Raw genomic sequence first — 288,358 nt, 5'->3', positions numbered from 1 at the left:
TGATATTTTCAGGAGAAAAAGGCAATGTTGCTTCTTATTAATATAATACATTCAGAGTCACAGCAGTATTTGACCAACCATAACTGATGCTGAATGTGCATGTCGTCATATAATATGAAGGGCTTATTTCAATAGTGGTACAAGTCCATTACCTACACTTTTCTGTCTATAATGCTTCTGAAATTAGTGATCCAAACAAACATAAATAAAGGTTCATCTCTAGCAAGAAGCCATATGCTTGAATATTTCTGGTATCTCAACTGCAGATTTTTCAGCACTCATTTAACTTTACGACTCTATATCTCAAAATTAACAAAAATGGACTTGTACCACTATTGAAATAAGCCCTTCATATGCACACACAGCATATCGATCTCGTGAGGCACAAGGCTCTCATAACGAAGTACATACGTCGGTCAACAGATGACACTAGGAAAAGTATGTTAACTGCGCTTTTTAGTTGCTACTTGCGACTCTTAGTTGCGATTTGTCACAGAAATCGCAGTTTGACTCGGTAGCAAATAGCGTAGTATGAACTTTGCTCAACAGATGGCAGTGCTAACTGCGCTTTTTAGTTGCTACTTGCGACTCTTAGTTGCGACTTGTCACGGAAATCGCAGTTAGACTCCATAGCGTACCGCAGAGATGGACGTAGTACGAACTTTGGCCAACAGATGCCACTGTTAACCGCGCTTTTTAGTTGCTACTTGCGACTCTTAGTTGCGACTTGTCACGGAAATCGCAGTTAGACTCCATAGCGTACCGCAGAGATGGACGTAGTACGAACTTCGGCCAACAGATGCCACTGTTAACCGCGCTTTTTAGTTGCTACTTGCGACTCTTAGTTGCGACTTGTCACTGAAATCGCAGAAAGCAGTGCTAAATTCGACCAATAGATGGCTCACGTCTTTCAATGTGAAATAGTACTTGCGACTGCTAACTGTGACTGAAATCGCAGTTAGATTCTGTAAAGTTGCTACTGTGATATCTGTGACTTCTCAGTCACTGTGATTTCTAACAGATACGCGATTTCCTGCCCACCACTAGTAGACAGTGTTAGATGGAAGTGGAGCGAACACATGTGGTTTGATGACTTTATTTTCTTGCAAATTAGTGCAAACGGAACTTGTTAATGGCGATATATGTTTCTGTTCTTTCCCTACCAGATTCTGAAAATGTTTGTTGTGGACAGAGAAGTTGGACTGTGTGAAACCGCCAACAGAACTGGGTCGTGTAACTATGACAATACAGCTGTGTACTGACAACATTGTAGTTACGGGCTTTTTCAGGTGAACTGTGTTCCCTCTGACTGCATCGCGTGCATATTGCAAGTTTCAGAACTTCGATGTGTGTTCGCGTTGTGGCTGACAACAGAGTAAGTAATTATTAACTAGACCACAGGCGTGTTAAAAACCGTGTACCGTGAACGTGCTGATTCCCGCCAAACAAGGTGATTTCGCGTAACTAATGAATCGTAATTATGCGATCGGAAAAATATAAAACTGTCAAACGGACAGTGTTACTGCAAATCTCGTGTGTGATGGGCTGGAAATCATGTGCACACGACAGACTGAGTATTGGTAACAACAACAATGTGCAGTCTACCAGTGGCCTATAATACACCACTGACGTCAACTTTTCTGGATGGAGATCATTTGCCACATGAGACGATCATCAGCAGTCTTCGTTCAATCAATGGAACTGACTGAACACGCCCCTCTACCGATGAGCTGCTGTAACATCATGTTCAACATCATAACATACTACTGTCATCTCAACACATCCGCAATGAAAACATAAGATACAATCTTTGCACTCACCCTATTGAAAAACTAAAGAGAAATTCAACGGATGGACTTGTAAATTAACTTATTTCCAGCTAAAAAACCATAATTTTGTTCAACTTTGACAATGGTAATAAAACTACTTACATTGAACTATTAGCTTTCATTGTAGGTATTTTTGACCTGGCAGTATTTATAAGCAGTTTTCTTTCATTTAAACTATATTTCATTTTATGTTAACGCTGCTGCATTTGCATGTATTTTTGTGTGCTTCCTGGAGGAAAGTGTTACAAATGTGAGTATACTATTAATTCCGAAAGTGAATAGGAACAATGTATTGTGTGATACGTTCGCGCACATAAATCAAGGTTTCTGGGCACTGACCAATAGGATTAAAGTTACTTATTCGTGATTGGCGCAAGCTTTGTGGCAAGGATAATTTTGAATGTGACAGCTGTCAGACCTCACAGGCTATGTTTACATTGTACTCAGAGTCATATTACCACACTATCATGAGTAGAAACATCGATTTTTGATGATCACAGGGGATAAGTGTAGAGACATAATCATTTTCTTCACCAACTTAATCCTCTCAGGTAACTTCCATTGTTTGTATTGTGCAGCCACCCAGCATCACCATTTTGCTTTTCACCTCAGGATGGTCATTGTGGATATCCACATAGAGTGTCTGTGTCACTCATTTGTTTGAGAGTGATTTTTAATTTGGAAGGCTGTTGCGACATTTATATGTGTACTGGCCAGCATTTAACACGACTCTTCTTGTGGTCGCCGGTGGTGGACTGCATAGTAGGTCGTAGGCCTCCTTCAGTAGGGGACAGACTGTTTCCTACTCAGCAGATCGTATGCTCCTCACAATGAAATTATATACGATTCCTAATGAAGTACATCAATGCGTGTGACAATTCTCATTGCAAATAGGTCGAATCCATGTTCACATACAGCTACTTCATTATCGAACTAGAAATATGTAATTTTAATAGGCATCTTGTTTTAACTATTATTCGAGGGAACTTCATAAAATCAACAAAGACTGTTCCCGCATCAAAACATAGGAAATAACATCGTTCACAGAAGTTACCACATCCACTTCAACTACTGTATATTGTCTCAACACTGTTACATTATGCCCAAATACTGATGCTGCATGTTTGGGGAATGTGTATACAGCAGAATATATCGATAAGTGCTGCAAGAATTACTACAGATTTTTGGCTTATTTGAGATACATGGGCAGGAAGAATATGTTACGGCAGTGCTCAAAGAATGGCTGTATTCCAATCATGGGATGGTAAGTAATGTTGTAAAATAAATATCTTATGATGTGCGCATTTCAGGTAGTTTTATTTTTCCTACCAACAGGTGAAGAACAGTTCTTGGTACATTTACTGAGTTTCATCCTTTGTGGCTATTCTTCTGATGCAGTTTTAAACTCTTATTTTAATGTGTACATAAAGATTTTTCTTTGTATTGCAAACACACAAATCTGCTAGGAGTGCTAATATTACACAGAAAATCTAAATATTTTGAGCCCATAATGATTAAAAATTATTATGTTTTTAATGTTTTTTGTGTAAATATGCTGACATCTGCGAGTTATGTAATACACCAAGGAACACCTACAAGACAATTGCACCCTGTTTCCTTTGGTCAGAACACAATAAAAATAAAACCAATATTTTCTTGGCCAATGGTCTTGCCGCTGTAGTAACACCAGTTCCCATCTGAACACCAAAGTTAAGAATTGTTGGGCTTGTCTAGCACTTGCATGCATCACCATCCGGGTCTGCCAAATGCTGTTGGCAAGCAAGGTGCACTCAGTCATTGTGAGGCCTATTGAGGAGCTTCTTGACCAAGAAGTAGCGACACTGGTCACAAAATCTTACAATGGCTGGGAGAGTGGTATGCTGACCACATGCCCCTCTGTAACCACACCCAGTCGTGCCGAAGGGCTGAGGATGACATGGCAGCCAATCAGTACAGTTCGTCCTTCAATGCCTGTTCGGAGATATATATATATATATATATATATATATATATATATATATATATATATATATATATATAATATGGGAACTGAGAATAGATAATTGAAAAGAATAAAGATACAGATGTATATTTGATACCCTTGGGAAGCAACACTGACAATTTGTACTAATGGACAAATCCATGAGGATATCACGCTGTTAAGAGCATTGGGTGTAACTGTAATTAATCTACTCAGGAGACTTGGATACAGCTTTCATTACATTTCGTTATAAGACACAGCTTCCATCCACTTGAAGCTGCTTAGTGTAGTCAAACCTAGGTGCGCCTCTGTAATTTTTACCCCATTCACTTCCCTCCACTTGACGATTCCTTGGTGCCCCGAGATATGTCCTATCAGTCGGTCCCATATTGTAGTCAAGTTGTGCCATTAATTTATATTATTACTAAATTTATTCAGTACCACCTGTTTAGTTATCTGGTATACCCATATAACCTCCGGCATTCTTCTGTACCATTACATTTCAGACGCTATTTTCTTACACAAATTAATTTTCAGTTTGCGTAATGAACGCTGACATAATAAGATTGAATAGGTGTTTTTTGTGATAACTGATCTGTAGTGTAGCTTGAGGGCTAGATTAGGGTGGCTAGGTGACAGTTCAGTTGCGTGCGGCCAAGCTGAATGAGGAAGCAGAGTGTTAAGAGAAAAATAAATTGTCCCATGCCTGTGCAGATAGTATTGTATGGGTGGGTACAGTGGAAATGGTGGGGGTTTCGTTGTGTGTCAGCACTACCTGGTAGGGGATACGGTTCAACAGATGAATCCCACTCAAAAGCAAACTTCTAAGCTACAGTTAGCGAGTCTGTAGAAGATCATACAGACCGCTCTTTCCAGTATGACTAATAATGTAATTGACTGGAGCGCCTAATAAGAAAAACACCCCATTAACAATTACTGCAAATGCTGATAGTGGAGTAAGCACACTGCTCAGCAGATTACTACAGACTAAGATGGTGACTCCATCGCAAGAAAAAGGTACACACACCTGGAGCTGAGAATAAGACTGATTCTGTGCTGGTGCCAAGTTATTTGGAGCTAGATGTAACATATTGATTTGTAGACTAGCATGATGTCTATTTTCATGCCATATTTAGTGCACTTTTTGTTATAATAACGAACGGTAAGGTAAATTTACAAAGCACATACGGGATAATAAAGAAATACACCACAAGTGCATGACTTATATCGTATGTAAACTACAAAAAAAGCAGTGGGGGAATGGCATACTGTCTTTTAACCAGATATAATAAATAATTATAGTTTATTTCATGATAAATAGTTGAGAAGATCTTACTGGTATTATTACATGACTTCAGTATATCACTTTTTGCTCACATCCCATGCAATGACTGAAATTTAAGAATTACATTATTTAGTCATCTTTTCATAGTTAATGTTACTGCTACAACTGCATAGAAAAATCCACGAAAAAGGAAACAATTATATTTCTTTCATAGTATAGTATTATAAAAGTTCAGTTACATTATTAAGAAATTGCATAAAACAAATACACAGAATTTGGATGTAAACAAAGAAGTCATTGTATGAAAGTCTGCCAGAACAAGAAAGGAACAGTGATTTTATTATGGCTGGTTCTGAGGAAATCACGTTGCTGGGAGCATCTGGATTAAATGCAATCAAGGAGCTAGCTGCTGTTGTATGTACACAATGTCCTTATAATAAAAGACTATACAAATTGAGGACAGTGGTGTGCTGCTACCTAAGAATCCGCCTTTACACCTTTGAGGTGATGACTCATGATTATTATTTCATATAAATGTCAGGTAATTAATACATAAAATTGGTGATCTTAGTATTCTGTTAGGTATAAACAAGAAGACTACATTATACGTTAATAAACACTGGCTTAGCGAAGATAAGCTACAACTGTACATATAATGGGGGATGGGCCTCTGATATATTCCAGTCATGGCATACTGTGGAAGATTGAGCTGGCATCCTCCACATGCTCTAACTACACTCCAACTACAACCAATAATTTTTTCTCTCTTTCCTGTCTCTGGGCATCTTTTGGTTCTGATTTTCAGTAATATTCACATGTGATGTAGGTATAAATCTGCCCTTTTGTTATTTAGGTAAGATCTCATTGTTACAGTTGTAGTCTCAGTATCTGACAGCAAGAATTCAATTAGTTTTGTTTAAAACCATGTTAATTAAAAGTTATGTCTGTGTAAAAAATTTACTATAGTAAATAGCAATGAAATTATTTTGAGCTAATAAACAGATTTGGTAAGGATGACACCACTCATTATAAAGACTAGCATTCAACTTTTCATTAACTTAGTTAAAATTTTGCGGAAAAAATTAACTTACAAGATAATTATCATTAAACTTCAGAAGTAGACACATTTTATGTTGCAGATTTTGACTCTGTGCTTATACTTTGACTGCTGTACTTCTGTTACTCTTATTTTTATGCACAATGTGGCTTACTCATTAACTGATTGAGCAATTAGTTATGAATTTTGCATAATCTACTGTGATGCTCAGCATTGCATTTGTACCCACAAATGGATTAGTGACAATGCAGATGAGTAAAATGATTCCATATATTTTTCCAAAATCCTATATCACTACACCTTTTACAAACCAGTTTATTATTAATAATTATAGCCTAATCTGAGTAGTAATTTGTTTCATATGAAGTTAAGAAACTAGTCTTCATCCAGCTATGGGACCTTGAAGACAATATGTGAAAATCTGATACCAAAATTGTGGTAGTGTGTACATTTTTGAGCAAACACCATCCTGTTCTCGTTAAGATTTTCAGCTTTATGACTTCAGACTGATCATAAAAGAGACTACATAAATCTGGTTGGTGGGCTTAAAGTACTTGTGAAATACTGTGTTCTTAGTGTGGGTGATACAAACATAGAAAATGCAATGGGAGCAGCTGCACTGTTACAGCCAATGTTAAAACTCATAACTATATTTTTGTACTCTATGCCAGACACTAATATTGAAGCATTTGTTCATTCCTTGGAGAAAATTGATTTATTTTTCGCAAAGTGGTCTAAGGACAGGAAATATATTTTTCGAGACATAAATACTGATTTAACACCAAGGCAGCCTCGCAATTCAGTTTTCTTAAAATTCAAAGATTGGATGGCTTGTATTGCATTGATGATAGGTCATAAGATTTTTACTGTCATCACCAGTGTTCATTAACGATACTTCAGAGAGTGGCAGGGTTTCAAGTACCTCTCATCATGTCCTGAAATGAAACCCCTCCCCCTTCACACAGAGGTATTCTGCTGCCTACCCAACTCACGTAATATCTTTGTCTGGCCCTATTCCACCCCTGCTCCAAACCAGTTGTCTCATGGGTCTTATCCTGTAATACACTCCTGGAAATTGAATTAAGAACACCGTGAATTCATTGTCCCAGGAAGGGGAAACTTTATTGACACATTCCTGGGGTCAGGTACATCACATGATCACACTGACAGAACCACAGGCGCATAGACACAGGCAACAGAGCATGCACAATGTCGGCACTAGTACAGTGTATATTCACCTTTCGCAGCAATGCAGGCTGCTATTCTCCCATGGAGACGATCGTAGAGGTGCTGGATGTAGTCCTGTGGAACGGCTTGCCATGCCATTTCCACCTGGCGTCTCAGTTGGACCAGCGTTCGTGCTGGACGTGCAGACCGCGTGAGACGACGCTTCATCCAGTCCCAAACATGCTCAATGGGGGACGGATCCGGAGATCTTGCTGGCCAGGGTAGTTGACTTACACCTTCTAGAGCACGTTGGGTGGCACGGGATACATGCGGACGTGCATTGTCCTGTTGGAACAGCAAGTTCCCTTGCCGGTCTAGGAATGGTAGAACGATGGGTTCGATGATGGTTTGGATGTACCGTGCACTATTCAGTGTCCCCTCGACGATCACCAGTGGTGTACGGCCAGTGTAGGATATCCCTCCCCACACCATGATGCCGGGTGTTGGCCCTGTGTGCCTAGGTCGTATGCAGTCCTGATTGTGGCGCTCACCTGCACGGCGCCAAACACGCATACGACCATCATTGGCACCAAGGCAGAAGCGACTGTCATCGCTGAAGACGACACGTCTCCATTCGTACCTCCATTCACGCCTGTCGCGACACCACTGGAGGCGGGCTGCACGATGTTGGGGCGTGAGCGGAAGACAGCCTAACGGTGTGCGGGACTGTAGCCCAGCTTCATGGAGACGGTTGCGAATGGTCCTCGCCGATACCCCAGGAGCAACAGTGTCCCTAATTTGCTGGGAAGTGGCGGTGCGGTCCCCTATGGCACTGCGTAGGATCCTATGGTCTTGGCGTGCATCCGTGCGTCGCTGCGGTCCGGTCCCAGGTCGACGGGCACGTGCACCTTCCGCCGACCACTGGCGACAACATCGATGTACTGTGGAGACCTCACGCCCCACGTGTTGAGCAATTCGGCGGTACGTCCACCCGGCCTCCCGCATGCCCACTATACGCCCTCGCTCAAAGTCCGTCAACTGCACATACGGTTCACGTCCACGCTGTCGTGGCATGCTACCAGTGTTAAAGACTGCGATGGAGCTCCGTATGCCACGGCAAACTGGCTGACACTGACGGCGGCGGTGCACAAATGCTGCGCAGCTAGCGCCATTCGACGGCCAACACCGCGGTTCCTGGTGTGTCCGCTGTGCCGTGCGTGTGATCATTGCTTGTACAGCCCTCTCGCAGTGTCCGGAGCAAGTATGGTGGGTCTGACACACTGGTGTCAATGTGTTCTTTTTTCCATTTCCAGGAGTGTAGATGCAAAACCTGACCCATACTATAATATGCTCCAGTCCTGTCCCAGGCATCTCCCATCACATCAAAGGCAGGGGCAAATGTGGAAGCAGTCATGTGGTCTATCAAGCTATGTGCAACCACTTTCTGGCATTCTATATGGTCATGACCACTACCAAGTTGTGTGTCTGCATGAATGGCTCTCTCTCTCTCTCTCTCTCTCTATCTATCTATATCTCTCTCTCTCTCTCTCTCTCACCTGCTAAGTTTCCTTTTTCCATTTTCTATATTCACCAATGATCCTAAAATATTATTGTTCACATTTCACAAGTGGGATTTAAAAATGTATGCATAAACAATTTTTATGAGTACATAAAGTGCACATAATTTGTTTTCCACTATAAACATCCATCACTCATAGTGATATCTGAAACTGAAATCATGATTTAATGTATAGTTTACTGCAATAGGTGTGAAACTGTTGCCATTTGCACAATTGTAAGATTCAGCTTTTGGATTCTGCTGTCTCAGAATTGTAAAATCATGGTTATTTTATTTTGGACTATGCCATACAGTACTGAGAAGTTCATAATCCATGTTGCTCAATCACTACCTGTATAAATTTCTGTTACTGCTCTTAAAATATCTCGGCAGACTGTTGTACTACTTGTGTCTATTTATAAATTTTTGCTTGTTGGAAGTAATGGTATAGTGATCAGGTATCTTATTGCACATATTTGATAATCTTAATGGTATACAGGAAAAAAGTAACTCTGGAAGTAAATATATTTTTTTATGTTTTCTTGTATCACGTACTTACATTTGGTCCTTCCTACGCAAGATTATACCTACTTAGGCCAGAGCTCTTCTTTGTAGCTCTTTGTCTTAGGTACATATCACGAAATATTTATGCTGAATATCACCTTCGTGGATGCATATCTGATGCAAGTGTTACAGCTCTCTGTTACAATAATAGTGTTCTGTTACGATGTGTAATTATCCAAAGAAATACTAATATTAGAACATGCTACCACTTTGCCAAAAGGAGGGAATTACGTTTGATCCAAGAGCTACTATGCTTATCCTTGAGTTAATTAACAATTTGGTGATTAACACAAACTGAATTCAATATTTTCATCTGTCACAGATAATTTTAATACAGGGAATTACGTAAATGCAGTGAAAGGTTTCCTGTAATTTTTTATATGGTCTATTTGGCCTTCAGCAGTATAACACTATTTAGCCAAGGTTTCCTGTACTTGTAACGTGTTTATTGTTTATGGATTCATTGCCTCAACAAAGTCATTGCATTAGTATGTAAACTACTCTATAATTTCATTGTAAGATGTGCATATTAACAGTGGGTATAGGTATCTAGCCCCCACTTGTAATTTCAGTTTTCCAAAATTTGCCTGATGAACTTATAATTGACTTAACAGTAACTCTTACAGGCATATCTTATATATGAAGAGTAGAAATCTTTACAAAATTGACTCAGTCCTTATATGATTTGTTCATTTCATGAAATAGAAACGAACACTTGAGGTGTCAATGAGCGCACTGTACGGTATGGTATTCAGCATTGCAGTTTTGGGCAACCTGATTTTCCAGTTGGAAAGGAAGTTGCTTACAAAATGATTTTTTTAAATATGCACTCGTCTCATACTTAGTGGTATGGGTGTCCACATTTTATGTTTAATGCATCATTAGGAAGCTTTTCATCACCATTACCGATTCTACAGTTGCCCAGTGAAAAGCTAAACACACTATATAACATTACTGACCTGGTTATATTGCTGGTACTTTTTGGTAATGCTAAACTTTTGAAGTCTCTTTCTCTTTAATTGGTTGGAGATGTAATCTAATATTTCAATGATGGACATGACATCATTGATTTAAACATGAGGTTACTTCACATTTCTTAGCCTCAAAACACATAATGACGAAGATAAACTTCTGCAATCAACTATTTTTGTAGTTCAAATAAACCAAGTCAGCTACTACACTTGATCAACTCCAAACAGTCCTGGAGAAGTCGTCATCCAAGTCTATAAAAAAGTAAATCCTCAGAAAATAGCATTTGAAAGAACTCAGTTACTGAAGCTTTAGTAACACTTTAACACAGAGAAGTCATGTGGCCAACTACAGACAGATTTTTCCAAGAAAGTTCATGAAATAATCACAATGAGTGACTGTAACAGTAGGATCTGCTCATTTTAATGACTTTGACATTGAAATGTGGAATGGATGAGTGCAGAATGGATGAGTGCACACAATGAATTTTTACATTGAGATATTGAGATGAAAATAGCTATTTATAACTGTGCGATGGAGGAGTTACTGTAAAGATTACTAGGAGCTAAATTCCTATTGCTGTATAAAGAGAGCAATTTTGAAATTAGTGGCAATGATGTTATGGGGTAGCAGGTAATAAATTGGTTTGTCTGTGTGATAGATGACTGGGAATAGACCAAAGCTGGGTGGATTATTTTATACATAGCACATTCACTGCCGTGGGAATTTACCGAGCCTCTTTTAAATTTCACAGGATAGTAGTTTTCTTCATTTCTTATTGTCAAATTACTCTGTTTACCAAAGCTGTTTTCTAGTTAAGAAAAATTAGAGCAAGAAAATTATAACTACAGCTATGATTTTATAAATATACTTAAATGTCCAAATAATAATATTATTTTCTGGGTGTGGAAACTTTAATTACAAATAACTTTTTAGTGAATGAGTTTTCACAAATAATAAAATGTTTACTGAAAGAGTGAAATGAGGGCTCTCAGGTAATTTATGTCATTCTGGAAACAAACATTTGTTATCTTACAATATCTTTCTGAGCATATGGCTTCTGAATAAAGCAAATTACATATTTCTCTTAAAAGAACACGTACAGTGAAAAATTGACTATACCACTGGCATTAGCAGAACTCAAATAAACTGATGAATAATTAATTTTACTGAAACATCACATAAATACGAATTTTTGTGCTTTATGTACATGTGGTACATGTACTACCAGTGCAATATAAAAAAGAAATGAGAAAGTTATCTGAGGAGTAGAGTCATAGCAAATGGAGCTACTTTAACTTGTATTCTGCTGCCCCCACCTAAAGAAAGTGAGTCTGCAGTTCACAAATCGAAAGTTGTACATGTCAATCGGTGTTCATGAAGTTACTTTTGTTTGCTTTAGCACTGCAGGTAATCTAGGTGGATTATGAAAACTTACGAAATTTGGGAAATCTTTAACCCAGCATACAGCTGCAAGTTTCTGAGGGAACCACAGTATTTAAAAAAAATAAAATGCTGTAAAATAATAATAGAGCACTTGTGTACATAGTACACTGATCTACAAAAGCAAACTTAAGAGGGAGTGGCGTACAAGAGCAGTCAAAGTAATCTGAAAAAGAAGGAAAAAAGTAAGTAAGCTATCCATTAATACAGAAGTAATCGCCATAGTTGTTAACACATTCATTCCACTATAAGGCAAGGTGGTCAATGCCTTTGTGGAAAAATGTTTGCAGTTGCCTCTGGAAACATAATTGTACTCAGGCAGGCACCTCTTTACCTGAAACAAAAGGGCAGCCATGAATGTATTTCTTCAGGGGTCTAAAAATATGGAAATCACATGAGGAAAAATTGGGACTTTATGGAGAACATGTACGTGTTTCCCAGCGAAACATATGCAGTGTACTCTATACAACCTTGGCAGGCGTTTTCATTGGCAGTTTGCTTAAACTCTGCTGCAGAGTTTTGTCTGAGAAGCTTTCACACAACCTCCATACAGTCCCAATCTCTTCTCCTGTGATTTCCATATTTTTGGAGCCCTGAAGAAAGTCATTCTCGGCCATCCATTTGGTTCACACCAACAGATGCACACATGAGTAAAACCATGGTTCCATAGGCACCCGCAAACATTTTTCCATGAAGCAACTGACCATTTTGTTTCACAGTGGCGTAAATGTATTCACAGCTATGGTGATTAGTTTTCAAATACTAAACAGCTTACTTACTTTTTCTCCATCAGTCTTGTTTTCATTTGACTGCCCCTTATACTTGCAGTTTTCATCTTGTGTACTATTTCTGAACTTTTGCATCAGTGTAACCAAATATATCACAACAAGAAAAACGAATGTGACAGGGTTCACATCCCATGCGGAGCCAATCACAAAATATTTTAGTTTCCTACTTTTCACAGCTTTATTTTTGCAGAAATGTAAGCAACTCAGTAAAAAAAATATTGCCCTTGTACTCATCATTAGCGAATGGACCAATAAACTTTTCTCCAAAGTGCATACTCTCCCCGCCCCCCTTTCCAAGACACACATATGATGCAACATTATGCAATGACTCTGTAACTACTTTCTCTGAGTGAGGATAGGAGCATGGACTGTGAACAACACAAATATAAAATGGGACAATATACCTTATGTAAGAGAGATATTTTGCAACAAACAAATTTATTTAACATGTCGTACTAGAAAATCACATTCATTGCAACAGTATCTCCAACACAAGACACAACTGTCATCCACTTCAATAAACATTTTATGACGGTGAGTTTTCACAGTGGAATGTAAACCATTTCATTTTCTTAAGATGTATCTGTGATACTACTATCAATAGTGCCATAACGTTAATATATTACCAGACACATTAATTTGGCAAAGATGGTAAAATAAAAATAATGAACTTGGGTATTGGCTGTGGCCTATCCCTAGTAACCATTCCAGAAAATATAGGGTGCTGGCAGAGAACGTTTGCTTATGCAATCCCGTAGTCTTTGTTGTGGTACTGGATTTGTGATGTTTCTGCAAATAAATCGAAGGTACATTGAGTGAATTAAAGAATATTTTTGATATAACCTGGCAGTAATGGAAAGAACAAACATAAGTAGAATATCATCACTACATGTCAAATTAGAAAAGAATTAGATATGAACCGATTAGTAACATTAATTCTGTATGTAGAGTTCACCACTGTCGCCAATGAGGTGCTAATCAATCTCAAATGAAGTAGCTAGGAGTAAAACCTCCTATATTTGAGCACATATTAAGTTGTCAGATGGTGAAGCATATAATCAGCCAATCTGGTCATGTTTTGGATCACATTTTATGTGGGCAGCCAGTAATAGTCATGCTAGGGATTTACCAACAGTCATTTTGTAGGTCTGTTCAAGGCATTAAGCATTCTAACAGCACTGTTACATTATATACAGTTACTAATGTGGCTTGACATAAATAAACCATCAGAATTTCAAAAGAATAGAGATTTTTTATACTCATTCATCATATTGTGTACATCTCACGAAGAACGTGAACCTACAGGGCTAAGGAACAAGTGGCAGTGCACATTAACACAAGTAAGCCAAACCCTGCTTAAGCTGTAGACTATATTAACACAAAACTATCAGAATACTGCTGAATACCAGTCCTGTTTATGCTTGTTACATGTGTTCTAGGGAATTAGAAAGGAAGCTGCTGCTACTTTGGTTATATTAGGTAGCTGCAGGCTGTCTTATCAGAAACTTAATATTTACTTCATTAATCAAGTGTTTTTCAAAGAAAATAGTAACCTAAATATGCAGTTACGCAGGACAGTTTACAACACACTACTTGCCATCCATCTAAAGGAGGAATCAAATCCTTGCACTAAGATAATCAGTGGAAGGAGTCACTAATGAGGTATGATTTAAGTTTTCTTTTGAATTGACTGAGATAACCAATTACTTGCTGTAGGTTAGAAACAATCTTCTCAAACATCTTGACACCATAGTGCATAACTTTATTAAATCCTTGGTAAGGATATAAAGTTTACTCAGAGTTACATTTCTGTCTGGTATTATTAGTGAAGATTACAGTTCAGCTTGAACTGATTTTCGCAACCACACTACGCCTTGACTAAAATAACTCTGATTGTGGCAGTGGCTATGTGCCAACTATAATCACTGACATTTTAGGCACCGCACAGCTTTCTCAGGCACAGTAGGCCACACAGGAAGGGGAGAGCCAACAGTTGCCCTATCGACTACATACACTGATGTACTTCCCACTGCTGCTGGGAATGACAACAATAAAAATAATCTGAATGTATGTTTTGCTCTATTTCTACTGCATTTGAAGCTCTTGCTTGTTCTAATTATGTGAAATGTTGTATATAACGAACAACCCTTGGCCTCTGTAGCTGTTTGTCAAACTAGAAGTTATTCCAATCAATATTTACAAGAAAACTTAATAATCGTTTATCACGAAGTCTGCCAAAGACTCACGAAAGTGTTCAATAATAGCCACAAAAGTTTTCTATTATTTTCCCACTAATATAACGTAACAGATGCAAAAAAGTTTTAAAACTTTAATATCTATCCATTATATATGCATGACACTAACTGTGATGAATAAAGGTTTCCAGAAATTACTGCTATCAGCCACCTTTTGTACTGTTTTCCCATCTTCATATGCCATGACTTGTTCTGAATCACTATCATCAGATGGTACATATTTATTGCATGTTTGCAGCATTGTTGGAGTTTTCAGCTGTGGCTAGGCGTGAACTGTACATACTTCTCACCACATTCAGTGTGTACATGTTTCATTTTCTTGTCATAGCTACATGAGCCACAACAATGCTGCAAATATGCAATAAGTATGTACCATTTGATAATAAACCACTTGTCAATTCAAAACTGGTCATGGTATATAGAAACTGAAGAATAAAACCAGAGGCAGCTGGCTGCTGTAAACCTTTACACAAATTTGAATCAGAACTGAAATTGCTTCTTCTGGCAACTTCTGCTCTGAAGATGGGTATTTGAAACAAACCTTGTGGCATAAAAGACTACAATGATTCCACGTGCTATTTAGAAGTACATGTAAACATTCCTTAACAGTAACATGAGCAGAGACAGAGACCAATAAGTTCATTATTATTACTTATCGACCAAAGAGCTACTTGGTAAAAGGTAAATAGTCAGTATGTAGCCATAAACGCAAAAAAGACACAGAATATAAAACCAATGTGATGTACACCTTTTTCATAGAAACAGACCAATGATCCCTGGAACACAGCATTATTTTTAATTAATCGAAACACACACAAACTCTGTCTAAAGAGCAAAATGAGTCTATATAAAGTAATCTACTGCTTTATCATAAAAGGTAGAGTGGCATGAAGTCATGACTCCAAGCACATACAAAATGGTGACCACAACATCACTCACTGCACCCGTGAACAAACATAAATAACATGTGAAGTATTTAACTCCAGAATAGAATGAAACTAACAGGACAACCAAATGAGGAGGACAAACTAAATAAACGCAGTGTAAGAATAATGGCATCACTTCAAAACAAATATTTGCCTAAAAATCAAGCACACTAAGTAATCAAATTTAACACAAAAAATTACAAAACTGAAAACTATTCGTGTTGTAAGTTTCATCTGACCTATATACCTCAAATGAATACCAGTAACCCATGCACGACTCAAAAACTCATCACCACTATTTTCACATGACCTACATAACCCCAACAAAGCCCTCAATACCAGGAACACAACTCTAAATCATGGTGTTGCAAATTTCACGTCACACACATAGTTCAAGCAAAGCCATAGACACTGCACTTTCACTTATTCTATCTAAACCAAAGTCCACAGTACAACAAAGCAAACTATGGTCACATGACTAATATCAGAAATATATTCTAACCAACGATAGTGCATCTATACCCATGATATGTACCAATAACAATCCAACATAATTACCAAGCACTGACAAGGAAATCTCGAAAATTCATGAAAACTTGCTTTATCACCAGTTTCAATATACAGAAACAATTTCGCCCATTGCAACAAGCAATGAGTTACTCACGAATATCAGTATGTTCTTCACAAGTAAAGAAAAAAGAAAATAACATTAAATCTCCAACCACAAGAAACACATAGCACTAATATTTCCAAACATAAAAATGACTCCTTGAAACACAATATGTAAATTCAAAGTAACTCACCAGAAAGACAGCACAAATTCTTCAACAGCAGCCATAACCTTCAATTCATGCAAACAACTCACTAAAAAACATCCAGCACAAGAGAGTGCTTCCAAATACTACAACACACCATCTACAGACAGAAAAATCGAAAACATCAAGGCTTACCATGACATGACAAACCACATCCCATTTACATAATGGGTCATAGCAGATGGGTGTAGCATCAGCACCTGACCTTGTGCAGATAACATTATGTTGACCTCAGGTAGTAAACAGTGATGAGACAGTGATTGCCAATTGGCAAGAAAACAGGACTAAATTATCTAGAATGAAACTTAATTAGTGCTGGAACATTTGTACAGAGTTTGCGTCTTTTTGGTTCAACCCAAAAGTGCTTTGCGCTTAGAAATCTTTCTCACTGTACTGGTTCACAAACAGGACTGGCAGCATACTTTTGTTCAATCTGTCCTACAGCATTTTCCTTTTAAGCAGCGCAGCTAAGATCTAAAAATTGTCCATTCTAACACAAATTCTAATACTTACATCATAAACCATTTACTCTCTAATGGTACTTATTATTAATAATAAAGAGTGAATGTACGAGACAGTGATATTATTTACGAATTTTCTGAATTTCAGCCGAGAGATTCATATAAATCCTTACCTGCTATTTCGACATCTTGTTAGGCAAATGCAAATTTCTCACAGTATTCCCAGTTTTGCTGCATGCCTCTTCCTGTTTATTTGCGAGTTTTATTGTTAAGTACTTCAATGACTAAAAATAAAGTTCGACAACTCTATTAACTAACAACTCAAAATTAACTTTCAAGAAGCCTTCCTACAGCCATTACGACAATATCAAGTTGCATGCAACACAGCTGTGTACCCTTTCATATAAATACAGCTATGAAACTAAATCTGCTGTTTATAGTGCTCATCAGTACAACATTACACTTGCAACTTGAGTACATGCGTCACAGTATTACCACAGTCTAACATAACAGTCGCGACACTTAGCCTCGATTTTGTTGCCTTCAGCGCCAGCAGTGCTCCAAGCGGCCGGTAGGTTGAACTGTGAGTTCGGCGCGATCGTGAAAGCGAATAGTAATTGTTTATTTTGATTTATACAATGATTTTTACCATCGGGAGCGTTTGTAGCGCAATAAATTGCAGCAGCAATAGGAAGAAGACACCACAGTTGTCTTTTTTAGGTTTCCTAAGGATCCTGAGAGGTATATACCATCATGTTACTAAATGACATTCCTAATAAGCCACCTCAACTGACGATAAAGAAGAAACTGCCACAAAGATTCGACAGTCAATCTAAAGCTGTAAAACAGTCCTATGACACAGAAGCAGCTAAGTCAACTCTCCATTTATTAGTGCCAGATTCGTGAGAATCATCAACACAAGACCTGCTTTGACGATAAAGTGGTTAGATTAAGTGCAGCTGTTCGTGTCTTACAAAAGCGTGTGAAGTGTCAGAATGTTCAGATCGCTAGACTTCGAGCGAAACTATTATGGGACAAGGAAAGTGCTACAGACAGATTGTTTGAAAATTATTCAAATATTTGGTTTTTCGTGAAATGTAATGTAATCAGCTCATTATGTTTTCAGCATATTTCTCCCACTATTTGTCAATTGCTTGTCCCACTTAGAATAATATAAAGATGAAGGTCGTGGAAACAAGTGACAATGACAAACACAGTAGGCCTACATAACGATAAACGAGCTGTCCATCGCTTTTGCATGTAGAGGTACATGTCTGTGCTTCTTACATGTGAATCTGTGTGTTTATATTCTTTTGATATCAACGTGGTAAGCTGCAATTCTGTCCAATGTCACAAGTGTTTCTTCACGAATGTGTTGTAGCTTGCCACTGTATTCATGGTTTTTGTCCATACTTGCGCTTATTTTAGAATCAATTTTAGAAACATATATGCCTTCTGATACTACACAAACTCTTGGACGCAAGAAACTAACTCGAATAATTCGGAAATTACGTAGGAAATGCATGCACACAAACATATGCTTACGACGCGTCTGACGTTCACCTTACCTGCCACTCTGAGCGCTAGTGTCGCTCCATCTGTCAAACGGCAACAACTTTTACAGCAGTGAGTGTCGCGACTGTTATGTTAGACTGTGGTATTACCATAAACATTTATATTCTACAAGATAAATACGATATTCTAACCATGATCATTTTAACCAATCAACTTACTTTCCTCGCAGAATTTGGATGTATATTACGTTTCCTATTCTCTCTCCAACATTTTCGCATTCCGCTTTTCGGCTCTTAGAAATGAGACTAGCAGAAAGCCTACTGCTGAGTTACTACGACAGTTCAGTGCACCTCGACGGAAACAATAACAAACACAGATCGTCTTCAAAGTAAATACTGACAACGGCTTCAACTGCATGTGGTAACTTCTGTGAACTACGTCACTTGCTGTGTTTAGATGTCGCTAAAGGCTTGTTGTTCCGAGTGCTCACGCGGCCGCACGTGCGCTTGATCTAGCGAAGATCGGAGGAACTGTCGACAGTAGTATGCGTTTCGTGATGCTGTGTCTTCACGTATGAGGTCTCTCATCTGGCGCAGCCAGCACTCCTGGGACATGTCACAGCCTCCGCATCGGATCGCACACTAGTCAGACGACCCCATAGGATCCAACGCAAGTGTGTGGTAAAATTTTTCAGATCTAATTCCCAGTCATAGATCCAACATTTCTGAGATCATAATCAGTCAGCTGTAGAACTTTGTATGATTTCTTAAGACTACAAGCTAGCAATGCATTTTAAGCAACTCCCCACATAGGATAATACATCTTAATAGAGTTGCTCTGAGAACTGTGGGTAATGCTAAAAGCTTTCTCTCTCACAAACAGCATCTGCAGCAGAGAGCTGGTTGGTTGGTTTATTTGGGGGAGTGGACCAAACAGCAAGGTTATCAGTCCCATCGGATTAGTGAAGGATGGGGAAGGAGGTCGTTTGTGCCTTCTCGAAGGAACCATCCTGGCATCTGTCTGCAGCGATTTAGGGAAATCACAGTATACCTGAATCATGATGACTAGATATGAGTTTGAATTGTCGTATTCCTGAATCGGAGTCAAGTGTGCTAACCACTGCACCACCTCGCTCAGTAACTTGTTGAAAGCAAACAGCTCATTCTTGCTAAAAGCTATTTTCCTTTGTAAACAAAATTCCTGCCAAGTATGTCTCACAAGCACCTGTAAATTGTTAATCATTCTTGGTTGTAGCGATGGCTTCAAGGACATTCCTAGATGCTAAGGGTAATGCTTTTTGCAAACCAAAACATACCAAAAATGCTGACCTTATGAACCACCCCATTCTGAAAATTTGTCTGTACTTGTATACCTGGATTTTCACATGTTACCACCTACTGGTTCCTGTCAAATATGTCTCTGACCTCCAGAACTGGGAAATCCCTAGCCTATCTCATTTCTCTCCATCGCCATCTCCGACCCACTTCGCCTTCATCACGATTCCCTACCATCCTACACCTGGAAATTGGTGAGAAAAGATCAATCTGCGCTGAGCTGTTGGTGTGTTCAATTGATGAAATGGTGGTGTCAGAAAAAGAGAACTCTGCTAACTGTGTCAGCTGTAAGCACACAGCTGAGGCCTGTGCCCATAGCTTCCTACATACGAAATAGAAAGAAATTATGACAGACAAGCGTAAAAAGAATACTTTTCAGCAGATAATGGAGGTGTAATGAGATGGCTTGATGATGCAATTGCCAAATGATAACAATGGTGGCTGGTGCTCAAACTGATGAATATTTGAAATGCCTAAACGATAGATATCTTCCACTGCAGAAGAGGCGATTTCTACTGGTCCAACAGTTAAATGATATTATTCTTAGGTGCTCTACTGTGTGTTCGATCAGGTCAATAGTAGTAATAAGATGATCTAATAATGACTCTCCATGGAGCCAAACAGATGGTGTTGCAGCGAACCATCCTCTTCTGCAGACACGGACCGACAGATGCTTGTTCAAGACCCCCATCACGCAGTCTGGCAACATCAGAGGTATTAGGCTGGCACAGTACTTCACCAGTTCCAGCTACATCAATGGAAAGGCCACATCATGTCAGCAGCAGCTGAGGTCGTGCACCAACTCCCAGCAGAACAGGAAAATGCAGAGGAGAAAGTGCCACTGTTAAATAATATTACATCTGTATCTATTACATCTATGTCTGTAATTACTGTTATTAACATGACATGTAATGTTTCTTCTTCTTATTCTCCTCCTCCTTTGTTCAGTGGCACAATTGGCCTGCAGCATATCGAGAGTTGCTGCAGCACAACAGCCCAGCTTGTCTCACGAAATTTCAGTCACATACTTTCTACTCTGAAGGCTAAAATATTTTGTCATCGCTGACCTACATAGGGAGAGAAGATCATAATAATAAAATAAGGGAAATCAGAGATTGCATGGAAAGGTATAGGTATTCATTTTTTCTGGGCGCTGTTCAAGACTGGAATAAGAGAGAATTATTGGGAAAGTGTTTCGAAGAACCCTCTGCCAGGCACTTTAGTGGGAGTTGTAGAATAGTAACGTTGATATAGATATAGCTGTAGACCTGCAGCAGTGGCAGGGACCTGTGGCATGTGGGAACCTGTAGTGGAACTGGTCAGCAAGTGGGAGCAGGACTTGAATCTGCTATTGTTAGTGCTACTTATCAAGGAAGACACCAAACAACAGAGTATGGACATACCTGCCCATGAGTCGCAGAAGAGAACTGGAGGTTTTCATTTTCTGTATCCACAACCTACTGAGCAGCATTGGCGGTGCACCAGGAGGTTCAAACAGCATGGTGCAGGTGACTAATGAACTCCAACATACACACCATTCATTGAACCTCAGGACATTCCAATAGTACTGCAAGGACAGAGTGTGGATTTAATGGATGAGAATATAGCAATTTCCCACAGTGCACTACCACTATTTCTCATTTCTACATGTAACCTAACTTTTAGTCGGTCAGTGCATCTGAAAATAGTGATAGAAGCAGCAGACAGTGGCTGATGTATGGTGATGGAGGTTTGGAATGTGATGAAGGACAGTTTACTGAATCAGAATGTAGGCCACACAGTGTCATACATCAGTGATCAGATGACTATAGAGTATAACCCATCCATTTCTTCCCTGGATATTTGATGTGATGTTTTGACGCTGTCTATCACATTACTGTAAGATGACGCAATGCTCAGGGTGAAATTCGGACCGCTATCCAGTTCTTTACGGTACTCTTCTTATGAACTCATTCGGACTATGGATAGTGTTATTTTTTGTGTCAGAGAGAGTGAACCACTGGCGGCCATGCATTTAAGCTGTATACAATAACTTTGTGAACTATCTTCGTGTGTATAGTATATGTGTGAATGACTTAGAACAATCAGCCTATTGGCTTTTGTCTTGGGTTCTGTAGTGTTGGCACGAGAGCCAACACTGTGTTTCTAGAGGAGGCCGAAATGCACGCGTTTAATTACACGCTGACTGGCGTGAGGTCTGGAACAGGACAATATTGAGAATTGCAAATAAAGTACGTAGATGATGTAATACTTAACTTTAATCCACAATTGTAGAACGTCTCTCGTTACGGTACATGCTTCATAATATTAATTATCAATTGAATACGGCGCCTTGCTAGGTCGTAGCAAATGTAGCTGTAGGCTATGCTAATTATCGTCTCGGCAAATGAGAGCGTATTTGTCAGTGAACCTTTCCTTGCAAAGTCGGCTGTACAACTGGGGCGAGTGCCAGTACGTCTCTTTAGACCTGCCGTATGGTGGCGCTCGGTCTGCTATCACTGACAGTGGCGACACGCGGGTCCGGCGTATACTAATGGACCACGGCTGATTTAAAGGCTACCACCTAGCAAGTGTCGTGTCTGGCGGTGACACCACAGGTTCTTCGGCCAACCCGAGTCAGAAGCCAATAGGCAGTTTGTCAACAAGTGGCCACGAAAGCCTTAACAATGTTGTACTTTGAACAATGCTACAGTTCATGTATCCATTCAGTACAGAAGTCACCTACAGAATTCACCCACACTAAATTTACAGATGGAGTACCCGAGATGTACGATGTTCCTGTCAGTTTGAGGGAAATAAAAGCAGAATTTACTGTATACAAGAAACAATTATTCAAGATATACTGTACTGCTATTAAAAATTAACTACTGGATTTTGCAACTTATATACAATTGCTGAGGTGTAAATTACATAAATTATCGTAAATTGTGTGTTTTTTGTTACTTTGTAATCATCTCATTGTAATGTAGCCATTGTAGCGCAGTCGATAAGGTAGTGGGCACAGAAATTATTATTAGAAGCCCTTTGCATGTAAATACCTGATGTAGTCGGTATCATGTTAAGGTGGGTCAAGTAGCCCTGTCACAAGGACTTTGTTGTAAGTGACTAGGTTAGATTAGATTAGATTTACTTTCATTCCAATTGATCTATAGTGAGGAGGTACTCCAGGATGTAGAACATGCCAGAAAAACAATAATACATGACAAATATTTACAACTCAAACAAATAAGCTGATGTACCATTCTACAGGTCCCAAGTGGAATGATTGTCATTTTTTAATGAACACTGTATGAAAGAATCATTTTACAAACACTAAAGCACTGAATTTAAAATAAAAAAGATGTTTTATTAATAAGGTAATAAACATGTAATAGAACTACTATAATACTTATTTACAGTGAACACATTACTGCACTTAAATGGTGCAGAAGTTCGATTGTACTTACACACACACACACACACACACAAACAAGCACACACTTATTTACAATGAACACATTACTGCACTGAAATTGTACAGAAGTTACATTTTACCTACACACACACACACACACACACACACACACACACATACACACACTAAGCAGTTGGTTCTACTGAGAAATTCATCAATGGAGTAGAAGGAGTTGTCCACCAATAAATCCTTTAGGTTTCTGTTAAAGTGCATTTCATTGGTTGTTAAGCTTTTTATGGCTGCTGGCAAGTTATTGAAAATGTGTGTTCCTGAATAATGCACACCTTTTTGTACAAGAGTAAGTGACTTTAAATCCGTTAAGTCCACTGTTGGCACAGAAGACCAGAAGAAGAAAAAGAAAAGTGGGATACTCCTTCCTGATAATATACAAGCAGTAAATGTGGGTGCACCCAACTGCAGCAACACAAATTTCCTCGTCATTGCTAACACACCAGGAAGGACACCATTTTGAGCACGCATAAGTATTTTAGAAAATGTTGTTTCATCTCAAATACGAGCTATTACAGGAGATACTGCCAGGTGTCGATGATTCCTGATAAAATAAGGAAACTGGATGATGGTAGGTACAGACAAAACTTCCAAGAGTTTCTGGGTATATATAACTATAAAAAGAGGTGAGTATATTAGTATATATCACCCCATGGATAAAATAACATGGATGTCGAGCACTGAACCTGAGAGGATGGGTGTACACAGGCAGAACATTCGCTTGTACATAGACGCAAAAATTCAGTCCCTCAAACACGAAGTTGGGGGTGTTCGCAAGGACCTAGTGACGTATTATACAACTCGTCTGAGATCGATGGGGTTAATGTAATTGAAAAGGAAGCAAACGACTTAACTATAAAGGTTAATGCCATCAAAAAGAAGATGGAGAAGAATGTTTTATAAGGTGTATGCTACGTAGAACCCTGCTTAGTATGTACCAAGACGTGAACTAAGCATAAAGTCATCGGGGCACAGAAGGTTGTTTAAGAGAAATTGTGGCTCCTAAGGTTAGGACATATGGAGTAGGAGCAAACACTAGGAGAAACGCTTAAGCCTGTTGCTGAATCCTTCAGGTAGCTCTCCGTGAGACAATGCCATTGCCGGTTTGTTAACTGCCGTAACTATGCTAGAATGGACAGAATAAATGGCGTGAAAATTGTAAAACCATTCATGCTGGGCTTGCAGCCTATAAGTTTAAACAAGCGCACAATATGGATAGGTGACAGAGAAATTCAAAACACATCTGGTGTACTGAACCTTATTTTACTAAGTTCTGCAAAAACCGTAAATTATTCACTGAAAGATCTGGAAATGTATGGTGAAATACCGAAATTGACGGATGTACATAAAAAAGCAAATGGTCTTCTAAATCGCATTCGGGAGGACGACGGTTCAATCCCGCGTCCGGCCATCCTGATTTAGGTTTTCCGTGATTTCCCTAAATCACTCCAGGCCAATGCCGGGATGGTTCCTCTGAAAGGGCACGGCCGACTTCCTTCCCCATCCTTCCCTAATCCGATGAGACCGTTGGCCACACTGTCTGGTCTCCTTCCCCAAACCAACCAACCAACCAACCAACTTCTAAAAAGGAACAGCAGCATGGAATACAAAACCATTATAAAGCCTATAATAGATGCAAAGCACAGCAGCGATGATGGTACTGACATTTAGTGTAAAAGAGGGATAATCGATTCCCATTGAAATTGAGAAAAAAAGATCCTATGAACATGTGTCCAGAAAAGCCTCCTTGCCGTGGTAGATGGCACTGACAAATGACAGTACCTCTGATCATGTGCCATGTGTTCCTGATGTGTTATAGGCTGTGTGATTGCTGTAGCATACTGCAAGCAGCAGAATGGTTCTGTACTCATGTGAGGAACAAGCCAAGATGTTATCTGTGTGTGGCTAAGCACATGGAATCGGTTGAGAACAACACAGCTATACCTAAACAAGTACCCCCACAGACAACAACATAAGACTTCTTTTCTTCCATTCCACAGTGGGGAGTTTTACAATAGATATTTCAAGACTGTGGTGCAGCAGTATGGAATACAGCACTATTCAACATTGGCCCGCCTGAAGGCAAGTATCATGGAATGTCTGAACTGAAGAGTGAAAGCTCAAATGTTGATGGACTTTAATCTTTGCAGCTCATACAGATGAGTAGATACGCTCTCACAAATAATTGCGCAATGTAATGTAACCAAACATTGCACAATAAAAATGATAGCAATCTATGTTGTTGATAATGGAGTCCTAGATGTGGTATACAAACTCATTAAAATGGTGGATCCACGTAAACAGAAATCTGATGTAGGTGATTTAGTATGTACTGGAAGACACAAGAGAGCATTTGAGAAATCATACCTACCAAGCAGGTCGAGTAAGATATTTACAGTTTCATATGGACACAGAACAAATTCCAGAACCAACATCTTAAAGGATAGCAGTGGTACTGAAATTGCAAGATGCTTTTACACACAGGTAATACAGAAGAGCTCGGAACTGTATGTGTTTCTCATAGAGATGGTCATAAGATGTCGAGGGAATGGAGCATTACTTAAACGTTTGATTTTCTTGCAACACAAAACAGTTGGATTGACGACAACGATTTGCTTTACAGTGAGTTGAGCAGACCATAACCACAGCAGCAGCAGCATAAAATGCGTGATAGGAGACGCATTAGAGGAAGTGGTGGTCTTCTCGCTTAACTACAGATATACCAGCTGTAGACCCAGAACTAAACTTCAGGAACAGCCAGCCCACGGTGATAAGGTGATCAGTGTGCTTCATGAGGCATGCATGGAACACGACATGCTATACACATCAAATAAAGATCTCCCAACACGTCACACTACAGATCAAAGTTTAACTGACAACGCTAAGGCAATACGTGAGAGAAGGGATATTGGCATAGGATATCGTATTGCAGCATATGCAGTTGATGAAACCATGCTTGGTAAAATTAAGTTGGGTCTGAGGCAGAATTTGAACGAAGTTATGAACCCTGCACATTTTGTTTGAAGAAGAAGAAGACAATAGCGATGAAGAAGAAGAAGAAAAAGAAGAAGCCAGAGCAGCTGTGTTTGAAAAGTTATATCCTGGAAGCTATGTATGCTGCTAAAAGCGCTCTGAAGCAGAAAGGATAGAAAAGGCTGATTAAAGCACACAGGATTCTGCCTGTACCCAAGATATCAGGTGGAATTACGCCCTTTCTCATCCTAGCCCTCGCAGGTATCTCAGCAGTGGGATCACTGACTGGCAGTGCTGTGTCTATTGAAAGGACAGTCAAGAATGCACAGAACTCCCAAAAGCAACTAGAGGAGAAATGCAGACATACTCACATGATGGAAACTGTAGCTATACTTGAAACCACGCAAGAAAGGACTAGGTCTCTTCATAAATAAAAAAGCCCCTTAACCACCTACCAGATACAGCTCTAATCAATACAGATCTGCTTCAGTCTGTTAGAAATGAATTCAACATCCTAAGATTCCACATTGTGTTTGTGTACGATACATTACCTAAGGCTGTGTGAAAATCCTGGGAATATGTAATTGTGAACTTAGATGTTACTGGAGGACCTGGAAACCACTGGGTGACATATGTTCAGAATACAAACAACATCTACAATTTCGACTAATTTGGTGACCTGCAACGTCTGGAAGAATTACAGTGCTACTTCACCAACAGAACACATGTGTTCTACGATTTTTAACGCTTTGAAGATTGTAATGCTTATCTTTGTTGTCACTTTAAAAGAAACATCGTCAGTATTAGATGCCATTTACTTCCCACCAGCTGATTTAAGAACTGGAGATCGGAGTATTGCGCTGATTGGGCTGGAGATGTACAACAGCATCCCAAATATCACAGAGGCTAACAATAAACAGCATCTGTAAATTAATGGTGAGATGAAATTGTGGAAATAGAATCAAATGGATATGATATTGATGATTTAAATAAAGTTTTAAAACAAGGAAATGGGATTGAGCCACATGCTAACATCAGTACACTATAATGAGGAATAACATTGGTGAAATCAACGATTGATTTTAATCAGAAATGTTCAATAAAATGAGTGCTGTATTTCACAGAGAGACAAGTTTTGAATAAAGATCGTAATAAATGTTACAGGTCTGACCAGACTGGATATACTCCCTTTCAGTCCAATCTGTGTTGAGTGTAACATAAAAAAGAACACCTAACTCAACGACAGACTGATTTATACAATTTACGTATTCTTCCCCTCAATTGGATCGGTTATAAGATTGTTGAGCCCCCACAATGTGACTTTTCTGACATTGGACTATTTGGAGCTGTGTATTGTGGAGCAGAATAATCAACTTGTTGACTTTTGTGGTGTAAGGTATAAAAACAGCACACACAACCCACACATGACATTTTCCAGCACAATCGCATGTTGATAACGTGTGCACACTACTAGATTCTTGAATCAGTAGGCTTGAAACTCTGCCATGACGTTGCTCAATATTATGGTTCCTGTAGAATATAATGAGCTAATTATACAACAGGAATACTTTTCACACAAACGTTATGCTTCAGCCATATTTAACAAGAGCAATGAAATTAGGATTGTTATCCAGCACCAAGGTCCTTTAACCTTTCCATGAAAGATCTTCAAGTAACTGGATGGAACGTATAGGGAAAACGTTTGTTCTGCTAAAGTGGCATCCAAACTTATATGTACTACTTTAGCATTCCCGTTTCAGGAGATACGAAATTAACAGGGTTGAGATTGACTGTACATGTAATATAGGCATATTATGAACCATTAAAACATATATCTCTGCATCGACCTCAGAAAATGCAGGATGGTTCATAGACGAGTCAGTGGGTAGAACAGTGGATGAGTACAAGTGATGTCTAAAAATGGTTATGGGGTACTTTGAGGACATATGGTAAATTATTATTTATGCTAAACAGGAACTTATTCTGGTACAGAGGATGATGGATAACAACTCATATATTCAACGAACCCAAGATGAGAACGAGATCATTATCAATAAAAAAATATGGAAAATTCCCAGCATCACTGTAGCAGATGAGGAGCATTTGAAACTTTTAAAAGTTCTGAATGCTGGTGTATATATATCACTAACTTTCCATTCATGGGCGCTTCTTGATTACCAATTGCTACTGACAATGGCCAGACAAGCGTGGGCTATTAAAACCTGTGTTCAATTGGAGATACCTAGATTCATTATATTTGCATTTCAGGTCGATAGAATGATGCCACTGTATTTGACAACAGCTAGTTAACTAATTCCAGATTCCACTTCAATTCAGAGTTCTATCCTTATGACAATTTATTGCTACAGTGAGAAGAAAATGTCTATTGTCTAAAATTTGACATGTATGGGGGATTCTGCTCTTCTTACTATGATGGTGCTGATGAAGGAGGACGTCTACTCAGTCAACAAGAATTAAAGGAGCTAGCACCAGCCATTGCAATAGACTGCTGAAAACAGAACGAGGTACTTAAATCAGGACCAATATATGTGTCAACTGAAGTTGAATCAGAATGTACTGCAGCATATGCTCTAGTTATACATGAACATGTGTTTAGCTACTGCACTCTCATTAATGTTGTGCAGTGAACTGTATGAATGAATGGCTGTTGTGTCATACCCAGAGCATTTCACGATGGCATATCAAAGTGTGAACATCATTGCAGACATTCAAAGTTTATATTATGATGACTGCACATGGTTCATATTGAAAGATATTGCATCCGTTGCATTCGCAGAAGATGCCAGTGTAATAGAGACATTCTCAGCAAGCATTGCATCGGCAAAGATTTTCAACGATGCGAAGTCTACTAAAATACAGAGGAGTGGAATGTCATTTGTTTCATGGAATTCACTGGGACGATACTGTTCTGCCCTATAAAGATATGATGACGTCGCGTCGATTATTTGACTATACAGAAACCAAACTCTATTTCAAAGGGAAGGGGTAGACTTCATAAATGTATGAAATCTACAAGTATGCAACTGTTCAAGACCTGAAATTCTATTGGCAACTTGACATCCATCAGCTCAAGAAGGTGTGTGGATGTGAACAAAATAGTTTTGTGTTTGCTTCTGAAAAAGTTAAATTACTTTTAAGTTGGATGAAATATAAATGAATTTTAACCTCACATTCTCTGTAATTTAAGTGATTTTACCCTGTTCCCATTTTGATACATGTATGACTATATAGCATGCAACTTTGGTGGATATTATATTTGTGATTTTCTTCAAGCACAGGTGATATAATTTTAGCCATGCTTGCTACAGGTCTTTGGAAACACACACAGTCACCTTCCGCCTACTCCCACAAGCCATTACATGCAACACATTAGCCAAAGTCCCAAGCAACCATTCCACATTGTTTTTCTTTTGTAGCCGCCTGCTTAGCTCAGTAGTAACATGCTTGCCATCCATGTAGCAGCCCCAGATTCGATTACCAGCTTGATTGGAAATTTTCTCCATCAGTGCTCTGGGTGTTGTGTTGTCCTCATTATCATCTCATCATCAACAACGAGCAAGTCGCCCAATATGACGTCACCTGACATAAGACTTACACACAATGCCTATAATTCCCCAGATGGGGCGTCCCCGTCATCAGTGCCACATGGTCATTTCATTCAGTTCTTTTTTTTCCTATGTTTTATTATTCTCCATCTTAAACTTCACTTCCCTTATACCAACCACGTTCATACTAATGTCATGTGTGTGCTTTCACACCCTGCATACAGGGTGAACATTAATGAAACCGTCAAACTGCAGGGACGGATTCCTGACGAAATGGAAGGAAAAAAGTCCGACGTCCATGTGTACAGAAATGCGTCATTGGCACATTAGATGGCGCTGGCGAATGAAAGTTCCTCCAAAAAAGTGCTTCATGTTCCTTGTGTGTTGTGGGCTGTATGATTGTCGCAGTAAACTGTGAGCATCAGAATTGTCCAGTATTCATGTAGGGAACAATCCGAGATAGAGTTAGTGTGTTTGCAAGCAAATGGAAACAATCGAGAGGCAGTACAGCTACACCAAAACAAGTAATCGGATGGACACCAGACATGTCACACAACATTGCCAGCCCTTTTTTGCTGTTTGTGTTCTCATGAGTCCTTTCAGACAGACGAACGTGCAGAAGGGCGGCGGCTTGTGAATACACCAGATCTGGAGAACCAGGTTCTACAGAATATTAACTGCAGTAAAAGATCCGGGCATGTGGCCTGCCAACACGTTTGTCTGTCTGAGAGGACCAATGATGACATAAACGCCCAAAAAAAGGCTTAAAATGTTGTGTCATGTGGTTTTTGTCTTTGATGGTACTTGCTTTGCTAGAACCATGCTGTCTGCTTATCTGTAAACCATCTTGGCTTGATTCTGGCATGAGTAACGAAGCATTCTCCTGCTTATAATACACTGCGTCAGTCACACAGCCTGCAACACACAAGGAACACATGACACATGGTAAGAATAACTTTCATCCCTCAGTTCCGTCTACCATGGCAATGATGCATTTCTGGACACACGTTCGTACGACTTTTTTCCCTCCATTTCTAGTCAGGATATCATGCCTGCGATTTGTAAGTTTTATTAATGTTCACCCTGTATATACAACACGGGATGGGTTTCTCTGTAAGTAACAACAAAAAACATATAGGGAAGTGAATTAATTAATAAAAATTCTTTTAGACACAGATGTATGTAGTGATAGATATATTTCGGCTCTTTACAATACAATTTGGTTCATTAAAAAATGTAACATCAACATCCAGTGGTTCATTTTTCACTGTAGTACAGCGTTTCCTGAATAACTGTTTCTTTTAAGCACTAAATTCCGTTTGTATTTCCCTCAAACAATTAGGAACATAGCACATCTGAGGTATTCCATCTGTAAATTTGGAGTGGATGAGTTCCGTACTTACTGGAAGTTGCTGACTCTTGCACTGTATGAATATTCGAACTGAAGCATTGTTTCTAAGTCATTCACACATGTAATATACACAAGAAGATAATTCATAATGTCATTGTATAGAGCGTGAATACGTGATAGGCAGAGGTTCAATTTATGATACAAGAGATAGCAACATTCCTAGCCTAAATAAGTCCGGGCAGTAGAATGCCAGATTTGACCCTGAATGGCGCTTCATTGTACACTGATGTGACAGACAGCATCAGACAAGCACCATAAGCGTCTGGGGAAGGAAGAGATGGGTTATGATCTGTAGTCATCTGGGCATTGATGTATTTCATTGTGTGACATAATGCCCCCCCCCCCCCTCCCCACTACAACTTAGCAAACTGCACTTTAACATCCTTCATCACATTGTGGATCTCTGTCACCACACATGAGTCACTATCTGCTACTTCTATACCTGTATTTGGATGCTTTGATCCACTAACAGTTAAAAAATGTGTGGAAGTGATTACTGGTAGAAATGCACCAGGAGCAATTGGTATTTTCCCTTACACTTCACCTACCCTTGCAGTTTTCCAGCGATTCACTTGATGGTGCATATGTTGGAGTCCAGTACTCATCTGTTTAAGACTCTCAGTGCACAGCTGATGCTGCTCAGCAGGCTGTGCCTGCGGAAAATGAAATCCTCTGGCGCACTTCTGTGACTCATGGACAGATATGTCAGCCCGATGCTGTTGTATGCCTTCAGCTATAAGTAGCGGAGAAAATAGCAAATTCTTCTCCTGCTGCAACAAGAAGCCTAGTTCCACCACAGAACTCCATGTGTGGGACGTCATTGCTGTTGCTTCTGGTTCTTACGAGATGGAGGGCTCTGCCTTTACAGGTCCCAATTGCACCACTGAATAAAAAAGAAGAAGAAGAAGAAGAACCATTACATGTGATATTAGGAATAGCAACTACTGATATAGAGACAGATGCAACAGATAATGATCTAATATCATTGTACAGGGGGAACTTACTCTTCCGCTTCTTCCTATTCTCCTGGGAGTGCTGGACGATCTCAGGTGCTGCTGCTGTGTCATGGCCCTTCCACTGACTGCTGGTGGGAATGGCCAGCATTATACCTCCAGTGCTGCCAGATCGCATGATAGTGTCTCACAAAGGCATTTGTTGATCTGAGGGTGTGGAAGAGGATGGTTTGCTGCAACCCCATCTGTTTGGTTGTTGGTAGAACTGTTATTAGTGTGATGCTCTAAAATGGTTCAAATGGCTCTCAACGCTATGGGACTTAACTTCTGAGGTCATCAGTCCCCTAGAACTTAGAACTACTTAAACCTAACTAACCTAAGGACATCACACACATCCATGCCTGAGGCAGGATTCGAACCTGCAACCGTAGCGGTAGCGCGGTTCCAGACTGTAGCGCCTAGAACCGCTTGGCCACTCCAGCCGGCTGTGATGCTTTCCAAATAGCATAGCGCCTAAGGATAATAACACTTACCTGTTGCTACATGACTCCTATATATAGGGGGCAGGAATTTACAGCAGCATTGGGACTGTGGGTGGCTGTTATAATAGTTTGCCGTCTTATTATCATCATTTCTGTGTCCTGGCTAGCAGCTATTTACTTGCAGATTGGCAGTAGGCTACTCCCTGTACTTCAGTGATAGTTTGCTATCCTATTATTAGCCATCTTTTGGTAGTGCTGCCATTGGTTCATGGCTATTTTTCACCCATGATGTCACAAATTCAAGTGGCCCCTGCTGTCTGAGTTGTATCATGTGACTGAATGCAGTGGTGCCAGATTGTGTTCACCATGATCTGGCGGCAGTATCGTCAACTAAGTCAGTCAGCCTCCGCATATCAAGATGAAACATGCAAGTGCGATCTCACACACACACACACACACACACACACACACACACACACACACACACACATACACAATTAAAAATTAAGGAAGCACTTTCCAACAGGATAATGACCCAAAAATGATTAAATAAAGAAAAAACCTTCTTATGTCCTTCCACACCAACAGGCCACACACACAGACTGTTACCAGCCAAATTCCAAGTGGGTGAGGTTAGGGGACAAGAGGGTGAATCAATGATGTCATCTGATGATGTCATCTGCCACCCCCATCTCGAAAATTTTTTCGAACAAAGCAAAAATGGTGCTGTATCAGCTTCATTCCACTACTAAAGTATTCCTTTGGAAACTCGTTGTTGGGCCCTTAACTGATTCAGATAGATTAGCAGCTGCTAAATTAAGAATTCAATGAGCAATGCAAGATTTAATTAGCGGAGAGCCTACTTCCGTGGTATCAGAAGATTACAAGCTACATTTGTTCAGAGATTAAAACGCAAAAATGCCATCACATCTACAGAAACCAACTTATTAGACCGTGGATGCAATGGGACGGACCCCTTGAGCTGTTTGCCGTCAGAACTCGGAGCGTTAACGCTCAAAAATACGACCTATGACAAGGCGAGAACGAGAATCGCATTCAGCTGTTTGAAGACGATCAAAAAATGGTTCAAATGGCTCCGAGCACTATGCGACTTAACTTCTGAGGTCATCAGTCGCCTAGAACTTAGAACTAATTAAACCTAACTAACCTAAGGACATCACATACATCCATGCCCGAGCCAAGATTCGAACCTGTGACCGTAGCGGTCGCTCGGTTCCAGACTGTAGCGCCCAGAACCGCATGGCCACTCCGGACGGCTGAAGACGATCAGAGAGACACATTCATCAGTGTTGTACTGGGATGAAGTAAGCAAAACAGTGAGGCTGCCGCGATGCAAGGCGTTTTGGGAAGCATTAGACGCAGTTGTTGGTTTCGTGGAAGCATTAGCACAGCTGAATGATATGCGAAAAGAGGAGTGTCATGTGTTCGTTCAGCAACTTGGTTCTTCTTCATTACCTGGACAATGCAGCTATAAGGAAAAAACATTAAAGTAGCTGACGTATATTGGTGACCAAGTCGTAAAGCTGACATTTTTGTGTTGTTTCACAGTGTGATTCCTTAACAGACGGAATAATTTGAGCAAAACTAAAGCACCATTACAACAACTGCCAGAGAACTGTGAACCATTTGAAACAGCACTACTTGATGTCGCTGGACCATTGCCTAAGAATAAGGGACTGAAGAACGGAATGAACACACATTGATCATTTTAGATCACTTCTCCAGGTATCTTCTCATGTTACCAATACCGGATCAAAGTGCCGAGGCCATGGCTGAAGCTTTTGTAAAATAAGTGATTCTACAGTTTGGATCACGATTAAGCAAAATCGGTGACCAAGGTTCGAACAGCGTCAGCACACCCTGAAGGAAATTGATGCATCGAGTGAGTTCACAGAACAATCATTAAGATGTGTAGCCGCTACATAAGCAGTAAGCGTGATGTCTGGGACGTGTGTCTTCCATACGTCGTGAGAACTTACAATGCAAAAATGTAAGTCCGTATGAAATTTTATGTGGAAGAACGGTGCATTCACTCTTGGTCTTTGCACGATCAACAGCTGCAACCAATAACGAACACGTAAAGGAATTAACGTGCAAGCTGAAGGAGGTACAGAAGAGACTGGAAAAGACGAATCATCAGACTTTACCACAGCAAGCGGAATAACACGATCAACGACCGCCTAGAAGTCGCTCCACAGACCAGCAGAGCTTCTTGCAGGAGGTGAAGGAGAGCGACAGCCCAACGAGGACAGCTCTCTGAAGTTACAGTAGTCAGGTGAACGCATTTTGCAGCTCGCGTTCAACTTTCAGACAGGCTGTCTGGGAAGAAATCAGGAAATGACAACACCAAAACACATGTTACAATTCTCAGAAGTAGAATGAGTCTGTTAGGTCAGATCATCAGGAGACAGATGAAAAAAATTTACATGAACCTTTTTTATCTTTAGTATTATAAACCGTTCTGATGAGGTAATTGTTGTTTGCCTGTAATATACCCATAGGGATAGAGTAGCTATGTGTAAATGGTTATTGGCTATTATCTTTTTCATGCAGAATCATTGTGGAGGAAGCGGAGTCATCTCATATTTTATAATCCAGAACAAAGACTGTAATAGTGAAAGCAGTGATATTTCTTTTAGACAAGAAGCTGGAAGCATCTGCTTATGAGTTGTTACCGCAGAATACTTCATGTTTGATTTTAACAGCCTACACATCCCCAATGAGCTACCTGTCAGGCATCAAGAAAGAGTTAACAGTTTGTGGAGATAACGTGAAGTAACTTGAGATGAATGTTGGGATGGTTCCCACTGATATGGACTCCTATTACTTTCCTTGTTCCATCCGAGTGTATGCCCTACATTCCCATGACTGGGAACTAAAATCTTCCTTTTGCCCTTTTTATCAGTTTCACTACCAAAAGGAATTTGGCTGGATTAAAGTAAATTCAGGGTTTTATGGGATCTTATAAAACCTTGCGCTATGAATGAATTAGATGCCTTGCTTATCACAATATTTGCGTTAAATCATGTTCAGAATAGTGCAGCCATGCACAATGCACATAAGGAAGAATGTTGCATGCTAATGGGCATGAGAATGTTAATAGTATTTTGCTTTACGAAAAATAGTATGTTATATCAATCAAACACGACGACAGATTTTGCTTTGATTCCAGCTGCGTGAAATGTTGGAATCAGACCTTGATTACTCGAGATCCAGCACATGAACCAAGGCAATAGATATGCGTGAGTGGCTTTGCATACTGGGTATTAACTGCCTGTGTAAAGTCCATTCAGTCACGAACTTGAAGCGTTGGTGCAAGAGTATAAATTTTAAATAGTTTATTTTAAAGGAGAACAAAAAGTCTTTATAAAGCGTTGAAAAGCAGTCACATAGAATGTGCTACTTGCTCATTCATCGCTGAGTCCAGTAGTTAAGGATATTACTTGAAATTAGTTTACCTGCACTTAGTGGAAATATTAATTAAAGAAAAACGACGTCTGGCTAATCTTGATCTCAAAATTTCATTCACAATGAAACCGAGTAAAAAGCACATTCCGTGGAATAAGCTGGGTTATGGGTCTTTACGTATCGAAAACGAAAATGTTTCCACATGAAGTGGTTACCTTAGAAAGTTTTTCAAAAAAGAAGAAATGAAGGGAAGGGGAGGCTCCCCATACCTGAGGAACCTATGTGTCACTTGTTATGTGACATAGAAATTGGGTCTGTGAGGTGGAGACATATGTGAACTTTGAGTAAGGAACCTTCACCAGTTTATCCCTCCCTCCTGTGTATCTTTGATGGTTTCACAACTTTATTGAACCATAGTAAGTTGCTGCCTATTGTCATCCAGCGTGTTGAAAGTGAGTAAATTAAGCTTCGATTAACATTACTGGAAGCTTCAAAAGACTTAATTCTATTTGCTGCTTCAATGAGATTTAACACATTCTTACATGGAAAGTATTTACGTTTGAACGAACATATGTATATGACATTTTGGTTATGGCACCATTATGTGCCTCTCAATATGCTGATGTGCGCAGTTTTTCTTCAAGACTTCGCAGACATTCTGCAGATGTCGCTGTAGAAGCTATGTGCAATACAGGTATCACAACTATAAATGCAAGCGAGGACTTTCAATAAAATGCTCAAAACAATATGAATGACAGTGAAGAAAAGCAAGCTTATCACAAGTCATAACTGCATGTTCTATAACGTCAGTGCTGAACAAGACATCACTTACGCTTTTGAAGTTGTCCACAGGTACACCAATATCACAGCCAGCGCTCTGCTACCCGTAACGGAGCTTTGATCTATATACTACCGCAGATAATTGTTTGTAAATGATAAAATTAACTTTCATGACAAATAATCTGTCTTCCATTGTTGGCTAGATGTTCCTGGAACGAAATTTAAGAAAATCTACAATTTTATTTGGATAAATTTTATATTGCTCGAAGAAATACACATTCAGAGGTTCTGCCTATTTGGTAGTTTTAGGTGCAATGATTTTTAAAACTATATCTTTCTCTCTAGACTTGCAATACTACTTCTACATCCTTATGTACGCTAATGTGGACTTATGACTGACAATAATAATGTCTTCAGATGTTCTTTCATCATCTTCCTGCTTAAACTTGCATCTACAAAGGTATTTGTAGGACGCCATCTTTCTGCTTCCCCTGATACGAGAGGTCCAGATTTACCATTTGGTTCAGGGAAGTATTTATAGGATTCCTCTGCCAATCATCCATCCATTGTTATAGCAACATCTTTTATGTAAGTGTGTGTTATATCATCATCTGATTGCAGCACTGAAAGAGTATTTCTCTCCCCTCTTTGATAGCATTCATTGAAAAAAAGAGTTGGTACTTGAAATGACTCTGATCACAGCTCCATATAGAACCCATTTGGATGTTTGCTGTCGTGGTTTGCACAGTGACTTTAGCAACAAATGTTTGGGCTGTTTGAGCCATGTCTTCTTTGTTGTCCTTATACTTTCGTGCCTAGAGCATAATTATACAGTGTAATATTATCCTAAACTTTTTTTACAAATGAGTAATAAAGTTCAGAGATTCAGTAAATGTAGATGGAAATGGCCATATCTGCACCAGCCCTGGGGCTGGCCTGGAACTACTGGCCATTTCTGTCTATTAATAGCGATTGCTCACGCCCTCCCACCCTCCTAATCTTCAATCTGATTTATTTAGTGAAATTTACCAAAATCTATTAATTGATAAGAAAATCAGAATAATTATATATTTTAACTAATTATAAAAATAAAAGTCTCAGGCAAGAAAAAAATTAGATTTGACAATAAAGAGAATAAATTTTTTAAAATTTCTGAGGAGCTTTTCTTTTTTAAAATTTAATAAATATTTTACCATATAAATTAAACCAAAAACTATGACTAATTTTTGGAATGAATTTAAATGTCACATTTTTGTTGACAGAAATAACAAACAAAAATTCAATTTGGTATTTCTAAATATTATTAAAACTATATTTAATTAAATAAAATTTGAGAAGTATCGAACATTTTCTTGGTATTGATGTACTAAAAGTAATTTATGGAGAAGAAGAATAGAAATTAGGGAATTATCAACTTTGTGACCACGATTTACTAATAAATAATTTACCAAAAATGTAAAGTATTATTGTTGTTGTTGTTGTGGTCTTCAGTACTGAGAATGGTTTGATGCAGCTCTCCATGCTACTCTATCCTGTACAAGCCTCATCTCCCAGTACCTACCGCAACCTACATCCTTCTGAATCTGCTTAGTGTATTCATCTCTTGGTCTCCCTCTACGATTTTTTCCCTCCACGCTGCCCTTTAATACTAAATTGGTGATCCCTTGATGCCTCAGAATATGTCCTACCAACCGATCCCTTCTGCTACTCAAGTTGTGCCACAAACTTCTCTTCTCCCCAATCCTATTCAATACTTCCTCATTAGATTAGATTAGATTAGATTAGATTAGATTAATACTAGTTCCATGGATCATGAATACGATATTTCATAATGATGTGGAACGAGTCGAATTTTCCAATACATGACATAATTAGGTTAATTTAACAACATACTTAAGTTAATATAACAACTTTATTTTTTTGTGTTTTTTTATTTTTATTTTTATTTATAGCAAAACTCCTTTACTACTTTAAGTGTCTTATTTCCTAATCTAATTCCCTCAGCATCACCCGACTTAATTCGACTACATTCCATTATCCTCGTTTTGCTTTTGTTGATGTTCATCTTATATCCTCCTTTCAAGACACTATCCATTCTGTTCAACTGCTCTTCCAAGTCCTTTGCTGTCTCTGACAGAATTACAATGTCTTCGGCGAACCTCAAAGTTTTTATTTCTTCTCCATGGATTTTAATACCTGCTCCGAATTTTTCTTTTGTTTCCTTCACTGCTGCTCAATATACAGATTGAATAACATCGGGGATAGTCTACAGCCCTGTCTCACTCCCTTCCCAACCACTGCTTCCCTTTCGTGTCCCTCGACTCTTGTAACTGCCATCTGGTTTCTGTACAAATTGTAAATAGCCTTTCGCTCCATGTATTTTACCCCTGTCACCTTCAGAATTTGAAAGAGAGTATTCCAGTCAACATTGCCAAAAGCTTTCTCTAAGTCTACAAATGCTAGAAACGTAGGTTTGCCCTTCCTTAATCTAGCTTCTAAGATGAGTCGTAGGGTCAGTATTGCCTCATGTGTTCAAACATTTCTACGGAATCCAAACTGATCTTCCCCGAGGTCGGCTTCTACTAGTTTTCCCATACTTCTGTAAAGAATTCGCGTTAGTATTTTTCAGCTGTGACTTATTAAACTGATAGTTCGGAAATTTTCGCATCTGTCAACACCTGCTTTCTTTGGGATTGGAATTATTATATTCTTCTTGAAGTCTGAGGGTATTTCGCCTGTTTCAAACATCTTGCTCACCAGATGGTAGAGTTTTGTCAGGACTGGCTCTCCCAAGGCCGTCAGTAGTTCCAATGGAATGTTGTCTACTCCGGGGGCCTTGTTTCGACGCAGATTTTTCAATGCTCTGTCAAACTCTTCACGCAGTATCGTATCTCACATTTCATCTTCATCTACATCCTCTTCCATTTTCATAATACTGTCCTAAAGTACATTGCCCTTTTATAGACCGTCTACATACTCCTTCCACCTTTCTGCTTTCCCTTCTTTGCTTGGAACTGGGTTTCCATCTGAGCTCTTGATGTTCATGTAAGTGGTTCTCCTATCACCAAAGGTCTCTTTAATTTTCCTGTAGGCAGTATCTATCTTACCCATAGTGAGATAAGCCTCTACATCCTTACATTTGTCCTCTAGCCATCCCTGCTTAGCCATTTTGCACTTCCTGTCGATCTCATTTTTGAGACGTTTGTATTCCTTTTTGCCTGCTTCATTTACTGTATTTTTATATTTTCTCCTTTCATCAATTAAATGCACTATATCTTCTGTTACCCAAGGATTTCTACTAGCCCTCGTCTTTTTACCTATGTGATCCTCTGCTGCCTTCACTACTTCATTCCTCAAAGCTACCCATTCTACTTCTACTGTATTTCTTTCCCCCATTCCTGTGAATTGTTCCCTTATGCTCTCCCTGAAACTCTGTACAACCTCTGGTTCTTTCAGTTTATCCAGGTCCCATCTCCTTCAGTTCCCACCATTTTGCAGTTTCTTCAGTTTTAATCTACAGGTCATAACCAATAGATTGTGGTCAGAGTCCACATCTGCCCCTGGAAATGTTTTACAATTTAAATCCTGGTTCCTAAATCTCTGTCTTTCCATTATATAATCTATCTGATACCTTTTAGTATCTCCAGGGTTCTTCCACGTATACAACCTTCTTTCATGATTCTTGAACCAAGTGTTAGCTATAATTAATTTTTTATTTATTTATTATTTTCACAATGTAAAATGTTTAAAATTATTTACCTTTGTTAAGTAATTCATTTTAAGTAATTTACTTACCTTCATAATGTAAAATGTTTAAAATAATGTACTTTGTTAGCTAATGATTATTAATTTATTTATTTACTTTCACAATGTAAAAGTTATAAAAATAATTTACTCTTGTTAACTAATAAATGTTATAGTCTAACAGCCACATTGCAAATTAATTAATGAAGTTAGAAATCAGTTGTTTATCTAGTATCATGACATAATCAGTTGAGTTATTGTAAATCTTTGGTATTTAGTTAAAGCTCTATAATCGGTTGAGTTAATGAAATATATTGAATTTTAAAAAATCTGTTGAGTTACTTGTAAAATACAGAATTTAATTGAAGATTGTCGTAGTGGTCCACAACATACAAAAGATGTCTACTGTTCAAAGACGATGCACTCCTGCCTGCTTCCCCTTAATAACTGTGTCGTGCCAAAGCCCATCCAAACTCGCCCTGCAATTTGTGAATTTTTTTGTTTTGTTTTGTGTGTTACATGTACTGAAATAAAAGTTGTCACTCTATGTTTCATTTATTTAAATAGTCTATTCCATTTGCTTATCAGTCAAGTACCTTTTGTGACTGATTTCATATAATTACTGATGTCACTCAGATGTTGGCTCTCAATGTGGAGCGTTCAGATTACTAATTTGCAAGCTAAGTGATATTATAAAGAGTTCTCAGTTCACTAAATTTTTGGCGCCAGTGTGGGGTTTCGATTTGATTTCGGTCTCACAATTTCGCTTTTGTGAGAATTTCTAAGTTTTCAGATGTGACTCAGGCAGAATTCTCAGTTCTTTATTAGAATATGTTAACCTTTTTGTGTATGATGTCAGGTGCATAGATAGTACCTGTGAATGCACTGCAAATCTGCAGTATGAAGTATACTTAGCAGTAGCCCGTGTATTTAGTTTCAGTTCACACAGCCTATCCGATATTTTGTGAAGCTGTTTTGGAAGTTGTGGTTTGTTGTTGTGCATATTCCCTCCCACGTTTTCGTTGTTCTCTTCGATGATATCAGCGTTGCAATCAGTGTCTTTCAACTGTGCAGTATCTTTGATTTGCAGTGACGTTGCTTCTATGCATCTGGGGTCTGGGAGGTTGAAACAAGAAAGTGGAGAAGAGCTTGGGTATGACTGAGGAAACGCCTGACCCTTCTGTAGGGATACACACATTCAATTTCCACCAGAAACCAAAAGGCCAACTGAGGACAGTTTGAGAGGAAGCGAGAAAGTACTAGGCATGTCTGTGGGAGATACGCAGAGTCAACTGAATCGAATCCTTGCGGTGTTAGGAAACCATACATCTCAGTCAACCGCCGTTAAGGAACAGAATGAACCACAATTTGAAGGGCTTAAAGCCGAGCTAAGACTTTGCAATAAAAAAAGACTGTCAGGATGGTCGCTGAAGTTAGGAGTGAATTGGGAACCGAAAGCAAAAAGATATGGACAGATGTCGGCAACAGCCTTGACAGGGTAAGACAAGGGTGTGAACCGAAGTTTAACAACCTAGAAACGCGAGTAAACACGATGCTGACTGCCATCACCGCGCGCGCAGATCGCCCAAGGAAACACAAACTATAGTAACAGTTCTCGAGCAAGAAGTGTCTGCAGTACGGCAAGGCAATGTCCCTGTAGCGCAGGTCACGCCAACGAATTTGAAGGCTGCATAAGTTCTATCGAATGCGCAGTACCCACCCAAAGGCATACCTAAAGACTTTAGCTGTCTATCTGCATGCGAAAGAAGTGGCGGAGTGTAATGCTTCACTCGTTGCACGGCAGGTGCCTGAACAAGATGAGGCTGCCTGGTTCGACGTAACAGTCTGTGAGAACAGTACTTCCAAGGATTTTTGCACTATGTTTCTGGCAACGTACTGGAATGTGACCACACAGGCAAACGCAAAGATGATCATATATTGGGGACAGTATGTGCCACACTCACGCCAATCCATGGAAACATGCACCACTAACTTTGTCTTTCTGGCGGTGTACATAGCAATAGAATGACAGCTGAGCAACGGCGTAGCGAAATACGCTGACATTTTCCTGCTCTGATACAATGTGCACTAGTTGGGGCACTATCGAAAGAACAGTTCTTCGATACTTTAAGGTCTTTAGACGTCACTGAAGAACAGGAGGGACAAAGCACAGCACACAGTAGCGCAATGAGGTCAGAAAACAGATCACCAGAAGAGTTTGTGAAGTGCAATTCAGGTAAACATAGTCATAGTTTGCTTTGAATGACGCAATACAGAAGCCAGCGACCCAAAATCGGAGCATGAAAGCAAACATGTATGCATCTTGTTATAATGTCCATACAAGTAAATGTCTTCCATATTAACCTATGTACGCAAAGACCTAAAAGGTTCATTTACAACTTATAAAAAATACATACTGATTTAAAGTTACACAATGGTTGGAGAGTCAATCCCCCAATTAAAAAAATGCATTTACGCTGAATAACACTGTCTTTAGCGTTCTTGGTTAACAATTCACAAATATCAGACGCTACACACAGTCTAGTTGACAGATGCACAAGTATGTTACCCAGCACCACGATCTCTTTCAAGATGACTGGTCCAACAGGTTACAGCCTTTCAGCAGTGTGGGAATTGAATCTACCCACATCTTTCAGCTTTCTCCTTAAAGTTATCATTATATGCTCTGTAGGATAGATAACTTCCTGTCTAGCATTCACATCAAATCCTGAAACACTGTTTTGTGTACTAAATATGCTGTTCAATACCTCCTTCACATCACATGAGGTATGCTCTCCATCTTCATTTCACATAGTCACTTATATGGGATTTACGTCAGGCTAAATTGAAAAGTGTTCACACAAGAAACATTAATAAATAAAGTTAAATGGAATGAAAAGAATGGACTAATAAGGTAATACGCTCAGATGTGCTCAGTTACTACTCCTTATCTTTACAGTACAAGTTATGAATATTGTCCCATTTCAAAAGTTTAAGACCTCTACTCGTTTAAGCTAACAGCATCTATATATTAAATTCTAAAGTACGAACCCTTTGGAGAACATAGCTATATAGTGTATCACTGATTTTAATCCAGTCAATAGATAAGACAGAACATAAAAAATCGTATCAACTCAAATACAAAATTCCAGACAAACAATACACAGTTATATAGTCTTATGAATCTACACATAGATTAAAACTCGGTCAATGGATAAAATAGAACTCTAGCAACTACACTTGTTACATACTAAATTCATGACAATGGAAAAAGAACAAACAAACAATTAAAATTAGATGCTTATGAATCATGTGTAAATGGCTTCAGTTCAGTGATCTTGCATAATCCAAACAACTTCTTGGATTTAGGATATGCAAGTCTGTATGCATTAGGATGTGGATTTTCAAAAACTTCGAATGGTTTTACATAAATATCGAAAAGTTTCTTTCCTCTCAGATGTCAACACTTTAGATTTCCCTTTGGCTTTAGACAGCACAAGACTTCCTACTTCAGGCTTAGAAAATCTGCCTTTCTGTCATGTCTGTGCTTTCTCCTATCCCCCTGTTTTTCATCATCTTCCTCAGTCGGTAGATAAGACAGAACTTTAAAACTAAATGATCTTACATGCTACATTCATAGCAGACAAATCACAATCAAACAGTATCATAAATCAACAGACACAGTGAATTTTTTTCCAGACTAGGTATCATTATGCAGCCATGTTTACATATCTTGACCTCTACACTACATGCTAACAGTATTTGACATTTTACATACTTGCTTTGCTTACCAGTGGCACCCCTTATCTTTACATGTTCAACACACATTTCCACAAAATTTTTACTTTTCGGGATCTGGTGTCTAAGTTGTGTAGATGTGTCACAAACCAGGCTACCTGAGTCATACAATTCTTTTCCCAATGATCTATCGTAATCTTAATGTAAGGACATCCAAAATCTGAGGAGGAGGAGATTAGTGTTTATCGTCCCATTGACAATGAGGTCATCAGAGATGGAGCACAAGCTTGGATTAGGGAAGGTCGGGAAAGGAAATCAGCCATGCCCTTTGAAAGGAACCATTCCAGTATTTGCCTGAAATGATTTAGGGAAATCATAGGAAACCTAGATCAGGATGGCCAGAGACAGGTCTGAAGCGTCATCCTCCTGAATGCAAGCCCAGTGTGCTAACCACTGTGCCACCTCGTTCAGTCCTATCTGAATTATCATCTCTGTTGTAAAAGATCGCTTTCAATTTCATCAAATGCTACATCTACACTGTTCTTAGAGGGTTTTATCAACTTTACTGGTATCATAGCATTAATTTGGTTATACATGTTGTCAGGTAAAGGCTGAACACACTCAATGGGTTCCATAGCACAATTAACATCATTTATTACAGAAGGAACATAAAATACATTACTGTCAAAATTACACTTCCTACTTAGATCTTCTTTTAATTCATTCCACCAATTAGGAAACAAATTCTGACTAACCACAGATAACTTATTCCAGAATGCAACTGTACCTATGTTATCATCAATTTGGTCCCAAACAAACTTAAAAAAATTTTCGCCTTTATTTTCAAGGCTTACGGATAAGTCACCTTTACTGTTTGGATCATTACTCTGCATGACATTAATGAAAAACTGCTTTGACAGGACTGATAATCCAAGATTCTCACTTACATCATCACATAAAACACTTTCCTTACCTGCATTCACTAATAACTTTGAAACTTCATCACTCTTAAACTCCACAAATACCAGATACTCAACGTCATCATCATTATCATCATCACATTCTTCCCAAATTACTTCATCAACAATATCATTAACAAAACAAGTCTCATTGCCATCAAAGTCACACACCTCACCTAGATTCATTTGCAATAAGCTACCAGTGTCAGACTTACCAACCTGCCATTTCACAGCTCTCATTCACATTTACATAAAAAATACCACCTAATTAAGATCCAATACATTTATTACCTGTTGCATATACATCAATAACACCATTTTCTGACCAAGAGAAGAAAAGATTAGTACATAATACATACAAATTCTCATTAATCTCACATTCTGGTTTGTGATTAGTACCTACATCATTATAATTAAAAATAGTATTCCAAAACTTTTGATCAAAACATAAACGAGAAATCTGTCATTCCTTCTGTTCAACTTCAGATACCTATGCCACATTATTAATACTATTATTAATGTCTACTTATAAGTGTAAATAGGGATCCTGTACTTGTTGTGTTTCCTCGCCCCACAACTGTGGACCTTCATTGAGGCAGACTGCCGTTTCCCAAATAGTTGCCTCTATGATTGTTTTTCCTATTATATTGCCCATAGTTATCCCCATTATTCCTATTCTGCTGATGTTCAAAATTTGTGTCTCTATTACCATTTTAACCCTTATAGAACTTACCACTATCCTTGTTTCTGTGGTTGTTGCCATTGTGATCTCTATTTCTTCGATTGTTGTGGTAGAAGTTTCTTTCTACTGCCCTCTCCAGTCTGTCAACATAATGTAAAAATTGCTCAAGGCAATTGTCAGGTCTGTGTACTAAATCCCACTGCAACCTTTCTGGTAACCTCCTATTTAGTGCATCAATTAATGTTATTTCATCAAATGGTTTGTCAAGATGAGTTAATTTCTTCAGTTGATTCTTACAAAGGTCTTTCAGTGTACCATCCCTATCCTTATAGTTTGGACCGTTCAGAAGTTCACTTTTAATTCCCCCTTGTCCAGCTTCTGTCCAAAATTTATTTAAAAAACTTTTTTCGAAACTTTGGAATGGATCCCACAGACTTCTATTTAGATTTAACAACAACAGAGCTTCATCTTCAAGATATATTTTAACAAATTTAATGTTCAGAATGTTCAAATGTGTGTGAAATCGTATGGGGTTTAACTGCTAAGGTCATCAGTCCCCAAGCTTACACACTACTTAACCTAAATTATCCTAAGGACAAACACACACACCCATGCCTGAGGGAGGACTCAAATCTCTGCCGGGTCCAGCCGCACAGTAACAAATTTAATATTTTGGTCATCACTCATGCCTGACACAAAACTATCGCTACAAAAAAATGGTTCAAATGGCTCTGAGCACTATGGAACTTAACTTCTGGGGTCAAAAGTCCCCTAGACCTTAGAACTACTTAAACCTAACTAACCTAAGGACATCACACACATCTATGCCCAAGGCAGGATTCGAAGCTGCGACTGCAACGGTCGCGCGGTTCCAGACTGTAGTGCCTAAAACCACTCAGCCACTCCGGCCGGCCTGTTGTGTCTAGCAGTACATTCTGGCTGCTGAAATTTTGATTCAACGTTCCGAGTTCTTGAAGACAAAATAACTGATCAAGAGTTACCTGTTGCTACGAATATATTTTCATTTTATCCCATTCCTCTAAATCACACTGACTTCATAATCTCCACATTCAAGAAACCAGTAATTTCATTGTTGGTGACAAACTTACAAAAAAGTCTACTTCTATCTGGGGCATGCCCACTACCACCTACATTCTGAAGTACTCACAATTTTCAAAGTGTGTACAAAGTAAAAGATTTTACAAACTTTCTCTTTACAGAATTATATCATTATTTCATAAATAAATTCAATAATTAGCGTCTCATTGCGCAATTAATAACATTAATTTCAAGTATGCCAGGAATTTTATAATTTCAATTATTCTTGAAAGAAGAGTAATTTTAACTGTTAGCGCATATCGATTGTAACACATTAGTTTCTTTTTTATACATTTTAGCCTGAAATATAACACTTCGTATACAAAATCATATGAATTTTTTTATTGAAACTGCCGAGATAATTTCAAGCTGTGCAAGAATCGATAATATACATGGTACTGGTTATCTCCATATAAAAAAAGGTAATGTTAGAAGAGGGTGACTAGGTACACACTGTTAGTGGAAGGCATTTGACCCCACACACCTCCCCCTTGGGTTTGGGATTGGAAAAACCAGCAGTTGAGATTGATACCAGCATTCTAGTTCTGAATAACCAGTATCAACAGCAGCACTGCTAAAATTTTTTTTTTAAATAAACTTTTTTTGTGACATGAGTTATTTTAATTCATAAAATTTGCATTCCTTTGAAATATTGTGTTATTACAGAAAATGGAAAAAAACGATCGCTGTCATTTTAATAATAATGCTGACAGAAACGAGCAGCAAAGTTATGGCACATGAGCTGGTCTAGCATTTATGAGACAATAATATACCCGCTGTCATGTGGCGTCGCCTATTAGATGGTACATATGCATATGAAATGTACAAGAGTTGTTCCATCTGGTTTACGAGTATATGGTAGTTCCTCAATGTCAAGTTTGGATATCAATTGTATCACAGAACGGTACAATCTTTTGCAGTGTGGGGTATCTTTGACGAACAATGCACCATTTGCTTCAAAACATTAAGGCCCAGGAGAAGCCACAACAAATTTGTTACATAATATCTTGAGAAGCCACAACAAGCTTGTGGCATAATATCGGGACATGTCACAACAATCTTATGACATAATTTAAGGAGAAAACAAACGAATTTATTCATAGTTACAATAAAAATGGAAAGTAGTTAAAACTGCTTGTTTCTGTATAACGTACATTTAAGTAATTGTAGCCCCTCAAAACGGATAAATTATCACAGGAAATCAGTTCTTCGACCAGAGTTTTCACCTTTTGCTCTAACTAACCATAACGTCCAAACAGTGGTATCATCCCCGATTATAATATTAATTTTGAGCAGATTTTCAAAAAATTAGAATGAACAGGAATATATTGGTAATTTTTGTAATAGTCAACTGCTTACAACTTTTTGAGAAAAGCAAGCGAACAGTGCATGTACTAAGTTGTCTTTTATTTATCTATTTAATCTAATATTTTGAGTCTATATATCTTGAAACTGAAATAATCGATATTTCTCAATTTTTGCTCGCTTTCTACCTTTAGTACAGGAAATTACGGTTATTTCAGAAACTGGTCATTTTGAGCAGTTACAATAGCCTTGTTAAAGTGGTGCTGAAAAAAAACGATGTTAGAGATAACCACTGTCACCAGCCCAGGAATGATCAGACTTGCTCGACTTTTCCGTCCTGAATGGCATTTGGCAATTCATGTGTGCTGAGACACGGAATATCATCTCATCCAGTCACGTTCCACTCATCTTCGACATGAACGTGATCATCACCTCTTTCTGACCTGCATCTGAGTTATCTTTCCAGGATTTCTAGAGTCACAAACCGCCCCACATCTTGGTGACGATTACCGAGAAGAACCGAACTGTTCGTTAATGGCAGCTCACTCGCCAGTGAGGCATGCAAGGTCCCGTCAGATTAACATAGGAACAGGGAGTGGGCAGACCTGTTGTCCAAGCTCAATCGCGAGGACGGCAACACCTGGCAAATCGTGAAGACTCTCCTGCGCCAGCACACATGAGGTTCCTCTAAGATAGTACCTACCGCAGCGAACCTCCCATGTAAGGGTAGAGGATGATACGTCCATGGCTTGGCAGATATGTGAGGCGTCAGTATTCGGCCCCCTGCTATACTGCCTGTAGACTGCTGATACAGTGCAGGACCACACATTGAATTTCAGTTTGAAATGTTACTTTCTTGCATCAGTATTACTTCATCATGAATGATAGCATTTTCATGCAGTTGGTAATTAAAAGTTAGAGGATTAAATTATTTTTATTAAAAACATGATTCAGTATTTCCTTATGAATATTTCTATTTGTTAATCAATATGTAAATAAAATAAGAAGGAAAAAATGGTGCTACTAGCAATATTTATACCAGCAACTTTGTAATTACCAAACTTTCGCACTACACTCTCAGATACTAATGACTATGTTATGTTTGAAATGTTTTGTACTGAAGAGCATTCAAATATCTTGTAATCTTCGAAAACTATTCTTTTGTGTTTGTTTGTGAAGTGAGCTATAATGCTTTAGCAAAATGATGTCTGAGCACTGAGCTTAAAATCTTATATGAAGGAAATTGAAGAGGACACAACAGTCCGTGAGGTCTGCTTGTAAGGTTGTACTCTGGTAAGGGCTCACTTTGTTGTCCAGGAGCTCATGGTGGAGACTGATTCACACTAGACGTCAACAGAACAGAATTGATTCACACTAGACGTCAACAGAACAGAATGAAATGCACAGTGAAGCCACCATCAAATGCCGGAGTTTTCCGTCTAGATAAAATGTCAACACAACGCCGCTTTACCTATCCTGCTACTGAACAATGAAAGCGACGTTATGAAACATTGCCTGTGATTGATATGTCTGAACAGAATGTTAGAATTAATATACTAGGAATAATAAAGTTTATTAATGGCCAAAGCAAAATTCGCCACGGATGTTTCCGACGAAGTTTTCATGGTAAACTGCAGAGAATGGAATCATCAGGAAATGTGTCACTCAAACACTTTAAAACATCTAAGTTTAATCGACAGAGAAAATATACACTGACACATCAAACAACATTCAAAAGGCAATAAAAAGAGATTTTGTAAATTTTTCATAGCTTTTTTCCTTTCTAAGTACTAAATAATCTAACAGATATCTCTTTTGTTTCAACAGAGCTGACGTTTCGTGTTGAAAAAACGTTATTTAATTAAAATCGCTTCATAAATTTATAAACATATTTTAACAAAGTGTAGAATTTTGCCCCCGACCAGGTATTGTAGAACCTAAATTATAGTTTGTTTTCTGATATCTTGCCACTCTTGTTGAAGAATGTACAACGGAAAAAATATCCAAGTCATCATGAAACATCTGCAACGTGCTGAGAATAAATCCGTTACAACATGAGTGGGCGCAGTGAAAGTAGGTTTCCCTGCGATGTCAGCAGATGACGAATCCCCTCCACTCAGGACGTCAGCGACGGCAACATCTTCCCAAGATACACTGACCTTAACAAACCCTTATATCCTGTTGATGGCCTGCGTGAATGCGGTCTTTTTAAATTAATTGCACAAGACTTTGCTGTGTCATTTTGTCAGGGGTGAATTGGCTTTTCCAACTACATGCGTAACGTACACCGATTATCTAAGTTATGTGGGAAGTTTCTTCAATTTACCTTCCTTCTTCACCACATTCAATTAGTTACTTTTTCTTGGACTATGTTCCTCTGTCTCTTGCAATACTGCATTCAGGTACAAGTTAGAAAGTGCAAGGCTCCTCTACAATCCGTGTATGTTTAAAATTCTGTATTAGAGGGGTCGATTACAAACTCCCTCATCACATACACTCCACAAGAGTTATTGGCTCCCTAGTCTACAATTATTTTTTTAAGATAAATTTTAATATCCAAGATCATTCAATGTGTTTGACTACTGGCTATGAGCTTTAGGCTCCATTAAATTCCAACTGATGTTCTGTGATCTTTCTTACTTCAGAAAACTGTCCATAATCACATGAATTCTCCAGTCTTCTCTTTACTGCTGAAGTTGGAACATTTACCTCTCAACAGCATCTGTGAAGAGTTCTCCTTACTATTTCATCAACTTATTTACATACAAAGTCTTGACAAGTTTTAGTACTACTTGTTCCTTTATTAGATATGCACAACTGGAGAGCATCGGCATACCCTATTCGATGGTCAGAGATATCACCACCTATGACCACTGTTTTCCATTAAGACAGATTTTCCCAACAGGTTCCTTTTTTATTATATATTTTTGTCTATATACTATTTTTGTGTCTTTACCTTCTTTCTCGCTTCTCGAGTACATATATACTAGTGACAATAAGTACATTAATTACACTACTGGCAATTAAAATTGCTACACCACGAAGATGACGTGCTACAGACGCGAAATTTAACAGACAGGAAGAAGATGCTGTGATATACAAATGATTAGCTTTTCAGAGTATTCACAGATGGTTGGAGCCGGTGGCGACACCTACAACGTGCCGACATGAGGAAAGTTTCCAACCGATTTCTCATACACAAACAGTAGCTGACCGGCGTTGACTGGTGAAACGTTGTTTTGATGCCACGTGTAAGGAGGAGAAATGCGTACCATCACGTTTGCGACTTTGATAAAGGTCATATTGTAGCCTATCGCGACTGCGGTTTATCGTATCGCGACATTGCTGCTCGGGTTGGAAGAGATTCTCGTACAATGACTGTTAGCAGAATATGGAATTGGTGGGTTCAAGAGTGTAATACGGAACGCCGTGCTGGATCCCAACGGCCTAGCAGTCGAGATGACAGGCATCTTATGGCTGTAACGGATCATGCAGCCACGTCTCGATCCCAGAGTCAACAGATGGGGACGTTTGCAAGACAACAACCATCTGCACGAACAGTTCGACGACGTTTGCAGCAGCACGGACAGCTCGGAGACCATGGCTGCGGTTACCCTTGACGCTGCATCGCTGACAGGAGTGCCTGCGATGGTGTACTCAACGACGAACCTAGGTGCACGAATGGCAAAACGTAATTTTTTCGGATGAATCCAGGTTCTGTTTACAGCATCATGATGGTCGCATCCGTGTTTGGCGACATTGCGGTGAACACACATTGGAAGCGTGTTTTCGTAAACACCATACTGGCGTATCACCTGGCGTGATTGTATGGGGTGCCATTGGTTACACGTCTCGGTCACCTCTTGTTCGCATTGACGGCACTTTCAACAGTGGACGTTACATTTCAGATGTGTTACGACCTGTGGCTCTACCCTTCATTCGATCCCTGCGAAACCCTACATTTCAACAGGATAATGCACAACCGCATGTTCCAGGTCCTGTACGGGCCTTTCTGGACACAGAAAATGTTCGACTGCTGCCCTGGCCAGCACATTCTCCAGATCTCTCACCAATTGAAAACGTCTGGTCAATGGTGGCCGAGCAACTGGCTCGTCACAATACGCCAGTCACTACTCTTAATGAACTGTGGGCAGCTGTACCTGTACACGCCATCCAAGCTCTGTTTGACTCAATGCCCAGGCGTATCAAGGCCGTTATTACGGCCAGAGGTGGTTGTTCTGGCTACTGATTCCTCAGGATGTATGCACTCAAATTGCGTGAAAATGTAATCACATGTCAGTTCCAGTATAATATATTTGTCCAATGAATACCCGTTTATCATCTGCATTTCTTCTTGGTGTAGCAATTTTAATGGCCAGTACATTCATTCAAACTTAAAACTGTGAAAAGTAAAGAGAATTTAAAAAAAAGTATGTCCTTATTCCCCAGCAAAGCTTTGGCACTGTCCATTAAACGTACCTACCCAAAACCTGTACCTTCAGGTACTGGATCCTATCAATGTAATTTCTTCCATGAACAAAAGACGCATATATATTGAAGCTTAATTTTAGTTTAGATAAAAAAGTATTTAGATGCAAAAGGACTAAAAATCATTCTTCCCATGTGTTCTATGATTCAGTATCCTAAAAAAGTTAAATACTTCCAACACATATCCTTCTAGGAAAGGATTTCCATGATCCTCTCAGCTACTTAAATGAATGGTTGTTTTAATCTTTTAGAACTATGTTTTGAGTTTCCTCATATTGACACTATGTGAATTGGAAAATTAGATGTCTCCCACAGCCAGTATTTTATCACTGACCTAGTCTGATATAAAGAATTTCAAAAGTCTAAATCCTTGAAGTATCGGAATCTTCTTTCAGATCAGATTCACTGTCAAAAATGTAAATATGTTTCCATTCAGTATTAATTATTCTCGTCTATACGAACTACAACAATCGAGAGAGAATTACAGAACCATTAATAAAAAATGAAATTGGTGTGGCTTTTTTCCCCTTTTTAACAATAGTTTTGAGTTTTGCTGATGGCTGTCGCTGTTCCTCACTGTGGCCAACTTCTTGCCCTCTGGTCACAAAAGCCCACCGGTTACTTCTCCATTTGCTGTGTCTCTATCGTGTCACCATCGGCACCAGTTCCTTTCTCTTCATAACACCAAATCCAATCACACCTAAAAAAATTGACTCATTTACTACTGATTGCAACTGAAGATTGTGCCATAAAATTATTTCTGTGACTGTTGTCGTCTCTGGCAATATTACCACACCGTTTTGGCCCATCACAGAGCACCATCCTTCGATCCCATTACAGACCATACTCCATTACTGTAAATATCATCCTTTTTACATTCTGTCATTGTTATAATATCCTTTTGTCTACTATATAACTGCTCCACCTATTCATAAAATGTAATTACTACACTTTCTAACATTCTCCAATCAAGAAATGTTGTGAGAAATTTTTAACATGTAATTTGTAATTCACTGATAGAGATTCCGTATCTTCTTCCAAATAGCTTCTCCAAAATATTACATTCTATTGTCTTTATCTCAAAACAGAATTTTCCCCTCCTCTAGTTTCACGTAACATATTGTTTTTGTTTTTCTTCAATTTGGAACATTTTTTCATAAAGTTATTCATTCTACACACTTTTTAGTTCTGCACATAGTTCAGATTTCATATTCCTAAAGAATATATAAATAGATTTACCGATTTGTTAATCTTGTTCTGTTTAGTTCCTGGATATCTAAACTTCCAGTCAACTGTCCTTCCTAGAAAATGCTGGGAAATTCAAAAATTGGCAGGAAATTCAAAATCTGGTGGGAAATTTAAAAATAGGCTAATTGTCCTAAGTGGCTTTCTACGCTACTATAACATTAAATTGGATGTAGGGCTGTTATCCTAAGCATAAATTGCCTGAAAATCCATGATGTTGCATAATCCTGCTGGCATTTGTGATGGATGATGTGGGATATGGGCCCTGCCCACATTGTTGCCCGATGTAATGCATTTCCCCTGTTTCTTCCACTTCAGACAAAGGATGTTGCCTTTGCCTGCAGGTCCAAGTGTATATGTTAGAGGAAGGATGCCACTCAAGAGCCTGTTGATATACAAAATGGTTTTCACCCTAGAGTAGTAACCCTTTCAGTGACAGGAAAAACCACTTAATATGATTGTCCCAAGCCAATATTCACACAGACCAACAGGGGTATTTGTAACATTCTAGTAACTTACAGAATTCGTGTGGTTTTCCCATTGATGTCAAATATATACTGCTTATCCTAAGTAAATTTCCCCTATGTTTGGATATGTCCACTTGCGCTTTGCTGGTAACGTTAATGCTTTCAATGCCACACAAGCGAGAACGGCCCTCCAAATTCTGTACCAACACCCCATGCCATCTGGAGCACCCCTTGCTACTGCTGCCACCACACAAGGCAAGTGTATTGAGCTGGCCAAAAGTGCCACAGCTACCACCTCTGGCTACCTCGAGCTAGGCAGCTACCAATTTGCATTGCTGTCAGCCCTGGTAGGGCTCAGCAATCAGATGGCCAACTCATCTGTGTTGCACTGTCACTCATTACACAGATTCGATTCCACTCAACTGCCTAACATTAACTGTGATCATATCATAATACTTCTAATGAATTATAAACCATCCAACTTTATCGGAGGGACATATGCAATTTTGATATGTGTCCCTGCTGTTAAAAAATATGGTACTTTATGCAAATGTTTTTGTCAAACAATAGCAAAGAAAGTGTAGTTGCATCCATTCTCATACAAAAATAAGTATGCATTTGAAATATAACTGCATATATATAATTATTCCCACTAATATGTTTTTACAAAATCACATGTCCTACATGTTGGACCAGTTCACTTTCAAATAATATGTGTGTTTCAACACAGAAAAAAGAATATGGCTCATGTGCTGGATTTTACATAGTGTAATATATTTGTTTTCAACACAGAAAAACAAGGTACAAAAACTGTACATACAATTTTTACAAAAAGTAATTTAACAGTGTACAGAAATATATACAAAATATATTCCACAGGTTAATATTTTTCTTTTTGTCTACAGCTAATGAACTAACACATTTCCCTTCCAAAAGGTAGGAATAGATTTAACACAGCTTAAAAAGTTGTAATACAGTTGAGAGGCTTTTACATTTATACTCTCTAACTGCAGCTGGGAAGGACATTTATTCACAATTTTTCTATGAGACATAACACTGAACGAAAATACAATCACTTTTGTGTGATCAGCAGCAGTGAACCTTACCCACTGTACAGACATACACACACGATGTGCAAAACAGTATAACTCATTCACACAGTGTGCAAAACAATATAACTCACACACATAATTAAGTATGCAATCACATGCACAAACAGATATATACACCCGTTTTTATGCACTATGATTAGAGGCCACACTGTGTGATATATATATATATATATATATATATATATATATATATATATATATATATATACACACACACACACACACACACACACACACACACACACACACACACACACACACACACACACACACACACACACACACACACACACACACACACACACAGAGTCCGCCCTGGTAGCTGAGTGGTCAGCATGACAGACTGTCAATCGTAAGGGCCCGGGTTCGATTCCCGGCTGGGTCGGAAATTTTCTCCGCTCAGGGACTGGGTGTTGTGTTGTCCTAATCATCATCATTTCATCCCCATCGACACGCAGGTCGCCGAAGTGGCGTCAAATCGAAAGACCTGCACCAGGCGAACGGCCTACCCGACGGGAGGCCCTAGCCACACGACATTTCCATTTTATTACACAAACACACACACACACACACACACACACACACGCATACACACTCACACACACACGAATTTTCACCATAGGGCCTACGAACTCCAGTATTCGCCACACCTTTCATCAGGCTGATAACCTTTTTCTGCTATTCTTCACCTAGTGTCTGATAGTGTCCACATCTATATAAAGTAACATTGGGTCTGCAAAATGAGTTTTCACACACTCATAATGGAACTGGGAAAGGTGAACTTTAAATAGGTCTAGTATACACATATCCACACTCGGTCAAAACTTTGGCCATCTCCACTGTGATGAAACCATTATTCAGGGTTGTGGCGTGTTTAGAATTCAGAATGTCGATACAATCTGCTGCACTATAACACCTATTCCAACAGGTAGCTAAGTGAATTTCATGATGTTCTCTGATATTTTACATAGTTTTGCCGAAAATTACATTATTCATAAGTTTCTAAAAATCTTTCTCAAAATTACACGTTGCGAGACACCTGGTTTTGTTGTGTGTTTAACTCAATTTTTCCTTCAACCAGAGATATTGCTTGAAGAAATTACGACACATGGGTCTACACAGTTCCAACCGCAAATTTAGACACTGCTGGAGGTTACAATGATGTAGTATGTACCATGTTTTTGCCTCCTGCGATGTCATCAGCTACTGGTAGCAACCATTTGCTGGAACTCACCACTCTCCACACAACGGTAAATTGCTGTGCACATCATTAAAACTAACAGAGTGCACCAAATCTACCTCCTAAACATACTCCTGAACTTGCTGGCACATATTTGATTTTTTACCCAGTCTGGCGATTTCCTTATCAGACCGCCAACAAAACCCTTAATAAAGTAGAGGTTATTACTCAGCATGCCTGTATACGATTACATCTAAGAACTTGATGCAGCTCAAACCATCTAATGCAATGAACTTTTCAAACATTCGTTGATTATTTGCATTGGCATGTCTATGGACATACTGACACACTGCCACGAATCCACATCTGAAATTAAAACAAAGTGACTACATCGGGCAGGAGTTCAATGTTGACATGTGTCTTTTTCAATATTTTGTACCACAAAAAACTTGGAATTAGCACTATTAGGCAAGGTGCAGACTGTATGTTCCAGGCAATCACTATGAAATAAATTGGAAATATCTGCAAGTAAGTGCACACCTGTGTCCATACAAAGCTTTGTGAGGTTCTGCCACAACTTTCTGGACACTTATGCTCTGCATTCGATATGGCAATGCCTAAATGTAAGGTGGATAATACGGTTATGTACCAGCAATGTGTTTTTATTTAGCTTCTCCCAAAAATCAAAATATTCGTATGGGGAAACCCTCTCCTTCGTTATGGGCTGAAACTTAGTATCATCAGGAAATGAAGCTCGAGGGAGATTTAAATCATTCTGACTGATGTTCTCACAAATTTCCTGTAGTGGTACTTAATCTTTGAACATTCCATAATCAACCAAAGGCTCTACTATAAATTGAACGTCATACTCATTAAATCATGGATAAAAATGGGAGTTGGGAGTATAAGTTGTCAATAAGAGTGCAATGATGTGTATGTGGTATTCCCACTTTTTATCCTACAGCTGCCCACAAGTATAACACTCAAAGACTTTCCTCTACAGTAATTTATCCTCCTACATTTTCGTCACAAGAATGACGATGTTATAAATATCGACAACATTGCTTGCAAGGTTTTCGAACTCTGAGAGCAACCAGTCCACACGACTGTCTCGAATGTACATACTAAAATGAGGAAGAGAAGTCATGTACACATACCACTTGATATGCTGCTGCAAAATGCACATACCATTCTGTAAGAGTGATATACGAGGCAGTAGGATCACCCTCACAACTAGCCACAGGAGTGAGAAGGCATTCAGAATCGGTGTATACGGCAAAGAATACTCGTTCCTTCGAAAGAAAATTCTTAAAATTGAAGAATTCATGCTGCTCAGTAGGTACTGCTACATGTACCAGATTCTTGGTAGAGCAAGCCAACAGATGCTTTGTTAATCCCTCACTCGTTCTACAAGCTAAGACAGAGTCATGAACAGAAATGTGTTCTAGAACGGTAGAATAAATTTCCTGTTTCCATCTATGATCACGAAAGTGATAGGTCCCTAGTCCACTAATTTTAGTCAGCAGTCACCTTATTCAGATCTGCAGCAAACCATGAGAAAACACAAATGTAACTAGCGGCCTATCTACATTAAAAATAAGAAAATAGGCCATACTGAAAAGTATTACTCACATACTTACACGAAACATGTGCTAAAAATACGATGAGGTGTGCCTGTTTTAAAACATGTCCTAATATACTGAATCCATAGTAGCATCGATGCATACATACTGATGGGGAAACATCGGAACACCAAGAAGGAGTTGTGCAACATAAATGAAAGCTGACAGCCATGTTTCTACATCTTGGGATATGATGTCTATTTAGATTTCGCGCTAGTAGTGCTGCCACTATTAGGATGATAATCAGCTTTGCTTTAAATATACACTTTAACGGTTGTGAGTGTTAGTTACTTTGGGACTGGAAGTGATGAGATAATGTTAGTCAAACATACCTTTAATGCGACAAAGACGACCTTGTCAGCCCCTCACTGAGATTGAATGGGGTCGTGTAATAGGGTTACAACAGACTGGATGCTCTTACTCTGATGCTGCAGAAAGATGTGGCAGGAATGTAGCCACTGTACATGACCGCTGGCCGCTCTGGTACTGAGAATGTATGGTTGTAAGAAAACCAGGCTCCAGATGACCGCTTGGAATACCGAGAGGAAAGACCATAGTGCTCAGCATATGGTTATGATGCATCATACTGTATCTGCAGCAGTAATCTGAGCAACAATTTGGATCACAGCGACACAAAGAATCGTTACAAATCAGTTACTTTAACGACAGCTGCGAGTTGGACGACCTGTAGGGTGCGATCCACTGACCCCGAACCACTGCCATTTGCGAGTTCAGTGGTGTCAAGCCAGAGAACAGTGGAGGAGAAGGTGAAGGTCTGTCGTGTTTTCTGATGAAAGTTAGTTCTGCCTCGGTGCCAATGATGACTCTGTGTTGGTTAAAAGAAGGTCAGTTTAGGGCCTGCAACCAATCTCTCTGTGTGCTAGATGCAGTGGACCCACACCTGGAGTTATGGTCTGGGGAGCGATTTCGTATGACAACAAAAGCACTTTCGTGGATATCCCACTCACCTTGACTGCGAAATTGTACGTCAGTCTGGTGATTCCACCTGCTGTATCGTCATTCATTAACAATATTCTGTGGATGTTTTCCAACAAGACAAAACTCGCCCACATACCGCTATTGTAACCCAACATGCTCTACAGACATCTCTATTGGTCCATCATGGCTAGGGGACATCGATTGGTAAGTAATTTTCAATGTCAATATAATTCGCCAACAGCTACATACTTTAAGATATTTTATTTTATTCTGAAAGCAGCCAGTTAAAGCATTTCATTTTGCAATCTTCAGACCCAATACGTTTCTATCCAAATTAACGAACTTGCCGTGTAGCGCCATAAATAACTTGATATCGGAATTCCAATCGTTATACAATTGCTTTATACGAAGCTCAACATGCTGCCTCGATCTGCTTAATCACCAGATCTGCATCAAGTCAAGTCCATATTTGACATCATCACATGACAACTACGGCATGATCCACAACCAGCATTAACCATACTTGAATTGGGTGACCAAGTGCAACAGGCGTGGAATTCCATTCCAAATCTAATGTACGCCACCTGTACTAGACAAAACATGCATGTATGCATGCTTGCATTCAAGATTCTGGTGGTTACACTGGTTATTAATTAACCACTATTTCATATTTGCGTTGGCTTATCTTCTACTTACATTAACCTGTGATGTTGAAATGTTAATCACTTAAAAGTGTTCCCAAAACAAACCTATTCCCGAAATTTCATTATTCTACATTAATTTTTTGTATTGCTGTTTTTTTTCCGCTGGTGTACTCAAAATATGGTGTAAACTGGGCCATTGTGTTGACAGAGTAATGTTGTACACAGCGCTACTTTTGATAACAAACTACTGTATAGTAGCCAAGGCCTGACCATATTCATCAATTATATAATAGGATAATATGCTATGAAAGAATAATGCACTAAATAAGGATTATACTTGAGTTAACAAATGTATATGTTACTAGAATGATAGAATCCAATGAATGAAAATGCGACTAATGTTAAATCAAGCTGTTAAAAGTGAAATGGCTAAGACACAATATGTAAATCTGGTACGCTGCTGTTGCGAATTTATGTAAAAATATAATAACAGACATAAGAACACGAAGCTAAAAGAATGATACAAAAATGATAAAATAAATAGTGAAAAATCTAAATATATGGCACAAGAGTCCGCAGTAAGTAATTAGCGCCCTCTGTTGGCATGACCACAAGAATGCCCTTAGGAGACAAATGGCCAGAGGAACTGAACCACCAGAGAGCCCCTCATAAACTGTGACACACTGGTCCAAGAACAGAATAATAAGACTACATAGTTAATGAAATACATTCTATAAACAGAGAAGGGACAATCAAATTTGAGGGTGATACGCTCAGTGCAAGTAAATGAAGTAAGCATGTAATCCACCCTACACTAGATAAACACAAAGTCAAGATGTACGTAACAGAAGTTCAGTGATCAAATCAGGACATTGTTAAATAAATCAAAGTAAACATTGGGTATAAAATCGCTTGCCCATTGAGCATGTCTCTTGTTTTTTTTCTGTTTATAAATTTCATGCTTTCCTAACAAGTTGAGAAGAAATAGGGGTTTAAAAACAGTTCTGAGCTTTCAAATGCAATCAAGGATATACATCCAACGTTCTTGGATGTAGAAAAACTGTTATGATGAAGAAGCAACTGAAATTATGAGATGTAATCTGGTAACCAATAACGAGATCAGTATTACAAAATGCACAGATAAATTGAATTTTTAGATTATTTTGGTTGTCTTGCAATGTTCTTACCTTCAGTGACAAATTACATTATCAAAAAGATGGCTGTAGGATGGCTAGTATTTTAGCAGATATTTTATGAACTATTTGGAACGTAAAATTTTGCCCAGTTGCTACGACTAAAGGACAAAACCTTTTATTATAAACAGTATGTTCATCAGATTTTACTACTAATAGAAGGTGGCAGGACAACGCATTTTTCCAAGTAATTGGCATCATGCGCAAAAAATATCCTTCTAAAGAAGGGAACTTCATTAACTACCCTGACCTTACTGTTAAGAAAGTTGACAACAAACACAAATTTTCGAGTTTCAGGGAACGTACATCACAGATAGTATCATCAACACCAGTTCATGACATCCTCCACGACATAAAAATGCTTTGTTCACTTCAGTGATTCACTGGCTCTTTCTCCTACCTTTGGCCGAAAGTGAAATATGTAAACTACTAAGAATTTCAAACGAAATTCCAATAGCTAATAGTTTTTCTGTAAATGATGTCATATGCTCTTACAATGGGCTTAAAAGATATGAACAGGAGGTAAACACCTACTCACCCAGAAAATAGAACTAATTAAGAAATATTGAATCCCATTCCAGTCAAATATACATCCCAGCAAAAGGAGAAATATTTCAGGAAATCTAATGCTAGCTGTGGCTTTCAAATTAGCGACACCCCAAGAACTTCAAGTGAAACATAAACTGAAAAGTGTGTATGACAAATTTGATGGCCCTGGAATATACAGGACTGATTTTAGTAACTGTGATAAATATTATATCAGCCAAACCGCCTCTCTTTTAATGAGAGGTTTAGGGAGCATTCTCAGCCATGTAACGAAACGGCTTTGGAATTGCACTGACCAGAAACTGATCATAAAATAGAGACTATTGAGACTATAATGCGTATTCTCCACAGAGTGCGAAAAGACCATACTCTCAACTTGGTAGAAGAGCTTAAAATGTAGAAAGCGAGAAAACGAGAGCCAGCACAGGTGCTCAATGGGCAGAGTGATTTTGTACGTAATGCCTGCATTGCTTTATTTGATAATGTCCTACTTTAGTCACTGAACTTCTTTTATGTACATCTTGCCTTTGCCTTTACCTAGTATACAATGAAATACATATTTACTTCGTTCTTTTACATTAACCATATCACTGACATGTTCACATGTACCTTTTCTGTTCATATATTTAGATAATTCTATTCATTGACTGGCGAGGTGTTTTATTATTCTGTTCTTGGATCAGAGTGTCACAGAGTTATAAAACACCCTCTGGTGGTTAAGTTTCTCTGGCCACTTCTCGCCGTAGCAGCATTCTGGTGGCCACACCAACAAAGGGTGCTGATTACTTACTACGGTCTGTTGTTTTATCAGTATGCCTTTTTCCCTTTTATTTTATCATTTTACATCACTCTGTTAGTTTTATGTTTTTATGTATGTCATTATTTTTTTATATAAAATAGCCACAAGAGTGTACCAGAATTATAACAATCTAAATTTAACTGTAGTCACATTTTAATTTATTGTATTTTATCACTATAATAACTTACACATTTGTTAAACCAACTATGACTTTACCTGCTGTATTATTCTTTTATTGCGTATTCTACTGTTATGTAACTGACGAATATGGGTAAGCCTGCAGTAGTGACATCTAATGAACTTGCGACACAAATATTTTGTGGCTACTGTACACAGTTGAATAAATATTCAACATGGCGGCCTACGTGAAAATTCGACATGTTTCTCCGCGGAAGAGAGTTAATTTTGCCGTTAAAAAGGCGTGTGCAAATTGCAAAGACAAAATCACGAAGTTAAAAGAACGTGTGTCCAGCTTACAATTTATGATCAGTGCTCTGAAGGTGGATATCTCGAATTTTCAGCTTGATAAAAGTGAGCCGAATAATCGATAAGTTCCACAAAGCATCGCGCCTGCTAGCGAAAAGTGGATTAAAGTCACTTACAAAAACAGGACGCAAGAACTGCAAAATCGTGTAAACGCTAAAAGTACCAGTGACACAATCTTTGTGCACGAGAACCCTTTTGAAGTGCTTTCAACTGTAGTCTGTGATATCTCAAAGAGCTGCATGGAACCACATGGAAAGAAGAAGGACATTAGAAACAAAGAATGACAGAGTCGCTTTCAACCACAGGGAGGAAAAAAAAAACCAATTCAACCGTGAGTGTAGTCGCCGGCAGTGAATCAAAATCAAGCGTTTCTCAAGTTGTATTATCGACCAATAGGGACAAAAAATACATAACAAACAGTGCCACAACGCAACATCCAAGTACCGGCAGAACTAAAAACAGTTATCATCAACCAACAGAAAAGTGTAAAATGAACCTATTTGCAGCAAAAATTTGTAAATTTGTGGTAAGATCTTATGGGACCAGACTGCTTAGGCCAGCGGTCCATAGGCTTACACACTACTTAATCTAACTTAAACTAACTTACGCTATGGACAACACACACCGCCACGCCCGAGGATGGAGCCGCGCGGATCGTGACAAGACACCTCAGACCGTGAGGCTGCCCCGCGTGACAGCATAATAGCCCCTACTAGTTAACAGAGATGAAGTCGCTGGTTAACGTTAAATTGCAGCTCTCCATCTGCCCATCGATAGTCACAGAAGTCGAATTCGTCTGTTTAAGGGGGTTATGGACAATTTGCCTAGTCTGACCCTAGAGTCCGTAATATGGGGGTGAGGAACAGTAGACGAGGAGGAGAAAAAGGATAAAGCAAAGTGAAGGAAACAGGATAATACAGCGAATTATCAGTATATAATAAGACCTACAGCGTGAATGTGGGACTAACATTAGGATTTCCTTTTTGCTTACCAGCTACGATAATGGGAACAATAGATATCAGTATGGTCCATTCTTTAATTTATGTGCCTCACCTATTTTCTCAGTTTGCTCCCCAAACCCCTTTCATTTCTTAATGATACCATTGACGAGGACTTGCTCACTCCTCTGGATAACATGATTGCCACCCATCATTGTCGTGTTGGCATGGAACATCTCTTACAGCACATGAAAAACTGCAGCAACTGGTAGTCATTGGTTCATTAACACCAGCCACTTGTGTACTCCTTATGGTTAACGAAGTTACATATTTATTTTTCAAGAGAAGAGTTGCTCAAATTCCATCCCACCCAACGTTCAGCCTGCGGTTTTGAACTGATCAGAACAGCATGGGAGTGTAATGAGTGAACAGTCATGAAGGCAAAGACTAAGTGTGCTCAAGGACCAGAAGGAACAATTATTTATAAGAGGAGGAACTGTAGTGCAATTATTAGTAACAAGCCACAATACACAGTTTCGCAGTAACTGACAGTGTAAATATCATAGAATTGGTAGATAGTTCAAAACAGTGTAAATAGGGTCGTGTGTAAAAAGATGTAGAAGCAGAATGAGGAGATGCATTCTTTCTGTAGAAGGTGGGAGTGTAGAGAATCGAACGATTAAAGGAATTAAGTTGGATAAAGGCAGGAGTTTTACAGTAATGAAGTTAGTTGCATATGCAGAAATCTTGAAAGCCAGAAGTCGTATATGTGCTGCATTCTATTATGTAGATCAATGATATGATACCATCTAGTAATTGGGTCAGAGGAACGCCGAGTCCAGCAACACAATGGAGAATGCTGTGTAACCATGCAGCTCCCTGCACTCCTGGTTGTCAATATTAAGGGCAGTAATTGGGTCAGTTATGACAGCCAAAGCAACACCAAAATATTCCACCGACTGTGGGGAGGAAGAACTGCAGATGCCAATGCCAGAATGCCATATTTAAGGCACGGCAGTCAGCTCATCAACATCGACCGTCTGAAGAGCTGGAATTCAGAACCTCTCTTTCTTATTGCAGGCACCAGTTCGGAGTCATCACTGCCGCAGCAGTCGTCCTAATAGTCACCTTCGTAATGCAGGTCGTCACCTAAAAGGTGCCAGAGTGAAGCTGCCACCGTAACTATCGTCAGACGCTGTCAACAAACAGCCACCTGTCATTGGAGACAACGCTTGGGGTGCACTGTGGTAATGCACTGTCACCATCGTCCTGTGGCACTGCCATCACAAACGCTGTGATCAGTGCCAGAGATGGGGACCATGCCCACCGACACCAGACAGCTGCCACTTGGGATGCGACTTAGGACAGTCACAGAGATGGGGCACTGACCCATCCCACTACTGCCACTCTCAGAGCCACGATCAAAGAGAAGCCTGTGGCACATGATTGCAGCTGTCACAAGTATAATCCAGCTAATCCGGAGCGCCGCTGTCGATGCACCAGGTCCGAGCTATGCCATTGCAGCTACAGATGCAGCAGCGGGCAGCCAGGTTAGTAGAAGCGAACCTCGCCCAGACAGCCTACAACCAATATATGGCAGATGAGTAATAAATGTTGTTATTTTGTCATTAGGAGCCCTCTGTGGAGACACCCGAGCATCCTCTTCGTCACCCCCAGCAGGGAACCCACGTTCGATCCTGGCAATGGGCAGTGAAGTCCCATACCTGTTAACATGGCGTGTTTACAATGGTATCTGATGTTGCCATTTACAGTGCTATAATCCATGAACGTCTAATTTCTTGTGTGTAGGTACCCCATTTGATAATCAGCTGACTGTCTTGAAAATGATTAGAAGATAAGTTTCATGTGCCATGTTTTGTCAATACTGATGTGAGTATTGTGAACTGGGAGGAGTGGAATGTGCTATGAAAATTTTATAATGACACTTATGTTCACGATTGTTTACAGGTTTTATGAAAATATATGTGATTTAGGAGTTTTATGAAATGATGATGCTAATGATATTCAGGAAAACTTTTAAAATGTTTTCTGTAGTGATGTGGTAGTGATATTAACATGAGTATATTGAGAAGTTCTTGTGATCCTGAGGTAAAAGCGTATCTTACACAGGACATTACTATGAAACTTTGAATGAATTGGAATCACTTCATTAAACAAGCGAGTTCCTGTACTGCAGCGCTAAATAACAACTAATATACTCGATCCCTTGCTTACAAACGATTTATTTTTTAGTTTGCTTTTAAAGATGTATTTTGTGGGTGTACCTTGAGCCTTTGTTATTGCAAAGATTATTTTGTTCATCTATTTGTGTTGTTATTCCATCTGTCATGGAGAATTATACATGAGTATGTTGTGTTTTGTTGCGCCATAGTTCCATCTTCTATAGCAAACGGCTCTTGCAGCCAAAACAGACAAATGATGTTATAGGAGGAGCCTCAAGGCCTCTCAAGCAAAAAGCATACTGAGGCAGGAACAAATATTCAGTACGCAGACGCTGAAGAAGACACCTCCAAGAGCCTCCGAAAAGAAGAATCGCTATGTGTTATGGCACAGGCAGGGGTTCTGAAGGTGCTGAGATGATGGGAAAGCTGGGCCAAATGATGTCTTGATTGCCCAACAGATATGCATGGCACCTCCAGCGTGTTATGTTGTAGCAGCCAAGAGAACTGTGGTTTCAAAAACTTCACCTGATCGGCCTTGCTATTATAGCAATTTAACTGAAACAGATATTCTACAGTTTTCACTGGCTGTTAGCTATGAGGGGAGTTCCATACTGGTTTTCAAATAGAGATAAATCAGAAAGCTATCATCGCTGGCCTCTGTCTACAATAGCCACATGCCTCTGCTTCTGCTAAGTCTGGATGCTGTTCACCTGGTACTTCTCCACTGGTGGGATACTCACTAGGTATCTGTCAACTGACATTAGTCGTCTTCCTGGGGGTGGGGGTTTGAGACTGCGCCTTCTAGCTGTCCAGCTGTCACAGCCTCCGCAGGAAAGCAGTGTCACTGTTCATCATCCTGAGCAGAGACACACCACTACCATCATCCACGCTGAGGGCTGTGGTTGGACTCCACCTGCCCCAGTGTCCTTCAAACTGAGCAGCATTAACAGACCAGCTGCCGTGATTGCCTTTTCTGCCCACCGCTGGCTGCTCCACACCAGCTGGTGTTGGCACTTCTGCTGTTGTGCTGACCGCACCATTCCAATGGATGTCATCATTGCCTGAGGGAACATTCAATGCACTGTCTTTGTGGTCGGCCACAGATGACACCAGAAGAACTTTACAGATCGAAGCAAACATACATCAAGAAGGATGGTTGCCGTCTCTTCAGCAAGATCTCCAATGTAGTAGCTTGATAGGCAACATAGCGATTATTCAACCAGTACTGTTTCTGTATGTTGAAAATTAGGTAGACTGATAAGGTAAGGAATGAGGATGTTCTACGCAGAATTGGACAGGAAAGGAATATGTGGAAAACACTGATAAGGAGAAGGGACAGGATGATAGGACATCTGCTAAGACATGAGGGAATGACTTCCATGGTACTAGAGGGAGCTGTAGAGGGCAAAAACTGTAGAGGAAGACAGAGATTGGAATACGTCAAGCAAATAATTGAGGATGTAGGTTGCAAGTGCTACTCTGAGATGAAGAGGTTAGCACAGGAAAGGAATTCGTGGCGGGCCGCATCAAACCAGTAAGTAGAATGATGACGAAAAAAAAAAAAAAAACAAAAAACTGTTTCTGTGATGAACCACCACAACAGACACCACAATCCCACTGGAACGAGGCCCAGGGTGGTGAATTGCAAACATCGTGATATGTCCAGCTAGCCACATCATCCACCATAGTGGTCATACATCCCAGCTCCTACAGTTTCAAGTTATGTATATATTTGAGTGGTGTCTGCTCAGCCACACACGTCCAACAGGATAGACAGCACTCAGATATATACTTTTCTGCGAAAGCACGACAGCTCCTTGACGTTTGCGTCATTGCAGATGCATTAATATCGTCTGAATTAAGTAATTTGTGAGTAGATGGCTAATAGAAGAGAGACATTGCGTTGCAGCGTGCAATACGTCTTAAATTTGAGCCAGTTAGTGACTGTGTCCAGATGGCCGAAGCAATTAAGCAACCACTCATACAAAGCAGTACATCTGGATTCGAGTCTAGATTCAGCACAAATTTTCGACATTTCCCATTACATTACCACAGTGCCCTGTGCAGCTGAAGGGTCACAAATTCCCTCCAACCACTTACCTTTCTTTCCCCATTCTCTATTTTATATGAAAGTTTCAAATTATTCAAGTAACAGCTAAAACGCTTGAGCATACACTTAGAAATAATTAATTTTTTTAGCTTATTCTTACAGAAGCGTTTCACACATGTAGGCTTTGAACTTTGAAGCGCAAATATATTTTGTTTATTTAGTTGCCTCGATATTCCATTTCTCGTGCAAAAGAATCCGTCAGTTTATTCTGTTTCAAGATATTTTTAAGAAGTTAACCGATTTTCAGACTGAATTTGTCCAACGCCAGTCACATATCGAATGTACCTCTTGTGCTGCTTTTTGCTGTTTGTTAGCAAGTATTTTACCTTTGTGTAGATTGCGAGGTGGTACATACCAGAAGTAGTCTTCCCTTTCTGCTTTCTATCATTCTGCTTCTGATGAGATGTTTGTTGGAATTCTTCTTCTGTTATAAGCCCAACATATTTATGTCAACCTCTGTAATGTTTGTAAACTATTTTCTGATGTCTCTGTATTGTCTGATGTTTAGTATGTTTTTTTCTGTTAACACGAAAATCGTCAGATTTCTAATATTTTATGCATGAAGAATGCTGTGGGAATGGAAAAGATGTGTCAAATTTGTCTTGCAAATTATTTCTTTTTGAAATGTGCCATTTACGAGGGATAGTTTTAGAGGGATGAGAATTAGTTTTCATAATTTTGCCTGTTAGAAGAATTTCGACGTTTATCTGCAGCGTTACCATCCCATTTTCCATTCGTTTGTTCATTTTCTTGCCAAGTATTGGTAAACCCATACTGCTTCCTGTTCTGGAACATCTATTCCCGTTCTTATTTTAAAGCGTCTTGCATTGGAAATGAAAATATTACACATACCTTCGGGTTTCAAAAATTCTTCTGAATAGACGACTATTTACCATTTATTTGTAACGCTCACGCCAGTGTCATCTCTGTTCCTGTGCTCAGCAAAATTCACGTGGGCTCTTGCACTGGTGGCTTTGCGTGTAAGTGGCCCAATTTTATCTGACGACCAAACTGATCTTTTCTCTAGCACGTCTTAGTACTTCCGTGAATCAAAACATTTGTCTTCTTCATGTGTCTCCACTGTGTTTTCAGTGTATACAGCAACTCCCGGAAATACGATATTAAAACGCCTGTGTTGTTCAGAAATACGATACAAAGTTCCTCTGGACATGCACACATGTGCATAGGAACAGTCACTGCAGCGACTACAGCTGTTGCGAAATACATGAAATACATTCACAGTTGCAAATATGGGCAACCGTCAGATGTATAGTCGAATGACAAAAGGGAAAATTTGTGCCGGACCACGGCTAGAACCCCGGTTTCCGGCTTATCGCAAGCAGTCGTTTAACCCTTAGGCTATGCACGCACGAGTCATGGCCAAACCCGAACCTCCATATGTCGTCAACCATGTGCCTATAATCTGCACTCTTATATGCATTATGTATATTCCCACACAGGAGAGACATTTTTAATTGAAAGTCGCTTGCCCGGTTTCAGCCTGTTTTGTTTACAAGTACAATAGAAACTGCATGCTTGTGGTTGTCGTCGTCTTGAATCTTCTGTATGCTGTGATTACACGCAGAAATTATGCCACAATGTGCCTCGTATCCGTCACATACCACTGCAATTCGTTGTACGGTTACTAGTTATCGTTTGGCACAAATATCTCCTGTAATTCGAATTATGCGCTGAAGTAACGTTTTTTTTGTGATGTAGGAAACCTGATTTTTTTCTGTTTTCGTTATTGGCATTTCAAGTTCATTTTCATTTCAAAGAAGTTCATGATTAATATCTCGTAGGCCTTCGATGTCAACACGTAAGTTCAACTGGTTCAAATGGCTCTGAGCACTATGGGACTCAACTGCTGTGGTCATCAGTCCCCTAGAATTTAGAACTACTTAAACCTAACTAACCTAAGGACATCACACACATCCATGCCCGAGGCAGGATTCGAACCTGCGACCGTAGCAGTCGTGCGGTTCCGGACTGCGCGCCTAGAACCGCTAGACCACCGCGGCCGGCAATTTTTAAAAGTATTGTACCTTCTGGACAGTGTAATGTATTCCCTTTATGCTACATGTACTGACAATTTTATGTTTTGATTAATGTTAATTCCCACTCTTAAAACAGAAATTGCTTAATATGCTTATGCATTGGTACTGATATAGTGTATTTATTTGTTTTACTATTACGAATCTCGTAATGATCATCCGAGTGTTTGAGATATTGTACCATTTCAGCAGCTCACTTTAGAATTCACTTTAGAATATCGTATCACCAAAGCCAGATATTGTAAAGGCCAGCAAAGCATTTTGTTATGCACATATGTTTTTATATTTCTGTTATTGCAAAGTGAAGTGAACTGAGACTGACCAAACTCAGTTACACTTTAAATATAAGCTATTTAAAGAATCCATTCACCTGTGTATCACAAGTCTTTTCGAAAGTGTGAATGATGAACAACTCTACATATCGGTCGAAACAATGATCCTTTCAAGTTAATAATTTTTATCTCTTCATTTGTCATTAAGTTTAGCCTTCTGTGCCTAGTAGTTGTAGCGAGGTACATATGCCGCTATATGAAGTGCTGTTTTGGTGTATCAGAGTCCAAGAGCAGCACTAAGATCTTACAAAGCTACAGCATAGGTCAGTATTTATTCAATAACTAAACAGAACGGGTAGGGAGAACGGCTCCCATACCTACCTGCACATACTTGTGAGTTCTTCTTTTGTAATTTGATTCTGATAAAGGCAAGATGTCTTAGACCAATGGTTTTCAGACTAGGTAGTACTAGAGGCCACAAACTCCTCAGTGTGACTATGTACAGGTCGCAGCAAGGGAAGAAAATTCGACATAATTTGTTTCACAAAGATTCATTTTATTTATCTTTTACGTTTTTCTTATTTTAAAACATGTTAAGTGGACTAATGACCAAGGTGAAGAAGCTCACTGACGCAAAGCATGTACTATAGAATACCCAACCCACTAATGATTAAACAATGCTGTTCCCCACAGGCCCACATCCAGCTCTTGTTACTGCAACTGCTCTGTTGTGGAAGTATTACACTTGAAAAATAATGTTCAATAAAATAAGTTATTATTTCGAATACGGGTCTCTCTTCCACAGTTCCAGCTAGAATGGCGTGACTCAAAAGCTGTGTAAGGGCAGACTCACTCCTTTCCAGACAAGAGTGAAAGATAAGTAAAAAAGTTTACTAGAACGAACAGTGAGCAGTGAGCCACCATCATATCAACTGTGTCAGCTGCGGTTTGTCCATTCCTTGTTTAGGCCATCTGCACTTCAGCCTCTTTTGTGTTTTGTCTCTGTTACGGAGCAGAAGACACAACCTTGATGTTCTTGAAACAAGGAACCCCATCTTATGGGGTGTGCCAATGTAGCCCATACTAGTGATATGATCACAGACTGTAGTGATAACTTTCAACTGCCTATGACACAGAATTCTTTGACTGTGGACCCTTTCATAATCATTAGTCCTATCCTACCTTCAAGCCACTTGGCATGCTTTACATGGCAGAAACTCGTATAGTCCCATGAACACAGGTGATAGGATTTCATGCAGAGGTTTGATGAGTTTTTCCTAAGGATACAATGTTTCGTTGTTGGTATCACAATGCTGAAAGCCTTCTACTGTGGTGCCTCTTTCACAAATTATACATATTTGTTCTCTACAAGTTATTATTTTAGACAAAGTTTCATTCTGTCTGAAGAGAAAATGGCTACTGGTAGCAATGTAAAAAGCTAATGGATGTTTAACAATCTGAATTGTAGCAATATCTGTTGGAAATCAATTGATCAGACGCTACAAAAAGAAGCTTCACACTTAAAGACCTCCTACAGTGGGATATTCATGTACCCCAATTACTTTTTTTGCATGAAACATCTACATCAGATAGCTCTCTCATGTGCATTCACTGTAATCAAAGACATAAAACTACATAGATGTGCAACTTCACTACTCCACCATGCAGAAACGTATAGGAATAATAAATGAGTGGCATATGTTAGTAGCCTATGTGGTGCCCGGCATTATCTTATCCCTTACAAATGACACCCAGTTAATTAATTTAACCTTATTAAATGCGCAACTACCTCATAAACATCAATAAATGAAGACTTTTAGTAACAGGAACAACATTTGTACTCAAACGTAAATGAATAAGATGCATCAGAAAATTGTTTTTCCACTTTTATATTTTAATGATGAGCTGCATTTTTATCTTTAAATGACACTTCTATCATTTTCCAGAAAACATAGTTCAGTCAAGTAATTCAAAACATAGCGAACATAGCGAACCGTTTTCCAGAAAACTTAGTTTAGTCAAGTAATTCCAAACATAGCGAACTGCCGTTTTGCAAAGGACACAATGTAAAAATCAGTCACAATTATCCAAATCTTCCTTAAAAAAAAACACTGTTGCGGTAGTCACATGCATTTGTGAAACCATACTTACAGTTGGGACTACTGTGGTGACATGCAACTCACTTGATCTTTATCGCAACAGAAGTGAGCTTGTAGTGGCAGCGTAAACACATACCCTCCATTAGCAATATGCGCAAAGGAAGATCAAGGAGCAGTGATACGATTGTTTGATAATAAGGAGTCCAAGGGGCTGAAAATCCTGGTAGACTATTAGCACATTACAGGGATAGTACATTGCTGTGGTCAAGTTCTTTCAAGTGGGTCGAGAAGTTCAAATGTGGCTGGACAAAATTAACTCACAAACAGCAACACAAACAGTCTGTAAACGTCCACAATGGCCAACAAAACGGAGAAAGCTGAATTGACGGTTTTGATGAACAGGCAGATTACTATCGATGGCATATCGTCTAGAATGAATATCAGTCATGATTCTGCCAATACCATCATACGTGATGAACTTGGCTTGCATAAAGTTTTTTTGTAATGGACGCCATGACAACTCACTGAAGAACACAAACTTAGGCGTCTTTAGGTCAGCCAATACTTTCTCGACCATTAAAACAGAGAAGGCGAGCCAGTTTTGGAAATAATAGTGATGCATGACGAAATATGGACTCATCTCTATGAGCCAGAATTAAAACGTCAGAGAGTGGAGTGGAAACACCTAGAATCACCAGTGGAGAAAAAACTCTAGTCTGCAGGAAAGGTTATGGGGAAAACCATCAACAGAGACTATTAGTATGCATTGTTGACTAACGAACTTAAACCAGCAATTTGCAATAAAGCTTGAGGTCTTTTGTCACGGGAAGTTCTCCTGTTACACAGTAACACCCATCCTCCCATGGCTCACCTCACCCTTGACACAATCCAGAAATTGTGTTTCGAACCACTGGAACATCCGTCTTACAATCAAGATCATTCTGTCTTAGACTTCCATTCGTTTGGGCCGCTCAAAAACGCATAGTGAGATCACCGGTTTTCCTCAGACAAAGATGAGCAGCAAACCATTGGCTTCACAACCAACTGCAAACCTTTTCGGCAGACATACACAAGCTTGTTGACTGCTGGGCAAAGTGCGTTTCAAAGAAGGAAGACTATATTGAAAAAATAATGTGTAAATCAAACTGTATTTTTTAAGTAAATGTAGTGTATCATCAAAGCTCCGAATAATTTTTGACTTGCCATCATAAAACTGTACCCTCGTCATTTATGCTTCAACATGGACTCCAGTGAGCAACGATGTTGGTCTAACCATGTACTGATTCGTGCTTGAACATTAAACAGGACCATTCAGACAGAACTGGCAGTCGTGCTGAAATCATTTATGAAACAGTTAAGTCACCTGCTGGAAAATTTTTGTTGGTTACATGACAGAAATGTTAGCTTTGCTACAACGGTGTGTATGTGTGTGTGTGTGTGTGTGTGTGTGTGTGTGTGTTTGTGTGTGTTTATGAAATAGACAACTATGAAATTAACGGTGTTTTTTTAAATTAGTAGCTTGACATTCAGTTACTGTGAAACTCGCAAACAGTGAACTATGTACTTCCTGTAGCGTATTGATTATATTCGGTAAAAAATATGTCAGAGCTGCAACAGAGACAGCTGCAGGTGAGTTAGAGTGTTATGCATTGCAAAGCAAAACTCGGCCCGGTGGCGCTGTGAAGCAGAGTCAGCTGGGCGCGGTATAGCAATGGTCGACTTTGCAGTACGCTAGCGGACAGATGGAAGCCTTTCCTCACTTGCAGACATGGAAGAGTTTAGAGTACGTGTCTTAAGTGTATTAGTACACAGACATTCCCATTCGTACACTAAATGATTCTCGTCTCAGTATCACAGCCTAAACCACTAGCTTGTGACACACAGAGTGACATCCCAGAGTGCAGTATGGGCGCCGGTTTTCGACCACGAGACAGGGCAGCCTGCCATGAGTCACAAAGGAGCTGCTCACTCGGTGAGGAAGTTCACAGCCACCATCAGCTGCGCCACCACACTGTCTCACGGTCGTAGCCAGGGATGTGACTGACAGCAGCATTTGAGTGATGCTGTGCTCGGCCTCACACTCTACACTTTCAGCAATGGTGGATACCTATTTCTTTACACAAGAGGCAACTGGAGGCCTCCACCAAGCTGTTCCTGATGTACTACGGCCGAGAGCCAGAAAAAAAATTAATGAAACAAATCTACTGTCGTACTGATGTCTCATTTCACTATCCACGGCAGACAATCTTATGGGTCATTAAAGACTGGTGTCAGAACATTGATATCACCTTGTCAGATGTATCAACCTGCAACCTTTGGTACATTGATTAAAAAAATTATTTGATTCTGGTCATAGAGAAGTAGTTTGATGGTCATGTATTTTGTAAAGTAGATATTATTGCAAGTAGAGTTTAATCGCTCATTTTTCCCTTAAGGCACCAAGGATGTGCAGGCCTTTGTGGGAAACTTTCAAAATGTGGATCAGATGGAAGCTTGGTCTGATAAGGAATTACTGACTGTTGCAAAACTGATACTGATAGGTTAAAAAGACTTATGTAGGGTATACAGAAGTACCTAATGGAGCCAATACATTCGAAGGATTTAAAGAAGGGTCAATTCAAAGACACGAAATAGTGCCAGACGCTATAGGGAACAATTAGGGCTGACAACAAAGAAGAATATGGAAACAGTGGAACAATTTGTATATGGGTTAAGGAAAATTAAAGGCTTTACCTATGAATGGGGACAGGATGCTGGCCGGAGTGGCCGAGCGGTTCTAGGCGCTACAGTCTGGAACTGCGAGACCGCTACGGTCGCAGGTTCGAATCCTGCCTAGGACTTGGATGTGTGTGATGTCCTTAGGTTAGTTAGGTTTAAGTAGTTCTAAGTTCTAGGGGACTCATGACCTCAGCAGTTAAGTCCCATAGTGCTCAGAGCCATTTTTTTGGGGACAGGATGCTGCAGTTTATGAAATTATTTTCGAAGAAACTGAGCAGAGGGCGCTCGACGCTTTTTTAAAAAGGTTGCATGCAGTAATATCACGGCATGTGTGGTCAGGGGTCCGATAGATTCATGCACAGCAGTTCAGTTAGCTATAGAATGTGATGAGATCGATTTGTTAACTGGAATGTTTGGTAAACAGACAGTGTTTGCAGCTAATATAACATGTTTCAGGTGTGTGCAAATGGGGCACATAAGGATGCAGTGTCCCCAGTCTCCAGATAATGTGAATAAAGTAAGACGAAATAATAGTTTTAGAAGTAGAGGACCAGGCTGGAATAGTTCCAGGCCCACCTACGGTCCATCCCAGTAAGATTAGATGCTACAAAATCGTATGAAGAGGTGGATTGTGAGATAATAGTAGGAAAGACAGGTTGCAGGATATTGTTGGACGCAGGGGTGCATGTGTCAGTCGCCAGTAGTGATCTGGTGAAATGTAAGTAAAGGACCCACCACAGTGTAGACTGAGTGGAATGGGGGGAAAGAAGTGACACTATTACAATCAGTAGACACAGACTTCTGCGTGAATACAGTTTCGTTTAAACAATATGTAGAGATTGCGCCCTGCATGAGTGAGGGTTACGACAGGATTCTGCGATTATATTTCTTATATTAGCATGACACCTGCTATATATATTTCGAAAGTAAAGCATCCAAAAATGGTCAAGAACGTCGCATGATGATGATGCTAGTAATGAAAAGTTACTCATAATGAGATTTACATTAGTCTTATTATCTAAATACTGCTTTAAAACATACAGTATTGATGGTAATTTTATTATGAAAATTAATATTGTTAACAACTTCAATCAATTCTAACATTTTAAGTATCTATTTCAATACTACATTGAGGGCTATTTTACCTAATTTCCGCTGAAAAACTTCATACTGATATTTTCAGTGTGGAGATTGTTAAAATGGAAGAGTTAGGTATAATTTAACATTCATAGTGAGATGTTGCATTACAAGTGTGTGAATCAGGGGTTGTGTTTTTTTTACTTGAAAATTGTGGTTAAATCTGTTGTTTCAACAAGACATTACTGAGAAAACAACCAACATTTGTCTTATTACTGATGTACATCATCCACCAGTAGTGTTGTATTAACAAAGACTGAAGCAAAAATGTGTGAATAAATAACTGTGTGCAGTGATGTAACAACATTAAATTAAGAAAAATTACAAAAATCAATGAGTTCAACTCTCAGTCACAATGAAAATTTATTATCATGTGTTAACAAAGAAAGACACTAAAAACAGCAAGCAGATCAACAATTTAAATAGCTGAAACTTACTGTAATACTTGAGACAGCAGCCTGTATTACAATGCAAGAACAAAAACAATAAAATGTAAATATTATTCATGTTTAATTAAATCTAAATGCAATTGTATTAAATTTACTTCCCAAAAAAGATATGCACAACCAGATTTCACGATATCTTTAGGCCACATGAAAAATTACTACTAAATGTGATGATCAAACATAATCTGATGAGAAAAATTATAACACCAAAAATTATTAATGTAGGCTATTGAAATTTCAGGAATGCATTTACCTAGGTAGCATATTTATTAATACTGCAATATCACAGGTTAATGTAAGTGTAACAAAATCCATTCCAAATGTGAAATGCTAGTACATTAATAACCGATGGTCTTTTCTCTCAATAGTTGCACATGGTAGTCTGGAGCCTGGTCTACACTCAATCATACATTCCCATGATCACCAATATCAGCAATCACGTACAGTGGAAACATTCCTGTCAAGTCTTTCAGCAATATCACAGAAGGAACATCCAACATCCCACAGTCCTGTTTCATGACCTTGTTCAAACTCAGTGAGGTGTTGGTAACGGTGTATTTGTCGCCTTAAAAGCATTCTTGACTAACATCAGCTCACCACATCCTACCTTAAAGATAAGTAACACTCAAGACCATTACAGCACGTATTTAAAACAAATCTGATTCGGATCGTTGTAGTGGCGCTACTAACGCCACCCTTGTGACTTGCGCGAAAAATGAATACACGTCATCTTTCAGATGTAGAAACATGCCTACCAACTTTCGTTTATGTCGCGCAACTCCTTCTTGATGCTGCGATTTTTTTCAGTTAGTGGATACTTCTAGAATGTACTCGAACCGAATATAAAAATTAAAATTGTACAGACCGTGCATGCAACAGTTTAGTATCATACCCACTACACCATGGTGCTACTCAGCTTCTTCTGTGACAATATACACTGAAGTCATCTAAAACGGGGCAATATAGTGATTGTCTTCTACATGTCATGTAAGCAGAAAATACATATAATAAATTTCGTGGTCGCCCAGAAGACCATTCAAAGAACTAGAACCATATAATACATAACAGAGCCCCATAAGTAACAGATGGTAATCATGCCCACTGAGATCATAACATAAACTAATCACAGCCAAACAACTCATGAAACCAATACAAACTTACATACTCATGGGTTACGCCTGTCACTAATATGTGTTCACATAAAGTGAGGTAATCAGACTTCCACATACAGAAATTATTAAAAAGAGACAGTACAAAGAGTCTGCAAGTGCAGATGTCAGTTCGTACACGATATATCCCCTTTATGTAAAGATTCTGACTTACCAATACTGCATACACGCCCATCGAGAACACCATACCAGCCCAACACCAAAATTAAAATGTCATGTCAAGGTCAGTGTGCTGGACCGAGTGCATGATGGCTGCCATCTCATGGGAAAGTTGTAATCTAGTATCACTGCTACCATCTTTGTGAAAAAACATCATCATCAACACATTAAAACCACCCATGAACAAGGTATGCCCTATTATTATGTATAGCAATAACTGCAGTAAACTGACTGCAATATTAACAGATGCGATAAAAAGTAAGTGGATATACCTCCTACAAAGCCAATAATAAGATCTGACAGCACCACATAACACAACTAGAAAGGGCAGACACCACCACGAACAATCACTAATAAGGTCAGATAGCGCCATGTATCAACATAGCCAAACAAGTGTCACTGAGTTGTACCTGCTCTTTGAGCTTTCAGAAAACTAATACCCATATAGATCACTGCTTCAATAACAATATCAATAAAATGAAATTAATAACCACACATTAGGAATTAATGTATAAATGAGAACATACTAAGCAAGGCAAACCTTTAACAAGGAACCCCATAACCAACACAAGCATAACATAGGAGTTAACCAACTGTGCTGAGGTGAACAAGTCCACAACCTATACAGCATGAAACGCCAGTGGCTTTCTGTTGTCCATATAATTACACATCAGCATGGATGAGGGCCTCAGCACAAGCTCTGGGGAAAGAAAGCATGGTGGAAGCAAATGAAAAATGTAATATAAATCTAAATGCTAAATAATGAGATCCTTTACCTTTTATGGAAAATATAGATTTACCTACTAGAATACAGCACCTCCAAAATATTATATACTGTTTCTAAGCATCCCCCAAAGCCTTAACGCAGTTTGTTTACAAACAGCCCTCTCCAGATACTTGATTTTACATTTCATGTTTTCAATTTCTTCCAAGATGTTAGTGTCAGGTCTATAGGTCTCTTGTGCTAGATATCTAAATCTTCACTAACATCCTGTAAGTTTTCGTTACAGAGTGCTAGATGGAAGGAAACAAATGATGGGATTATTTACTGCACCATGCTCCTTATCTCTGTTATGGAAGCATTACTCATTTGGGCTGCAAATCTGCAGGCACACTGTGGTCTCTTAATCTCATAAACACCTTTATTACCATATGATGACCCTGTCGTTCTCCATGGTGTATAAACTGTTCTCCATCTTTCTTGGGGGTTAAATATGCAGGTATGACATTTAAGGCTCCCAGCCAACTATCCACCATATCTCAGACTAGTCCATAACAAGATACTCTGCAATATCTTTCCCTCTCAGGATCAATATCCTGTCTATTGACGCTACTACCCTCTAATCCCATTCTCATACTCCCCGTGTCAATATTCTATTTGTTAACCATCTCCACAGTATAATCATTCACCTGGGCTACAAATCCAAGTAGGGTGGCTTATCTTATTGTGATAATTCAACGTTAAATTTAATATAAGGATGTTGGCCATTTAGCGCCTTACACATTTCATCTATCAAATCCTTATTATCATCAAAATCACAATTATATCGTTAGTATATCTTTGATGGCCCATTACCTTATCCTAAAACTGTGGCTGTTCATTAAAGAATTTTTTTGCCTCCAAATATTTTATTCTGTTCTCAATACTGGTTGAGATTTTACATGCCATGCATAGTACTCAGTCGACTTTCCCCTCTTTCCTGATGCAAACTGTAGCGCTCAGCTACTAGACGGTTCCTAATTAAACGTGCAACATGACAGTGTGTAATGTAACTATGTCAGTTTATGAAAATCCCTCAAAAAACACGAAGCACGAATTGCAAGTGTTTTCCCATACGTGGAGCATCCTCCCCTTCAGCATGACACTGCCAGACCACACACGATGGCTGTATCACCTGGAACAATCTGACACCTTGGGACCACTATCATCAATCATCCTCCACACAGTCCTGACTTGGCCCCATCCGATTTTCATCTGTTTCCAAAACTAAAAACACGACTTCGAGGCACCAATTTCTCAGCAATGAATCGCTGCAAGCAGAAGTGTATTCGTTACTCTGTCATCAAAGTATAACATTTCACTGTGATGCCATCAACAAACTGGTCTCTCGTGGGAGAAAAGTGTTCATCACTAGGGTGAATATGTTGAGGAATGAAAATGTAGACATGAAGGATAAAGATGTAGAATGTTAACAAAGTGTGTTTTATTTAAAAAGCTTTAAGCGTTTTCACATAATTCTGTGACAATATTTTTCAGCACATCATTTTGTAATACTCGAGATTACTCCAAGTCTGGAGATTATTATCTGTATGTCAAAAGCTTCTTGAGTTCACATGTTGGAATATGTACTTTCTACAACAAAGGTCACTACTACCGCTCCTTTTGGAATGTTCAGTGCCTGCAGATGCACAGTAACTTACTTCTGATTTTTAACTACACACATCAAAAAAAGTTTTGCATCACCTCGGTTCTGAGAGTTCCGGAACAAGTACAGGAAATTGGAAGAGAGAGCAACAGAAACATAATTTCCGCCGTTTTTATTGCTCATGAAAACCACACGTTGCATGTTGTACCACTATACAGTGGGACCTTCAGAAGCGGTAATTCCAATAACTAGTAGTATATCCTCTTGCACTGATGCATGTCTGTATTCGTCATGGTCTACTATCCACATGTTCATCAATGCACTGTTGGTCGACATTGTGCCACTCCTCAATGGCGATTCGGCGTGGATCCCTCAGAGTGGTTGGTAGGTCATGTCGTCCATAAACATCCATTTTTCAATCTATCCCAGACATGTTCGGCAGGGTTCATATCTGGAGAATGTGCTGACCACTCTGATCGAGCGATGACGTTATCCTGAAGGAAGTCATTCACAAGATGTGCATGATGGGGGGCGCGAATTGTCGTCCATGAAGACGAAATCCTCGCCAATATATTGCCAATACGGTTGCACTATCAGTCGGAGGGTGGCATTCATGTATCGTACAGCCATAATGCCACCAGTGGCATACATTGGCCCCACATATTGATACTCCAAAACATCAGGGAACCTGCACCTTGCTGCACTCGCTTGCCAGTGAGTCTAAGGCGTTCAACGAGACTGGGATGTCTCCAAACACGTTTCCAGCGATTATCAGGTTGAAGGCATATGAGACACTCATTGGTGAAGAGAATGTGATCCCAATCCTGAGCGGTCCATTTGGCATGTTGTTGGGCCCATCTGTAATGCACTGCATGGTGTTGCGGTTGCAAAGATGGACATCACCATGGGTATCGGGAATGAAGTTGCACATCACGCAGCCTATTATGCACAGTTTGAATCGTAACACGACGTCCTGTGGCTGCACGAAAGGCATTCAACATGGCGTTGTTTTCACGGTGCCTCCAAGCCATAATCCGTAGGTAATTGTCATCCACTGCAGTAGTAGCCCTTGGGTGGCCTGAGTGAGGCATGTCATCGACAGTTCCTGTCTCTGTGTCTCCTACATGTCCAAACAACATCGCTTTGGTTCACTCCGAGACGTCTGGATGCTTCCCTTGTTGAGAGCCCTCTGGCACAAAGTAACAATGCGGATGCAATCGAACTGCAGTATTGAATGTCTAGGCATGGTTGAACTACAGACAACTTCCTAGTGGAATGACTGGAAATGATCAGCTGTCAGGTCCCCTCCGTCTAATAGGCACTGCTCACGCATGGTTGTTTACGTCTTTGTGCAGGTTTAAGCCCGCCACACACGTTCTGGCAAACCTGCACTGGAAAGGTATACCTGTGCAGGCTGGAGCACACACACGCTGCGGTAAACCGGAAGATTTTAGCTGAGTCAGTCGAGAAATGGCGAGCAGACAAGACGACACAATTACGTTAGTCGGTTTGTTAGTGGCCACGACGTGTAAAAGGAAGTAAAAACGAAAAACGTGGTGTAAAGAGTTGTTTACAAAGAGAAATGAATACACTCATACGAAATTAGTAAAAGAGTTATGTTCAGAGCCTTCAGATTATCGTAATTATTTGCGGATGACTGAAGACGTCTAACAAAAACTATTGTCGCTTGTGACTCCTTTAATACAAAGGAAAATACAGTTATGAGAACTTCTATTTCTGCCCATGAAAGACTGACAGCTACTCTAAGATTTCTTGCAATTGGTCGATCATATGAATGTCTCAAATATTCTACTATAATACCACCCCAAGCTCTTGGCAAAATAATTCGAGAGACATGTGATGCCATTTACAATGTGCTGAAAGGAGTGTATCTTCAGGTATGTATAATAAATACACATTTTTTAAATTCTTTTATTCTTAGTAACACTCTACAATCCAAAGACAAAATTTCAACTGAAGCATAATAATGAATAATACATTAAATTCGAAAATAATTTAAAATTTGGTATTACTCGTCAATTAAAACCATAGAATAATTAAAAATGCCCAAACATCAAATATTACTATAGGTAGCTAAGTAAGTAGCTGCTGAGTGTGGAAGTGGAAGCTCTTGATTGGTTACGAATTCTGCAGGCGCTGTTTGTTGCGTAAACTGATGATATGAAGTAGCTGCAGTAGGACTTGGTGAGCTCGTACTTGGACTGGTTAGATGGTTCAAATGGCTCTGAGCACTATGGGACTTAACATCTATGGTCATCAGTCCCCTAGAACTTAGAACTACTTAAACCAAACTAACCTAAGGACATCACACACATCCATGCCCGAGGCAGGATTCGAACTTGCGACCGTAGCAGTCGCGCGGCTCCGGACTGTGTGCCTGGAACTGCTAGACCACTGCGGCCGGCGACTTGTTAGATATTCGGAGCTGTATGAACTCGTTGGCACGTTAAGCATTCCCATTTCAGCTTCATATAGGAGATCATCGATTATTTTTTCAACAATCAGACGCTGGCGTTTTTCCAGTGTCCTCATTCTCATTGCAATAGATTTTCCCAGTAGATCATACCTGTCATCTTGGGGCGAAGGCTTTTTAAAATGATCTCTCACTGATAGCAGAACGTCATTGGTCAGTTCCACACTTTTCCTCTTTTTTTGCAAAATTTGGTCGTGATATCGGGAGTTCTTTGGAATTTGGAAGACTCTCGTTTGTCTCTGAGGGTTCTTCAGTGATGGGTGTCTGTGGAGCAACATCATCGAATCCATCCTGAAAGAAGAATATTATTAGACCCTAAAAGTCATTTACTCTGATTTTATTTTTTATATCAGGAATATAATTTAAAATAAGACAAAACTATAAGATGAAAGGAACACAAACCTTCTTTAAAAACTATTAAACCGATAGTTTCACTGTAGTATTTTAAAATTCTGTTTCTTATTTTCTTTATAACCAAACTTTTTAAACAAGCATTGATTTTGTGTTACTTTAAATGTTATTTTCATTTTGCTTGTAACAGTAAATTTATAAAGCCTGTTGCAATCAACACCGCTATAAATCCACATTGTAAAAAATATTATTCTGTTGTTTCAGTTTCCTAACTCGGCTGAGAAATGGAAAGTTATTGCTAAAACATTTGAAGATAGATGGAACTTCCCACATTATCTTGGTGCCATGGATGGTAAACATATAGACATAGTTCCCCCAGCGAATTCCGGACCTTTTTACTTCAACTACAGAGGCAGACACAGTATGATAGTTCTTGCAATAGTGGATGCTAAGAATCGGTTCCTTCTCGTGAATTTTGGAACTAATAGATGTGTTTCTGATGGAGGCGTTCTTCAGAATACTAAATTTTATGAAAAGTTAGAGAGTAATGAGCTCAAACTTCCAGGGCCATGCAATGTTACAGAAAATTTAGAAAATGTTCCTTATGTTTTTGTAGCTGATGACGCCTTTCCTCTTACACTTAATATTATGAAGCCTTTTCGACAAGCACAACTAGATTCAGCTAGTAAAGAAATTTGCAACTACCACATTTCAAGAGCAAGACACGTTGTCGAAAATTGTTTTGGAATACTTGCATCCAGATTTCGTATATTCCATACTCAAATCAATGTGGAACCAGAGAACATAATGAAAGTGGTGACGGCAACTTGCGCATTGCATAATTGTTTTGATGGAACAACATCCAGGCTTTTACGCTCATCCAAACAGTACCTATCAGGAGACGTACGATGAACTACTGCCATTACAGGTTTGGATACCTCGGAAACAAATATGATCGCACTGATACGTCAGAACCACGGAAATATAACGTTTGCTGCTAAACAGCTTAGAAATGGGTTCACTTCATACTTCATGAATGAAGGCAAAGTTCCATGGCAAGACACTAGGGTTCATCTAATCGAAAAATAGACTAAAAACAGAAGTTTGGCCGCAGCATGTTATTAATTCATACAGTAAAAACATTTTCCATTAATATTAATAAAAATGTGAACTCTAAATGTAACCTTCCCATTTGTATATACAAAATGTAGTTTAATTAAATAAAGTGTATGAGTATTATAAATAATGTGAGTACTTACTTCATCGATCTCATATCCATCCTCGTTATCCAAGTTTGACACAGACGCACAAGGAGTATCTTGATCGCCAAGAAAATCGAACAAATCTAAGTACCACAATTTTGATGTGTAGATATTGTCTGTTAAAGCTCCAGATTTCATTGACATATAACGTTTCTTCTTTTCTTTACATACATTACTTCTTAAATTATTTATTTTTTCACTGCAGATTGCTTTGTAGCGTCGGGTTCTAACTCCTTCAATTTAATAACAAGTCGTTCATAGGCTGCACCTCTCTTTTCACGGTCGTGGTACTCTTTACTTTTCACCTGCCACAGACAAGGCTCCAACCGATACATTTCGATAAACTCTTTTATCACTTGGTTCCGTTTCCGATTTGACATGTTGAGTAGAAGAGTTGAGCAGCACAGCGCATGTAGCCACTGGTTAACACTGTTGTGCACGTAAATACAAAGACAACAGGGGCTCTCTACTCAAGGAGCTAGCCCCAGATAACCATACACCTGTACAGTCGTGCCGGAGTGACACACACACACACGCTCAGGTCTACACGCCTGCGCAGGTAGAAAGAATTGAATTTTGATTCTTCTCCGGTCGCCTGCACAGGTCGCTATGCCTGTACAGTTTGGTCTGAACTGACTGGCACACATGCTCCGGTTTAACTGTACAGGTTTACCTGACAGGTGCACCGGAACGTGTGTGGCGGGCCTTAGTGACATCAAAGTCAAAGGGACTGTGTGATATAATATCAACGTCAAAAGGACTGTGTGATATAATATCAACAGGCAACGTCTATCTTCAGAAGTTCTGGGATGATGAAAAACTTTTTTTTGATGTGTGTATATTTGATTAAAAAAATATTCCTAGTTTGAGGATATCGACGAGTTACCCAGCCAGCTGACATTCCAGACTAAAAATGGTGTTAATTACAGGTCTTGAAGCGGTTACTGTTTATGTATCTTGAATATATTCTGTAGGTAGGTAGCACTGATCGACTGCTTTGTTACAGTCACATGTTTTTCTGATTTGCTCCCTGCCTCTGTCAATATGCATCTTTACCCACAATGAACGACTCTACTTTGTGTTTATACTCAACTTGAGACATTGCAGCAGTCGTTATATCCCTATCTGCCCAATTACAGAGGGGCTCCATTCTCACCTAACCTTTTCTTAATAATTTTAACCATCTGTTGGTTATCTTTAGTATGATGATAAGAGAAGATATTGTAGACTAACGTATTGTGGACCAATCTTGGGTAAAGCACGTATGTGTGACAGAGAGCCTTAAATGTTATACCTCCATATTTTATTCCCAAGAACAATGGACAACACTTCATACATGAAGACTGATCAGTTTAACCTATGGTGATAAAGGTGTTTATTAGATTAAGTATGTAGTGTGTGACTGCAAATATGTAGGTCAAACGAGAATAAGCTTCCATATCAAACATAAACAGCACAGTGTAGTGAATAATCCTGTCAGCCCTTTCTCTGTACTTATCATTTAATAACCATTGCTTACAGGATTTTAGGGAAGAAAACATATATATACAGCCTACAGGTCTGATGCTTAACATCTTGAAATAAAATGAAACCGTAAAATGCAAAGATAATATCCAGGAAGAACCTTTAATGAGCAATCTAAATTAAGGCATTATGGCATGTTTAATAATTGTATACACTGTTTTCAAAGGATTGCATACTGATAGAAGAACCCATACACTTTATAAAGCATAAGAGGTGGCATTTAGATTCACATTGTCATATTTTTACACTTGCTTCTGCCACCTGTCACCTCCCTGGTGCTCACACTAGTTCTCTCTTCCACAACAGGGTGTGATAATATGCACGAAAGCAAAACACTGAGGTTTTGTACTATGTATACAATACATAGTTACAGTGCTTTACCCATAGTGTTTGATCTTACCCATGAGATGGCACCCACAGTTCAATCACTTGCATTGAATTTACACAGCCCACCATATTGCAATTTAACATTGGTGTGCAGCTGGTATGGTGTTCTGGATGGACCTCTATGCAGCACTTCTTCTAATGTCAGTACGTCAATGTCTGGTTACCTCATTTTATGTGGGCACATGTTTTTGACGTCCTTAACTTGCAACTACAGTAACTTTGTACTGGATGGGGGAGGCCCTATTTTAGTCAAAATTTTAATTTTTTAAAGTTTCGTTCTTTATACAGGCAAACTGTGTTAGACTGCTGAGCCATGCTTCGACAGAGATTGCTGGTCTGGTATCAGTTACCACTGGATATGGTCACCAGCCCACAGTTTGTCCATGTGGATATCATTCTCACAGCGAGAATGCTGACAAGACGATGCTCAGGTGAAGCGTTGCTCACAGGGGAACTCTTCTAGAAAACCTCCATTCTTCTCTTGGGCAATATGCCCCTCAGTCTGTTAGCGGCCTCCGAAGCACCACTTGTATCCGTTAGAGCTAGATTTCAGAAATAAAAATCCGACAGTTGTTTCGAACCACACTCCATTGGTCTCTTTTGAACAATTGTGTCTATTTTCATGCACTCCCAGATGCTCGCATTGTACAATCGCCTTGCCCTCCCCAATTCCTTAGGCTGGTGTCAGCTGCAGGATTCGAACACCATCCATTTCTACATACGAGTGTTTTGTTTTGCAGATGGACGTTACGTCTTTACATCTATGTTAGGAAACTATCTGCAGGTCGTTAGTGCATAGCAACGCTATACTGTCCTAGACACGTGATTAACTCTGCCAGACTACGCTTACATCGTTTCCTCAACCTTTCCTGTCCACATATGCTGCGCTATATGAAAACTCGCATGGGCTGACACCCCCTAACGTTCTGGCCACAGGCAGCCCCTTTTCAACACATACATCTCCTCTAGGCTGCACTACCATCACATACAGTAATATTAACGTAGAACTGACACATAACATTTGAAAAATAATTTAAAAAATAAAATAAGGGGACTGAACTCATGAGTCAAGTGAATAACTTCTGTCTTAAGAACTAGAGGTTTGCCGATGAACTACTCGTATTTCTAAACATATTGTTCCTACACTATTCTACATCACCCATATTTGGATCTGTGTGCCTCGACAATCCTAAAGTCAATGCATACCCATGTGGATGGTCACAGCCATCTTTCTTTTCTTTTTATTTTTTTCCTTATATATATACGTTTTCCTTAATTAAATGTGTATATGTCTATTACTATCTATAACTGAGGAAATGCTTCATGTGACCTGTGGACATAATTTTGATACTCAGAGTGTCAATTTTATCTTGTAGACTGGAAGTTAAGCAGTTACCTTTTGGATATCTGATGTGCTATCACATTAACTTTAGGCCAGATATTTTGGTCACTTACAATTGTTTACAGACCGCATTCAATTGTCTACAATCTCTCTCTACCTGAAAAGGGGGGGCACCTGAGTACGACATGATAGGTGTAACGTTCCTTTCCACATTCACAGATTCAAATGTTACTGCATCCCACACAGTGCAGATGTTTGGGATATGGACCATGACCTGTTAACAAGTTCACCATACCTCAAGAAGAGGAAATGTCATGCAATTTGAACTTGTTCCTGATGCTTGGGAATATGTCGTAAATGTGCCTTGTAGTGCTCCTAGTGTGCCAATCAGACTTCTATATGTCTAACTTCCAGGCTCATAAAAGTCTTATCAGTAATGCACATTCCTGTGATCTTGTACACATGATCATATTGCTCACACCCCAACCAATGCAGCATTGCCCTGTAACATACCACGAAATCCATCGGATATATTGCAAGGATCACCAGTAAACCTTCCACTGGTGTACTGCGAAAGGCACCAGTGAGCCTCAGAAGTAAGCTCCACTGAATTCCTTGCAGTATTGTTTTGTTGCTATCTAGTTTAAGCCGATGAACCCAGACGCTGGCAGTGAAGCCAACAATGGCGTTCAAGTTATCTTCGTGATATGACCATACCACATTGAATGGTAATTTGTAGTCAATAATATCACACAGGTAATCCATACTTTTCGCCGCTTTCTGAGTAACAGATTTTAAGTATTGTACAGTTCCTTTTCTTGTCTTGAAGAATGAATAAATATCTACAAACAGTGCCGTGTTTTACAGGTATTCCGTCACGTCTCAGAGGAGGATTCATGTAAAGACAAAATCTTCCCTTTGGAAGAATGTATGACTTTTTATGAACAGCTATAGTCAGTTTGTTGCTATTGCACCAATGCTGCATCTGAGCGAGCACATCATTCGCCTTTTACTCAAGTCTCCACCCTGAAGTCTGCAAATGCAACTACTAGGATGTCATCATGTGACAAAATCTTCAATAGCATTTGCATCAGATGTAACAAGGTTCAATACTAAGATTGCGCAACAGTGGACCACTTATGGTGCCTTGAGGATAGCCCTTGGTAATCTCTTTAATTACCTAACTCTGAAGCCCTAGTATTCGATTTAGAAGAGCAACATTCCGACAAATGAGAAGACAGCTACTACAGAGACCATTTATCCATTTTAAGGCAAAATCCGAATGAAGATCTTGAAGATTTTGTTGGCTGAATACGAGCTGTCATATGGCACATGTGTGTCCAGATGGGAAGCCACATGTCATGACATGTTAATTGAGGCAGCGGGAGCCAGAACAACTGACGTCTTCATATGCAGAATAAATCTGCAGATATGTAGTGAAGTAAATGTGGCCTCACCTACTCGACTACCTGAGGCATTAAGACTGACACCGTTATGCAAGCAGGCTGCAAGGTTCAGTTCTGCTCTGTCGCAAAGCAATAAGTTGCACCACATCTTTGCAAATGACACGAATTGCATACACTGTGGGAAGCCAATGACACTGGTGAGTGCTGTCACACATTGTGGTAGGACATGCACGTAATGCCTACCCACAAGATCACAGACAGAATCCTCAATAGCGAAATTCTCCATGTGATAATAGACAAAATGTGATTACACAGTGGGGAAATGACCAGGGGCTAGGTTCCACCATCTATCCTCCCTGTTACATAAGTAATGTATCCAGCCTAAGACAAAAGTGTAAATGGGGGGGGGGGGGCTAATACAATTGTGGAAGGCGGTATCAGAGGAAGGACTGTCAAAGTGCCTGCAGATACAGGAGCTCAGATGAGTGCATTATTTGTTTCTCTTAATGACAAGAATGTGCTTAAACTATTGTGTTGTAATAGTAGTGAATTAAGAGAAGAAGTAATAGTGCCTGCCAGAACGTGTTTTATAAACTTGCAGATAGCTGGTACGAATTATGGTCTTGATAGGCAAGTGGTAAGAAGACGCAGAAGGGATTTCGGTGTCATTCTAGGGAATGATTCCGAACACAGATACTGGGTAGTGGTAGATTACAGGACGAATATTGTTCGATTCTATGCGTTGAAATGCAAGCAGTAAACAAGGTAACCGCCATTGCTACTTACCCTTAACCCCACATCGACTTAATACTGAACAGACTGGAGAACTGTAGGTTCACTACCTTTTATATGTATTCTAATTACCATCAAATTCCGATCGCACCATAAAAAGACGCACTTGCGGTTCTATGAATGTTGTATGAGTTTTTACACTCTTTCAGCCTTAGAAATGCGCCTGCCACTTTCCAAAGATTCGCCGAATTCTTGTTAAGATGATTGAAGCCTACAATTTCTTTAGTGTATTTGGATGATATTTTCGAGGACTACTTAGGAACACTTGATGAGACTGAGGTACATTTTATCACGGTTACAGTATACACATTTGAATTTAAAGTGTTTTTCTGCAGAGTTACAGGTTAAGTACCTGAGATATAATATCAGTTCAGATGAGGTTAAGCCAGATCCGCAAGTTTTCCTGGCCTCACTAATTATCATCATTTTGTGAATCATTATGCTATGACAGCAAAACGATTAAGTAAGTTGCTACAGAAAGGTGCAATGCTCGAGTGGACACAAGGATTTGAATTGGCCATGAGGAAACTTAAATATGTTTTGACAAGTTCACACTTATTAATATATACAGGCTATGAAAAGCCTTTTATCCTTTGAACAGATGCCTCAAATATGCTATCAGGGCTGTTCTTTATCAGGAATATAATGATATAATGGTGAGGGCTAAGCTTTTAGACAGCTGAACAAAGCATGACCAATGACAGTACTACTGACAAAGAACTGGTAGCACTTATATTCTGGGTGAACTCTCAGATGTTGTTTGTATGGGAGAAAATTCACTGTGTTCCCTGATTATACTGCTCTTTTGTACATGCTCAGTTTAAAGGACCCCAGTAGTCATTTAAGTCATCGGGCATTAAAACTATCAAAATAGGATTATGAAGTATGCCACAAATCATGCTGTTCACACCTCAGTGCTGTTGAATTAAGCCATAAGGTCAAAATGATTCAGATTGTCAATGTCTTAATAGAAGAACTGAGAGATGCAGAATGTCACCAGTCGAATTCTCTTCCAGATTTGGTCACAGTTGATGGTATTCTATGCCACATAACTCCCCCAGGGCAACAAAGTCTTAATTCCACGAAGAGTTACAAGCATGTATAATAGCTCAGTGTCACGACAGTTTGCAGGCATGTCCCACCACTCCATCTACAGGCCACAAGTGGCCCATTGGGACCATCCGACCGCCGTGTCATCCTCAGAGGAGGATGCAGATAGGAGGGGCTTGGGATCAGCACACCACTCTCCCGGCCATTATGATGGTATTCTTGACTGAAGCAGGCATGTCATAATAGACAAAAACCTATGAATGCCAGAATGGACACACAGTATTGATGGAAAGATAGACAGACTGATTTTCAGAAGTACATACGAAACTACTTGCCTTGTGGTCAGATGTCCATCCCACCATGAACTTAAATTGCCTTGCAGACACCTCCATATGCTATAAACCCATTTCAAAATGTTGCATTAGATATTGTCAGATATAAATAAATGGAAATGTCGTGTGGCTAGGGCCTCCCGTCGGGTAGACCGTTCGCCTGGTGCAGGTCTTTCGATTTGACGCCACTTCGGCGACCTGCGCGTCGATGGGGATGAAATGATGATGATTAGGACAACACAACACCCAGTCCCCGAGCGGAGAAAATTTCCGACCCAGCCGGGAATCGAACCCGGGCCCTTAGGGTTGACAGTCTGTCACGCTGACCACTCAGCATTCCCACAGAGCACACAAAACAAATATATCGTATCTATCATTGATTTTTTTCTGTATATCTAATTCTAATAAAAGTTGCAGGTATGACTGCAGGAGCAGTTGCAAGTGCCTTTGTCTATAGATTATTTTTATCATTAGGAAGTTCTGACGCTATTTTGCCTAACCAGAGGACTAACTTCATGTCCAGTTTGTTTTTAGAAGTTTACAAATCGCTATGAGAAAATTGAGAATCACTCCTTTTCATCCAAAAGCTAATGACCACCTCAAATGTGTTTATCAAAGAACAGTTCAGATGTTGTCTATTTAAACCACTCAGTGACTGGAACCGGTAGGTCGTCTATGTAGCTTCTGCATAAAATAACTGATATACACAAATCATCTAGGCATACATCCTAAGAGGAAGTATATGGACAGCCTATGAGCTCCCCATTTGAACTTGGTAACTTTTGACGTGGTAAAGCAACGTAAATGTAAAACTACCCTGAAACAGTACAAATGAAGTAACAAAGGGGCTGTGCTTCCTCAGTATAAGCCTGGGGACTTAGTTTTGCTTCGTAACCCCATGATTAAGAAAGAAGACTAAGAAATTCATGCCTGAATATGAAAGCCCTTATTCCATCATACAAGTCACCACACCTGTTAATAAAGATATTCACTGTCTGACCATACAGTGGTAGTGCATTCTGACTGGTTACGGCCATTCCATGGTCAAACTCTGCCACCCTCTGCAGCGTCACTTAGTCCAGCTCAAAATAATTTATGATAAGGTACAAGTACCATCATGCAGAAATACAGGAAAAAATGACAAGTTCCTGTCAGCATGTCCTCCGTATGCCCTGAGAAATAAGCACACTTATTCCTTGAAGTCATGTTATTAAGGCATTGTTTGCATGAACCAATTTTATGTGGTATTTTATTCTGTGCGAAAGTAATTTCACCATGGGAACAAATGTATTTTATTGATGCTTTTGTGAATAATAATTTTGTTGTTCAGTCAGTCATTTTGAGTTTTAGTGTAAACAAATTGTGCTAAACTGTAAAACCATCTCCAGTTGAGGCTAGTTTACTGTTTCCCTTCTGTGGAAAAATTTTGAAATTTCTGGTAAGTTCCTAAGGGACCAAACTGCTGAGGTCATCAGTCCCTAGGGTTACACACTACTTAATCTAACTTAAGCCAACCTATGCTAAAAACACACACACACACACACACACACACACACACACACACACAAAGGACTCTAACCTCCGACGAGGGGAGCCATGTGAACTGTGACTAGATGCCTCAGACTGCACGACTAACCCATGTGGCTTTTCCTTTCCTGGTTTTTCTATATAGAAAGCCACAAAAATTGCTTTCTCAAATAGCAGTGCACCTTGCTGTATCAATAGTTACTGCATATTAACAGCAAAGTAACGAGAGCAGTGATAAAGTGATGTAGATGTATAATGTGTGACCAGAAGTAACTGCTTGTACAGTGGACAAGATCTTCGAGAGATCAGTTGCTTTATAATTATAATGAAGCAGTAAAAGAGAATTTGAGGGACTATTATTCAACATCACAAGGTTAGTATGTTACTCAGTAAAGCTTTAGATGTTCCTTTAAGTGAGAAATGTAATGTGGTGACATATGAAATAACTGTTAGCTTTGCATTATGTGCACTAAAAATTTTACATCATGTGAAATGGCCTTTTTACTAAAACATTTACACTATTGTAATCGAAATTTAATCAATACTAGGTTAACGTGAGATGAGGGTTAAATGTTTGAGGTAGAAGAATGCTTTACTCCACCTGTTGATAAGCAATGTTACAGTGAAATAGATAATTAGAGACATCAAGTACCAAAGTTTCTTTCCAGTAGCTGCTATTAATGGACTACTAATGTAATGGTTTCTTTACAGCAATACATATTTTTCTTTGCCCACGTTTCTTTCAGAAAACTCCTACACAAAACAGTTATATTTTCACTGATCATCAGTTATCATGCTATTGCCTCTTTACTATCAGAATTCATTGTTTTCTTGTCCACGATGGACAAGTAAACTATTTCACTAAATCCATTAGAAAAGTGAGTTCCTTTATATAACTGAAGAACCAAATTTGTGACAACCAGAGAACCTCTATATGAAATATTTGGAGTTAACACTGATGACTACTTCATACATTGAGTAGCTTACAGACGTCATGTACTTGGCACACTGGTCTTACATCTGTAAACCACAGTTATTTGAAATTACCTGACTCTCGTAGTATACACTAGGGTAAAGTGATATGCTATAAAACAGTATAATCTGGAATGTGTGTTAACCTTTTTTAAACAATGAATAGCTCAGAATACAACACTTTACTAGTAGCCAAGCCAACACGTGCATAATGTGCAGCATACATCACTGTTTGGCCGAACCTTTGTACATCAAATGATATTTATTCTTTGTATGTAAAGGATAACACAGCAAAATTAAGTCATCTTCCTAATTTATGGTGGAATTTATCGTATCTTATGTGCATTGATCTTGTGAAACAAGCTATTTATGGTTATGAACTTTGCCATAAGTCACTGCTACATGTCAAGACCACACATCCAGCACGACAAAAATATAGGGTGTAACAGATAGTTTGGAAAAAAGCAAGCATAGAGAATTATAAAAGAAACGTTTGAGGACTGGAATGTTGCACAGGGAACCACTCACCAAAGACATGAATTATGTGCTAATGACCCCATGTAGTTACCAGACAATGGTACTTGAAAGGCACAGAGGGTGTTGAACGTAGTTTCCCAGCAATGATAACGCTGAATTATGTCCAGTTCTATATGATGTTAAGAGACAAACTATTTTCGAACAGCAGTAGCACATTCACTGTCATTTGGATGAATAAGAATTACTTATGGTTTTGCAAAGAAGGGTAGATGCATTGACTGACATAATTGCACAGTGATGGGCTAACTGCTCTCGTCACTACTGCAGTTACTCTGAAAGCATGCCACTCATAAATGTTCACTTGTGTTTCACTTAAAATTATTTAGAGTCCCTCCTTTTTACGTTTTGTGTTATTTTTCTGCATTTTGTTTACTGTATTTGATGTGTGATAGAAAAGAGGTCATGACAGTAACTCTCCCCTGAGACTAGCTAATACCAGTATGTTAGTTGGTTGTACTAGTATGTGGTACATTACATTCCTTTAAGCTTCAACACTGTTCCATTTAAAATACTCTCATCAGTCAGTGTGCTCCATTCTTGTACAATAATGATTTTATTCCTTATTTATGGGTAACCCAGTGATTATGATTCAATATCCTCTTGAGAAAAACTACTTATGTACATTACAGTGACATATGTTATCTCTCCATACAGTATTGATATCATGAACTAGACCACATGTACTATGGCCATGTAATATAACATCATTTCTTAGTTGTGGTTATGCTTCTACTGCATCTGCCATTATTGAAATGTGTGAGCATAATTAAATCGAGTTATTCTCACAAGACCTGGCGGTAGTGACCAGTATTACACAAGGTTAACGTGTGAGTGGACGTCATTTTGATGCCACCCCAGAATATGAGTCAATCCAGAGATGTACCATTTTGTTGTTAGACAATCCTATGGTGCTGGCACATGATAATGAAGATTATGCTAGCCTCCTCTAATCTGGCTATCTGCTAACCAATGCATGAGAAGTCATTAGTTCTGACCCACCACTGATAAGTCATGATACACAGTCATCCTGTAGTCATATCTCATTGCAGTTATTTTCTTAACCCTTCCCTGTTATTCCTGTCCCTACTACTGTGTCTGTGAATCTTTTCTTCTTCCTCTTCCTCTTCCTCTTCCTCCTCCTCCTCCTCCTCCTCCAAGGAGGGATTAATCTGAGCTTATCTGGACCATGCCACTCTCATAGTACCAGTTCTATCTCACTATTCCAGCCAATACTACAGAGGTATCACTCCTGCCTTGTTGCAATGCCTGTTTTATATTCTCCAAAGATTTACTGCATGATATGAGCCACCTCTCAAGTGGTAAGTTAAGCAAGGAGTTAGTGTTATTTTCTAGAGAAATGATTCAGCATATCAGTAGTCACTAATTAAGTGTTTGAGCAATGATGGGAATACTGCTAAGCTCTTCATCTTAGCTCCCATTAAGCCTACATATGACTTATTCCCATCATCTTGGCATGAATATGTTGCCAATGGGAATATCATCCCTCTGTTCATGTGTTTCACTGATTAGATTTTTGCCCTGTTCATTATAGATTCACCACTCCACAAATGAAATATCTGAAACCTTGATCATTCTTTTAAGATATTCTTATGTAAAGTTTCAGCAGCAGCAGCAGCAACAGCACAAAGGTGATTCTAGCATGTTTCGAACTGCTTCCAGTGTGAAACTTAATCTGAAAGATAATTTTAGTGCTATCTTTTACACTGTCTTTCTTTACAACCACTTACATTTAACACAAGGATGTGAGATCATTAAACAATGATATAATGTGGGAAAAACCTAGTTGTGCTTTTCTTGTATTGGAAAATAATATGTAACATAAATGTATGTGGATGCTGTAATTATGAATAACCTACATAGCAGTTGTGGATGTCCTATCACAAGAAAGATGGATTAAAATGTAATCATGTCAGTACAGGGTGTAATAAATAAAGAGTAGCAAAAGTGAACAGTACCAGTCAGTTAATGACAACTATCTTGAGTTGTTAAAGATATGACGGGACATACTACACCACTTTCACCAAAAACAAACAGGTAGGAAATAAAAATAATCATTCTGAAATTAAAAATTAAGCAGAAGCTCAGAACTCCAAACATATCATGTTTATTTACAGAAATTAAGAACAATATCCACAATGGAAACATCTTTGAAATATAACACAAGACACAATCAAAGAGAATGCTCACTTGATTTATTTCTTCACTACAATAAAAATTATTGATTTGGATTATATTCATGTATTGAGTTATCACATTCTGATCTCCAAGTGTTGTTCTCACGTATATAAATAATGGCAATCAATCTATAACATCTAATGTTTACCTATTTCATTCTGTGTAGTGCTTACACAGTATTAAATGCTGAATAAATAATCGAGAGCTTTGGTCCATAACACTTTTATCTATATTACCTCTGAATCATGTACAGAGTTTTATGAAACAAAAAAATATACCTATTGCACACTGAAGTAAATGGCAACCAAGCAAAATTAATTTGTTAGATTACACATTTTTGCTTCTGACATGTTGATGCACTGATGAGGAAAAAGTCGTGTACACTGTCCACTAGAAGACTGAATGTCACTTGTTGTAGGCATGTGATGCAGTAAGTAAACCAGCAAATCAGAAATAAACAAGGATTTATTCTACCAATGAGATGGGTTGTGAACATGTAAACTCAATGACATAAGTGACTTTAGCAAAAGGCAAGTTGTTCTGGCATGACAACTGGGAACTAACCTCTGAAAGAGGTGAAAGTTGTTGGCTGGTAGTCTGCTACTGTTGTGAACACCTGTGGAAAGTGGCTGAAGGGTGATAAATCCACAACATGATGAAAAGGTGTAATACATCCATACTTCTTCAGAAGCTTGCCTGCTCTGTAAAGATGGACAGGTACAATTTGTGGCACATATAATGATGGAAAACAATGGTAGTGCAGCCACACAAATTTTGCAACACACAATTCAGTGCACACTGCTGATCCAACAAAACTTTCAGTTGCAATTGGAATGGGCAACAGATCATCAAGGCTCAACAGTAGGTCAATGTAAAAACTGCCAGGATGGAGGCAACATTATGCTATGGGGGCGTTCACCTGGGATCCTTTAGGATAGCTGGTAGTAATCAAATGTATCACGACAGCTGTAGACTATGTGACCTTTACTGTAACTGAATATATTTTTTCATGCCAAATGTGCTTTCCCGAAGTGCAGGCATCTTCCAGCAGGATAACTGTCCATATCACATGACCAGTATAGCTACACAGTCGTCTGTGGTGCATGGTAAAATTGATGTCTCGACCATGCTATTTGCCTCATCTGAACCTGTGAAATACATCTGTGATATCAGGCGAAAGGTCTGCACCCAAAAAACTACAAGGTGAAAATTTACAGAAACTGATTAACCTATGTATAACTGTCTGATGCAGCACTTCCAAAAACGTGTGAACGAGTTGTCAAGTCCATATCACGAGGAATTGTTGATGTATTGTGTTCTAAAGGTTGACAAACTATTAAGCAGGTGATCATAAGATTTTGGTATATCAGCATATGTATGTTGCTATAACATATTTATTAATGGAGTAGTAGTACTAACAGAACATGGATGTACACAATTAGTAACATATGCAGCAAATCTCTTGAGAAAGCATACCTAAGTAAAATAACTGCCATAATCATCGTTCTCTGGTAGAGAGTTTCCTAGCCTGGGTGAAGTATGTCCAATGAACATATTTTTGCTGCCACTGTGCCTCTAATGCAGAGCGACAAGTATCACATGATGACTATCTTTCTAATAATAAACAGCAAATCATAAAATCTCCTTGGCCTTACACTGAATACTACATGGTACTTATAATTACTGACACAGGTGAACAATTTATCACAATTCACAAACTTCTTGTCTCAAGTTTGATAAGAAAAATTGAGTTAACAACAAAAACAAAGTTGATTTATTTTTCTGCAATATTTCACACTAAAGTTTCTTCACTTCTAAGGCTGCAGACTGGAGTTTTATATTGTCACACTATCTGATACCACTCAGTAATACAGATTACTGCACTTTTTTCACAACTCTAGCACATTTTAACATTATTTAATGGGCATCACACTTGTATTGTCTTCCTGCTACATCTGTTATTTTAAAGACGTTGAGGGCACCAGCCAGGGGAACCGATTTCTTTGAACTAGCACTTTCTTGTAGCCTCTTTGTGATGTGAAGTAATACATGTGTATTGATAGTACCCAATTGAGAGCAAGACACAGCATTTGACCCCACAAATATGATATCTGTGACCGAAGTTTCAATCACCTGATCTAGCAAATGATTTGCCTCAAGTATCACATTTGTAAGGCCTATTCCTGGCGTGAATGAAAGCTCGTCTGACATAGCAAGAGGTACCTCATTTATCGGGCCTCTTTCTCGTGTGTATTATAGAATGCTGGTTGAGATTACAAGGCCTAGCAAAAGACTTGCCACATATATCGCATTTGTAGGTTTTCTTTTCAGTTTGAATTAATGACTGTTTTAATGAATGTTTCTTTGAATGTTTATTGAGGTCGCAAAACATAACAAAAGATTTGTCACAAATATCACATTTGTAGGGCCTATTTCCAGTGTGTATTAATTTATGGCGGTTGAAATAACCTGAAGTGGCAAAAGATTTGCCACATATCTCACATTTGTGTGGTTTCTGTCCAGTGTGAATTAATGCGTGTGTCTTGAAAGCCCACAACACAGCAAAGGACTTGCCACAAATATTGCATTTGTGAGGTTTACTTCCAGTGTGAATTAATGAGTGCCTCTTGAGAGCACACAACAGTGAAAAGGATTTCTCACAGATATCGCATTTGTGTGGTTTTTCTCCAGTGTGAACCACTGCATGGCTCTTTAGATTAGCCGACAGGGCAAAGGATTTGCCGCAGATATCACATTTGTGAGGTTTCTCTCCATTGTGAACTAATGTGTGTTTCTTGAGGGCGCTCCACACAGGAAATGATTTGCCACAAATATCACATTTGTGCGGCCTGTTTGCAGCGTGTATTAATTTGTGTCGGTTGAAATACGCTAAAGTAGCAAAATACTTGCCACAAATCTCACATTTGTGTGGTTTCATTCCAGTGTGAATTAATGCGTGTGACTTGAGAGTACAGAGCAAAGTAAAGGATTTGCCACAAATATCGCACTTGTGAGGTTTCACTCTTGTGTGAATTAATGCATGCCTCTTGAGAGCACCCAACGCAACAAAGGATTTGCCACAAATATCGCAGTTGTGAGGTTTGTTTCCGGTGTGTATTAACGAATGGGTCTTGAGAGTATCCAACACACCAAAGGATTTGCCACAAATCGCACATTGGTACGGTTTCTCTCCAGTGTGGATTAAGGAATGTCTCTTCAGAGTACCCAACAAAACAAACGACTTGCCACAAATATCACATTTGTGAGATTTCTTTCCAGTGTGAAATAATGTGTGTGCCTTGAGATAATTTGAGCTAGTAAAAGATTTGCCACACATATCACATTTGTGGGTTCTGTTTGTGGTAGGTACAACATTGCGGTCACTGACATTAACACTTGTTGGTAAAGTTCCATAATCACCAGTTTTCTCTGCATCGTTTGCCATATCTGTGTTACATGACTCGTTTGAAGCTTTCCAAGTTTCCTGATATGAATTCTGCTCATTTTGTTCTGTAACACAAACTTCTGGCTCACTATACAAAAAGATACTGCTTTGATACTCATCACTACAGCCATATTTTTCATGGTTGCCAACAGTTATGACTTCATAATTCTCACTCGCTCTCAAATGTTTTTTCAAGCTTACATTACTGCGAAATACCTCACCACACCATTTACAAACATACAAAGGTGGTTGCACACCATCAATATGCATAAACACATGCATTATGAGTCTGTATTTTGAACGAAAGCTTTGTAGGCAGAAATTACAACTATATACAGGAAATTCATTTTCCCTCATACCAGAATCATATCTGGTGCCAAAAGAGCTATCCTCATTCACAGTTAATTCTTCTGCATGAATACCGCACTCATGTGTTGATTTCTCCCTATGTACCTCCAGCTCATCCTTGAGCAGTCCATGGTGAAGAGTTTCTTCTAATGAAATGCCACAGCTCCCACCAGTACTCTGAATGAATCTGAAGAGTGAGGAGGAGAATGTTAATTATTGATATATATGAGACATACAAACCATATTTGAGCGTCCAGGACTGCAGGACACAAGTTGAAAGTGCATAAGAAATAACATATTTAGTAAATGTTAGTGATTTAAAATCATAATATTCTAGCAGAAGGAAAGAACTGATGAGGTAAAAGCGATTTAAAAAGAAAGTAACCAGAGGATATTCAATGTCGATTAACGTGAGGCTCTGCTAAGTTCATTTGGAATTTTTAGATAACAATTAAATTACAATATTTTAAAAATATTGTGCTACAAGTTAACAGTCTACACCAATTTACTAACTGTATCAAAAATGTATCAGTTACATATTTAATTCAAAATTCTTAAGTTTAAGGTGTTTTAGAATTAATCAATAGAATTGATGAGTATGTATAATATTCCAACACTTTTTAGTGTTCATCTTCTGTCATAATAGCTCTGTAAGTGCGTTTTGGGAACACTTTCACCTTTGGAAAGAAAGTGGTACAATTACCAATGATAAATTTATTTCAGCATGTAAAACAGAACTTCTTAGTTCGATTCCCAGTGAGTCAAGAATTAATGCAAGCTCCAATATTTTTATTGGGTATCAAGTATGGTTGTCCATCTGATGGATAATGACTGTTCACAAACAAAAATCAATGTCACGTCAATAAATAAAAAAAAAGAAGTTTCCATACTGATGAATGAATGTGAATGACACACAAATTACAGATGTTTTCAACCTAATTGTGTTCTTGGCACTGCAACTTACATGAAGCCTTCCACAAATAGAAATACTGTCTGGAAAGATGGAAACTGTATTTTCCAGTACATTTTGCAGTGACCATTTTTGAAAATTTTTAATGTTCCCAACATCTGGTCAACTGGCAATGCAGAACACCACTGACTGAAAGACACACGTATAAATGGCCACATCTCCCATTTGACACAGTGCAGGCTGACATATTGAGTGGCAGTGGTAAGAGCTAATGCATGAGCTACCCCTGTAGTATCTGGGTCCCATTATTCCACCTGTAATTATACCCTTTCCCACAGAACAGAAATGTGCAATGCCTTTCAGGTTCCTAGTATGTTCATCATATTGGGCATGAAAGATTACAAACTACTGAGGGCATGCATGCTCCAGTGTTTTCCTTCTATTCTGATTGTAACTTTTGACTGTTTTGTATTCTGTTGGATGTATACTTTAGTTTGGTATGGTATTTGGCAAATTTCGAGTGTTTTTAACTCTTAACTGGGATCATACTATTTTTTAACATGAACGATATCGTGGTGTACGCCAGAATAATGAAGAAATAAATCCAAAAAATATGCAAGTAAGGTTTCAAATAAATACGTTTCTTAAAGTACTACAAATAGAACATATAATTAAAATTTTTTAGCTACGCCAGTCTTTATTAACAACCAAGAACAAGAAACAATTTTTGGAGAACTTCAAGGATAAATAAATTTTGATTATCACCTCTTTTTAGTGGCCACAATCTAGGCATTACGTAAGTATTGATTCCTGGTGTCTGTGATAATCTGAACCTTTACCTCACATAACAGCAGTACTCGTGGCAGGTACATCTATGAACTATTCATACAGTGATGATGGAAGTGCACAAGTTTATCAACACACTGAGGCATAGTACCGTATAACGATCCTGCCTTGGGTGCAGTTAAATGGGAGATGTGTCTCAGAGCTGGATAGTGACAGATGGTGATGCGAGACTGGACGCACACGTAGTTTATGTATCAGCCGTAGAGTGCACTAAAGTAATAGAATGTTTTTCATAAACTGTTGTAGTATTTGCATAAAGTGTTATTGTCTTTTTGTGTATGTAAAATGTTATAAATGTGTTTTAGCAGTATGAATGATGCGTGAGTGTGGATTAATGTTAATATGAAGATCATTGTTTAACGAGTTATGTAGTAGGATATAGTGTGGGAACATTTCCAAGAAATTTGGATATGGACAAAGGGGATTTTTGTAGAATAGATTTGTAACGTAAGTTTATGGTAAAGGGAAAGTTAATTCTGGTATAAATAACAATAGTAAATAACTTTGTGCATAAACAAAACTTCAGCATATTAGATAATTACGTCGGTAAAAAGTGCAGTCGTTAGGTTTACTAGTTTGCGATTGGTTATTGATGAAAAGCGCGGATTGACGCAGGAGAGTGTTGTTTTGCTATTGGATGTTGAATAAACTGACCAATAGTAAAGCAATATTCATCGTGCGCCTTTCTCTGCTGGTAGAGAAGACTTTGAGTATTCTAGACAGGAGTCGAAGCCTAGCCATGAAAGAGATCAGACGTGTGTAGTAGTAGTAGTTCCGATGGAAATGATAAGTTGCCGGATCTAGCAGTGTTTCATACATCAAAAGTGTTGGAAAGTGACGGCATAATTATTCCGATGTGTGTGTAGAAATTTCGGAATTTTTAAGTGAATTTTGTGACGGGAAAAGACATATATTCCGCGTGGCGTATTGAGCAGGTTGATGGCTGAAAACTGTGACTGCATTTGGTACCAACAGACTTAATATTTGGCGAGCGTTCTCAATAAAAAAACAATTAGTATTTTTGTAGCTATTAAGTTTTCGGGAAATGCAACACCATAAACTTACTAACGTGAGTGAAAGGGATTGTCAGTGACTGTGTTAAGACTAGCATGGGCTTGGTAGTGATACTGGTTCACCTAAGTTTCAGAATATATTAATTGAGGACAAAATTTCCAACCTTTCATTTCGTGTTTCTCCCGAAACGTAGATTAGTGACTTTAATTGCAGCCTGGTTCACGTCGAAGTACAGTAGGTTTCACTCGGCTTTCCTACTGATGATCTGCTGAGACAATGTTCACAGGTAGGTGCAGGTTCGTCGTAAAGGGACGGAAAGAACCGCGCCGCCGCAACACATATTACAGTTTGGAGAGTAACACTGCTGATGGCTTACAATGAATCTGTTAAAAACTATGGCACTATAGCTCTTACCTCTACTTTATTCCTTCCTTTGTTCTCTCGATTCTCAAACCAAACAGCTGTCATTATGAACAAAAACCATTTCTTATAGTACTGTGAAAAACATTACATCTGGTTCTCCCTACTAACGAAAGATTATCAATGTATTTGATGCCAGATTTGGAGACTGCTGTGAATTCAAGCAAGCCTGTTAAAGCTTTTATCTCAGAAACATCAATAGCATGCAAATAAGGTATAATCTAGACAACATTTTAATAGTATCAAGATTTTGTTTCATCACTGGTGAATCTCATTTAAAATACCTGGAGAGAAAGTATACCCTATTACTTGTTCAGCATCAGGATTCCTACGCAACGCATTACCACAAGTCACAGGGCAGGAATCTGCAAAGCAATGTTAGATTGCCTTGGACAAACATTGGTTGGGATTGTGCATTTCTGGATTTGAATGTGCATCCCCTACCATAAAAGCAGGAATCATGATGATTATGTCCTCTGTTATTATGATCATCATCATCCAGTCCCTGTTCTGAATTTGTATCAACAATTTCTATCATGTAATATTGATTAATATCACTGTCATCCAGAATTTCATAAATCATTCATCCAAAATATATGTTGAAGCATGGTTCACTTATTCTCAGAACTGAAGTCTGTCTAGGCTGGTTTGAATGGTGAGATGAACATGCCACACACCACATACTGTACAAGACACTGGCAGAAGCCACCATAACTATTACACTGTAATTATAAAAACAGACTGTAGATAAAAACCCCTATTAAATAATAATCATAGCACTTGCATAGTATGTCTGCAAGACATCATAGCGATTTTATTCTGAATTTACTGAAGGTCAAGTTGTCCAAACAGCATCCTGCTTTCATAACAAGAAGTCGATACTAGGTGTACCAAGTGGTTATAATTAAACCGATGGTGTCCCATGTGCTGCAATATGGGGTCTATACATTACAGGATGCTTAAACATTGTAGAGTGTTCAGTAATTGATGTCCTCACCGAGTATGCTCAAACTTATTGTTTCACTTTTTCCCAACAAATGAAAATACGGTGTTATAAAGAGTCAGAATGTGGTGTCACTGCAGGGAAAGGGGAGAAACGATCAGACGAACAATAATAGTGGTTCTGGTATGTTTATTACGACATGGTCAGAAGTTACAATGTGTTCAAGATGGTCTACTGATCCAGCAACATGCTGTACCCATAACATGACATGGCCAACAGTTGCTTGCAGCATGTCCAGTGTTATCAGAATGATTGTCATCATATGATATCTTCCTGATCAGGAGAATCTGCATACATGACTGATAAATCTTTGAGATATCCTAACAGCCACATCTTGCATGAATTTAGGTCAGGGGATCTATAAGACCACTTATCTTCAAAAGGCCTAGATATAATGCAGATGATACTGAAGGTTTCATGAAGCATTTTTCGCTTCACAATTGACATGTCACCCCACCTTGCATCAAAATAATGGTGCAGACACTGTTGTGCTCTGGAAATGCTGCTATCACATGTTGGATAACAAGGTCCTTCAGATGTCCCTGTACACCTAACAGGCCCACAAGGTGTAATCATCTCAGAAAAACACTGAGAATGAGGGCACTTGTGAAACCGCACCACTGTCACCTAAGTGGATGTTCCTGTACAACATTTGGGAGAGAAACCCATTTGGCACAGTTCTGTGAATTCACAGGCCTGTGAGGAGTAAAATATACCTTGTCCATCCAAAGAATAGTCCCCAGCTACACGTCATTGATTTCTACATGACAGAAAAGGAGGAGCAAAATCACAATGTTGTAGCCTATCTTGACGCTTCTTCTGGAGCACATTTTGAGTCTTACGGTGATCCTAATGTAGAATGTGCCACAAAATTTTCTGAACTGTTGGCCAGGGGAGAGAGAGGTGGGGGGGAGAGGGAGAGAGAGGTGGGGGGGAGGAGAGAGAGGGGGACGGGGAGGGAAGGAGAGGGAGAGAGGGAGAGAGAGAGAGAGAGAGCGAGAGAGAGAGAGAGAGAGAGAGAGAGAGAGAGAGAGATCCTCTGGCAACTCTAGCACTTGCTGCAGAATTTGAGGCATCTGCAGCATGGTTGGCTGCAGCTAAGAGCAATTCCCTGCACCATTAAATTCACCTCTTTCTTCAAATTTCTTGATCATACTCTGTAGCACATTTATTGACATGGGGCCTCCTCTGTCATTTATTTCAAGGATATTCCTGCAATGCAGTGTGCTGCTATTGCTGCTGCTCTGATAAAACAACTGTACCAGCAGTGCACAGTGTTTCTTCTCAATGGCCGCTTCATTACATATGGAAGACTTAAAACTTCTTAACTAGGATGCATGTTCAGACAAGAAAAAAATTTCCCGAATATCCCTGTTAAAAACACAGTTTTTAGGGTGAATAACTTTTTCCCGATTAAAGTACATTTTCCCATCTTAACAGATAATACTGTTTCCCTAGGGGCTGTAAACCTCATCAGTCCTTTGAATGGTGATGGATTTATAAACCAGTATTGAACATTCTGGCACTTTAGGATTCTCAACCTAGAAAAAAAAGCATTTTTGAAAGATCTTATATGCATGGAAACATGTACATTAGATATCACGAAAGTATGAACACAAATTCCACCAATTACACCACAGTAGCTCGAAAAGCACAGCAAACAAGATTGTGACGTGCTTTTGTTCGTCAAGCATAGCTCGTGACACATGGTCTCACCAGCCACAGACAGCAGATACTCAGAGCATTGGTTAATGTTATGAAGTCTGCTAATAACAAAATGAATGTTAAGCTGCACAAACACACAAATAGAAAAAGTTAATGGTTTAAATTAATGTACACACAGTAAAACCACAAGACAAGCTACGCTTTCACACACAATACTGACTGTCAAAAATCATTTACTGTTTTTCTGAGTGTGTGGTTAGGCACGATCCTAAGAGCACCAGCTTTAATTGCAACAGCTCAATATTTCCAACATGTACATTCATAAATTTCGCTGCTGTACATGTGACACTTCGTGGGTTACATGACTGAATCCATGTTCTGTAGAGTGCTTCAACTTTTCCCATAATAAAGCCAGTTACATACGAAATCACTGAAGAGCTTCGCACTTTTCCTTGAAAGACAAATATACTTTCTGCCAGCATTATGACACAATCTGTAATCAATGAAAGAACTAAATTAAATGTGACAGATTAAACTCAAAACTTGTACTTTTTTGCAAGCTACCTTTTTAAGATATATCAAACAAGTGTGGCATCAAAATTTTAAGTAATGACATAAATGGGTGGTCTTCTGGCCCCTACATTTTTCTGGGTGGCAGGTCCTCAGCATTAAGTTTTGAAGGAGAGTGTAATGCTTTGCGATTTAAGAAAATCATCGCCCATTCTCACAAGTGACATCATTTTGCACAGAAGGGAATTTACTTTGACAGTAATGCTTCTGAAACCAACATTCACAATAGTTTTCCCATGACGTTTTAGAAAACTAACCAGTTGTGACATCACATTCATCAAAACAAGGCCCAGGAATGAGGCGTATTGAAAGCAATTTGTTGTTACAAAGGATTGCAAAGTCTTTAACAATGCTGTTGGCAGATGGTTGTGTGTGCAGTGTTTCGTTGTTGTAAATGGCGTTTTCTCTTGGCAACTAAAGTTTTATTTTGGTATTATTCTCTCGTTTGGGTCACTCCATGTCAAATCAACCAATTGTACCACATGATTTGAACCATGACCTCTCAGATTTGGATTTTTTTTTTTCAGGTAATGTACACTAGCTTAAATTTCAAATTTTTCTGACCTTTAGCTTTTGAGTTCCAAGTGTTAAAAATCAAAAAAACCTCTGGAATGAATTATCACTCTGCAGCGGAGTGTGCGCTGATATGAAACTTCCTCAAAACTGTGTGCCGGACTGAGACTCGAACTCGGGACCTTTGCCTTTTGCGGGCAAGTGCTCTACCAACTGAGCTACCTAAGCCCGTCCTAACAGCTTTACTTCTGCCAGTATCAAAAAAACATGTTTTTGATCAATAGATGATTTGTTTTAAAATGCTGTAGCTCAAAAACTATACACCCTAGAGAGCTCAAACTTTCACCATTGTTTTCCTCTGAAAATTCCCTTCAATTCGATATGTAACATGACTATGCTACCTAAATCTGAAAATTTTAAGCTATTAAAAAAAACATTTTTTTGAAATTTCCAACATATGTACCCTCAGACTTTTTTATAAAAATTATGTTGTCTAATCTAATTGACTACATGCATGCAAAATGTCAAGATGCGATCTCAATGGGTTCTTGTATAAAATAATATCTCACCACTGCAATACACACTACTGAGGTGAAATCCTAACAAACTTAAATTATTATGTTAGTCTTTTTATGCAACATTACCCTCTTATTGTTTGTTAATTCATTAAATGATATAGTGTTGTTTTAACTTAATGTTCATGATTGTTTCAAGTATGAATCAGAAGGAAGTGAACACATTTTAATTGGTAATATACGTGCTACAAGTTAAAATTTTGAATAAAGCCACTCACCTTCAACCTTAGTTGTATTTTGGCAGAGATTATCTTTTTCTTGGGTTGCCAGTGTTATTTTTAATCATTCACTACAAGTTCCTTACATTAGAAATTGGCATACAAGTAATATCACTTGGGAAAAATATTAACTTGTTGATATTTGCATGGATAGAACTGTGTTTCTAATACTAATCGGTATTTACAAAGTTAATACACATGGTATTTATACAACTTAGTGTTTAATGAGGGTAGGTGTAAAATAATTTAAACAACCTTCTTTTATGATCTATTAAGATATTTTTGCAAAGCAAGAGAAGACAACTTCATTTCTTTAGCACTTAAAGTGTAGGTTCTTCCTGTAGCTGTTGTTGGATTCGCTGTTTCTAAAAGAGTATTTCCTGGGACATCTAACATATATCTTGGTTGTGGATAGTAAAAAGACTGGGCTGGACCCTTAGGGTGTAATAAATTTATTTGGTACATGTCATTGTATTTTTCTTCAATGCATCCTAGCCACCAAGAGTCGTCATATGCTACTGTCACAAAACCAGCAGCAATATTTTCCATATGTGACGGTGTTATTTGGTTCAGTGTTGTCACATATTCAAGAGACTCATCCACACTTAAATGATAAGGCTTGACAGCAATTTGACTCTGTGGAGGGTTTATATGAATGAAACTTTTGTGTTCCCACAATCGCTTTTGATTCACTAAAACGAGGAAGTAAGTATTCTTTGGTCAGTTCAGTTCATAGTACTCTGTTGTGCAATATTCAAAGTCAATGTTTTTTGTGTGTTCCATGACAAATACATATAAGCAATGTGGGTGTTAAGATTTGTTGGTCATATGGCCTTTGAAAGCTGGCTTTAGCAGCTAGCTGCTTAACAGTTCCACCAAGGCCAACACATGCACTCTTGCCATGGGATATTGCAAAGAACTCGCACTCTGCCTCAACTTCAAAAACAGTTTTATGCAAATAAAATTAAGGAAGTTTTTCTTATTTTTATGTTGTGCAGTGCTGCCATCAGAAAATAAGTAATCTTTTTAAGTACAAAATGCAAGGTTTGCTTTATGATTTCTAGCAGTTTTTTCTGGACTACACAGAAAGTGACTGTATTATGTTTAAAGCAATCAGATATGAAGACATACTGCAGACGTTTTAGTTTTCCTTCCCATTTATAATATATGGTGAAAAGATGCAGTGTAGCTTGGGTGGTAGTCCAGTGCAATGATTGTACACTCCTGGAAATTGAAATAAGAACACCGTGAATTCATTGTCCCAGGAAGGGGAAACTTTATTGACACATTCCTGGGGTCAGATACATCACATGATCACACTGACAGAACCACAGGCACATAGACACAGGCAACAGAGCATGCACAATGTCGGCACTAGTACAGTGTATATCCACCTTTCGCAGCAATGCAGGCTGCTATTCTCCCATGGAGACGATCGTAGAGATGCTGGATGTAGTCCTGTGGAACGGCTTGCCATGCCATTTCCACCTGGCGCCTCAGCTGGACCAGCGTTCGTGATGGAAGTGCAGACCGCGTGAGGCGACGCTTCATCCAGTCCCAAACATGCTCAATGGGGGACAGATCCGGAGATCTTGCTGGCCAGGGTAGTTGACTTACACCTTCTAGAGCACGTTGGGTGGCACGGGATACATGCGGATGTGCGTTATCCTGTTGGAACAGCAAGTTCCCTTGCCGGTCTAGGAATGGTAGAACGGTGGGTTCGATGACGGTTTGGATGTACCGTGCACTATTCAGTGTCCCTTCGACGATCACCAGTGGTGTACGGCCAATGTAGGAGATCGCTCCCCACACCATGATGCCATGATGCCCTGTGTGCCTCGGTCGTATGCAGTCCTGATTGTGGCGCTCACCTGCACGGCGTCAAACACGCATACGACCATCATTGGCACCAAGGCAGAAGCGACTCTCATCGCTGAAGACGACACGTCTCCATTCGTCCCTCCATTCACGCCTGTCGCAACACCACTGGAGGCGGGCTGCACGATGTTGGGGCGTGAGCGGAAGACGGCCTAACGGTGTGCGGGACCGTAGCCCAGCTTCATGGAGACGGTTGCGAATGGTCCTCGCCGATACCCCAGGAGCAACAGTGTCCCTAATTTGCTGGGAAGTGGCGGTGCGGTCCCCTACGGCACTGCGTAGGATCCTACGGTCTTGGCGTGCATCCGTGCGTCGCTGCGGTCCGGTCCCAGGTCGACGGGCACGTGCACCTTCCGCCGACCACTGGCGACAACATCGATGTACTGTGGAGACCTCACACCCCACGTGTTGTGCAATTCGGCGGTACGTCCACCTGGCCTCCCGCATGCCCACTATACGCCCTTGCTCAAAGTCCGTCAACTGCACATACGGTTCACGTCCACGCTGTCGCGGCATGCTACCAGTGTTAAAGACTGCGATGGAGCTCCGTATGCCACGGCAAACTGGCTGACACTGACGGCGGCGGTGCACAAATGCTGCGCAGCTAGCGCCATTCGACGGCCAACACCGCGGTTCCTGGTGTGTCCGCTGTGCCGTGCGTGTGATCATTGCTTGTACAGCCCTCTCGCAGTGTCCGGAGCAAGTATGGTGGGTCTGACACACCGGTGTCAATGTGTTCTTTTTTCCATTTGCAGGAGTGTATTTCATCTTGTACTACGAAGGAGTAGTTTTCTGCAAATCACAGCTGCCTACTACATGGCCTTCAGTTAATTTGTCCTTGATTTCGCTGTAGTATTCTTTCTGCTGACTAGCTATAAATGAATGAGTTTTTACCTTCATTAGAGTGTCCAAAAACTCATCCATAAAGTCATCAGTACTTTTTACTACAGTTTCCATCAAACACCTATCTACAGTTACCCACGTTTTGTAGATAACTTCATCAATCATATCGTCAGTGAACTTTGCATTCAATAGATCTTAGAGTCTAGAGACACCAGGACATTCATTACAAATATCCATAAAACATTGTTGCGATGGTGGATTGCACATCATCTTGACTAGGCAGGAATGATACGATTTCAAATCAGTTTTATCTCCATCCAAAACAAAATTTTGCATCTTAGCACCATTCATCATTAGCTTAATGTTTTGGTGTAAGGTACACACACAAACAGTATGTGTGCCATTTCGTCCAGCCAGGATACAGTTCCTTGCTGTTAATTCACAAAACTTGGAAAAGCCAATTTTGTTTGCAGGGATCTTTTCCTTCATACATAGATACATATATATACAAACTTAAATAAGTACATTTATTTTATATGGAACATTCTAGAAAAAATAAATATAGTAAATAATCGTATTTTATGTTTGATATATTACCACATACACGGCACGGCATACACTACGACTACACCGCTCTATACCACACCACTTTGACAACTTAACACTAGAACACAGTACAATATAGAGCACTCGCAAGTTCTTTTGCTATGATTATTTCGTACACATTTTAATGTAGGGTCGAGGCCCCACTTACAGCCACATTACTGACATGTTTTTAGGTTTTATCATATTTAACTTGTAAGAAATGAAAATATAATACTTAATCTTACCTCTCAATACATTAAGTTTCTTCTGATGCTTTGGACAACATGTAGAATACAAAAAACAACAGATTGTGTGTTGCTTAAAGAAAAACACGATATAACTTCTGCAACACAGATCTTTTCATTAAATGGTGACTTCAAACAAGACCAAACAAAGAAATGTTTCTATAGACAATTGAATAGCACATTTCATATTGCTTATTATAATCTATGGTAGGACTGGCTGGTATTCCAAAGGAGCTTAAAATTGCACCTGTTACATCAAGGTGGCCGTAAGTGGGGTAGTGGCCAAAACTAGAGCCTTGACCCTATATGAAAATCTCACGTTTTTTATACTAAGAAGTGAATGTGGTATAAAATCTTAAGATTCTGAAGTTATTATTTTTTATATATTTTATTCTCGCACTAAAATATCATTTAATGAATTAACAAACAATAAGAGAGTACTGTTGCATAAAAAGGCTAACATAATAATTTAAGTTTGTTAGAATTACATAGGCCTACCTTAGTATTCATAGCCTAGAAATAGTCTGCTTTTCACCTCACTAATGTGTATTGTGGTAGTAAAATATTACTTTATACAAGAATCCATTGAGATCCTGTCTTGAAGTTTTGCAAGCATTTAGTCAGACTGGACAACATATACAATTTTTATAAAAAAATCCGAGGCTACGTATTTTGGAAATTTCAAAAAACGTTTTTTGGAAGTTCAAAATTTTCAGATTTCGGTAGCATAGTCATGTTACATGTCAAATTGAAGGGAATTTTTAGAAGAAAACAATGGTACAAGTTTGAGCTCTCTAGGTTGTATAGTTTTTGAGCTACAGCATTTTAAAACAATCATCGATTGATCAAAAGCAGAGGTTTATTTGATTTTTAAACCCTTGAAACTCAAAAACTAAAGGTCAGAAAAATTTGAAATTTAAACTAATGTTAGTGCGTACATTACCTGAAAAAAAAAAAAAAAAATTCATCCAAATCTGAGATATTCAGTTTCGGACTGTTGGTCGATTTGAGATGAAATGACCTGTTTATGTTTTATTGCTTATTCTGCAGTGGCGGGCTAAAGCAAATTTTTTTTTGGCATATCAGTTTTTACCGATCAAAATTAGAAAAATTTAACTGAAAAATAAGATAATCAAAAATTCCTGAAATACTGAAAACTCCCGGGGCTTCTAAATTTCCCCCAGATGAAAAAAATTTTGGGTTTCGTCTCGATTTCTCAGTTGTTCAGGGACATACACACCCTGTTAACCCCTTACACGAACAATCACTTCACAAAAGGAATCAACACGTCACCAACACTCAAACAGCATGCTGATGTCAATACAGGAAACATTTGACCTTCTGACTGATTGCAGTACGATATTTCCACCAGTTGCTAGAACGTGGAACTATTAGTCAGCATACTTCACGGTCAATGAGCCGTAGTTTGCAACTAATTTACGATTTTTTTCATGTAGTTGTTCCAGAGAGAGCATCAGGGAACGATTGACAGCAACAGAGGAAAGAAATACAGCAGTCGAAGACTGGGTAGCTTTGAGAGATGAAATAGTGAAGGCAGCAGAGGATCAAGTAGGTAAAAAGACGAGGGCTAGTAGAAGTCCTTGGGTAACAGAAGAGATACTGAATTTAATTGACAAAGGAGAAAATAAAAAATGCAGTAAATGAAGCAGGCAAAAATAAATACATATGTCTCAAAAATTAGATCAACAGGAAGTACAAAATGGCTAAGCAGGGGTGGCTAGAGGACAAACGTGCAGATGTAGGCACATATATCACTAGGGGGTGAGATACATACTGCCTACAGGAAAATAAAGAGATGTTTGGAGAAAGGAGAACCACTTGTATGATTATCAAGAGCTCAGATGGAAAACCAGTTCTAAGCAAAGAAGGGAAGGCAGACGAGTGGAAAAAGTATGTAGAGGACCTATAGAAGGGTGATGTGCTTGAGCGCAGTATTATGGAAATGGAACAGGACGTAGATGAAGATGAAAGGTATGATACTGCATGAATAATTTGACAGAGCACTGAAAGATCTAAGTCGAAACAAGGCCCTGGGAGTAGACAACATTCCATTAGCCTTGGGAGCGCCAGCCCTGACAAAACTCTACCATCTGTGAGAAATATGTATGAGACAGGCGAAATACCCTCAGATTTTAAGCAGAATATAAAAATTCCAATCTCAAAGACAGCAGGTGTTGACAGGTGTGAAAATTACTGAACCATCAGATTAATAAGTCACAGCTGCAAAATACTGACACGAATTCTTTACAGAAAAAATAGAAAATCTAATACAAGCCAACCTTAGGGAAGATTAGTTTGAATTCCACAGAAATGTTTGAACATACGAAGCAATACTGACCCTATGACTTATCTCAGTGGAGAGACTAAGGAAAGGCCAACCTACGTTTCTCGTATTTGTACACTTAGAGAAACCTTTTGACAATGTTGACTGGAATACTCTCTTTCAAATTCTGAAGGTGGCAGGGGTAAAATACAGGGAGCGAAAGGCTATTTACAATTTTTACAAAAACCAGATGGCAGTTATAAGAGATGACGGGTGCTAAAGGAAAGGAGCGGTTGGGAAGGAAGTGACACAGGGTTGAAGCTTATCCCCGATGTTTGAGCAAGTAGTTAAAAAAACAGGAAAAAATTTGGGGTACGAATTGAAGTCCATGGAGAAGAAATAAAAACGCTGAGGTTTGCCAATTACATTGTAATTCTGTCAGAGACAGGAAAGGACCTGGAAGAGCAGCGAAACATAACGGACGGTGTCTTGAAAGGAGGATATAAGATGAACATCAACAAAAGCAAAACAAGGATAATGAAAGGTAGTTAAATGAAATCAGGTGATGCTGAGGAAGTTAGATTAGGAAATGAGACACTTAAGTAGTAAATGAGTATTGCTATTTGGGGAGCAAAATAACTGATGATCGTCGAAGTAGAGAGGATATAAAATGTAGACTGGCAATGGCAAGGAAAGTATTTGTGAAGAAGAGAAATTTATTAACATTGAGTATAGATTTAAGTGTCAGTAAGTCTTTTCTGGAAGTATTTGTATGGAGTGTAGCCTTGTATTGAAGTGAAGCATAGACGATAACTAGTTTAGACAAGAAGAGAGTAGAACCTTCCAAAATGTGGTGCTACAGGAGAATGCTGAAGATTAGATAGGTAGATCATGTAACTAATGAGGAGGTACTGAATAGAATTGGGGAGAAGAGGAATTTGTGGCACAACTTGACCAGAAGAGCTCGGTTGGTAGGACACGTGAGGCATCATGGGATCACCAATTTAGTAGGTTGGTTTGTGGGATTAAAGGGACCAGACTGCAACGGTCATCGGTCCCTTGTTCCAAAACTTAAAAACTACCACACAGAGTAAAAAAACGGATAATAGAGACAACAGACAACACAGGACAAGAAAAACTCAGACAAAGAACAGATATAACAAATTAAAATCACACGGAGTGTGGCGGTGGTTGGCCGACCATAGAATAAAAAGGAAAAGCCAACCACCGAGAACACATTAAAAACTCAGTTTAAAACCGTAGGCCAAATGCAAGAATCAACACAAAACAATAAAATAAAACATAAACACTCAAATTAAATGATAAAAACCCCCTGCCTGAATAAAACGTAAAACTAAGCCAGCCATAGCAGGGTAATCAGTTCAAAGGGCAGGGAGCGTATCAGGCAGCGCAAATGTCTGCCTGACCACAGCTAAAACGGGGCAGGCCAACAAAATGTGGGCCACTGTCAAAGCCGCCCCGCAGCGACACAGAGGAGGGTCCTCCCGACGCAGTAAGTAACTGTGTGTCAGCCAAGAGTGGCCAATGCGGAGCCGACAAAGGACGACTGAGTCCCTGCGGTTGGCTCGCATGGATGACCGCCACACAGTCGTCGTCTCCTTAATGGCACGGAGTTTATTGGGTGTGATCCGATTGCGCCATTCAGCGTCCCAAAGCGCAAAAACTTTTCGGCGGAGGACTGCTCGCAAATCAGTCTCTGGGAGGCCAATGTCCATAGATGGTTTACTGATGGCCTCTTTCGCCAGGCGGTCAACATATTAATTGCCCGGGATACCGACATGACCGGGGGTCCACACAAAGACCACAGAGCGGCCGCAATGGGGGCAAGAGTATGCAGGGACTCCTGGATAGCCATCACCAGACGAGAACGAGGGAAACACTGGTCGAGAGCTTGTAAACCGCTCAGGGAATCGCTACAGATCACGAAGGACTCACCTAAGCAGGAGCGGATATACTCTAGGGCACAAAATATGGTGACCAGCTCAGCAGTGTAAATACTGCAGCCAGCCGGCAATGAACGTTGTTCGGAATGGTCCCTTAGAGTAAGCGCATAACCGACACAACCAGCAACCATCGAGCCATCAGTGTACGCAATGCCAGAGCCCTGATACATTGCAAGGAGGGAAAGAAAGCGGTGGCGGAAGGCCTCCAGAGGGACTGAGTCCTTCGGGCCCTGTGCCAATTCCAGCTGAAGGCAAGGGCGAGGCACACACCATGGGAGTGTACGCAGCGGTGCCCTGAAAGGAGGCGGAAGAAGTAAGGCCCCAAGCCCGGAGAGAAGCTCTCGGACGCGGACCGCGATCGTACTGCCAGCCCTGGGTCGACGTTCTGGAAGATTGACGTGTGACTCTGGGAATAGTAGCCGATAGTTAGGATGCCCAGGCAAGCTGAAAACATGGGCAGCATAAGCGGCCAGCAAACGTTGGCGCTGTAACCACAGTGGAGGGACACCTGCCTCCACTAGTATGCTGTCCACAGGGCTGGTATGGAAAGCACCAGTGGCAAGGCGTATCCCACTGTGGAGGATTGGGTCCAGCACCTGCAACGCAGATGGGGATGCTGAGCCATAAGCCAGGCTCCCATAATCCAGACGGGACTGGCTTAACGCCAGGTACAGCCGTAACAGGGTAGATCGGTCGGCGCCCCAGCGGGTGTGGCTCAAGCATCTCAGAGCATTTAGATGCCACCAACACGCCTGTTTAAACTGCCGAATATGAGGCAGCCAAGTCAGCCAGGCATCAAAAACTACACCCAAAAACCTGTGGGTCTCCACCACAGCAAGGAGTTCGTCGGCAAGATAAAGCCGCGGCTCAGGATGGATCGTTCGGCACCGGCAGAAATGCATAACGCGGGTCTTGTCAGCCGAAAACTGAAAACCATGCGCTACAGCCCAAGACTGCGTCTTGCGGATAGCACCCTGAAGCTGACGTTCAACAGCTGCAATGCCAGGAGAGCTGTAGTAAGGCAGAAGTCGTCAGCATACAGGGAAGCGGAGACAGAATTTCCCACCGCTGCAGCGAGCCTGTTTATTGCGATTAAAAACAGGCAGACACTGAGGACAGATCCCTGTGGTACCCTGTTCTCCTGGACTCGGGAGGAACTATGAGAGGCCGCGACATGCACGCGGATGGTACGATACGACAGAAAATTTCGGATAAGGATCGGCAGAGGGCCCCGAAGACCCCATCCATGAAGCGTAGAAAGTATGTGATGACGCCATGTCGTATTTTACGCCTCCCGCATGTCGAAAAAGACAGCGACCAGGTGCTGACGGCGGGCAAAAGCAGTACGGATGGCCGACTCCAGACTCACCAGATTGTCGGTGGCAGAGCGGCCTTTACGGAACCCACCCTGAGACGGAGCCAGAAGGCCTCGAGACTCCAGTACCCAATTCAAGTGCCGGCTCACCATCCGTTCGAGAAGCTTGCAAAGAACGTTGGTGAGGCTAATGGGGCGGTAGCTGTCCACCTCCAAAGGGCTCTTGCCCGGTTTCAAAACGGGGATGACAATGCTTTCCCGCCATTGCGATTGAAACTCACCCTCGACCCAGAGACGGTTGTAAAAATCGAGGAGGCATCGCTTGCAGTCCACTGAAAGGTGTTTCAGCATCTGACAGTGAATGCGATCTTCTCCAGGAGCAGTATCAGGGCAAGCGGCAAGGGCGCTGTGAAATTCCCACTCACTGAATGGAGCATTGTAGGATTCAGAATGGTGGGTGCAAAAAGAAAGGCTCCAACGTTCCATCGGCTCTTTAATGGAGCGGACGGCCAGTGGGTAATTGGAAGAAGCGGAACTAAGAGCAAAATGCTCTGCCAAGCTGTTGGCAATTTCGTGGGAGTCTGTACAAACTGCTCCATTCAGTGAGAGCGCAGGGACACTGACAGGGGTCCGATAGCCATAGAGGCGTCGGATCTTGGCCCAGACCTGCGATGGAGAGACATGGAGGCCAATGGTGGACACATACTGCTCCCAGCACTCCTGCTTGCTTTGGCGGATAAGGCGGCGGGCCCGCACACGCAGCCGTTTGAAGGTGATGAGGTGTTCAATGCAGGGATGTCACTTGTGATGCTATAGCACCTGCTGGCGATCTTTAATCGCCTCAGCGATCTCGGGTGACCACGAAGGCACAGTCCGCCGCCGAGGGGACCCAGAAGAACTGGGAGTGGCAGATTTTGCGGCAGTAACGATGCTGGTGGTGACTGAGTGAACCACCGCTTCAATGTCGTCACTAGAGAGAGGGTCTATAGCGGCAATGGAGGAGAGCAAGTCCCAGTCAGCCTTATTCATAGCCCATCTGCTGGGGCGCCCAGAAGAGTGACGCCATGGCAGTGACAGAAAGATTGGAAAATGGTCACTACCACACAGGTCGTCATGCACACTCCATTGGACAGATGGTACGAGGCTAGGGCTACAGATCAATAGGTCAATGGCGGAGTATGTGCCATGCGCCACACTGAAGTGTGTGGAGGCACCATCATTTAAAACCGAGAGATCGAGCTGCGTCAATAAATGCTCAACGGTGGCGCCCCGACCTGTTGCCACTGAGCCACCCCACAGAGGGTTATGGGCGTTAATGTCGCCCAGTAACAAGAAAGGTGGCGGCAATTGGGCTATCAGCGCAGCCAGGACATGCTGCCCAACATCACCATCTGATGGAAGGTAAAGACTGCAGACAGTAACAGCCTGTGGCGTCCACACCCGAACAGCGACAGCCTCTAAAGCTGTATGTAGAGGGACAGACTCACTGTGAAGAGAGTTAAGGACATAGATGCAGACGCCACCAGACACCCTTTCATAAGCTGCCCGGTTCTTATAATAACCCCGATAGCCACGGAGGGCGGGGGTTCGCATTGCTGGAAACCAAGTTTCCTGAAGTGCAATGCAGAAGAAAGGGTGAAGGCTGATAAGTTGGCGGAGCTCAGCTAGATGGTGGAAGAAACCGCTGCAGTTCCACTGGAGGATGGTATTTTCCATGTCTGAGAAAGGCGTGATGGGACTGGGAAGGCAGATTACGCCGCTGGGTCACCTGCTGCCTCTGAATGAGCACCTGTGCTAGTGCTTTCCACGGTGTCTGAGGGACCGGCGAGATCGAGGTCCTCAGCGGACGCCAGAATATCCACCTTGTCCTCAGACGCAGTGCTTGTAGGAAGCGGTGGGATGGGTGCCACCGCAATGTCGTTAGCCTTGGGGACTTTCTTCTTCTTCTGTTTCTCTCGCTGTGCCTTCGGTGGTTCAGGCTTGGAGGGCTTCACTGGGTCAGTCTCAGGGACGGACGACGACCGTGAAGCCCTACGACCAGGGACTGGTGGTTGTTTCAGCCACTTGCGGGTGTCCACTTTTCCACTGGTCAGAACTTGCGAAGGTAGGTCCCCAAGGGACCCCTTCCTGGCGAGAGTAGCCGAAGAAGTCTTACTCTTCTCTGGCGGGGAAGGGGGAACTGATGCCCCTGATGGTTGGGCGGGTGTTGCTCCTGAAGAAGATGGAGCAGGAGCAACAGGGAGTGAAGTGCCTCCCACAACCAAGGGGGCCAGTGGATTCTGACAGATCTTAGAGCCAACGATAAGTGACGATGGGAGAACCGTTGTTGCAGCAGCCGCATAGGTCGACGTCATTGCCTCAGGATAGAGCCGCTCATACTTCCGTTTAGTCTCGGTGTAGGTCAGGCGGTCCAGGGTCTTATATTCCATTATCTTTCGTTCCATCTGGAATATCCTACAGTCCGGCGAGCAGGGGGAATGGTGTTCTCCGCAGTTAACACAGATGGGAGGCGGAGCACATGGAGTATTGTGATGCAAAGGACGTCCACAATCTCGACATGTGATGCCGGACGTACAGCGAGATGACGTGCCCAAACTTCCAGCATTTAAAACACTGCATCAGAGGAGGGATATATGGCTTCACATCACAGCGGTAAACCATCACCTTGACTTTTTCGGGTAAAACATCACCTTCGAAGGCCAAGATGAAGGCACCGGTGGCTACCTGATTATCCCTCGGACCCCGATGGGCGCGCCAGACGAAGTGAACACCTCATTGTTCTATATTGGCGCATAGTTCATCGTCGGACTGCAGAAGAAGATCCCTGTGGAATATAATACCCTGGACCATGTTTAAACTCTTATGGGGAGTGATGGTGATGGAAACATCCCCTGTCGCAAGTGAGCAACCTCCGTGACTGGGCAGAGGATGCTGTTTTGATGAGAACTGACCCAGAGCGCATTTTGGACAAGCCCTCCACCTCCCCGAACTTGTCCTCTAAATGCTCCACAAAAAACTGGGGCTTGGTCGACATAAATGATTCCCCATCTACTCGTGTACACACGAGGTACCGGGGTAAATAATCTCCACTGTCTTCTTTGGACAAACGTTCCTCCCATGGAGTGGCCAGGGAGAGAAATGATCTCTGATCAAATTTCTTTCCATTGAGGTTAGGCCTCGATCGCTTAGACTGCTGGTGGAGGCCCACCAGCGAGACATGACGTACCACACTTTATTGCGGGTCATCCGCCCTGATGCCACCCACTCCGACCGGGGGCTCTCCCCACGGGCGCCACCCAGTCGCAGCAAAGACTACCTGGCAGGATGGCCTTTGCCGAGAGTCCCAATGCCCCAAAGGGATAGGCATCTACTCCTCGGCATACGTGGGGTGGTAGCAACTAGGCATCAGCAGTGCGATCCCTGTGTAGACAGGGGGCTACCACCAAGAGGGTACATGACGACCCCACCACAACGGACTGGCTACCATGCTGGATGTCGGGTGTCGAAATATCCATGTACATCACGAGGGCAAAGATGGAAGTGCACAATGGAGGGAAGGGATGCTATCCAGAACACACTGCAGCGGATGTGGCCGGAAGCTCGATGTAAGTCCAACTCCATGAAAATATCAGGTGTGCCAGATCCTAGGGCAAGATGGATAAAAGATGCACCACGACGGGTGTCCTTCCCCAGATGGTACGCACTAACGGAAAAATTTGGAAATAGAGTGGTCAAACCCCTCAGGGGACCATCACATTAAAGGCCGAAACAGCTTAGACTCCTTTTAGTCGCCTCTTACGACAGGCAGGAATACCGCGGGCCTATTCTTACCCCCGAACCCGCAGGGGGGTCACCAATTTAGTATTGGAGGGAAGTGTGGAGGGTAAAATCGTTGAGGGAGACCAAGAGACAAATATACTAAGCAGGTTCAGAAGGATGTAGGTTGCAGTATGTAACTGGAGGTGAAGAGGCTTGCAAAGGATAGAGTAACATGGAGAGCTGCATCAAACTAGTCTCTGGAGTTAAGACCGCAGCAGCAACAACAACAGTTCAGTAATAGTCACCCTGTATGTTTTGTACGTCAGAGATGCTCGGCACTGGGCTGCATATTCCTTACTACTAGCTGAGTTCTGACTGAGTAATTCAATTACATATGTTGGTGTGGCTTTCTACCCAAGTTGAAAGTAAGGGTATCATTTCCTGTAATGCACAGGAAGTCGAAATCATTGAATGTTAATCATCTATCCCCCACAGAATCACTCCCTTCTTCCGTCTCTCATTCTTTCATGCAAACAATTTGTGGCAAAGAGAAAATTTAAGGGACCTCTGATTGAAACTTTCCCCTTTTGGTGAGGTTTGTTTACTGCATAGTGTCCATCATCGATGTACATATACTTACACATCACTTCACAACCATTTACTCTAACGTCTAACCAAATATATATCCTTTGTGATTAATGAAAATGTTTTCAGACTGTCACTTTACTGGTTAATAGTTTTGACTGCTTAGGATGTTTAATACTGCTTCAATGATATACTAAAGATCGTAGTTTAAGAAGGATACAATGAAATGGTCTTACAGCAAATTAACAGTGAAATGGCCTTACATCAAATTTCCAAGTCAGCAGGTTAATGCGTAATATTCTATCCCATTGATTTCTGTATACTGTGTTTTAAAAATATTTGCCTGTCAGATACCTGTGCTGGTACATTTCTTATAATCCCTGCTTCCTGATAGGGCAGGGAACACAGTATGGAGGCCTAGTGAATCCATTTTGGATGTTGCTCAGAAGACTGAAGCTTTCACAATCTACAGATGGCCGGTGCTGACTACTTGAGAGTCCTCTAAAAACAACTAATAAGAGCAATACAGCCTTAACTTATCACACCCTGCTCAAATGTAACATTATCACATGGAAGGTCAGTGCATTCCTGCAATCATAGTGTTCAGGGTGGTGTGATACCTTTTGAACCCAGGCAGGAAGTCAGTGTTGGTTGGTTTAAAAGAATGGGGAAAGGACCAAACTGCTAGGTATTTGGTCCCTTGTTCTGAATAAAACAGTGCCGCAAGGGTGAGAATACAAGAAGCAAGACTGACAACACAAAATGGAGAGAAAGGAAATACCACAAGAACGATGGAAGGGCAACAAACACTTAAAGGGAAAAAAGGGGAAAAGAAAACCACAGAAATACAAGAAACAGGAAGAAGGGGTTATAACAACGAAACAGATTACCATGGCTGGCTGACCATGAGAATAAAAAGGAGAAGCCAGTCACTCTGCAACACATTAAAACCTCCACCCTGAAAGCACTAGGGTGGAGGACACAGAGGGACATAGGACATGTGCTAAAATTTAGATCAAATGATAAAACATGCAAATAAATCAGCCAATAAGGCTGTAGCAACAAGTGCGGTAACCAAAGATTTTGTTGTAAGGCAGTCAAAGTGGGGCAGTGCACTAGAATATGGGCCACTGTCAACAGGGTGCTGCATCGACATTGAGGCAGATCTTCACAGTGCAGGAAGTACCTGTGCCTCTAACAAGCATGCCAATGTGAAGCCGGCAGAGAACCACAGAGTCATTGCGAGAGGCCCGCATGGAGGACTGCGTCACATTCAGTGTCTCCTTAATGGCACGCAGTTTGTTGTGTGTGCTGAGACTATGGCATTCCATATCCCAAAGCCGAAAAAACCTGGCGACGTAAAAACAAATGCAGGTCAGTTATTGGAATGCCGATCTCCATAAGCGGTTTCCATGTAGACGATTTGGCCAGCCTGTCAGCTAGTTCGTTGCCTGGTATCTTGACGTGTCCTGGGGTCCACACAAACGCCGCTGAACAACCGACCTTTTTAGGGCATAGATGTACTCCTGGCTGGTCGCTACCAAAGGATAATGAGGGTAGCGCTGGTTGATAACTTGCAGGCTGCTCAAGGAGTCAGTACACAAATGAAACGACTCCCCAGGGCATGAATGGATGTGCTCAAGAGCACGAGATATAGCCACCAGCTCCGGCTGTTCAATATGTCCTCCATGGGCATATGTGAAGCTAACATGGGGTTAACTGAGGCCTTTGGGCCATGCGAAACCTCCAGGCACAGCCACGGCCTAGCTGTACATCATGGAGATGTATGTGATTGGTCCTCGAGTATAGGTGGTAAAGGCAAAAACTCCAGTTCAGATAGAAGCAATTGGACGCAAACTGCTAATTTGTAAGCCATGACCTGGGCTGCCGATGTGGGAGATGAACCGCTGTGGGTGGGAAAAAGAGACAGCGATTTGGATGTGCAGGAGAACTATGAACATGTGTAATGTAACTGGCGAGCATTTGTGCACACCTGACCTGCAATGGAGGGACTCCAGCATCCGCAAGGACTCGTCCTAAAACCTCCTGTTGCTAGTCGAATGCTACAGTGGTGCACTGGGTCGAGTAAACGCAACGCTGAGGGTGCCGCCGTATCATAAACCAGACTCCCATAGTCAAGGCAGGATTGAACAAGGGCTCTGTATAGCTGCAGCAGCGTAGAGTGATCTGCAACCCATTTGGTGTCGCTCAGGCAGTGGAAACCATTGAGGTGCTGCCAGAACTTCTGCTTAAGCTGATGAAAATGAGGAAGCCAAGTCAATCGCGTGTCGAAAACCAGTCCTAAAAATCGATACGTCTCCACTACAGTGAGGGGATCATCAGTGAGGTAAACTTCTGGTTCTGGATGAACGATATGACACTGACAGAAGGGCACAACACACGACTTTGAGGTCGAAAACTGGAAGCCATGGGCTACAGCCCATGACTGCACCTTGTGGATGGCTTCCTGTAAGCGCTGCTTAGCAACACCAGTACTGTTGGAGCAGTATGAAATGCAGAAGTCATCTGAATGCAGAGAGGGTGAGATGGACGACCCTGCTGCACTTGTATAATGTGCCACGGATATGATGTCGCCAGGTAGTGTCAGATGCTTTTCGTAAACAAAAAGGACGGCAACAAGGTGTTGGCATCTGGAAAAGGCTGTTCAGATGGCAAACTCTAGGGACACAAGATTATCAGTTGCAGAGCGACCCTGGCAGAAGCTGCCCTGACATGTAACCAGCAAGCCACGTGACTCCAGGACCCAACCCAACTGCCAACACACCATACATTCCAGCAGCTCACAAAGAACATTGGTGAGGCTGATAGTTATCCACATCAAGCGGGTTTTTGGCAGGTTTGAGCACAGGCATGATGGTGCTCTACCGCCAGTGCGATGGAAAGACGCCATCACACTAGATCTGGTTGAAGATCACGAGGAGATGTCATTTGTAGACAAACGAGAGATGTTTAATCATCTGTGTATCCGATCAGGCCCTGGAGCTGCGTCAGGGCAATGTACAAGGGCACTGAGAAGCTCCCACTCTGTAAATAGGCCTTATAGGGTTCACTGTGTTGTGTAGTGATCGAGAGGACTTACTCTTCCATCTGCCATATGAGAGTGGGAAATGGGAGGGAGGGGTAATTCTCCGATGCAGAGGTGCGAGCACAGTGCTCAGCGAAGTGCTTGGCAATTGTGCTTGCGTTGGTAGATAACATGCATTTATGTTAACACCAGAAACACCTGTTGGGGTCGGGTACCCAAAAACTTGTTTGATCTTTGCCCAGACTTAGGAGGGTGACATATGGCACCCAATGGTCGACACATACCTCTCCCAACACTCCTATTTCAGCCTACTGATAAGCTGGTGAACACAGGCACAGAGCCCTTTGAAGGCTATGAGGTGCTCCAGAGAAGGGTGCTGCTTATGCCGCTGTAGAGCTCGCCAGTGATCCTTAATTGCCTCAGCAACTTTCGGCTACCATCTAGGGACTGTCTTTCGCTGGGGCACCCTAAAGAACGAGGGGTCGCGTTTTCCGCTGCAGAAACAATCGTCGTAGTTATCTGCTCAACCACCACATTGACGTTACCATGTGGGGGAGATTCAACAGTGACAGCGGAAGTGACGGCTTCCCAGTCTGCCTTGTTTAGAATCCATCTTGGCAGGTGTCCACAGGCCTGACGTTGGGACAGTGACAGGAAGATGGGGGAAGTGGTCACTACTACACAGGTTGTCATGTGCTCTCCAGTGGATAGATGGGAGAAGGCCTGGACTGTGAACTGAGAGATCAATGGCTGAATACATGCCATGTTCCACACTGAAATGTGTGGCGGCCACAGTATTTAAGAGGCAGAGGTCGTGTTGTGGCAGTAAATTTTCGACATCTCTGCCTCGGCCAGTAAGAACTGTGCCACCCCACAAGGGGTTATGAATGTTAAAGTCTCCCAAAAGCAGGAAAGGTTTAGGGATTTGATTCATCAGTGCAGCCAATACATTCAGAGGTACTGCACCATCTGGAGGAAGATATGCATTGCAGACAGTTATTTCCTGAGTCTTCCTTATCCTGAACGCCACACCTTCAAGAGCAGTTTGAAGGGGCACAGGTTCACTGCACACTGAGTTCAGGACATAGACGCAAACTCCAACTGACACACTATTATAGTTGCTACAGTTTCTGTAATATCCCTTATAGCCAATGAGGGCAGGGGTCCACACTGCCGGAAACCAGGTTTCCTGGAGGTAAATGCAGAAAGCACATGGAAGGCGTAACAGTTGTTGCAACTCAGTCAGGTGGTGGAAAAAACCGCCACAGTTCCACTGGAGGATGACATGATCGTGAGGCTGGGAAGGTATGCAGTGCGCAAGGAGGCAGGTTATACCTCACAGTCACCTACTGCCTCCGACTGAGTATTTGTAGCCATTCCAATGGTGGATGAGACATCACTGAGACCCAGGTCTGCAAGGGATGCTAAGATCTCCACTGCATCCTCAGATGCAGAACTGACAGGGAGTGATGGTGTTGGGGCCACCAGAGGGTGATGTTTCTTATCAGACTTCCTGTTAGTTTGCTTGCTCTCTCGCTATTCTTTAGGGACTTGCTGGGAAGATTTCTCTGAAGCAGCTTCAGGCACGGAGGAACACCTGAAGCTTCATCCAGCAGCTTTTGGTTCCTTGAGCCACTGGCGATTGTCTGCCATGGCATTAGTGGAGATCTTGGGAGAGAGGGCACCAAGCGACCCCTTCTGCATGAGAGCAGCCAGAGGAGGCTGTTGCTTGTCCAGTAGGATGGAGGGGACCAATGTCCCCCTGCCTATGGAGAGGCCTTGCTCCCAAAATAGGTGCTTTGGGGGCAACAGAGGAAGATTTGCCCCTACCATAAAGGGGGCAGATGTAGACTGGTGGCCTGTCGGGCTCACTGCTCATGGTACAGAGTGAGGAACCACTGGCACTTGGGACGGCAATGGTGATGTAGGTGCAGCATTTGTCGACATCAACTGAATGGGGTGTAATCTTTCAAATTTACGTTTAACCTCTGTGTAAGTCAACCAGTCCAGTGTCTTGTACTCCATGAATTTCCACACGTTTTGGAGTACTGGGCAGTCTGGCGAGCAAGGGGAGTGGTGCTGGTGGGAAGTGGCACACATGAAGTATCTGGGTGTAGTGGACATCCACAGTCTCGACATGTGCAGCGAGAAGACATGTGCCCAAATTTCCAGCACTTCAAGCACCACATAGAGGGAGGGACGTATGGTTTAATATCACAGTGGTAAACCATCACCTTGACCTTTTCAGGCAATGAATCACCCTCAAAGGCCAAGATGCAGACACTGGTAGTAACCCTGTTTTTGGGTCCCCGGCAAACGTGCCAGATGAAATGAACACCACGCTGTTCTAAATTCGCGTGGAGTTTGTCATCAGTGTACAAGAGGAGATCACGATGGAAAATTATCTCCTGCACCATGTTGAGACTTTTATGGGGAGTGATGGAAACAGGAATATCACCCAGCTTGTCACAGGCAAGTAACACTCGCGATTGCACTGGGGATGGTGTCTGAATAAAGAATGCGCCATTTCGCTTCTTGGACAGCACTGTCACTTCTCCAAACTCAAGGTGACCAACGAAAAACTGAGGCTTCGTAGGTAGAAAAGAGTGCCCATCAGTTCTGCTGCAGACTAAAAACCGAGGCGAATATGGCTCTTTCCATTCTGTAGCTCTACATTCCTCCCATGGTGTAGTGAGGGGGGAAACGATTTAGGGTCATACCTGTCGGCGTTGTATTCTATCTTGCCCTTCATAGAGACTGCTGGTGCCATACAGTCACCAGCAAGAGATGACTTAGTACGCTTCATTGTGGGTCATCTGCCCTGATGCCACCCACCCTGATCAGGGGCTCTTCCCATGGGCCCAACCAGCCACTTCAAAGGCCAACTGGCATGATGGCCGTTGCCAGAAGTCCTGATGCCCCAGGACCACAGGCATCTACTCCTTGGCATACATGGGGAGTTTACAGCTCAGGCATCAGCAGTGCGTTATACTGAGTGCAATATCCGAAAATTACCACGAGCAATTAAACAGAGAATCGACTCGTGGAGATAACATCTTGGACCTACTGATAACAAACAGACCCGAACTTTTCGACTCTGTATGTGCAGAACAGGGAATCAGTGATCATAAGGCCGTTGCGGCATCCCTGAATATGGAAGTTAATAGGAATATAAAAAAAGGGAGGAAGGTTTATCTGTTTAGCAAGAGTAATAGAAGCCAGATTTCAGACTACCTAACAGATCAAAACGAAAATTTCTGTTCCGACACTGACAATGTTGAGTGTTTATGGAAAAAGTTCAAGGCAATCGTAAAATGCGTTTTAGACAGGTACGTGCCGAGTAAAACTGTGAGGGACGGGAAAAACCCACCGTGTACAACATTAAAGTTAGGAAACTACTGCGAAAGCAGAGAGAGCTTCACTCAAAGTTTAAACGCAGCCAAAACCTCTCAGACAAACAGAAGCTAAACGATTTCAAAGTTAGCGTAAGGAGGGCTATGCGTGAAGCGATCAGTGAATTCGAAAGTAAAATTCTATGTACCGACTTGACAGAAAATCCTAGGAAGTTCTGGTCTTACGTTAAATCAGTAAGTGGCTCGAAACAGCATATCCACACACTCCGGGATGATGACGGCATTGAAACAGAGGATGACACATGTAAAGCTGAAATACTAAACACCTTTTTCCAAAGCTGTTTCACAGAGGAATACTGCACTGCAGTTCCTTCTCTAAATCCTCGCACAAACAAAAAATGGCTGACATCGAAATAAGTGTCCAAGGAATAGAAAAGCAACTAGAATTACTCAACAGAGGAAAGTCCACTGGACCTGACGGGATACCAATTAGATTCTACACAGAGTACACAAAAGAACTTGCCCCCTTTCTAACAGCCATGTACCGCAAGTCTCTAGAGGAACGGAAGGTTCCAAATGATTGGAAAAGAGCACAGGTAGTCCCAGTCTTCAAGAAGGGTCATCGAGCAGATGCGCAAAACTATAGACCTATATCTCTGACGTCGATCTGTTGCAGAATTTTGGAACATGTTTTTTGCTCGAGTATCATGTCGTTTTTGGAAACCCAGAATCTACTATGTAGGAATCAACATGGATTCCGGAAACAGCGATCGTGTGAGACCCAACTCGCTTTATTTGTTCATGAGACCCAGAAAATATTAGATACAGGCTCCCAGGTAGATGCTATTTTTCTTGACTTCCGGAAGGCGTTCGATACAGTTCCACACTGTCGCCTGATAAACAAAGTAAGAGCCTACGGAATATCAGACCAGCTGTGTGGCTGGATTGAAGAGTTTTTAGCAAACAGAACACAGCATGTTGTTATCAATGGAGAGATGTCTACAGACGTTAAAGTAACCCCTGGTGTGCCACAGGGGAGTGTTATGGGACCATTGCTTTTCACAATATATATAAATGACCTAGTAGATAGTGTCGGAAGTTCCATGCGGTTTTTTGCGGATGATGCTGTAGTATACAGAGAAGTTGCAGCATTAGAAAATTGTAGCGAAATGCAGGAAGATCTGCAGCGGACAGGCACTTGGTGCAGGGAGTGGCAACTGACCCTTAACATAGACAAATGTAATGTATTGCGAATACATAGAAAAAAGGATCGTTTATTGTATGATTATATGATAGCGGAACAAACACTGGTAGCAGTTACTTCTGTAAAATATCTGGGAGTATGTGTGCGGAATGATTTGAAGTGGAATGATCATATAAAATTAATTGTTGGTAAGGCGGGTACCAGGTTGAGATTCATTGGGAGAGTCCTTAGAAAATGTAGTCCATCAACAAAGGAGGTGGCTTAAAAAACACTCGTTCGACCTATACTTGAGTATTGCTCATCAGTGTGGGATCCGTACCAGATTGGGTCGATGGAGGAGATAGAGAAGATCCAAAGAAGAGCAGCACGTTTCGTCACATGGTTATTTGGTAACCGTGATTGCGTTACGGAGATTTATAACAAACTCAAGTGGCAGACTCTGCAAGAGAGGCGGTCTGCATCGCGGTGTAGCTTGCTCGCCAGGTTTTGAGAGGGTGCGTTTCTGGATGAGGTGTCGAATATATTGCTTCCCCCTACTTATACCTCCCGAGGAGATCACGAATGTAAAATCAGAGAGATTAGAGCGCGCATGGAGGCTTTCAGACAGTCGTTCTTCCCGGGAACCATACGCAACTGGAACAGGAAAGGGAGGTAATGACAGTGGCACGTAAAGTGCCCTCCGCCACACACCGTTGGGTGGCTTATGGAGTATTAATGTAGATGCAGATGCGTTGTCTGGGGGTTACCACCAAATGGGTACATGACGGCCCCATCACAGCGGACTGGCTAGTGCTGGATACTGGGTGAATACAAATCCAATACTGTCATGGGAGAAAAAAGAGGACAGGAGATAATGGAAGAAGACGACATACCCTGGAGAGTGTTCTCGCCCAAATAGTTGAATCGCAGGTGGAGATGAAAAGCCATGACAAGACATTCAGGAGATCGAATCTAAGGGTACTCATGCACCACATAAGGCATCCTTCCGAACATGACATGGACTTCTGTAAAATTTTGGAAGTGGAAGGTCAAACCATAGAATGGGACCTGAACTCATATGGCTGAAAAGTGAGAGACTCATTTTAGATGCCTCTTACGACAGGCAGGAATACCTGGGGCCTATTCCAACCCCAGGACCCGCAGGGGGAAAGTAAGTATTTTCTTAGATTCTATGGCCCAGGTAAACTATAAGCTCACCAAACTTATCAAATTACTTTGCTTACAGCAGGTACGATACAAATTATAGTAATTATGGTGAAATGCACAACCCTCCCCTAGTTTAATGACATTACACTATATTACTTAATACTTGTTCCCCTGATCATGAATATGACATTGTCAGTTTAACATTAGTTTCGTTTCCACAATATATATTTTTTACAATTCCTACTTCATATCAAAAGAAGTAGTAGTTTTCATTCATAAGTGATTTTAATTTTTTTTAGACGCTGGCTGGCTACTTTTAATGCTGTTTGGTAAATGACCAAAGTTTTTTGTTGCAGCATAATTCATCACTTTCTGTGCCAAACATATAGCCCACTGCACTTTGCTATTATTTTTAATTGGAATTGGTTATTAAGAACAAATATGCATGGTGCAGGTACTGTGAATATCCCCAGCTATTCTTCCGATTACATGCTACTTCTTTTGAGGGAGGGGAGAGGATGTCAAACTGGTCGGGTCGACTTGGAGCAGGAGGCCATTTTAATTTCCACTGTCTATACTTTTACAAATAAATTCATAAAACTTGGTCAGCATGACCAGAAAGGATTCACACTCATAGCAGTGGAAGTCCAAAAACATAACAAAATATTTTTTTTTACATGTGAAATTTCATCATTTTTTTTCACTTACTATAGGCTGCATTTGTTGCTATAGGTACACTTTTCTTCATAAGTAACAGAGATTCTTCAATGAATTCTGTACAGCATACAAACCATTGTTGCAAGGTATGAAACTCTAGAATTTATTTATGAAAAAATAAATGAGCTGTTACATTTTATACTTCATTTTTTGAAAAAACTTTAGTTTTAGTGATAATTATCTTAATTTTTACCACTGTTTTTAATAGATTTGGAAAATTCTAGAGTTTCATACACATGCTGTGCAAAATTCAACAAAGAATCTCTCTTACTTATGAAGGAAAGAGTACCTATATCAACAAATGCAGCCAATACTAAGTGAAAAAATGATGAAATTTCACATATAAAAAAATTTATTTTGTTATGTTTTTTGACTTCCACTGCTATGAATGTGAATCCTGAATCCTTCCTGGTCATGCTGACAAAGTTTTATGAATTTATTTGTAAAAGTATAGACAGTGGATATTAAAATGTCCTGTGGTGCCTCTTCTGCTCCAAGTTGACCCGTTTGATGTCCTACCCGCCTTAGTGATGAAATACCACAAAACTTGATGCCATATGAGAGCAGTGAATGGAAATAGGCGAAGTAGGTTAATTTATTGATATGTTTCCCACCACAGTTTGCAATACCCATAACAGCATATGTTGCTGAACTCAAAATGTTTCATCAGCTCATCTGTGTGTTTCATCCAATTCAATCTCTCGTCAATGCACACACCCAGAAATTTTGAATATTCTGCCTTAGCAATAGACTTCTGTTCAAAATCTATATTTATCAATGGTATTATGCCATTTATTGACAGGTCATTTGCAGAGAACCACTTAATAAGTTCCTGAAAGATATAATTCACAATTTCCTCAGCTAATTCTTGTTTCTTGGGCATGATTACTGTACCTGTAATGTCAGAAAAGAAAAAGAGCTAGCTTTGCATCAATATGAATGTAGAGTGCCAAATCATTAATATATATGAATAAAAATATGGGGCACAAAACTGAACACATAGGACTTTTGCACACTACCTGTACTATTGACACTGGCAGATTAAAACTGTGTGCCAAAACAAGACTCAAACTCAGGACCTTTGACTTTCATGGGCAAGACCTCCATCTGAGCTACCCAAGCACGACTCACGACCTGTTCTCACAGCTTTAATTCCGCCAAATACCTTCCAAACTACACAGAAGCTCTCCTGCAAAAATTCAGAATAGCTCTCCTGGAAGAAAGGATATTGCAGATACATGGCTATCCCACAGCCTGGGAGATGTTTCCAGAATGAAATTTTCATTCTGAAACAGTATGCACTGATATGAAATTACCTGGCGGATTAAAGCTGTGTGGATGGGTCGTGAGTTGTGCGTGGGTAGCTCAGATGGTAGAGCACTTACCCGTGAAAAGCAAAGGTCCCAAGTGCATGTCTTATTATTACCACAATACTTAAGTGTATCTATAAGAATTTCATGATTAACATAGTCAAAAACCTATGACAGGTTACAAACAATCATAATTGGCGATGTTCAGTTCTGCAGAGCATTTAATATTTGAGCTGTGAAAGCATATATAGATTTTCTGTTGAAATGCATTTCCGAAAATCAAATTGACTTTTGTCAGTACTTCATTTTTCAAGCAGGTGAAGCTACATCATTCTGCTCCAAGACACTATTGGCGAGAAATTACGAATGTTCCGGAATTTTTTTGAACAGACCATGTATATGGCAACTCCTCTTTCCACAATGTGTCGACTTGCATGTGCTGAACGATTATATCCACCTACATTTACCTTTTCCACATTTCTGATGTTTGCACAGGTGTACATTTTTCACCCTCAGTTTCTAAATCTTCTAAACGCACAAGCAGCTTCCCTGACAGTTTGATGCAATAGACTGACGTTATTTTTCATTGTACTTTTATGAGAATATCTGTAGTACACATCTATCAATAGTAACAGGAACCAAATTCATGCCTGACAAAGTAGCTCCCTGAAGCAGCCGGTTTACTTGATATTGACATTCCTTACAAAGCTGCTCAATTGATGCAAACTTAACAACATGAAAGCAGGAACCAAGTCCACATGTGTACAGTTCATTGCAGATGCTATTTTCAGCAGGCCATACTCAATATTGTACACATGATCTATATCAATACTATTTCCTGTCCTACCCATTATCACAACATGATCCTTCTTTGTTAAACCCTTGCACAATGATCCCACATCCTGTATCATTTGGATAAGACATGCACTGGGCTTTCAAAAACTTGAGACCTGTGACTTGTGACAGAAACAAGACTGGATCCTTGCAGAAAATTTGTGATTCTCCACATCAGGGAGCACCAATTGGTAGTTGAGAGGGTTATGCCAGTTTACACAACCTTCGTCTTCTCTCAATTTTTTGAATGTCAACGAGAAGCCTTTGGCCTATTCTGGCTTGATCCATGGCTCTTAACTCCTACTTTTGCCACAGCATGTCATGTGGTAACGCTGTGCTTCATTAATGCTGCTGTTGCCAAGCTTTGCACCTTTTTTGATACTCACTCTTTAACATTCATTTGTGCATGCTGGATGGAAGCATATGTTTGCTAAGAGAGAACTGATGTCCATTGGTTAGCATTGCAATTTTTATTTCCAACTTAAGATGACTCTGTTCCAAAATACACAGAGCCAACAAAGAGTGTTACATACAAGGTAAAAGAATTTCTTCATGACCTTAAAGACAACACCAAAAGAGACGAAAACTCAGCAGCACTGCAAACTTCAGCAGCATAGGGATCTGGTGTTTGACCAATAACTGTACTGAGACTATCTGCAGAAGTGCAGTCAATCGAAACCTGTGTCCCAGAAATGGACTTTCAGTCTCAAAGGAAAGACATTAGTAGAAGAACTGTCACTGATTTGGAAGATTACCAGAAAGATGTTCTTCATTGTACTCTTTTGTAATTTTATGACCATCGTGGGTATTCTATATTATAAAATGTACTAGATGTTTCAAATTATAAGATAGCTTTCACAGGGGACAATCAATCGAAAGGAAGAATTCTGAAACATTTGGGATATATGTACAGCAAATGCAATGATGAAAGATGCACTCCAATGGAGGATCCATTACCGCAGAACTACATCTACTTTTCTGAGAAAAATTTACAGCATCAGGAAAGGAAATAATCGTTGCCCTACAATTTATATAGAAGAGATGTGGCTCACTCAGAATCATGCAATAAACCAAATGTGACAGGGTTTGAAAGGCAATGATGGGTCAAAAGTACTGATTAGCAAAGGAAAGTCACTCACCATGTCATGCAGGACGATCTTTGCCAAAAGCCTTTTATTTACATCCCACAAATCCAATGATTATCCTGAATTCAACAGTGATGTAACTGAAGCGTTTTTTATCTTTATTGTGTGTATTCAATGAGCGCTGTCTGTCATGCATAATGCCAGTTATAATTCAAGAATTAAGAAGAAATTTTCTAGTTCACAAACAAGGAAGGCGGAAATTCCACACTACCTGGAAGAGAAAAGTAACTCAATTCAATGCTGCTATACCAAAGTGGAGATAGTGGATTATGTCAGGTGCCTTTTCTATCTTTACAATCAACATGAACTTGACAGTTTAGCAGCAGAAATGGACCACAAGGTTGTGAGATTGCCCCTAACCACTGCCAACACAAATCAACACAAAATGTGTATGCACTAATAAATGTAAATAACATTTCCAGGAGCTTTATATACAGAATGAATGATGTGCAGAATTTACTTGGGAAAGAAACTTATATCATGGTGGAAGACTGGATTAAATGTTTATGCCACACTGAAAATCTGCAAAAGAAAAAAAAAGAGAAGAAAAAAGGACATTCTGAAGGAGGTATCTGAGAAAAGTTTGTAGAAAGCATTGCCATTGCTTCAAACAACTCCACAGATAGGTTTCAGAACAGGATGATTAAAGAGAGCTAAATTGCATAAAATGTTTCCAGTTTTCCTCATTCCCAAAGATGTAAACGCGCTTTTCCTGTTATTTCCCCTTTCCTCTTTTCTCACATAAATTTATCAATATGAGGCACGACAGCCACCATGCATACACTGCCTTTGCTGATATGTTTATTGGTGTAACTTGTGGCAAGCATAGGATCCACATTCCCTGCTTTGTACCGAGATTAAGACTCATATGTTTTAATGGTCATAACCCAAACTGAAATAGCTTTAGAATTAAACACAGGAGCAGTAATGTATTTAGCTGTATTAAACCTTCTAAAACACACAAGAATATGTTATGAAAAGGTTGCTGTTTCAGTACAGTATTTCCTATCATTTTCTTCATGCAAGGTGTTTGGACAATAATAGTCTGAAGTAAATCATTACCTGCTTCTGATTCTAATATCCTCCTTGTAACGTACTATCTGCCAGTTTTGGGTATTACACTTTTCAAATGAGTGCCATGCAATGCTTAGAGCTTTATGTGCAAGACAGCATTGTCTGATGGTATAGTTCACTGCAGCTGGCTCAACACATAGTGGCCAAAAGCTTGCAACACATGGGAAGTGAGGTGCGCAGTGAGCACAATATTGGGGGAAGTGTGCAGAAAAGGTGGAAGTGGTGCCATTTACACTTTCCTCTCCAGCCACCATTTTCGCTGCTGCCTAGTACAAACAGTCTGCTTCTAAAAAAAAAAGGACATTAAGGTCTATTCTGACAGTTTCTGAAACATGGGTCGATTCCAAGGCTGATAGGATTTGACTTCTGCGAATACTCCATCTGAAGAGGCCTCAAAAGGCCCAATGGAACTGAACAACCACCATGCCATCCTCAGCCAATACGCATCACTGGATGGGTATGTGATGGAGCATTTGGTTGCCACATCACTCTCTCAGCTGTAGTCAATTTTCGTGCCCAGAGCTGATACTTCTGTATGAAGTTGCTGCTCAATTAGCCTCAAATGAGCTGAGTGCACCCCACTTTCCAACACCACTTGGCAGACCCAGATAGTCATGTATCCACTTGTTAGCCAAGCCCAACAGCATTAACTTTGGTCATCTGACAGAAAGAGCTGCAGCAAGGCCGTTGCTGAGAATGCAGAAACCAAATTCCACATGAAGAAAGGTCAACTACATACATAACAGATTTATAACATCCATTTCAATTATCACTACCGGACAATAAAAAGCGATATCTAGATCTTTTATGTGACTTTCCGATTGTTTGAGGTATGCCCCCAATGGTTATGGGCATTCCTGCCTTATAAAGCATCTTCTATGGTGCATTGTGGCTTTAATAAACCATACTGGTTGCATCTCATTCTGGTATAGGGTTTGGTGAACTGAAAAGTTCTCCACAATACAAATGTTTACAAGACTTGAAACAGCATTATGTTCTCTGCACATAATCAACATTAGAAATGACACCAAACTGTATGCAAGACTCCTGCTGTGGGCTGACACATTTAACTCTGCCATAGGCCATGTGCACCAGCAGTGTGGTCAGTCTACAGAAAGGAACAGACAGTTGGATGGGGCAGGCAGGTGGCCAGGGAAGGGGGAAGTGGCAGGGCAGAGGGCAGGGAGAGAGGAGAGGAAGAGGGCTCAGGTGGGAGGGACACAGGAGGGCAAGGGGATATGGGAGGGAGAAGGGGAGGGATGGGAGGACCCTCCTGCCTCCTCCCTTCGCTTCTGATAATTTTCCTAGGAGCACTTCCCATACAGTGCACCCCTCTGCTCTGCACTCATAAGAATGCGCATCAGCATCCAGCCATGAGCACCTCCACTCCCTTGGCCAGTGCTCCTGCAACTTTCATGAAGCACCCTCTGCCCTGTGCACCTCATGTGTCTGCACCCATGATGTCACTTCACATTACAACAATTAACATGTATGAAGTGTTGCATATGGTGGAGTGCCTGTCCATACCAGAAACATTTAAGAACTGATCTACCTGTAACTTACATTATGTTTCATTACAATTAGATCAGCAGTAGTTTTTTAAATCCATGAACAGCACTTTCAAAGCATTTGCATATTAAAAAAGACTGATGATGAGATGAATTGTAAGTATTGGAAACAAAAAAGAAATATCTGCCATTCTTATATCACACCGCTAAGCATTCGATTTCTATACAGAATCAATTTACTTTTTTTCCACAGCACGATATAATGGAAGTGCTGATTAAGATATTGAAGCAACTTGCTGTTGTTGCTGTGGTATTCCAGCAAATGTATGAGGATATTGTTGGCAATCATCTAAACAGCAACTGGCATGCCACCTCAGGCTCTGAGATGATTATCAGCTACACCACCTAAATATCCTAAGCCAACATGCATAGACATATGTAAGATGATGATAATGACTTTCATCTACATGATTATGCAGCAATTCATAGTTAAGGGCCTGGCAGTGGGTCATCAAACCACCATCTTTAATCTACTTCTCGACCATTCCACTCTAACTGCATGTGAGGAAAACATCTTTCAATGCAAGCTCTAATTTCTAGTATTTAATTATGATGATAGTATCTCCCTATATAGATGGGTGCCAAAAAATATTTTCATACTGACGATAAAATTCATGATTGAAATTTCATAAGAAAGTCTTGCCGTAGTGAACAACGCCTTTGTTTTAATTAACACCAACCCAATTCATGTATCGTATCCATAGAACTCTCTCCCTTATTTTGCAATAATAAAAAATGTGCTGCCTTTCTTTGAACTTCTTTGATGTTCCATACCACACTGCAATATTCCAGAGGGCACAGAAATGTAGTGCAACGAGTCTCTTTACTAAGCCTGTTACGTTACCGGTGTGTTCTGCCAATAAATCACTCTTTGGTTTGCTTTCTCCATGGCATTGTCTATATGAACATTACAGTTTAATTTATTCATAAGTGTAACCACTATGTATTTAGTTGAGTTTACAGCTTTTAGGTAAACACCTTCAGGTAAACAAAATTTATTGCATTTCTTTTAGTACTCATGTGGATGACTTCACACTTTTGACTATTTACAGTCAATTGCTATTTTTCAGACCATACAGATATCTTGTCTATCACTTCACATTTCGCTTTGACCACCTGATGACTTCGCAATACGGTAAATAAAAGCATACTGGTTCAACTGGCTCTGAGCACTATGGGACTTAACTTCTGAGGTCATCAGTCCCCTAGAACTTAGAACTACTTAAACCTAATTAACCTAAGGACATCACACACATCCATGCCCGAGGCAGGATTCGAACCTGGGACCATAGCGGTCGCGCAGTTCCAGACTGTAGCATGTAGAACCGTTCGGCCACCCCGGCCATCTAAATAGCAGCATAATCTTCAAACAATCGAAGAGAGCTGCTCAGATTGTCTTCTAAATCGATTTTATAGATCAGGAACAACAGAGAACCTATAACACTTCCCTGGGAAACGTCAGATATTACTTCTATTTTGCTCAATAACTTTCTGTCTGCTATTATGAACTGTGACCTTTCTGGTACAAAATAACGAACCAGTTCACACAACTGCGATGATACTCCATGGGCACACAATTTAAGTGAATGTCACTTGTGAGGAGTGGAGTCAAAAGCCTTCGCAAATCCAAAAATATGGGATCAATGTAACATCATCTGTCCATATTACTCATTACTTTTTGAGAATAAAAAGCTTGTTGTGGGTCAATGAATCATGTCTTCAAAGTAATTCATAATGTTCAAGCATATTATATTTTCCAAAATCCTACTGCAAAGGGGCGTTAGTGTAATGGATTACTCCCATTTCTTATCTTGGGTGCTGATGTGATTTGTGCAACTTTCCGGTCATTGGGTATGGATCATTCAACAGTGGAAGAGTTGTATATGACTTCTAAGTATGGAGCTATTGCATCAGCATATTCTGAGAGGTAACTGAATGGTGTACAGTCTGGACCAGAGACACTGCCTTTCTTAAGTGTGCATCTCTACATTTAGGATATACACTTCCAAGTTACTCATGCAGGCAGTTAGTCTTGATTATAATTCTGGAATACTTGCTTTGCATTTTTTGTGAAGGAATTTAGGGAAACAGTCTTCAGTAACTCAGCTTTAGTAGCACTGTCATCAGTAGCATTACCATTTTTATTGTGCAGTGAAGGTATTTATGCATCTTGTCAATGGCATACTTTATACACAACCAGAATTTCTTTGGGTTTTTTACCAGATTTCGAGACAGAGAGTCATTCTGGAATCTATTGAAAGCATCTCTCATTGAAGTTTGTGCTAAATTTTGAGCTTCTGTAAAACTTCACCAATTTTGTGGATTTTGCATTCTTTTAAATTTGGCATGTGTTTTTCATTGCTTCTGCAACAATCTTCTGACCAGTTTTGTATCACATGGAGGATCAATTTAATTTAATTTATTTGACACATATCTCTCAGTTACTCTTAATATTATTTCTTTGACTCCAAACTACATCTGACCTACATTTAGAAAGACATACATGAAGGAGTGGAGACACTCTTAGCAAGATGTCAAGCGAATTTTTATCTGCTTTTTAAGTGCAAATGTATTTAATTTATTTTGGTGAGTTTGGATGTTACAATATTCAGTCTTGCGGACTCTTCGTGGATCAACTACCTTGTGGGATCTTTTGTTATGCTCCCTGTTTGGTCAAGGCTATCAAGATGTCAAGTATGCTTTCACAACCATTTACACTTCGAGTGAGCTTGTGATCTCATTCTTCAAAATAATTTTCTGAGACAGCATTCAGTACAGTTTCGGACAACATTCTATGCCCCCCACTGACATTAAAAATGTTGGGTTGGGTTGTTTTGGGGAAGGAGACCAGACAGTGTGGTCATCAGTCTCATCGGATTTGGGAAGGATGGGGAAGGAAGTCAGCTGTGCCCTTTCAAAGGAACCATCCCGGCATTTGCCTGGAGCGATTTAGGGAAATCACAGAAAACCTAAATCAGGATGGCCGGACGCGGGATTGAACCATTGTCCTCCTGAATGCGAGTCCAGTGTCTAACCACTGCGCCACCTTGCTCGGTGACATTCAAAATGTATTTTCGCTAATATATAGAGGGTAGATTGAAGTCCCCACCAACTATAATTATACGAGTGGTATACCTATTTGAAACAACACTCAAGTTTTCTTTGAACTGTTCAGCAACCATATTGTCCAAATCACAGCATCGGTAAAAGGAAATGATTATTAATATATTCCCATTGTCACGTATAACCTCTACCCATACTAAGTCACAGGAACCATCTACTTAAATTTCACTACAAGGTAAACTACTAACAGCAATGAACACTACACCACCAACTGTATTTCATCTACCCTCTGTGAACATAGTTAGGTCTTTTAAAAAAATTTCACCTGAACTACTGAACTATTTAACTTAACCCATAAACCCACCACTCTTTGGTGCCAGCTGAGGAATCTGCAATGCACACAGCCGCAAAACTGCCTGGGACTCTGATTCAGACCATCACTCCACTCTGTACTGAAGGACCACTGTCAGTTCTGCCCATGATGCTGTATGTCCACAACAAAGAATGGGAGTCTTACTATTTTAGCTACTCACCTGAAACCAGAGAGAATCTCTTCTGATCCAATATGGCAATATGGTTAGCACCAACATGAGCCACCACCTGCAGCTGGCTACACCATGCTCTTCATGGCATCTGGAAGCACCCAGTCCTCATGTGTAAAGACTCCTCCCAGAATGCACATTGGATCATTTACCCTCCAATGCAGTCATATCTCTAAGGGGTGCCATTACACACATTACACTGGAGCTCCCAGTTACCAGTAGCTCTAGTCTCTGTAAAAGTCCAGTCTTGCATGCTGAGAGGCTTCCTCTGGAACATGGCAAGCGACTTGATCTGGCTCTTGGACTTCATCAGCCATAGACAGCATCCAAAATCTGTTCCTCAGATGAATGGGCAGGTTCTCCAATTGGCCCCTCAGAAAATTGTCACTGTCACTCAAACACTGGAATAACTTCCCACTCCACCACAAGCGAGGGCAATCTCAGTGTGAGCAATACCCAAGGTGACCGCAGCAATGGACCAATTGTTGGACAACACTGCCTACAGCTGTGAGTGAAGAATCACTGACTTTGTTCACATCTGAACACAGCAATTACTAATTCTGTCCATACCAGTGTTGGCATGGGAAATACAAAGACAGACATCAAATATAGGAGTTGAAGGTGAAGAACACTGACAAAATTTAAAATATGTTGCTTCTTATAAAAACGTGTTGGTGCATAGTACTCTGATGTGCTATTGCTGCTACCACTTGACTGGAGGACATAACTACTACAATCAGCTCTTTAAACACAAATGTGTAGCACAATGCAACCTGGTTCTATGCACTACACAATGAATAAAATGTACAAATGTGCCTGATGAATACACCAATGCACACAAAATAGGGGATTTGAAGCTAAATAATAATAATATTATTGTTGTTACATTGTAATTATAATAGTAGACGGTACGAAAATATATTGACAGCAATTGATGAATAGTTCATTCACTTGTGACAGGAACATCAATGGGTAAAGATGTCGAGTCATGTATCAATGCTCCCTGCTGTGAAGCAGTTCCAGTATTAATGCTGATGCTCATCAACAGAGAAAAAAAGCTAATAAGTTTAACTAACACACTGTGTTTTCCTTGCAGGCACCTGGTGTCAACATAATGCAGTTCAACCAAACCTACTATTTGTATACCAGTGGGTGTAACCATGTCAGTGCCAGTGTAATATCGAATAGGGAGTTCTACTATGTGGTACTATTTGAAAACTATCAATTTAGTGATGATAAAGTAATATTATTCTTGGATGAATGACATTGACCATGCAATGTGTCACTTCAGATTTTAGCCTTGTTCCACAGAAAAGTTCGCTCTCCCTCAGTGCTACCCGGTGATCATACCATCTCTCTAGGGGACTTACCTGGTACAGTTAAAATATTTAACAGTAGAGACAGTTCTGATTGACATGGGCAGACTTTTGAAGAGTTAATGAAACGCAATACAGAATGAGCTAAAGTGTTGGCAAAGGTGACAGTCACATATCCATTGATTTTATGACACACTGCGCATTAATCTACTCTCGATAGCTCACCGAACTCTCCACCCACTGCAAACCACTGTAGCTCAACTCCATGATTCATTCTGTGCACTGATGAAAGTGGAAGTGTATGATTCAACATTACCAGATGTGGGCACTAAATTACGGTCTTATTTAAGTTTGTTTATCTAGCCAGCTATAAGTAACAGTTAATACAACTCCCTCCATTTCAATGTAAATGAGCAGTTACCACCTTAACCAAGACAATGAAACAGTCTCTTATTGTAAGTGGCTGCTCCTGCAATGATGGTGGAAAGCAGAAGAACGACAATGAAACAGCCTCACCACAATGGTCTTATTGTAAGTGGCTGCTCCTGTAATGATGGTGGAAAGTAGAAGAACAAGATGAATGAGTGATTACTTCCTGATATTACAGGTGCTTTGGTTATTATGGCTTCATGCTGAGGGAAAATAATCTAGTTTTTAAACTGTTGACATCCTGGGAGAGTCCACTTTGTACATGTGTATATTCTTTTGAAAATTTTGTCAGTCAAAATATCAGCTACTGCAAGAGATTTCACGTGGAATTAAGGGAGTAACATACCAGACAACCAGCAAAACCAGTGATATTCAACCATTTGAAAAAGTAAAGCCAAACAGCATATTCATATTTGCCACCTCAGTGGAAAATCAGAATATCTGAAACTATTTCTGCTTTGCTCACCATATGCAAGTCAATATATTTTATTTCAGTGAGGTGTAGTTATACAGCAGATGGCCTAGGATAACAGAAATCTTATTATCGCTTTCGAACAGGACAATCTGAATTTAAAGCATATTTACCAAGCACATGTACAAACTGACATGTTACTCAATGAATTTGTTAGATGTGAGGATTGCTGAAGCAACTAACAGTATGGTTTACTGGTTAAAGATAGAACTAGCAAACTGAATGAGGGTCAATAGAAATGAAACTTCAACAAGATTCTCCAAAAACGCAATGTACCAAAACTTCACTGTATCAGTATATTGCACACTATGTAAAATTTTCCATGTGTTACATATTCATTCAGAGGATGCAAAGCATGTGGATTTCACAGAAAAATGGAGACAGTCAACACTAAATTAATGGAACTGAAATTCTTGTCAAGGGAGGTGCTATGAACGTTGATGTGTCGAATGCTCGAATATAGCAATGTGAACTATGTGTCAATGAGAAATTAAAGTAGGTAACGCAAAACGAATGTATGTGTTGAACATCAGTGTGATGGCTAAGGCACTTCACGCCCATCACCACCGTTGGTCTCAAAGTATACGTAAGTTGTAAACTGTCTCAGAAATGGCTTAGTATACAGCATCATGTTGTAGAAAGAACATAATGTTATTGAGGTGTGGAAGGCTATTTGACAGAAGTTACTTTTGTTAAAGATAGGGCAACTGCATTGCGACCAGCAACTCTTGGTAAAATTTAAGCCAGTAACTGACAGGCTGAAAGAGCTGTCATGCACTATGAATAAGAGCAGAAATGGAGGAGGAGGAGGAGGAGGAGGAGGAGGAGGAGGAGGAGGAGGAGGAGGATGAGGATGAGGATGAGGATGAGGATGAGGATGAGGATGAGGGAAGGCTATTACTGACTTACAGTAATGCTGAGTTAAGACAGAGCATATGGGGTCATCACAACAAAACCATATTTGTTAGGTAAGCACTCAATATGATTAACCGAGAATCCAGTAAGAAATGGGAACAAGAAATCTGAAAGAATGCCTTGGCTGTTACAGTTAATGTTCTAAAAAATGTCGAATGTCAAAAATATACACTGAAAATATAAAAACCTATGATAATATACCACAAATGGCCAATGAACGTAAGACAACAACATGATGAGAAAGTCTCAGAGTGAAAGACTGAACAATCTACCTCTAGAGTACATATACTATGACAACTGAATGAAATCACAGATTGATTACAACTGCATACAGCTTCAGCCAGTGCATGTGACATGAACAAAATAGTATCAATCATATCTGAGCTTCAAAAAAGGTGCATCATTGAATAATTATGGAAAGAGGTGTTCATGAGCTTTACTTTTCATGCAGAATTTTTCTGTGCAGGTGTGATAATATACGGAATGCCAGACTGATCTCTTAGACATTAAACACTCATGGTATTATATTTTGGGATAACTCTTCCCATTCTAATAGGACATTTTTGGCTCAGAAACAGGCAGTTCAGGCAGTAAGTGGTGCCAGTTCACAAACCTCTTGTCGACCCCTCTTCACAAGTCTGGGTATTTTAACATTGGCCTCTCAATATATACAGTCCTTACTGTCTTTCTTGTTAACAATATTAACTTACTCCCAAGAATAAGCAGCTTTCACTCAGTTAATACTCCGCAGAAATAAAACTGCATTTCGATCAGACTTCCTTAACTCCTGTGCAGAAAGGTGTGCAGTATACTGCTGCACGTATTTTCAATAAGCTAACGCTCAGATTAAAAAATCTTGGCAGTAATCCACGCACTTTCAAATCAAAACTGAAGAGTTTGCTCATCGGTCACTCCTTCTATTCTGTTGAGCAGTTCCTTGAAAAATTAAGCTGATTCTTGTTGTATTGTTGACTGCATTTACTTAAACTTACGGACTGCCTTTTTACGGGTTCGTAAAGTTTTATTTTTACCTGTTATTCCTTTTATGCTGTAATTTCATGCACTGACACGTTCCATGACCTCAGATTTGTTCCTCAATTTGGTCCTACGGAACTCGATGTGTAAAAAAATAAATACAATCAAATAATGGTTTCGAGTACAGTCTAATGGTCAGATACACATTCCACATTCGCTTGAGCCTTACATTTGAAGGTAAAGACAGGGAAGGAAGTTTCAGAGGTTTTTAAACATTTGTTGCGGGCTGGAATGAATTGATTGCCTGACAACCTTGAGGCTGATCATGGAAGTGAATATTATAATAGGCGTTTCAAAGTGGAAATGGATTGATGTGGGATAAATCACTATTCAACATTCTCCCATTTGAAAACTAGTATTTTCAAATGGTTTAACTAGACAATCAAAAGCTGAGCAATTTTATCTTCAACATATGTACAAACGACTGAACGTACTATGACAAATCATTGACAATTATAATCATATTACTCACCATACAGTTAAGAACAAACCTATTGATGTCACAGAGGAACACAAAGGAATTACAGAAAAGCTCTGAACCTAATATGTTCCTCATACAGCAGGTCACGAGTCATTGAGGGAATAGGGCATTGGGGAAATTGCTGTTTTTCATCAAAGCTCAACAGTTGGGTGAACACTCACAATTTGCTGTGTAATATGAAAAGCAAATCTCAAACCATGCAGTAGTGTAAGAGTGCTAGGGAACATCAACAAACTTGGATGTGGTATTCTGAGAGTCTGCCATCAGAAATTTGTATCTCTGGATACAATTTCTGTGGATCTGGAACAAAATTGAAATAGCACATAGGTTATGGAGATAAAGTCTTTAATGTATTGGACAATGTATGCAAAGAGCACAACATTGCCTCCACTACAAATAAATATCACAATACTGCACACCAAATATTCATTAATAAGGCTGCACAGGCATGTCAAAGAAAGGACATTCATGTAGGACAACCTATTGCTGTATTTGTGGTAGATATGACAATGTATGCCCAAACTTAAATAGGGTACTGGACTAACCTTCAAGCAATAATGAATGCAGCTCGTCACACACTAAAGAAAAAGAAAAACCAATGAGATGTTTAAAAAATTGCATCAAATCGGTGGTGACAGTGGCAAAAGGTGTGTTGGGGCAGAAAGAAGAAAGGAAACGATGTGTTCAAGCACCCAGGGTACTCCAATAACAACATCTGGTGGAATAATTCTGTTCCTAATACCTTCATTTACTGGGCTGTTAGCCACTGGTTTCATTAGCTAGGGGAGCTGCTATTATATTTCAAGCAGTACAGAATGCTCAAAGTGAAAAGCAATTACAAGCTGCTGAAAGGTACAATATGATCGTGGACGCCTTCGCTATAAGAAAAAGCCTATATCTGAAATACAGGAAAGGGCTTGAGTTGTAAATTAAAATTAGGCCCACAGCAATGGCACAGGAGAGAGGGATTACAAACATAAATCTGCTTAAACTCATCAGAAAACTTAAAATCACGAGATTTTACAGTGTGCTTATGTAGGATACATTGCTTGAGAATGTGGAAATCCAAGAAACATGGCACTGTCAATTTAGATGTTGTCAGGGGTATAGAGCTAGTTCTCAGTGATTTGACACCACCTGAAGAACTGTGTTGTCACTTCACTAATAGGAGCCAGGTGTTGTACGATCTTTGACACTACAAGGACTTCAACTCATACCCCTGATGATATCTCTGCCTAATATTTTTCCCAAACATTGCATAAAAACAAGCAGTAGGTAAGTCTCTGCATCATTTGAAGTTGCAATGTAATGACATTCACTCTACTCCTAAAAGAACATTGGTCCAAATTAAAACCAAACTACTTTCCTCCAACAGATGAGCAGGGGATAGTGAGGTACATTGTTGAGTGTTTTTGAAACACACAAAAGCACAGCTAACATCACTGAATGAAAAATAAATTCCATCTACAGAATGGGGAAGTTGTGGCAATACCTTTGGCTCTTGTGACATTGACGACTGATATGTATACTTAAAACAATTTGAAGAAGGATCTCAGGTACATACGAACGTTACTATGTTTAAATCTGAGATAAAAAAAACACAAGGCACTGTGGACGAGTCATAAATATTCAATAGCATGGCTACTAAGATTCTTGAAGGAACAAGTGAGGGTGCATAATAATGATAAATTTTTTGAGTAATCAACCAGTGGACATACTGCCAGTCAGTATAATTTGTGTAGAGTAATCCTGCGACAAATTTTGTACCTTGACAATTTATTTCCTACAGTGGGTCCTGCTTATAAAATTGAAGGAAATGAAATCCCAGACAAACATGGGCTGCCACATAAACCCAAGGTGGTGAAGGGTTGACACCCATCAGCAACATAGCAGGTACCATGAAATTAAGCTGCAGAAGCAGCAGCCAAATATGAAATCCAGAAGGTAACAGAGAAAAAGGGCATGTCCCATACTGCCAGGCAAGGGAGTCATCGAAAAAGAGAGAATAGGACAAGTGGACGGGCATGATGGAGAAACGGTATCCTTATCCACAGAGGGGGACATCATGCCAATATTCCATGCTGGTGGATTGTGTTAAGACAGCATATAATCAACAGAGATGCAGAGGAATAAACGAAACCCCCACAGTCAAGTCTTGAATGGGCAAGGGTTCACAACAAACAGAGGGTGGTAGTCTGATCTGCTCCCCAGGAAGTACTGCTCAGGACACATAGGGCACTGAGAAACTGGGCACAATGTACAGGCAGGTAAGACACATTAAAGGACCAAGGAGGGTTCCTATCAAGCATGAGCCCCCCAAAACTTCATTTTTTTTAATGAACAGAATAGCAATAGGCACAACGTGTAAAGGTAATGCAACAAACTCATTGCATTCCAAAAATTTATACAAAAGAGTTAGTCAGTGGAAAAGTGAAAGCCACTGCCCATGCTCCACAAGTAAAGACAATAGAGATGGTGTTGGAGACACCACTCAAGGAGACAAGTTTATGGAGAACTGCAACAGATTTTACAATCATTGACAAAAAGGGAGACAGAAATGCTTGGTGCGAGACACTCCCTAATAGGACAAACAGTGATAGCAAAGAGGACTACAATCAGTACAGAGCCTTCAGGCACCCCATTTTCCTAGATAAAGGTGTCTCACAAGGCTGAACCCACTTATACCTTGAGAAAACTTTGTCTTTCAAAACATTCCTAATAAATGGGGTAGATGGCCTTGTAGACCCAGATGTATAGAATACAGGGGATACCAGACCCCAAGCAGGTGTATCACGCTTTCTCCAAATCAAATAACATTGCCACTGTCTTGTATTTTCACAGGAAACCATTCACGATATGGTTGACAAAGTGCCAAGACAGTCAAATGCAGAACAGTGTGCTCGAAATCCACATTGTGCAGTCCTTAGTAGTTTGTGAGACACAAGGCACCAAACCAGCCACCTATGAATCACACATTCAATCACTTTGCAAACACAACTGGTAAGAGAAATGGGGCAGTAACTAGAAGGAAAGTATTTGTCCTTACTGGGCTTAGGTACGAGTATAACAGTGGCTTCATGCCAGCATCTATGAAACATGCCACCTGCGCAAATATGATTGTACTTACAAAGGAGAAGGTGCTTACCCACAAGAGAACCCTACAACATCTGAATGTGAACATCGTTTGGCTCTGGGGCAGATGATTTGGATGAAGTGAGAACATGCTCTAGCTCCCTCATGGTAATAGCGACATTGTAACATTCATAATTCTGAGGGTATCGTCCACGCCGCCTCCACTTGTTTCCAAGGGAGGAAGGCAAGGTGATAGTGGGTGGAGCTTAAAATGTCTGCAAAATATTGGCCCAAGATGTTGGAGATAGCAATAGGATCCACAGTGACATTATGACCATACCAGAAATTGAGGAATTGAGCTTGGCACCACAGAACCGATGAGAACTGCCCCACAAAATGGACGAGGGAGCGAAACTCTTAAAAGAACTAATAAATTACATCCACCCTGCTTTTTTTGGTATCCCAAATAATATGACAACACTGCACACATGACTGTTCACACGAATACAGTGTATCATTGTAGGATGATGGTTAAAAATGTGAACAGCACACCTCCACAAGCAATCTACGAGGAACAGAGATGCAAGTGGGAGGGTCTTAAAATCTTTAGCCTAATTCTGTTTATGTTTCGTAGACACACGCTAAGATGGTGTTTGAGTCACTGCAAAAAAATCCCTCATGATTGCCAACATCTCCAATGGCACGCTCCTTCCAACTCAGGGCACCCTCAGAGGGGGATTCACCCACCGTAAATGACTGTTCACACCTAAAGTCACACCTTCCAAACTTCTGTAACAGAGGGTGCAATTGGCATTTGAGAAGGTAACAGCTCAGGCAGTCATCCCTCTCTGGGCCAGGCCTGTACTGGACGATGCGTGTGTACCCTATCTGTTGACCTGGGGCTCCGAACTGTGTGTTACCTAGTCACCTGTTTTGTGTCTAATGCATGGGCCAGCCTTCAGGAACACACAGGGAGGAAGAAGAGAGAAAGACACCTCAAATGCCAAAGCAGAGGAAGGTGAGATGGAGAACATAGAAAGAAAGAATAAATAGATGATGAACTGTTCCAATGCCAGGATATCAAAACTTCAGAAAGCATTCCTGAAACTATGCAAAACACGTTCCTCAAGGAAAGGGAGAAAGAATATCAGGAGGATAGACATGTACACAGAAAGGGAAGACATGCTGCAGAGGCTGGGGTCCTGTGGTAGCAGAGCACGATGAGTGGTGAGGAGAGAGAGAGAGAGAGAGAGAGAGAGAGAGAGAGAGAGTGTGTGTGTGTGTGTGTGTGTGTGTGTGTGTGTGTGTGTGTGTGTGAAAACATACTTGCCTTCCTGCACTCTGCACTTGATAATTACTGTAAATTCGATAAGTATGATCAAGTGAAACACTGGCCTTTCGTTTTGCTACTGAAATGCTGAACATCACTGAATCTCAAAATAAATAGGCAATGGATCTTGCAATAAGTCCTCTAAGAGGATTTTTCAATGGCAGATTTTCGAAAGTGTACATCATGGTTCCCAGATGCCCTCAGTTAGGACTATGGCGAATCCCCACTGATTGTAGAGACAATGTTATGTTTCTGTGTCACAGTTAAGTCTTCACAACTTTACTGAAATTGGCACCAACTACTTAAGCTGCTTCTTGATGGTAGCCCGTAAACTGTCACTACTACAAGCTTGTGTGATTCCTAAGCACCACTGTGGCACAGCACTGAAAGAGCTATTCAACACTATATTCAATAATCTAGAAGGGTGGGATTTGGTTCCAATGTTTGGATATATAGCCTCTGATCCTTTCTCCTTACTTGTTCTACAGCAGTATGACATTAGCTTGTGCCCATCAAAATGGATCTGTTGAATTTCAATTATTTTCATGTGACATTCTGCATTAAGCACAATGCAGATGCCGACATTCCACGTGAACTTTTATTTTCCTGTATGGATATTAGAAGTTCGCTCTATTTATTACTGATTGTAGTGCCTTGTAATGTTGTTTCTTATTGGTAATACTGAATAATTAACTAAGTGCACTTTATATCTGAAAAAGTACTTTATCATTTAGTAAATAAATATAAATATTTCTTAAAAAGTTCTGCAGTGAATTATGATAACTCACCTTGCACTATCGCATGCATATCTTGTTGAGGTTGCCACCTGAAAGATTTCAAGAAATGGTCAGTGATTTACAACTGATGAAATAGTAAATAAAATTCTATTAACACCCACCAACATCTAATTGGTCCATAAAATGCTGTAAGCCATTGATTCAATTGTAACCACACTTCCTACTAGACACTTTAAAAAAAGTGACCAAAACATCTTTCATCTGTTATGTACTTATGCTTTGTGTAAAATTTTCTCTCACTGAGACACATTTGGGCCTTTGTGCTCTGGGGAGCCCATACCAATTAGCAGAGGTGAGGAGTGTCCTCTAAGCCCAACCATAAAATTCACACCTAAAATTAAGCATAGGCTTGGAAGATTAAATATACAAACATTAATAAACATTGGCTAACTCAAAATATTGTCAGACATTGTAAACTGACAACAAAGTTATTACAAAAGAGCAGATTCACAGATGAAGAAATACCACATTCTGAGAACTGTAGATTCTTCACAGAGAACACAGAGTAGAAATTCACAAAAATACTCCAGAAAAAGGATCTGCATTAATAAATGGCAAATCTATACTGCAATTGGTACCAAAGTTTTCATTATGCTCAGAAAGACTCTACTTGCAATAATTCAATGCATAAATGAGAGGTACACAATAATTAATGCACATGCACCAATAAATCAGTACAATAAGAAATATGGAGACAAAGTAAAACAGTGCCAAGAATGATGTTGAGATGCATCTAATGAAGTGCCAGAGGAAAACAGAAAAATTTTATTATATTTTTATCCTCAAACTGATGCAGACTAGAGATTAGAACATTTTCTGCCTAAACTGCTGTTAACCATATTTATTCACAACTGGAATTTTGACTGTACGCCATTATCAAGTGACAGCTCATTATGAAGAAAGTCAAAGTTATTAAATGTCACACCTAGTGCCTGGGGAATGGAAGTTAAAATCTGTAATATGATTGGCTGGTTGGTTTAAATGCGAGAGAAGGGACCAAAATACGAGGTCATCGGTCCCTTGTTTCTAATTAAACAATGCCACAAGTGTGAGAATAAAACGGGCGAAACACATAACACAAAACAGAAAGAAAGGAGAAGCCACAAGAACAAAGGGAAGGCGATGAATACTAAAAGGAACAAAAGATGACAAGAAAAGAATAGAGATGCTAGAAACAGAAGAGAGTAAAACACGAAAGCAGATTACAGAGGCTGGCCAACCCCAAGAATAAATAGGGAAAGCTAGCCACTCTGCAACACATTAAAATCTCCACCCTACAAACACTAGGGTGGAGGACACAAAGGGACAAAGGACATGTGCTAAAACCTTCATAGAAGTATAAAACCTACTCTCACAGATAAAATGTAAAAGGCCAGTTGCTGTGGAGGCATTGTCGCCAAACACTGAAGGCAGGGTGCTGGGAAAGTTAAAAGTCTGCTGCAGAGCAGGTAAAAGTGGGCAGTCTAGCAAGAGGTGGACGACTGTCATTTGGGAGCCACAGTGACACTGAAGAGGGTCCTCGTGATGGAATAGGTAATCATGCGTTAGCCACGTATGGCCAGTGCAGAGCTGGCAGAGGACAACTTATTCCCCGCGAGAGGCCTGCATGGAAGATTTCCACACATTCATAGTCTCCTTAATGACACGCAGTATGTTGTGTGTGCTATTATGCCATTCCGACTCCCAAAGCCGGAAAACCCTGCGGTTCTTTTTTTTTTTTTTTTTTGTGGTTCTAGGGCGCACAACTACAATGGTCATTAGCACCCAGACTACGTTAGGAATGCACCGCGAGGCACAAGTTTAAAACAGCAGCTAAAAGGGAAAACACAATAGACAGATTGACAGGCATAGGATTAAAAAAACAGCATAATCAAATGTCCTTAGACAGGACTGTAAAGTTGATAAAACTAAGAACGCGAGCAGCTGCTCCTGGGTCATCCGCTAAAATGGCATCTAGAGTACATGGCAGGGCAAGATCAAGACGCAGTGTATTAAAATCCAGACAGGACGTTAAAATGTGGCGGACCATCAGCAATTGACCACATGGGCAGAACGGCGCCGGCGCCGGCGCAGCCGTCAGCAGATGGCGATGGCTGAACCGGCAGTGTCCAATTCGTAACAGGGCCAAAACGACCTCCTCCCACCGAGAAGGGCGTGAGGAGGACGTCCAAGCTGCGGGAAGAGGTTTCAAGACCCGAAGCTTGTTGGCCGTAAGTGCAGCCCAATCGGCATGCCACAGCGATAAAATGCCCCGACAAATGACCCTGCTACAATCTGATGAAGGGACACAACAAGAAGCTGTCCGAGGTTGGAGGACCGCAGCCTTTGCCGCGGCATCTGCAGCTTCGTTCCCAGGGATACCGACATGGCCAGGAACCCACATAAAGCTAACCGGAGAACCGTCGTCCACCAGCTGCTGAAGAGAGCGTTGGATCTGGTGAAGAGTGAACCGGATACAGATCACTGAGGCTCTGAATGGCGCTCAGGGAATCGGAGCAGATGACATACGCAGAATGTCGGTGGCGGCAGATGTAAAGAACAGCCTGGTAGAGGGCAAAGAGCTCAGCTGTGAAGACCGAACAATGGCCATGGAGCCGGTATTTGAAACTTTGTGCCCTGACAATAAAAGAACACCCAACCCCGTCATTGGTCTTAGAGCCATCTGTCTAAATGAAGGTCATATTAATGAACTTCGAACAAAGTTCGACAAAACGGGAGTGCTATATTGAACCGGGGGTAAACTCCTTGGCGACACTCCAGGAGTAAAGATGGTCAAGACAACGCTGAAGACAGCGCTCCAGGAAACATGTACGCTGCGCGCTGCAATAGATGGTAAAATCGTCCACGAAAAGGGAGCCTGATACATCAGCTGGGAGGCAATCCATTACTGGATTGATCGCTATGGTGAAGAGAGTGACACTCAAAACTGAGCCCTGTGGCACCCCATTCTCCTGGCGAAAGGTGTCTGACAGGACAGAACCCACACGTACCCTGAACTGTCGATCCATTAAAAAGAAACGAATAAAAAGAGGGAGGCGACCGCGAAGGCCCCATGTATGCATGGTGCGGAGAATGCCCGCCTCCAACAGGTGTCGTAAGCCTTCTCCAAATCGAAGAACACAGCCGCAGTCTGGCGCTTCCGCAAGAAGTTATTCGTAATGAAGGTCGACAAGGTAATCAGATGGTCAACAGCAGAGTGGCGCCTATGAAATCCACATTGTTTGTTGGTAAGTAGGCGTCGAGATTCGAGCAGCCAAACCAAACGAGAGTTAACCATTCACTCCATCACCTTACAGACACAGCTGGTAAGCGAGATGGGTCGATAACTGGAAGGCAAGTGCTTGTCCTTCCCCGACTTTGGAATCGGTACAACAATAGACTCGCGCCAGCATGCGGGAACATGTCCCTCAATCCAGATGCGATTATAAGTACGAAGAAGGAAACCTTTACCCGCAGGAGAAAGGTTCTTCAGCATCTGAATATGTATAGAATCAGGCCCTGGAGGGGAGGACCATGACCGGGCAAGTGCATTTTCGAGTTCCCGCATGGGGAATGGGGAATTATAGTTTTCACGATTCGAGGAGCGGAAGTTAGGTGGCCTGGCCTCCTCTGCCTGTTTTCGGGGAAGGGAGCTCGAAACCTCTGCGAAAAAGGGGCCGAAGGCATTGGAGACAGCCTCAGGGGCCACAAGGACGTCATTCGCGACCATCAAGCCAGAAACTGGTGAGTGGACCTTAGTGCCAGATAGCTGGCACAGGCTACCCCAGACAACAGAAGAAGGAGTAAAACTGTTGAAGGTGCTTGTGAAAGCAGCCCAGCTGGCTTTCTTGCTTTCTTTAATAATACGACGACACTGTGCACGTAATCGTTTATAATTGATACAATTCGCCACTGTAGGGTGGCGTTTAAAGGTGCGTAAAGCACGTCGACGAGCACGTAAAGCGTCTCTACAGGCTGAGGTCCACCAGGGGACCGGTACGCGACATGGAGAAGAAGTAGTGTGAGGGATGGAATATTCAGCAGCAGTGAGAAGGACTTCTGAGGTGTGCGACCTGACTATCGCAGCTTGTGAAGGTTTGATCCTGAAAGGTCGCCCTGGAAGAGAAGAGCCCCCAGTCTGCTTTGGAGATGTTCCAACTAGTTGAGCACGGAGAGGGGGTATGATGCAGGAGATGAATAACACATGGGAAGTGGTCGCTCGAATATGTATCAGAAAGTGCATACCACTCAAACCTGCGTGTAAGTTGGGTAGTACATATAGAGAGGTCTAAATGGGAATAGGTGTGAGGTGTGTCCGAAAGAAAAGTAGGGGCGCCAGTATTGAGGCAGACAAGATTGAGCTGGTTGAAAATGTCTGCTAACAGGGAGCCCCTCGGGCAGGATGCTGGAGAGCCCCAAAGGGGATGGTGGGCACTGAAGTCTCCAGTTAACAAAAATGGTGCAGGTAGCTGAGCAATAATTTGTATCATGTCTGCCCTGGTAATGGCAGACAACGATGGAGTGTAAATGGTACAAATGGAAAATGTAAAAGTGGGGAGAGTAATTTGGACGGCAACTGCCTGCAGGCCGGTGTGCAATGTGATGGGATCATAGTAAATATCATCCAGGACCAGCAACATAACCCCTCCATGAGCCGGAATACCTGCCACAGGGGGTAGGTCAAAACGCACAGAGGTGTAGTGTGCCAAGGCAATTTGATCGCATGGGCGTAGCTTCGTTTCCTGGAGGGCTACGACGAGCGGACGGTGCAAGCGGAGCAGCAACTTCAAGTCCTCTCGGTTGGAGTGAATGCTGCGAATATTCCAGTGAATAAGTGCCATCGTGAGAAGAAAAAGAAAAAGAAGATGCAAGAAGGGGCCACCTCGAAGGCCGCTGAGGGCCTGGCTTCGAGCGAGCACTGCCGCCGCTATCAGTAGGCGGACAGTCATCATCCACTGGTTCTATAGGTTCAACGGCCATCTTGTTAAGATGGCCGGGAGGGGGAGCTTCCTCCGCCGGTGAACGGCCAGATGTTCGGCTACCAGCAGTGCGGCCAAGCAAAACGGATGACGGCCTGGGGCAGCAACCGCTGGGTGGCGCAAGAGAAGAAGTGCACCGGGGCAGAGAGAGGAGAACTGTGCTTCCTATGAGCCTTCTTGGAAGGTCGTTTAGTGGAAGTACTGGTCGATGACTGGGAGTTCAAGGTACGTAGGAAGTCGGCACGGGACGGTTCCTTCTTGAAGGCCCGTGCATCTGACTTCTGGGTCTTCGTCTTGGCAGAGGCTGATGAAGGTGCTTGTGTCTGAGGGGTGATGGGAGGAAGAGGAGATGTCGACCGGGTCATCTTAGAACTGGCCGAACGGATGACCGTAGTGCTGAAGGTCAGATCACATGTCTGCGTCCCCACCTCCCCGGTAGTCCGAAGAGAGGCGAGGACAGTACTGTATTTCCCCGATGGGAGCAGCGTGGGCTTCCTACTAGCAAATAGCTTGCGAGCAGCCGAGGTGGACACTTTCTCTTTGACCCGAATTTCCTGTATACAGCATTCTCCCTTGTAGATGGGACAGTCGTGGGAGGACGCTGCATGGTCACCCTGACAGTTCACACAACGAGGAGACGAAGGTGGACAGTCACCCTCATGGGCATCCCTGCCACAAGTGACACATTTAGCCACATTGGAACAAGACTGGCGAGTGTGATTAAAACGCTGACACTGGTAGCAGCGCGTAGGTGTCGGGACATAGAGGTGAACAGAAATAACCTCGTAGCCTGCTTTGATGTGCGATGGCAGCTGAAAACTATCAAAGGTCAAGAAAAGGATCCGGGTCGGTACAAGGTCATTGTTGACCTTTTTCATGACCCTATGGACAGCTGTCACGCCCTGCTCAGCGAGGAAAGACTGAATCTCCTGGTCAGTCAATCCGTCGAGTGATCTAGTATATACCACACCACGAGACGAATTCAAAGTGCGGTGAGCCTCCACCCGGACAGGGAACGTGTACAGGAGTGTGGCCTGAAGCAGTTTTTGTGCCTGAAAGGCGCTCTCAGTTTCTAGTAACAAGGTACCATTACACAACTTGCTACAAGACTTGACAGATCCGGCTATGGCATCTACGCCCTTCTGGATAACGAAAGGGTTGACAGAGGAAAAATCCTTTCCGTCCTCAGATCGAGAAACTACGAGGAACTGTGGGGCAGGTGGTAGTACTTTTGTCACTCGTGGCTGGTCAAATTTCCGTTTTTGGGCAGAAGTCGAGAGAGAAGAAGGGGAGAAATCCATTGCGGAGGAATCCCCCATGATTGCCAGCGTCTCCGATGGCGCGCTCCTTCCTTGTGGGGACCCTCTCAGAGGGCACTCCCGCCTTAGGTGAATGTTTACACCTCAGGTCACACCTCTCGAGAAACGGACGGAGGGACCAATCGGCATGGTCGGAAGGTGTCAGCTCAGGCAATCACCCCTCCCTGAGCCTGGCCTTTACCAGGGGGTACGTGCGTGCCTTACTTGTCTACCCAGGGCGGGGACTTACGCGTTACCCCGTCACCAGCTACACGTGCAAACGCGTGGGTCGGCCTTCAGGCACTCACAGGGAGGAAGGAAGAAGAGGAAAAAGAAGGGAGAGAAAGGACAGACTGTCTCAAACACCAAGGCAAGGGCCAGAGAAGGCATGGAGAAGAAGGCAAGGAGAAGAAGGCAAGGAGAAGAAGGCAAGGAGAAGAAGGCAAGGAGAAGAAGGCAAGGAGAAGAAGGCAAGGAGAAGAAGGCAAGGGAAAGAGTAAGTAAGACAGTGAGATGGAGAAGAACAAAGAAAGGAACCAACCAAAGGAAGGAAGAAACCAGAAGTGAAAAACCAAAATGACCGCAATTATAGGTCGTGGAACCGTCCGTCTCCGACGCAGGCGCTAACTACCCCCTTGAGGGGGAGGGACTCCTTTTAGTCGCCTCTTACGACAGGCAGGAATACCTCAGGCCTATTCTAACCCCCGGATCCACAGGGGGGAAACCCTGCGGTGTACGACAGAACGCTGGTTAGCTTCTGAGATGCCTATCTCCAGAAGCAGTTTCCGCGTCACTTGTTTGGCCAGCCTGTCAGCAAATTAGTTGCCGGGGATTCCAACATGTCCTGGGGTTCACACAAACATCACAGAATGGCGGGACTGTACCAGGGCACAGATGGACTCCTGAATGGACGCTACCAGAGGGTGGTGAGGGTAGCACTGGTCGATAGCTTGTAGGCTGCTCACGCATGAGCAGATTTACTCAAGAGCACGGGATATGGCCATCAGCTCTGCAGTGAAAACATTGCAGCCAACTGGCAAGGAGTGCTGCTCATTACGTCCTCCATGAACATATGTGAAGCCTGCATGGCCATCAGCCATTGAGCTGTCAGTGTAAACCGCTTCAGAGCCCCAAACACGTCAAGAATCGAGAGGAAGTGACAGCGGAGAGCCGTGGGGTTAATGGAGTCCTTAGAGCCATGAGAAAGATCCAGAAGAAGCTGTGGCCGAGGTGTGCACCATGGAGGCATATGTGAACGGATCGGAAGTAGAGGTGGTAAAGGGAAGGACTTCAGTTCGGAGAGAAGGGACCGCATGCAAACCACAATTGTTAGCCCCCATCTGGGCCGCCGATGCCGGAGATGGACAGCAGAGGGCAGAAAAAGGAGATGGTAATTCGGATGCTCAGGGGAACTATGGATGTGTGCCACGTAACTGGCGAGCAGTTGCGCACATCTGATCTGTGGTGGAAGGACACCAGCCTCCACCAGTACACTGGTCACTGGGCTCCTCCTAAAAGCTTCTGTCACTAATCGAACCCCACAGTGGAGCACAGGGTCGAGTAAATGCAATGCTGAAGGCGCTGCAGAACCATAAACCACACTCCCATAATCAACTCAGGATTAGATAAGGGCTCTATAGAGCTGCAGTAGCATACAGCGATCTCCTCCCCAACTGGTGTTTCTCAGGCAACGGAGGGCATTGAGGTCCTGCCAGCACTTCTGCTTCAGCTGACGAAGAGAAGGCACCCAAGTCAATCGAGTGTCGAAAACCAGCCCTGGGAACAGGTACGTCTCCACTACAGAGTAGATTGTTCTGGATGAACAGTACAACACTAACAGAAGTGCATCACACAAGACTTTGCAGCTGAAAACAGGAAGCTGTGGGCTAGACCCCATGACTGCGCCTTTTGGATGGCTCCCTGGAGGCGCCGCTCAGCAACAACAGTGCTGGGGCAGCAGTACGAAATGCAGAAATCATCTGCATACAGAGTAAGTTAGACAGAGGGTCTGACAGCTGTTGATAGACCATTAATTGATACCAGAAAGAGAGAGACACTCAATACAGGGCGTGGGACTCAATTCTCCTGGATATGGATGGAACTATGGCAGTCACTTGGACATGAAAAGTAAGGAGCAACAGGAAGTTTTGAATAAAAATCGGGAGTGGTCTCCAGAGACCACACTCGTACAATGTGGCAAGGATATGATGTCGCGAAGTTGTGTTGTATGCTTTACGTAAGTCAAAAAAGAAGGCAATTAGGTGTTGCGATCTGGAAAAGGCTGTTCAGATGGCAGACTCTAGGGACAGAAGATTATCAGTGGTAGAACGACCCTGGCAGAAGCCGCCCTGACATGGAGCCAGCAAGCCACACGACTCCGCAACACAACCCATCCGCCGACATACTAGACATTCCAGCAGCTTACAAAGAATGTTGGTGAGGCTGATGGGCCGATAGCTATCCACATCAAGCGGGTTTTTACTGGGTTTGAGCACCAGAATGATGGTGCCCTCCCGCTACTGTGATGGAAAGACACCATAGCACCAGAGCCAGTTGAAGATAACGAGAAGATGTCACTTGTAGGCAGATGAGAGATGTTTAATCATCGGGCTGTGGATGCGATCAGGTCCAGGAGCTGTGCCGGGGCAATGTGCAAGGGCACTGAGGAGCTCCCACTCTGTAAGTGGAGCGTTATAGAATTCACTGCAGTGTGTAGTGAATGAGAGGATGTACCCTTCCAGCCGCCGTTTGAGTGTGCGAAAGCCTGGGAGTAATTCTCCAACGCAGAGTTTCGAGCAAGGTGCCCACCAAGGTGCTCAGCTATCGCATTTGCGTCGGTACATAACTCGCCATTTACGGTAACACCAGGGACAGCTGTTGGTGCCTGGTACCCGAAAAGATGTTTGATCTTTGCCTAGACTTGGGAATGTGACATGTGGTACCCAATGGTGGAGGCATATCTCTCCCAACACTCCTTCTTTTGTTTGATGAGGTAGCGAACACGAGCACGGAGCCATTTAAAGGCTATGTGGTGCTCCAGGGAAAGGTGCCACTTACGCTGCTGTAGAGCTCGCCGATGCTCCTTAATTGCTTCAGTGACTTCTGGCAACGAGCGAGGGATCGCGTTTTCTGCCACAGAAACAATTGTGGTAGTCACGTGCTCAACTTCACATCGATGTTACCATGTGGGGGAGATTCAGCTGTGACAGCAGAGGTGAAAGTTCCCCAGTCCACCTTGTTCAAAGCCCATCTGGGCAGGCGTCTGTGTGCCTGACACTTGGATAGTGACAGGAAAATGAGGAAGTGGTCACTATCATGCAGGCCGTCATGTGCTCTCCAATGGATAGACGGGAGAAGTCCTGGGCTGCAAATTAATAAATCAATGGCAGAGAAACTACCATGAGCCACACTGAAATGTGTGGCAGTCCCAGTATTTAAGAGGGAGAGGTCGAATTGCGACAGTAAAGTTTCGACACCTTTGCCTCAGCCAGTAAGCATTGCACCACCCCACAAGGGGTTATGCGCATTAAAACCTCCCAGAAGTAGGAAAGGTTTAGGGAGTTGATCAATCAGTGCAGCTAATACATTCAGGGGTACTGCACCATCTGGAGGATGATATACATTGCAGACAGTTATTTCCTGCATCGCCCTTATTCTGACAGCTACAGCTTCAAGAGGGGTTTGAAGGGGCCCATATTCACTACAGACAGAGTTTAGGACATAAATGCAAACTCCACCTGACATTCGATTCTAGTCACTACGATTCCTGTAATATCCTTTATAGCCATGGAGGGCAGGGGTCCACATTGCTGGTAACCAGGTTTCCTGGAGGGCAATGCAGATAGCAGGTGTAAAGCTTAACAGTTGCCATAGCTCAGCCAGGCGATGGAAAAAACCGCCGCAATTCCACTGGAGGATGACATCGTGAGACTGGGAAGGCAAAGAAACATTCACTGAGCCAGTTTACGCCTCAGAGTCACCTGCTACCAGCGATTTATTGCTTGAGCAGGCTATATCCATTGTGTCTGAGGGTCTGGTAAGATCTAGATCCTCAGCGGATGCCAAAATCTCTACCCTATCCTCAGCCTCAGAGCTTGAAGGTAGCGGTGGTGTGGGCGCCGCCACAATTTCCTTGGTCTTAGGGGTTTTCTTTTTGGATTTCTCTCGCTGCTCCTTGGGTTTCCCTCGCTGGGAGGACTTCACTGGCTCAGTCTCTGGGACTGAGGATGAGTGTGAAGCCCTACGATCAGCTGCTTTTGGGCTCTTCAGCCATTGATGGGTGTCGTCTTTCCCACTAGAAGACACCTGGAATGAGAGTGAACCGAAGGATCCCTTCCTAGCGAGAGAAGCCAATGATAACTTATGCTTCTCCAGCTTAGAAGTGCGCATGGACGTACCTGATGGTTGGGGGGGGGGGGGGGAGGGGGGGTGTTGCTCGCAAAGTAGGTGGTGCAGGAGCAGCAGGGAGGGAAATGCTCCCCATCATCAAAGGGGCAGGTGTAGTCTTCTGGCTCTAAGAGGTGACCTGGGTTGGCAGAGCTGATGGCGCCAGAACTGTTGTAGCAGCAGTGCCACACGCATAGGATGCATGTATTCAAATTTTCTCTTAGCCTCAGTGTAGGTCGGCCGGTCCAGGGTCTTTTACTCCATGATTTTCCTTTCTTTCTGGAGAATCCTGCAGTCAGGTGAGAAAGGCAAATGGTGCTCTCCGCAGTTGAAACAGATGGGAGGCGGGGCACATGGAGTATTGGGATGTGATGGGCATTCACAATCTCGGCATGTGACACTAGAAGTACAGTGGGAAGACATATGGCTGAGCTTCCAGCACTTAAAGCACCACATCAGGGGAGGGATATAGAGCTTTACATCACACCAGTAGACCATCACCTTCACCTTCTCAGGCCATGTATCATGCTCAAAGGCCAAGATGAAGGCACTGATGGCAACCTGATTATCCTTCGGACCATCGTGGACACACTGGACAAAATTTACACCTTGCCGCTCTAAATTGGTGCACAACTCATCGTCAGACTGCAAAAGAAGGTCTGTGTGAAATATGATTTACTGGACCATATTTAAGTTCTTATGGGGAGTGATAGTTACAGAAACATCCCCCAGATTGTCACAAGTGAGTAATTCCCATGACTGGGCAGAGGACGCTGTTTTGATCAACACTGAACCATATCTCATTTTGGACAAGCCCTCCTCCTCCCCAAACTTGTCCTCTAAATGCTCAGCAAAAAACTGAGGCTTCATCGTCATGAAAGATTCCCCATCAGCTCTCGAACATACAAGGTACCGGGACGAATAAGATCCACTGCCATCCTTAGCCTATTGTTCCTCCCATGGTGTGGCCAGGGAAAGGAACAATTTGGGGTCATACTTCTGTGCGTTGAATTGAGCTCGTGAACGGTTAGAGACTGCTGGTGTTTCACCACCAGCAAGAGATGATGGACTATGCTTCATCACGTGTCATCTTCCCTGATGCCACCCACACCGACCAGGGAACCTCCCCATGGGTGCCACCCAGCAGCAGCAGCAAAGGCCACCTGGCAGGATGGCCATTGTTGGGAGTCCTGATACCTAAGGGAATGGGCATCTACTTCTTGGCATACATGGGGAGTTAACGGCGCAGGTATCAGCAGAGTTATGCCTGTGTGGTCAGGGGGCTAAAACCAATAGGGTACATGGCGGCCCCACAACAACAGACTGGCTGCCATGCTGGATATCAGGTGCAAAGAAGTCCATGGTCATCATCGATGCAGAAATCAACACTGCATAAAGCATGGTGGGAAACGCACTCAGGAAAGTGTCCTCACCCAAGAGATGGAGAATGGGCAGGACAGCAATGCGACGACGAGAAAGTGGGCTGAGGATCTCAATGCACGATGGACACGATGCACCTTGTAAGGCGCCCTTCCACAATTGGCTCGCTCTTCGGGAAAATTTTGAAGAATGGAGGTCAAACCCTACAGGGGACCATCACATAAAGGATGAAACGTGTGAAACTCCTTTTAGTCACCTAGTACAATAGGCAGGAATACCTCAGGCCTATTCTAACCCCCGGACCTGCAGGGGAGAGGAGGGGGGGGGGGGGGGGCAGTGTGACATGACTTTGTTAGAAATTAGTATATGAAGTACTGCCATTGTGTAGGCATACAGAATATGAAGAATCACATCTTATAATGAATACGGAATTTGTAAATGTGGCTAACACAAGGAAAGTTTTGTCTCAAAAGAAATTATAAAGCATTCAGACATCACAGTGAGCTATCACTTGAGAATGGTGTAACTGCCAAATTAACAATTTTTAATGAACACATTCCATAACAGTCGAGGGAGAAAATGTTTTCATTTATAAATTTCTGCCCGACTGCGGATGTTAGAAAAAATGAAAATTGGTAAGAAAACGACATTTAGAAAGCACGCACACACACACACACACACACACACACATACACACAGGTAAAAAGACACAAGATCAACAATAATATGGTTTGAGAATATGAGATAGCTCATGTGCCAAAAACAAAGCAAATTCCAAAAAGATACCAATTTTAGAGTCAGACATAGATACCTGTTGAAATTTACTGTTACCACTGAATAATAAAATTAAGATTCCTGGCCTAGAATAAGCGATAACTATATTCTCAGAGGAGAAAAGAGCATGGGAAAAACAACAGCAGAATCTCAAAATTACAGGAGATATTAGGGACGGCTTGCAAAAGGTAGGTCCTGTGATGGACAAATTGATAAGAAAGGACTAAAGAGCAAAATACTACTGGATTACATCTGTAAAACTTTGAAAGGCTTATGATTAAAAAGCAAAACTGCTTTTATTCCAAATTCTCAAACAACCTGAAATACAAGTTCTCTTGAAAGAACTTCAGCTTCATTTGAGATAAGAACAGACTACAGTCATGGACTAACTGCATTCTTCTTTCAGCCCATATTTGAAAAAGTGATCACTGAACAGATGGAGCAGTTTTCAGAATCTATTATCAGAAGTTGAATACTACCTGGTTAGAAAATGGATGTCAAAATCAGCTGTTTGACTTTGTAGATAATTTAGCTGTATTAACAGTGTAGAAGCACAAAAACATAGAGAAAGAAAAATGGTAGGAAAAGCATGGCTACATGTCTCCTCTTAAGAAGCAGTAACAGCTAACAAAAAGACTGCAACATCCAAATCAAAAATGAGGTATGAGGGTATCATGAGAAGACAAACGGAAGTACCAATAAGAAGTCATATAGCCAAAGGGTGCAGAAAAAGAAGCCACAAGAGCAAGACTATGAAAGATGGACTTCACATATGTCTTACCAAAATATGTTTATAGTAAAAATTCACTCTCCAAAACAGCAGAACCTCTGACTTGCAAGGCAGTCATTTGGTCAGAATATACATCTGTATCACAAACACGAATTTCAGAACCAATAAAAGATAGCGAAAATTCCCAAAAAATGAAGGTATTAGGAAATACAACAACAGTACGAACATTTAAATTCAGAAACAATATGGTATACAAAAACATGTTGGAAAAAACTGCAGACAAAATTTGGAAAAGAAAAACTGTATATCAGTAATAAAACTTAAAAAAGAACTCATTGGCTTACAGAAGTGTACAAAGAACTAGAAGAAACTGGCATAAGCAAGAAACATAATTGAAATGATAAATTCTCCATGACAAAATAGTTACAAAAAGACAAAGTAGAAACTGGACAACAGGTGACTGGAAAGAAAAATGTGAACATATGAAGGAGTAGCACAAAGAAACATTAAACTTTAGCTGGCCTGTAATGATGGAGGATGTAAAAAAAAATGTAGCTCCACATTTGTAATACCATCTCACTAAAGTTTAGTGATGGTATATGTACTGCAAACAAATTACAGCAAGGTGGTCCACAAGTCTCTGTAAATATGAGGAAATCAGTATTCAGAGTGTTTTATCAGGCTATAGCAGTGCTCAGAAATATTTTGCAGTTGCGCTGTTATGCTGTCAGTACTGCTCTACTGCTCGCATGCAGTAACACTAGAGCATCGTATATTTTGTCATTCCATCAAGAGCTTCATGCTGCTGTTATTATACATCTAGTAAATGAGCAAGGTCAAATAACAACAATTGAAGTATATATACCTTTAGCTCAAAAGTATGTAACTTGCCTTGATGGTATGGTATTCACTTTTTCTCCTAATGCTCAGTGATGGTTTACGTGTAGAGAACTAGAAGTATAACAAAACAGAAATAACACTTGCTTGATGTGAGAGAAGTTGTTTTGTGTGTCTTCAACGATTGCGAGGTAACAGTCTAGCACTGGTGGACATTACAGCATCATCACAACAACTAACGTGTGCATAGTCAATGGAAAAACAGGAAATAACAGTGACCAATAAGCCAAGGCCAGGTCATCCTTGAAAAAGAGCCAGGAGGAAGGACAGAATGATTTGTAAGCAATAAGCTGCTGTTCCCACAGAAACACTGCAACAAATTAGGGATGATCCGAAGCAAAATCATGGACTGAGCTGACAGGTCTACTGTAAAAAGTCGATTAGTAGCTGGTGATTTACATGATAAATAAGCATCGCATAAACCCACACAGAAATTAAAAAAATAAGGATAGGATAGAGTTCGCAAGGAAACACCAAACTTGGAATGCCACATATTGGTCTAAGGTTTTAAGGTGTGACAAAAGTAAATTTAACGTTTTTTTTTTTTACTGGTGGTGTGCAGTATAAACACAAAAAAATTCAAAAGGGGCAAAAAAGCATCAGGCACAAACCATTAAGTACAGTGGGGGTGTCATGGAGTGGGTATGTTTCCTGTGCCGTCACATTTTAGAAAAGAATATGATTCTATGTAGGAGAAAGAATATGTCAAATAATTGGATATTCCAGCAGGTCAATGATTCGAAATGCACCTCTGTCTATTTAAAAATCCTTTTGAGACCAAAAAAGGAAACTTTTGTATTGCCTAACCCACAGCCTGGATCTAAATCCAACTGAACACCTCTGGTATGCACTGAATTGACATCTTCAGGACAGATGCAACTTGTACAAGGATTAATTTGCTAGTATCTTACTGGATCCATGATAAGAACTCCCACAGGGTGTATACGTGGACAAGTAAAAAAAATTCCCGGATTTCCCTGTTAAAAATACACTTTCTCCCGGGTGACAGTATATTTTCCCTTATCAATAATTTGAATGGTTATGGTTTTATACATGGGCGTACAATTTCAGGGCGTACAATTTCCCAGTACTTTAGAAAACGAAACTCAGGGAAAAAGACACATTTTGGAAATATCTTTGATGTGCAGCCACATGTACGCTGCGTATTTTCGTATTACAAAAGTATACATTGGAATTCCACCAAACACCGCACGTTACTTTCCGAATCATTGAAATCGAGATTTCGATGAGCTTTTGTGTAAGCCATTCGTAGCTCATGTCACGTGATCTCGCCAGCCGATGACAGCTGTTATTCAGAGCATAGGACACGTGATGTAGTCAGCCAACAGCAACATCACTGTTAAGTCGCACGAACACACAAACAGGGAAAGTTAATAGTTTAAATTGATATACATAGTGTGGCTACGAGAAAAGCAAAGCTTTCACATATAGTATTGGTCTCAAGCTGCAAGAGAGACTAAGCTTTTACATATACTGTTGACCTTTTTTGCGCATATTACACTTGTAAGATATATCACGCAGATGTGCCAGTAAAATTTTTAATAATGACATAAATGTCTGACCTTCAGGGTTCGAAATTCTTCTAAATGGCTGGTCATCAAAGAGTTGATTTTTAAATGAGAGTCAAACGCTCTGTGATTTAATAAATTCATGGTACATTCTTGTACATAGTTCAACTTACGTAAAAGGATATTTACTTTGAACGTAACGCTTTTCAAACCACTATTTGCAATATTTTCCCGCGACCTGTTAGAAATTGGTTCGTTTCGGCAGTTGACAGAGAGCGCTGATAAACAGGCGACGCCGCGCTTAGGTAGTTATCATGTAGGAAGCCGGTATGTACGCACGTGTAAAACATTGAAAGATCGTACATTATGTCATAAAAGAAACAAGACATCAGAGGATACTGCAAGAGCATCGGAATTTCGTGAACCATATTAAAATGTCCACATTTAAAGTGCATACTTAAAGGGTACATTCGTATGTCCAGATTCCCACTGAAGTAGACCTCGACCTGATATTAAGCTTTTCTGTGTGGTTTTCGGAATCTAAAGTTTCTTGGAGCACCAGTACTGTATTATATCATGTTTGGTTCTTTATTAAGGCATAATGCCATACGTACTAGAAAATGAAAACGTGCACTTGAAATACAGCAAGTCGAAACTAGCCAGTACTGTGGAATTAAACATTTCGTTTCAAATACATTGACTGCCTCTGCGGAAAAGGTTAACAAAAGTCAAATTTCTTCAGCAAACCGACAATAATAACTTCATTGTTCCAAAAAATATAACTTCATTGTTCCGCAAGGCGATTAACGCTTGACTGTCAGAAAGGTGGAAATAAAATCTGACGCTAATAACATATTTCAGCCTTCCGTAATTATGTGAATGTGTTTTAATTCACCTGATAGCTCCCGGCCACAGCTATCCACTTTGTTTTCATTTAATGTGAAAGTAAACGAAGGAGAAACAGCAAAATCACTAAATGTAAACACGGGTCACGTGGAGACTACCCACTATAACACACTCCTCTGCGCATCAGCCCCGAATCTACGACATTTGTGAACCAGGTCAATACTAAGGAAATCGAATTTTCAAAATATGTTCATCTTTTGGCGCATATCTTTCTGAAAAGTCGAATATAAAACATATGTATTCGAGGAAATGTAAGAGACATTATTTGGTCTTAAATATGCCAAAGTGTAGTGTCAAGCCTTTTTCTACCGCACGTCCAAATTATATTCAAGAGAGTGGAAATTGAAATGTCGTGTGGTGCCTATCCTGCTCCCAGTCGGCCGGTTTGACAGCCAGCCCTTTGAACAAAAACTCTTCAGAAAATCTGAACACTCTATTGCCTATTAGATAATAACTTGCTGTTTTTTGTGACATAAAATTAAATATAGGATATATAAAACCAATACTGAGAAGAGATAAGCAAGAAATTACACATTTCTTCAAACCTTAGCTCCTAGCATTTTTCTCTCTAATCTTGCTACAGCTTTACATAGCGTGCTTTCCTTTCTGCGAAAGAATCTATTACCTCATCAAAGTTCGTCAAACGTTTTGCTGCATGAAAAACCGAAATGTCATTATCTAATACTGAAAAAGCCGTTAATATAAATAATACCCAAGACTGGTGTGGTTTCTCGATCTGATTACGTCTACAGGGTGTCTACGTGGAGAAGAAAAAAAGATTCCCAGATTTTTCCCGGATTTCCCGGTTAAAAACACAATTTCTCCCGGATGAAATTGCGTATAAACCGGAAGAAAATACATCCGGGTTAAGTAACAGTATACTTTCCCTCGGAGCTATAAAACGTATCAGTCCTTTAAATCGTAAAGGTCTTATACCGGCGGAGGACGTCCCACCACATTAGGAAACGAAATCCTGGAAAAACAATGTGTTTGGAAAGTTGTTAGAATGCGAGACAATTATTTTCGTATTGCGAAAGTATTTACACAAATTACAGCACGGTAGCTTCCGAAACTCTAAAATAGAGATTGCGTTGAGCGATGCACTTTTGTCAGCCAGTCATAGCTCATGTCACGTGACCTCGCTAGCGAATGACGGCAGTTATTCAGAGCACGAGGCCTACGAGAAAGACAGGCCGCGGCGCCTACGTTATGTAGTTACGCCGAGCTCGCTCAACTCAGCTAAGTGCGTTTCTACACCGGTTAACTCGTAAGCAGAACGAGAATTGCATCGTCTACTGGCATCCACTGTTATTAGTCCTACAATGATAGGAAGTCCTTAGGCCTACTGACAGGCTCTAACTTGGCAATTAAAATCGTGCCAAAATGATTATCAGTTGCGTAGAAAAGTCGAAGTGTTCTGGCATGAAGATACTTGTGACATTATGCACATTTTTTTGAAGGTCAATTACACTTTTTGGCATCAATTGCATAATTTTTTATCTATGAAAGAACAACATTAAATATGAAAACCAACCTGAAGCTAGGTCTTTTTTTTAGCGTGTGTTACATGTTAAGTCATATCAAATACAAATGTGCCGGTAAAATTTTTAATAGTGGCATAAATGACTTATCTTCTGGGCCTGACAGTTTTCAAATGGCTGATCCTCAAAGTGTTAGGTTTTGAATGAGAGTTATAACGCCCTGTGATTTAAGAAATTCACTGCACATTCTCACACGTAACATAAATCATCTTGCATGGAAATTTACTTTGAAAGTAACGCATCTCAAGCCACTATTCGTAATATTTTCTGGTGATCTGTTAGAAATTTAAACAATTGTGACGTCACGCACATCGAACGCACGTTAGTTGTTACGGACGTACTGCATAATCTTCGACCTAAAGCCTTTGACACTTTTCGGTGTCGGCAAACTGGTCTGTGCATTGTGTAAATTACCCATTTTCTATCCAACTAAACTTTTATTTTGGTGTTATTCTCTGATTTATGTTTCATTGCTGCAATATTATTCAGCAGTAGTAGACTAAAATTCTTTGTCAGCGTATCTGATCTTACACGTCAAACCTACAAAGCTAACTGAAATCTAAAACAATGAAAAATCCCAGAATTCTAAAAAATTCCCGGATTTTTCCCGAATTTGTCCCGGATGAAAAAATTCCCGGGTTTTTCCCGGATCTCCCGGGCCGTATACACCCTGGTCTATTTTGTCACTGTCTGCTAGATAAAACAAAATAGGCCTTTTTTAATATTGCAGCGGTTTTGTAGCACACACCAAATAAACGAGACTGTTTTGGCACAAATGGCCATTTTTATAACACGACAGAATATAATCCACGAACTACCAATATCAAATGCCTATTAGGCCTACGACAAGTAAAAAGCTTTATGTTAGGAAACAGTTTCACATTTCATTCATGCGCACCAGCTTCTCAAGCATGAGTTCGAAAAGTAGTATTACGAAATTTTTATATAAATTTGGAATCGTCTTATTCTTCCATAATTTGTGTGATGTCCCGGTTCCTTCTCCTTCCTCGTTCTAACAAACAATCTTGTCATCACAAAATCTGTATTTATTGCTGCCACTGTCAAAATTTGTTCGCCGATTAACTTCACTAACCCTGCCAGAATCACAGATTTAGTTATCCCGCGATTATTTTCCGGTTAGGTGTTATTACGTGTTCGAACAACACGTTTTCCGCGTTACTTCCAGAATAGAACTTACGTGGCTGCTAGCCGTGGACTGTACTACTGGTCCTTACTAGAGTAGCGATCTGGCCAAATTTTTTTGGTCAAAATTTCATTTTCTTGGATACACCAACAAGATAATACGTTATCTTTCTCACCTGTTATTCCTGTCAGTCGTTTATTTCCATTCTGGTAGTCTGAATCGATGGATTTCGCGAGAGCTGCATCAAACCAGTCTCACGACTGAAGACCACAACAACAACAGTAATTATAACAACGCTGATCATTCGCAAACCCAATCAACCACATAATCAGACAGTGATTGGCATTCATCTGTTCGGCTTTACTCCCTCAGCTCGTATAGCCCCGTCCCCTTTTGTCTGCGGAAAGTTTATTTCTAGATGGGACGAGGATTCCCTTGACAGAGACATCACGTACACTATGCATGCATTCACAAGTCAACTTATGATTCATTCAGAAATCAAAATTTGTTCAAAAATGTTCAAAAACCAACAGGGAAGCGTTTCAAAATCATATGAATAATCGCTAGACAAACGTTCGCTGGATGCTAGGCGCTTTGTGAAACAAGTTTTTTTCCTCAAGAATATGAACTTGGCACACCCTTTTCCCGGTAGCATCTAGCTGCTTCCTGCGACTGATTGCACAGCCAACAGCCACATTCATCTAGCCAGAAGCGGGAGAATCTACTACCACGTGACTCAACTGCGTATGCGCATGAGCCTGCGCGTAACTGCTAAAACAAAAAACTAAAACAATTAAAAATTCCCGGAATTCTAAGAATATCCCGAGTTTTTCCCGGTTTTCTCCCGGATGAAAAAATTCCCGGGTTTTTCCCAGATCTCCAGGATGTCCCAGGTCGTATACACCCTGTCCCATTTCACCCATTACAAAAGCTTGTGGGTTCAATGTCAAATTGACACGCAGCTGTGATCAAAGCCTTGTGCGACAAAATGTAGACTTGTACTAAGTAGATTGCAATTACATACTTTCCAATTATCCAATGCAGTTTTTTCTATTACACACTTATGTTTATGTAATTGTAACTTATGCTTCCTACAAAATACTTCTGTGTACTACTGTAATAGGAGTGCATTTTAACCATGGTGAGAAGAAAGGAGGAGATAATAAACAATACTGGCCAAGTAGAACTACTGTTTTGTTCTGCAGATCACTATAGTAAATCTGATACCCTCTGAACAGCAGAAACAATCCTTAAGTACAATGAGTGATGTGAGCTCAACAGATCAAATCAAACCTCATTCAAAGAAAACAACCACCATACTTTACAGACTGCAGGATGCTACAGACTGTAAGGTGCACCTTAATTTTCAAGCATTTAAAAAAAAATACATTTTTACCATTTTTATTGTTAGATTGTAAAGTCAGACTCAAAAACCTTTTTAGTTCATAAAAATTCTTACTCAGCATCATTGTCCTCTTTGTATATAAAATGATCTTCACTGCCATCGAGAGCAGTCTTTGAAGAGTGAACAATGATATTTTCCCTCACTCTAGACCAGACAACCTTATTCACTGACACATTTATTCTATTGTAGGTCATTTTAGAGCTCCCTATTTTGGCTGAACCTCACCCTGCACCTGATCCATCCCACAAATTTACTGTGATGGTTAAAGTACCAAAGTCATGAACCAGGAAATTGTATGATGGCAGCTGTCTCTGGTAGAACACCATGGAATGCTCCAACGTATGGCAAAGTAAAATCTGTTTTAGGTCAACACATGTATCGTGTATATTATTGTTCCTTTTTAGCCATTTCCGTATTGTTTTTTTTAGCAGTTTATATGCTTGGTCTGCTTTTGCATGAAGCAACTGACTTTTAAGTTCAATGTTGTGAATTTCTATTTCATCTGAAGCTGCGATCATAAATAATCGATACATATTACAGAGGTTGAGTTGAGGTACAGACACTCTTTTGAGAACTTATTCCTGCTTTGAGAAACTCTAAATATGTTCCAGAATCATAGCCCTGTCGGCATTTGATATGGCATCTGACCTACTGAAGTATTTTCCTCAACTATCTTCAGAAGCGGTCACCCCACTTTTCAGTTTATGTTGATGAGGGAGTATTCATTGCTGGATGATGCAGAATATGTGAAGCAAAGTTTTTTTATACACTTCTTTTGACTGCATTTCATATTTGGAAATAGCTTGTTTCCATAAATTACAGTCTGCCTTACCTTCCTTTCGTCTGGCTGGCATGCCCGTTTACACGGAGTTGATCAAGTAAATTGTCCAATCTCAGAAAGTGACATATGGCCGGGAAAGCGGTGTGCTGACCACATGCCCATCCAAATCCAGTGAAGCCTGTGGGCTGAGGATGACATGGCGGTTGGTCAGTACTGTTGGGCCTTCATGGCCTGTTTGGGAGTATTTTCTTTTTTTAATCAGGTAAACTGACTGCTCATTGTGCATCGAGGCATGATATTCTTCATACAGTTTTAACTTAATTTCCAGGTTTATGTCCTTGTATCCTCCTTTTGAACACACTTCTGCATTGCATACATCATGCTGAATCAAGCTGTCAATAATACTACCTAATATTCAACTGGATTATCATATTCCACATTCTCTTTTAATAACATAGCAGTGTGTATTCTATTTTTCATCAATGGTAAAGACAGAAGTGTAGTTAGTTTTATTGATGTTATTTATTTTTACTGTAATATTTTCAGAAGATGCACATAATGTATGTCAGAGCTATGTGCACTACAGGGCACATCTGCTGCTGTTCAGGACCCATGTTACTCTATAGACATACGTCCTTTAACAGAACCAATCCAGCATTATTCCACTCATCTACATTGGTGGATGTTCCAATCCAACATCTTTAAGTCTTTTTCTCTTAACATCCTGCCAAGTTCATTTTCCTTTCCTGTGCATTATTTGCACCTTTCAAACCACTTGCTGTAAGTGTCACCTTGCTAATCTGCCTACTCTGCCATTCTTGTAACACACAGTAAGCACACAAGATGGTCATCTCATGCTGTGGTCACATCGTGTCCTCCAGTGCCCTGTCTCCACTGGTTCCACATCTGCCTCACTGTTGATGCAGTGTGCCTTTTATGAACTGCAACATCACCAAATGACAAGGCCACCTTCCAGAGACCAATCATTCTGCCCCATTTGGAAAAACCAACACACACACACACACACACACACACACACACACACACACACACACACACACACACACACACACCAATATTCCACTCCGTGAAACTGGCAAGAAATAGTGGCACTTGATTGCACATTTCTATTTAGTGCGACAGCTCAGCACGAACTAAGAGTGGTGTAACACTGACCTGTCTGATCACACAAAAAGGGGTGATACTGGGCCTACATGCATGCTACCTCTCCACCATTCAAATCACTTATTATGTTTCTACTGTTCTACACTCCTCTTATTGTGGCATGCTGCAAACCATTGCATCTGAATGTTTTTACTTTTTAGAAACAATTATTTTAACAGTATTGCTGTATCCATATTCTGGAGCTACATATACACACCTGAAGATGAAAATGAGTAACCCAACCAACTTCAGAAGTATTATGAAATGAACCTACATACTTTTGATATGTATTTTGATCATGCCAATCATGTTACGAATAGCCCATCTCCTGCAAAATGTACTTCACTTTAACAGTGCCAGCTGTAAATTCTTAGGAAACAGACCCAACGGCAAAGTTGATCATTAAATAGAGCTATCATTCATTTACACTGCATTTGTGAATTGCAACAAAAGAATGTTTGAAGTAAAGACATCTCTGTCACCAGCTACAAGTTAGAAACCACACACTTTTACACAATGAACAAAACATAAAAGCAAAGCCAAAACAGTATTTCACTAACCCTTTACTCACTCAGCAGTACAGTACCTGTTGCTCAGGCATTATGCAACTCCAATGGAGTGAAGCGAGAAAAGTTGTGCACATGCATCTTTAAAAGCTGCACTATCAGTTGGTTGTAAGTGCAAAATATTAGAATTATGGCCCAAATTTCCATGTAGAATAAATTGCAGGCCTGATATATTCCAAGTATGCATTTTACAGACTACAAGACACTACGGATGATAAGATGCACCCAAATTTCTAAAAAAATAACTTTTTACCCTTTTTGTTACTAGATTGCAAAGTTAGACTAAAAAAAAATCTTAGTTTGCAAATCCGAACTGACCTTTAAAACCTCTGAAAATCAAAATGGAACTTCTTCTCCATCACCACTGTTCTCTTCATATATAAGATTGCCTTCACTGCGAGCAAGAGCATTACTTCACTTCTTGAAAGATTTGACAATAATGTCTTCTCTCACTCTAGACCATGACTGACACACTTGTTTGATAATAGGTCACGCTTGTTCGATTGTAAGTCCTTTCAAAGCTCCCCTTGGTGAGAGTCCTTGTTGGGTATCATCTGCAGCATGTCAACCGTATTTTTGGAAAAAATATGCCAGAGCAGAAGTGAGCTACAACAGAGCCAGCCACAGGTGGGTGAGAGTGTTACATGCTGCACAGCAAGACATGACTGACTGGCTTTGCGAAGCAGATCCAGTTGGGTGTGGTATAGCAACAGTCGACGCTGCAGTATATTAGCAGATGATCGGGAGCCTTTCCACACTTGCCACCACAGAAGTGTTTGGAATACGTGCTTTAAGCCCTAAACGAACAGAGTTTGAATTGTATAAACACCCAGCCATTCATGTACTAAATCATTCTTGTCTCAGTATCAGAGCATGCACCACCCACAAACCTCTGACACCCAGAGCGACACCCTGGAATGCAGTACAGTGTCCGCTGTTTGACTAAGACAGGGCAGCCAGCCCTGAATCACAAGGGAGCTGGCTGCTCATGGAGGAAGTTCACAGCCGGCATCAACTGCACTACTGTGCTGTCATCATGATCACAGCTGGAGACATTGCTGACAGCAGCATTTGAGTGACACCATACTCTGCCTCATTCCTTGACCTGTCAGCAATGTCAGACATCTATTGTTTTACATGAGAGGCAATTGGACACCTCCACCAAGCTGTTCTCTATGTACTCAGGCTGAAGACCAAAATAAAGTAATTAATTGAACAAATCTACTGTTGCCCCGACATGTCATTTCACTCTCCACATGTGCCAACCCGAGGGTCATGCAACACTGTCAGAACATTGACGTCTCCTTTTTAAAGTAATGTTTGAACTTTCAGCCTATGTTGCAGTGAATCAAAAACAAAAACAAAAAAGAAAATTCTTATATTTTGGCCATGGAGAAGACATTTGACAGTAGTGAATTTTATGAAGCAGATTTTATTGCAAATAGAGAATCAGTGGATTATTGTACCCTTACAGGTAATGGAAGTCCTCATTCATTAGTGCCTGTTAGATGTGCACAGTGTAACCTTGAAGGTCACACAGTGCAATGTATGAAATAAGTTCCAGTAACATGTTACACATGGAATTGTTGCGCCATATGGCTAGGCAGTGCCAGGAGTCAATACGGCTCCTGATTACATGTAAAAATTAAGTTAATGTATTTTGTCTTCTTGTCTTGTTAATATCAGTTCTCAAAGTGAGTGTTGTCAAGGGCAAAGCTTCAATAGAACCAGAGACACAAGGTGTGACATAACCAGAAACAGTATGCATATTGCTAGGAAAGGTAGCACAATTACTAGCAGATGATACAGAATTACATAGGTTGATAGAATCATGATTGTTCAACAGAGAGTACAGTTGTCAGTCGAAAGATTGCTCCTTTTCCTGATAAGGCAACAGAGAATGAGCAGGACTTCAACTTCGAAATCTGGCTCAGATGCAAGGTTGGTCTGATAAGTATTATTGACTGTTGCAAAACTGAGACTAAAAGAGTAGTAAAATCTTATGCGGAGTATACAGGAGCTCTAAAGGGAGCCACAACATTCGAAGAATTTAAAGGAGGGTCAATTCAAAAATATATGGACCAAAATAGTGCCAGACACTATAGGGAACAATTAGGGGTAACAACTAAGAAAAATACAGAAACTCTGGAACACTTTCCAAGTAGAATAAGGAAAATTAATGGATGTACGTATGCATTAGGGCAGGATGGTGAAGTCATGATATCATTTCATAGGAATCTGAGCAGAGGGTCTTCAATGCTTTTTAAAGAGGGCTGAATACAGAAACGTGAAAATGTGTGCGGATTGGGATCCGATGGATTTGCACACAGCAGTGCAGTTAACTATACAGAGTAAAGAGATCAATTTGTTGAATGGAATGCAGGGCAAATGGACAGTGTTTGTGCGCTAAAATAGAACATTTCCTGTGTGGACAAACAGGTCATGTAAGGAGAACGTGTCACAGAGGACCCGGGAGGAATAAGGTCTACCCTATGGTCCTTCCTAGTAAGAGTGGATGCTATAAAACTGTACACAGAAGTTGATTGTGCAATTAAAAATAACAGTAGGAAAAAATGAGTTGCATGTTATTACTGGACACGGGGGAGCATGTGCCTGTCACCAGTAGTGAACTGGTGAAATGTAAGCAATGGAACCCACTGGAGTACAGACTGTGTGGAGAGGAAATAAATATGTCACACCATTAGGATCAGTGGACATAAGACATCCTCCTGGATGTGACTTGATTTAAACAATGTGTAGAGAGAGTGCCACACATGATTGAGGGCTATGTATTATATATATGCATTATCAACTTCTAGCTACACAGGGTGGAACTTGGTAGAAAAATGTTTCAGTTAGGCAATGTGGAAGGGGAATCTGTTGCAAAAGATGAAGTGATTAAACCTTGAACAACCATACTAAGACTTGATTCGCATGATTATGTACCTAAGGGTACTGAGAAATCACTTTGGGTCAGTGTTGAGTCTAGCTTGCTAGTGGTGGAACCATTAGAAGAGAATGAAGTATTAGACTAGGTGGGTTGCTTAGTTAACAGAGATATTGTACACATACAAAAAAAAGGCTGAAAAGAGGGTACCAGTTTCTGCGTACCATTTTTACCACACAGAGGGCATAGTATTAACAAAGCAGTTGTTAATCGCTAACATGGATATCTTGGAGGAATAAGAATGGGACACAAGGAGTGTCAAACATGGGCAATCGTCAGATATCACAAACAGCATTAGGAGAAAAAGTGAAGCACCTACAGGGAAACAACAGGGAACAGGCGAAAAAATTACTTTTGGAATTGAAGGATTCATTTTTCCTGAAAGGGCCCTTACCAGCTACGCATCCCGGTAGCTGAGTGGTCAGCACGACAGACTGTCAATCCTAATGGCCTGGGTTCGAATCCCGACTGGGTCGGAGATTTTCTCCGCTCAGGGACTGGGTGTTGTATTGTCTTAATCATCATAATTTCATCCCCATCGACATGCAAATCGCCGAAGTGGCATCAAATCTAAATACTTGCACCAGGCGAACGGTCTACCCGATGGGAGGCCCTCGTCACATGACATTATTATTTATTATTAGCTACGCCTATTACACAGCACTGCATACCAATAAGAAACGGCTCACCAGTGTACCACAAACCATACCTGCAGCCAATTTCGGAGGTATTTATCAATCAACAGCTGAAAGATGGAATAATTGGAGAACATAATAGCCCATGGACATCAGGAATAATCATCATGCCAAAAAATCAATGGATGCAACAGAAAAAATATAGATTTTGCTTCGATCACATACATCTAAATGCCTCAATGTACGCCCACCCTTTGCCAAACATAACAGAAACCATGGATCAATTAGAGCATTGCAAATATTCTTCAACAATGGATTTGAAGAGCAATTATCATCAGATTGCAGTTGCACCACAGGATTCACACAAAGCAGTGTTTTCGGCAACCTGAGGACACTACCAACTCAGAAGGATGCCATTCTCATTAATAAATGCACCTGTAACATTTCAGGGATTGTTGGACGCAATACCCAGAAGTTCAAAACCATGGCAATGCAGTTTTCGAATGACACCATGATTGGTCCTGCTACTTGCACTGTCAACAATGGCAGACATCTATTGTTTTGCATGAGAGGCAACTGGACACCTAGACTAAGCTCTTCCTGATGCACTATGTTTGAGGGCTGGAATGAGGATATTAACTGAACAAATCTATTGTCATCCTGATTTATCATTTCACTCTCCACAGGTGACAATCAAAGGGCGATTTAACACATTCATCATGTATTTGTTCCATTCCTCTCTCATATACAGTTTAAATGGTTTATTTACTAAAACATAAAGAGATTGCAATAGTGAAGCAAGTCCTTACGCAGTAACAGCAAGCTCTGTATTTCCCTGTCTCAATTTCTCGTTCACCAAATTTTTTAAATGACTATTCAACTGATCTAAAACAAGACAAGAATTGTTTTTGAATAAAGCGAATTCCCTACTCTCTCACACTCTGTTAATCAATAATTTCATAGCAGCCTCATCCATCCAACCCTTTTCATGTATGAACAATAATACCTGGCACATGGTTTTTTTTTTTTTTTTTTGCACGTGAAAATGATCATTGGATTAAGTTTAGTATCGTCAGCACAACATGAAAGGGCAATAGTGTAGTGCATCTTTTTCTATGTCCACTTGTTTCTACAGTTACAGGTTTAGCACCTTCCACGGCAACAGGTCTGTTACTTGGCACAATCTCAGAGGAATGTGATACATATTCGTTTTTTAACTTGGTTCCACAATAGTTTTCTTTCAGTGTTTAATAACAAAGCAATGGAAAGACAATATTTTCTCTTCATTATCTTGTTGTATTGTCAGAGTTATTTTGGTTTCGGTACACATGCTAGTCCATGTCGCTTCATAAACCTGTATCACCTACCAACTCCACCATTTAAGTCTTAAGTTCCACTGCACTATTAGCTTAGGAACATCTATTTCAATCATTTATGTTTTAATTACTATGCCATTTTGATGATTTTCTTATATCCATTTCAATACGTCATCATCTACACTGGTGTCCAAAATTAAAGCAACTAATGGAAATTTTACAAAGCTGCATATATTTTGCCACAAAACAGTATGAACAGGTGATAGCAAAGTAGAAACAATCTAAAGAATACAGAACGTAAACAACTGCAACATACATAATGGTATACAAAGATGTTCTTCATTTTTTCCAACTTAACACAGTTGCACACACACATTCCGACAGCTTGTTAAGGTGCTGAATATGCTGTGTGACCACCTTTGGCAGCAACACTGGCCTGACAATGACAGAGCATGTTGTGAATGATGTCAACAGTATCATGTAGAGACAACAACACCAATTCTTGGTCTCAGTCTTGGAGAGTGGTTGGTGAATACTGACGTGGTGCAACCCATCTCCCTAGTGTATCCCAGACATGTTCTAAGGGATTCAAATCAGGAGAGCAACCAGGAAGCACCGTGCACACAGTATCTTCCATTTCCAAGAAAACATCAACCACCCGTGCTCTATGAGGTCAAGCATTATCATCCATCAATACGAAGTCTAGGCCCACAGCACCTCACAATAACCACAAATGAGGTCCCAAGATCTTTTCAAGGTATCTGACAGCTATTAAACCTTGCTGATTCATGCGTACAATTTCATGAAGAGGAGTTCACATGATAAACATAATCCCTGCCCACAAGATTACGGATTCTCCTCAATATCGGTCTATTTCCACAATGTTTGGATCCCAAAATGATATTCCACATTCCCTGCAGATGTGAATCCATTGAGAACCACTTCCTGGGCAAAATTAGGACTCATCCATGAAAACACCATTGACCCACTCTTTGACCATCGAGGTGGCATGTTGAGTCTACTCTAGATGTGCCTTCTGTGAAGACAGGTCAGACGTAGACATAAAGGTGGTCTCAGACAAAGCCCAATCTGCCGAAGCCTTTGCCACACTGTTTCCTTCGATACAACACATCCAGTGGATGCTGCGAGCTCACATGCCAGTTGCCATGCAGTATTAAGGTGGTACTCTTGTGCCCTTGTACCCAAATAACAGTCCTCTCTTCTGAAGTCACATGTGGTAGGCCCTATCCTAGAGTTTGGGATACAGTTGCAGTCTCTATGAACTGTCGCCACATCCAAGAAACAGCAGAATGATTCACATTAAGCCATCAGGCCACATCAAATTTTGACTGTCCTGCTCCCTTTCTTTCTATGGCTCTCCACTGCAGTCTGGTAAGCATCTTCTCTGTGCCATGCTGCAATGTCTGTGGCTGCGTACACAGCATGTGTGGATGTGTGGCTACCCAGAAAACACTACCTCATTTAATATGTGCTCTGACATTGGGCACAGCTGTCAGTTGATCGGAATGCCATCTTTGACGCAGAACCCAATCGCATGAACATCTCAGTAACAGTTTGTACCATTACATCGTGAATTAGACACAGAATGAGGAAGTTGGGTTATTTGTTCCTTTAATTTGGGATGGAAGCGTATTTTTGACTATTTTCCATTCAGTACTCTATTTGCACATTTAGTCTTCATTTTTTCAGTTCTTCCTTACTATCAAGCCAAGCACAAATGGCTCTTTCTGTTGGAGGTGGCCTGAAATGCCACTCAGATGCTCTGTTTCCATGTTGTTCTCCATATGCTATTACTTTCCATTAATGGCCCATATCATATGAAAACTTTTTTTTTCCATTAGGAAACTAGCTACGAAAGAAAATATTCTTCTGTTACCGATACCACAACTCACATTCAATTAAAGTTGACTGGTGCCATAGAATGCAGTCACACATCACAAGCTGGATAGTGTTCTTTCTATGTTTGTGATGGCAGGGTGGAAGGGAGACAGTGTTAGCCAGCTTGTGAAGCCCCACAACTCATTTTTGGCACATCAGTACACTGCTGCTGCCAGCTGAATCCAGTGGTGCTAGAAAAAGATAGGTTTCACATGGCACTGAATATATGGCCATTTTTAAGAGTGGCGGGAATTTTAAATCGAGAAAGCTACAAGTAGAAGTTACAGTGATATGAAGAATCTGTCTTCACATTACATACCTAACTTACTGATCATAATGACACTTCCTGTGTGATATTTTGAAATGCATGGAGCATGATACAAATACATTTTGCTTGGCTACAGTGTTAGAGGCATTTTAAGTTTAAAGTGGTCAAGGAAGAAAGTTTACATTTTTTGTTAGTTAACTTTAACAAACAATTTTTGAAAAAAACATGCTGTAAAGCAAAGAATTTATGGGGGAATTATTTTGTGGATGAAATAATAAAAGTTTCATTTGCTGAATAATTTACATAGTAAATCATTATTAATACTAACTTTCTGTTAAAGGTAAATAATAGTAAAATGAAGATAGATCAATATTTTGCAAATCTGTTACAAGTGATCAAGATATCCACGGGTGTACTGCCGGTCTACAGTGTCCAACGGGCACAATATTTCGGCAATCATACATGTCGCCATCATCAGGTGAACTGACGGACTGAGCTCCTGTGAACGTGCCGGCACAGAGATCCGTACGCTATGGCTGCTCAGAGGGAACTGGGTTCAGTTGCGGTGGCAGCCGATATAAATACCCTACGCCCACGGCGCGCTCCCTCCGCTGTCTGCTCCACGGTCGCCCAGTGGAACAGATTGCGACGGTGTCTGAGATGACGTGAGAGTGATGGCTCTGTCCGCCTTCGTCGTCACAACTATACGTTTGCTCGAATTACTCTTGATTAACCCAATCGCTAGTTCCCAAGCCTTGCTAAGATTATAGCCAGAGTCACCGTTTATGAGGTCATCATTGATGTGAATTTCGATGGCCTCTCTAACAACGCTGTCCCAGTATCTCGATGTCTGTACCAGAATCCTCGTACGTTCATACTCCATAGCGTGTTTTTCAGACAAACAATGTTCAGCGATTGCCGACTTGCTCGGATACATCAGTCGAGTGTGCCTCTGGTGTTCACGGCATCGATCCTCAACGGTACGCATTGTCTGACCAATATACGACTTGCCACATTGACACAGAATCTGGTACACGCCAGCCTTCTTCAAACCAAGGTCATCTTTGGCGCTCCCCAGCAGTGCACGAGTTTTATTCGGAGGACAAAAAACAGTTCCGACCTGGTGTATCTTCAAAATGTGGGCGATTTTCCCTGAGGGTGCGCATGTATATGGAATAAACGCAGTGCCTACCTCCTCCCTCATGATTTCATCCATCTCCACAGGTTGTGCTGTAGTGGTTGGGCGGAGAGCACGTTGAATCTGCCACTCTGAGTACCCATTCTTTTGAAATACGGTTCTCAGATGTTCCAATTCCTGGGGTAGGCTCTCTGTGTCAGAGATTGTGCGCACCCTATGTACTAGAGTTTTAAGTACCACATTCCTCTGTGAATGGTGGAGGCAGCTTTCTGCGTGCAAATACAGATCAGTGTGTGTTGTCTTCCGATACACCCCATGACCTAGGGTGCCGTCAGCCCTTCTCTTGATCAAGACATCAAGGAAAGGTAATTTACCCTCTGTTTCAGTCTCCACAGTGTATTTGATGTTGTGGTGTATGGAGTTTTCCGTTACATGGACGACACGTTCGTCATATGACCACATGGTATGGATAAACTCCTTGACTTCCTTACACTTCTAAACTCCATACACCCCAACATCAAATTCACTATGGAGACTGAAACAGAGGGTAAATTACCTTTTCTTGACGTCTTGATCAGGAGAAGGGGTGACGGCACCTTAGGTCATGGGGTGTATCGGAAGACAACACACACTGATCTGTATTTGCACGCAGACAGCTGCCACCACCCTTCAAAGAGGAATGGGGTACTTACAACTTTAGTACATAGGATGCGCACTGTCTCTGACGCAGAGAGTCTATCCCAGCAATTGGAACATCTGAGAACTGTATTTCGAAAAAATGGGTACTCAGAGTGGCAGATTCAACGTGCTCTCCGCCCAACCACTACAGCACAACCTGTGGAGATGGATGAAATCACGAGGGAGGAGGTAGGCATTGCGTTTATTCCATATACATGCGCACCCTCAGGGAAAATCGCCCACATTTTGAAGAAACACCAGGTCAAAACTGTTTTGTCCTCCGAATAAAACTCGTGCACTGGAGGGGAGCGCCAAAGATGACCTTGGTTTGAGGAAGGCCAGCATGTACCAGATACTGTGTCAATGTGGCAAGTCGTATATTAGTCAGACGATGCGTACCGTCGAGGATCGATACCGTGAACACCAGAGGCACACTCAACTGATGTATCCGAGCAAGTCGGCAGTCGCTGAACATTGTTTGTCGGAAAATCACGCTATGGAGTATGAACGCACGAGGATTCTGGTACAGACGTCGAGATACTGGGACAGTGTTGTTAGAGAGGCCATCGAAATTCGCACCAATGACGACCTCATAAACCGTCACTGTGGCTATAATCTTAGCAAGGCTTGGGAACCAGCGATTGGGTTAATCAAGAGTAAATCGAGCAAACGTATAGTTGTGACGACCAAGGCGCACAGAGCCATCACTCTCATGTCATCTCAGACGCCGTCGCAATCTGTCCCACTGCGCGACCGTGGCATGGGGCGCAGACAGCGGAGGGAGCGTGCCGCAGGCGGAGGGTATTTAAATCGGCCACCACCGCAACTGAACCCAGTTCCCTCTGAGCAGCCATAGCGTACGGATCTCCGTGCCGGCATGTTCACAGGAGCTCAGTCTGTCAGTTCACCTGATGATGGCGACATGTATGATCACCGAAATATTGTGCCCGTTGGACACTGTAGACCGGCAGTACACCCGTGGATATTTTGATTATCAAATATGCTGGGAGAAACTCAAGAATCGCCTGTTACAAGTGGTTCAGTGTACAGAAAAGACAAGAAAATATCATAAGACTTCAGAAGAAAGGAAAGAGAGCACCTCAATAAATGTCTAAATTTCAAATAAAGAAAAAGACAGGAAGAAAGAGTTGTGAAGAGTATGTACAGAGAAAGTAAAAGCACAACCTCTCCTGCAGTCATCAGAACCCTATTTAGGTTCATATAAATCTCCATAAACTTTAAGAAAAGCCGTGAAAAGATTAGAATAGCTTCATCCAGACAGTCCAACTTGGAAATATGCAGTAACAAATACATTAATTGTACCAAGGCCACAACTTCCATAATGTTTAAGCGAACCTTAATAACATAAACTGAATATGAAGGTATTTGAACAAAAGAAGTAAACAGATGAATTTTTTTACAACAGAGATGACTATCAAGCACCTGGCAGATGGGATACTAAATTATTTAAAGATCCTGAGAGTAAGAAGCAGAGTCCTGAAAAAAATAGTACAGAGTATTTTCAGCACAGGGAGCTTATAAGAAATTTGAGGCATACTAAAATGGGGCAAATGAATATTTTCATGGACTACATGCTTACACCTCAATGTGTGTGTGTGTGTGTGTGTGTGTGTGTGTGTGTGTGTGTGTGTGTGTGTGTGTGAAGATATTATGATAACTCTAGATTACCTGATGAATGCACTGAAAAAGACAATGAAACAGCACTTTTTCATCAGGTAGGTAGTTATTGGAACACGTAGTCCACTGTGAGTTCATGTGTTCCTGAACTCTCATATAAAGTATCAAAACTAACTCCTAAACTTCACTCCACATTAAATGATGAATCCAGAAGTAAAATGGAAACAATGGATTGGTGTTGACAGGTAAACAATATTTTCAGGAGATAATGTTACCATTGCTGATGCATTAACACAAATTGAGAAGCAAATTTTGTGTTTAATATTCCCCTGCTTCATTAAAAACTCACAATCTGCTGAATTGGGGTGAGCGCAAAATGGATCTCCCAAATATGGACATCTACAGACAGACTTTGTAGATAATTTGTCTGTGATTGATGAAGACAAAATTCGAAGTGCTCATTCATCACATGAACAAGCACAAGGTTCACAGGTTGTGCTTGGAATGGCGCTGGAATATTTTATCATGCAATCATCACTGATGAGATCTAACACATGAAACAGGATCTGTTGCTGTGTTCTCATATAGCTGATCTAAAGAAGAAGTTATCATATCTCAAAATAGTTGATAATTTTTTCAGATGGTTGTACTTCCCTATTTGAAAATAAGTATACATTATCCAGTTTGTGTTCAAAAGTATTTGAAATAGAAATGGACTTATTTCTTGCTGCATGTCATGGTAAAATTGTGATGGATGCTATTGGTGGTGCAGTGAAGAGTGGAACCAGATGAAACACAGAAAATGATATGCCGGCTGGGATAAAGATTTTTATGAATGTGCACAAACTCAGACACATAAAAGAATCATGTTTTATGGTACTGAAAGATGACTTCTAAACTAATGAGTAAGTGTAACTTACATTCAGGTCAAAATTTTTGCTCATACCATCCTGAAGTCAAATAAACAAATATCCTCTCATAACTAAGTATGCAAACCATCAAAGATTGTTGGGTATTCAGACGCGTAAAATGATTCTTGTGGGGGAATTGGATGCTGCAGATGAACACACAGTTGGAACAGATGCTGACAAGGATGTGTATGTTGATCTGATACATCTTGGATTGTTTGTCACTGCACACATTTTACATGAGAAAGGTATAAAACAATTTCTATGGCATTTGTGGAAATAGAGACGTTAAGGTAATGCTTTCAAAACCCATTCCAAAGGCTACAATCTGTTCACACAATATACAAGTGACAGCACTTATTCTTAGAACTGAACAAATTTGAACATTAATGAACTAACCAATGATTAATCAAAAAAGCAATAGATGTTATTACTTATGTCTTTAGTATTTGGACATATGACTGTACTGCAAGATAAATCATATCCATTTTTTATGAGAAAATGTAATGTAATGGAAATCTGAAAAACTTATGTATTTAAATCATACAATTTATGGACAGTTTTAGTTTTTTAGCCCGTCAAAAACTGCATTAAAAATGACTATTTGCATGAGTCGCGTACAGAACCAAGGATGTCTCAAATGCACCTAGTTTTTTTTTTATATTTACCTTCAAGTTTTAGGTACAATTAATGCATGTCTGAAATAATTAATTCTTCATGTATTTGTATTTTAAAGGCAGGTTGTAATTCAAATAATTTCTGGTTTAAATATAATTTTAAAAGATTCTTTCAGGAGCTACCTTTAATTCCACCACACAACCAACTGTCTGAACGCATTGTCGATCATTTAGAAAAAGAAATGTTACCACAAAATGAAATGAAACTCATTTTTCATACGTGTGATTGCTCAAAAGGAAACTTGGAATCACTCTCCTCAGCTGAATTTTATTTTTCATACAACTGACATTTAATGATTATGTATACAGTTTATTTCACTAAGGAATCATTGTATCTGTACCCACTTCAATTACCAGGCCTACTGATCGTGCAACACATTCAAATTATTTCAAACATTAATTGGTCAATATTGAGTGCATCAGTCATTTCTACAATGAAGTAAAGAAATTTATTAACTAATTTACAAGTCCTATCAACTCTTCATTGCATTTTCTTCATACAAAACAATTTTCAGAATCTTTGGTCAAAAGTTGGTAACCTACAAAATATTTTACTGCGTCCTGTGAGTTGTTCATTAAAATTATCTGAACAGAATAGAAACAAAACTTTTGTTTACCTCAGAACAAGAGTAATTAGCCTTTATGTTATACAATTGTCACAACAAAGCTGATCCCACACACCCCTCCTCAAACGTTCTGAGAACCATTGGTGCACAGATTACATTATCCTGTCAATACAGCCATATCCGTTAATGACAAGAAATTAACAAACATCTAACATTTACTCACCCGTACCCTCACTTAGAGATCAAGATTATTTTGAGAAAATATTAGATTCTTTATAAACTTGACAACTGAAGACAATATGACTCATCATCAAACACTTAGCACACATGCACTGAGTTAATTGCGTTGTGAAAGATATGTACAGTACCTATCTATGTTTGTAGTATCTGTACCCAGACACTGGGCTTAAAAGACCAAGTATTATTTTGAATGTTATACATACTAGTTAGTTGGAGATGAAAGGAAAAACAGTCTGCTAATAGAATGAAAAAAGGTTATGCAGGTGTGGCCATCTGAAGCAAGTATTCAGTTGGTGTATAAGATTACGGCATTTTTCCATAAATTTAATAGACAAATCGGATGCACATAACAGACTTATCATCAATGAACTGTTCTCCTTCACTATTTACAGCAGTCTCCCAATGCCGGGGTGACTTTTTGATTCTGTAATTGTAAAAGTCATCTGGTTTTGAGATGAGGAACTCATCGAGCAATGTTGAAAGTGTATTTTCATCTGGAAAGGAAGTGCCTTGAAGGTTGCTCAATAGAGAGCAGAAAAGGCGAAAATATGTGGGTGCAAGATCAAGTGAATAAGATGGGTGTCGAATGACTTAAACCAAGTCCTGTGTACTGTTTTTGGTCAGTCTAGTAGAATGCAGGCATGCATTATGATGAAGTGGCATCATCCTGGTTATTGATCTTGGATTTCATCTGTGAAACATCTCAGTTATTGACATAATTAGCAACAGTAATGAGTGGTTACACCTCTATGGAGCAATTCATAGTATACCACACTATTGCTGTCCTGCTACGTGTTTGGGCTTAACCATTCCTTTTTTCCCCTTATTTTAGGACAAAGACACCATTTCTTGTCACAATAATGATACAGAACAGGAATGGTTAGTGTTGTTCACAAGCCAATTGATGACAAATAAGCAGAGATATGCATATGGCCATCCTCTGACTTTTCTGTCTTTAGAGCATGTGGTACACATACATCCAAATTTTGAACTTTCCCACTGCACAGAAAATGTCGCAAGATGACAACATTATCAGTTCATTGAATTTGCCAGTTCTCGCGTACAATGACACGAATCATTGTGAATTAATGCTTTTAAGTGATCTTCATAAAAAAAGCCCCAAAAGTCCTCTTGAACATGGCGAGTCACTAATGATGAAACAGTTCTCCTTAGAATGAAAAGAAAAAAGAAAAAAAAAACATTTTCTTGTCAAGCTCTGTCCAATATCTTTAATTAAAAACAGGATCCTAATGTTTCTGGCAGCCTCCACTGCTGCTACCCCTTTACAGTACCCAAGCAGATGAATATGTCAACAGTGCTCTGATTTCTATACTTGGCACTCCACTTTCTAGTGACCACTGATCCATCAGTTTCACCAAATGACAAAATGACAATTTGTAAACTCAGACAAACGAACTCAAAGAGCAACAGTGAACTACAAATAAAAAAATGGCAATTGATAAATTAACCCTCAGCAACTGGAATACCAACATGGGAAACGAAAGTGTCATGAACTAATGCACCAGCCTAATATTCAGGAAAAAAAATGAAAAAATATTGGGACACGAAAACAAAAATTTCTTAAGAGTGGCTGAAAACACTGGGGAGAAAAGTGACCATTGATATTAGATCCATCAGCCTCAGTCAGGAAGTGTATACTTGACCGGACTCAGTTTCATCAAATGAACTGTCAAATAAGTCACAAGAATAACCTGATGACAGGAGGACGAACGCTTCTTTTTATGATTGTAACAACCTAATTACTAAAATGTTGTGATAACTTTACAGCATGACTGAAATATGCAGTGGAAGTGGAGAAACTTTATTTACATCAAACTACAACATTGAACTCCCATTTACTTGGGAAGCTACAGTATAATGGTGTTAAGACAATTACACTTAAAAGAACTGACTCTTAGCTTAGGAAGAGAGAGAGAAAAAAAATAAAAAATAAAAAAAAAATAAAAAAATAACTGGGTAATAGTAATAAATGATATCTTGGGAGGAAAACTGAATACAGAATTGGAAAACATTACTTATGATGTCCCACAAGGTTCAGTGTTTGACTTGTCCTGAGCTACATAAATGTTGTGCTGAAGCCATTGGAGGGGGCCTTCAAAATCTGCTACGTCTGCTGATGACACAACTACACTGACAGGGTGTATACATGGACAAGGAAAATAAATTCCCGGATTTCCCAGTTGAAAATACACTTTTTCCGTGTTAAGTGACAGTATACATTTCCTCGGCACTGGAAAACTTATGAGTCCTTAGAATGTTTATGGTTTTCTACACAGACGTAGAATTTGCCGGCACTTTAGAAAAGGAAATCCAGGGCGGAAAAAAACACGTTTTGGAAAGATCTTACGTGCAGCAACATGTACGCTGCATTTTTTCATGTTACAGAGGTACGAATTCGAATTCCACCAAACACTGCATTATACTTTCCGAAGCAATGAAATCGAGATTGCGACGCGCTTTTGTAAGCCAGTCATAGCTCATGTCACGTGATCTCGCCACCTGATGACAGCACAGGACACGTGATGTAGTCAACCAATAGCAAGATCACTCTTAAGTAGCGCGAACACACAAAAAGAAAAGTTAACGGTGGGAATTAATAGACATAGTGTTGCTACAAGAAAAACAAAGCTTTCACAAATAATATTTGTCTCTAAGATTAATAAGCTGCAAGAGAAGCTAAGCTTCCACATATAATGCTGATCCTTTTGCGCGTGTTACACTTTGAGATACATCACACAAATGTGTCAGTAAATTTTTTAATAACGACGTAAATGTCTGATCTTCTGGGCTCCAAATTCTTCTAGAATGAGAGTCAAACGCTCTGTGATCTAAGAAATTCATCGTACATTCTCACACTTAGTTCATCTTGCGTAAAAGGAAATTTACTTTGAAAGTAACACTTTTCAAACCATCATTCGCAATATTTTCCCGTGACCTGTTAGAAATTGGTTCATTTTAGCAGTTCCCAGAGAGTGCCAGATAACAGGCGTCACTGTGCTTGCGCAGCTACGACGACGCAGGAAGCCCGCATGTTCGTACATGTAAAACATTAAAAGATCTTGCATTATGTCATAAAAGAAACAAGACATCAAAAGATACTTCAAGAGCATCAGAATTTCGTGAACCATACTAAAATGTATAATTTGGCTTAAAGTGCAAAATCTTATGTCCAGATTCAGATGTAAATTTTCTTGAGTACCAGTACTCTATTATCTCATGTTTGGTTCATTATTGTGGCATAATGCCATATGAACTAGAAGATGGAAAACATGCACTTGAAATGCAGCGAACAGTTGAAACTAGCCAACAGTGTGAAATTAAACACTTCGTTTCAAATAAATTGACTGCCTCAGCACAAAAATTAATAAAAGCCAAATCTCTTTAGCAAACAGACAAAAATAACTTCATTGTTCTGCAAGGTGATTAATGCTTGACTGTCAGAAAGGTGGAAATAAAACCTGAAACTAACAACATATTTTAGCCTTCCATAATTATGCAAACGTGTTTTAATTCATTTGGTAGGTCCCAGCCACAGAAATCCTTTTTGTTTACATTTAATGTGAGAGCAATAACCGAAGAGGAAACAGCAAAATCACTAAACGTAAACACAGGTCATGTGGAGACAAACGACCTCCTCACTACAACTCAAGACTGCTCTGTGCATCAGCCCCAGATCTACGATTTCCGAACCGGAGCAATTTAGATAGTGGCGCCAAGCCACACATCTGTAGCCAGAAGTGGGAGAAGGTACTACTCACACGCGACTCAACTGCTCACGCGAAAGAGCCTGCCCGCAACTGCTCAATTGAATCTAATGTAAACAGCTGTCATGTCACGCTCATAGGAGGCAATTTGTTGTTAGGAAGCACTGCATATTTTTCCTAAAGCCTTTGACACAATTTGTGTTGGCAGACACTTGTATGAGCACAGTGTTTTGTTGTTGTATATGGCGCATTTCCTTTGCAACTTAAGTCTTATTCTCATTTTTGTTTCTCTCGTTCATGTTTTGTTGCTGCAGTATTATTCTGCAAAAGCGGGATACAGTAAAATCCTTCGTTAGAGTATTGGCTCTTACCAGTCAAAATCACAAAAATTTAACTGGTAATTAAAGCAATGAAAAATTCCCAGAATTCTAAACAATTCCCGGGCTTTTCCCGGGTCGTATACACGCTGACTGATAACTGATGAACACATTCGTGCCAGAAACAACCAGGAGAATAATGGAACATGCTTGCAACTGGTTTACAGGCAACAGAACAAAAATTCCTTCTTTGCACTTACAAAAATACACATCATGCAGCTCCAACCAAATCGAAATGACTCACAGATACAAGGAGGAGATATCAATGACAGACACTGGAAAGGATCCATGTGTGAAGTTCTTAGGCATTCAAATAGATAATAAATTAAGAAGGCCCCAGAATGAGAACAAGTTAACCAAAAAGCTCAGATCTCTTTGCCTTGCAATTATATAAATGTTCCTCCAGAGTTGCAAAAATGCTTCCTTGCGTGCTTTCACTCAGTACTAACCTATAGGATAATCTTATAGAGCAGGGCAGCATGCAATAGGGACGTAATGTGATGTTGACAACTGAACAGTGCATAAACCTCTTCACGCACCTTGGATATCTTGCACCAATTGTTGGTATTTATGTTAAATAACAATATAAATATTTTATTTATTTCCAGAGGGCCATTTCAGAAGATAATTCCAAAAACAAATCAAAAATCCAAAAGAAGCCATCAGTATTGTCTTTAGGTGAGTGACACTGAATGGATCATCTTGACAAGATTACCACTTTGTTGACCCCATTTCAATTTGAAATTCAAGCAGACACCAAGGAATTGTACATAGTACATTTCATTTAGCGAATGACCTGTAGTATCTACTTCTATCAGTAGTAGGTCATTTCTGATTGCTTTCAATCATATAAAATGAGTCCTCAAAGGATAAGACATGGATCTGTAGTGGTAAACCAGTTGTACATCTCATCAGCTATCATGTGATCTGTGCCTTGTTAGGTTGAGGATGGGAATTTTGACTGATATGCCTGTGCCATTAGCAGACATTATACTACGTAAAACAACTTGATGGGAAATTAATAAGATTGCTGAAGTATCTGAGTGACAAATTATATGAACAGCCACTGTATGAAGAACATAAATGGAGAAGCAGCCAGAATAAAAACAACTAAAATAGCTGTAAAATGAGCCCATAAATGGTGCCCTGCAGAGAACCATTAGAATGAAGGAGAATCAAGAAATTAGTTGATATGCCAGATGGTGATCAATCAGTAAGTATGGAATGAATCAACTATGATAGCAGCTGGAATTAAGTTACATATAAATGCTCACTTTGTTAATAATTAACTACTGTTCTCCAAACAAGTAACAACAATAGTAAGGGTAACATGCTGTAATGTAGAAAACTGGAAGTCTGTTGGTGGTGATCATGAACTGTTATTCAGCTTATGTAATGTGGTGAAGGAACATTTTAGTGATATTAAAACTGAATTGAATATGAAGACTATGGAATTCTGTAACAAACTGAAGAAAGTGGACAATATTAGAAAACACAAAGATGAACCAAAAATAAAAGCGATGGAAAATAATCAGAAATAAGAGTATCTGGATGGTGTGACACTGCATCAGAACCTGTATAAAAGAGCACTTCTTAACAGTGATCTGCCTGAAGGATCGATCAGCTATAAGGGGCTGCAGATCCGACCTTGAAATGTCCTTCAGCTCACAGTATAATATCTTCTTTACTGGTGGGGGTTTCTGAAAGGCTCCAAGTGCCTCCTCTTCCAACAATTTGGATTAACTATGATGCTACATGAAAACAGCAGTTAGTTTCCTGAACTGACATGCTTGCGAATGCATGGCTCAAATCTGTCATCTGGATGCTTAACAAGCTAAAAAGAATATCGATATATGTGATCAGTAAATGAAGAATCTGACCCTAAACACAGCTGTGAAAAGTGATTTAATATTGTATATGCATGCATATAAATCATATGGTTCTTTTGTAAATAAAGGCTTTGCTGGCATGTATTGAAGGAACAATCATACCCCAATTCTGCATCTTTATTTATGACACAGTTATAGCCTTGTGAAAAGTGATGATTTTAAACATCCTGAGGAATTGCTTATACAAGTATAATTTGTTTTAGTAAAATATGCTAACATTAATTTGTCTTTATGTCTTGCAATTTCCATGAAATTACATTTGCTTTCAACACTAACCTCTACCCGGGCCAAAGATGGTGTGTGTTATGGTTGTTCATTCTTTGATTTACACATTGCTTTTCATAAATGATGTGGATGCATGTGGAATGAGCTAGACTGAAAATTTAAAGGCACAAGCTCCCACAGCAATTTACTTCTGTGAAGTATACCGGCAACCATCTTTGTGAGACTAGTGCCCATCTACTCACACTGCAAATAGATGATTTTGTACATATGTGTATGTACATTAACTACTATGGAAAGTATCACTGTTGCTCATACTACATTACTCAGCTACTTATTTACCTAGTATTTCCACATACATCGATACTCCGCCTAATGGTGTGTGGTGGCGGGTACCCCGTACTGCCGCTGGTCACTTCCTGTCCCATTCCACTCACAAATAGAATGAGGGAAGAAGATCATATATGTGACTCCATAAGAGCCATGAGCTCTCGTATTTTATAATCGTGGTCCTTACACGCAATGTATGTTGGAGACAACAGAATCGTTCAGCAGTCAGCTTCAAATGGCAGTTCTTTTAAGTTTTTTCAATAGCATTCCTCCATCTGAGGTCATGAAGCATTTCCATAACACTTGTGTGTTGTTTAAACTTACCAGTAACAAATCGAACAGCCTGCCTCTGAATTTCTTCTCCAGCAAAGGATTAATACACTTTTACAGAGAAATTATGTCTGTTGTCTATTTATTGCTGAAGTCGAAACCCATTCAACACAAAAACTGAAGTTAAGTGGAAGTTGCATCCCCGAGACAAATTATTCTGATGAGCGCAAGAGAGTCGCTAATAAGGTAGTACTGAAGTGTTGTTTTAGATACATGATATCTACTGAAAACTAAATATTCCCGTTTATCCACTCTACAACCAATCAAAGCAGCAAAACCACGCCCTCATACTCTACACACAGAATATGAAGGGACCCAACTCACTGAACGTAAGAATGAAAAATATACTTATGCTTAATTACATATTCATTCTGTATGCATTCATCCAAATGACTCTGCAGAACACTGTGCTCTCTCTCACCTCACCCCACACCTAACTGTTTGCAATATCATTCCTTTGTATAACACCTTATTCTACAATTAGCTGTGTTTTACTGGAACTGGCTGAAGGCTGTAACTATCACATTTACCTGAATATACAACTGTCTGATACTCCATATGTTCTCCGATTAGTCACTACATAGTCAGTCTGTGTTCTTTCCCAGAACACCTGCTCCCAACTCACATTTCTGCCATCCACTTTTCTGCATGATGCTTGACAGTTTCAAAAGATGATTCCCCCCATCTCAATGATCACATCTCTGAATCTCACTTTTCCATATCTTCACTATAGCTGAACAAATTTCTTTGTATGATAAAAATTAAGCATCAGCAGTCTAATGCCTTGCCTTAACTATACCATGTAACAAGTGGATGGCACAGCCATAACCAGCATTTCAAAACAAAACCAGAGAAAAGAGAAAAGATATATCTTTGAGACTGTCTTACATCTCTAAAACCATGTGCCATTACAAACCAACCTCCACATTAGAATTTTCAAGCACTGCCATATAAGCCCATCATGAAATTTAGCTGTCGGAACCTTAATGCAAGACATGGGCTTTCAGTTAGCAGCACATCTGTATCAGCCTACAATAGCACCAAAACTTTGGAGAAATTCAAACAACTGAGAATCACTCTTCAACAGCACAAAGGGATAAAAATCAATGCAACTTCTTGATGTCAACATCTTATCTCATGAATCTCTCACTAGGTGATGAGTCCTTTCTACTATTATCTTCCTCACTAATGGTATCTTCACATATGATAGCAATTACAATCAAGAGAATAATAAAACACAGAAAATAATAATATGCAATGAATGCACATCAAAATTAAGCCTGACAAACAAATTTCCAATGCAGAAACAACACATCTGATGTAGGAACTAGTTTGGACAGGTTTTCAGAAAAAAATTCAGTGGTCACTGTAAATCAGGTACCTAGGTGTACAGTAACGAAGACTTGCTCTAGCTTCTCATACAATTACTTAATAAAATTCCCAATTCTACCATTACTACAGAATCTTGCTCGCCATGTGCCAATATCAAAATGATCAGCTCTATTTTTATGCATCGTTAAGCCCTAGCATTTTATGCTCCTGACCACAAAGACTGCATGTCACTCCAACTGGCGGAGCTAAGATGTTGACTTCACAACTGCATGTGCTACTCAGGATCACCGTCAAGGTCCAGATTCTACTTGTAGATCCACTCAGGTGCCTAGCACTATTCAGTCTAAGTTATGTATTTTCAATGTAACAACTGGAGTACATGTCATTGATTTCAATTCCAACCACATGACACAGTTTCCCAGGCCACACAATCAGCAACACACTGTTCTGCACACTTGCATTGGGAGCAGCACTCCATGCAGCATAAGACACTATATCTGCATCTCTGACCCTGGTGCCACAGAGCCTTCTTGTACGACCTGTGACCTCTCTGGCTGAATACGAAGGCCAGTATGGTCTTTTCTATTCTCACAATAAGTGGTCACCAACTACAATCCAGCCACTTTGACAACTACAGCTATGCCCTAGGACACCCTACAGTTCATTGTTTTGGCCATGCTCCTAGTTTGCACATCACTGACTACTATGCATAGCGTTCTCATTTTTGTAAAACCTTTTTTGTAGAACAACACTTCTACTGTTTTACTTGCTGACCTGTCTACTTGTAATGCCAATACACCCCTCTCATTTGTTTAAAATGCCATATGAGTCTCTTTGACATTAAGTCTGTCTGTAAGCTGTGAATCAGCTGCACTCTTTTGCATACTGTCTGAGCTGTGTGCTTCTATAATCACCATGCAATTTCAGTGTCTGAAGAAGCCAACATTTCAGTGTCTGAAGAATCTTTTACAGCCATAGGAAGCTTGTTAAAGAGAACTGAGATCAAGAGTGAATGTCTACCCAACCTTCTGCAGTTGTGTGTTTAATGTTCCCCAATCTTCATCTAATTTTATACATGTGACATGTTTTCAATGTGAGCATCTTTTTCCCTCAGCAAGGTAGTAAAGCATATTATGACAAGTAATCATTCTTCTTTAGAGCTGCCATATCTCTAAAGGTGAGGTCATACACGGCTTCATCTATGAACAGTAATTCACCAAAAGTCATACACAGAGTTTCTCTCTGACTGACAAATTGATAACAAATAGAACAGGTACCACAGAAGCTGCCCACAATATGTACAGGTTGTGGCCAAGGTATCAGGGGTAATCTATAACACATGAATTTTAACTTCTTTCAAAATGCAAAAAAAGTTTTGGGACAAACCCATGAATAGCTATGATTCACTCAGAAGGCAAGAATGCCCAACATTCTTTTGAATTGTATTAGTCCCAAGTTACTGAAAAGAGGAATATTTCTCAAATGACCTATGGTTAAAGTTCACACTTTGTCTAAATGTGAAGTGTATCTATCACACACTGCCATTATACAATATGTTTGATATCAACAATGGCTATGGAAAACAGGATTATACCAGCCCCAGCCACCAGTTAACTCCACCTCTATTTAAAAGTCAGCATGTAACAGGTAATATGGAAGTCAAGTGGATGAGTAGAAGAATACTCTACAATTACAAACAGTAACAAGTTCCACAAAACTGACAATCTGTGAGAATTGCACTGCAATACATCCTTTACTCTACACAATTAACGGATCACTTTTTGCCTCACTCTGCATGCAATAATTCAGGGATGTAAATACTTACAATATTCTCAGTTACATTCACTTCAACATTTACTTCAGGATCCTCCTTGACAACATCAGTGGACCAAGATAGTTCCAATAGGTCTTCAACACACTGAAAAAAGAAAACAATCTCTGAATTATAACTGCTTGCTAACTTCTGTACAAATGACACAGCTCTCAATATTCCTTTCTTATGAATATTGTCTAACTTTGCACAGATTCTTATCACTTGGTAAAAGTGTGTCATAACGCATTCAAATCAGTTCTTATGACTCTCGTTATGCTAACAGCCACTGAGTAGTATTTATATTGGGAAGCTTTCACTTTCTATTCCTGTCATATAACCTACACTGATTTCAGTGGCACTAGAGTCTACTCTATTGCGTGGTCATACTCCCATTTACAAAGATGTTATATGTGTATATGTGTATGTCAATATTTCAAAATTAAACTCAGATAAATATATCTAAAAACAAAGATGTAGTGACGTACCAAATGAAAGTGCTGGCAGGTCGACAGGCACACAAACAAACACAAACATACACACAAAATTCAAGCTTTCGCAACAAACTGTTGCCTCATCAGGAAAGAGGGAAGGAGAGGGAAAGACGAAAGGATGTGAGTTTTAAGGGAGAGGGTAAGGAGTCATTCCAATCCCGGGAGCGGAAAGACTTACCTTAGGGGGAAAAAAGGACGGGTATACACTCGCACACACACACACACACACACACACACACACACATATCCATCCATGTGTGGATTCAACAAGCCAACCATCTCTGTCCATCTGCTCTGTCCTATCTCTGTCCATGTTTTCCTGCCACCTCTTTCCTGATGAGGCAACAGTTTGTTGCGAAAGCTTGAATTTTGTGTGTATGTTTGTGTTTGTTTGTGTGCCTGTCGACCTGCCAGCACTTTCATTTGGTAAGTCACTACATCTTTGTTTTTAGATATATTTTTCCTACGTGGAATGTTTCCCTCTATTATAACCATATCATTAATTTAAACTCAGATAATATAGAGATGCCAATAATCTTCTAGCCGTAAACCCATAAATAAGATGGCTTTTTGGTCATTAATCTAATGAATATGGCAGTCCACACATTATATCAAAATTAACCAAATTTAATGCTATTTACAAAGCTTCTTGCTCTGTCACCATGTATTTTCAGTGCCTGCTCTTTAGGGAACAATGCAAATTTGTCATGTGTACTGGAGGAAAATCACAAGGAATTACATACAGCCAATGCAAGATTTCAGTAATGATGTAAGTACTTCAGTGAACAGTGACTAGGAAGTCTAAAATATATACCCACAAGTATCTATAGTTCCAAATGTTCTGTTATAGCACTATGAAACAGAGGCCATTACTTCCAATAGGAAGCCTTCCTTGCTCTGTTCATACCAAATATGTATTTAAAGCACTCATTACATACAATAACAATAAAAAATTGAAGAAGGGTAATGGTTACTAAAAATATGCTTGTTACAAGGGCAGATAAAATATTATTGGTAATAAGAAAGACATAGCAAATCTAACTAGAGTCAACTGAAAGTCCACAAAAATTCTTGAAAATAGCTGGTATCACAGGTTACAATTGTTCACCATCCATGGTAATTTAGCATGAATGCCCCATATTTGTATCAGGACATACTTGCTACACTTCATGCACAATACAGTGTTTGTGCTAACAGCTGCATTACACTCAGAGCCATCCACATGTTGTTTCAGTTCTGTATCTTGCTTTACCCAAACACTAGGTCCTTCAGCCTTCACTGGGTGTTCAAGACAGTGAAAAAAAGCAAACAAATGAAGTGATCACGGCTTCTGTGCCTTATTCCTACATGGCTACTTCTTAGAGAGGAGTAGGGGAGCAGGAAAAAAAGAGAAAGAGAAAGAGAGAGAGAGAGAGAGAGAGAGAGAGAGAGAGAGAGAGAGAGAGAGAGAAGTACCTTCAAACTGATCTTGTGCAGGTAGAAGCTGACAAGGCCATAACACTAATAATCACACATATTCATCAATTAGAACCAGGCAGCAAGAAAATGTGGGTGCCACAATTCAAATATTTGAAACCAAAGCTTTGTTTATTCTTGAATGCAGGCACAACAGAAGGAGACTGCCCACCAAATATAAACCAAAATTAGTTCTTATGTATCAAGCAGAAATCAGCATACACAGTATCCATACATATTATGGAAGTGGATGTGTTTCACATCTCCTCCTAAACCACTGCACTGGCTTCAACCAAACGAGGTACACATATACTTACCATCTAGACAAAATTACGAAGAAGGTAAGAACCAGCATTCTCGTATGTAGGTGAGTGACAATGTGAAGAGAGCAGGGGGAGGAACAACAAACAGAAAGAGGTGGCAGGAAAACATGGACAGAGATAGGGCAGAGCAGATGGACAGAGATGGTTGGCTTGTTGAATGATTAACGGGACCAAAATACTAGGACATCTGTCCCTTCTTCCATGAACAAACAGGCCTACGTGATTGTAGATGGGAGAGAGCCAACCACACACAACCCAGATGAAGAAAACGCCAAGGCAAGGCAAGGTCAACAAAGCTGATGAGATACAGAAAGAAGAAAGGGAGACAGAGGAAAAAAGACAGGCAACATGCCCCATTTAGGGAGCAGCTGGGAGCCCCAGAGATCAGAATGCAATGAGTGGTCATACATCCTCCAATCCCCACCACTTATCACATGTACTCAACTCAGAAGCTGCCTAGGAAAAGCTAGCAACACAAACAGGGCAAGAGAAGCACAGGGACAAAAGATGAATTACTGTAACACGTCATGCGAGAGGGGGAAGAAGCAGAAAAGAGCAGGTAGGGTGATAATCGAGCTGGACCACCAAGCCCCAACTGTCACAGTCTTGACTGGGCAGAGATGGCAACAGTTTTCTGCCAACCTTTCAATGTGCCAATAAGGTCAAGAGACTCTCACTCAAAGAGAATGGTAAAAGCCCTCTTCATGAATAAAACGTAAAACTACGTCAGCCACTGAGGCATCATCTCCTAACACCACAGGTAGCGAGTTTAGGATTCCACCACAGGGTGGCTATGTTGGGACAGTACAGCAAAATGTGGACCACTGTTGAATGGAAACCACAACAACAGTGGGGTAGAGGAGAAGACTATGAGCCAGCCAGGTATGGCTGAAATGGAGCTATCAAACGACACTAGAATCCTTTTCAGAGACCTACATGGAGGACCACCATAGATTAATAATCTCCTTTATCACTGATAGTTAGGTGAAGTCAGAGTGATCCATTGCATATTCCACATTCCTAAAACTTGATGGTGTAACACCAATCAGAGGTCTCTTTCCAGAATAGTGATTGCTCGAGCTGGTTTACCATATCCAGTTTGGCCAAGCTACCATCAAGTTTATTCTCTGAGATCCCAACCTGATATGGGGTCAAGACAATGATCACTGAGCTACACTGGCAAAAATCCGGAATTCCCATTGACTGAGAAGTGAAGACCAGTCCTAAAAAGCGGTATGTCCCTGCCACAGGGAGTAGTTGGTCAAGATAAAGGTCTGGTTGTGAATGAACCGTACGACATCAACAGAAGTCCATGACATGAGTCTTGGCAGCTGAAAACTGAAAGACATGGGTGAGCGCCCATTACTGTGCCTTTCATAAGGTGCCTTGTAGCCTACATTAAGTGACACCCACACTAGAGAAGTGATAGTATGGGCGAAAGTTGTCAGCATACAGGGAGAATGATACTGAGGACCTCACAGCTGCTGGTGATCATTGGCAGCAATTAGAAAGTCAGTGGCACTCAGTACAGAGTCCTGTGAAATCACGTTCTCTTGTATATGGTGGTGGGGGTGAGAGGTGTTGGGAGAAGAACTAACTTGAACCCAGAATATACAGTGCGACAGGAAATTCTGGATAAAAATTGGGAATTATCCTGAGACCCCACTCATGTGAGGTAGCAAGGCTATTGTGCCACCTAGGTGTCGTATGCCTTTTGGAGGTTGCAGAAAATTGCTATAAGCCATTGACATTGGGCAAAAGCTGTTTGGATTGCATATTGTAGGCAAACGGAACTAGCAGAAGGGGAACACCTTGTCAACCTGGGATGTAACCAGAAGACCTCAAGACCATAGCCACAAGTTTATTGTGCATTCAAACAACTTACAGAGAACATTGGTGAAACTTACTGAGCAGTAATTGCCAATCTGTAGATGGTGCTTACCTAGTTTCAGCACTGGGACAGTGATACTTTCTCATCAATGCAACGAGAACTGGCCCTCTGTCCAGATGCAGCTAAAGATGGCAAGGATATCATGCTGACAATCCACTGATAGGTGCTAGATCATTTGGTTGTGGATGGGACCGGAACCTGGCCCTGGGGCTGTATCAGGGCAGAGTGCTAGGACACTGATGAATTTACGCTCATTGAAAGGAGCTTTATATGGCTCCAGGTGGCATGAAAAAATCCCTTTTGCTCCACCCACACTGCCTGAGAACATGAAAGACGGGTTGATAATCTTCAGATGCTGTGACTCGAGCATAATGCAGAGCAAAACATTCGGCAATGGCATCCGGGTCAGTGGAGACAGTGCCATTAAAATTAATAGCAGTTCCACCTACTAGGGACTGGTGCGAATAGGGACACCTGGTCTTAGGCCAAACTTGCGAAGGAGAGGTATGTGGTCCGATGATTGAGACATACTGATTCCAACACTCCTCATTTTATCAGGTGACACACCCAGGCATGAAGCCATTTAAAGTCAATGAGATGTTCCATCAATGGGTGCCACTTACAGTGCTGTAGAGTCTGCCTGCTATCTCTAATGGCCTCTGCAATTTCTGATGACCACCGGGTACTCTCTTCTGCCAAAGCAGGCTTGAAGAACAGGGGAATACTGTATCAGTTGCCTAAGGAATGGCTGTAATTATATTCTGGACTGCCTCGTTGAGGTCTCCATGCAGTGGGGAGTCATGGCAGACAACAGAGGCAAAAGCACTCCAGTCAGCAAAGTTGAGAGTCCATCTGGGCAGTCATCTAGGGTAATGTTGCTGACAGAGGGACAGGAAGATTGCAAAGTGGTCGCTAATACACAAGTCATCATGGATTCCCCAGTGGATGGATGGGAGAAGACAAGGGCTGCAAATGGAAAGGTCAGTGGCTGATAAAGCCCTGTGTGCAATGCTGAAGTGTGTGGGAGTGCCAGTATTTAACTGACAAAGGCCAAGTTGCGACAGTAAGTTTCTGAGGTCTTTACCATGGCCAGTGATGGTGGTTCCACCCCACAAAGGGTTATAGGCGTTGAGATCACGCAAGATTAAGAAAGATAGAGGGAGCTGAGAAACCAATCCCAACAGTAAGTCATGAGATATTTCAGCATTAGGAGGGAGGTGAACTCTGCATACAGTACTACCCTGAAATGCCCTTACTCTAACAGCCACAGGCTACAAAGGTGTATCAAGATGCAAAAGTTCACTATATATAGTGTCCAGAACATATCTGCAAACTCCATTCTGGGTTCCATTGTGTGGTTTGAATCAGGGCTTCAAGGGCCACCAAAATTTCTGCCTCCACCACAGAAGCTGAACAGGCAGGATCTGCTGGGGTGGAGGCCACTGGAAGGTCCTGCTTCATGGCGGATGTCTTGTCTCTCCTCCCCTTAGAGGATTTTGATGATGGAGAGGGCTTCTCTGAAACAGTTTCAGATAAACATGATGACTGAAGATCTGCTACCAGCACCCTGTGGCTCCTTCAGTCACTGGCTGGTGTCCAGCTGTAGACCAGCAAAACCCTGGGAAGAAAGTGTCCCAAAGGTCCCATTCCTTGCAAGAGAAGCTGGACATTCGTTATTCACCTGAGGCTGGGGGTGGGGCTGATGTCCCTAATGGGAAGATATAGATTCCAAAGGAGGTGTGGGGAAAGGAGCAAGCCCTCAAACCATCGGGAGGGGGGGGGGGGGGGGGGCAGGCACAGTTTAGCATCCCGGAAGGCTCACTGTAAAAAGAGTAGTAGGCAAGAGTACCATTGGCAAACGGGAGATGTCTTTGTAGCTGTTGCATACGACATTGTTGTACATGCTGGGTGTAACTGCTTGCACTTCTTTTTGGCCTCTTGGTCAGTAAGTTTGTCCTGAGTCTTGTATTTCTGCATTTTCTTTGCTCTCTGGAAAACAGTGTGAACTGATGAGAAGGGAGTGTGGCGCTTTCCACAGTTGACACAGCTTGGGGGAGGGGCACAACGGGCATTTTCATGCAGTGCTCGTCCACAATCTCTACAAATGGGGCTAGTGCTGCAATGCAAAGACACGCAACCAAATTTCAGGCACTTGAAACACCACATAGGGGAGGTGGGTGGGCAGAGGTACGTGGACATACTGTTTCACACCTTGACCTTTTCAGCCAATCTATCGCCCTCAAAGGCCAAGATCAAGGCACTGGTAGCAACCCTATTGTTTTTTGGAGCCCTGTCACTCCAAGTTGGCGTGTTGCTCATCAACAGATTGTACGAGCAGGTCTTGGTGGAAATTGATGCCCTGACACGTATTAAAACTGTTAAAGGGAGTGACAGTCATTGGTATGTCATCCAGCTCGTTACAAGCAAGCAGTGTTTGTGGCTGGACAGAGGATACTGTTGTGATCAAAATTAATCCACTCTGTTTTGGAGAGGGCTGCAACTTTGCCAAATTTGTCATCTATAGTTTCTACAAATAATTAGGGCTTTGTGGCCAAGAAGGAATCCCCATCACTTCTTGTGCAAACTAAATACTGGGAGTAGTATTTTTCAGCTTGCCGCTTAGCCCTATAATCCTTCCACAGCACAGCCAATGAAGGGAAGTTTTCAGGATCACATCTGCCTGCATTGAAAGAGGACTTCCCTTTCGTAGAGACTACTGGGTCCACCAGCATGAGATACCATCATCTGCTTCATTTGTAGCTTATCTGCCATGGTACTACCCACTACAAATTAGGGCTCTTCCCATGGGTGCCACCCAGCCTCATCAATGGCTACTTGACTAGTAATCCACTCCTTGGAGTCTGCATTCCCCTCTCTTGATGGACTCATACTCCTTGGCATACAGTGGACTTTTCAGCTCATGCACCAACAGAGCAACCCCTGTGCAGTCAGGGGGCTACCACCATGCAGGTACTTGATGATCCACCACAACAGGATGGCTACCGTTATGGGTTTTGCATATCTTACCTTATTAACGACAAGGGTGCAAAGGTGGAGCATACACTGCATTTAGTTCCCTGCATGATCTGCACTTATGGATAACATTGAAAATTGGTGGCAGGTCAAACCTAACAATGGGGAGCACATATTTATTTATTAAAAAGTTGCTGATAATGCCAGAAGTGGAAAAACTAATTGCAGTCATAAATTACATCCAAGCAGGGACTGCACCATGAAAACCATCCAATGCAGAGGCAGGGGTGAAAGGGACCATGGAAGACTAAACTTGCAGCACAGATAGGAAGTAATGCTATGAAGGGTGGAACCCTGTGGTAGCCAAGCGTGTACTCATAAAAGCTGCCTGGGGGGACATGGACAGAGAGTGGGGTTGAGGAGATTAACAGAGAATTGGGGGGTGGGGGTGGAGGATGTTAGAACTGCAGTAAATGCACACCCATGTGAAGCCAAGTAGTCAAGTAGTTTTCCTTAAATGAAAGGTCCTTCATTTTGCAAAAAAATGGCATATCATCATTGTACAAAATATAAAACACTTAAGATGTCATGACAACTTCCTGCTTCTCTCCAGTATCACTGACAGTAGTGGTGTGGTGAATTATGGAAGTTATGGAAGTTATGTAAGTTACAAATTTAATTATTGCACATTTGTATTTAATTCTGAATTTGTCCCAAATTCATACAAATAAAAATAAATGCAGTGGTTTTCCTTTCACCACTTGCAGTCATTCAGATGTCATAGAAAACAACACACGCATATGCCATCTGAACATCCACAACCCAAAATGAAAGAAATTGTTCACTATGCTGAACAGGCACAAGGAATGGCCTTTGACATAAAAACCAGTGACCAACTGCTTTATGCGCAGCAGAGTACAAATTCACAGCTGGTTTATTCTCCACCCCTTTTCCTAGTCAAATGGTTACAATTTTGGCTCTCAGTGAATGTCTAGGTATGCTATCGAAGTTAAGAGCAATTTCCCTCTTGTTACATCCATATTTGTTCTTCCATGATTTTTCTGAAATCTCTTACCTCCTGGGCGGACTTTCTCTGCATCCACCATATCTATTATCAGAAATTTATCCTTGCAAAAGCAGTGGCACAACAAATTTATTTTTCAGGCCACTCAACTGAAAGATTCTCACGGCATTTGCTCTAAAAAGAGAACTATTGAGTCATATAACATGTGCAGAACAAGTACAGCACTTCTACAGTAGCAGTGTCAGCAGGTGCATAAATATTTTTGTGCAAAGAATTTTCTTTTAGTGTGTGTTTCTGTGTGGAACCAAATGTTGTAAAATTTTCTCAATCTGTATTTAGCTTTTGCTGCTTTCAGGGAAAATGAGTGCCTTGCCCTAATTTACCCATTTTGTGGTTCATCTTCAACCTGGTGTAGCTGCCCCTGCCTTGTGACTGACACGCATCTGCTGAAAACCTAGCTCAATGTGGAACATCATCAGTGTGACAAGTAGCCAAAAGTGCATTTAGAAAGTATTTAGTTTACCTATGAAATTTTGTCAACTTTTATCAATCCCTTTCGTTCCTAGTTAGTTCTGCCTGGTTATGAGGCATGTCAAGCTGTGGATGAGCTACTATCACCTAATTTGGAGTCGAGTTTAAGGCTTATATCAGACCCTTTATTGATATTGTAATCTCCACTACATAATCTGTGACCTGTGTTATTCAGTGGAAAATGGTAGGATCCCTACATAAAGGCCATGAATGTGTTTCCAAGATGTAAATCACATTTAGAAAACTGTAATAAATAAGGTTCATGCAGTCTGTTGCACAGTTGTCTCTTGTATGTTTTGAACGGCCAGCAACTGCTTGTTTCAGCCTAGAAAGGTTCAAATTGCTGGCTGTGACACACCAGAAGAGCGCTGTAAGGGATGCACAATTACCTACTGAAACATAAGCATATCTTACACACACATGAAGAAGATACCAGGAATCTGTAGCCAATCACCTTATGCTCACAGTGTGTGGTGGTGTTTTCAGACGCAGTGATGCACCTGAGCACTGAGTGAGAGTTGGTTGTAATGGCATAGTGAGAGGAGGAATATCACACTGAGTTTGTGTCCACATTGTTGTGGGTTGACCCCAGCAAGCAAAATTATACCATATTGTGACAAGTGTTTTTACCAGGAAATGATCATAAGTATGGAATATCCATATTGCACATGCATGTTCACCACATAAAAATAGTGTGTTCTCTTACACATGTCCAAAATAACAGAAAACACATACATATTTGACCTGTGGTGAGATTAGATATGAATAAAAATGTATTTTGAAATGGTAGTGACTCTCCATTTATGTTTAGCAAAAATATGTAACTTTGCTTCTTGTTAACATCTGTGACCTTGTTTAATCAAACATCACTATTCCTTGACACTAGCACCACCGAGCAGCCTAATTCTGATTGAAACATCACCCACAGTAATCAAAACCAATTATCATGTATGCATTAGGTTACAGTTATTTAAAACAAAGATTAAGCTGGTACAGTATTCAACTGATAACAATGCTATAATTTAATCAGGGTTGTTTCAGCAGCAAGTTACATACATAGTGCTCTCTCTCTCTCTCTCTCTCTCTCTCTCTCTCTCTCTCTCCAATTTTATGATTACTTTCTAGCATGTCTTTGTATTCAAAAGGTGCAATTTTAGTAACTGTAAAGTGTATTCATGCAGTCTCACAGCTGTTGATTCTTTTGAATAGCCAGCTACACAGTGCAATAATGCATCAGCCTCCACTGCTGAAACATCAGGAGGGTATCAAGTTCAATATATTGCTTTCCCTGTGTGTTTTTGTAGTGTACCCAATGTGACTGAACTGCCCACACCAAACGGTGAGGGGTGGGAGTCAAATATAAGCATTGTTTGTGTCGGAGAGTGAATGTGGAGGGTGGCACTACCAATTCATCCTGTGAGTGGACTAGTAGGTGCTTCATCAGAATCCAAACAGCCACGAGGGGAGAGGGGTTTACTAGTTAATCACGAGCTCCAATGGTAAATGCATTATGGAGCTCCTTATGGAAATGGCATCCAGAGATGGAAACATATCCAATGTGTACTGAATATGTCTGGTGGGGAGCCTCATCTGAGATGTGGATGATGTCCTGCCCGTAGCTAACAAGCTTGCAGGGTGCAGCTGTCTGCAAGTTGTGGCTCATGTTGGCACCGATGTTGCCTGTCATTTAGGTTCATATGGACAGGTAGCGCAAGTGATGAAGAGCCATTGCCCCACATGTGGAGTGCACACAATCTGTAGCAGCAGTCACAGAATTGATTGGGGTCCTGTGGTTTGGAGTTAGTGGAGAATATCAGCTAAAGGCTTCATCATTTCTGTGAATGTCTGGGCTGTAGACTGTTGGACCTGCATTATGGGGCAGAGAATTGTAATAATACTTGATAGGTCTGGGGTGCACCACACAAAGCAAGCAGTTTTTTCTCTTTTTTTTTTTTAGCTAGGCAGTAGTTTGAGGTTCTCTGATGAATGTTCGCTAGTCAGTGCAGAGAGAGAGAGAGAGAGAGAGAGAGAGAGAGAGAGAGAGAGAGAGAGAGAGAGAAACCAGACTGCATATGAAGCAGAGGCCATTTGACTGTAAAAATTTTAACTGTAAATTCTTGGCATATTTGCAGTTGCTGAACTTAATGCCCTCTTGGAAAGTTGTCATAGTAAAATTATTTTTGGAACTGAAAGCTGGCTGAAACCTGAAGTAGGAACCCTTGACATATTTAGCAAGGTGCGGATGTACATTGAAATGACAGCTCTGAGGTGGGAGTGTCAGAAAAGTACAGAGAAGTAGAAGAGGAAGAAAAAGAACAAATATGGATGAAATTTGTGCAATAAAAGAAAGCACCTGCTATTGGTGGTAACCCCTCAAACACTAGTGAAGGTGAGATTCTCAGATTTAATACTTTTTGTTGCAAACATATAACTATACTTAAAATACGTTTTGTGACAAGTAACTAGTCAATTGTGGAAATATTTATTTTGATTCCATATGTTTCTATAGGCTTTTCTGAAATGTAGGAATGTGGAACCTAGCCTGTTGCCATTCTTCAATGGTTTGCAGGATATAATGTGACAGAATGCCAAGGGGAGTATTGCACAAATGAGGCTTTCAAAATCCATGCCGATTTGTGGACACACTTTTCTGTTCCAAAGAGATTTGTTATATTTCAACTCAGAATATGATCACGAACACTGGAGCAAATAAATGTTAAGGATATTGGTCTGTACTTTTGCAGGTACGTTGTTTTACCATTCTTATATGCAGATGCCCCTGCACTTTTTCCCAGCTGCCTTGGTCTCTGCACTACGTGAGCAATTTGGAATAAATGCAAGTTAAGTAAGAGGCCAATGCAGTGGAGTACTCTCTGGAGAACTGATTTGTGATTCTGTTTGGACATGGCAACTATTTTGTTTTCAACTCATCCAGTTGCTTCTCTACACCAGGGGGACTATTACTGTGTCTCCAATGCAAGAGACTATGCAACAGTCAAACAACAATATGTTTGTATGATCCTCCTGCACGAACGTTAAAACTCCAGCTTTCTTTCTGCTTTCCTCCAATGCCACATCAAACTGGTCAATGACTGACTGGATAGAAGCCTTCAACCTCCTCAGTGATTTTTTGTAGAACCATAAATGTCTGATGTGCTCAGTAAAATCTGTTGCTCAAGTATGATAGTGGTAGTTGTATGTTTCTCGCATCGATCTTCTTACAGACACATGAACTTCCAACGACTCTTGTCTTGCCATCAGTGTGTGTATTTTTTGAACTGATGTTACAACAGTGCTTCCTCAGTGTTTTCCGAATTTTGTTATTAAACCACAGAGGGACTTTTCTGTCTGTAATCCTGTTAATCACCATGTACTAACTCAGTGTGTGATTTACAGCCCATTTAATGTTTGTCCATATTCTTCTATGTACATGTCGGAACTAAATGACATCCGCTCGTCATCTAAATGGGATGCTAATGCCTGCTTACCTGCTCTTTCTAGCAAATCTATTCTCCTAGCCTTTTTGAAGGCTCCATTAACTTCATTTACCATTGTTGCTGTGCTGCCATCATAATCGCTAACCATGCTCTGTACTGATACCATCTACAAAGACAAGCCTTTCCATAGCTACGAAGTCTGAAGTATTCCAATTTTGTGTGGGCTGTCAAACTAGCAGCTCAAGACAGCTTTCAGAAAACTGTTCAAAAGTATGTCACAAGACTGCCAGTCCATACCACCTGCAATGCATGCACAGACATCTTAGTCTCCACATGGTAGGTTACAATCACCTGCTACTTCTGCACTGCTTTATGTAGATTTTCCTTGAATAATTATGTAATTGTCATGGCAGATCACATGGTGAATAAAGCATTCAATGCCGGAGTTCACATAGTACTTTTCTGACACTCCCACCCTAGAGCTGTCATTCCAATGTACATACACGGCTTGCTAAATATTTCAAGGGTTTCTACTTCAGGTTTCAGCCAGCTTTCAGTTCCAATCAATGCAATCTCATGTAATTCTTAAATGTGTTCATAATGTAAAGAAACAATTCTACAAACTGAGAAGCTGAACTATTTCTCCTGATCAAAGACAATTCTTAAATCCATATAAATTGAAAAAAAAAAAGAAAAAAAAATTCATTTTACCTCCTTCCTGATTCCCAACCAGGGGCATACTCTAATACTGTTAGTCTTGTCATCTTTACCCTAAAGTGAAAACAAGACTCCTGAAGTGAGTAGACACGTAACTCAACCATCTCATTATTTTCGCAACTCAGTAATGCTTAATTCCATCTTTTCACAAAAATTCTAAAATTACCTCTTTATTCTCACCCTGCTCTTACATTCATGTTGTTGTTGTTGTGGTGTTCAGTCCTGAGACTGGTTTGATGCAGCTCTCCATGCTACTCTATCCTGTGCAAGCTTTTTCATCTCCCAGTACCTACTGCCACCTACATCCTTCTGAATCTGCTTAGTGTATTCATCTCTCGGTCTCCCTCTACGATTTTTACCCTCCACGCTGCCCTCCAATACTAAATTCGTGATCCCTTGATGCCTCAGAACATGTCCTACCAACCGATCCCTTCTTCTGGTCAAGTTGTGCCACAAACTTCTCTTCTCCCCAATCCTATTCAATACTTCCTCAATAGTTATGTGATCTATCCATCTAATCTTCAGCATTCTTCTGTAGCACCACATTTCGAAAGCTTCTATTCTCTTCTTGTCCAAACTATTTATCGTCCATGTTTCACTTCCATACATGGCTACACTCCATACAAATACTTTCAGAAATGACTTCCTGACACTTAAATCTATACTCAATGTTAACAAATTTCTCCTCTTCAGAAACGCTTTCCTTGCCATTGCCAGTCTACATTTTATATCCTCTCTACTTCGACCATCATCAGTTATTTTGCTCCCCAAATAGCAAAACTCCTTCACTACTTTAAGTGTCTCATTTCCTAATCTAATTCCCTCAGCATCACCCGACTTAATTAGACTACATTCCATTATCCTTGTTTTGCTTTTGTTGATGTTCATCTTATATCCTCCTTTCAAGACACTGTCCATTCCATTCAACTGCTCTTCCAAGTCCTTTGCTGTCTCTGACAGAATTACAATGTCATCGGCGAACCTCAAAGTTTTTATTTCTTCTCCATGAATTTTAATACCTACTCCGAATTTTTCTTTTGTTTCCTTTATTGCTTGCTCAATATACAGATTGAACAACATCGGGGAGAGGCTACAACCCTGTCTTACTCCCTTTCCAACCACTGCTTCCCTTTCATGTCCCTCGACTCTTATAACTGCCATCTGGTTTCTGTACAAATTGTAAATAGCCTTTCGCTCCCTGTATTTTACCCCTGCCACCTTTAGAATTTGAAAGAGAGTATTCCAGTCAACATTGTCAAAAGCTTTCTCTAAGTCTACAAATGCTAGAAACGTAGGTTTGCCTTTCCTTAATCTTTCTTCTAAGATAAGTCGTAAGGTCAGTATTGCCTCACGTGTTCCAGTGTTTCTACGGAATCCAAACTGATCTTCCCCGAGGTTGGCTTCTACTAGTTTTTCCATTCGTCTGTAAAGAATTCGTGTTAGTATTTTGCAGCTGTGACCATACAGTAAAGCTGCATGCCCTCAGGAAAAATTACGGCTGTAGTTTCCCCTTGCTTTCAGCCGTTCGCAGTACCAGCACAGCAAGGCCGTTTTGGTTACTGTTACAAGGCCAGATCAGTCAATCATCCAGACTGTTGCCCCTGCAACTACTGAAAAGGCTGCTGCCCCTCTTCAGGAACCACATGTTTGTCTGGCCTCTCAACAGATACCCCTCCGTTGTGGTTGCACCTACGGTACGGCTATGTGTATCGCTGAGGCATGCAAGCCTCCCCACCAACGGCAAGGTCCATGATTCATGGGGGGGTTACATTCATGCTGGATGGGTAAACCTGAGCCTATGATGAAAATAAACTCTAATGAGTGCATTTAAGCAGTCACAGTCCCCACATATTATATAAATGTATCACATATGCCAAGCACAACTATCATACTTCTTAAGAAATAAATAGTAGTTCAGGGTAAGTGTTCTCTTCTGACTTAAATTCTGAATGACAAATTCCCTATGGTATATTTCAATTGGAGGCAGCAAAAAATTGTGCAACTGCTTTATTGCAACATCTTCAAAATTTATTGTCTTGCACTTAAGCTTTCTCCCTATGTTACTATTTTCAATCATGTTTTCTAGTTTCATAATCTCATTTGCATATAATGGTAGTGCAATCAAATAAAATAACACAGCTATGATCGGAAACATTAAAATCAACATTGTTCATATCAAGTGAAACAATACAGTGTACACCATCTATGTGGGAGAGCAGGAACTGGACTGTCAAGTGCCACATCACTCCTATTACTTTTAATGTCGGAACCATAAAACATCTAGAACATTTACATCAAAACCTTTTATTTCACTGAACACTTATTTCTGATAAAATTATTAAAACACACACACACACACACACACACACACACACACACACACACACACACACACACACAGCCTCAGCACATTATTTACTACTGTTCTAACTTCATGAATTCCTTTTGGTGGGACAAGCACATTTCTAACAATAAGAAAAGAGAGCATAGGCTACAGGCTAAATCAGTCCTATTCTCTGGATCAGAACTATGGGTTTTACTTGCTGATCTCAAAAGAAGACAAAGTTCCGGAAACATTATTTATGAAGGAGCACAAGACCAAAAACACCCGTAATGTTGAAGTAAGTGCTGAAATGAGAAAAAATGAAACAGTGATAGCACAGAAACAAAATCATTAAATGGATATAGGCATCTGTTGAGAATGTTAAATAATTAGCAGCCAAAGAACAGTTTTTGATTGGAAACCACCTTACTCATAGAAACAAAGTAGGTCACTTAACTTTCAGAAAGAGTGTATCGACGAAATAATGAAGCAACATAGTGTATGCAAAGAGGATTCCTTGGAGAGGTTCTTGTCATAAGATAGTAAGAATACAGCTACATGTTGTTATTAATGATCTTTGCATTATGGAACTGCCTACAATAACACTAATACACTAGTACAAATAATGATAACAATGATTTTATTATTAATACTATCTGAGCCATGGCAGGCTCTGTCCATGAATTCCTGCCCCACACCTGGTGTGGCACTTCTTTTGCTTGGAGCTTGTGGTGCCATGGGGCATGGTAGAGCCACACAGGATACGTAGACAGTATTTACCATTCAGCCAAACTTGACAGAATGGAGTGACTGGTAGCCCTTTTAACATTTTGTCAATTTAATAGTTGCAGGCACGGGTGTTAACATAAGATGGAACATTGGTGTGGTCTTGGTTGTTTGAATTTGCTGTTGGTTCTTCTCAGCTGAAATCACGTTATGCAAGGAGCTTTCTCATCTGAAAGATTGCCTGATTTGGGTTGTGTTGCACAACTTAGTACCTTGTGGTGTTGCCTTGGAAGGGATTAAAGTAATGTCTAGCAACCAGAGAAGCTTGTTATTGCAATTCAATTCCCCACATTCAGCAGTGGATTCAATGATTTGGTAATCCTGAACACCGTTTTAAGTGCAACCACGTTCAGCCTTAGACCAAGTTTTTGAAGATAATCATTTAAAGAGTTCATTGATCTGCACAAGTAGTGTAGTTACTTGGTTGTATTAAGCGAAAATGACTGGAATTTAGATTCTCCTTTAGTCTGCTCTAGTTTCCTACTGTTGTAGCATACTTTGATTGGTTTGGACCAGGACTCATGGCATGCTCATCATATTGTAGCTGTTAACATTTCCCCTGCACATCAGCTTCATGGAATGCAACACCATCAGCTACCCTTGGGCTGCCTTCACTTGTGTTATGCAAATTACTGTTTGAAACTTGTATTCAAATTGTGTACATTTTGGTGTATGGTGGTTTGTTGAGTCTTGTACATAGTGCTAAGCCCCATTAGGATGGCCAAATGCTGGTCTGTTGTACACGAATCACACATGTCATACCTCAATGCCATCCAAACTTGAGAAAATGTAGCCTGTTGATAACTAATAACATTTGAGGTTCAGGGGGTGTAAACAGTAAAAAGTGTGTAAAACTGTCACGTGTTACTGAGCTCTAAAGGTTTCTTATGTGTACATTTGCTGGGTAGTTGTGAGCTGTAGAGTAAAAGAAATCTATTCTCTCTCAGGGCTAGTTACTTCTAACTACATTTAATTGCTCAACTATTTGTTATTTGAAAGTTTGCATGGGGGTGACCTTTTCTCACCTTCTATTTATTTATTTATATATTTACCTTTTGCTCCAAGTTGGTTCTGAGTACTAATTACTGGTTCTCCTTTTTAAATCACATTCTTGAGCCACTATATGAGCACATTCACTTAACAGAATCTCATGTTTTCTAGGGTACACCTGAACAGAACTTGCACTGTGTCTGAAGCCAGTTATATCAATCTGTGCACAGTCATTCTATTATAAATTACTTAATTGCTCAATGGGATTGGATTTAAAAAGACTTGCTATGTCTGCCTGAAGGCAGCTCTATAAATCTGTGCACCTGTTTGCTTTACTAATTATCTAGATGCCCTAGGAGGTGTATTTTTGAGTTTCCTTCTTTTCGTGGTCCTGAGGCAGCCATAAATTACTCTTATCTTCCAGTATAGCTAATCAATATAATGGAAGGAAACATTCCACGTGGGAAAAATTATATATAAAAACAAAGATGAGGTGACTTACCGAACAAAAGCGCTGGCAGGTCGATAGACACACAAACAAACACAAACACACACACAAAATTCAAGCTTTCGCAACAAACTGTTGCCTCATCAGGAAAGAGGGAAGGAGAGGGGAAGACGAAAGGAAGTGGGTTTTAAGGGAGAGGGTAAGGAGTCATTCCAATCCCGGGAGCGGAAAGACTTACCTTAGGGGGAAAAAAGGACAGGTATACACTCGCACACACGCACATATCCATCCACACATACAGACACAAGCAGACATATTTAAAGACAAAGAGTTTGGGCAGAGATGTCAGTCGAGGCAGAAGTGTAGAGGCAAAGAAGTTGTTGAAAGACAGGTGAGGTATGAGTGGCGGCAACTTGAAATTAGCGGAGATTGAGGCCTGGCGGATGACGAGAAGAGAGGATATACTGAAGGGCAAGTTCCCATCTCCGGAGTTCGGATAGGTTGGTGTTGGTGGGAAGTATCCAGATAACCCGGACGGTGTAACACTGTGCCAAGATGTGCTGGCTGTGCACCAAGGCATGTTTAGCCACAGGGTGATCCTCATTACCAACAAACACTGTCTGCCTGTGTCCATTCATGCGAATGGACAGTTTGTTGCTGGTCATTCCCACATAGAATGCATCACAGTGTAGGCAGGTCAGTTGGTAAATCACGTGGGTGCTTTCACACGTGGCTCTGCCTCTGATCGTGTACACCTTCCGGGTTACAGGACTGGAGTAGGTGGTGGTGGGAGGGTGCATGGGACAGGTTTTGCATCGGGGGCGGTTACAAGGATAGGAGCCAGAGGGTAGGGAAGGTGGTTTGGGGATTTCATAGGGATGAACTAACAGGTTACGAAGGTTAGGTGGACGGCGGAAAGACACTCTTGGCGGAGTGGGGAGGATTTCATGAAGGATGGATCTCATTTCAGGGCAGGATTTGAGGAAGTCGTATCCCTGCTGGAGAGCCACATTCAGAGTCTGGTCCAGTCCCGGAAAGTATCCTGTCACAAGTGGGGCACTTTTGTGGTTATTCTGTGGGGGATTCTGGGTTTGAGGGGACGAGGAAGTGGCTCTGGTTATTTGCTTCTGTACCAGGTCGGGAGGGTAGTTGCGGGATGCGAAAGCTGTTTTCAGGTTGTTGGTGTAATGATTCAGGGATTCCGGACTGGAGCAGATTCGTTTGCCACGAAGACCTAGGCTGTAGGGAAGGGACCGTTTGATGTGGAATGGGTGGCAGCTGTCATAATGGAGGTACTGTTGTTTGTTGGTGGGTTTGATGTGGACGGACGTGTGAAGTTGGCCATTGGACAGGTGGAGGTCAACGTCAAGGAAAGTGGCATGGGATTTGGAGTAGGACCAGGTGAAACTGATGGAACCAAAGGAGTTGAGGTTGGAGAGGAAGTTCTGGAGTTCTTCTTCACTGTGAGTCCAGATCATGAAGATGTCATCAATAAATCTGTACCAAACTTTGGGTTGGCAGACTTGGGTAACCAAGAAGGCTTCCTCTAAGCGACCCATGAATAGGTTGGCGTACGAGGGGGCCATCCTGGTGCCCATGGCTGTTCCCTTTAATTGTTGGTATGTCTGGCCCTCAAAAGTGAAGAAGTTGTGGGTCAGGATGAAGCTGGCTAGGGTGATGAGGAAAGAGGTTTTAGGTAGGGTGGCAGGTGATCGGCGTGAAAGGAAATGCTCCATCGCAGCGAGGCCCTGGACGTGCGGAATATTTGTGTATAAGGACGTGGCATCAATGGTTACAAGGATGGTTTCCGGGGGTAACAGATTGGGTAAGGATTCCAGGCGTTCAAGGAAGTGGTTGGTGTCCTTGATGAAGGATGGGAGACTGCATGTAATGGGTTGAAGGTGTTGATCTACGTAGGCAGAGATACGTTCTGTGGGGGCTTGGTAACCAGCTACAATGGGGCGGCCGGGATGATTGGGTTTGTGGATTTTAGGAAGAAGGTAGAAGGTAGGGGTGCGGGGTGTCGGTGGGGTCAGGAGGTTGATGGAGTCAGGTGAAAGGTTTTGCAGGGGGTCTAAGGTTCTGAGGATTCCTTGAAGCTCCGCCTGGACATCGGGAATGGGGTTACCTTGGCAAACTTTGTATGTGGTGTTGTCTGAAAGCTGACGCAGTCCCTCAGCCACATACTCCCGACGATCAAGCACCACGGTCGTGGAACCCTTGTCCGCCGGAAGAATGACGATGGATCGGTCAGCCTTCAGATCACGGATAGCCTGGGCTTCAGCAGTGGTGATGTTGGGTGTAGGATTAAGGTTTTTTAAGAAGGATTGAGATGCAAGGCTGGAAGTCAGAAATTCCTGGAAGGTTTGGAGAGGGTGATTTTGAGGAAGAGGAGGTGGGTCCCGCTGTGACGGAGGACGGAACTGTTCCAGGCAGGGTTCAATTTGGATGGTGTCTTGAGGAGTCGGATCATTAGGAGTAGGATTAGGATCATTTTTCTTCGTGGCAAAGTGATACTTCCAGCAGAGAGTACGGGTGTAGGACAGTAAATCTTTGACGAGGGCTGTTTGGTTGAATCGGGGAGTGGGGCTGAAGGTGAGGCCTTTGGATAGGACAGAGGTTTCGGATTGGGAGAGAGGTTTGGAGGAAAGGTTAACTACTGAATTAGGGTGTTGTGGTTCCAGATTGTGTTGATCGGAATTTTGAGGTTTTGGAGGGAGTGGAGCTGGAAGTGGGAGATTGAGTAGATGGGAGAAACTGGGTTTGTGTGCAATGAGAGGAGGTTGAGGTTTGCTGGAAAGGTTGTGAAGGGTGAGTGAGTTGCCTTTCCGGAGGTGGGAAACCAGGAGATTGGATAGTTTTTTGAGGTGGAGGGTGGCATGCTGTTCTAATTTACGGTTGGCCTGTAGGAGGATGTGAACAGCCGGTGTGGATGTGGGGGAGGAAAGATTAAGGACTTTTATTAAGGATAGGAGTTGACGGGTGTGTTCATTGGCCGAGTTGATGTGTAGGTGAAGGATTAGGTGGGTGAGGGCAATGGATTGTTCAGTTTGGAACTGGTATAGGGACTGATGGAAGGAAGGGTTGCAGCCAGAGATGAACAGCCGGTGTGGATGTGGGGGAGCAGCATGCCACCCTCCACCTCAAAAAACTATCCAATCTCCTGGTTTCCCACCTCCGGAAAGGCAACTCACTCACCCTTCACAACCTTTCCAGCAAACCTCAACCTCCTCTCATTGCACACAAACCCAGTCTCTCCCATCTACTCAATCTCCCACTTCCAGCTCCACTCCCTCCAAAACCTCAAAATTCCGATCAACACAATCTGGAACCACAACACCCTAATTCAGTAGTTAACCTTTCCTCCAAACCTCTCTCCCAATCCGAAACCTCTGTCCTATCCAAAGGCCTCACCTTCAGCCCCACTCCCCGATTCAACCAAACAGCCCTCGTCAAAGATTTACTGTCCTACACCCGTACTCTCTGCTGGAAGTATCACTTTGCCACGAAGAAAAATGATCCTAATCCTACTCCTAATGATCCGACTCCTCAAGACACCATCCAAATTGAACCCTGCCTGGAACAGTTCCGTCCTCCGTCACAGCGGGACCCACCTCCTCTTCCTCAAAATCACCCTCTCCAAACCTTCCAGGAATTTCTGACTTCCAGCCTTGCATCTCAATCTTTCTTAAAAAACCTTAATCCTACACCCAACATCACCACTGCTGAAGCCCAGGCTATCCGTGATCTGAAGGCTGACCGATCCATCGTCATTCTTCCGGCGGACAAAGGTTCCACGACCGTGGTGCTTGATCGTCGGGAGTATGTGGCTGAGGGACTGCGTCAGCTTTCAGACAACACCACATACAAAGTTTGCCAAGGTAACCCCATTCCCGATGTCCAGGCGGAGCTTCAAGGAATCCTCAGAACCTTAGACCCCCTGCAAAACCTTTCACCTGACTCCATCAACCTCCTGACCCCACCGACACCCCGCACCCCTACCTTCTACCTTCTTCCTAAAATCCACAAACCCAATCATCCCGGCCGCCCCATTGTAGCTGGTTACCAAGCCCCCACAGAACGTATCTCTGCCTACGTAGATCAACACCTTCAACCCATTACATGCAGTCTCCCATCCTTCATCAAGGACACCAACCACTTCCTTGAACGCCTGGAATCCTTACCCAATCTGTTACCCCCGGAAACCATCCTTGTAACCATTGATGCCACATCCTTATACACAAATATTCCGCACGTCCAGGGCCTCGCTGCGATGGAGCATTTCCTTTCACGCCGATCACCTGCCACCCTACCTAAAACCTCTTTCCTCATCACCCTAGCCAGCTTCATCCTGACCCACAACTTCTTCACTTTTGAGGGCCAGACATACCAACAATTAAAGGGAACAGCCATGGGCACCAGGATGGCCCCCTCGTACGCCAACCTATTCATGGGTCGCTTAGAGGAAGCCTTCTTGGTTACCCAAGTCTGCCAACCCAAAGTTTGGTACAGATTTATTGATGACATCTTCATGATCTGGACTCACAGTGAAGAAGAACTCCAGAACTTCCTCTCCAACCTCAACTCCTTTGGTTCCATCAGTTTCACCTGGTCCTACTCCAAATCCCATGCCACTTTCCTTGACGTTGACCTCCACCTGTCCAATGGCCAACTTCACACGTCCGTCCACATCAAACCCACCAACAAACAACAGTACCTCCATTATGACAGCTGCCACCCATTCCACATCAAACGGTCCCTTCCCTACAGCCTAGGTCTTCGTGGCAAACGAATCTGCTCCAGTCCGGAATCCCTGAATCATTACACCAACAACCTGAAAACAGCTTTCGCATCCCGCAACTACCCTCCCGACCTGGTACAGAAGCAAATAACCAGAGCCACTTCCTCGTCCCCTCAAACCCAGAATCCCCCACAGAATAACCACAAAAGTGCCCCACTTGTGACAGGATACTTTCCGGGACTGGACCAGACTCTGAATGTGGCTCTCCAGCAGGGATACGACTTCCTCAAATCCTGCCCTGAAATGAGATCCATCCTTCATGAAATCCTCCCCACTCCGCCAAGAGTGTCTTTCCGCCGTCCACCTAACCTTCGTAACCTGTTAGTTCATCCCTATGAAATCCCCAAACCACCTTCCCTACCCTCTGGCTCCTATCCTTGTAACCGCCCCCGATGCAAAACCTGTCCCATGCACCCTCCCACCACCACCTACTCCAGTCCTGTAACCCGGAAGGTGTACACGATCAGAGGCAGAGCCACGTGTGAAAGCACCCACGTGATTTACCAACTGACCTGCCTACACTGTGATGCATTCTATGTGGGAATGACCAGCAACAAACTGTCCATTCGCATGAATGGACACAGGCAGACAGTGTTTGTTGGTAATGAGGATCACCCTGTGGCTAAACATGCCTTGGTGCACAGCCAGCACATCTTGGCACAGTGTTACACCGTCCGGGTTATCTGGATACTTCCCACCAACACCAACCTATCCGAACTCCGGAGATGGGAACTTGCCCTTCAGTATATCCTCTCTTCTCGTCATCCGCCAGGCCTCAATCTCCGCTAATTTCAAGTTGCCGCCACTCATACCTCACCTGTCTTTCAACAACTTCTTTGCCTCTACACTTCTGCCTCGACTGACATCTCTGCCCAAACTCTTTGTCTTTAAATATGTCTGCTTGTGTCTGTATGTGTGGATGGATATGTGCATGTGTGCGGGTGTATACCTGTCCTTTTTTCCCCCTAAGGTAAGTCTTTCCGCTCCCGGGATTGGAATGACTCCTTACCCTCTCCCTTAAAACCCACTTCCTTTCGTCTTCCCCTCTCCTTCCCTCTTTCCTGATGAGGCAACAGTTTGTTGCGAAAGCTTGAATTTTGTGTGTGTGTTTGTGTTTGTTTGTGTGTCTATCGACCTGCCAGCGCTTTTGTTCGGTAAGTCACCTCATCTTTGTTTTTAAGTATAGCTAATCAGTTTAACCTATGAGATGAGTTATGCTTCTGTGTTGTCGTAAAGAGTCATCAGTTTCCAAATATTTATTTGTTCGTGTGATGAAGCATTTTCTGAGTTGCAGTTCATAAAGTTGGCGATTTTGAGCCTGAAATCTAAGAACTGGTGTCAGACACAGCTTTTTTCTTGAAACATTGCCTCATTTAAATTGTTATTAAACTAAGGTGTGTAACATCTTGAATTTTGTCCTTATTGAAGAAGCAGCAATTCATCTACGTACTTAAGTGTATCACCTTCCATGTGAGGACAGTGTTGCTTAACTTGCGGTTTGTCTGCATGCCGGTCTGGACAACCACTTGGTGATTAGTAGCAACTGCATCGGGGAGGTAGGAGTTGTGTTAGCTGACTGAGCTGCAGCACTGACAACCTTGTGCAGAATGTCAAGTCAGCCCAGCCATAAGCAAATATATAGAATTCGGGCACAATTGATGCTCTGGGATAATTGCTTGCGGCATATTCAGCAATGTAATCTTGATTCTAAGCAGTTACAGGAGTAGGTATGACTTGGAAAGTGGTATCAGCCACTTTGATTTAGACAAATTAGTAGCAATAGATAGTGAGCAATATTCTCCCACCAAACTGATAACTATTGGAAGTAGTAGCAATGCTACAGACACCTATAAGGATCAGAGTGGAATTCATTTGGGAAATTACTAAACCAAATAATGTTACTGCTTCAAGGTATAAAGGAGCTTTCAATTGAGAATTTAAGCCAGGTGGAATCCATCCTATGGATGACTGTCAACTTTGAGTTTCATGCCGACACTTTGGTAATGTACCATAATGTTGTTGTTCAGGTGTTTTACTCCTTGAGAAGAGGTGTGTTAAGCTGTGTTGCCTGTCTAATTTTACATGAAAGTGGAACGTTGAGGGAGTTGTGGAAATCATTTACTGGGCTGAAACTGTCACCTTGTGCTAAGAGTGTGCTTGAGTGTAAACATTTTAGGCGAGTGCAGTTTCCTCATGAACCTTTCACTAGATACATAGGTGAATGTGTATGGCCGTTTCAGCCTTGGAATTTCAAGTCACAGAGATACAAATACTCAACAATATATAAGAGGGAATGTGGCTAGATTACCTTCACTAGTAAATGCACATCTTTTACCTAATTGAAGGCTTCGGTGTCTGCTATTGGAGCCTTAGTTTTGCGGGCCAGCAGTGATGGGGGTTTGAGTGTCATTATCAGGACAAGGATTGAGATACCAGACAACTTCAAAGGGGACAACCCATATGGAACAAGCACAGGACGTGTTTGGTGTATCAAAGAGGGGCATTTTGTATGGCAATGTCTGGGTCCAGGGATTAACTGAGAGAGGTTACAGGACCAAACGGCAAGGTCATCAGTCTTGTGACTATGAATTGAGTCACAGAAGAAAGAAGGTCTGCTACAAGTGGAGAGATCGAGTCAGAGGAGTTAAATTATAAAATAATGGATGTTAAACACACACAGTAAAGGCATAAAAGGTGAGACCAAATCTAAAAACTGGAAAAAAAGGGGAGGGGCATCATGGGGTCACAGACTGAGAGGACTGTAAAAGAAGTCCCAACCACAATGCACATGCCCCTGCTCCAAGACTAAAGTAGAACCTTATATCTGGAAATAAAACCCACTTTCATGGATGAAACCAGTTCAAGCATGCTTGGAGTGTCTGTTAATATTAAATTTAAGAAATCAGGAAGACTGTGCTTAACACAAAGGGCCAAAAGAAGGGGACATTCCACAAATGTGAGATATCGTCAGTCCGGCACCACAACCACATTGTGGGGGTGGGTCATTACGTCGGTTACGTCGGAGGAACCAACGTGTGAGCTGGGTATGACCAATATGTAAATGGCATTAAACAGTGGACTCCTTCTAAGGCAATGGAAGGAAGAGTGCCAAAGTACAGTAGACACCTTTATGTGGAGTTTATTACTATGAGCAGCAGTGCTCCAGATGGCATTCCACTTTTGGGCAAAGAGATTTGACATAGATCTGCATATTGGCAGCTGGAATCATGAAAGTAAAAGGGGGTAAGTATCTGCTTCTCCAGCCAAACCGTCAGCCAGTTAATTCCCTGGGATGCCCACATGACTTGTGTAACACCCCAAATATGGAACCCCTAATGAAGGCCCTTTGGTAGCAAAAGAAATAGCAAAATTAGTTAGTTATCCCGACATTGATGGGAGCTACAGACAACAAAATTAACACTATCGTGAGTTTGACTAACACGAATACTATGTAACTAATTATGTTTATTATAAAGAAAGGACTAAAAGAAAGACTATCAGATGATACAAAGCCTGAAACTTTAAATAAATAATTCAAAATATATTCTTTACGAAGATTAAAGCCCAGACCATAAGAGATCAGAGATAACATTTATCCAAGAAGAGAGTTGTAGCCTCATCGAGCTCTAAGTTTGCTGCGACAACAATGTAACACTGCAATGGAGATGTTAATTCAGTCTCTCTTGTAGATGTCACAATAGTAGTTAGCCTATTGAATGCTGAAGTTTTAACAGTTTTCCAGGATCTACTTTACGTACTAGTCAGAATTTCTAACTGAAGTAAAATAATATTTATATTTTAGCCAGACAATGGAGCAGTTATTATATGTGAAAGAAAAGTAAATTATGTGATAACTGATTTACTTGATTAATGCTGAGACTTAGCCTTCATGATCTGTGATTGTCACAAACATCAAAGGACACAGCAATATACCAACTGCCGACATAAACACTATTATTAGCCTCGAGTAGGAAACAGCTACATGCAATCACGAAGAACTTACAGTTATGCCATGTTGTCGGAAGGTGTAGTCAATGTCAGAATCACTGATGCAAATAGATTCAAGACCCTGGGTGACAGATCGGTGTGCTTTCAGTGGAGATTTAAATAATTACGAAGTTCAATAAACTCCAATATAACCTTAATGCTTCCTGTCGAATACGTCATTTAACGGAAATTAACTGTGTAATTCTGACATTAATTACTTCTTGAGAGAACACATAAGTTAACGATGATTTAGTGATTTTATTAACAGGAAACAGCAAGTTTACACCAAAAGAACGCTTTCTGCACACTGTCCGAAGAGCATTTTATCTCTGGAATTAAGTCATATTTCTAGTACCTCCCGCCGCGGAAGTCGAACATGCACCAGAACAAATGGACGTGGTCAGCCCGTAGAGGGCTCCGCGTCCGCGGCGGCTCTCGCGCAGTGAGGGTGCCACCGCTACGCCACGTGCAGACCGCGGCCAATAGCCGCTCCCTCCGGTTTCGTATATAGGGACCTGCTCTGCCCTAGTCCAGTCAGTCTGGTACTCGCTCTGAATTGCATCCTCATCTTGGCAGTACTGCGTTCTGGTCGTTGCTCATTGTTGAAATTTGCCTGGCTCTGGTTCCAAGTGGATTTACTGTTGGTGTTTGGTGTTGTGGTTTCTACAAGCCTCCGTTGTTTATCTCTTCCATGTTGTGTAGGTCATTGTCGGTTGTCGTTGGTCTGTCATCCAACTCGTCCTTGTGTTTACCCGGTGGTGCGTGCTCCACCACCGGCAGCTTCCCCACCTGGCGGCTCCGATCCGCAGCCCAAGACGTTCCCACGGTTGGTTTTGGTTACTACAGTAATAGTTGTTGAATTAACACTGTAGCGATGCCTTGACAATGCTATATTAATTAATGAATCAACATCCTCGCAAAACTATGATGCGGCATCAGCTCAAGTGATTGACTTTATAATTCAAAATAAACTATCACCTGCGTTTGAACGCTCATTAACAAATCGGGCATAAGAACTACAGTTATGAATTTCGCTTAAGCTTATCAGCCTGTCGCGAACATGTGAAGCATATTCAGTTATTGTTTCATATCAAGGGAGTTGTTGCGGTACCGACTGGTGCCGTTGTTGTGGGTTCGAAGTAAAGCAGACCAACAGACTTTGAATGCCAGTGCTTCAATTTTAAACATGGGCTGCTTACACATTCTGGTGTAGTGCTCCATTGATACACTAATATCAGTCTAAGGGAGATAGTGTCTGAAACTCATCAAATGAGTGAGGAGTTTGTCTTACAGATCGGAGTCGTCGTGATCGACGGACGCTGTTCCATGTCAACCAGACTGGAACAATCATCACCATCAACCCGACACAATTAAAACACCACACTTGGGACACAGAGAAAGACAACTGAACAGGCAGTACACTCAAGGGCAGAGAGGTGGTCATGGATAGCAAAGACCACAGGGTGACCAGAGTAGTATTGGTCAATAGCCTGCAGGCTGCTCATAGAGTCTGAAGAAATTTAAATACTAAGGAGGGAGGCCTGAGAAACAAAACAAATTGCCCTGTGAATGGCCAGAAGTTCTGCTGCAAACACACTACATGATCCTGGTGATAAGTGGTGTTCCAAGTCAGTAGGAGATGTGAAAGTGTATCCCACATTATCGATTGTCTTAGAAACATCAGTGAAAAAGATCATGGCACCCTGAACCTCTGCAAGAATAGCACAGATAAGACACCGGGAAACTATAGAAATGACAGAGACCTTAGGATCCTGGTATAGAACGGTCTTAACCCATGTTTAAACACCATCCAAGGGGGGGGGGGGGGGGGGGGGGGGGATGTGGGAGTACGGGAGTAGACACGAGGCGCAGTCCAGTGCAGGGAGACTGAGATCCAGACAGAGGGAAGTGAGACACATGCAAACTGGCAATTCCACCAGTGGGTGGGTGTTAGGAGGGAGACATTCCTCATTGGTGAGGAGCACAGGGTACACAGGATGGTCAGGGAATTGGCGAATGGTGATTGCATAAGAAACAAGAAGTTGGTTCAAAATGGTTGAAATGGCTCTGAGCACTACGGGACTTAACATCTGAGGTCATCAGTCCCCTAGAACCTGGAACTACTTAACCAACCTAAGGACATCACACACATCCACGCATGAGGCAGGATTTGAACCTGCGACCGTAGCAAATGCGCGGTTCCAAACTGAACACAGCGGCCAGCCAAGAAGTTGGCTCTGTCGGATGTGTATAGGGGGGAATCCCCATTTCAGTGAGGAGACTATCAACAGGACTAGTGCTAAAGGCAGCAAAAGCCAGATGCACTCCACAATTATGGACAGGGTCAAGGACTTTCAAATCGGAAGGAGCTGCTGAGCCATAGACCTGACGATCATAATCTAGTCTGGACAAGACCAGAGTGCAGTAAAGATGGAGAAAAGTGAAAAGTTCTGCACCCCAAGATGTGTGGGCCAGGAGGCAGAGGCCATTAAGCTTCCGCATGCATGTAGTCTTTATTTATTTTATTTATTTATTTATTTATTGTTCCGTGGGACCACATTTAGGAGAAGTCTCCATGGTCATGGAACGAGTCAATACATGAAATTATAACACGATTGTAGAAACACATAAAATGAAACAAGTCGTTAGTTTAAATAAAGAAAATCAAGAATGTAACACTGGAATTTGCTTAATTTTTTATCTCTTCCAGGAGCTCCTCGACAGAATAGAAGGAGTGAGCCATGAGGAAACTCTTCAGTTTAGACTTAAAAGTGTTTGGGCTACTGCTAAGATTTTTGAGTTCTTGTGGTAGCTTATTGAAAATGGATGCAGCAGAATACTGCACTCCTTTCTGCACAAGAGTCAAGGAAGTGCATTCCACATGCAGATTTGATTTCTGCCTAGTATTAACTGAGTGAAAGCTGCTAACTCTTGGGAATAAGCTAATATTGCTAACAACAAACGACATTAAAGAAAATACATACTGTGAGGGCAATGTCAAAATTCCCAGACTATTGAATAGGGGTCGACAAGAGGTTTTCGAACTTACACCATACATAGCTCGAACAGCCCGTTTTTGAGCCAAAAATACCCTTTTTGAATCAGAAGAATTACCCCAAAAAATAATACCATATGACATAAGCGTATGAAAATATGCGAAGTATACTACTTTTCGTGTTGAAATGTCACTTATTTCAGATACTGTTCTAATGGTAAATAAAGCGGCATTTAGTTTCTGAACAAGATCCTGAACATGGGCTTTCCACAACAGCTTACTATCTATCCGTACGCCTAGGAACTTGAACTGTTCCGTCTCGCTTATAACATGCCCATTCTGTCTGATTAAAATGTCAGTTCTTGTTGAATTGTGGGTTAGAAACTGTAAAAACTGAGTCTTACTGTGATTTAGCATCAAATTATTTTCCACAAGCCACGAACTTACTTCATGAACTACATTATTTGATAATGTTTCAATATTACACACAAGATCCTTCACTACCAAGGTGGTGTCATCAGCAAACAGAAATATTTTTGAATCACCTGTAATACTAGAAGGCATATCATTTACATAAATAAGGAACAGCAGTGGCCCCAGCACCGACCCTTGGGGAACGCCCCATTTAACAGTGCCCCATTGGGACTGAACATCATTACCACTCTCAATATTGCGGAGGATTACCTTCTGCTTTCTGTTCTTAAAGTAGGAGGCGAACCAATTGTAAGCTACTCCCCTTACTCCATAATGTTCCAACTTCTGCAGTAATATTTTGTGGTCAACACAGTCAAAAGCCTTCGTTAAATCAAAGAAAACACCTAACGTTCTCAACCTTTTATTTAATCCGTCCAAAACCTCACAGAGAAAAGAGAATATAGCATTTTCAGTTGTTAAGCCATTTCTAAAACCAAACTGTACATTTGACAGCAAATTATGTGAATTTAAATGCTGCAGTAACCTTGTATATACAAGCCTCTCGATAACTTTAGCAAACACCGATGGCATAGAAATAGGTCTATAATTGTCAACATTATCCCTGTCTCCCTTTTTATAAAGTGGCTTCACTACCGAGTACTTTAATCGGTCAGGAAACCGACCACTGCTAAAGGAAAAGTTACAGATATGGCTAAGTACTGAGCTAATATACGTGGAACAATACTTCAGTATTCTGCTAGATACCCCGTCATATCCATGAGAGTTCTTGGTCTTTAGTGATTTAATTATTAACTCAATCTCCCTCTTGTCAGTATCATGGAGGAGCATTTCAGGTAACAGTCTCGGAACACTTTTTTCTAAGAGCGCTATATGATTCCCTGTTGGGACTAGGTTTCTATTTAGTTCACCTGCTATATTCAGAAAGTGATTATTAAGTACTGTACATATATGCGACTTATCAGCAACACGGACATCCCCACTACGCACTGATTCTATATCCTCGACCTGTCTCTGCAGACCAGCCACTTCCTTTACGACTGACCATATGGTTTTAATTTTATCCTGAGACTTAGCTATTCTATCTGCATACCACATACTTTTTGCCTTCCTAATAACTTTTTTAAGCACCTTACAATACTGTTTGTAATGGGCTGCTGCATTTAGATTTTGACTGTTTCTAACGTTTTGATATAATTGCCACTTTGTTCTACAAGATATTCTTATCCCTTTAGTCAGCCACCCAGGCTGCCTGTTTGTGCTAGTACCCTGTTTTAAACGTTCTAACGGAAAGCAACTTTCAAAGAGCACGAGAAAAGTCTTGAGGAAAGCATTATATTTATCGTCTACTGTATCAGCACTATAAACATCTTGCCAATCTTGTTCCTTGATAAGGTTTACAAAAGTCTGTACAGCAACTGGATCAGCTTTCCTAAAAAGTTGGTAACTATATTTAACATGTGTTGAAGCACAAAAATCTTTTAGACTTAAAATTTGTGCATCATGATCTGAAAGGCCATTCACCTTTTTGCTAACAGAATGCCCTTCTAATAATGACGAATGAACAAAAATATTGTCTATGGTTGTTCTACTGTTCCCTTGCACTCTCGTTGGAAAGAATACGGTTTGCATAAGATTATATGAATTAAGGAGGTCTACCAGCATCCTTTTCCTTGCACAATCACTTATACAATTAATATTGAAGTCACCACATATAACTAACTTTTTGTATTTCCTATAAAGTGAGCCAAGAACCTCCTCTAGCTTTAGCAAAAATGTTGTGAAATCGGAGTCTGGGGATCTATAAATAACAACAGTAAGAAGTTTAGCTCCACTAAATTTAACCACACCTGCACAACATTCAAACACCTTTTCAGTGCAGTACTTTGAAACATCAATTGACTCAAATGGGATACCGTTTTTCACATACATGGCTACTCCCCCACACCGCAAAGAGGTCCTAGAAAAGCTGCCAGCCAACCTGTATCCTGGTAAAGGAAGCCTCTGAATTATCTCCTTATTTAAGAAGTGTTCAGATATACCAATAATTTCAGAGTCAACATCTATAAGCAGTTCACTAACTTTATCTCGAATACCTTGTATATTTTGATGAAATATACTAATTCCCTCATTAATCGGATACCCAAGCTTTGTAGAAAGTGGTTTCTTTGTTAGAGAGACTTCCCTTAAGCAGGAATACCTATCAGCTGACTTCAATCTAAAAAAGGTACAGCTCTAACACCCACAACTACCGGAATTTTCCCATGAGTGATCCCACCACCCCCACCTATGCTGTCACCTATAAGTTTTGCCAACCTCCCCTTCCCATACCTGTTGAGGTGCAGGCCATGTCTAGTGAAACCCGTCCTACTGATAGACTCCACCGACACCACTGAAATGTGACTCATGCCTTCTGTCATCAGCGCACCCCCAAGTCTCATGTTATTACGCCTGACGGCTATATTAAGATGAGGCCGATCGTGACGCTGAAACAGTTCCACGAAATGCACATTCGTGTTGCCAGTCTGAGTGGCTATCTTTTCCAGGTCACCATCTATGTCATACTTCCCATCCCTATCAATACTATTACCAGCCCCACCCACAATCACTACCTGATCCTCTTTAGTAAAATCCCTACATAACCCCCCTATGTTAAAAGTCACCTGAGCCAATCCTGCATTAGGCTTCACAATGCTGGTGACCTGGTACTCACTCCCCAAAACTTCCTGCAACTGCTGGCCTACACCTCTACCATGAGAACTACCTAACAGCAGAACCTTCTTCTTTCTCTTAGACTTTGCAACTGTCCTAGCCACCGTAACTGCTGAGGTCTGCTGCATACTTCCTACATCTACAGCTACTAGAGATTCCTCTCCACTAGACTCTGACAGTTGGTCATATCTATTACAAACACCAATAGTAAAGCTATCTGAAAATCTCCTTCTCCTAGCAGATCTCTTGCCAACAGCCAGCTCCCATTCCCCAACCCCCTTCTCCCTCCTCATCCTATCTAGCTCCTCCTGTGCGTTTTTCAACTGCACCTGAAGGGCACAGATCTTACGCTCCTGCGAATGTAGGGCAGAGGGCAGCCATGTCAGCTTATCAATAATAAAGCTCAAGAAACAGGACTGTGCTACAACACTGAGGAGCTTGTTGCCTAAATAAAGCTATGGGTCGTGGTGTACTGTGGGTCGAAGGCAAAAATGCATAACCCGCGTTTTGGGGGGAGGAAACTGGAAGCCACAGGAAGTGCCTTACAGAGGCCCATCGGACGGCACCTTAGAGCTGGAGCACAGCAGATGCTACCGAGTGGGAGCTGCACCAGATGCAAAAATGTCAACGTACAACGCCAGGATAACCAGAGACCCATCAGACGTCACATGTCCACTGATGGCAATGAGGAAGGGAGTGACACTTAGCACAGAACCCTGTGAGATACCATTCTCCTGAATCTAACGGACATTGAGTGAAGTACTAATGGAACCCCTGGTGAGATAAACTCTCAGATAAAATTCAGATGGGACCACGGAAGCCCCAGTCATGGAGGTTAACTAAAACTTGATGGCACCAAGCCATGTCATATGCCTCATGTAGGTCAAAGAAGACTGTGACAAGGTGCCAACGGTGAGTAAAAGCTTGTCTGATGGCTGATTCCAATCAGAGTATATGGTCAGTTGGAGATCGTCCTGTCCAGAAGCCACAATGATATGGGGACAAAAGGCACCAAGATTTGAGTACCCAACATTATGTGAAGCTGAGCAGCCTTTCGAGCAGTTTACAAAGTACATTTGTCAGGATAACTGGGCGGTAGCTCTCTAGAGACATTGGATTTTTCCCAGGCTTAAGGACAGCGATAACTATACTGTCTCGCCATTGTGACAAAAAGCACTCATGAGCCAAATGTGGTTGAAGGCCCTGAGGATCTGTTGCCTCTGGGGAATGTCCAAGTGTTGCATCATCTGGTTGTGGATGGAATCTGGGCCTAGGGCCATGTCTTGTGAAGAGCTAAGAGCCTGCACGAATTCCTGTTCAGAGAAGAGTGCATTATATGGCTCAACATAGAGCGCGATGAAACGGAGGGAGGGTCTGCTCAACTCTGTGTTTCTGCCGGAGAAAGGTAGTAGGGTAGCATTGCAAAGTGTGTTGTGAGATGTTCTGGGAGGACCTATGGATCAGTGCACAGAGCACCTTGGAGGTTCAGACCCTGGACAGTTGACTGTGACTGGCAGCCAAGATGCCTACGGAGCATGGACCAAACCTGCGATGAAGAGGCATACGTCTGCAGGGAGGAAACATAGTGCTCCCATCATTCCTGTTTACTCTACTTAATAAGGTAACGAGCCTTAGCACGTAAATGCTTAAAAGTGAGGAGGTTGGTCTGCAAAGGGTGTCGTTTAAATCACTGCTGCACCTGTCAGCGGTTGTAGACAGTGACTGACATCCTTGGTCCACCACAGTAGTGGTTGACGATGAGGGGGACCTGCGGATAGGGGGAAAGCAGTTCCAGCAGCAAGAAGAATAGTGGCAGAGATACCCTGCACACCCACATCAGTGGAATTCGAGAGGGAGGTGTCAAAGTGCACAGCAGACGTATATAAGGGGCAATTGGTACCACGGAATGCCCAATGTGGCGGCCTGTCTGCCTGGTGGCAGCAGGGGAATGATAGAAACCCCGGAAAGTGGTCACTGTCACAAAGGTTATAATGGGATGACCAATGTAAGGAAGCCACGATGGCAGGGGATGAAATTGTTAGATCGGTAGCAGAGAAGGTGCCATGAGCAGCACTGAAGTGGGTAGCAGAACCATGATTGAGGAGAGACAAATCAAGGTCCGCAATAAGTTGGACAATTAGGATAACCCTACCCATCGAAGTGACACTCCCCCACAGTGGATGGTGGGCACTGAAGTCCCCAAGGAGGAAAATTGTGGGTGGGAATTGTTGGATTAAGGTAGACAGTGCAACATAAGGAAGTGGCCTGCCTGGAGGGAGGTAAACATTGCAAATGGTGATTGCCTTAGTCGTTCACACTCTAACTACTATGGCTTCCGAGTTGGTACGTATGTGGATCCAGTTACTAATGATATCGGAATGTACCAAAGTGAAGATCCCACCAGATGCTACCCAGGGTTCTGACAGAATGTCTGATAACCACGAAATGTTGAAGAGTGGTCATCGTGGAAATGCGTTTCTTGAAGAACAAGACAGAGCGCAGAATAGAAGGTGATGAAATGTTGCATTTCCGACAGGTGATTGTAGGTTGATTGGTTGGATTGGAGAAGAGACAAAAATAAGCGGTCATCAGTCCCTCCGACCTGGTGATACCTAAAACTGATAAAACCTCACACTATAAGAGGGAGCTACAATTGCCATAAAAATGACAAACTATTGACAGAGAAGGAAGGTAAAAGGTGGAAGAAGAGAGGAGGGAAAGAACGTGATTAATGACAGGGGCATGAATGAAGAAGCACAGGTAGAAAAGATAGACACTCAAGATAAAACAGACCCCATAAGGAAAGGAGTGGGAAGGCACAGGGCGGGGGCGAACCACCAAGCCCAGTCAGTAAAGCCAGTCCAATCGGGGCAAAGGGGGGAACAAGATGGCCAGCCATCCCCTCCATCCACCAATAAAGCGATAAAAACCCTCATAATGAAGAAATCGTAAAACTAGATCAGCTGCTGAGGCATTGTCAGCTAACGCTAAGGGTAGCGAGTCAGGGTAACTAAAAGCCCGTCGCAGGGCAGCTAAGTTGGGACAGTCCAGTAAGAGGTGAACCACAGTCAACATTGATCCACAATGACAGAGAGGGGGGCTTGTCACGACAGAGACGATAACTGTGAGTCAGCCAAGTATGGCTCATGCGGAGCCAGCAAAGGACAACAGAGGCCTTACAAGAGGCCCATAAGGAGGACCACCACAAAGTTGTAGAATCCTTTATTGCCCTGAGCTTGTTCGATGAAGAAAGAGTGTGCCATTCTGCATTCCAAAGTCCCAAAACCTGACAACGTAATGCCGAGTGACGATGCAATGCCAAGTGGAGGTCTATTTCCAGCATGCCAATAGCAAGAGATGGCCTGTTAGTAGCCAATTTAGCCAGTTGATCAGCAAGTTCATTGCCAGGGATCCGAACATGGCCTGGGGTCCAAATGAAAACCACTGAGCATCCACATTCATCAAGGAGAGAAACGGAGTCCTGGATAGCTATGACCAATGGGTGGTGAGGAAGCACTAGCTGATAGCTTGCAAACTGCTCAAGGAGTCACTACAGATAGTGAAGGACAGTCCTGAGTATAAGTGGGCATGGTCCAGTGCACGCAAGATGGCTACCAATTCTGCAGTAAAAGAACTACAGCCATCTGGCAAGGAACGAAGTTCCGTATGCCTCACATAGGTGTAAGCATAACCAGTGTGACCAGTAATCATGGAGCCATCAGTATAAATCACTTCTGAAACCTGGAATGAACTGAGGAAACAGCAGAATTGATGGTGAAGGGACTCCAGTGGAACAGAATCCTTTGAATTGATGGAGAGATCAAGACAGAGCTGTGGCCGAGAGATGCACCATGGAGGGGTACGTGTGTGAACGGAGAAAAGAGGCGGTAAAGGGAAGTGCTGGGGCTCAGAAAAGAGAAACTGAATGCAGGCAGCCATGGTAAGCTCACATCGTGGCCACTGCCGTTGGAGGTTAATCTCCGTGTCTGGATAAAGGAGACAATAATTAGGGTGCTTTGGGGTGCAGTGAATGTGGAGCGCGTAAGATATCAGCTGTTGTTGGCGCAGAACATGCAGCGGTGGAATCTCCGCCTCTGCGAGATGGCTAATCAGAAGGCACCAGTCGCAAGTCGTACCCCACAATGGTGAATGGGCTCTAGTATGTGCAATGTCGAAGATGACACAGAACCATAGGCAGGACTCCCATAGTCTAAATGAGACTGGACCAGCGCTTTGTACAATTGCAGTAGAATAGAGCAGTCTGCACCGCTGGTGGTATTGCACAGACATCTAAGAACATTGAGATGTAACCAGCAAGTCCTCTTCAGCTGGTGAAGATGAGGGAGAAATATCAACTGGGCACCGAAGACCAGACCCAAGAAGCGATGGGTGTCGACCACCTCGAGGAATTGGCCATCGAGGAACAGGTCCGAATGGGGGTGGGATGTACAGCAATGGCATAAATGCACGAGACACAACTTGGCCACCCAAAATTGAAAACCATGGGAGAGTGCCCAAGATTGCGCCCAATAGATTTCACCCTGTAGACGGCGTTCTGCAGCACCCATGATGAAGGAAGCCACATGGATACAAAAAATCGTCAGCATACAAAGAGGGGGACACTGTCGGCCCAGCAGCTGCCACCAGTCCATTAATGGCTACGAGAAAGAGGGACACTCAGCACGAAACCCTGTGAAAACCCATTTTCTTTCCAATGGGAAGCCCTGTAGGAGGAACCAACTTGGACCCGGAAAGAGCGAGAGAGAAAGTTACAGATAAAAGCGGGCAGAGCGCCACAAAGGCCCCATTTGTGAAGGGTGGTGAGGATGTGGTGGCACCAGGTGGTGTCATAGACTTCATGCAGGTCAAAGAAGATCGCAATGAGGTGTTTCTGATGGGCAAAAGCCAACTGGATAGCAGACTCCGGGTGGGCCAAGTTGTCCACTGCAGAGCAGCCACGGCGAAAACCACCTTGCATTGATGACAGGTCACTGGATTCAAGCATCCATAACAGCTGTCAGCTCACCAGGCAATCAAGGGGCTTGCAGAGGGTGTTAGTAAGGTAAATTGGATGGTAACTATCCAACTGAAGAGGTGGCTTCCCAGGTTTCAACACTGAGATAACAATGCTTTCCTGCCACTTTGTGGGAAATACCCCCTCACTCCACAGACTGTTGAAAAGGGTCAGTATAAGACAGTGGCCAGCCATTGATAAGTGTGCATTTGGTTTTTATCCGATCTGGTCCAGGAGCCGTGTCGGGACAAAGGGCAAGGGCACTGGAGAATTCCAACTTGCTAAATGGGGCATTATAAGACTCCAAGCAGCGAGAAACGAAAGACAAAGGCAGCCGTTCTGAGCGATCTTTCAGAAGGATAATGGGTCGATGTAGAGTGTTGAGCAAAATGCTCTGTGACAAAGTTTGGATGGGTAAGGTCAACACCATGCACGGAAATTTCTGCAATGCCTGTGGGAGAACAATGGCTAAAAATTCGTCCGAGTTTGGCCCAGACTTGTGAAGAGGGGGTGTGCGGTTCTATGGCAACCACATATCGTCCCCAGCAAATCCGTTTCTGAAATTCGATTAGGTAACGGGCCTGAGTGCAGAATTGTTTAAAGACCAGAAGGAGAGCAGTAGAAAAGTGCCACTTGAAGTGTTCAAGAGCACAGCAGCAGTCTTTCATGGCTGCAGCTATTTCCATAGTCCACCAAGGGACCATCTTTCGAGGGGGGGGGGGGGGGGGAGGAACCAGAGGAAGAAAGGATGGCTGAAACAGCTTCGGAAAGAACGGCAGCAGTCAAAGTCCGCATAGACTCATCAATACTGCTGTGTGATAGTACAGGGGGGATGGTAGCAGAGGAGAAAGCACCCCAATCAACTTTAGAGAAGGCCCACCTGGGAGGGTGACAGAATGAGATACACTAAAGGAAGGTCAAATCAATTGGGTAATGATCACAGTCACATTGGTCGTCATGGACACCCCATTGAATGGAGGAAGAAGGCTGGGATTATAGATGGAGAGGTCAATGGCAGAAAAAGTGCCGTGTGCCACACTAAAGTGTGTGGGAGTGCCAGTGTTTAGTAGACAGAGGTCAAGCCCTGCCAGAACTGTCACAACTGTCCTGTCCAGGGCAGTAGTTGTGTGACTACCCCAAAGAGGGTTGTGGTCTTTAAAGTCCCCTAGAAGCAGGAAGGGAGAAGGGAGTTGTTGAAGAAGGATGGCTCGGGCAAGGGATGTGGGCGATCTGTCAGGCGGGAGGTAGATATTACAGATTGTGACTGGAGTGGCCCGATGCACCCTGACAGCAATTGCTTCCAGAGTGATATGGAGGGGAACCCATTTACTAACAATGTCCTTGCGGACAAAGGTGCAAACACCACCAGAAGCCCAAAAGGGGCCAATTCGGTTCTGACAAAGTGTGGAACCCATAAAGGGTGGGTGAGTAAGAATTGACAAAATGGGCCTCCTGGAGAGCAATGCAGGCAGCAGAGTAGGAGGAAAGAAGGGGCTGCAACTCCGGGAGGTGATGAAAATATCGATTATGATTCCACTGTAGGATTCTCAAGTTGGAGTTCAAATGGGAAGTGAATGGACTGGAGCCGGCATGCCACCGAGTCACCATCCGCCACTGATAAGGATGGGGTAATGTCCATATAGGTGGGTCAGACTCTGTTGGTTCATTGGCTGGAGGAGGGGAAGGCAGCACCTCAGGGGTTACCGGAGGGGCATTGCCCTCGTTCTTGTGTTTCTGCTTCTTCTCTCATGAAGGAAGAGAAGAGAAGCCGGCAACAAAGTTGGGCACAGAATTCCACCTGGCAATCTTGACGCCCAACGGCTGCAGATTGCACGGCCAATGTGGAGCTGCAGATCGTCTTTTAGGGTGGTGCCAGGAAGAGGGGTCACAGGAGGGAGCTCCAGTACCAGTGGCTGCCTAAGAGGAGGAGCGCTTTTCCAGCAGGGGAGGGGGAGTGGGAACCAAAGGGGTGGGGCTGTGAAGAGGAGGGGGTAGGAGGGGGAATGGATGCAACTGAAGCAAAAGTAGAAGTTATAGGCATGGGATGGAGCCACTCATACTTTCGACTAGCCTCAGTGTACGTAAGTCAATCAAAGGTTTTGTATTCTTGAATTAATCATTCTTTCACATACACTGGGCATGCTTGTGAGCATGAAGGATGCTGTGCATTACAGTTTATGCAAACTTGCAGGGGAGCACAGGCACTCCCTCATGGACGGGGCACCCAGTCACCACAGAGGGGATCATTGGTGCAGCAGGAAGACATGTCCAAACAGTAAGCATTTAAAGCATCTCATCGATGGTGGAATGCAAGGTTTTACATCACACTGACACACCAGCACCTTGACCTCCTTTGGGAGGCTATCCCCCCTAGAAGGCCAGGATAAAGGCGCTTGTATTGGTGCAATTGTTTTTAGGGTCTCGCTGTACACGGCGCATAAATTGAACTCCTCACCGCTTGAGGTTTGCACGAAGCTCCTTGTCAGTTTGGAGGAGAAGATCCTGGTGGAAAATGATGCTCTGTACTGAGTTCAAAGATTGGTGGGGTGCGATGGAGAATTGGATGTCACCGAGATGATTGCAAGCTGCATGCTTCAGATTCGGCAGCGGAAGATGTCTTTATGAGCAAAGAACCGGACCGCATTTTACTCATGGATTCCTTTTTGGCATACTTATCTTCAATCGTCTCCATGAAATCCATTGCTTGACCTTCCTCCTAAGGGTATGGCCAGGGAGGGGAAGGCTGAAGGATGAAAAGGAGTGTCATGTCTTCTATCACTCTTAGAGATGGCCACAGAACGGCCAGGACGTTGAAGCTTATGTCGCTTCATGTGCTAAGTGTCCACCCTAGTACCATCCACACTGACCAAGGGATCACCCTGTGGGTGCCACCCAGCTGTAGCAAGTGCTATCTGGCATGGCGCCCACTGCCAGAAGTTCTGATACCACAAAGTGATGAGCATCAACTCCTTAGCATACACAAGGTGTTAACAGCTCAGGTACTAGCAGTGTGATCCCTGTGTTGTCAGGGGGCTCAGCCAGTTGGGTACTTAACAGCCCCACCACATGGACTGGCTACAGTGCTAGTGACATAGCAGGAAGGGGCCCAAATGGCTCACAATGAACATAAAACGTTAGAAATGGAGGTCAAACCCCAAGGGGACCAAAAACACCGAAAAGATGAAAAGATGGAAACAGCAAACTAAACAATAGCACATACTAAAACAAAGCCGGGAAGTTAGCCAGGTCGATGTAAAGAAGTCCACCAAGAGGAAAAGGAGGGGGCAGGGAGAAAGGAGCAAGGACAGGAAAGAAGAGGACGGTAATACAGTCTGGAAAAAGGGAAGGAGATTGCAATAGTTCGGCGCCCCGTGCACACCACACATGTACCCACAAAAGGACTGTTGGCTCCCAAGGGGGGTAGGTGATTATAGTATCCATTGCAATTCCACTGGATGATCGTGTGGTGAGAGTGCAAGATAGACATGAAGAAGCCGAGGAGGAGGTCATCTCCCTCTGTCAGTAGTCAGCAGCGAAAATGATGGGGTGACATACATAAATGTCGGACTCAATTTGAGGGGGAATGTGGCACCTCCTGGGGCACCTCGTCTTGGAATTTATGTTTCTTCTTCTTCTTCTTCTTCTTCTTCTTCTATTTCTGAGGTGGAGGATGGTAGGGTACAGGGGGAGTACAGGTTTCTGCAAGATCTGGAACCGAAAGAGAGCAGGCGACCTTGGGATGCATAGATGATGCGCCTCGTGGCCGGGTGGTGGTAAATCTTCTGGCCTGAGACACACTGGGGAGAGGGGTCCTGGGAGGGCGCCCCATCACCTGCAGATGCCGAAATAGAGGGAGGGGAGTGGCAGTCAGCACAACTGACACAGACAGGTGGCAAAACACATGGGCTTCCCTCATGGAGCGGGTGGCCATGGTCACACACAAAGGGTCTGCCATACCAAAGCTGAAGTACCTAAAGCACTGCACAGGTGGAGGGACATATGGCTCACATTACATCTGTAGCACATAACCTTGACCTTCTCTGGGAGGGTACCCCTTGAAAGCCAGAATGAAAGCACAAGTATTGGTGTGGTTGTCTTTGCGACCCATCTCTGCATGTCTAACAAAATGAATGCCATGCCATTCCAGATTATCCCGGAGTTCCTCATCAGCTTGCAGGATGAGGTCCCTATGAAAAATTACTCCCTGGAGCGTATTCAGAGATTGGTGAGGAACATTGCAAAGACAATCACAAGCATGAAAAGCTGCGGACTGGATGTCAGAAGAAGCCTTGATCAACAGAAAGCCCGACTGTATCTTACTAAGAGACTCCACTTCACCAAACTTGTCCTCGACATTTTCCACAAAAAAATGATGGCTTTGTGGTGGTGAATGAGTCCCCATCCATTCTAGTACAGACTAGGTAATGGGGAAAAGATTTCATCCCAAGATGGTGAGCCTGGCCCTCCTCCCATGGTGCAGCCAGGGAAGGGAAGGTTCCCAGGTCATACAAAGCATTATTCAATGATCCTTCACCATTCGAATAGACAGCTGTTTGAGAACAGTCAGATTTTTGCAGCTTGATATTCTTCATGTGCCAAGCATCCACCCTGGTAACACCCGCTCTGATCAGGGTTTCTCCCCATGGGTGCCACACAGCCAAAGCAAAGACTATCTGCCACGGCGGCCGTTGCCAGGAGTTCCGATGCTCAAAGAAGATACGTAACCACTCCTTGGCACATATGGGGATGGAAAAGCTCACATATCAGTAGTGTGATCCCTGTGTTGTCAGTGGACCCAGCCACATGGGTACATAACAGCCCCACCACATGGACTGGCTACACATGCTGGTGACCCAGCAGAGTGGAAGGGAGAGGGGAAGGAAGAGGGGAGAAGAATCCACATCGTAGATGCTAGGGAGGGAGTTCTTCCCCATACAGCTCACACTAAAAACAGGAAATTTTGAAGTGGAGGTCAAAACTCAAGTGGGGACCTAAACGCCGCAAAGGATGAAAGAACAGGCAAAAGGAACAAAATTGTAACCAATACAGGAAACCAGGTGGATAGCCAGGTCAACATAACTCAGAACACAGAGAGGGGAAGGAGCAAGGATAGGGAGGGCAGGGTGAAGGAAATGCAGCCAGGGAAGGAAGAATTTGCTGCAACAGCTCGGGGCTCCATGTGTGCCACGCACGAACTCACTAGAAAACTGTGATCCCCCTTGGGGGTTCTGGTTTCGTGGAATGAGAGACTAAACAGCTGACAGCACAAGGAACGAAAGAGGTGTGGTATTGGTCTACTGCTGAAGTGCTGTTATTTTCATGTCAAGGTCGTGGTAGTAGGGGAGCTTCTGCCTTACTTTGGATGCAACTTAACCAGGAACCAGTGTGCACTCTCTTCAACTCTGATAGTTCCATTTCTCTTTTACATTATCTGTGGTATTTGAAGTTCCACCATACCTGTAAATTGCCCTGTTTGCACCCACCACCCAATTTTGAGCTGTCAATATGCAGTTGTTGCCTCTGGTTGGCGAAATTTGAGTATTAGAAAATTTTCTTGACCTGTGAAGTGGATAGTAATTAAAAATCCTTCAGTCAACTTAATTCTCTCCCAGGGTGCACTGCCTTATAGTAGGCACCTTCAGAGCCGGGTGGGAGGGTTTGCATGCTTTGTTGAAATCAAGAGCTATGCCGGTGGTAGCATAGTTACTGGCACAGTCACCTAAGCTGGACTGGTCTTGATAGAGGAGCCAGACAAAGTGTGTCCCACAACATAGGGCAGAGAGGGCTCTAGAGGCGTAGTGAAGCCAGCTTTCCTAGAGGAGTAAACCTCATACAAATCCTAGTCCTCCAGGTTGGGGGTTGCGCATGGGGCTAGTAACCTCATACTGGTAAAAAAATTATGGAAATTCAACAGAAGCCTCAGAAAGTGGATGGAAAGCATGTGTCATGACTCCGGCAATGGAAACAGATAAAAGATCTGACAGAAGCATCATTGAATATGAGGACAATGCTTCAACCTGGTAAAATGAAAGAAATAGCCAATGAAATTTTAAAATTCAAATATGATATCACAGGGCTACAGGAAATAAGATGGCAAGGGAATGGGCAGATAGATAAACCTGAGTACTCATTGGTATATAGTGGACCAGAAGAAAGAACTGGTCAACTTGGAATAGAGTTTATAACAACTAGGGAACTTAGGAAAAGCCTTCCAGAATTTCAACCCATAAATGGAAGGATGTGCAGACTCAGAGCAAGAGGGAAATTTAGGAATATATCAATAGTTAAAGCACATGCACCAACAGAGGAAAAAGAGGACATAATTAAAGAACAGTTCTACAAAGACTTGGAAAAGTATGCTCCACACTACCTAAATATGACCTGATGCTAATAATAGGAGATTATAATGCAAACATAGGGAGGAGTGAACACCCATAGGGAGTTTCTGGAACACATTCACTACATGAAGAAAACAACAAGACTGGAGACTTACTATGCCAGTTCGCAGCAAGGAATAGTATGATTATTAAAAGTACCTGCTTCTCACACAAAAGGATCCGTATGGGTAGTTGGAAGTCTGCAGCCAATGGACTAGTCAATCAGATGGACCACATTTTAGTGATTGCATGCCACTCCACGTTAGTTATGGATGTACAGAGCTGCAGAGGACCAAACTGTGATTCAGACCACTTTATGATAAAATCAGTCTTGAGAGAGAAACTGTCACTAACAAATGGCAACAGAAAATAAGTAAAAAAAAAAAAAACAAGTAATAATAAGCAGAAAGTTGAGCAATGAAGAGACCGCAGTAGGAGTAGAAGAAAGGTGGAACAGGATTTAAAAAGCTATTGAGGATGCTGCAGAGGAAATAATAGGCATAAGAAGGAATAGAAGAACCCACGAACGGTTTGATGAAGATTGCAGGTCAGCAGCAGAGGAAAAGAACACATCAAGAACAAAAGTGCTACAGAGAGAAACAAGAAATAGTGTGGAACAATATAGAGAATTAAGGAGAAGAGCTAACAGACTATGCAAGAAAAGAAAAGAGTGGAATAAGAAGAAATTTCAATAACTAGAAGAATTAAAGGAACAGAGTGAAATAAGAAAGTTTATCATGCAAAAGGCAAAATGAAGAATAGATTCCAGCCAAAAACAATGGCCTGTTCCAGTAATGATGGGAAAATGCTAAGGGAGGAAGAATAGATAGTAGGAAGATGGGTAAAATATTTCAAAGATACACTAAGCACCAGCCTAGATGATGAAGAGACAGCTGCACAGGAGGAAAGAGTGGAGCTGGAAGTAGACAATGAAACCAACGAGGCAAGGAAGCCAACACTACAAGAGGTCTCCCAGGCTGTGCACAAGTCAAAAAACGATCAGGCCCCTGGGGAAGACAGCATAATTGCTGAGTTAATAAAAACTGGTGGTGAGGCTGTAATAAAGGAACTGCACACATTAATATCAGATACAGGGGAAACAGAAACTATGCCAAATAATTGGAAAGTTGGAATAATACTCCCCATTTATAAGAAAGGGGACAGAACAGTATGTGAAAACTATAGAGGTATAACACCCCTAAGCACAGCTTATCAGATCTTCACAAGTATATTAAACGAAATGATACAGAAGTGTGCAGAAGGCATACTACGGGAATATCAGTGTGGCTTTCGACCAGACAAAGGAGCAACTGATCAAATATTTGCGATAAGACAAATGATGGAAAAGTTCTATGAATATGCTATAGATCTGCATTTCCTATTCATCGACTTCAAACAAGGCTTTGCCAGCATAAATCAGCAAGAACTATACAGAGTACTGAAAGAAGTTGGTATATGTGCTAAACTAATAAGACTAATCAGAATGACAAGGACAGAGGCAAGAGCATAAGTAAAGGTCCTTAGCAGAACAAGTGAAAGCTTTGACTTTAATAAAGGTGTGAAGCAAAGTGATAGTATGTCAACTGTCCTATTCAATATAGTCCTGCATAGTGTAGTAAATAAAATCAACAGAAGAGGCACCATGTTTATGAAAACTAGCCAGAGAAGTACATACACTGATGACATTGCTATAGTAGGAAGAAATACCAATACACTCCTAGAAACATACTGGGTAATGGAAACAGAAGCCTTAAAAATTGGCCTCATAGTAAAGGAAAACAAAACAAAATACATGGTAACGTCACAATCAGAGGCCAGAAGAACCCCTAAAAACCTAACACATCAATGAGAATTGCTTCAAAGGAGTGTCCTCTTTTTAACTACTTGGGAGCCCTAATAACAAATGATAACAGTATTGAAAAGGCTATAAGGGAAAGAATACCAGCAGGAAACAGCTTACTTTGAAAATATGCAACTTTTCCAAAATAGTCTTGTTACAAGAAAAACAAAACTGCTAATATATAATTCCCTAGTCTGCCCAGTTATCACATATGGGTCAGAGGTATGGACATTGACAGAACACAATAAAAACGCACTAAGAACCATTGAGCAGAAAATACTATGTAAAATCTGTGGGCCAATAAGGGAGGAAAAACGCTGGAGAATAAGCTACAATTCCGAATTACAAGGCAGGGGCATGGTAAAATTTAAGAAATCACAGTGAATACAATGGCTACAATACTTTAAGAGAATGACAGAGGGTAGAATTCCAAAGAAAATGATGAAAGGTGTCAGCTATTCAGCTAAGCGAGAAGGGAGACCTAGAAGAAGATGGATCACCAAGGTAATAATGGATATCACCAGTATGGGAGTCCGGGTGTGGAAAAGAGCAGCAAATAATCGAGAAGTGTGGAGGAAGATTGTTGAAGAAACCAAGGCTCACCAAGGGCTGTAGCGCTGCTAAAGAAGAGTCAACTTAATTTTGGGATGTCATTTTGTAAGTGGTACTACATTGGGGATTTTTAAATCTAACCCAGCTGAAAAATTTGCATTGTGCTCCTGTCAGGCTGCCACAGGAATTGATAATGTGTTACTGCAATATTTGCCATTTGAGCTGTCACCTGTGTCCAGTAGAAGTGAAGCAGGTATTGGAAGTTCTTGATCATTTTCTGTAGGTGTCAAATAACAGACTGGGTATCACCAATAAAATCCAGTAAAAGATTCGCCTTACAGACAACATTCCAGTGAGGCAGGATCCTTACTGGCTTTCTCCACCGAAGATTAAATTTTTATGTGCTTTGATTAATAATATGTTGTGTGATGTGGTAATCAGTCCCTCAACTTCATCCTGTGTTTCTCCCATATTCTTAGTATCCATGGATAGTAGTGGGGTGTTTTGTCCAGTGGTGGATTATTGTCTGGTTAATGTAAAGGTAATTTTCGAATCTGTGCCACTTCTCGGTCTACATAATTGTTTTATTTGGTTCAATGGGGTCCGATATTTTACTGTCCTGCATCTCAATCAGTCATATTATCCGAGCGTGATAACAGGAGGTTCCAAGCACATTACCACCTTCTGTAGAGACTGGGTGTGCCCTTTGGTTTGTCAATTGTAGCTGTCATTCTGTCTTGTCTTCTGGATTGTGCTTTGAATGATTTCAAGTTCAAGTGTGTGTATAATTTCCTAAGTGGCATGATTATTTATAGTGCTAGTCTGTCTGAATATCTGCAACATCTTGAGGCAGTCCTGGTTCACCTGAGGGAGGCGGGACTTACTGTGAAATCATCTATAATCACACTGGTACATAGATTTCCCTCTTGAGACATTTTAGTTCCACTGACAGCATGGCAATCGACAAGGAGCATACTAATAATTTGTGAAAATTCCCAGCTCCTAGAAATAAGAAAGGTGTGGCATGGTTCATAGATATGACAATTTTTTTTGCAAGTTCATGCCCAATTTTGCTCAATTAGTGGGACTCCTTAATAATTTTAGAGAGAAGGGCATTATTTTCAAATGGGATGAAAGTCATCAGGCATATTTCAGTGCAATTAAGGTGGCACATAGTATTCCACCAGTATTAGCCATTCCCAATTTTGAGCTCTTGTATGCGGTGCAGACGGATGCCTCTAATTCTGGAGTAGCAAGTAGCACCTATGCTCCTGCAGGAATGGAACACGGGAAAGGGGGGGGGGGGGGGGGGGGGATGGCCAATAGCTTATGTATCTAGAAAATTTTCACCTGCAGATATGAAATATTCCATGTATGAATGGGAAGCCTTGGTGGTTCTGTTTATCCTTGAGAAATTAAGATTTTATTCTGAACCCAGCGAATTTTGTTTAGAGACTGACAATCAAGTTCTTAGTTGGGTTTTGGCTCATCACAGAAAAACCCGGAACATTGCTCAGTGGGGTTTTAGTATTTCAGCCTTTTGGTTTAGGGTGCAACATATCAGGGGACCAAACAATGTGATTGCAGATGCCCTGTACCACATGTTCGAAAGAAGAAGAAAGGCAAGCTGAACATGGATGTTGCCAAGGCTGGCTAACAAGGGTCTTGACAGAGGTTATTTGTTAATCTGAAGATCAAGCAGGAGGACCCCAGAATTATCTGTATTAGGAGGAAGTTGTTGCATGCCCATCAAGTGCAGGGGCACAACCTGCATAGAGGGCTGCTTTTTTGTAAAGTATGTGCCCAACATAATCCCATGATAAGTTCAGGCAACGATTTGATAGTACCAGTACTCCATAAGTTGATAGTACCAGTACTTCACAAGACAGGGCCTGCATCTCAATAGGAAAGGAAAGGGTAAACTGGCTGGGATGATAGCAAAATCTTTAAGGGTGGGCACTGAAACTCACGGAGGTACTTTTTAGGCTAAGATCAGTATCCAATCATCCTACATTGATTGAAATTAAGCTTAATGAAAAGTTCAGAGAGCCAGGTACTAGAGATGTGAAAATATCACAAGATTCGCATAACAGTACAGTGAAAAATAATGTCAGTATGTCACAAGATTCACATAAATGCACAGTAAAAAATAATGTTAATATATTGCATCAGAATATCAGGGGATTAAAAAACAAAATAGATGAACTTCTCGTTTGTATAGAAGATTTAGAAAATGTGGGTGGTATAGATGTACTATACCTGTCTGATCATCATATAGTCACAGGTATGAAAATGGTCCCTCCCCCCCCCCCCCCCCCCACCCATGAACCATGGACCTTGCCATTGGTGGGGAGGCTTGCGTACCTCAACAATACAGATAGCCGTACCGTAGGTACAACCACAATGGAGGGGTATCTGTTGAGAGGCCAGACAAACGTGTGGTTCCTGAAGAAGGGCAGCAGCCTTTTCAGTAGTTGCAGGGGCAACAGTCTGGATGATCGACTGATCTGGCCTTGTAACATTAACCAAAACGGCCTTGCTGTTGTGGAACTGTGAACGGCTGAAAGCAAGGGGAAACTACAGCCGCAATTTTTCCTGATGGCATGCAGCTTTACTGTATGGTTAAATGATGATGGCGTCCTCTTGGGTAAAATATTCCGGAGGTAAAATAGTCCCCCATTCGGATCTCCAGGCGGGGACTACTCAAGAGGATGTCGTTATCAGGAGAAAGAAAACTGGCATTCTACGGATCGGAGCGTGGAATGTCAGATCCCTTAATCAGGCAGGTAGGTTAGAAAATTTAAAAAGGGAAATGGATAGGTTAAAGTTAGATATAGTGGGAATCAGCGAAGTTCGGTGGCAGGAGGAACGAGACTTTTGGTCAGGTGAATACAGGGTAATGAATACAAAATCAAATAGGGGTAATGCAGGAGTAGGTTTAATAATGAATAAAAAAATATGAGTACGAGTAAGCTACTACAAACAGCAGAGTGAATGCATTATCGTGGCCAAGATAGACATGAAGCCCACGACTACTACAGTAGTACAAGTTTATATGCCAACTAGCTCTGCAGATGTTGAAGAAATTGATGAAATGTATGATGATATAAAAGAAATTATTCAGATACTGAAGGGAGACGAAAATTTAATAGTCATGGGTGACTGGAATTCGACAGTAGGAAAGGGAAGAGACAGAAACATAGTAGGTGAATATGGATTGGGGCTAAGAAATGAAAGAGGAAGCCGGCTGGTAGAATTTTGCACAGAGCGTAACTTAATCATAGCTAACACTTGGTTCAAGAATCATGAAAGAAGGTTGTATACATGGAAGAACCCTGGAGATACTAGAAGGTTTCAGATAGATTATATAATGGTAAGACAGAGATTTAGGAACCAGGTTTTAAATTGTAAGACATTTCCAGAGACAGATGTGGACTCAGACCATTGGTTATGAACTGTAGATTAAAACTGAAGAAACTGCAAAAAGGTGGGAATTTAATGAGATGGGACCTGGATAAACTGACTAAACCAGAGGTTGTACGGAGTTTCAGGAAGAGCATTAGGTAACAATTGACAAGAATGGGGGACAGAAATACAGTAGAAGAAGAATGGGTAGCTTTGAGCGATGAAGTAGTGAAGGCAGCAGAGGATCAAGTAGGTAAAAAGACGAGGGCTAGTAGAAATCCTTGGGTGACAGAAGAAATATTGAATTTAATAGATGAAAGGAGAAAATATAAAAATGCAGTAAATGAAGCAGGCAAAAAGGAATAGAAACGTCTCACAAATGAGATCGACAGGAAGTGCAAAATGGCTAAGCAGGCACGGCTAGAGGACAAATGTAAGGATGTAGAGGCTTATCTCACTAGGGGTAAGATAGATACTGCCTACAGGAAAATTAAAGAGACCTTTGGAGAAAAGACAGCCACTTGTATGAATATCAAGAGTTCACATGGAAACCCAGTTCTAAGCAAAGAAGGGAAAGCAGAAAGGTGGAAGGAGTATATAGAGGGTCTATACAGGAGCAATGTTCTTGAGGGCAGTATTATGGAAATGGAAGAGGATGTAGATGAAGATGAAATGGGAGATATGATACTGCGTGAAGAGTTTGACAGAGCACTGAAAGACCTAAGTCGAAATAAGACCCGGGAGTAGACAACATTCCATTAGAACTACTGACAGCCTTGGGAGAGCCAGTCCTGACAAAACTCTACCATCTGGTCAGCAAGATGTATGAGACAGGCGAAATTCCCTCAGACTTCAAGAAGAATATAATAATTCCAATCCCAAAGAAAGCAGGTGTTGAGAGATGTGAAAATTACCGAACTATTAGTTTAATAAGTCACAGCTGCAAAATACTAATGCAAATTCTTTACAGACGAATGGAAAAACTGGTAGAAGCCGACCTCGGGGAAGATCACTTTGGATTCTGTAGAAATGTTTGAACACGTGAGGCAGTACTGACCCTACGACTTATCTTAGAAGAAAGATTAAGGAAAGGAAAACCTACATTACTAGCATTTGTAGACTTAGAGAAAGCTTTTGACAATGTTGACTGGAATACTCTCTTTCAAATTCTGAAGGTGGCAGGAGTAAAATACAGGGAGCGAAAGGCTATTTACAATTTGTACAGAAACCAGATGGCAGTTATAAGAGTCGAGGGACATGAAAGGGAAGCAGTGGTTGGGAAGGGAGTGAGACAGGGTTGTAGCCTCTCCCTGATGCTATTCAATCTGTACATTGAGCACGCAGTAAAGGAAACGAAAGGTTCAGAGTAGGTATTAAAATCCATGGAGAAGAAATAAAAACTTTGAGATTCGCTGGTGACATTGTAATTCTGTCAGAGACAGCAAAGGGCTTGGAAGAGCAGTTGAACAGAATGGACAGTGTCTTGAAAGGAGGATATAAGATGAACATCAACAAAAGCAAAACACGGATAATGGAATGTAGTCGAATTAAGTCGGGTGATGCTGAGGGAATTAGATTAGGAAATGAGACACTTAAAGTAGTAAAGGAGTTTTGCTATTTGGGGAGCAAAATAACTGATAATGGTCGAAGTAGAGAGGATGTAAAATGTAGACTGGCAATGGCAAGGAAAGCGTTTCTGAAGAAGAGAAATTTAGCACCGAGTATAGATTTAAGTGTCAGAAAGTCGTTTCTGAAAGTATTTGTATGGAGTGTAGCCATGCATGGAAGTGAAACGTGGACTATAAATAGTTTAGACAAGAAGAGAAAGGAAGCTTTCGAAATGTGGTGCTACAGAAAAATGCTGAACATTAGATGGGTATATCACATAACTAATGAGGAGGTATTGAATAGAATTGGGCAGAAGAGGAGTTTGTGGCACAACGTGACTAGAAGAAGGGATTGGTTGGTAGGATATGTTCTGAGGCATCACGGGATCACCAGTTTAGTACTGGAGGGCAGCGTGGAGAGTAAAAATCATAGAGGGAGACCAAGAGATGAATACACTAAGCAGATTCAGAAGGATGTAGGCTGCAGTAGGTACTGAGAGATGAAGAACCTTGCACAAGATGGAGTAGCATGGAGAGCTGCATCAAACCAGTCTCAGGACTGAAGACCACAACAACAACATGGAAATGGTAAATGTAGGTGGATATAAGTTTTCAGTACATGTAAGTAGAGAGACTATGGAGAGAGGAGGAGTTGCCATATATTTTAAAATCAGTCATAGTGTGAAACATTTGGAAACTAAAAAATTTTGCGTAGAGCAAGACATAGAAGCATGTGAATGTGAGCTTCAACTAAAGAAAGGCACTTTCATAATTGTAGCCATGTATAGGTCCCCATTGGGAAATTTTGAACTACTTTTGAAAAACTTGGATTCTTTGTTGTGCTACCTGTCAGACAAAGGAAAGCAAATTATTGTTTGTGGGGATTTCAACATAGATTTTCTGAAAGAGGCAGATAGAAAGCTTGAGATTGAAGTATTACTCGGTTCTTTCAATTTGACACCACTTATTGATTTTCCTACTCGGGTGGTACAGCAAAGCAGCACACTGATAGATAACATTTTCATAGACCAAGACAAATTTAATCAAATAAAAACTTTTCCTGTTAAGAATGGTCTATCTGATCATGATGCACAGCTAGTTACAGTATATGATATAGCTCCATACAGTAATGCAAAACAGTCCTCCAAAATAGTGTATTGCATTAACGATTTAACACTTCAAAATTTTAGGGAAAGCTTGCAACAGTTAGACTGGGATGAGGTGTACAGGGAACATGATGCAAATTTAAAATTTAACCTATTTCATGATACTCTTGTGAGTATATTTGAAAACAGTTTCCCTAAGAAAACAGTGAAATATAATTGTAAGAAACCACATAAAAAGCCATGGCTTACTAAAGGGATAAAAATATCTTGTTAACAGAAAAGGGCAATGTATCTTATAGCTAGGAGGAGTACTGATCCCAGAACAATGAAACATTATAAAAACTACTGCACTATATTAAGAGAAGTTATTAAAAAGTCCAGAAGTATGTGCATTATGTCTGAGATTAGCACATCTGACAATAAAATTAAAACAATTTGGAATATTGTGAAACGGGAAAGAGGGCAACCGAGAACACAGGAAGACTGTATTTCTATCAAACACAATGAAAAGTTTGTTAACAAGATGTCAGAAGTACAAACATTTTTAATAATCATTTTTAAGTGTTGTAGAGAAAATAGATTCCAGCTACTCATTAGAAAATGCAAAGCAGTATATGTAAGAGGCAGTACCTATACAATTTGATAAAATTTATATTCAAACCACCTCTCCTATTGAAATTAGGAAAATAATAAATTCATCAAAAGTAAAAGTTCACATGGAATTGATGGCATTTCCAACAGAGCTTGTTCCCAACAAGTAAGTAGGATTCTCAGCCACATATGTAGTAGCACACTGAAACAGGGAATTTTTCCAAATAGACTGAAATATGCTATTGTTAAACCATTGCATAAAAAAGGGAATGGATCTGATGCTAACAACTACCAACCAATCCAACTTCTGACAGCTTTATCCAAAATTCTTAAAAAAGTAATGTATTCAAGAATAGCATCACATGTTTGTAAAAATGAAGTACTAACAAAATGTCAATTTGGTTTTCAGAAAAGCTTTTCAACAGAAAATGCTATATATGCTTTCACTTATAAAACATTAAATGCAATGAATAACCAAACATCACCCATTGGGATATTTTCTGATCTCTCAAAGGCTTTTGATTGTGTGAATCATGAAATTCTTCTAGATAAGCTTAAATATTGTGGTATGAGTGGTACAGTGCACAAATGGTTTAATTCACACTTAACTGGAAGAATGCAGAAGGTTGAAATTAACAGTACAGATAGCCTACAAAAAAAACCAGCAGAGTCCTCCAACTGGGAAGGTATCAAGCATGGTGTCCCACAGGGTTCAGTCCTGGGTCCCTTGTTGTTCTTAATATATATTAACGACTTGCCACTCTATGTTCATGAAGATGCAAAGTTAGTTCTTTTGCTGATGATACAAGTATAGTAACCACACCCAAGAAGCAAGAATCAGCTGAGGAAATTGCAAATAATGTCTTTCAGAAAATTATTAAGTGGTTCTCTGCAAATGGACTTGCCCTAAATTTTTAGAAAACACAGTTTATACAATTCTGTGCAGTAAATGGCATAACACCACTGATAAATATAGACTATGAACGGAAGTCTGTTGCTAAGGTAGAATACTCAAAATTTCTGGGTGTGTGCATTGATCAGAAATTGAATTGGAAGAAACACATTGATGATCTGCTGAAACAGTTAGGTTCAGCTACTTATGCTATTAGGGTTATTGTTAATTTTGGTGATAAATTTGTCAGTAAATTAGTCTACTATGCCTATTTTCATTCACTGCTTTCATGTGGCATCATATTTTGGGGCAGTTCATCATTAAGAGAGAAAGTATTCACTGCACATAAGTGTGTAATCAGAGTAATAGCTGGAGCCCACCCAAGATTACCTTGCAGACATTTCTTTAAGGAACTCGAGATATTCACAGTACCTTTACAATACATATATTCACTTATGAAATTTGTCATTAATAACCCATCCAATTCAAAAATAACAGAGAAGTGCATAGTTACATCTCTAGAAGAAACAATAATATTCACAATTCTGGATTAAATCTCACTTTGGCACAGAAAGGGGTGAATTATGCTGCCACAAAAATCCTCAGTCATTTGCCAAATAGTATTAAAAGTCTGACAGATAGCCAACCAACATTTAAAAGCAAATTAAAAGAATTTCTGAATGACAACTCCTTCTACTCAATAGATGAATTCTTAGATATGAAGAAGTAACAGTAAAAAAGAAAAAAAAAATATTAATCATTTTGTGGAAAGAAAACTTATGTTAAAGTGACACATTCCACATCACTGCAAAATTTCGTATTCATGATCTACGGAACAAGGATGTATGTACGTATGTATTTATTACTTCTGTAACACTCTCTTAGGCAGTCATTTGAGCATTTATAAAACTGATGTCAAGATCAGACATGTCACTTTGCCCTCCCTGTATAAATGATGTTCAGAGGTTGGTGGGGGAGAGTGAGAGCTGTAAGGGAGTTAAGCCCAACCCAAATTCCTGCAAGGGGCTTTTCACCCTACCCACAAGCCCATGAGGAATGCCTGGTGCATAAAATTTTTATTGGTTATATAGGTCCATGTTGTGACTCACCGATCATTCAAAGCACCGCCGCGCAATTACGCGCGTCCTCTACATGCGGCGCTGTCTGCCAGCCATGCAGCAGCTGCGCCACCTAAGCGGGCAGCCGAGCAGCGGCCGCTAGACTGGGACTCAGTGCTCATTTGAATGCTAACATGTACACATGTCTTGCTTGTCAACTTACTCTGTGACTTATATGTGTTGTGTCGTTCTGAAATATATTTGTTAAACTTGACGTTATAACAGTCCACTTCCTCATACACAAGTAGGTAATATGCACATATTAGTCATCGTGAATAGCATTTGTCTTGAATTTTTTCAGTTTACAGGCCATACTGGATGCTTCTTACTGCTAATGCTCCTGCTTTTGCTCCGCACCTTTCCACAAGGTTCAGCTTTGACAACAGAATTAAGGATGTGACCACAATTCCTTATTACCAACAGACTTCTTTTGCTGGCCAGGTGAACTGCAAGTTGAAGGCTGTGCTTATCTTTCACAGTAATGCTCATAGAGAATGGGACATGTCAGTACCACAGGTCAATTTTGCCTTTAACACTGCACAACCCAAGTCCCTGAATGCTGCTCCAGTGTCCCTTATGCTAGCACATCTGGTCAGTTCTCCTCTTGTCATCCTGTGGTCAATCAATGATTTGCTTCCAGAACACATCACCCTAGAAGTGATGCAGCAGAATTGGAGCTGGGATAGGCATAAAATTGCTTACGACAAGCTACCCATCTGCTACAATCTGGAGCATGACAGTTTGTTTATTCAAAACCCTAATACTGCGCAAAAAGGGGCCTTAAGCCCATCTCACACGGAGCAAGGTTCGCCTCAAGTTTGCGAGATGGCGTGCATGCCTGCCGGCTTGCAGGGAAAGGAGCCGGCTATGTTCCATGCCGAAGCTCTCCCATGGTGCAAGATCGGCAGCTAGTTGTGTTCTGATCGGCTGCATGTTGTATCGAACGAAGATGGCTGCTTCAGGTACAGATGGTCAGAGCAAACTGGCGTTATTATCTGTTTCGGTGCAAAACGATGCAGAAATGCATGCTAATGAGAGAAGAAGAAAGAAAGAATGGACGAAAAACTGGATTAAGAGGAGAAACGCTGGAAAAGGTGTGCTTTCCATGCTTCATAAAGAGTTGAGGTTAGTTCGCATAACACGTACTTTTGTTTGAAAAGTATCACCATTTCATTACTGTTTGACTTTATAAATATACAAATAATGACTGTTATATACGACTTTATTTTATAGGATAGAAGGTCGTACATCCTTTGCAAATTTTATACGAATGGATGTATTGGTACTTGAACTGCTTTGTATGGTTTCGCCTCTGATTCAGAAGAAAGACACGGTGATGCGTCAGGTAATTTTTCTTGGCAAGCAATGATCCACCAAAAACATACCAAAACATAAAGATCGTTTGTATATCTGCAAAATTGTAAGTTCATATTAACACAGTAAAACGTACGTGGTAAAGCTACATCATAATCCATTACCATTCAAGATTATGTGCTTTCAAAAATTGGGTCAATATCAAGTGTGATATTTCTAGAAAATAGTCTTAAATGTGTCCGATTTTTGCAAGTAGTACATTTCTGCATTCAACACAAAATTAATAGTTTCGTACTTACGTCGTTCATCCCAGCGCCACTGCTTTTCGATGATTTTACTTTGGCGTACTCCACTTTAAGTTGAGTACGTAAATTGTGCATTTTGCTATAGCACTCCTTGCTCGTCGTATATGGTCGAACAAGAGACACGGCACTTTCAACTCTTTTGAGTGCCTCTGCACGCAAGTCTTTATTATAATAGTTTGCGCTTTCCAATGTTCTTCCCTATAAGTACATATCAATGCTTCAATCGCTTCCTTGGACCACTGCGGTGGCATTATTTAATAATTATAAGAACTTCCTACCTCACCTCACAACAGCAGAAAAGTGACTATCAACAAAGGCTTCCCGCCCAAGCTTTCCGCATCTGACGTCACAAACGAAACGTCTCATGATTGGCCAATGCAGGTAGCACGCAGGGAACCTTACAAGAAAAATAGCACCGGACCTATCCTGGAAACCTTACAAGGTTCGCAGCAAGATAGCCCGCTAGCAGACGACAGAGCCCGCAAGGTAGCCGCCGCGCAAGCCAGCAAGGAAACTTACAGCGAATCTTGCTCCGTGTGAGATGGGCTTTAGTTCTAGGGACACTACGAGATTGTCAGGGTGACGGGTCTGGCAAACCTCCTGATTGGGGATTTATGCATGAGTAAAAGCCTCTCACATGCACATTACCAAAGTCAAGGAGAGTCAGATGTAAAGAGCTCCTTAATGGGGGGGAGGGGGGTATTTTGGTTTTGTCAGAGAGGCTGAGCAATGGTGGGCTCCCTCCCTGAATTCCAGTCCAATGCATCTGGCCTATGTCACTTCTTATGGCTTGGAGCTCACTGCACCAGTGGTTGAGCCACACTGGGGGGCAAGGAACAGTAGTGGATCTCACAAGCAATCAGTGTCTTGGAGCTGGACCAGAACATGAGGCAGAGGGCCCATGGGCAGCAAGTGTTGTTTGGCTGAACTTTATGTGCGACTACTATTATCATCACAATACAATCTTTCAATAATGGGAACTGCCATACTCTGGGCAGCCAAAATATTATGACCACCTATCTAAACACTGGTGTGTCGACCCCTGCCACAGATAACAGCAAGGACACATTGTGGCACAGAAACAATGAGACCTTGGTAGATCACTGGAGGAAGTTGGCACACCTGCACACTCAGATCACCTAATTCCCATAAATTCCAAAAAGGGGGATGATCTCTAATGGCATGTTAAATTACATCCCAGATGTATTTGATCAGGTTCAGAGGTGGCGAGTTGGGTGCTCATCCCATCAAATGGAACTCACCGCTGTGTTCCTCCCGACCTTGTAAAACAGCGCATTATTTTGTTGAAAAGTGCCACTGCCATTGGGAAATATGATTGTCATGAAGTGGTGGAGGTGGTCTGCAACCATATTACGATACTTCTTGCCCAACACAGTGCCTCACACGAGCTCCACTGGACCCATGGATGCCAACAAGATTGTTTCCCAGAGCATAATCGAGCTGCTACCAGTACAGGAGTCAAGGTGCTGTTCCCCTTGATGGTGAGCTATGCACCCTTCCAAGAGTACGATGAAGGTATCAGGATTCATCAGATCATGAAGTGCTCTGCCACTGTGCCAACATACAGTGCCGATGGTTATGTGCCTATTTCAGTCACAGTAGTTAAGTTGTGGCATTAACATTGGCACATGCATGGGTCATCAGGTGCACAGACCCACCATTAAGAGTGTTTGGAGCATTGTGTGTTCAGGCACACTTGTACTCTGCCCAGCATTCGAGTCTGATATTAGTTATGTCACGGTTTGCTGCCCATGTTGTTTTACCAGTCTGCCCAAACTACGACATCCACAAGGGCTGCTTGCCCAACCCCATAATGTCTGGAAATGGTTTCACCTTTGTTTGGCCATGTGTTAAAGACATTCACCACAGCACTCCTCAAACGCCCAACAAGTTCTGGAGTTTCCAAACTGCTCATACCTAGGCCTCAGGCCACTACATACCTGCCTACTTTCAAAAACAGAAATCCAGAAGATCCCAAAAATTTAACGCATGCATACATTGCAAGGTATTCAAACATAGCAAGAAAAGACTACATAGAAAAAGATTACAAATAATGTTAACACATATAACGTAGGCTGCATTTTAAGATCACTATTTTTGAACTCTACAAAGTTAGCTACCTACACAAGTTATTTGCTGATGAGTGTTTATTTGTTGTCACTTAACATTGGGAACAGTTCACACACTACACAAAAATGAGCTCTTCTGCACTTGATCCTGCAAACCGCAATATGAATGACACTGTCAAAACTACTAAACTGAACATTTTTTATACTTATTTACAAAATTTTCTCAAGTTCAAAGAACACTGGCTGTATTCCATCAAACATTGCAGAGGAGAGATGAAAATGTGTATCTTTCTTCGTTTTCTTCAGAAATTGTGACTTTAAACTATTCACATAACATGGACCACTGCTTCTTGTTTCCAAAATAGAAATGGATCCCAGAGTTACATTTGATATGGAGGACCTAAACTGATTGCGATTCTTGTTCATCAAGCTGAACACATGCTCACCCTCACCATTGCTGTGCAGTAGAGTCAAAACAGAAAACATTAACCTGGATAACCTATCGTACTTAGGACCACCATGAATGCTCATCAAGTGAGGCCATTTGGTATCATCTATCAAGTTCTTGCTCTCAACAGTGGCAGAGTAATCAACCTGCAGGACCACAAATTGGCTCTTAAGTACATTCATTGTGTCGTCACACAGAGTTAATGACAAAAGTACAGCAATATTGTGCGAGATGGGAATTATGATAATATTATCGGGCTACCTTCAGTCAAATTTCAGACACTCGCATCTCAGAATAGCAGCTATTATTGAAAGCCAAAACTGAAAAGCAATATATGAATGCAGAGGGCGGGAAAAAATCCTGGAGTTGAATATCTGGAAAAAAAACAACGTTCATCCAGAAAACTGGAATACTACCCCAGAATCTTCCAGGAAAACCAGAAAATTTGGTAGGTATGCCACCACAATTTGCCCTTGGTCAAACTCTGTGCCGATTCTACACATGGACAGCACGCTCACTGATACTCCATGCACAATGCATGTATCTTATTAGAGTCATTCCTCGCAAAGTAATGGCGCTATTGCCTGGATGAGTATATATTGATAGTAGGTTGGCGGTCATAACATTTTCACTGAGGAGCATATATGGTTTAGTATTGTGACTTCCAGATGGACTCTACCAGTGCCAAGGGAGCCATGCCACCACATTTGAGGGAATGGTCAAACTTATCCATTTATTACAAGGATGTACTGGAAAGTAATGCCTTCAAAAATTTTATTCTTTTATCAGTTGAACTATTACTTGGCATCAATATTACACTGTCGATATTGCCACTTTGCTGACACAATATGCAGCTCTTTGCTGATAGAGGGTTCCGAATTGCAGTGTAATGTGTGTGTGTGTGTGTGTGTGTGTGTGTGTGTGTGTGTGTGTGTGTGTGTGTAATACAACTGCATCAGCACATGAGAAAACCGTCAGAAAACACAGAGCACAAATTCAAAGGGTTTGTCCACACATGGAGCACCCCCTCCTTGAGCACAACAATGCCAGACTACACACAAGTGTTTATCCACCTGCAACAGTCTGACACCTTTGATTCATTATTACTGATCATACTCCATACAATCCCGGTTTGATCCCAATGAGTTTTCAACTGCTTTCAAACCTTCAAGAGCACCTTTAAGGACTTCACTTCGACAGTGATTAATTAGTGTGAGCAGAGGTGAGGCTGTGCGCCTGCCAACTAAGTCAAACATTCTACAGTGACAGCACCAACAAAATGGTCTCTCATTGAGGAAAAAGGTGTCAGTGACAGGGTGACTATTTTTGAAATAAATATATCAACATGAAGAATAAAGGTGTAGAATGTTAATAAAGTTTGTTTCAATGAAAAGCTTCAATAATTTTCACATAAAAATTCTGAGTTACTACTTTTCATCATGTCCTCATGCCCAAAACATAAACCAAGCAAAAATAAAGTTTTAATTAATTTGGCAAGGAAGGTGGCTTTGAAGTGATATGACATATACAGACATGATTAAAGGTCATAGGAAAGTATAGTCCTTCAACTAACATGGCACACAAGGTAAGAGAAGACTTCTTGCGGGTAAAAGTTACATTCTGGGCACCACTGGATTTTTCAGTAAACATTAGGCTGTGCTACTGGTCAATTTCCCCCCCCCCCCCCCCCCCCCCCATGAACCATGGACCTTGCCTTGCCGTTGGTGGGGAGGCTTGCGTGCCTCAGCGATACACATAGCCGTACCGTAGGTGCAACCACAACGGAGGGGTATCTGTTGAGAGGCCAGACAAACGTGTGGTTCCTGAAAAGGGGCAGCAGCCTTTTGAGTAGTTGCAAGGGCAACAGTCTGGATGATTGACTGATCTGGCCTTGTAACAATAACCAAAACGGCCTTGCTGTGCTGGTACTGCAAACGGCTGAAAGCAAGGGGAAACTACAGCCGTAATTTTTCCTGAGGGCATGCAGCTTTATTGTATGATTAAATGATGATGGCGTCCTCTTGGGTAAAATATTCCGGAAGTAAAATAGTCCCCCATTCGGATCTCCGGGCAGGGACTACTCAAGAGGATGTCGTTATCAGGAGAAAGAAAACTGGCGTTCTACGGATCGGAGCGTGGAATGTCAGATCCCTTAATCGGGCAGGTAGGTTAGAAAATTTAAAAAGGGAAATGGATAGGTTGAAGTTAGATATAGTGGGAATTAGTGAAGTTCGGTCGCAGGAGGAACAAGACTTCTGGTCAGGTGACTACAGGATTATAAACACAAAATCAAATAGGGGTAATGCAGGAGTAGGTTTAATAATGAATAGGAAAATAGGAATGCGGGTAAGCTACTACAAACAGCGTAGTGAACGCATTATTGTGGCCAAGATAGATAAGAAGCCCACACCTACGACAGTAGTACAAGTTTATATGCCAACTGGCTCTGCAGATGACGAAGAAATTGAATAAATGTATGATGAAATAAAAGAAATTATTCAGTCATGGGTGACTGGAATTCGAGTGTAGGAAAAGGGAGAGAAGGAAACATAGTAGGTGAATATGGATTGGGGCTAAGAAATGAAAGAGGAAGCTGCCTGGTAGAATTTTGCACAGAGCACAACATAATCATAACTAACACTTGGTTTAAGAATCATGAAAGAAGGTTGTATACATGGAAGAACCCTGGAGATACTAAAAGGTATCAGATAGATTATATAATGGTAAGACATAGATTTAGGAACCAGGTTTTAAATTGTAAGACATTTCCAGGGGCAGATGTGGACTCTGACCACAATCTATTGGTTATGACCTGTAGATTAAAACTGAAGAAACTGCAAAAAGGTGGGAATTTAATGAGATGGGACCTGGATAAACTGAAAGAACCAGAGCTTGTACAGCGTTTCAGGGAGAGCATAAGGGAACAATTGACAGGAATGGGGGAAAGAAATACAGTAGAAGAAGAATGGGTAGCTTTGAGGGATGAAGTAGTGAAGGCAGCAGAGGATCAAGTAGGTAAAAAGACGAGGGCTAGTAGAAATGCTTGGGTAACAGAAGAAATATTGAATTTAATTGATGAAAGGAGAGACAGCAAAGGACTTGGAAGAGCAGTTGAATGGAATGGACAGTGTATTGAAAGGAGGATATAAGATGAACATCAACAAAAGCAAAACAAGGATAATGGAATGTAGTCTAATTAAGTCGGGTGATGCTGAGGAAATTAGATTAGGAAATGAGGCACTTAAAGTAGTAAGGAGTTTTGCTATTTGGGGAGCAAAATAACTGATGATGGTCGAAGTAGAGAGGATATAAAATGTAGGCTGGCAATGGCAAGGAAAGCGTTTCTGAAGAAGAGAAATTTGTTAACTTCCAGTATTGATTTAAGTGTCAGGAAGTCATTCCTGAAAGTATTCACATGGAGTGTAGCCATGTATGGAAGTGAAACATGGACAATAAATAGTTTGGACAAGAAGAGAATAGAAGCTTTCGAAATGTGGTGCTACAGAAGAATGCTGAAGATTAGATGGGTAGATCACATAACTAATGAGGAAGTATTGAATAGGATTGGGGAGAAGAGAAGTTCGTGGCACAACTTGACCAGAAGAAGGGATCGGTTGGTAGGACATGTTCTGAGGCATCAAGGGATCACCAATTTAGTATTGGAGGGCAGCGTGGAGGGTAAAAATCGTAGAGGGAGACCAAGAGATGAATACACGAAGCAGATTCAGAAGGATGTAGGTTGCAGTAGGTACTGGGAGATGAAAAAGCTTGCACAGGATAGAGTAGCATGGAGAGCTGCATCAAACCAGTCTCAGGACTGAAGACCACAACATCAACAACAACAACAACAACAACAACTGGTCAATTTGTACCACAACCTTTACTTGGTTTTCACATTTGTTGGTTCTGTAAACTCATAGCTACACCACAACCATTCAACCTAACATAGCCCTTGAGCTGCACTATGGGTCAGTCTCTCACCACAACCAATATTTCAAGGGGGGAGTGGCTCTAACATCACATTTTTATTGTTGTGTGTTGTGCATACGTATCTTGCTATATGTCAAACCATCATTATGTCAGGGGTCAAAGTCTAAGCCTGAACTATGTTACGTCTAACAACTCTTTTACTATTTACTATGTTTAATAAAATTTAGTATATTTACTTTCTTATAATTTCTTCACAGAGACTGTTTAGGATTTCTGTTTGATACTGCTGGTCAAATTAACTGCAAGCCATTTACTAAGTTTGGCAAATTTAATGAAGCACTCACATATATTCAGATGCAAATGATGCATTAACACTATCCAATATTTCTACAGTTGCGCAACACGAATGGCACTCATATGCAAAAGCAAATGCTGCATTAATGTTATCACAATACATCTGCATAGCACCGAAGATGGATGTCGAAACAAACAAATTTATTCAGCACAGATAGTTCACAAGTAGTTTGCGTGATTATGTCAGGACCCTCAATTCTGGATGGCAAGATAAAAATACTAGAGGCACCCAGCAAATGTATTTGCCTGCTGAATAACCTACAAACTGTTCTACTACATCAGATTTTAAGTGACAAGTGTATGTCAGATTATTTCCACCAATAACTGGAACATTCTGGTAATTTTACAAACAATATGTGTAACAATGTGCAGCAAATGCAAGAAGTAGTTATGAACAAACTGTCAATATTTAATGTATAGCCCCATGGCTTCATCAGAATTTTGCAGCCGAAATACAAATTCATTCTGCACCTATGGGCTGTGTAACAGTTTATGCTTCCATGTTATATTTGTCTGAAATTTAACTTTACTGCTGACAGTTCTACTTACACTTTGTTTACATATTCAAAGTTGACACCCAATGTTAATAGTACAACAAAACATACTCCTCAGATTAGTGACCATGCGAATGTCAATTCAAAATCATTTACAAACGCATTTTAAATCATCAATAAATAAATTACAATTCTCATTCCATACCATGATACACTGCAATAATGCATTAACTGCGCCCATACCATTTATAAATTTAATGGCACTGCTAACTTTCACTGTAGTCATAATTGTTCTGAAGATGTACATTAAGGTTGTCATTCAAAAGAAGCATATCAGATCAGAATATATCCACTTTATGGCAACCACTTTATCAGTATAATTGCGTTTAGCAATAAACAAGGTTTTCAGTGTTTACTGAATGTTAAATTGAAACTCTTGCCTCAGTTCTATGTGGGGTTTAATACAAGGCGTATTTCAACGCACTGTGATAAATGTCATATTTAACACTCCAAGTTTACCAGTTTTTTGGTAAATCGAATTACTCATGTTTCCAGCAGTATGGCATCAATTGCATGTATTGACACACCATACTGCACACAGAAATTAATGAAGCACTCAACAGAAAGACAAGTAAGCCACTTACCATGGGGTCTTCTTCATCGGTTTCCTCTTTTTTAATCCACATAGTTGGATCCTGGTCCATGACTTGAGTTCTACAGGCTGGGGGAAAAAAAAAACAATAACATAAGAACAGCTGTACTCAGTTTCTGTTGTTACCATGAGGTCTACCTCAGAGGCAGTATTTTCACTCATCTACTGGGTGCAGTAAATGGGTGACTACACAGGAAACAGATTCAAAGTGGCTGAGGAAAAGAGTGTCAGTGATATAAACTCATTTACATTTCTCAGGTGATGAAAATTGAGTACACTCAATCATAAAATCACATGCAATGGAAAGAGAGTATTGGCAGTTGCTACTGCTCCTTTGTAACACTGGCTTATGGATACTGTCCTATTGCGACAATTATGGAAGGTGGGTAGTTTTTGTGCATGCACAAACTTCAGCATTTTGAACAATCAAAGCAGCCAATACACTGCTGCAAAATGACTGAATATCACCAAACATTTCATTCTACCCTTTGCTCATTGTGTAACTTAATTTCAATGTGACAAGAAAATCATGAAAATCCAGATGTACTGATTGTTTCCCAGTCAGCGAAATCCATTTTCAACATAGGTGTTACTTTGAAATTTTGTCTGTATTCATTCACGATCGAATACTCAATTTTGAGTAAGCATCACCACTCTGGAATCTTTACCTCCTATTAACCATATACCTGTACTGTCAACTGCACACTGCAATGTGGAAGTTCTCATTCTTCATTACCATGAAGATTAAACATTGGTCAGTTTTTTCTTACAAAACTGATTTACTGGAACTTCTTCCTACTAACTATAACCACGATAAATGGTCTATTGAGTTCTGGTGACGTGTAATAGTTTTTGTTTGAGAAATTATAGTTAATTAGTAACTTGTTCTTTCGACAGTTCCTAAATAATGTTACAGTATTCATATACAGAACTCCCACATACAACAACAAACTGGTATTTACGCATGATTAATTAAATAACAGAAAACTGACTAGATGAATCAAAGCACAGTGAAAATTAACAAAACGCAACAGAATACCTTCTACATAATTTCCTTTCATGCGAACTTACCTAATCATGAAATTATTTAATAACTGCGGGCAGTTGAAAAATTGTTTACGTTGGCCCTACAATCTGGAGCAGCGGGATTACAGAAGTGTCAGATTCCACCCGTCTGCTTTGACCATTGACGTCATCAACGTGACGAAAATGGATATGCTAAGCGTCTCCAATATGGCGCCTATGACGTTACTACATACACAGGACAACAAACACAAAAATACATATAAATAAAACAGTAACATCGCCCTTCAAACATACAATCAAACTAATGGGACAACCGCTCGAAATTGGAGGCTTTAGGGTGAGGACGAGCTGAATATAATAGTAAAAAAACACCACGATCCCAAAACATAAAATGACGAACAAAAAGAAAGGGAAAAAAAGCAATATTACAACTTTCCTCTACAGTAACAAAGTATACAGGAATCGAACACTTCCCTTGACCTATGTAGGTCAACCACAGGTGACGATACCAAAACACCAATACCTACAGCTAACAATTGGAATCAGACATTTCCCTTGACCTATATGGGTGAATCACAACTATTGGTAGTAAAAAGCACCTGCAAGTACAAAATTAAAAACAAAGCCTCAAAAATTAGCAAAACAAATATCCCCACATAAATTAAAACAGATTCAATACACCAATACACGCGAACTAAATCGGCTAGCCCAACATATCCCCTCACCCCCCCCCCCCCCCCACACACACACACACACACACACACACACATTAAACGTCTTACCACATTACAAACAACAAACCAATAACACCTAACGGAAACGTCAAACACAAACAAAAACTCAATGAAAACACTTCCAAACCTTACATTTGGAATTATATATATATATATATACCCCACACACACCACCGCGAAACACATCTACAAACACAACCAACTCATAACACCGTGTCGTAATAACGTTACACACAACACCACCCTGATGGTTACGGGTCAATGCAGACGAGTGGAATCAGACGCTTCCATTGACTCGGAGCGGCTATATACTTGCATCAGATCACAGCAAACTCATCACAAACACTAGTACAGGTAAGTTAACACAAACGCACTAATCTAGTGAATGTTTGAACTTTACAGTAAACACTTGACAAAACGTTATAAAATCTCGACCTGATGTTTTTCGTAACGGGTGAACTGTACAGACACAAAGTGCAGTAACCTGCTTGTTCAAGCACTAATAACCTACCTGTCTCAATTCCAAGACTGATACATTCATAAAAAATAACCTATGTATTTTGTTGCAATGAACATAACCTGAAAAAATTACATTAGTACACCGTCACATTCACCAACCACAGTATAGGCGATGCTTTCACAAATACTGAATAAATTCTCGTCCTTATGTACCTATTAAACATTTAAAGGAAAGGCAACAGCCTCAGAAACAGCTACCGTTGCGTCTTCACAAGCTATTCGCGAACTATTACACTCATCAAACTCAACTGTTAATTGTAACATAAATGAAGTACCGCGTTAATTTACTTCCGAAACAATTTTTTTCTTTCATTTATTCTTGTTTGCAATTTGTAGACGCTTATATATTACCTGGAGAATTTAACACACACAAATTTCCACAAAAGTACAAGATTTCAGCTGATTAAAGTCACAAACCAGTGAACCAAAGATCTTCTACAAAGAAGAAACAACTATGCCGTGTGCTGTGAGATAAACAGAATGGAAGAACTGGAAAGATGAAATGGCGAAAATTAAGCTGGGTTTACACTACAAGTCGCTTGCAGAAGTTATTGCTGCAAGTTACTGCTAGTCGCTTGCAGCTGTGTTTACACAGCAGAGCAAGAATTAAGCAAGATTCTTTGGCAAGACACTTACGTCAACAACTTGCAGATACTGTTTACATATGCTTTCAGTACCACTACGAGTGTCAGGCGAAGTGTAAAATGACGAGTAGGCGGGTGAGATATGCTGCAGCTCTTGTAATTGTAGTGCAAGACGTGAAAAAGAAAAAGAGAAGTAATTAGGTTACAGAGTAGATAATGAGAAGATCGCAAAATGGTGCCTCTAATAACCTTTTGCAAGAACTTAGTATCGAGAGCATGGACACTTTTGAGAACCTTTGCAGAATGTCCTCAAATGATTCTGAGTATTTGTTGATGTTAATAGCGACCGTCATATCAAAACGAGACACAAACTTCGGTCCTGCTATTTTAGCAAAGGAACGTTTGCTAGTCTCTCTATGATTTATAGCTACCGGTGAGCTACAAATAAAGTAGGCATTCCATTTATTTATGTGAAACGTACAACCAAAAAAGTTTGAATTTTGAAATCTCTTCTTTCTAGGAGACTCATACAAGTCCCTACTGTACTTGTTTCATATTCCCGTCAGCACGATTTCCCTGATCGTACCCGATGTATGTAGAGCCTTTTTTAATGTCTGGTAAGGGAAAATTATTTGAAGGTATGTGAAAACACAACAATGAAATTAAATTTTTATTAAAATAAACTGCATTTTACAGAATGATATGCTTATAAAAATGTTTTTATTTTCTAATGCTCATAAAATGGAAAGTGACAAGCTAAATAAGTAGAACATGTAATAATTACACATCGTCTTTTTCTAGACTCCTAAAACAACAAGCGAGTGGATGCAGGTGGCAAAGGGGTTTTGTCTTCAAGTTATGCTACTTTCTATGTACTTCTTTTATAGATGAGTCGAATATCGACGAGATTTCATTTAATGCGCTCATCTTCTTCATTCTATCCTTAAAGCATTGGTTATGCACGTTCCATATTTCGGGGTAGATCTCCACGGCTTCAATAAAATGTTCTGTACCCTGCTTCATCCATTCCCGTTTCTCCTCCATTTCTGAAATTTGTTTGCATATAATACGTAAGATGGTTGCATAAAATGAAGTCACCACATTAAGTAAAATGTTAAATATGAGTGTTATGCAGACGACATACTTACTATAAATTGCGCTTCCTACTTGCAGGAAATAGAAATAAATCGTAAAAGCTGCAAGTTACTTGCAGATACTTCTTGCGTGGTGTTCACACTGGAAGCGGAAAACGTGCAGCAAATCACTTCTGCAATAAATTGCTACAGTCGCAAGTCGACTTGGCGATATGTTTACACTCGCAAATCGCGCGGCAGGTCCCTCCGCGCTAGTAAATTGCTGTAAACCGAGCATTAGATACCATAGGCTATTCTAACTCTCTGGTAAATTTTTATCGCCAGATTAGCACAACAACTAGATAACTTAAAATAGCTGTTATTGAAAGAAATACGTTTGGAAATTCCTAGCAATTTTAAATCTTCGCCGTAAACAAAGTGACTTGAAATAATTATCATCACATGTGCTCATTTAACTTGAAAAGGTCAGTATCTTACTTTTAGATTTGTTCTTATTTTCCTTCCAAAACTGATTCCTTTTGAATGAAATAGGAGTTATATACTTGTTGCCCTAGTCCACATTACGAGCTACCTATTTGCGATTTTCAAAATATATCAACTGCTAACTAACATAAATATATTTATTTTCAAACAAATGCATAGTAATGTTGAAATGTGCAAGAATCGTTTTAATCATATGCTACAGTGTCGAATCTTCTGAAATACAGTGTTATTCACTCACATTTTCACCTTGAAACACATTACAAAATTTCAGAAACAACTGTCATTATCAGAAGACATTCACTGCATCTTCAGATGATGAAGTACTTCCTTCTGAATCTCTTTGATGTTGCATGTTTTCGTAAGATGGCCGATAATCTGATCCTAATGTGGGAAGCATGGAGGTATAAGGAGGGGAGATGGCACTATGGCCGTCTGCTGTACGTCTGTTTGAAGCCGGTGGGCGTGGTCGGCCGCCATGTTTGATTGGTCAAAACAGTGACAGAGCTCTTGTTAGAATTGCGTGTTCTTCATATTTAACGTTATGTCTGCGAAATAATTTCAGATGATGAGTGTTACAATGTTTACATGCGTAACACAATGTCAGAATAGCTTTTTCAGGTGTTTTCGCCTTGTTTTTAATGCGTTTTTGCCCCAGCAATACAACTGATTTGGTCACGTAACTTAAGTGTTTCTTTTGGATACGAACTTCGAATGATGAAAAATAACAGCGTACAAAGCTCTTTTCAAACTCAAATCACCTTTTACTGTATTTGTGTCGATGTAAACTGAAAGCAGAACCCGAAAGCTATGCTAGTTTACATACCGGATGATATCTCTTACTCGTTTACACACGTATACAAAATTTCATTTGTAAATACAAATATCGTTTGTGCTTTGTCAAGAAAAATAAGCATATGATAGTGCTTTGGTGAATGTACAATGGGATTTTCAGTACCATTGTAGTTTAAACATCTGAACACTATGAAATCACAACTGTTGCTCTGTGTGAGATTATTAATAGCACAATAGGCCTACATGTCAGATGATAATTAGGAAACCTTCCTTTAGTGTATAAGTCAATACATGTCATTAAGTAGCAGTTTTGATACTAATCATGAACTGCTAAACAAATCTCAATTACACAAATTTGTGTAAAGGACAACACTGCTATTAAAATCACCAATAGTTAAATTAGGATGCCCTGCAAACATGCACGCTCAAATTTCAACCTGCAAGTCAAGCTAAACACTTGCTGATGATAGGTACTTATGTGCAATAGTCTTAAATTTCACTGCAATGTATAAAACATAATGGAAAAGAGCAAAGCACCTTGACTGTTTTAACCTACCTCTGTTTTTTATTTGCTTCAATGTTGGATAAAGCAAAATATCTTAAACCAGTGGTACACTTTGAACCATTTCTTGCACATAGCATTTAACTAGTATTACATTTACATAATATTTTTTATCACTCACCTTTTACAATTACTGTAACACACTGCAGACTTCCATGGGATAAAGTTGCAAAAGTAAAGTATAAAATAGGAGAGAAACAAATTGCATAATATGATTTTTTGTACTTTTCAACTCACTACAACATTTTAAAGTACAAATTATCAAGCTGTGTTCTTGCATTATCAAATCGTCAGTGTTTCAATCTCATAGCTTATCCACTAACATTCCGTGTAATCTTATATGTGAAGTGTGGGACTAACAAAATTTTTGGGAAAGTTATAAATAATGTAGTTTTGAGAAACATTTTAATCTCTTGGTATATGGTACAATATTAATATTGACATTTGGGTTACAACAAAGCACTTACATATATTAACCACTATACTCTCATTATAATGAACTCCATTACTAAATGCAGTACTCTTTAAACTACATATAGCTACAAATTAAGGTAATCATTTCATCATCAAAATACATGTCACAAATAATAATTGACCAGCCCTTTACAAAATTCACAATGGCTATATATACCCTGTAGAAGAAACTGGTTAATGCACTGCCACCAGAAGCACACACTACCTCATTAAAACACTTCAGAAATGTTCTCCAAAAGGGGGTAAAGCTTTCATATGTACCCTCAAACACAGCTTTAAAAGGGAAAATTAAATAACATAGAGGAAAGAAGTGTGGAAAGCAAAGTTCACAAATTTATTGACCTTTAAAAAGAACTAATTTGGTGTATGCTGTTCTCAATTTTTTTTCATGGAGTGAATCTGTTACACATTTTGCAGCATGTTTCTGACGTGTCAGCAGGTACCTTTTCGCAATAGCTTTGATCAGCAGTACCAAGTGATTATCTAATGGGTGCTGATCTTTCATGTGCTCTCCCAATTCCTCAAACACAGGCTTGAACAGAAAAGTGCCAAGTACCTCTGACACACATTTAGTATTAAGATCTTTCACAGGAACCCTCCTATTTCCAGCACTGCATTTTCTAAATACTTTTTCAGAACACATACAAATGTCCACAACATCGTCAGATGGTGAAATCAAACCACCTCTACTCTTTCTGTGTATAAGAGAATAGGCAGTATGACTCCCTTCCCCTCGCAACACTGACAAGCATGTTTCACACTGTAAAGTTCTCTCTAAGTGACGAACCACAAATCCTGAAATATAAACAACAATATGGGTTGCCACTTCAGAGAGAATCATTTCAGCTTCAACGTAATCATGATCATGGCTCACCAAATGGGTTTCCATATCTAATAATTGCCTACGTTCAGTGGTGAAATTAATTTGTTGTTCTATAGTCTGACCACTGTATGTCAAAATAGGGATCTCTTCCAGGGCTATACAATTGCCTCTGTCTGATTCACGAATTTCATTGTGAATCAGGAGTTTCTTATAGGCAGATATGAACTGTCGAGCTGTTGGATTGTTATTCCATCCACCACGACTACGGATGGCACTAAAAAACATCTCCAAATGATCTTGGGAGCACTTATAAATGGGGAGGAACTTCAACAAAGATGCAGAGGATTGTGGTCCAAGCTTTGTATAGAGGTGCAAGACACTAGAAATACACACTAGGAAGCCAATGAAACCTGTTTTCCTGTTACTGTCCACAACTCTTTGTCCCTGACACACAGTAAGTGTTTTGATGTATGCCTGAGCTTCCATTAAAAATTCTTTAACAACCTTGAAATTGTGGACATTCAGAGGCTGCTTCCACTTATTCTGCAGAAGGCTTCTGGAATTTAATATATCAAACAGGCAGTTGAATATCCTTATAAATTTGATTGTGGCAGAAGCATCTTCAAATCCTGGTATCTTCATATCGCAGCAGTACTGCATTGCGTCTGCCACGGAAGTGCTGAGCAGCTGGGCTGCTAACCTAACTTTCATTTTGTTATTCACAAAATTGATGTGGCTGCTCGTAATGCTGTTGCCTAGGTGGAGACCTTCTTTCACTTGTAACTTATGCAGTAGTTCAAATAGGTACCATGAAATTACATTACCTTGCCCATCCCGAAAATGTTTTCTCTCCCCTAATGCATTTCTTACAAGTTTCAGCATATGGGGTGGATCTAACAGAAATGCAACTTCAAAATTGTTACCCTGCACAAAAAAGGTGGTCTTTAATCCATCAACGTCAGTATTGCACCCCAAGCATTTGGCCATAGACATATTGGAGGCACAACCGTCACACGAAAGAGACACTACTTGAATGCCACTGGCACTGGCAAGGCTAATGCATTGTTTAACCAAATGAGCTTTCTGCTCCCCTGTCAATCCACATGTCAAAAAATACCCTACTGGTAGCTTCCATGACCCATTAATTGCGACTAACATTAATACAAAGGCCTCTTTAGCTACAGGTAAACTATCCATAGCAACAGAGGACCCCATATCTATGTATCCATAATACTGTGTTCCATCAAATTCTATGTGTTGCCTAATTGCAATTTCATCCATTAACAAACTGCATAGAATTTTATTAGTCTGGCCCTGATGAGAAGCTTTTGATTTTATAATGGCAAATGCCTCCGTGGTAAAGCCAGGAGCACCATCCACACCCTGGTACCACCTTGCTAATGTTCTCGGATGTGGCAGACACGTGTCGTAGCAGCGTCTAACATATTTGTACGCTTGTGGGGAATAAAAGTTTAATGTGAGAGCAAACGAACGTAGCTCAGGGCTGTAAGTTCTAGGTACACTCTTACAGTTTGCCTTTGCTGCCTGTCGTTGCAATAGCTGCTTGTGCATTCCAGGTATGCTTGCAATAACACTTAAACTGTCTTCATCCACAAAATGTTTTTTTCTCAGTTCTTCCATCACTGTACTCAAACATGCCACTTTTTTTATTAAACGGCGTTTGGATTGCTGAAGAACTTTTACTTTCTTCCTGTAATTTTCATTTTTTGTCAGCAGCACAGACACATCCCTCTTAAGGTTCCTCACAATTGGTGTTTCTTCAGGATTTACATTCAATGGTGTGGTGGAATTAGCAGGCTGAGAAGCTTCAGCCTGAAAGCCATTGGTAGTGCCTTCATCTTGAGTTCTGCATGTAGCAGTTAAATTAACTGTACATTTTGATGTCTGCTGCCTTTGTGTTGGTGGTCGTCTCTTCTTCTGTTCCTACAGAAAACAAAGATTGAAAACAAATAAAAACTGTTCAATTACACCTTACAGCCTACTTATAATTATTTGCATTTCATAATGCATTTACAATGTTTGTAGATTCTGATTGGACTTGTTACTATTTATTTGCACTACAATGACAGTACAGAAACACCTGTGGATGTGAGAGGGTAAGAAACCTGCCTTTATGAAAAGCTGCATAAGGGGGGGGGGGGGCGGCGATGTACTCTCAGTGGTATGTTTTGAAATAGTAGCAATATACACGTGAACATATGATACAATAGACAAACTATCTTACACAATTAAGCACTTTTTTCTAATTGATAATTTGTCACTGCCCATAACAAGAGTAAATGCAATATTGTTACTGTGGCATTTAACTAGTGTTCTTTCACTACAGACACCAATGCTTACTGGGGTGAAACTATTATCAAAGAATACTGATTCAACTTGTTGAATTTTCCAAAATGGATGATTAAGTAATTAACGACCGAAATAAGTAAAATTAAATATGACAAAGAGGAAGAGCAGATTAAGACAGTTATAACTTAATGCCTAAAGTCATATGACACAGAAATAAAATTACACAAAACACACAATCTCTCTTGAGAAAAATAGAAATTTACGCCCGAAAATGTGATAAAACTATGAAAATATTGTTACATGGATTAATCCCACTGTAATCCGCACATGTTGTTGGTTATAGACAAAAACACAACTGAAATTAGAGGCCTAATTAAAACATTCATACTTTCTGGCATTGTACGTTTATTTCCTAGTTTTACAGGAATTCAGAATCAATGTGCTGATTTCACGTAGACTACCTTTTGTAAGTGAGGTGGAAAGGCAGGAAAAATTGATGGTACAGCATTTTCCCTGATCCGAACACTCGAAACTGAAGTTCGGTCAATATCTTCTTCTCGAAAATGCTGGGAACATATTTTGCTCCATTTGTTAGGTATCCAGTCTTTCCTTCTTACCATATGAACCCACAGAGCCCTACGACCTTCATTGATCGGAAATCTGAAATAAAATAAGAAGAAAACAGTTTCACAAAACGTAAACAAGGCCGCACATCTCACGAATATAAACGACAATATTTTACGAACGGGGCCACTTACGCATGGAACGTGATTCCTTTTAACTTGGTAGCACTATTCCAACGGTTAGTACACCCGTAAACAACGCAAACCGGCATTTTAAAATGAAAAAAACCTTCAGCAGCTCTACACAGTAGCACAATCAGAAACGAGTCTTCTGACCAAACTGCAATGGCGGAGCTCGGTTTCTGTCGGCTTCAAGTTTGTGACGTCATGGCATCTCCCCTCCTTATACCTCCATGGTGGGAAGCACTGAACTGAGCAGGGACATCTCATCGTTGTAATTTTCCTTTGTTACCGGCAGGATGGACATGTACAAAGATTTGGTGCCTGACAGAGATATCTCATGACTTTTTTGTTTCAGTTCAGAGCTCTAAGGTCTTTGTCAAAGTCTTCTTCACATCGCATAACAAATGGACACTGTTTTATGACATTTACGTGCGAAGAAGGAAGAAGATTAGATTTAAGGTCCCATCGGCATAAAGGTCATTAGAGACAGTGCACGAGCTTGGATACTGTTAAGGCTGAGGAAGGAAATCGGCCGTGGCGTACCACAGGAAGCATCCCAGCATTTCTTTGGAGCAATATAGGCAAATCACAGAAAACCTAAATCTGGATGACCGGATACAGGGTTGAACCATCGTCCTCACTATTGCGAGTCCAGTGTGGTAATCACTGCACCACCTCTCACAGTCTTAACCTCTTGACTGGATTCCTGTTTGCATCTTCTTTCCTATGTGCAATGTGGCGATTCAGATGATACTGCCAATTGATAATCTTCTCATGCGTTTTTTCATGTGCAAGTTAATGTTTGCCACTCCTATCTTCTCGCATATTCAGCAGAAGTATTCCAATCAGCAGGTCAGTTCACTTTTACCAACATAAAAAAATTCTATAGTGACTGTCCAATGCAATGAGATACATTCCAGTTCACTGTAATGAATAAACACGAGTTTTAAATCAATGATTTCAGGATTAGATTTTCCAATGTTTGATTTGTTCTAGATTATGTATCTCATGAATAGCGGACAAGGATATTTCAGCAACAAATTTGTTTAGATTCCGTCCTCTACAACAATCGCAAAATGTGCCTTACCATTGCAGGGTGAGACTTCAACATCCATACAAACAGGTTGCTATCTGACATCTTTATTTTCCCTCTACTTCCGAACACATGAAACAGTCTCCTTGTTTTGACTTTATGTCATACAGAATGTAAAATTAAAAAAAAATCTGTGGCTACTTATAAAAGAAAGCATTGTCAATGGGATCAGTTGGTGCCAAAAGAAACTTGCTGGAAACAGAGGTTGCAGTTTACAAAAGTCCTATATAAAGTTTTTTGCTCGCTCCTTCTCTTGTTTCTTCTCCTCTTTAGCCCTGCCTTTTTCTAAGAGGTGAGCACTGTAACTAGGTGTAAGTGCATCTTTATTGTAGGTCACGTATAGATGTCATTGACCTTTTTTGGGATGATGAAAACAGAGACTGTAATCCTCTGAAAATATCTTCTTGTACAGGGAGCACATGAGTGTGATGTTTAGTGACAGTCTTAGGAATTTTATTTTTGTTCCAGAGTGAAAGTGGTAGGATTGAGCCACTGCAGAATTGTCAGTGTGATTCCTCATACCATCCCAAAGTTCTGGTGAATTAACTTTCCTTAGATGATGGCCCTTCTGCATTCTTCACTTGTGGTTCCGGATACTCTTTACTTCATCACTATAACCACAACACCTTAACAGATTCCAAGTTTATTCAGAAACATCGTATTACAGGCTTCAATTAAAGTAGAATGTAACAGCGAAGTTCCTATTTGAATTCACTCATGTGCTAGCTTTTTTAAAGATATTGCCTGAATTACTGTAAATAAAGCCTTTTTTCTCTCATAAATTTCAAAATTGTGCTATGTTTGAAAAATGTTCAGTCTTTCTACTTTTTTTTTTTTTTTTTTTTTTTTTGTTGTTGCAACATGGATCTTTCATGTAAGCTACTGGGACATGGAGTCCCCTGGATGAGATGTAGTATTCTTTGCACTGGTATCTGATTTTGAAACCATTTATATCCCCATTTTCTCAATGTTTATACATTTTTATGAGGTTTTCTGTCCTTGAAAGTGTTTCTCCTATGTATTCTAAATTCTGTACTTTAAAAAGCTGCAAATTAGGTAGTCTCCAATATCAATGAACTTGGTTACCATCAGCTGGTTTTAAGGGGACACAGTCGCAAACGGGCTAAAACAAATCGATTTTTTTTAGTCTTAATCTATGCTCCAATTACTTGGTTACAAAATGCTGTTTTTTTCATACAAATCTGATTATTAGATTTGGAGTTATTAATTTGTTCGTGAAGCATGGTAGCTAGTGCCATGTCCATTTTTGCTGTGTCTTGCGCAGTAGTCAGCATTGACTGTAGTACAACAATCATTTATGTTCCACGTATATAAATAGTCTTTATTTGGCTTGCAAGAGAGAATTGTTATTCTGATGTTTGCCAGCCTGTCTACATTGTCGACTATCGGTTGTCAGTTTCTTCATCCTAGTTGTTTACGTTTTGATGATACAAATGTAATGATATTGTGAAACGTTGTAACACAATGGGTAGAATAAGGAAGTTTGGATATAAGCCTAAGTGTCGTGGAAATAAATATGTAGAAATAAACCGCGAAACTGCTAGTTTTGAACAGAGGGCAGAAAATAATATTGAAAGTGAAGTCAGTGCGAGTGTCAGTGCTTCAAGCAAGAAGCTTCTAGGTGCTGCCGGTTTTCCAAGTGCCTCTCAAATGCGTGACAATGCAATATCTGGTGTGGATAGTATTTCTGTTGTTACTGACACAAACATTCTGATCTCCATGAGGTTATTACGTAAACTTATCGAAAAACACACAAACTGTAAAAACTGTGGTGGAAATGTTACTTTGCATGAAGATGTGGTGAAAACCAAGGGAATTGTTTGTAACTTGGTTTTGACATGTTTGGAATGTAGCTGTACTGCCAATACAATGTCATCCCACGTAACAAGAAGCAGATTGTATGAAAACAATATAAGATTAGTGTATGCACTTACATCTATTCGAAAAGGGCGAAGTGCAGGTGCTGTTCTTTGTGCAGTGATGAACATTCTTCCACCTCCAAGAAAGTTTGATGCTTACAACAAGACTATTGGTGCAGTTGTAGCTGAGGTAAGTGAATCTACAATGTTGAAAGCAGCCAAAGAAGCAGTTCAGTTGAATGATACGAAATCTGACCCAAAGCAAATTTCTGCTGGTTTTGATGGCAGTTGGCAGATACGTGGGCATACATCCCTAAATGGCATTGCGTCAGCAACTTCTGGATATTGAAAAATATTACTAAGTTCTGTGACATCTGTAGCAAAAATTCCACTATACAACATGTGTGCAAAAAGGACTATGATGGTTCTGGTGGAGGCATGGAAGTGGCTGGTGTTGCTAACATTTTCAAAAGGTTTGTGCAGTCAAGAGGTATCCTCTATACAGACTATCTTGGGGATGGGGACAGTGAGGCTTATCAGAAAGTGGTAGAAGATAAACCTTTTGGGCATAGAGTCAAAATTAAAAAACTGGAATGTATAGGACATGTACAGAAAAGAATGGGATCACGACTTCTAAAGATATGTAAGGAAAAAAAGTTAGGTGGTAAAGGGGGCCTGACAAAGGCTGAAATAGACAGGATCCAGACTTATTATGGTATTGCCATTAGAAAAAACTGCAACAACGTAAAAGCAATGAGGAGAGCCATCTGGGCTATATTCTTTCATAAAATTTCAAGAGATGAGGAACCACAACATAACCTTTGCCCACAGGGACCTGACAGCTGGTGCAAATTCAACAACCCAGCTACATCTTCCAGCTATAAGCACAAACATTCAATTCCAGAAAAAATCCTGCTAGCTGTGAAACCCATTTTCAGAGAGCTTAGCCAACAAGAGCTCTTGAAAAAGTGTCTCCATGGAAAAACTCAAAACCCAAATGAAAGTTTGAATTCTGTGATTTGGACAAGGCTACCAAAAACTGTTTTCGTTAGAAAAGAAACACTAAAATTTGATGTTCATGGTGCAGTGATGTGCTTCAATGCTGGTGTGTCAAAGAAGACTGATGTATTAAGACTCTTGGGAACAAAGGATGGTATCAATACTGAAAGGGGACTGAAAAAGATTGACATGGACCGTATCCGTTATGCTGATATTTCTGCAGGAAATGCTACCAAGGAGGCCAGGATAGCCAGAAGATCAAAGAAAAGAAGATAAAGATCAAGAAGCTGAGCCACAGTATAGCCCTGCAATTTTTCAAAACTGTGACTGTATAACGTTGTACATTACTTTCTTGCATGTAAAACTTTAATACCATTTTTCTCAAAACTACATTTTTTGACCTTCTGGTACACGTTTCTCAAAAACTATGACTGCTACAGACATCAGACTTACAGTATCTCTTGTTAATACAACGATGAGTAATTAGATAAAAAATAGACCAGTAGTGATAAAAAGAACAGATTTACAAGCTCCAAGGTGTTTAGAAAAGTTTTAATTTTTTGTCTTATAGAACAAAAAAATGATTACTCACGAAATATATAAAATACATTAACCATTTTTTATGTGATTTGAGAATGATGTTTCAGCTGTACATTGTAAAAGTTTCAGGTTTTTATCTCCATTAGTTACTTCAGAAAGTGTACCTGACGTTTGCTCGTTTTAGCATTGATTCCTTATGGGAGCTCCCTCGCGGCTGTGTCCCCTTAATTGCTTCAAATTAACATTTGCTCATTTTTGTGGCTCTTCATCTGATTCATCGCCAGATGTTAGTGGGTATTACAAAATAGAAGAAATGATATCCAATGGCGAATGTGAAACATGATTGTTGTTAATGGCAAGGAAAGTATAAGGAGAGTGACTGATTTGGGTGGTTTCTCACTTAGGAAAAACGAAGAATCAAGGCTACTTACAGAAGAACAGAAACATGTTTTAGTGTATTGTCTATTCTGTATTTAAAACACTCCTTATTCCTCACTTTAACAAGTTTTGCAGTGCCTATTATATTGGTCAAACAAGACGTGCCTTTTCAATTAGCTGTAAATAACATTTTTTGAGGGAAAACGGTTCGTGTGCCCCTAATTCTTGTTTTGCAGATCACCTGTTAATCACAGGGCACTATCCTGAAGGGGTTGAGAAGTCAGAAATTTGGCATATTGGAAAAAAAGGGCGTAAACTTGATATTTTGGAGGAGCTGGGAATTTTCAAGCATATACTTTCGAATGATGGACTTTTTCTCAACGAGCAGGTGCAGTTGCGCGGAAGAAGTTATTTCAATGGTATAAAGCCGCTGCTTGATGAGATCTGACACTGTGATGTACCAACTACTTCATGCAGATTCAGAGATACCTTTTCTTTCTACTTTTTACAGCTCATATACGTAAATTAAAAAAAAATTTTTTATTTTGTTTTTATAACGTATCTATTACGGCAAACAGTACTGTCATTTAATGGATTTTTTCGTATATGTCTTCTTTATGCATTTATTCTGGAATTTTTGTAGTACAGCCAGTAATTCATTAGTTGTATTTTACATCATGCAGTATCCCACTATTGTAATTACTTCACGTACACCGTTCAAGTGTTTGTTTATTTCCCTCTCTGCAGTTACGAGAGACGTTTACAAAATAGCTTGTTTTACCAATTAGCCACCAGATGGCGGTATTGTCTTGAAGTTGCCATGGCGCACAAGTCACATGATGTTTCAGTTTTGTGTTGACTGTAGCGGAGGACACATGGCAGCCCCTAGTGGCTTGCACCTCTGTTGTATTATTTTAATTCTGACTATCTGACGCTGTAAAAGGTATGACTGCAGCTTTCGTATTTGTTGGTACGTTATGTTGTATCATTTAGTTTTAATTATGTCCGAAGAAGGTGTCCCTTGTGACACCGAAGTTAGGTCACAAATTAATTGTGTTCGCGACTGAGGGCTGTGTTTTTCAAAATTTTGTATTCGCTAATGTAGCTGAATTTAATATAGTGATCATCTCTCCCTGTGTAGGTGGGAGATTAAAATTCCGTTAAAAGACCTCTCCCAACCATAAAAACGCCTGATTACCACTTCAACTCTCGAATCACAACTGTGGTAATTTCACCTTCGCTTCCACACTCCCAGCAACACGTCATTGATATCAAATTGATTGACAATTAACTTAATTGATTATGAGGGTCCATTGGCATGGTGCGTAATTTTTTTTCCTGCAGTCATATTACACTCATTAGGTAACCTTGAAGAATCTCCTGTTACATCTCGGGAGGCTCCTCACAGGCTAGGTAGCCACTTTCTCTGATACTGAAATGGACCGTAACCATCGTAAAATTGCTGAAGACATCCAACGCTAACTGCGTTCTGTCTCTCGGTTGCCTTGTCATACAGGTGGAAGTAAATCACTTAGAATTCTGGTATACCACTCCTGAACCAATCCTGCTGAGAGCTATCGATCTATGGGAGCATTAGGATGTTTCACTCCCCTCTCCACCTCTGCGTCACCTCTGCCCACATCCTCGCCCTGCCCCTGGATCGTATGTGAACAGCTGCCAATGCCACTACCAGGTCAAGAAACCACCGCCCTCGCATCAGGGCTCTACCCCTCCCATCCAACAACCCACCGCCCGCTGTGCCAGACAGCTGTTAATGATTCCACACTCGCAAAAGTTGTCCTGTCTTTCTCAGAAGGACTGGTCACTTAAATGTCGCTGTGTAAATACCAGGTTGCTGAAAAATATGCCCCCCCTCATCCCTTCTGCAAACCAAACAGTTCTGAAAGTATTTTCGAAATATCCCTGAAAGGCTGACCCAGTGAACAATACTGCTTTTTGACCAATACATCTCAAACGTGTACTTGTCTGCAGATCTAGGCTGCCCTAAGAATACAGTCTTAGAGAAGCATTCCTATGGGCTCTGTGGAGGGAATGTGATGTTCCTTTCAAGGAAAACTATTGAGAACCAACATTTTAAGATGACTGCAGAAGAATTCTACTGTTGCCAACATACATTTTGCGTATGGATCACAAAGATAAGATAAGAAAAATTAGCGTTAATACAGATCCATGTAGACCATTATTTTCTGCTTCGCTCTGTTTGTAAATGAATAGGAAAGGAAATGACTAGCAGCAGTACAGGGTACCAATAGCAACTCACTGTATAATGGTTCAAATGGCTCTGAGCACTATGGGACTTAACATCTGTGGTCATCAGTCCCCTAGAACTTAGAACTACTTAAACCTAACTAACCTAAGGACATCACACACATCCATGCCCGAGGCAGGATTCGAACCTGCATCTGTAGCAGTCACGCGGTTCCGGACTGAGAGCCTAGAATCACACAGCCACCGCGGCCGGCCTGTATAATGGCTTGTGAGGTATGCATACAGATGTAGATGTAAATTTAATCTACCTATTAAGATGTCAGTCCATCCGTTTATAGACACACAAAACTCAAGGAAGAATATTGTCTCCTATTTATTGAGAAAACAGATGGCATTGTAGCAAACCATCTTCACCTACACTGCAGACCAACCAATGCCTGTGTGAGACACCATCGTGCGATCTGGCAGCACCGGAGGTATAATGTTGGCCAGTCCCACAAAGACAGAACTGCTGGAAAGGACATTAGGGTGGGTAATAATATATTCCTACCTCTAGATACAGTAGTCATGTAGTGACCGGTAAATGATTATATTCTTAGATGCTACACTGTTTGAGGAGCATCACAGTGGTAGTAGTAAGATAGCAAACTAATAACAGTTTTCCCCACAATTTTAAGCGCCCTCTGGTGGCTGAATTGTGAACTAGAGCAGTCAGCTGGCACAAGTCAGGGTGAATACACACAGAGCTATTCTTGCCAATTTTTCATCCATGACATCACGATCTCATGACTGAATGCAGTGTTGCCAGATCATGTTCCCCATGCTCTGCTGACAGTATTGTCAACTAAATCAGTCGGTCTCCACACATGGAGATCAAACTCGCATGCACACACACACACACACACACACACACACACACACACACACACACACACACACACACACACAGAATTTAAAAAAAAAATTACGAAGCACTTTCCACTAGGATAAACCCCAAAAATGATTAAATAAGGAAAAACCGCCCTATGTCCTTCCACACCATCAGCTTAGTATCGACATGGTGTTTTCCGCCAAATCCCATGTGGGGAAAGGGAGAGGATGTGGGGGTGAAAAATAGGATGTCATCTGATGATGTCATCTACCGCCGCCATATTGAACAAATTTGGGAACAAGGAAAAAATGGCACCGTATCAGCTTCATTCCACTACTGAAGTATTCTTTTGGAAACTCGAAGGAGCAGTCTTGTTTGGTTTATGGACCGATTCAGGTAGATTAGCAATTCCTAGTTAAGAATTCAAGGAGCCATCCAAGATTTAATTAGTGCAGAGTCTGCTATGGTGGTATCAGAAGATTACAACGAATTCAAAGCGACATTTGTCCAGAGATTAAAACGCAAAAATGCTATCACACCTACAGAGAGCTACTTCTTAGTCTGTGGATGCGATGGCACGAATCTATTGAAAAATTTCCCAACAGATTTAGGAGTGCTAACGCTCAAATTTACGACCTGGCAGAGGACGGGAATGAGAATCTGATTCAGCTGTTTGAAGCCGATCAGAGAGCTTTAGACACATTCATCCTTGTGTTGTATGGCCAAGAGGTAAGCAAAGCCATGAGACTACTGCAATGCAAGACCTTTCAGGAAGCAGTGGAAGCAGATGTTGGTTTAAATTGTTCAAATGACTCTGAGTACTATGGGACTTAACTTCTGAGGTCATCAGTCCCCTAGAACTTAGGACTACTTAAACCTAACTAACCTAAGGACATCACACACATCCATGCCCGAGGCAGGATTCGAACCTGCGTCCGTAGCAGTCACACGGTTCCGGACTGAGATCCTAGAACTGCACGGCCACCGTGGCCGGCCTGTATAATGGCTTGTGAGGTATGCATACAGATGTAGATGTAAATTTAATCTACCTGTTAAGATGTCAGTCCATCCGTTTATAGACACACAAAACTCAAGGAAGAATATTGTCTCCTATTTATTGAGAAAACAGATGGCATTGTAGCAAACCATCTTCACCTACACTGCAGACCAACCACTGCCTGTGTGAGACACCATCGTGCGATCTGGCAGCACCGGAGGTATAATGTTGGCCAGTCCCACAAAGACAGAACTGCTGGAAAGGACATTAGGGTGGGTAATAATATATTCCTACCCCTAGATACAGTAGTCATGTAGTGACCGGTAAATGATAATATTCTTAGATGCTACACTGTTTGAGGAGCATCACACTGGTAGTAGTAAGATAGCAAACTAATAACAGTTCTCCCCACAATTTTTCACCCATGATGCTACAATTTTAAGCGCCCTCTGGTGGCTGAATTGTGGACTAGAGCAGTTAGCTGGTACAAGTCAGGGTGAATACACACAGAGCTATTCTAGCCAATTTTTCATCCATGACATCACGATCTCATGACTGAATGCAGTGTTGCCAGATCATGTTCCCCATGCTCTGCTGACAGTATTGTCAACTAAATCAGTCGGTCTCCACACATGGAGATCAAACTCGCATGCACACACACACACACACACACACACACACACACACACACACACACACTCACACACACACACACACAGAATTTAAAAAAAAATTACGAAGCACTTTCCACTAGGATAAACCCCAAAAATGATTAAATAAGGAAAAACCGCCCTATGTCCTTCCACACCATCAGCTTAGTATCGACATGGTGTTTCTCGCCAAATCCCATGTGGGGAAAGGGAGAGGATGTGGGGGTGAAAAATAGGATGTCATCTGATGATGTCATCTACTGCCGCCATATTGAACAAATTTGGGAACAAGGAAAAAATGGCACCGTATCAGCTTCATTCCACTACTGAAGTATTCTTTTGGAAACTCGAAGGAGCAGTCTTGTTTGGTTTATGGACCGATTCAGGTAGATTAGCAATTCCTAGTTAAGAATTCAAGGAGCCATCCAAGATTTAATTAGTGCAAAGTCTGCTATGGTGGTATCAGAAGATTACAACGAATTCAAAGCGACATTTGTCCAGAGATTAAAACGCAAAAATGCTATCACACCTACAGAGAGCTACTTCTTAGTCTGTGGATGCGATGGCACGAATCTATTGAAAAATTTCCCAACAGATTTAGGAGTGTTAACGCTCAAATTTACGACCTGGCAGAGGACGGGAATGAGAATCTGATTCAGCTGTTTGAAGCCGATCAGAGAGCTTTAGACACATTCATCCTTGTGTTGTATGGCCAAGAGGTAAGCAAAGCCATGAGACTACTGCAATGCAAGACCTTTCAGGAAGCAGTGGAAGCAGATGTTGGTTTAAATTGTTCAAATGACTCTGAGTACTATGGGACTTAACTTCTGAGGTCATCAGTCCCCTAGAACTTAGGACTACTTAAACCTAACTAACCTAAGGACATCACACACATCCACGTCCGAGGCAGGATTCGATCCTGCGACCGTAGCGGTCACGCAGTTCCAGACTGTAGTGCCTAGAAACGCTCAGCTACTCTGGGTGGCCCAGATGTTGGCTTCGTGGAAATGTTTAGAGAGCTGAATGATATGCAAAAAGAAGAATGTCATATGTTCCTTCAACAACTTGGTTCTTCTTCATTATCTGGACACTGCAGCAAAAAGGAAAAAAAAACATTAAAGTAGCTGAGGTATGTTGGTGACCAAGTCATAAAGCTGACGTTTTTGTGTTTACTTCACAAGGTGATTCCTAACAGATGGAATAATTTGATTCAAACTAAGGCACCATTACAAGAACAGCCAGAGAGTTGTGAAGCATTTGAAAGTGTATGACTCGATATAGTTGGACAATTGCCTAAGAGTAAGGAACTATAAAAGGGAATGAATACGCATTGATCATTTTAGATCACTTCTCCAGGTATCTTCTCATGATACTAATACCTGACCAAAGTACCGAAACCACGGCTAAAGGTTTTGTAAAAGAATTGAATCTTAAGTTTGGATCACCATTAAGCATAACCGGTGACAATTGGTGACAATTTCATGAGTGAATTATTGAAACCAGCTTGCAAGTTAATGGAAATAATGCAACTAAGAATAACGCCAGGAAATCCTGAAGGAAATGGATGCATTGAGTGAGTTCTCAGAGCAATCATTAAAATTGTTAGCCACTACGTAAGCAGCAAGCATTATATTTATTTATTTAGTTTGTCCTTCAAATCCTATATGTACAGAATATATACAAGGATATTGGACATTGTTAGGTATTTACAAGATAAAATACAGTTTGTATTGCAATCCTAAGGACTAGATATTGAAGTAATTTAGCAAAGACTCATACATACAACAAACATTACAGGCAACATACGAAGTAGAATTTTAATCATGCATCTTTATTTTTGTTGTTTGGCTTTTATATATTCTGTCAGACTGTAAAAGCAATGATCAATTAAATATGCCTTAAAACTACAGAGTTTACCTATTGATTTAATATGGTTAGGTAGATTATTGAAAATATTTATCCCAGTATGTAGTGTGCCTTTTTGGCACAGTGATGTTCTCACCTGTTTCATATGAAGGTCAAATTTTTGCCTTGTATTGTGTGCATGTATATCTTCATTTTTAATAAGATATCTGGGTGTCTATCAATACATTGTTTGATGAAAACTGATGTTTCGTAGATAAAAATGCAAGGAAGAAGAAGAACTGACAGTTTTTTGAATACGGGTCTGCATGATTTCGTATTGTTTACCCCTTCAATAATTCTTAATATTCTCTTTTCCACCCTGAAAAGTTTAATATTTGTTGTTGTATTGTCCCAGAATATTATGCCATATTTAATTACAGAATGCACATAGGAGTAGTATACATTTAACAGGCTGGCTTTGCTGCAACAAGTTTTTAAGATCCGTATCATGTAACAGGTTTTGCTTAGTTTTCTTTGCAAATATTCAGTGTGTACCTCCCATTTTGTGTTGTTCTGGAGCCAGAGTCCCAGAAATTTAGTGCTGTCAACACTTCCAAGAACTCTGTCCCTAAGTTCTATTTCTATGTTTGGGTGGTGTCTTCCTTTTACATTATAGGAGTGCTACTGTCTTTTCTTTGTTTATAATTAGCTTGTTGTAGCTGAACCACTGTTCTACACTGTTCATTGTTTGGATAGTGGAGTCTTTTAGTTTTTCTTCTGTTTGACCACTAATCAGGAAGCTTGTATCGTCTGCAAATTGGAGGGTAGTTTGGCAATACTTATTGTACATAAGATCATTGACATAGAGGAGAAAGAGAATGGGTCCTAATACTGATCCTTGAGGGACGCCATATTTCACATTTTCATATCCTGAGTAGTAGTAGCTGATTTTGTTATGGTCAGTATATTGCATGTCAACCACCTGTTTGCGACCACATAGGTATGTCTTGAGCCACTCATTGAATATACCTCTAATTCCTTATTGGTCAAGCTTCTCCAGTAGGGCATTATGGTCAATGACGTCAAAAGCTTTAGATAAATCAAGACAAACTCACTTGCATCCAGTTTAGTATAGATTTCATTAAGAAATTCAGATATTGCACTTTCAGTTGAATAGCCTTTCCTGAAGCCACGCTGTGAAGGAGAGAGAATTTTATTTTTATTTAGGAAATCAGACAATCTTTTAATAAAAAAAATTTCTAAAATTTTTGAAAATACAGGCAGCAGGACTATTGGTCTATAATTTGAAACACATTCTGGATTTCCTTTTTTGAACAGTGGTTTTAGTTTTGCTGTTTTGAAGTATGAAGGGAAGGTTCCTGATGCCAGTGAGCTGTTGCACAAGTGTGTCAAAGGTTCAGCTAAGGCAAGACAGCATTTTTTAATAATTGCATCTGGTATTCCATCAATTCCACATGAGTACCCTGTTTTCAAGGTTTTTATAACTGATAAAATTTATTCAGTATTTGTGGGTGAAAGGAACGAAGATGTAGACACATTTCTCTCACTATTGCATGATGGAGGTGATATTTTGTTGCGTTCTTCCAGTCCACTTACCAACTGTTCACTTACGTTTGCAAAATATTTGTTGAAGGTCCCTGCAATTTCTGTTGTCCTTCATAACATAAGTTCACATTTTTATATTGTTTAGTTTCATTTGTTGTTAGATTTTTTATGACTTCCCCAATAGCTTTATATATGTTTTTTGAATTTTCAATGTATTTGTCATTTGCCATTGTTTTAGCTTTCCTTACAACATTTTTGAGGATCCTCTTGTAATTCTTCAGGTACAAATGAAATTCATGAGGCATGTTCTGTGTCTTTGCTATATCGTGTAATCTTCTTTTCTCTGCACAAGAGATTGTAATACCTGTTGTAATCGATTTGTTCTCTTTGAAGTTAGGTTTTTTTTAAATGTAAATGCAGCTTCAAAGTATGACTGAAGATTTCCATGAATTTTTCAAACTTTGTGTTAGTATTTTCACAAGTATACACTTCATACCAAGTTTCTTCACTTAGTCTCAGTACAAAATGGTTTATTTGTTTGTTAGTGAATTTCCTTGCTTCTTTTACATGTTCCTCTTTCTCAGTTCTTTCACTTGGGGTGTGAAAAGCAAAAAACTGTGCATAGTGATCAGTGAAGCCAGTATTAAGATTTCCGGCACAAAAATTTTGATTTACATTTGTGTTTATTAATATCTGACCAAGTGTTGAGCTACTTGTTGGTGTAACTCTTGTAGGAAAGTCTATGGTGGCTTTTATGTTATACGTTTCCAATAGGGTCATGAAGCTTTGCTGGTCTTTTGAGATTTCTTGAAAATCAATATTAAAATCTCCACATATAATCACTGTTTTGTTGAAGTTTTTTATAGTATTTAAAGCTGCTTCTAGTTGATGACAGAAATCATTTAAGTTCCCATCAGGGCTCCTACATACACAGATGATTATTAATTTTAATGCAGAGAGTTCACCTGTGGATATTTCAAAAACTTTCTCTTCAGCTAACAGTTCAATGGGTTTTATGTTCCAATAATCAATGCCACTTTTAACAAATATACATGACCCTCCCTGACTGGATGTAATTCTAGAGAATGATGATGAAAGATTGAAGTCTGCAAGTTTTGTGACTGACATTGCATCTTTAAGCAGCCAGTGTTCAGTTATACACATTACAGAAGCGTTTTTAGCTCATCAGTACATAAAATTTCAACTTCATTTAATTTGGTTAGCAATGATTGGAAGTTTTGATGAATTAGTATGAAATAAAGGGTTTGTTGGACTTTGGCATATTGTTCGACTCTGGCATATTTATTGATCACTTACGTTTACCCTGTCAATAAAAAATCATTCACGTGTGTTGGAAGTTCTGCTTTTCTTTTCCCGACTGCACCTATTCTTCTATTATCATCTGCAGCAGAATTTTCTTCTGTGTCTGGCTCCCCTGGTAGTTGTTCAGCTGCTGATCCTACTGTTGACAATATTGCTGCTGGTGTTAGAGCTGGGTCTGCAATTGGTAGAGCTGTTACTGCATTCATTGTTGTTGCGGTTCCTGAATATTGGAGGCACTTTGTTCCTTCTTTTATTGTTGATGTTGGTGAGTGAGGTCTTGCTGGCGTTGTTTCCTTCGAATATTTGGGGGGCCACTCCAGGATGATTTTGCTCTTCAGTGTATGATGCCTCTTGATGATAATTTCTTCAATTTTTCCCACGAGCAGTTTTTTCCCCATGTTGTTAACGTGCAATCCATGTAATGTGCGGAATCTGCGCCCAATATTGTTTACATTTGCGAGTTCTATATTTCTGAAATGTTTGCAAAGTAATGAGATTTGTTGGTTGGCATTGATTATTTCTTTATTTACGCATGACCAAGACGGTAAGTCATGCCTATGCGGGACGTGCAGCACTAAAACATTTGTGTCAACTGTCCTAAGCACCTTCTTTGTTATTGTTTTGCTTTGTGTGTTTCGTTTTTATATACGTCATTTGACCCACCAATTAGCACAACAGAGTCTTCAGAGAATAAGTCAGCAACGTCTGTGGATCGTACATGATTGCAAACTTCCGACATAGAAGAACCAGGCCTTATGTGAGCGATTGTTTGTACACTGGACTCAGAAGGCGAGCAAATCCACGACCATGACTGTCTGCCATCACAACTACTTTTCTTTGTTTAGGTTTCTCTGCATGCTTAGAAGGCCCACCGGCGTTATGGCCAAACAATTTAGTATCAGCACTGGACAAACACTTGATATTTAGGTCACGCAAGTGTTCAGGTCTTTCAGTTTCATTTCCTTTCATAACAGTAGTTGAGTTGTTAGGCATTCTTTTGGATGTATCACTCCACGTATTTGTAGTTTCATATTCAGCTCGGAAGTTAGTTTTATCACATCTTTCACATGACACTGTTTCCTATCTTACACAGTTGATTGCACATTGAATCTGCTTGTAAACGCGATATTAGGCTCATACAATAAGTTTCGTTGACAATGAGGCACTTTGTTTTTCACTTTGCCTGGAATTTCGTGGTTACTGTGAGGCAAGCTTGATGTAGGTTCACACTTTCCGCATGTGTGTCTTCCAGACGTCGTGAGTACTTACAACGCAAAAACGTACGCGACAATTGGCGTAAATCAGTATGAAATTTTATGTGGAAGAAAGATACACTCACCATTGGACTTCGCACGATCAACAGATGGAATCATTAACGAACACACAAAGGAATTAGCGAGCAGGCTAAAGGAGGTGTGGAAGTGACTGGAACAGCGGAATCAACAGTCATTTCCGCAGCAAGCGGAATTACACGATCACCGATCGCCAAGCAGCCGCTCCACAGGCCACAAGAACTTCTTGCTAGACGTGAAGCAGGACCACAGCTACACGAGGACAGCCCTCCGTAGTTACTGGAGTCAGGGGAACGAGTTTTGTAGCTCGCATTCAGCTTCCAGACAGGCGGTCTGAGAGGAAATCAGACCACAACATGTCCAACAGTTCTCAGAAGTAGGACGAGTTTGTTAGGTCAGAACATCAGGAGATGGAAGAGCAAAATGTATAAGAGCTTGTTTTATCTTCAATATACTTAAACCGTTCCTATGAGGTAGCTGTTTTTTGCCTGTCTGAACGCCATGCACCCACAATGATAGAGTAGCTATGTGTAACTGTATATTAGCTATCATCTTTTCCATGCAGAGTCATTGTGGAGGAAAAGGAGTCGCCTCTTATTTTATAACTCAGTACAAAGGCTGCAGTAGTGAAACCAGTGAAAGCTGAAAGCACGTGCTTGCTAGTTGTTACTGCAGATAGTGATTTACAGACTACAGATCCCCAATGTGAAACGTTCAGCTCTTCATAAAAATCTAGTTTCATTGTTGAGATATCTGTCTGATGCCAAGAAACAATTAACAGTCTGTGGAGATAACGCAAAGAAACTTGAGATGAATGCTAGGACGGTCCCCACTTGTATGGACTCCTA

The 288,358-nt window shown here is 40.9% G+C and overlaps 1 protein-coding gene across 5 annotated transcripts; it reads right to left on the bottom strand.

Moving 5' to 3' along the window:
* Positions 1-96,980: 96,980 nt before the first annotated feature.
* On the bottom strand, positions 96,981-264,412 carry LOC124553724 (zinc finger protein 99-like). Of its 5 annotated transcripts, none has more exons than XM_047127642.1 (5): positions 264,331-264,412; positions 261,693-261,769; positions 197,308-197,400; positions 150,900-150,937; positions 96,981-101,054 (listed from the first exon to the last, which is right to left on the bottom strand). In XM_047127642.1, the coding sequence occupies exons 2-5, from the start codon at positions 261,750-261,752 to the stop codon at positions 99,299-99,301; spliced, it is 1,947 nt and encodes a 648-aa protein (XP_046983598.1). In that variant the 5' UTR covers positions 261,753-261,769; positions 264,331-264,412; the 3' UTR covers positions 96,981-99,298. The 5 variants fall into 5 exon arrangements, with proteins under 5 accessions (XP_046983598.1, XP_046983597.1, XP_046983599.1 ...); XM_047127641.1 differs by lacking the exon at positions 264,331-264,412 and adding an exon at positions 106,963-107,218 and having other exon boundaries at positions 261,693-261,726; XM_047127644.1 differs by lacking the exon at positions 96,981-101,054 and adding an exon at positions 132,278-132,419.
* Positions 264,413-288,358: the final 23,946 nt, after the last annotated feature.

The sequence above is a fragment of the Schistocerca americana genome, chromosome 11 (assembly GCF_021461395.2).
Source record: "Schistocerca americana isolate TAMUIC-IGC-003095 chromosome 11, iqSchAmer2.1, whole genome shotgun sequence".
Taxonomy (NCBI): domain Eukaryota; kingdom Metazoa; phylum Arthropoda; class Insecta; order Orthoptera; family Acrididae; genus Schistocerca; species Schistocerca americana.
The sequence above is the reverse complement of the archived record's forward strand: the minus strand, read 5'-3'. Positions and strand labels throughout refer to the sequence as shown.

Coding starts and splice junctions, on each gene's coding strand:
- LOC124553724 (XM_047127641.1), bottom strand. Junction 101,055..106,962: donor ACCACACACTCAGAAAAACA/GTAAATGATTTT, acceptor CTCACTCTTCAG/ATTCATTCAGAGTACTGGTG.